Raw genomic sequence first — 288358 nt, 5'->3', positions numbered from 1 at the left:
ATGACAGGGTTGGTTAGCCTATTTGGTAGCCTGTTAGGTGTTAAGAGGAGGGGGTTGTGGCAGTCTATAAATAGTCATGGAGACATTCAAGTAGTTTGGTTTGGTCTGGTTTCCTTTTTTCTTTTAATTGGAATATAATTTTTTTGTGATCCTTCCTTCCAGCAGGTGAGGTGCAGCTTGGCAGAAGCTGTGCTCCTCAATGGCCTCTTGTAGTGACACAGTGGTTGAGTGGCATTCCTCATTTAAGAATGGCTGGTTTGTATCTACCGCAGAGGGGACATGGTCTTTATCTCAGGGAGGGGCCAGTGATCTGCCAATTAAGAGAAAGTGGTACCACTAAATCCTGTTTATGCTGGGGTGGGTTCCACACCAATTATTTAAGCATCTTTATATGGCTGTTGCAGAGGCTTGCATTGTTTTTCTTGCCAGTCTTCATAACTACATTTCTAATTGTATAATGAATTTGACTGTGACCTCTTTAATCAGCAATAGATTTATATGTGTGTTTATTTCTAGTTAATAAGTTGTGTGGAGTGTAAAACCACTGTGTGTCTAACAGTTATATTTTATGATTATCTAGTACATTTTATAAAATGATACCAAGAATCTGATTGGTTGCTATAGGCAACACTACCACTTGTTCTCTTTAGAAACTTTTATAAATCTCCTCCTTTAACTAACAAGCATATTTTTAGGAGAATAGGGGAAAAATATTATTTTTTTGTTTTTGTTTTTAATATTCCAGTCTCTACAATTACAACTCTTTTGCTAGTTCTTCAATGATAGTAGTTTGTCCATAGAAAGCGATTTCCAAGGATCAGTCCATGTATATAGTTTTATAAAGGGCACATCAATGACTTAATGAATGATGTCTATCTGAACAATGGACTTAAATGCAATATTTAGATGCAAATAAAATAATGCAGCAAATGTGTTTGTTATTTGCAAAGTACACTCTCTTTTTAGTGGAATAATAGCAAGGTGCTTTGCCACTAGGAAACTGCAGAAATACTACTTTGATCTCTAATAAATAGATCCATGAATCTTAACATAATAAACCCCCCATAAATTTCTTTAAAAAGACTTTTGTGCAAAGTGTAGGCATTCACATATTCTGATGAATCCTACAAATCCTCAATAAAGTGGACCTTTAATACCAACATAAAATGTCACTTGAGTTTTTTAAACTTGAAATAAACAACGCTTTAGCATAAAGCTTTCACTGAAATTTCATTCTTTATAGCAGCGCTGAACCCTTTATTGGAAAGCCTTCTAAAGTGGCCTATTTGTTCCTCCTAGCTGAATGAATACCACTGTCATTAGGTAGTAAATACCAGACTGAAGGGGAAAGAGGTGTGAAAAAGCAGAAAGTGTTACTTCATGGTTGCATTTTACTGGTTATGAATAACTTACTGTATAAACTAAATGGATACTGGTGTGTATGCGACACATATTGTTACAGTAACCACATGCCATGGGAGTGAAAGTACTAGGTCTATACACATGCTGATTATTTCTCTTATGTGTAGAAGTTATTAATCAGTGCGTGGGCAGTAGAACCCTATGAAGGGCCTAAGACAGCCAATACCATTTCTAGCCTAAGAGTAGGAATTGTGCCATTCCCAATCCACTGCCCCCACCCGTGTGTGCATCTGCCCTTACCTGTAGGTGCCTCTGCTCTTACCCGTATGCCTCGGCCCCTACCCATTTGTGCGCCTCTATCCTTACCTGTGGGTGCCTCTGCTGCTACCCATGTGTGCCTCTGCCCCTACCCATGGGTGCCTCTGCCCCTACCCGTGTGTGCCTCTATCCTTACCTGTGGGTGCCTCTGCCCCTACCCATGTGTTCCTCTGCCCCTACCCGTGGGTGCCCCTGCTCCTACCCGCGTGTGCCCCTATCCTTACCAGTGGTTGCCTATGCCCCTACCCAGTGGGTGCCTCTGCCCTTACACATGCGTGCCTCTGCCCCTACCCATGGGAGCCTCTGCTCCTACCCATGGGTGCCTCTGCCCTTACACGTGGGTGCCTATGCCGGGTGTAGTATGGTATGCCGGCGGCCGGGCTCCCGGTGACCAGCATACTGGTGCCGGGAGCCCGACCACCGGCATACCGACAGTGTGGCGAGCACAAAGGAGCCCCTTGCGGGGACGGTGGCGCGCTAAGCATGCCACGCTATTTATTCTCCCTCCATGGGGGTCGTGGACCCCCACGAGGGAGAATAGCTGTCGGTATGCTGGGTGTCGGGATCCCGGCGCCGGTATACTGTGCGCCGGGATCCCGACATTCGGCATACTGAAGACCACCCGCCTATGTCTATACTCATGTGTGCCTCTGTGTAAATTGCTCTAGGCATTCCAGAGTTATGCCAAAAATTATGAATTTTTACATGTCAACCCCTTCCCACCCTCACCCCTAGGGGTGCTAGGGGTGTCTTACCCCCACAGTATTTTTTCCCAGATTGTAAGTCATATGTGTACCAATTTTGGTGTAAATTACCCCAGGCACTCCAGAGTTATGCTGGAATATACACACATACAACCATTTTTATATACAGTAAAGAGAGAGAGAGAGAGAGAGAGAGAGAGAGAGAGAGAGAGAGAGAGAGAGAGGGAGAGAGATTATGGGTCTATTTACTAAGCCTTGGATGGAGATAAAGTGGACGGAGATAAAGTACCAGCCAATCGGCTCCTAACTGTCATTTTTCAAACCCAGCCTGTGATATGGTAGTTAGGAGCTGATTGGCTGGTACTTTATCTCCATCCACTTTATCTCCATCCAAGGCTTAGTAAATACACCCCTTAGTCCCAATCAGTTTTGGAAACTCCCTATTCAGAAATCCTGTGTTTGCCCCTGAAATAGGGCCCTGCTGTACTTATCAAAACAGATTTGCAGGATATAACTGCCCAAAACACCAGTTTTTAGAGGGCACCTACAAATATTAAGGATCTCCTGGATATATCTATGGGAGACCACAGCAGAGCAGACATCAGCTATATATGCTTTAATCCTTCATTTTTTGATTGCAAAAGCAGCCACCATAGGCCTCATATTCCAGATCCCCTATCCCTGCTTGTGTATTTTCAATAGAGATGAGCGGCTTTGGTTCCCTGAGAACCGAACACTACTGGACTTTACTACCAGAGCCGAGATCCGATCCCGGCTCGGGTTTTCCCACCTGACTCGGAAACCAGAATGAGGCAAAACGTCATCATCCCGCTGTCGGATTCTCGCAGGGTTTGGATTACATATAAGGAGCCGCGTGTCGCTGCCATTTTCACTCTGACATTGGAGAGTATAGCGAGAGGACGTGTCTCTGTCCTCAGTGTCCTGCATCAGTACAGTGGTAGTGTCTTGTGCTGCATCAGTCCAGTCACAGTGGTGGTGTCCTCTGCTGCCATATGTCCAGTGCTGCTGTAAAAGTCCAGTCCAGTGGTGCTGTGTTGTGCTGCATCAGTCCAGTGGTGGTGTCTTGTGCTTCATCAGTCCAGTCACAGTGATGGTGTCCTCTGCTGCCATATGTCCAGTGCTGCTGTATAAGTCCAGTCCAGTGGTGCTGTGTTGTGCTGCATCAGTTCAGTGGTGGTGTATTGTGCTGCATCTGTCCAGTCTCAGTGGTGGTGTCCTCTGCTGCCATATGTCCAGTGCTGCTTTAAAAGTCCAGTCCATTGCAGTGGTGCTGTGTTGTGCTGCATCAGTCCAGTAGTGATGTCCCTGTGCTGCTGTATATGTCCAGTGGTACTGCCGCATATGTCCAGTGATACTGCCGTATATGGCAAATGATAGTACAGTATATGTCCAGCGGTACTGCTGTATAAATCCAGTGATACTGCCATATATGTCCAGCGGTACTACCGTATAAGTCAAGTTATACTGCCGTATATTTCCAGTGATACTGCCATATAATTCCAGTGATACTGCCGTATATGTCCAGGGGTACTGCAATATAAATCCAGTGGTACTGGCGTATAAATCCAGTCCAGTGATTTTGCCGTATATGTCCAGTAGTACTGCCATATAATTCCAAAGATACTGCCATATATGTCCCGTGGTACTGCCATATAAATCCAGTGGTACTGGCGTATAAATCCAGTCCAGTGATACTGCCGTATATGTCCAGTGGTTCTGCCGTATAAATCCAGCGGTAATGGCGTATAAATCCAGTCCAGTGATACTGCCGCATATGTCCAGTGATACTGCCATATAATTCCAGTGATACTGCCGTATATGTCCAGTGGTACTGCCATATAAATCCAGTGGTACTGCCGTATAAATCCAGTCCAGTGATACTGCTGTATATGTCCAGTGATACTGCCGTAAAAATCCAGTGATACTGCCTTATAGGTCCAGTGGTACTGCCATAGAAATCCAGTGGTACTGGTGTATAAATCCAGTCCAGCGATACTGCCGTATATGTCCAGTGGTACTGTCATATAATTCCAAGGGATACTGCCGTATAATTACAGTTGTGCTGGCATATAAATCCAGTGATACTGCCATATAATTCTAGTGATACTGCCATATAATTCCAGTGATACTGCCGTATAATTCCAGTGGTACTGGCATGTAAGTCCAGTGGTACTGGTGTATAGGTCCAGTGGTACTGGCATATAAATCCAGTGGTACATCCGTATAATTCCAGTGATACTGCCGTATAATTCCAGTGGTACTGGCGTATAAGCCCACTGATACTTCTGTATAAATCCAGTCCAGTGGTACTGCCATATAAGTCCAGTGGTACTTCCATATAAATCCAGTGGTACTGCCGTATAATTCCAGTGATACTGCCGTATATGTCCAGTGGTACTGCCATATAATTCCAGTTATATTGCTGTATATGTCCAGTGGTACTGCCGTATAAATCCAGTGATTCTGCCGTATATGTCCAGTGGTACTGCCATATAATTCCAGTGATACTGCCGTATATGTCCAGTGGTACTGCCATATAATTCCAGTGATACTGCCGTATATATATATACCCTGTTGCAAAGCGGATTACTGAGGCCATAACAACTAAGCTGGTGTTAGACGTGCATCCGGTATCCACCATTAGTGTAGTGGGACTGCAGTGCCACTCCTAGATGGGCCAGGTGTTTCAGCCGCACACTTGTGTCGCTTAGCTTAGTCATACAGCTACCTCACTGCATCTCTTTTACTTCTTTGAATGATGTGCTGTTTGGGGACTATTTTTTTTAATTACCATCCTGTCTGCCACTGCAGTGCCACTCCTAGATGGGCCAGTTGTTTGTGCCGCCTACTTGTGTCGCTTAGCTTAGTCATCCAGCTACTTCATTGCACCTCTTTTTCTTGTTTGCATCATGTGCTGTTTGGGGCCTATGTTTTAAATCTGCCATCCTGTCTGCCACTACAGTGCCACTCCTAGATGGGCCAGGTGATTGTGCCACACACTTGTGTCGCTTAGCTTAGTCATCCAGCTACCTCATTGCACCTCTTTTTCTTGTTTGCATCATGTGCTGTTTGGGGCCTATGTTTTAAATCGGCCATCCTGTCTGCCACTACAGTGCCACTCCTAGATGGGCCAGGTGTTTGTACGGCCCACTTGTATCGCTTAGCTTAGTCATACAGCCTTCTTGGTGCAACCTTTTGGCCTAAAAACAATATTGTGAGGTGTGAGGAATAGACTGGAAATGAGTGAAAAAGAATGTTTTTGAGGTTAATTATACCATAGGATCAGAATTACCCCCAAATTCTGTGATTTTAGCTGTTTTTATGTTTTTTCAAAAGTCATCCAGATCCAAAAACCAAAACACGAAAGAGTGGTTTTGGCAAGACCAATCCAGATCCAAAACACGAGCATGGAACCAGAACCAAAACCAAAACACAAAACACAAAAAGTGCTGGCCGCACATTTCTAATTTTCATGTATCCGGATAGTATATTATTAATAGATACCGTCATAAGCTGCAGTAAGAAATTATAATTATTGTGTCCAAAACCCAATTGCATGGGAAGTTGCTTAATAAGTCACAGTGCTGGGAAGGGAACTTTGGGGGTCATTCCGAATTGATCGCTCGCTGCCGATTTTCGCAGTGCAGCGATCAGGTGAAGTATCGTCATTTCTGCGCATGCATATGGGCCACAATGCGCACGCGCGTTGTACTGGTACAAAGCCCGTTGTGGTTGTGCACAGGTTGTAGCGAAGTTTTCAGTCGCACTGACGCCCGCAAGAAGATTGACAGGAAGGGGGCGTTTCTGGGTGTCAACTGACCGTTTTCAGGGAGTGTTTGCAAAAACGCAGGCGTGGCTGGGCGTTCGCTGGGCGGGTGTATGACGTCAAATCCGGACATGAATAGGCTTAAGAGATCGCAAGCGCAGAGTAGGTTCAGAGCTACTCTGAAACTGCACAAACTGTTTTTGTAGAGCTCGGCTGCACATGCATTCGCACTTCTGCTAAGCTAAAATACACTCCCCAGTGGGCGGCGGCATAGCGTTTGCACGGCTGCTAAAACTAGCTATCAACTCGGAATGACCCCCTTTGTTCCTCTCCCAGCACAATTGGCTGTGCTGCAGCAGGGGTGGACTGATGACACACACTTTGCTGTGCCTTGCATGTTTGAAATGAGTGGCGTATAAGCACATAGGGGGGTGGGGGCCTAATCCCCAGGGGGGAGACTTTAACAAGTTGGCGTGGGGTGGAAGATAAAGGTAAATATTTCAATGATACTTAAGGGGAGGGTGGGTATAATAATAATAATAAAATATCTTGGTCACAGTATATTGGGGGGGGGGGCTGCAAAAAAGGGTCTTCTTATAGGGGTGGTGGTTTCTTTATTTATTTATGCTAAGTGGGTGTGTAGAGTACTATTATTAGGATTTACATAAACTAGGCGGTCTATTGCCAGTGGGGGGTGGGAGATTTTTTTATAATGGTGGTCTATGGACAAGTGGAGAAAGATGGTTGCAAAAAAAAACCCTAGATATATATATATATATATTTTTTAATATTTTATTAAAAATACCTTTTAAACTTTATTAATAATAAGCCTGACAAAGTGGTTTTGTGGGGAAAAAATTGTCAGTTAAGTCATTAAAGAGTTAACCATGCTGTAAAATGAGACCACGAAAAAAACGATAGATAGATAAACATTATTTTATTATTGCATTTTTATTAAGACGTATTGGATACCACTGCAATTATTGGCACAGAAATAACTAGATTTAGCTATTCGAAATTAGTAACATACGCTGCGTTCCAACATTTGCAAATAAAATAAATAAATAAATGTACATATTTGTATTTTTGGCAACTGATTCTGGTATTAAAAATTTTTTCTGTTACTGTGGTGGTGCAATTGCCAATAGTCATATTTTATCACGCCAAGACTAAACATAAAAGGAATGTGCCTAAAAGCACTGGGGTTATCCCCAGTCATGGCCCAATGTGTGTGGAATTTATATGTCTCTTATGCTTGTTTGAGTTTGCCCTGAGTGTTAGTTTCCTCTCAAACTCCAAAACCATACTGTAAGTTAACTGACATCTAACTAAAATGCACCTTATACCCCTTTGACAGTATTTTACATCCATGAGTGTGCACTTAAACTGAGTGTATTTCTGTAAAAGTAGTTCTGTGATGTCATAAAACTGCATTTGCAGTGTGCTTTTGTAGGTATGTAGGCTTTCCTTTTTCTGGCAGGCTAGCATCTGTACCTTATAACAACCCAAGCAAGTTTAATACTGTATGTTCTGTGAGATTCGGGGCCCCTGTCAGATATCTTTTCTAAGGAGGTCATTCCGAGTGGATCGCTAGCTGCATTCGGTCGCTGTGCAGCGCTGAGGCAAAAAAACAGCACTTCTGCACATGCATATGCGGCGCAATGCGCACGCGTGTCGTACTTTTACAATGGCCGATGTAGTTTCACACAGGGTCTAGCGAAGTTTTTCAGTCGCACTGCTGACCGCAGAGTGATTGACATGAAGTGGGCGTTTCTGGGTGTCAACTGACCGTTTTCAGGGAGTGATCGAAAAAACGCAAGCATGCCAGGAAAAATGCAGGCGTGGCTGGGTGAACGCAGGGCGTGTTCGTGACATCAAAACAGGAACTGAATAGTCTGAAGTGATCGCAAGTGATGAGTAGGTATTGAGCTACTCTAAAACTGCACAAAAAAACTTTGCCGCCGCTCTGCGATCCTTTCGTTCGCACTTCTGCTAAGCTAAAATACACTCCCAGAGGAAGGCGGCATAGCGTTTGCATGGCTGCTAAAAACAGCTAGCTAGCGAGCGAACAACTCGGAATGACCACCTAAATCCAAAAGTGAAAATTCGACCTGTGCAAGTGTATGACTGCATGTGTACTCTGTTCCAAAAATCCCCTCAGTCAGCGGACCATTCGCATCACGCACACCATCTAATGTTTTTCCCATTCTGTGCAGTTTGTGCAGTCTGTGCGTAGCTCAATACTTACTCCTACAGTGCAAATAAATCAGGCTGATCGGGGCCGGAGCGGACATCACACACCCTACCTGAAAACGCTTGTGAAAACCTGCGTTTTTAGACACTCCCAGAAAACGTCCTCTTCCTGTCAATCACCCTGCAAATAGCCATGCAATCGAAATTTTCGCACCATCCTGTCACTGTTTGGCGATGCGCATTGCGGTGCATATGCAATGCACAGCTCCGACCAGGTCTGATTCGGGCCCTAGGTACTTGTTTTTTTAGTTTATTAAACTAAGTCTCAGTTTATGGGATGTTCAAATTTATATGTGTCATCTCACTGGGAGAATTTAAAGTCCAGTTTGAATATTTCAGTAGAGCTACTGTATTGTGCCAGGCATTGGCAGGCATTTTTCCCCTATGTCTTCCTCTGTCTAATTCTTTCCCTCCCATCTTTTTCTCTCTCTTCCCTCCATTATCCAATCTCTCTCTCCTCCTGCCCCTCGTCCACTTTCTGCCCCATCTCTGTCTCCCTCTTCCCCTTCTAGGCCCATCTCTCTTTCCACCCTCTTCACCCCTCTGCCCTTCTCCTTGCTTCTCGACCTCTCTCTCCCATATCGCTTTACTCCTTCTTTTGGCTGTTTCTTTCTCTTAACGCAACTAGCTGTGCCTCACTTTTTACTCCCCCTCTCTTTTTATCTCTCCTCTTTTATCTTATCTCTCTTCCTCCTTCTTTCTCTCTGTCAGCTTGTTTTTTCTCTCTCCCATAGTGAAAATTATTAAACCCAGCATATTTTTCGTGTTACCCCTCTACATGTATTTAATCACAACTACATATAACTTAACAACTAAAATAAAGACACAGACAACAGTGCTGGCGTTTAAAATCTTTGTCAAATTTATTATTGACAGGTACTATTTTTAATTTTCTACTTTAAATGGTGGCGGCACTAAAGAACGGACAGGGAAAACAAACACACACACAAAACCAAGCGTTGGTGTTCAACTCTCCACTCCACAACCCACCCGTTCAGGTGATGTAACCATTTCCCGTCCAGGACAATTGGTTTACACTATACCCCACTGCAAGTAGAGCGTACCCACTAAAGCCTAAAAACTTAACAACCAACCGTTCTTTACCGCCAAAGCCAGACCTACACCGCAGCACCACCACCAATAAAATCTCTCTAAAGAAAATCTCTTAACCAGCAGAACAAATCCTCCACGAAAATGGCCATACCTTCAGCGCTACATCCAACCATACCCCAGACCTAGCATTTCGCCATACACGCCTAGGGACCAAAGAAGACCAAACAAGTTTACACTCAGGCAAAGACTCAGCGATCAAATGCAAGTCCCTAATGATAACCAAACGCAACTCCAGAGCTGTCAGCTGAGCAATATCATTGCCCCCTAAATGCAACATCAAAACCTTTGGCAATCCTAAACACCGTACAGCCTCCACAAGGCGAGTCCGGAGCGAGCCCCATCGCATCCCTCGAAAACCTAACCACCGAATCAGTGAAGCATGTTGAAAATAATCAGCATCCACAGCCGATGGGCACTGAGCCGCCCAAAATACACAAGAATGCCCTAGCACCCACACCGGCTTGCAATCAGGTCCACCTGAAACATGTTAAAATTCAGTAAGCACATAGAGGACAGATATACGAGAAAAAAACAAATACAAACATCCAACCCAGATAACAAAACACAGCAACAAACGAGGGAGGGGAGGGGAAGACAAAGGTAGCCCACCGGACCTTGAGGCGAAAATACTCAACCCCCAGAGTAGCTAACACTACTAATGCCATATAATCATAATGGGAGAGCCAACTGGACGCCCGGGGGAAGTGAAATTCCTCAAAAACTCCAGCAGTATGTCGGCGAGTGGTTAATCCTCCAGTCAGCTATGTTTGTTGACAAAAACAGATAAACTAGGATGTATATATGACTGAAAAGCGTTAGAGTGCCACTGACCTAGAGACTGAATCTCAGCATCGGAATGGTCTGCGACAGCTGCAGATGTTGCTGCCCCGATACGAAATGAATGAGTCCCGAACTCTTCTGAGGATAGGCCCAACGTAGCCAGACAACGCTTCAAGACATGACAAAACTGTGATTTTGTAACCAGGATCCCATCTGCATGCATCAACCATGCCCTAGACAGGTCTGGCCGCACCTGGAGGAAGGCCTGAGCCAGCATCACAGGACACACCCTATTGTCTAAGCATGGCTGAAGCGAAAGCCAACGCCCTCTACCAGCCTGGTCAGTCTTGGAACGCTGCAGGTGACACAAAAGAACCTCAGGTTGAACTATTACATCCTCACAAGACAGGGCAGATTCAACCCGTTTGGAAGGAGCAACAAGCTCACAAACTCAGAATGCCCACGGAATGCCATGGAAAAACTTAAACAGATCAATAAACTTTCATATGAGGAATAACATATCTCCGAAACCGAATCCAAAAGACGGGGCAATAGAAAATTGTCAATCGGTCGTCTGCAATCAACCAACAGGGAAATTGACCGGTACCAACCCCTCAATGCCCTTGACACCAGAAAGGACCTTGAGGGATCAGGCCTATCGTAAAGTGATGAAAAATAAGAAACGCCTGCCAGAATATGCCTCACTACCGTAACCGAATGCCCTTAAGTGTAAAGGCTGCATACGAAAGCCAGCATAGTCTTACGTAAGCCCTTACCAGCCTTAGCCACAGATTTACGGAAAAGCTCCCATTCAAGCCAACCCGCCCGATAGCAGCGCAATGTTCTCGGTGCATTCACACGCGTTGCTAATTCCTCCATGCCGGCCTAATCATCTGTCAAATATAAAGAGGACATGGGTAAACCACTAACTTTGCCTGAGGAGCTAATACCCGAAACCTAGGCCAATCAAATCTAGAAAGCGCATCTGCGATTACATTTTGAACCCCAGGCACATGTTTTGCCACAAACTGAATGTTAAGGATAAGGCAGCGAAGGACAAGCCTGGATAGCAAACGAACAATCGGCATTGAAGAGCAACTCTGATGATTGATCACCTGCACTACCCCAAGGTTGTCACACCAAAAAACAATCCTAGAGTTGCTCAAACGGTCCCCCCACAACTCCAATGCCACCACTATGGGAAACAGTTCGTGCAACAGCATATCTTTTGTCAACCCCTCTCAGATCCAATCCGCCAGCCAAGGTGCGGCACACCAAGAACCGTTGAGAAAAGCCCCAAAGCCGGACGCCCCTGCAGCACCAGTAAAGATCTGAAGTTGTGAGTTGCTGCAGGCGGGAGCTGGCCAAATCAGTACGCCATTGAACTGAGAAAGAAGATATCCCAAATCCTCAAATCTCATTTTACCTCAGCTGACAACCTTACAAAATGGTGTGGAAGCGCAATGTCAGATGTGGAGCGCTCCAGTTTTCTGCAAAACAACCTACGCATGGGCACCACCCAGCAAGCGAAGTGAAGTAGGCCTAGCATGGACTGTATCTGACACAGCTTGAGCTTACCAACTGACATCGCAACTGTGATAGCCTCACGCAACTTATCTACCCTAAAATGGACAGCCTTGTCACAGACCCTTCAGTCTTATCGCGCGCCACGGGTACCCCATAAAATGCAAAGAGAGCCTGTACCGAAAACAGGAGCTCACCGCAATCTGGCGAATCTGCCGGACCAATGCACAGGAAATAATCGAGGTAGTGAGCCACCCCGCGTTCCCCGGTGCCAGCCATCACGCACCAGTGTAGGAAAGTGCTAAAACGTTTGAAAAAAGCGCACAAAATAGAACAGCTCATGGGCAAGCACTTGTCAATGTATAAACCAAGTGAAAGCCCATAAACCGGAATGACGCAAGATGTAGCAGCAGCAGGAAAAAGGCAGATTCCACATCAATATTAGCCAACAGGGATCCCATACCAGAAGCTCTAACCAGATCCAATGCCTGATCAAACGACTGGTATCGCACTCAACACAGTTCCGCAGGAATGGCATCATTTACCGAGGATCCACACGGGTAAGACAAATGCTGTATCAGCCTATATTTACCTGGTTCCTTCTTGGGGACTACACCCACTGGAGACAGAACCAGGTCCGCCAAAGGGGGTGATGGAAAGGGTCCAGACATTCGGCCCAACGTGACCTCCTTTCGAACCTTCTCCAATACCACCTGCGGCAATTCCCTTGCAGATTTCACATTTTTTGGTAACCCCACCAGGACCGCCCCAAAAATTGGCAACCGAAAACCGTCTAGAAAACCTGAATACAAAAACATAGCCTTCAGCCCTATTGAGATACATCCTCAACCAACGCGCCATCCGGCTGAGTCGGATTGGAGATGCGGCCTTACTTAGACACGCCCCCTGTGGACGGCCGGGCGGTGGCAGGCCCCACTTTTGCGCACAGGCAGTCCATAGCGGGGTGCAATACTCCGCAGCGGAGACAAGCATGCCTAAATGTACAACGGGTTCCTGCTGTACAGCTGGATTTGTTGAAGGCATAACACCTAGCTGGATTTGGTGACAGAGGAGCCCCTCAAAAGGGAGGTAGTGGACGCCGCGGCACGGGGACTACCTGGGTAGAAGTTGACCGTGGGAGCTCCAGCCACACTTCAACATCTTTACACCCAAAGTCAATAACAGAGGTACCCGACTGCTTACGCTGGAATTCCTCATCATGGATCCGCCAAGTATTATCACTATCGGAGCGGAACATGGAATGTATCAGGAGTCTCCAGATAACATGCAGCGAACATGAAAAAACTGGACTGCCATCTGTTATATGAACAATAAGTTTCTTCCCCCACGCCACCACGCTGCTTCGCTGCCCTAAGTGCTTTCTTATTTTTAGCCGTCAGCGCAAACAAGTTAACGTACTTCCCCTTTTAAATCTTATCGTGAATACTATGATGCAAACCCCGAAGCACCGCTGTGTTATCACAATGGACTACCTACCCTCACGGGAACACCGGTGACCCAGAACTGCTTTCACTGGAGAAGGAGGACCTCCTAGCCCGACGTCTAGAATGGCATCGGCTGCGCCTTGACCGTTTTGCGCCCTTCCCTTCTGAGCTATCCGTACTGGTACTAGAGGAAAGAGACGACGATACTGCCCACTTGCTGGATTGCTTGACATGCGCAGAAGACCCACCTGAAGGACCTGCAACCGCATCATCTTTTGCCGCACGACCTGAAGCGGCTTGCGCCTCCACCACGACATCCGGGGTAGCACCTGTGGAGACATCCAGAACAGGAGCGGGCATCGAAACAGACAGTGGGAGCTGAGGAATTGGTACCAGTCTGGGTGGAAGAAAGGGGTGTCTGAACCCCCATTGCAGCAAGCACCTGACCAGCAAGAGTACCTAGCTGTTCCTTTCCATGCGCCATCTGCAGAGATGTAGTATCCGGATGTGATTGCACAGCTGACGCACCAGTTGTTTGCGAAGGTAACCCAGCCAACAATGGGGCCAAAACTTTTGCCAGCGACACCAGATTTTGGACCGCCTCCAACGCTTCAGAATGGTCGAGGGTAGCATTAGCCGACACGGTAGCAATGGTGACAGGGAGCGCAGGCATGAATGTGGGGGTGGAGCACCACTGAGGAATTAAAAGGGAGTGCTGTAGCTATGCACGCTTAGCCCTGCACAATGGAGACAGCACCTGAGGCAGAGCTAAAGAAGGTGCTGTGACTACACTGCCCTGCCGGACCCCATAATTGGGGTTGCGGTGACTGCACGACCCTAGCCACCGGGACTGATGTCCCCGGGAGCCTAGGTGCCAGTCCTAGAATGGCAGCATGGGGAAGCGCTATTGAAGGCACCACATCTGTGGTCCCAACTGATGCTCCACCCTGTGGACACCCCCCATTAGTCACCACCTCACTATACAGTGGGAAGCTAGCGGCAGCCCCATCTACCATCCTGGACCCTTCAGCCACTTGATCCAGGCTGTGGCCACCTGCTGCTCCATGAGTGTCCCCCTGCATAGGATGCTCATCATAATTAGCCCTAACGCCTCTCTCCTGCATGCCCCACCTATGTTGGGGCACCACAGGAGAGGGAGAAGCCTACCTTGCCTGTTCCCTGCGATGGCAACCAGCCACAGCATCTCCCTTCTGCATGCCAGCGCACCTGCGGGCCGGAGCTAAGCCCCACCCCTCTCTGTCCCGGATCGCGGGAGCGTAGTCGCCCGCGTCCTGATCCCCCAGCAGCGGCCACCACCGGGGAGATCCTAGATAGCCTACGCTGCTGCCTGGACCCGGCAGCCGCGGTGCTCGGCCTTGCGGGAGCAGCACTGGAGTCAGTTGCAGGGGCAGCCCGGCGAGCGCAGGAGCGTGAACGCCCGCATCCACACCCGCCAGCAACACCCCCATCATCAGCTGCTTCCGGGGAGATGCACTGCTGCAGGGACCCGGCGGGTGCAGCGCTAGGCTCAGACCGACGAGCGTGGTGGGCAAAGCTCTGAAGCCGGCAGCCGTAACTGGGAGAACCACCCAGTGAAGGCTGCTCGCTTCACAGGAACTGATGGCAGGAGCATTGGGCAGACGCGGCCGCATGGGCTCAGACACCAGAGCCGCCCGGCAACCGCTGCGGGCAACAGCATGGGAGCCAGCAGCTGCCTTGCTCCCAATAACATAGCCATCCATAAAGCGGGCGGGGGGGGGGGAAGAGAGGCGCTGGGGGCGAGACATGATGAGAGGGAGAAGTACAGGGAAATAATTAGTGATGAGATATATAGTGAAGGATAGAGAATAAAACAGAAGGTAGTACAGAAAGCTAAAAGAAAAACTAAAGATTAGGAAAACAGCACAATTAATCAGTGATTAGAAGAGCCCAAAATGGAGTACTTCTCTGTCCAGAAAAACAGGAACCAAGAGGCAGATAACCTGTCTCAGCCTAGTTTCAAACAAAAACTCTCCTCCCCACTAGAGATGAGCGGGTTCGGTTTCTCTGAAACCGAACCCACACGAACTTCATGTTTTTTTCACGGGTCCGAGCAGACTCGGATCCTCCCGCCTTGCTCGGTTAACCCGAGCGCGCCCGAACGTCATCATGACGCTGTCGGATTCTCGCGAGACTCGGATTCTATATAAGGAGCCGCGCGTCGCCGCCATTTTCACACGTGCATTGAGATTGATAGGGAGAGGACGTGGCTGGCGTCCTCTCCATTAGAAATTAGATTAGAAGAGAGAGAGAGATTGTGCAGAGTCAGACAGAGTTTACCACAGTGACCAGTGCAGTTGTTGTTAGTTAACTTTTATTTATTTTAATATATATCCGTTCTCTGCTATATCCGTTCTCTGCCTGAAAAAAAACGATACACAGCAGCAGCCAGTCACACAGTGTGACTCAGTCTGTGTGCACTCAGCTCAGCCCAGTGTGCTGCACATCAATGTATAAAAGGCAAAGCTTATAATAATTGTGGGGGAGACTGGGGAGCACTGCAGGTTGTTATAGCAGGAGCCCCCAGGAGTACATAATATTATATTAATTTAAAATTAAACAGTGCACACTTTTGCTGCAGGAGTGCCACTGCCAGTGTGACTAGTGGTGACCAGTGCCTGACCACCAGTATAGTAGTATATTGTTGTATGTATTGTATACTATCTCTTTATCAACCAGTCTATATTAGCAGCAGACACAGTACAGTGCGGTAGTTCACGGCTGTGGCTACCTCTGTGTCGGCAGTCGGAACTCGGCAGGCAGTCCGTCCATCCATAATTGTATTACAATATATACCACCTAACCGTGGTATTTTTTTTTCTTTCTTTATACCGTCATAGTGTCATACTAGTTGTTACGAGTATACTACTATCTCTTTATCAACCAGTGTACAGTGCGGTAGTTCACGGCTGTGGCTACCTCTGTGTCGGCAGTCGGCAGGCAGTCCGTCCATCCATAATTGTATTATTATTATAATATATACCACCTAACCGTGGTTTTTTTTCCATTCTTTATACCGTCGTCATAGTGTCATACTAGTTGTTACGAGTATACTACTATCTCTTTATCAACCAGTGTACAGTGCGGTAGTTCACGGCTGTGGCTACCTCTGTGTCGGCAGTCGGCAGGCAGTCCGTCCATCCATAATTGTATTATTATTATAATATATACCACCTAACCGTGGTTTTTTTTTCATTCTTTATACCGTCATAGTGTCATACTAGTTGTTACGAGTATACTACTATCTCTTTATCAACCAGTGTACAGTGCGGTAGTTCACGGCTGTGGCTACCTCTGTGTCGGCAGTCGGCAGGCAGTCCGTCCATCCATAATTGTATTATTATTATAATATATACCACCTAACCGTGGTTTTTTTTTCATTCTTTATACCGTCGTCATAGTGTCATACTAGTTGTTACGAGTATACTACTATCTCTTTATCAACCAGTGTACAGTGCGGTAGTTCACGGCTGTGGCTACCTCTGTGTCGGCAGTCGGCAGGCAGTCCGTCCATCCATAATTGTATTATTATTATAATATATACCACCTAACCGTGGTTTTTTTATACCACCTAACCGTGGCAGTCCGTCCATAATTGTATACTAGTAAACTATCCAATCCATCCATCTCCATTGTTTACCTGAGGTGCCTTTTAGTTCTGCCTATAAAATATGGAGAACAAAAAAGTTGAGGTTCCAAAATTAGGGAAAGATCAAGATCCACTTCCACCTCGTGCTGAAGCTGCTGCCACTAGTCATGGCCGAGACGATGAAATGCCAGCAACGTCGTCTGCCAAGGCCGATGCCCAATGTCATAGTACAGAGCATGTCAAATCCAAAACACCAAATATCAGAAAAAAAAGGACTCCAAAACCTAAAATAAAATTGTCGGAGGAGAAGCGTAAACTTGCCAATATGCCATTTACCACACGGAGTGGCAAGGAACGGCTGAGGCCCTGGCCTATGTTCATGGCTAGTGGTTCAGCTTCACATGAGGATGGAAGCACTCAGCCTCTCGCTAGAAAACTGAAAAGACTCAAGCTGGCAAAAGCACCGCAAAGAACTGTGCGTTCTTTGAAATCCCAAATCCACAAGGAGAGTCCAATTGTGTCGTTTGCGATGCCTGACCTTCCCAACACTGGACGTGACGAGCATGCGCCTTCCACTATTTGCATGCCCCCTGCAAGTGCTGGAAGGAGCACCCGCAGTCCAGTTCCTGATAGTCAGATTGAAGATGTCAGTGTTGAAGTACACCAGGATGAGGAGGATATGGGTGTTGCTGGCGCTGGGGAGGAAATTGACCAGGAGGATTCTGATGGTGAGGTGGTTTGTTTAAGTCAGGCACCCGGGGAGACACCTGTTGTCCGTGGGAGGAATATGGCCGTTGACATGCCAGGTGAAAATACCAAAAAAATCAGCTCTTCGGTGTGGAGGTATTTCACCAGAAATGCGGACAACAGGTGTCAAGCCGTGTGTTCCCTTTGTCAAGCTGTAATAAGTAGGGGTAAGGACGTTAACCACCTCGGAACATCCTCCCTTATACGTCACCTGCAGCGCATTCATAATAAGTCAGTGACAAGTTCAAAAACTTTGGGTGACAGCGGAAGCAGTCCACTGACCAGTAAATCCCTTCCTCTTGTAACCAAGCTCACGCAAACCACCCCACCAACTCCCTCAGTGTCAATGTCCTCCTTCCCCAGGAATGCCAATAGTCCTGCAGGCCATGTCACTGGCAAGTCTGACGAGTCCTTTCCTGCCTGGGATTCCTCCGATGCATCCTTGCGTGTAACGCCTACTGCTGCTGGCGCTGCTGTTGTTGCCGCTGGGAGTCGATGGTCATCCCAGAGGGGAAGTCGTAAGCCCACTTGTACTACTTCCAGTAAGCAATTGACTGTTCAACAGTCCTTTGCGAGGAAGATGAAATATCACAGCAGTCATCCTACTGCAAAGCGGATAACTGAGTCCTTGACAACTATGTTGGTGTTAGACGTGCGTCCGGTATCCGCCGTTAGTTCACAGGGAACTAGACAATTTATTGAGGCAGTGTGCCCCCGTTACCAAATACCATCTAGGTTCCACTTCTCTAGGCAGGCGATACCGAGAATGTACACGGACGTCAGAAAAAGACTCACCAGTGTCCTAAAAAATGCAGTTGTACCCAATGTCCACTTAACCACGGACATGTGGACAAGTGGAGCAGGGCAGGGTCAGGACTATATGACTGTGACAGCCCACTGGGTAGATGTATGGACTCCCGCCGCAAGAACAGCAGCGGCGGCACCAGTAGCAGCATCTCGCAAACGCCAACTCTTTCCTAGGCAGGCTACGCTTTGTATCACCGCTTTCCAGAATACGCACACAGCTGAAAACCTCTTACGGCAACTGAGGAAGATCATCGCGGAATGGCTTACCCCAATTGGACTCTCCTGTGGATTTGTGGCATCGGACAACGCCAGCAATATTGTGTGTGCATTAAATATGGGCAAATTCCAGCACGTCCCATGTTTTGCACATACCTTGAATTTGGTGGTGCAGAATTTTTTAAAAAACGACAGGGGCGTGCAAGAGATGCTGTCGGTGGCCAGAAAAATTGCGGGACACTTTCGGCGTACAGGCACCACGTACAGAAGACTGGAGCACCACCAAAAACTACTGAACCTGCCCTGCCATCATCTGAAGCAAGAAGTGGTAACGAGGTGGAATTCAACCCTCTATATGCTTCAGAGGTTGGAGGAGCAGCAAAAGGCCATTCAAGCCTATACAATTGAGCACGATATAGGAGATGGAATGCACCTGTCTCAAGTGCAGTGGAGAATGATTTCAACGTTGTGCAAGGTTCTGATGCCCTTTGAACTTGCCACACGTGAAGTCAGTTCAGACACTGCCAGCCTGAGTCAGGTCATTCCCCTCATCAGGCTTTTGCAGAAGAAGCTGGAGGCATTGAAGAAGGAGCTAACACGGAGCGATTCCGCTAGGCATGTGGGACTTGTGGATGCAGCCCTTAATTCGCTTAACAAGGATTCACGGGTGGTCAATCTGTTGAAATCAGAGCACTACATTTTGGCCACCGTGCTCGATCCTAGATTTAAAGCCTACCTTGGATCTCTCTTTCCGGCAGACACAGGTCTGCTGGGGTTGAAAGACCTGCTGGTGACAAAATTGTCAAGTCAAGCGGAACGCGACCTGTCAACATCTCCTCCTTCACATTCTCCCGCAACTGGGGGTGCGAGGAAAAGGCTCAGAATTCCGAGCCCACCCGCTGGCGGTGATGCAGGGCAGTCTGGAGCGACTGCTGATGCTGACATCTGGTCCGGACTGAAGGACCTGACAACGATTACGGACATGTCGTCTACTGTCACTGCATATGATTCTCTCAACATTGATAGAATGGTGGAGGATTATATGAGTGACCGCATCCAAGTAGGCACGTCACACAGTCCGTACTTATACTGGCAGGAAAAAGAGGCAATTTGGAGGCCCTTGCACAAACTGGCTTTATTCTACCTAAGTTGCCCTCCCACAAGTGTGTACTCCGAAAGAGTGTTTAGTGCCGCCGCTCACCTTGTCAGCAATCGGCGTACGAGGTTACATCCAGAAAATGTGGAGAAGATGATGTTCATTAAAATGAATTATAATCAATTCCTCCGCGGAGACATTGACCAGCAGCAATTGCCTCCACAAAGTACACAGGGAGCTGAGATGGTGGATTCCAGTGGGGACGAATTGATAATCTGTGAGGAGGGGGATGTACACGGTGATATATCGGAGGGTGAAGATGAGGTGGACATCTTGCCTCTGTAGAGCCAGTTTGTGCAAGGAGAGATTAATTGCTTCTTTTTTGGGGGGGGTCCAAACCAACCCGTCATATCAGTCACAGTCGTGTGGCAGACCCTGTCACTGAAATGATGGGTTGGTTAAAGTGTGCATGTCCTGTTTTGTTTATACAACATAAGGGTGGGTGGGAGGGCCCAAGGATAATTCCATCTTGCACCTCTTTTTTCTTTTCTTTTTCTTTGCATCATGTGCTGATTGGGGAGGGTTTTTTGGAAGGGACATCCTGCGTGACACTGCAGTGCCACTCCTAGATGGGCCCGGTGTTTGTGTCGGCCACTAGGGTCGCTAATCTTACTCACACAGCTACCTCATTGCGCCTCTTTTTTTCTTTGCGTCATGTGCTGTTTGGGGAGGGTTTTTTGGAAGGGACATCCTGCGTGACACTGCAGTGCCACTCCTAGATGTGCCCGGTGTTTGTGTCGGCCACTAGGGTCGCTAATCTTACTCACACAGTCAGCTACCTCATTGCGCCTCTTTTTTTCTTTGCGTCATGTGCTGTTTGGGGAGGGTTTTTTGGAAGGGCCATCCTGCGTGACACTGCAGTGCCACTCCTAGATGGGCCCGGTGTTTGTGTCGGCCACTAGGGTCGCTAATCTTACTCACACAGCTACCTCATTGCGCCTCTTTTTTTCTTTGCGTCATGTGCTGTTTGGGGAGGGTTTTTTGGAAGGGACATCCTGCGTGACACTGCAGTGCCACTCCTAGATGGGCCCGGTGTTTGTGTCGGCCACTAGGGTCGCTTATCTTTCTCACACAGCTACCTCATTGCGCCTCTTTTTTTCTTTGCGTCATGTGCTGTTTGGGGAGGGTTTTTTGGAAGGGACATCCTGCGTGACACTGCAGTGCCACTCCTAGATGGGCCCGGTGTTTGTGTCGGCCACTAGGGTCGCTTATCTTTCTCACACAGTCAGCTACCTCATTGCGCCTCTTTTTTTCTTTGCGTCATGTGCTGTTTGGGGAGGGTTTTTTGGAAGGGACATCCTGCGTGACACTGCAGTGCCACTCCTAGATGGGCCCGGTGTTTGTGTCGGCCACTAGGGTCACTTATCTTACTCACACAGCGACCTCGGTGCAAATTTTAGGACTAAAAATAATATTGTGAGGTGTGATGTGTTCAGAATAGGCTGAAAATGAGTGTAAATTATGTTTTTTGAGGTTAATAATACTTTGGGATCAAAATTACCCCCAAATTCTATGATTTAAGCTGTTTTTTAGGGTTTTTTGAAAAAAACACCCGAATCCAAAACACCCGAATCCGACAAAAATAATTCGGTGAGGTTTTGCCAAAACGCGTTCGAACCCAAAACACGGCCGCGGAACCGAACCCAAAACCAAAACACAAAACCCGAAAAATTTCAGGCGCTCATCTCTACTCCCCACTTGACAACTATTGGCTGCCACCTAACATGCCATTTAAAAAAAATTAATCATAACACATACTTAAAGTGGCAACACTCAAAACCCCTTGTGGTTTAATACGACCTTAGTGCTTATATATATTCAGCCTTCGTCGGACAGAAATGCACATTGCACTTCAGTACAGATGTAAAGGTGTATGCTTCACCTACCGCAGTGAAGTATTTAGGTAATAGGTTGTGAGTAAATATTTTGGTACGTTAAGGAGCCCATACATCAGCAATCAATTGGGACAAACTGATGTTTTGCAGATGATTGTGACAATAAATTTGCAATGTACGGGGTTCACAGATTGCTGATTTTGCACACAAATTGATTAGGATTGTTAAATCAGGTTTTTCAACTTGTTTAATTTCACAGATAAATTGGGTCTGTAGATTGCTAGTGTACGGGGAGCAATCATGGGCAATATGGCTAAGTGGGCTGTTGAGGTTAGTGGTGGCAGCGGCATTTTATTAATCATTGGTTGCAGTAGGAGCTTTGAGTGCACCACCACCCAGCTCTCATGGTACATGTCAGAGACAATCTTTTAGTACAAATATATAGTATCTGTGAGACCTACAGTACTTAAAGGGCAACATAACTTCTTCTTAAAGTCAATGGCATTTACTGTATGTTATCAACGAAGAAAATCCGGATCACCAAAAGGTTACAACTACCGCTAAAGCAGAAAAGGGATTAGTTGGGTACAGTAAGATGGTGTAATGGTTAGTTGGGCAGCACAAACTGTGTAATAGTTAGCATTACTTCCTTACAGCACTGAGCTCATGGGTTTAATTCCCAGCATGGCCCTAACTGTGGAGTTTGTATATTCCTCCTGTGCTTGCGTGGATTTCCTCCGGGGTCTCCGGTTTCCACTCACAATCCAAAAATATATGTGTAGGTTAACTGGCTTTCAAAAAAATGTACCCTAGTATGAATGTGTGTATACATGTGGTAGGGAACATAGATTGTAAGCTCCACTGGGGCAGGGACTGATGTGAATGGCCAAACTATTCTCTGTGAAGTGCTGTGGAATATGTATGAGCTATATAAATAATTGGAACTAATAAATAATAAGAGCATGCCCCTGTAGACGTGACACACTAAGACTGTGTAAATACAATTCTTAGTAGGTCTATATTTGGTGGTCTTGTGCAATTATATGTGGTGAAGATTATGATACAAACTGCCATATATACTGTAGCTGCTTCTTATTGGCTGTTTGCATGTGGACCTTTCAAATAGGAAGTACCGTATATACTCGAGTATAAGTCGACCCGAATATAAGCCGAGGCACCTAATTCTACCACAAAAACCTGGGAAAACTTATTGACTCGAGTATAAGCCTAGGGTGGGAAATGCAGCTCTAGCCGTACACAGCCCTCAGTGCCAGATATGCCCTCATAGTGCCAGATATGCCCCCACAGTGCTGCCAGATATGCCCCCACAGTGCTGCCAGATATGCCCCCACAGTGCTGCCAGTTATGCCCCCACAGTGCTGCCAGATATGCCCCCACAGTGCTGCCAGATATGCCCCCACAGTGCTGCCAGATATGCCCCCACAGTGCTGCCAGATATGCCCCCACAGTGCTGCCAGATATGCCCCCACAGTGCTGCCAGATATGCCCCCACAGTGCTGCCAGATATGCCCCCACAGTGCTGCCAGTTATGCCCCCACAGTGCTGCCAGATATGCCCCCACAGTGCTGCCAGATATGCCCCCACAGTGCTGCCAGTTATGCACCCACAGTGCTGCCAGTTATGCCCCCACAGTGCTGCCAGATATGCCCCCACAGTGCTGCCAGATATGCCCCCACAGTGCTGCCAGATACGTTCCCTCCCCAAGTGCCAGGTATGCCCCACAGTGCTGTTACTTACCCCTCCGTCGATCCCGCGCTGTCTTCTGGAGGGACACGAAGCACACAGCGTGCGCGGCTCTCCTGTGTCCCTCCTGCATCTTCGGCGGCCGCGGCGGGTCTATTATAGGAAGTGCCGGTTCGTGATCAGAGGTCACGAACGGGTATTTCCTGTAATAGAACCGCCGCTGCTGCCGCCGGAGATGCAGGAGGGACACAGGAGCGCCGCGCGCTGTGCGCTCCATGTCCCTCCTTCACACTGCTCTGCCTCTGCCTGCACTGACTCGAGTATAAGCCGAGGTGGCTTTTTCAGCACAAAAAAAAGTGCTGAAAAAGTCGGCTTATACTCGAGTATATACGGTACTTCTTTCTCTAGCATTGCATCTATATTATACTAAGTTGTGGTTGACCATTAACATTTTTGCCCCATTCATATTTTCAATTGATGTGGTCAAGCCATTATCTTAGTTGTAAGTACAGTATGGGTTAGGTATATTAGTTAGACATTCAAAATATGGAAACTACAATTGACATGGACAATATATCAACAATCAATATGTAGACAGTCAAATGTTGACAGAGACATGGGGGTATATTTACTAAAGGCAGATTTTAATATACTTGAAATAGATTTGAAATAGATCTAACTGGATGTTGTGTTGCAGAGGCTAACTCGCACATCTACTAACATTTAAAAATTAATATTACAAAATATCTGTTAGTAAAGGTACATTTTGGCCTGTGAAACTTATTGATTTAAAAAATTACCTTTAGTAAAATAACGTTAACATGGACATAATGTAGATAAGTAATATATAGATAGGTTGAAATATCAACAGATTAAAAATGTTGTCAGTATCTCGATAGCCATAATAAACTAACACAGAGGCTGCTAAACGCTGACATCAACTTAGACACATATGAGAGCTGCCAGGCTAGGAGCAGAAAAATACTGTAGTTACATTTTTTTACAAAAATGAATAACCCCTTTGCTCCAAAATCCATAACCAGCCCTGGAACACTCAACCTGGGTTTTTACTGGAAAATCAGGGGAAAACACATAATGGAGTTCTCCCTATTTTCTAAAAACCAGCACCAGGAAAAACCAGCTGGGTACAACAGAGAGACATTCAGAGTAGGATACCCAGGGCCATCTTTTCGTATGGGCTCAATGGGCATTTGCTGAAGGGACCCAGGAGTATAAGGGCCCTGAGCTTATAGCTGAGGGTCCACTTTTTCAGAGGTACCAGATTTTTTTAAACTGACCATGGGGAACCGGAGATATCTGACTTCAAAGCAGTGGTCCCTATCTGAGCCTGTTAATTGCTCTTTCCAGCCAGATATCTCGGGTTCTGTCTGACTTAGAGTTTTTCTGTGGGTATATTCCAAAAGCTGGGACTCTACACTTTCGGTGGGCACTGGCAGCTTGTCTATACCCAGAACCAGGGATATCAGCCTTCCAGCAGCTGGTCCCTGCTCCAGCTCTACACGCCTGGCATGCAGTTTTATATTTTCACCAGTGAATTGCTTTTCCTCCTGAACTCTGACCCTCAAGTCCCCAGTAGCTCCTGAAAGGTGGGACTCTCCAGATATTTTATCCAATTGAAAGCCAAGAAACCTATTTGCAGGGAATAGAGATATCTGCAGTCAAGCAAGCTTCCCTCCCTCTGGAAAATGATGAATATTAAGCCCACTCCACTATCCGTCCCTCCCCTTCCTACTAAACACCCCCTACCACCCTCAAAGTCATAGTGCCATTCATTCAGCCTAATGCCCCCTTCTACAGTTTACTGTTCTCTCTCCCGCCCCATCTCCTACCATCTGTGCAATAAAGGAGTAATTATTAGAGATGAGCGGGTTCGGTTCCTCGGAAACCGAACCCCCCCGAACTTCACCCATTTTACACGGGTCCGAGGCATACTCGGATTCTCCCGTATGGCTCGGTTAACCTGAGCGCGCCCGAACGTCATCATCCCGCTGTCGGATTCTCGCGAGATTCGGATTCTATATAAGGAGCCGCACGTCGCCGCCATTTTTCACTCGTGCATTGGAAATGATAGTGAGAGGACGTGGCTGGCGTCCTCTCACTTTGTTTCAGGGGGCTGCATATCTTTATTCTGGGGACCAGCAGTATTATAGGAGGAGTACAGTGCAGAGTTTTGCTGACCAGTGACCACCAGTATTATACGTTGTCTGCCTGAAAAACGCTCCATATCTGTGCTCAGTGTGCTGCATATATCTGTGCTCACACTGCTTTATTGTGGGGACTGGGGACCAGCAGTATTATATAGGAGGAGTACAGTGCAGAGTTTTGCTGACCAGTGACCACCAGTATACGTTGTCTGCCTGAAAAATGCTCCATATCTGTGCTCAGTGTGCTGCATATATCTGTGCTCACACTGCTTTATTGTGGGTACTGGGGACCACCAGTATATTATATAGGAGGAGTACAGTGCAGAGTTTTGCTGACCAGTAACCACCAGTATTATACGTTGTCTGCCTGAAAAACGCTCCATATCTGTGCTCAGTGTGCTGCATATATCTGTGCTCACACTGCTTTATTGTGGGTACTGGGGACCACCAGTATATTATATAGGAGGAGTACAGTGCAGAGTTTTGCTGACCAGTGACCACCAGTATTATACGTTGTCTGCCTGAAAAACGCTCCATATCTGTGCTCAGTGTGCTGCATATATCTGTGCTCACACTGCTTTTTTGTGGGTACTGGGGACCACCAGTATATTATATAGGAGGAGTACAGTGCAGAGTTTTGCTGACCAGTGACCACCAGTATTATACATTGTCTGCCTGAAAAACGCTCCATATCTGTGCTCAGTGTGCTGCATATATCTGTGCTCACACTGCTTTATTGTGGAGACTGGGGACCAGCAGTATTATATAGGAGGAGTACAGTGCAGAGTTTTGCTGACCAGTGACCACCAGTATACGTTGTCTGCCTAAAAAACGCTCCATATCTGTGCTCAGTGTGCTGCATATATCTGTGCTCACACTGCTTTATTGTGGGTACTGGGGACCACCAGTATATTATATAGGAGGAGTACAGTGCAGAGTTTAGCTGACCAGTGACCACCAGTATTATACGTTGTCTGCCTGAAAAACGCTCCATATCTGTGCTCAGTGTGCTGCATACATCTGTGCTCACACTGCTTTATTGTGGGGACTGGGGACCAGCAGTATTATATAGGAGGAGTACAGTGCAGAGTTTTGCTGACCAGTGACCACCAGTATACGTTGTCTGCCTGAAAAACGCACCATATCTGTGCTCAGTGTGCTGCATATATCTGTGCTCACACTGCTTTATTGTGGGTACTGGGGACCACCAGTATATTATATAGGAGGAGTACAGTGCAGAGTTTTGCTGACCAGTGACCATCAGTATACGTTGTCTGCCTGAAAAACGCTCCATATCTGTGCTCAGTGTGCTGCATATATCTGTGCTCACACTGCTTTATTGTGGGTACTGGGGACCACCAGTATATTATGTAGGAGGAGTACAGTGCAGAGTTTTGCTGACCAGTGACCACCAGTATTATACGTTGTCTGCCTGAAAAACGCTCCATATCTGTGCTCAGTGTGCTGCATATATCTGTGCTCACACTGCTTTATTGTGGGGACTGGGGACCACCAGTATATTATATAGGAGGAGTACAGTGCAGAGTTTTGCTGACCAGTGACCACCAGTATTATACGTTGTCTGCCTGAAAAACGCTCCATATCTGTGCTCAGTGTGCTGCATATATCTGTGCTCACACTGCTTTATTGTGGGTACTGGGGACCACCAGTATATTATATAGGAGGAGTACAGTGCAGACTTTTGCTGACCAGTGACCACCAGTATTATACGTTCTCTGCCTGAAAAACGCTCCATATCTGTGCTGCATTGTAGTATATAGTAGGAGTACAGTGCATAATTTTGCTGACCACCAGTATATAATATATAGGAGTACGGTACAGAAGGACACTGCTCTACCTACCTCTGTGTCGTCAAGTATACTATCCATCCATACCTGTGGTGCATTTCAGTTTTGCACAGTTTGCTGACCACCAGTATATAATATATAGCAGTATGGTACAGTAGGCCACTGCTCTACCTACCTCTGTGTCGTCAAGTATACTATCCATCCATACCTGTTATGCATTTAAGTTTTGCACAGTTTGCTGACCACCAGTATATAATATATAGCAGTACGGTACAGTAGGCCACTGCTCTACATACCTCTGTGTCATCAAGTATACTATCCATCCATTCCTGTGGTGCATTTAAGTTTTGCACAGTTTGCTGACCACCAGTATATAATATATAGCATTACGGTACAGTAGGCCACTGCTCTACCTACCTCTGTGTCGTCAAGTATACTATCCATCCATTCCTGTGGTGCATTTAAGTTTTGCACAGTTTGCTGACCACCAGTATATAATATATAGCATTACGGTACAGTAGGCCACTGCTCTACCTACCTCTGTGTCGTCAAGTATACTATCCATCCATACCTGTGGTGCATTTCAGTTGTGCGCAGTATATATAGTAGTAGGCCATTGCTATTGATACTGGCAAATAATTCCACACATTAAAAAATGGAGAACAAAAATGTGGAGGGTAAAATAGGGAAAGATCAAGATCCACTTCCACCTCGTGCTGAAGCTGCTGCCACTAGTCATGGCCGAGACGATGAAATGCCATCAACGTCTTCTGCCAAGGCCGATGCCCAATGTCATAGTACAGAGCATGTAAAATCCAAAACACAAAAGTTCAGTAAAATGACCCAAAAATCAAAATTAAAAGCGTCTGAGGAGAAGCGTAAACTTGCCAATATGCTATTTCGACACGGAGTGGCAAGGAACGGCTGAGGCCCTGGCCTATGTTCATGGCTAGTGGTTCAGCTTCACATGAGGATGGAAGCACTCATCCTCTCGCTAGAAAACTGCAGTGCCACTCCTAGATGGGCCAGATGTTTGTGTCGGCCACTTGGGTCGCTTAGCTTAGTCACACAGCTACCTCATTGCGCCTCTTTTTTTCTTTGCATCATGTGCTGTTTGGGGACTATTTTTTTGACGTGCCATCCTGTCTGACACTGCAGTGCCACTCCTAGATAGGCCAGGTGTTTGTGTCGGCCACTTGGGTCGCTTAGCTTTGTCACACAGCTACCTCATTGCGCCTCTTTTTTTATTTGCATCATGTGCTGTTTGGGGACTAGATTTTGCCAAAACGCGTCCGAATCCAAAACACGGCCGCGGAACCGAATCCAAAACCAAAACACAAAACCCGAGAAATTTCCAGTGCACATCACTAGTAATTATCAGAAATTACTGCTCCAGGTTTTACATGCTGAGCGGAAGATAGAACATCCCCTACCGCTCACAGGACATCAAAGCTGCCTCTGACAACGCCCCATCCCTAACACTGGAGGATGGGTAGGGGCCACACTGCATTGCTTTGCCTAGGGGCCTACACTGCTGTTTACATGGCCCTGAGAATACCCTGCCATAACATTAACCTATCTCAAATTGACAAATTGGTCAACCCAGGGTTGGGATTCCTCATAAGGTCGGGGACCCCAGGAATACAAAATTGTTCCCCTCCTGAGGAACAACCAGCTCCAGTCTGAAATAAAAACAAGACATGGACACCCGCTGTTGTATACCTTTATTGAAAAAGCACCCCCCCACAGAGCCATTGTCACTACTTTAATACTCTCAAAATCCTTGGATTATGTCATCTTCATTCCGTATAGGCATCTGGGTATCTTGGAAAAAATAACAAACTATATACTTGCCATGTGAAGGGTGCTGCAGCATTGTGACAAGATCATTTGAGGACACACCATAGAAAAGAAAGGGAAATCGCTGATTGGTTGTGTGCCAAATACAAATGCTTAGCCAATCAAAACTTACCCATTAATTTCTATGGAGTGGGCAAGTTGGGGTCAGTTTGCTATTTTTCCAAGATGCCGTGGTACCTACATGTAACGAAGAAGACCTACTTTCTGGGTATTAAATCAGTGAATGAGGACTGTGTGGGGGAGTGTTTTTTCTCTAAAGCACGTGTGTGTGTGTGTGTGTGTGTGTGTGTGTGTGTGTGTGTGTGTGTGTGTTGTCTTTTTTTCTATATTCTATAAAAGGCATACTACAGTGCCAGTGAGCCCTTAATGTCTGGTCTGATCCATAAGTGCCATCATGAAAGGCAGAGTTTCTGGAACTTGTAGGCTGCCTGTATAGAAGCCACTGCTCAGGGGTGTTGGAAAAAGTGACTTTCCAAAGGATTCCCTCCCTATGCTGACCAGTTTGGGGCTGATTAACGTTATATCAGGGGTACCCCACGCTGTGTGTCTCCCTGCTTTAGCATTGCACCACCAGCTGATTCAGCCCAGTTCTAGTTATTGGATGATATGAGGAACCCATACAATTTGTTTCCCAAATTTTCCAATACCAACCCAGGCTTTTTTCAAAGTTAATTATTTAGCTGATCTTAGCAGCATCTGAGCTACTGGCCAGCTTAGCAGCTGTTGGCTTTCACCAGCTGGTGGGTTTTTTTCTGTCACCGCTGTTGACATTTTGACTCTGTTGACATTTTGTTTGTCAACCTTATGACCGTCGATATTTTAACTGTGCTGTGTAAGCAAAATTGTTTCCACCTGGTAAGCACAAGATACTTAATATTTCTATTTTCTTTATACCACATATCTACATATTGTTATGTGATATTTATGCCACACTATATTGTGCATTGTAAAATGTTTTATTTATGCTGGCAAACTGTGGTGGTCTGGATGGAGATTTTTTCCTATTATTATGTGATTTGGGTGCAAGTAAGGAGAATTGATATCTACATCATTATTGGAAATATTTGTGTGCACGTAAGATCTGTGATATTTTACTGGCTGCATCCTACAACCAGGCACTAGAGATAGAGGCCTATTAAGTTATTTGTATTATTGCTATCCACCTGCTGTTGTTGGGTGTGGATTATTAGATCTACACTAAAAATATCTACAGTCAATAGGTCTACCACTAATGGTAGACATGCATAAGGTAGACAGTAGGTATGGTCAACAGGGTCAAAAGGTCGACAGGGTCAAAAGGTCGACATGTAAATGGTTGACTCAAAAAGAGTAGACACCACTTTTTTTGTTTTTTTTTTGTGTTCTGTCACTTTTCTGCCAAAAACAAGCCCCATTAGTGTACCACTTCCCATGGGGCTTTGCTTGCCATTTTTGGGCAAGGTTACTCTTCCCAATCGTAGTCCATGGGGATAGTAAAGTATGAAAATTTTGAAAAAAAATGTAAAAACAAGAGTGCACCATAATACAAGAGTTTTTCTCCGCTGTACCAATATCGAATCCCCATTGACATTTTAACTGTAGCTATATTTTGAATGTCTACATTTTGACCTTGTCGACAGTATGACTGTTAACATTTTCACTGTCAACATTTATTCATTGTCACCATCTTGACTGTGTCTACATTTTAAATATCGACCATATGATCCTGTCAACCTTATGTCTATATGGGGAAGGGGTGTGCTTCTTGGACTGCCCACCCTAATTCTAAACATTACAAGAGGTGCTACATTTCTAAGACTTGTAATTCCACACAGGAAAAAGAGAAAATGCAGGTGCACACTCTGAATACTAAATACTGCTACTCAAAATAAGTATAATAAGCTCTTCACTATAACGCAGAGTCAATTTGAGGTGCTTAACATAATGTTGGCTAAAAATATAGGCCCACCAAGTGCAACCAGATGATCTCACCTGGTGAGCCCCTAACAGTAAGGTTCAAGTCCAGGGCACAGGACTCCACAGGCCAGTACAAGCCAACAGTCCCAAGTCATCACACTAGGGAGAGGTTTAAGTGTTAAAAGGTGTTACATTTTTAAAAAACAGCAGCTATGTGTAGAGAGTGTTACATAGCTGAGAGGTAAATATTAAAGTGTTAAAAGTGTTACATTGGTAATAAACAACTGAGCTGCTAAAAATGCAAGTGCTAGATTAAGTGTTACAATATGATGCCCCAAAGCACCCAGGCTACACCAACCCAGGGAGACCCATGCCTCAAACTCATCCCTAAAACTGGCAAATTGTCTAAATTTATTCAGGACTTACCATTCACAGTGTCTTTTCCAATATGCAGTCTGCCAGTGTCAGAGATCCAAGTTAATTAAAAACACCCTTGGGAAGGTGGGAATGGTGATAATCCAAGCTACACATGTACAGAATAAAGAGTAAAAGGGGGTGGAGGGGTTGGGGTGGGCTTGGATTACACACCCTAATTCTAAACATAATAAGAGGTGCTATCATGCTGTGACTTATAGTTCCAAACAGAAAAAAAGAGAAAATGCAGGTGCACACTCTAAATACTAAACACTGCTAACCAGAATAATTATAATAAACTTTGCAGTATAATAGAGAGTACATTTGAAGTGCTTAGCATAATTTTGCCCAATAATATGGGCCCAACAACTGCAACCAGATGGTGGGTCCCTAACACCAAGATTCAAGTCCAGGGCATGAGACCTCCCAGGTCAGCACACTAGTGAGAGGTTTAAGTGTCAAAAGTGTTACATTAGTAAGAAACAGCAGCTATATGTTAAGAGTGTTACATAAGTGAGAGATACAAATGAGAGTGTTAAAAAGTGTTATATTGGTAGAAAATAATTTAGGTGCTTAAAGAGTGCTAGATTAAGTGTTATAATATGATGCCCAAAAGCAACCAGGCCACACCAACCTTATGTCTATGTCGACCTTTAGATTATCAACATTTTGACCACATCAAAATTTTCTCAGTAAACTTTTTGGTGTTGACATTTTGATTGGGGTGCAGATGTGTCATTCTCTAAATAAGAACCATTTTGTGAACATGTCTTAAAATAGTAATTGTGTATTATACCTTTTGGAGTTAAATAACCAGAAATATAAAAAAGACAAAATAGAGACAAGCATACTAAATGTATGTAAATGGAAATGATTATTGTTATAGCTTTTGTATCAATTTTGATGCAAGATATTATTTAAGCATGGCCACAAATACAATAAATTAATTTGCACAATGTACAGCACTGAACACTGGGCCAAATTCAGACCTGATCGCTCAGTAGCTATTTTTGCAGCGCTGCGAACAGATAGTCGCCGCCTATAGAGTGTATGTTTGCTTTGCAAGTGTGCGACCGCATGTGCAGCCGAGCACTACAAAAAAGTTTTGTGCAGTTTCTGAGTTGCCCAGAACTTACTCAGCCGCTGCGATCACTTCAGCCTGTCCGGGGCCGTAATTGACGTCAGACACCCGCCCTGCAAATGCTTGGACACGCCTGCGTTTTTCCAAACACTCCCAGAAAACGGTCAGTTGACACCCACAAATGCCTTCTTCCTGTCAATTTCCATGCGATCGGCTGTGCGAATGGATTCTTCGTTAAATCCATCACACAGCAACGATCCGCTTTGCACTCGTACGATGCGCCTGCGCATTGCGGTGCATACGCAGCAGTGACCTGATCGCAGTACAGCGAAAATATCTAGCGTGTGATCAGGTCTGAATGACCCCCACTATCCAGTATTCAGCCTAATAGATAAGATACAAATATGTTGTATTCCACGATTGTAAAATTCTGATGTCTCAGTACACTACAGAATACAGAAAATATGTTGTTTCTAAAGTTTAAGTTCCACATATTACTTTTATAGACAGACACAACCTGAAAGGTTCAGTAGTCCCATAAAGAAAATTATGTTCTCAATTGTGTAACGACAGAACCTCCCGCTGCGGCATGCACAGCTCATTCCCAGCATAAGTAACTTAGTGTAATGCTCATGAGATAGAACTAAAAGCCTCAAAAAGCAAATTTGCAGGAAACATCTGTAACTAAACTTCACAACAATTTTACTTTGCATGAACAAAACATATTTAATGAAACACTTCTGAATATTATCAGTGGCACAGAGTATACAATTAATTTACTGCTTGCTATATTTTTTTGAAAATGTTACATTTAAATACATCGTAATATACTGTACAGCATGCTTATTTTACTAAGCTGAAATGTTCACATGTTGAATCAGTTATTCTTTTATTTATTGGCTGTAAGTCCCTCTACAACAAAAAATAAAAACTGTAAATTTATGCTGTGCATCAACATTCATTATTCTCTCTTTCTCAGAATGTCAGACGAAATAACCATTTTCCATTAAAATTAATTTTCCATCGACAATGAAAGAACTTACAAATTACAAATTTACAAATTTACAAAAGCATACCGAGCATACGAAACTAGTACTTAATGCGTAACCAAAAAAATGTGCGAGCCAGGATGGGTTGATAAAATTACAAGATGTGGGGCCGGATGTAATGCCGCCCGAATTTGGCAGCCGTACGGGATGCTGGCCAAACTGACTTTTTTTTAAAGGGGCAATCACTTACAAGGCATGGTTTTGCTTTGTAAGTGATTGCCCCTTTAAAAAACCATCTGAGTTCAGCCGGGATCCTGCACGGTCGCTGAACTCATGTAGCATTGCATCCGGCCCCAGATATGGCAGTTCTTCCTGTGTAGCATGTAGACTTACCCAGTGCCAAGACACATGAGTGGTATACTGATGCACCTGTTTTATAAATCATACAACATATATAAAACAGTCTTCATGTATCAGGAAAGTGTAATAAATAAAGACTACAGTCACATTTAAAACATAACTGTATACAGAATTGCGATCACACCGCAATTAGTGTGTGGTCGCAGAAACTAGGGAAGCCTCCTGCCGCTGCTGCCATTTTTTCGATTGGAGCGGCTGAGTTTGATGGCATGTAGCCACCCTGAAAATGCCACCGACATGCTCCCATTTCCCCTGTGCCACCCACGCAATGGTCAATGAACATCCCCCACCTGCCCTGCAAATGCCTCTGCCAGTCAATCAGGTACAGGCGCTCACAGGTAATGTGACCCAATCCAATTAACTGCACGCGTATGCGCAGGACAGGACCTGCACATGCACGCTGCATGCCACTCTCAGAAATTGCAACCACATCGCATTTGCGATGTGACCTGAATAAGGCCCATGGTGTGTGGAACATTATTTCTGAAGCTGTGGCACAGAACAGAATGGTGGGCTTTCCCTGGCACCCGTAACAACTGGGTTCTAGGACAATTGCCAGAGTCCTGCACTACCAAACAAAACTTTCCTGTCCTGGGTGGAAATGTTCCGTCAAACAGAGACCATGGCTAATCATAATAAAGGAAGTTCCGGCAGACCCTGCAGGACCACGAGCAATGTATGAGGACGAAAAAAGTTCCAGTTACCTTTTTTTTTAAACACCCTGTACAACTATGTTCATTTTCCTCATAGATTGCATTTGCACCAATATGCCCATTTTGTACTTTGGCCATGCCTTCACGTTCTCTTTCCCCTTATCCACTTCCTCACTAGTATGGAACAGTGAGCAATTGGAAGCCTATACACACAGTATGGCCACAATTATAAGTATTGCTTTGTGCATATGCTCATAAGTAAAATGCATGTTTTACACAGCAAATCTCAGTTTGTATCACAGTCAACAGGTTGCACATAACAGATGTAATGTCTTCTAGGGAATTAATCTGTTTCCCAGGTTATTTGTGTCTTATAAGATTGGCTGGGAGATATTGAGGACTAATTATTTAATGGTGGGGCCTATTTATTTAAGATTAAGTTATGTGATTATAGGTTTAATGCTGGGTCATGCTGAGAATCATTAACTGAATGTGGAGCTATTAACTGATTGTGGGGCTGATTTTGAGAGGAAGGGGAGCATATCTGATAACTGTCCTGATTCTAGTGGGGTAATCCCAATTTTAGGTGACTGTCCCACTCATTCAGGACTGTGTTCTGACTGCAGGAACTGATGGCACATATTGTATGCCAGGCTTTATCTTGATCTGTCCATGAATGGAGAGCCGTGTTTACTAATAAAGTGGATGGAAAAATGTTGGAAAGCAGGCTACCTAAAATAAACCATACCCTTGTATGCTGGTCATACCCACTCTGCAAGCATAGCCTGGGAACCCGCCTCTTGAAATGTAATCCTTGATTAAATTCAACTTACACATACCGTATGTTAAGCTAAGTAATTTACAGATGATGTCATGTCAGACTTTTGCACCTGACAAGTCTTTCCCTTAAAACTTATGTTATTAGAGACTCTGTACCTGAAGCAGACTGAGTACTGCTCCAGTATGGGTCCAGTGTAAATCGCTTGATCTTGGTTTGCTCATACTTTCAGAGATTGCATGCATGTGCGCAACTGCAGGCCTGTGCACCTCTGACACAACTACTTATGACTGGAGACATAGAACTAGTGAGGGAATGGGTGGTGTGATGTAGGCCAAGTGCAGTAAAGGCGTGTTCACACAAAATGATGCTCAAGCACACTTCAGTTTTTTGGAGTCGTAACTGTTTCTCCTGTGCCTGAGCAGGTGTAAATCCATGATGATAATGATAATGATGATGACAATGAGTAAAACAAACATTAACAGTACTTAACCCTTTCTGGTTGGATGGTTACAGAATCACCTCTTCTTCTGACACTATAGGAATCATCAATGAAGGCTACAGATGGAGCCACGATCATCTTGGCTTCTCTGCTGCGCCTAGGCACACCATGGTTTATTAGCATAAGCCTTTCATCTATTGTACTCAGCTGCAATACAATACAGAGAGAACAATACATCAGGGGATTAACTCATTACAGCAGGGGATTAAGTCCGACTGCCCTGGCTCAGTTAATCGTATTAAAGGCCAAGATAAATATGGCTCTATATGTATATTACATGACTGAATGGTCAATAGTTTTTGCCAGTTTATGAAGTCACACGGCACCTCTGTAGAAGTATGTAAGTATAATTTATGGGATGGCTATGGGAGGATGACACTCACTATGTGTACAGTGAATATGTCAACCTCATAATGCTGGCATCAGCTTGTTCACAGAAAGTCTGACTAATGTTTTCAAGGGACAATCATATAAAAGGCAAAACCAACCTAGTAATGTGCACAGCATCCTATCACCACTGCAGTGCTAAGCAGAGAGGTGAGAGTGAGTGCCTTGCCAACCTTTCCCCAAGTCGGACACTGTGGCCTATGGATGGGACAGCAAGACAGTCCCACCAATATCAGGATGGTTGGGAGATACTGTACGTACAGTATTTGCAGATGAAGTGATTATTACTGTAGGTCAAGTTATTGCAAATGACAAGGTACTCAACCAATAGACAGCTCAGTGTGTTGTTAGTAGCTAATCACATGTGAAGTGGTTGTGTAGTACATAATATAGCAGTAATCTAGTACACCATAAACACACACTCTTCATGCAATAATGCACAATTTTGCTTAGGTTTTTCTCTTTTATAGTGTAAAATACGCACATTTTCTGGGCAATCTGGCATTAGGTTCTGTAAGTGATAGACTGCACACACTCACTTTGTTGCCCATCTATCCCTTTACTTAACTGTAAAACAACTGCCATGGTAATTAACCTTGCGCACATACAGTATGCAGGTGCATAAATGTGTTAAGTGTGCCTTGCTTGATGGATAAAGACGTAAATAGCAGACATGGGAAGGAAGCATATCATCACTGTTCACAGAATGTGCAGATCCACTTCAACACAAATCTGAATATCTCCAGTGATCCACATGCATCATTATCTTGAAAGGATCTCTGTTGCCCAGTTACTGTGCTTCAGCTACATCAAATACATTTGTAAAGCCAAGTACTGAGTCATTTTGAAGATGAGGTTTATTGGAGTTAATTAATGTTACATCGCCTCGAATTGCAGATGAGGAACAAGTAAAATGGATTGCATGGTGCCAACTGACTTGGAAAGTGTAAAAAAGGGTTCTATAAGCACAGGTCAGATGGATATTTGTGATTTGCATATAGCAGTGATCCAAGTAAAATAGATTTCCATTTAATTCACATTGTTTCTTAAGACCACTTGAGTATTAATGCTGTGTCAGTCTTGTTTTGAATATGGCACCAGCACATCAATACATAATGAGCCAGGGAGTGCATTATTTCAATTAAGCAATGTAGATAAATGAGTTAGTAAATAAAAAAAAATTCAAGCAAACAATTAAATGTTTTTGGGTATATAAATCATATGCAAATAAATTCCTTGTGATTAAATTGATCCATTTTAGTTTTTGATCAGTTACAGTAGATAAAAACTCCTGGTGCTAACATGATAATGAAATTGCTCAGCAAAATCCTTCTTACAGGCCTAACACCAATTGTAGTTTTACCCATTTTATAATATATTGGTAGTACAAAGGGCCTAATTTATGTTTGTACTCAATGGCTGTTGTTCATGCAATGGAGTGATTATTGGCAGACTGCGCATGTTCTACAATCGCAATGTGCGAGGGTGCCGCTGAAATTCCGTTGCACTGAGAAGTTTGACGCAGAGTGATTGGCATACAGTGGCTGTTTGGAGGTATTAATGGGGAGTTTATGGTGAGTGGTTAGGAAAAAGCCGGCATGTCATGGCCATTTTTGGGGCATGTATCTTCTGATTGTTGCTTGATCGTATATGCAAATACATGGTACCTGACTTGCTACTGCTTTGGCCAGCCTGCGTAGCCAAAGACCAACCCTTTGCACTGTATTTACGTATACTTTGTTAATGTGTACGCAGTTGTGATTGAGATTGCAATGAGTCCAGTGGGTGGCTATTTTCATTCCTGGGCAGCAGCTTCAATTTCTAACATTAGCAGCTCCGTAGCCTAGAGAATTGCAGTTGCATACCACCATAAATTAGGCTCATTGTCCCGTTTACTGGCAATACACCTTGAGAAATAACTTGCCATTAGAGAGACAGATCAACCAATTATCTGTCATTACCATACACTGCCAGATAATATGTCTAGCTGTCCGATGATGAGTATAGGCCTGATTCAGGGCTGAAAAAAAAATGCTTCCGCAGCTATGATTTTGTACACAGTGGTTATGTGAAAATATGCAAACATGGCAGCCATCGGAAGTTGCACTGACACAATCTCTGAATCGCCTCCCGTGCACAAAGACACAACTATTGGATGCACATCGGTCAAATCTTGGCCTCTTCTGAGTTACCCTGTGGTCGCCCAGCATGGCCGCTGGCAGTAAGACGTTGAAGCCGTTGTAACTGCGAGCGGTACCACAGTTGCAAGCTGTGACATACTCCAGAATTGACTGCAACATTCCTGTGACTCCTGTTTCAGATGTATTAAATGAAGACACACACTGCATGCTAGTTCCAAGTAGCCATGTTGTACAAGCACAGTTGAACACAGGAAACCACACCCCCAATCACAAGCAGTTACATCTAGAAAACTCACATGGCACCAAATTCATAAGATCAACATTACACAAACATCTCCCTTTTTTATTTTATGCTGCAGGTATAACATAACTAACAATGCTAACGGCGTCCTCCATTACTTTTTGTTTATTTTTAAACTATAAATCAAGCATGTCAGGTGGCCGTGATTGATGTCCACTACAAGTATAGACAGGACTTAGTTGAGACGGAGTTAAATTACTCTGGGCAGGAGTCTGCATAAGTCTAGTGCAGGCATGTCCAAACTGCGGCCCTCCAGCTGTTGTGAAACTACATATCCCAGCATGCCCTGACACAGTTTTGCTGTCAGAGAATGCTAAAGCTGTGTCAGGGCATGCTGGGATGTGTAGTTTCTCAACAGCTGGAGGGCCGCAGTTTGGACATGCCTGGTCTAGCAGGTGACAATGATGGACTGCCATCCGGAATGCTTGCATGTTCCATGTTCTATGTATCTCTATATTCAGTAGAGATGAGCGCCGGAAATTTTTCGGGTTTTGTGTTTTGGTTTTGGGTTCGGTTCCGCGGCCGTGTTTTGGGTTCGACCGCGTTTTGGCAAAACCTCACCGAATTTTTTTTGTCGGATTCGGGTGTGTTTTGGATTCGGGTGTTTTTTTAAAAAAACCCTAAAAAACAGCTTAAATCATAGAATTTGGGGGTAATTTTGATCCCAAAGTATTATTAACCTCAAAAAACATAATTTACACTCATTTTCAGCCTATTCTGAACACATCACACCTCACAATATTATTTTTAGTCCTAAAATTTGCACCGAGGTCGCTGTGTGAGTAAGATAAGCGACCCTAGTGGCCGACACAAACACCGGGCCCATCTAGGAGTGGCACTGCAGTGTCACGCAGGATGGCCCTTCCAAAAAACCCTCCCCAAACAGCACATGACGCAAAGAAAAAAAGAGGCGCAATGAGGTAGCTGACTGTGTGAGTAAGATTAGCGACCCTAGTGGGCGACACAAACACCGGGCACATCTAGGAGTGGCACTGCAGTGTCACGCAGGATGTCCCTTCCAAAAAACCCTCCCCAAACAGCACATGACGCAAAGAAAAAAAGAGGCGCAATGAGGTAGCTGTGTGAGTAAGATTAGCGACCCTAGTGGCCGACACAAACACCGGGCCCATCTAGGAGTGGCACTGCAGTGTCACGCAGGATGTCCCTTCCAAAAAACCCTCCCCAATCAGCACATGATGCAAAGAAAAAGAAAAGAAAAAAGAGGTGCAAGATGGAATTATCCTTGGGCCCTCCCACCCACCCTTATGTTGTATAAACAAAACAGGACATGCACACTTTAACCAACCCATCATTTCAGTGACAGGGTCTGCCACACGACTGTGACTGATATGACGGGTTGGTTTGGACCCCCCCCAAAAAAGAAGCAATTAATCTCTCCTTGCACAAACTGGCTCTACAGAGGCAAGATGTCCACCTCATCTTCACCCTCCGATATATCACCGTGTACATCCCCCTCCTCACAGATTATCAATTCGTCCCCACTGGAATCCACCATCTCAGCTCCCTGTGTACTTTGTGGAGGCAATTGCTGCTGGTCAATGTCTCCGCGGAGGAATTGATTATAATTCATTTTAATGAACATCATCTTCTCCACATTTTCTGGATGTAACCTCGTACGCCGATTGCTGACAAGGTGAGCGGCGGCACTAAACACTCTTTCGGAGTACACACTTGTGGGAGGGCAACTTAGGTAGAATAAAGCCAGTTTGTGCAAGGGCCTCCAAATTGCCTCTTTTTCCTGCCAGTATAAGTACGGACTGTGTGACGTGCCTACTTGGATGCGGTCACTCATATAATCCTCCACCATTCTATCAATGTTGAGAGAATCATATGCAGTGACAGTAGACGACATGTCCGTAATCGTTGTCAGGTCCTTCAGTCCGGACCAGATGTCAGCATCAGCAGTCGCTCCAGACTGCCCTGCATCACCGCCAGCGGGTGGGCTCGGAATTCTGAGCCTTTTCCTCGCACCCCCAGTTGCGGGAGAATGTGAAGGAGGAGATGTTGACAGGTCGCGTTCCGCTTGACTTGACAATTTTGTCACCAGCAGGTCTTTCAACCCCAGCAGACCTGTGTCTGCCGGAAAGAGAGATCCAAGGTAGGCTTTAAATCTAGGATCGAGCACGGTGGCCAAAATGTAGTGCTCTGATTTCAACAGATTGACCACCCGTGAATCCTTGTTAAGCGAATTAAGGGCTGCATCCACAAGTCCCACATGCCTAGCGGAATCGCTCCGTGTTAGCTCCTCCTTCAATGCCTCCAGCTTCTTCTGCAAAAGCCTGATGAGGGGAATGACCTGACTCAGGCTGGCAGTGTCTGAACTGACTTCACGTGTGGCAAGTTCAAAGGGCATCAGAACCTTGCACAACGTTGAAATCATTCTCCACTGCACTTGAGACAGGTGCATTCCACCTACTATATCGTGCTCAATTGTATAGGCTTGAATGGCCTTTTGCTGCTCCTCCAACCTCTGAAGCATATAGAGGGTTGAATTCCACCTCGTTACCACTTCTTGCTTCAGATGATGGCAGGGCAGGTTCAGTAGTTTTTGGTGGTGCTCCAGTTTTCTGTACGTGGTGCCTGTACGCCGAAAGTGTCCCGCAATTCTTCTGGCCACCGACAGCATCTCTTGCACGCCCCTGTCGTTTTTTAAAAAATTCTGCACCACCAAATTCAAGGTATGTGCAAAACATGGGACGTGCTGGAATTGGCCCAGATTTAATGCACACACAATATTGCTGGCGTTGTCCGATGCCACAAATCCACAGGAGAGTCCAATTGGGGTAAGCCATTCCGCGATGATCTTCCTCAGTTGCCGTAAGAGGTTTTCAGCTGTGTGCGTATTCTGGAAAGCGGTGATACAAAGCGTAGCCTGCCTAGGAAAGAGTTGGCGTTTGCGAGATGCTGCTACTGGTGCCGCCGCTGCTGTTCTTGCGGCGGGAGTCCATACATCTACCCAGTGGGCTGTCACAGTCATATAGTCCTGACCCTGCCCTGCTCCACTTGTCCACATGTCCGTGGTTAAGTGGACATTGGGTACAGCTGCATTTTTTAGGACACTGGTGACTCTTTTTCTGAGGTCTGTGTACATTTTCGGTATCGCCTGCCTAGAGAAATGGAACCTAGATGGTATTTGGTACCGGGGACACAGTACCTCCAACAAGTCTCTAGTTGGCTCTGCAGTAATGATGGATACCGGAACCACGTTTCTCACCACCCAGGATGCCAAGGCCTCAGTTATCCGCTTTGCAGTAGGATGACTGCTGTGATATTTCATCTTCCTCGCAAAGGACTGTTGAACAGTCAATTGCTTACTGGAAGTAGTACAAGTGGGCTTACGACTTCCCCTCTGGGATGACCATCGACTCCCAGCGGCAACAACAGCAGCGCCAGCAGCAGTAGGCGTTACACGCAAGGATGCATCGGAGGAATCCCAGGCAGGAGAGGACTCGTCAGACTTGCCAGTGACATGGCCTGCAGGACTATTGGCATTCCTGGGGAAGGAGGAAATTGACACTGAGGGAGTTGGTGGGGTGGTTTGCGTGAGCTTGGTTACAAGAGGAAGGGATTTACTGGTCAGTGGACTGCTTCCGCTGTCACCCAAAGTTTTTGAACTTGTCACTGACTTATTATGAATGCGCTGCAGGTGACGTATAAGGGAGGATGTTCCGAGGTGGTTAACGTCCTTACCCCTACTTATTACAGCTTGACAAAGGGAACACACGGCTTGACACCTGTTGTCCGCATTTCTGGTGAAATACCTCCACACCGAAGAGCTGATTTTTTTGGTATTTTCACCTGGCATGTCAACGGCCATATTCCTCCCACGGACAACAGGTGTCTCCCCGGGTGCCTGACTTAAACAAACCACCTCACCATCAGAATCCTCCTGGTCAATTTCCTCCCCAGCGCCAGCAACACCCATATCCTCCTCATCCTGGTGTACTTCAACACTGACATCTTCAATCTGACTATCAGGAACTGGACTGCGGGTGCTCCTTCCAGCACTTGCAGGGGGCATGCAAATAGTGGAAGGCGCATGCTCTTCACGTCCAGTGTTGGGAAGGTCAGGCATCGCAAACGACACAATTGGACTCTCCTTGTGGATTTGGGATTTCAAAGAACGCACAGTTCTTTGCGGTGCTTTTGCCAGCTTGAGTCTTTTCAGTTTTCTAGCGAGAGGCTGAGTGCTTCCATCCTCATGTGAAGCTGAACCACTAGCCATGAACATAGGCCAGGGCCTCAGCCGTTCCTTGCCACTCCGTGTCGTAAATGGCATATTGGCAAGTTTACGCTTCTCCTCCGACAATTTTATTTTAGGTTTTGGAGTCCTTTTTTTTCTGATATTTGGTGTTTTGGATTTGACATGCTCTGTACTATGACATTGGGCATCGGCCTTGGCAGACGACGTTGCTGGCATTTCATCGTCTCGGCCATGACTAGTGGCAGCAGCTTCAGCACGAGGTGGAAGTGGATCTTGATCTTTCCCTAATTTTGGAACCTCAACTTTTTTGTTCTCCATATTTTATAGGCAGAACTAAAAGGCACCTCAGGTAAACAATGGAGATGGATGGATTGGATACTAGTATACAATTATGGACGGACTGCCACGGTTAGGTGGTATAAAAAAACCACGGTTAGGTGGTATATATATAATAATAATAATACAATTATGGATGGACGGACTGCCTGCCGACTGCCGACACAGAGGTAGCCACAGCCGTGAACTACCGCACTGTACACTGGTTGATAAAGAGATAGTAGTATACTCGTAACAACTAGTATGACACTATGACGACGGTATAAAGAATGAAAAAAAAACCACGGTTAGGTGGTATATATTATAATAATAATACAATTATGGATGGACGGACTGCCTGCCGACTGCCGACACAGAGGTAGCCACAGCCGTGAACTACCGCACCGTACACTGGTTGATAAAGAGATAGTAGTATACTCGTAACAACTAGTATGACACTATGACGACGGTATAAAGAATGAAAAAAAAACCACGGTTAGGTGGTATATATTATAATAATAATACAATTATGGATGGACGGACTGCCTGCCGACTGCCGACACAGAGGTAGCCACAGCCGTGAACTACCGCACTGTACACTGGTTGATAAAGAGATAGTAGTATACTCGTAACAACTAGTATGACACTATGACGACGGTATAAAGAATGAAAAAAAAACCACGGTTAGGTGGTATATATTATAATAATAATACAATTATGGATGGACGGACTGCCTGCCGACTGCCGACACAGAGGTAGCCACAGCCATGAACTACCGCACTGTACACTGGTTGATAAAGAGATAGTAGTATACTCGTAACAACTAGTATGACACTATGACGACGGTATAAAGAATGAAAAAAAAACCACGGTTAGGTGGTATATATTATAATAATAATACAATTATGGATGGACGGACTGCCTGCCGACTGCCGACACAGAGGTAGCCACAGCCGTGAACTACCGCACTGTACACTGGTTGATAAAGAGATAGTAGTATACTCGTAACAACTAGTATGACACTATGACGACGGTATAAAGAATGAAAAAAAAACCACGGTTAGGTGGTATATATTATAATAATAATACAATTATGGATGGACGGACTGCCTGCCGACTGCCGACACAGAGGTAGCCACAGCCGTGAACTACCGCACTGTACACTGGTTGATAAAGAGATAGTAGTATACTCGTAACAACTAGTATGACACTATGACGGTATAAAGAATGAAAAAAAAACCACGGTTAGGTGGTATATATTATAATAATAATACAATTATGGATGGACGGACGGCCTGCCGACTGCCGACACAGAGGTAGCCACAGCCGTGAACTACCGCACTGTACACTGGTTGATAAAGAGATAGTAGTATACTCGTAACAATTAGGATGACACTATGACGGTATAAAGAATGAAAAAAAAACCACGGTTCGGTGGTAGGTATATAATAATAAATAATACAATTCTGGTCGGACGGACTGCCTGCCGTGTGCCGACACAGAGGTAGCCACAGCCGTGAACTACCGCACTGTACACTGGTTGATAAAGAGATAGTAGTATACTCGTAACAATTAGGATGACACTATGACGGTATAAAGAATGAAAAAAAAACCACGGTTAGGTGGTAGGTATATAATAATAAATAATACAATTCTGGTCGGACGGACTGCCTGCCGTGTGCCGACACAGAGGTAGCCACAGCCGTGAACTACCGCACTGTACACTGGTTGATAAAGAGATAGTAGTATACTCGTAACAATTAGGATGACACTATGACGGTATAAAGAATGAAAAAAAAACCACGGTTAGGTGGTAGGTATATAATAATAAATAATACAATTCTGGTCGGACGGACTGCCTGCCGTGTGCCGACACAGAGGTAGCCACAGCCGTGAACTACCGCACTGTACACTGGTTGATAAAGAGATAGTAGTATACTCGTAACAATTAGGATGACACTATGACGGTATAAAGAATGAAAAAAAAACCACGGTTAGGTGGTAGGTATATAATAATAAATAATACAATTCTGGTCGGACGGACTGCCTGCCGTGTGCCGACACAGAGGTAGCCACAGCCGTGAACTACCGCACTGTACACTGGTTGATAAAGAGATAGTAGTATACTCGTAACAATTAGGATGACACTATGACGGTATAAAGAATGAAAAAAAAACTACGGTTAGGTGGTAGGTATATAATAATAAATAATACAATTCTGGTCGGACGGACTGCCTGCCGTGTGCCGACACAGAGGTAGCCACAGCCGTGAACTACCGCACTGTACACTGGTTGATAAAGAGATAGTAGTATACTCGTAACAATTAGGATGACACTATGACGGTATAAAGAATGAAAAAAAAACCACGGTTAGGTGGTAGGTATATAATAATAAATAATACAATTCTGGTCGGACGGACTGCCTGCCGTGTGCCGACACAGAGGTAGCCACAGCCGTGAACTACCGCACTGTACTGTGTCTGCTGCTAATATAGACTGGTTGATATTTAAAGAGATATTAGTAGTATACAACAATACTATACTGGTGGTCAGGCACTGGTCACCACTCCTGCAGCAAAAGTGTGCACTGTTAATTAATATAATTGTACTCCTGGCTCCTGCTAACAACCTGCAGTGCTCCCCAGTCTCCCCCACAATTAATTATAAGCTTTTAATTTATACATTGATGACTGTGCAGCACACTGGGCTGAGCTGAGTGCACACAGACTGAGTCACACTGTGTGACTGACTGTGCTGTGTATCGTTTTTTTTTTCAGGCAGAGAACGGATATAGCAGAGAGAAGTGAACGGATATATTATATTAAATAAAAGTTAACTAGCAACTGCACTGGTCACTGACTGTGGTAAACTAACTCTGTCTGCGACTCTGCACAATCTCTCTCTATCTAATCTATCTATCTCTATTCTAATGGAGAGGACGCCAGACACGTCCTCTCCCTATCAATCTCAATGCACGAGTGAAAATGGCGGCGACGCGCGGCTCCTTATATAGAATCCGAGTCTCGCGATAGAATCCGAGCCTCGCGAGAATCCGACAGCGTCATGATGACGTTCGGGCGCGCTCGGGTTAACCGAGCAAGGCGGGAAGATCCGAGTCGCTCGGACCCGTGGAAAAAAAAGTGAAGTTCGTGCGGGTTCGGATTCAAAGAAACCGAACCCGCTCATCTCTAATATTCAGATATAAAAATCTGTGGCCTTTCAAATTCCGGATTCGCCATTCATGCAGCCGGTTCCATTATCAGGCCAGGAACAGAATGACCAACATTCTCACGTAGATTTGGCCATTCAGCTACTCGCAAATCCACACGATTGCATCTATACAAATTACCTTTCACATCCACAAGATATGAGCGTGGTGCAACCTTGCGCAAACAGGTACCAAGTCTCCAATGGCCTGTGTAATCTCCAGAAAGGTGCTTCATGCAAACTGGCTCACTAATAGCAAGATTTATCATACCCCAACTTAGAAATCCTTCCTCTGCTGTAGCATTTCTGGTACACCTTGGACTACACTCGGATTAAGTCCTGGCTACTGGCAAAGATGATTTAAGTCTTCATGATATCAGACGCTGTGCAGGACTAGTCCCCATGCCCTCGGTTGGTGTATTTCTCCAATGTAATATGGCCTTTCATTGGTCTGTATTATCACTGCTAGCTTTTTTGCACAAATTCTTCACTATTTTAACTGCTAACTCAGCTTTGCCATTCAATTTTGGATAATGTGGGGATTAAGTAACATGCTTAAACTCACATTCAGAGGCAAATCATCTAAATTGGTCACATGCAAACTGCAGACCATTGTCCTAGATCACTCTTTCAGGCTGGCCATAACGTGCAAATTGTGCCTTGCAGCGCTTTATTGAAGTCTCAGCTTATAAATCTGGGAGAAGCTCAATTTCCCAAAAATCAGCCATGGACGCACTGGTATCTCATGTGACATCATAGCTTATTTTTGTTGTGCATGAGTGTATTCATTGCATGCCGAGCAGTTACCAACATAGTTCTTAATCTCACTTTGCATGATAGGCCAGTACAATGTATATCTTGCTTGTCTGTAGCATGTATCACCTCCAAGATGGCTGGAATGTTTGCATGCCAGCATCTTGGATCTCAAAGATTTTGGTATGATGACTCTTGGTCCCTTGTACAAAATGCCATTCTGTACACTGATCTCATCTCTAAATGACCAATAGTCCCTCACAATGATTGGTGTCTCTTCTTTCGAATCTTGCCATCCAGTCAGTACAATAGACTTCAAAATCTGCAGGCTCTCATCAGTCATGGTGTGCTGCTGAACCTGCTGCACTCGCTCATCAGTTACATTCAGATAATCTACCTGGTTAATCTGAGCAAAATCAGTCATTACCTGATGCATGGTGCACATTGAGGGTCATTCCGAGTTGATTGTACGTAGCAACTTTTTGCTGCCCGTGCGATCAACTAGACGCCGCCTATGGGGGGAGGGTTTTTTTGCATAGCAAGGCTGCGAACACTTATGCAGCCATGCTATGCAAAAACATTTTGTGCAGTTTCTGAGTAGCTTTCAACTTACTCACCCGCTGTGATGTCTTCAGCCTGTCCGGTCCCGGAATTGACGTCAGACACCCACCCTGCAAACGCCTGGACATGCCTGCGTTGGACCCTCCACTCCCAGAAAGCGGTAAATTGACGCCCCAGAACACCTTCCACCTGTCAATCTTTTTACAATCGCGGCAGAGATCACTTTCTTCGTTCTTCTTGTCGTTGCCCAGCGACGGCCGTTGGTGGGCAATGACGCACCTAAGCATTGCGGCCGCCGCGCATGCGCAGGACTGACCGGTTTGCACCGCTCTGAAAAACAGCAGTGTGCGAACGGGTCGGAATGACCCCCATTGTGTGATAACTCAGCTGCTCCAGAACCCCCATCCATAGCTATTGCTTTACTAAGAGTGTAACTGATACACATCTCAGGTCCTGGTTTGTAAGTGATACAGAGATTATAATGCTGTAATGTTAACATCATACTCTGAAGTCTTTTAGGTGAACAAAGAAGAGGCTTTTTAAAGATGGCAATTAGCGGCTTATGATCAGTCTCCACTGTTATCACGTCTCTGCCGTATAAAAAAAATGAAACCGGGAACAAGCACAGGCAATGCTTAATCACTCTTTTTCAATTTGTGCATAACTCTGCTCAGTTGGAGTCAATGCTCTTGAAGCAAATGCAACTGGTTGTCCTTCTTGCATCAGACAACATCCGAGTCCAGTTTTACTTGAATGACTCTGTACAGGGACTGGCTTGGTAACATCATAATACTTCAGCACAGGTGTAACCATGAGCAAATGCTTTATTTCCTCCACAGCCTTATCATGCTTTGGAAGCCAGTGAAATATTGAATCTCTGTCCAGAAGTCTGCGCAGGGGTTCACATACCCCTGAGAGGCGAGGCATAAATTTGGCCAAATATGTCACAAGCCCAATAAACGTTGCACGGACTTTACATCAGCGGGCTTTGGCATTTCCAAGACATCTCTAACTTTTTCAGGGTCAACTTTCAAACCTTTAGAGGACAGGATATGACCATGAAAATGAAACTCTTTCAACTTAAATTGCAGTTTCTTCACATTAAGGGGTCTATTTACTAAGCCTTGGATGGAGATAAAGTTGCTGGAGATAAAGTACCAGCCAATCGGCTCCTAACTGTCATTTTTCAAGCCCAGCCTTTGACATGGCAGTTAGGAGCCGATTGGCTGGTACTTTATCTCCAGTGACTTTATCTCCATCCAAGGTTTAGTAAATAGACCCCTAAGTCTTAATTTCACTTGTCTGCAATGATCCAACAGTGCTAGCAACTTGCGGTCATGATCAGCCTCTACGTCTTTTCTGTCTCGTCACAGCCAACCACAAGAATATCATCTGCTATTGGCTCATGCCGCTAAGTCCAATGAGCAATTCATATTGTTTTCGCTGGTAAACTTCAGGTGCTACGGAAACTCCAAAAGGAAGTTTAAGCCATCTTTTCCTACCACAGGGTGTCCAAAAGGTTGTCATATGGCTGTTTTTTTCATCCAGCTTACATTGCAGAAATGCATCACGTGCATCAACCAGTATAAAGACTTTAGCTTTGGGCAGCTTATATAAAACATCCTTCAATGTTGGCATAATATAATGAGATCTTCGCAGTGCTTGATTTAAAAATGTATGATCAATACAGATTATAAACTTGTCAGGCTTTGCCAAAATTACCATATTGCTTATCCAGGCAGTTGGTTCAGTCACAGGTGTAATATGCCCATCTGCTTCATACTGATCAAGCAAAGCTTTCACTCTCGGCTTGAGGGCTATAGGCACATTACGTGGCGCACACTGGAAAGGTGGAACACTTGAATCAAGATCAAAATCTACTTCCCCTGGAACAGACTTCATTGGCCCCTTGAACACATCGTCATAGGCATCTATTATTTGCTCTTTCCTCAATGGTCCAGACAAATCATGTTCCATCTTATGTAGCACAGAAGGAATAGTAAATTGCATCAACCCCAAATGCTCACATGTGGAACCTGACAATAATGGTTTCTTTTAGGCCTCTACAATTTCAAAGTAAGCATGTGGGTATGTCCACTAACAACGCATTCTGTTCTGATCCGTCCCAGTGAAATCAGCAGCTCTCCAGAATACAGCTTCAGTTTAGTGTCACTTGGCAGTAATGGAATTCTAGGAGCCAATTTCATCTTATCTTTTCAGACTCATGACATCACATGTTGCCCCTGAGTCTAATTGGCATGGTTGCCTCTTATTATTCAAAGTCAGATGTGCAAACCACTTTTGGCCTTCTGATTTTATAATCCCAATACATGCTGTTGAATAAATCACCTCAGCACTATGGTATCAGCTCCAGGTGTTTCATCTAATATGTGTACTTTCCCTGCTTTATTCCAGCTCTTGCTCTATAAGCACACTTTAGCAAAGTGATTGGCAATACCACATCTACAGGTTTTCCCAAATGCTGGGCACTGCTCTTTCTCTTGCCTGTGCCTATTGCCATAGTATTTACAGGCTGTATTTTTGGCTGCTGGTGAGTTCTGCTGCCGAATTGCACACTTTGGGCTATCCAGCAAATCGCCCCTGCTGTGCTGTAGTCTGTCTGTAACATTGACATTATTAATCTGTCTAATGCTCTGATTCTCTGGTCAGTGAGCTCTGCTGTGCGACACATTTCAATAGCTGCAGATCTAAATTCCTCTCCTTTAAGAGACGGCGATGTGTGTTTTCACAAGTTATGCCCAATACTAATTTATATTGTATGAGTTCATCTTTTAATGTGCCAAACTCACAGGTTGCTACCTTTTCTCTCAGCCGGGTAACAAAGTTATCAATGGATTCACCTACCTTGTGTTTACTGCAGCCAAAAATATTCCTTTCATAAATCACATTTTTTGCAGGCTTAAAGTATGCCTCCAATGTATCCAGGATTGCTTCTACATCTGTTTTTTGCTGCGCAGAAAGACTTAGGTTGTGCATATATACATGACGACATTCACTGCCCATCACTCTCCTCAGTGTGGCTGCTTGCACCTCAGGTGATTTGTCATTAAGGCCTGTGGCTAAAGAAAAATCTTCAAACTCAGTTCTAAAGTTCTCCCAGTTGATGCACAGATTGACACTCATCTGTATCCCATCAGGTAGAGGAATATTGTTATTAGTTGCCATGTTGGTGTACTCCCACTCTAGAAAAGGCAGACAAGTTTAACACAATGGTAATTCAATCCACTTAATACAGTATCTATGCAATCCTTATCCCTTTCTTGTCACCGCATGTCTTCTCATAAGTTTGAGCTGCTGCTCTGCTAATAATCAGCATCATTTGTGAGCTCAGGAACTTCTGACACCATGTTTCAGATGTATTAAATGAAGATACACACTGCATGCTAGTTCCAAGTAGCCATGTTGTACAAGAACAGTTGAACACAGGAAACTACGCCCCCATCACAAGCAGCTACATCTTGAAAACTCACATGGCACCACAAGGTGGGGCCAAATGCATACGATTAACATTACACAAACAACTCCCCCACCACATCCCACAAATGGTCCCAGACTGTCAATCACTTTGTGAATAAATCTACACCGCGACCAGTGTAGATGGCTGATCTTATATTATGCCATATAAGTTTTGTGTGACATCCAATTTATCAGATTTAGATCTGGCAAAAAGTTGTAGGTTGCCTGAAGTCAGAAGTTACAAAATATGCCAGATATTGTAACAATTAGATGGTGCATTCTCCCAAAGCAATACTATTGTAAGACAGCGCTGCAAAACTGCAATATTGTAAGATCGAATGCCAATTAGTCACACAATGGTTTTATTACTCAGCTATAAACCTTAACTTAAGCTAGTAATAAAGACATGGAAACATATTTGGAGAATGAGGTCACAGCCTAATTTACTGATTTCTAATTGGTTATTATTATGTGTGGTTGCAGGTAAAAAGCAATACCTTGGTCACAGCCCAAGAAAATGTAAATAAATAGAGTAGGATTACAACCCAGCACAAACAGCATTGGGCAGTACCAACCCTCCCTTAATTGGCTTGGCACTCATCCCTTCCTGAAATGGATACCAGGTTCTCCTATGACATAGTGACAAACTTGTTGCTCTCACAAAGAAAATTCCATCCAATCACTATTACACCACAGTAGAGTGATGGACTGTATAAGCAGTGCTGTCACCAAGCGTGCAGTGCTCTTTGGGCGGCACCATTGATTTCCCCATGGACCTTGCATCTAGCTAGCAAGGTGTCTGGAGTAGCCCCTTGAGGGCAGTAGTGCTGCTTTAGTATTGCCTGGAGTATCAAAAGGGTGCTCAGGGCATGCACCATGCAGTGTGTAGAGCCATTTAGGCAGCTCTACACTATCTTCTGCTGTGGGCCTCTATTGTGATGTCATGGGTTTCAGTGCAGGGCTGGCATAGGGTGGTAGGGAGTCCTGCTCCACTGCTGCCAAGGAGCAATGCTTTCTGACAAGTTGTGCCATCCCTGTTGGAAAAAACTACACAAAATGAAATTACAATTAAATTAAAAGTGGGTGGGATGGGATCATAAACAGGAAAGAGGAAATGGATCCTCTTCCTGTCTATTTATATGAAATGCCTAACCCCACCCCTGGAAAACCTGATATGCTAACTAAGAAGAATGACACCTAACTGGTGATCTAACATCTGATAATAACCCTAACTCACCCTAAGCCAAATGACTAAATATAAAAGCCGGGTGATTACATATACACACACTGACACACTTTATAGAAACGGGAATCTCACTCAAAAGTGATTGCTGCCCCATAGTTAGTGAGCACTTTTATGCAAATTCGGCTGTCCTGGTGATGGGTGTGAATTGTGGTGCCATTGCTGGTGTTGAAATGCAGCAGCAATAGCTGGTTTGCCTCCTCTGCATCTAATTGAATTCCCCCTTTAGTAAGAAGAGTTAGGGTGAATTACATGTACAGTAACTGGCTAGAGACAATTTACAATTTCTAAAGAATTTTAGATGTGACATATTGCTTCCAGTTTGGAGGACTGTATTGGGGTGCAAATAGTGTGTAGGGAAGTGTAAAGATATCTGTTCTGCAAGTATCGAATTTTACTGCACTATTTGGGAAGTGGATACTGCACCTAGACCTCAGCAAATCTGGGGAAAAGTATAAGGGGGCTTAGACAATGAAATCTAAATATTGTATTAGGTTCAATATGGGAATGCTTTTAAGTACTGTATGCAATATTGAGTTTTTTTCCATCGGGAGGACATGTCCTTGATTACATGTAAAGAACTTAAACCTAAAAACATAGTAACTGAAACATTAATATTCAAATGGGCACCATATAAGCATAAAATGGTCTTATTACAGTTTAATGTATGCATTTTGCCTTTAAACGTTTGTGTTTAATGTTGTAGAAACTCAGATGTCCTTGATATATAATTAAATGGCCTTAGTAACTGTCATTCAAATTATCTAAAGAGTTGCCTGGAGGAGCAACAAGTGGAGAAGTTTCCTTTGCCAGTGACTGACCTAGATGAACGTGTGACTAGGACCTTACTGGGATTTCCTGAATGCCCAGGTGATGTCATTCTAAAAATGGTGATATCCATGGACCAGAGCCACAGAAACCACCAGGAAGGACAACAGGGCTGCTGTGACTGATAGGCGTCTATGAGGTAAGTTGTCTTACTGGGATTAGCTGGATGCCCAGGTGATGTAAATCCAAGATGGTGGTGCCCATCGACTGGTTCCGTAGGAATCTCCAGGGAGGACGCTATGCTTGCTGTGGCTGATGGACGTCCAACAGGTAAGTTGAACAGGGACTTTCATGGCAGTAGTTTGTACTGCTGGACCAGGTAACAGAGCCCTTGGGATCCAATGTCTGACTTAGTAGTCCTCTTCAAAAAATGTGATACATCTCACTTTGTTTTACTGGAATCCATATGTGATGTTGAAGTAAGCAGGATGGAGGTAAGAGCTGCTTTGTGGAATATACAGTAGATCAAAATGCAATGGTTAGTAAGTGGTTAAATCCATTTACTGCTGGTACAATTATCAACATTGATTAATATGTTTCTGGGCAGATACACTCAATAGCAATTGAAAAAATTATGACTCTCCAAGTAAGATGAAGATAACTAACTTAGTATTTCATAATTTAAGTTTTACTTCACATCAAAAATAAAAGTTTAGTTTCCATATATGACTTTTACTTAACATTAAAATGAAATCATAACTCTTCTTAAAATCTTCTACAAACAGATGGATTGGCTCCAACGTAACACACTAAATTTTAGATGTAAAAAAAAGAAGTTTCACTAAGCTAACGTAGATGTTCTTTTACTTAGCATTAGTCTTGAAGTTGAATTGGAAATCAATTTGTGTTTTAAAAAATACATTATAACATAGTGTATTTGTGTCAAGACTAAAGGCAATACATTTATAATTATATGCAAAGTGATAAACTGAAAGAGATGTGAGTGGGTGAAATGTAGTTATGAGAATTAAATGACAGTTGGAAAAAAATGATGTTATTAAAGAATACTTTGTTCAATAAAAGTTTATATTGTTATGCAGTAAACATTAAACTATATGTTTTTGGGCTCACATTTAATACGATTACTTCTACAGATAAACTGCAAATGTAAATGCTAGGTTCTGCTTGGAGAAATAATGAAATTATTGAAATGATTAGTACCAACCATCTCCGCAAAAATGAAATATTGAAAAAAAATGCAGGTAAATGATGAATAGATAGTTAATTCTGGCACCCATATTTAACAAAAAGAAAAATCAAATATTAAAAAATATATTTTAAACTTTTCTTTTTAAAACGCCGGTAAAAATCTGAATAACAAAGTTGCAAATTTAACAAAGGAGATTAATAGGCATTAAACAATTGCATAAAGTAGATACTGTATGTTGGTAGGTAATACTAAAATGAAACTACTGTATGGCACAATGGGTCTGATTCAGAGATGTATGTTAATCTGATGCTCCATGATTGACTGGCTGCCGACTTTTGGAGCGGTGCGGCATTCCCAAAAATGGTGCCACCGCCCAAAGATGCAGTGGATGCACAAACTTAGTCCATCTCTTAATCAGACCCAAAGTTAATAAACAATCCTAATGTATCTTTGTGTGTTGGTGGAAAATTGAGTCAGAGGCTTGTATGCATCATCCTATAGTCATAACATCCATTGTTCCAAAATTTTCAGGAAAGCTTTGGAGATTCTATTTCAGATGCCAGCAGTTGGAACACCAATGAAATGCAATCACCAAGTGATTGTAGCTGTGCATCAAAGTAATTGTTGGTACTGTATAAAGACCTTCAGGGCCTGAATCTAAGTTGGACAGAGTCAAGGTCATCCTTGCTTCTTCTGCCTTGATCGCATCTGTGACTTTTATGCTAATGCTGCTACAAAGCCCTTCCCTGGTGTACATCCATACGTCTGCATGTGCTAGGACAGAGACACATAATAGCAGCATCTATAGATGCTGATTTACTATCTAGTGCATCTTTAGACATACCATCAAAACTTGCACCAGTCCTTTGGCAGGTGCAGTTTCTCTGTCTCAGTGTGGCCTCCTATGTGAAGGGCTGTGTGTTTCAGTGTCACGTTATTGGAAACATGCCCACAACACTCCCATAAGATGAAACATTTTCTTCTATGTGTTTTTAGTAGAGCTGTACACAGACCCCATGTATTGGTTTTGGTTCTAAATTATTGTGTTTTGGTTTTGCAAAACCATCTTCAAGTATTTTGGGTTCTATTCTGGAACTGGGTTTCAATAAAAATGGTAAGTATATCTAAAATCATGTAAATTGGATCTAGCTTTTGGGAAATGGCACCTAAAATCACAAGGGAGGTATTTACGTGCAATCCAAACCCCAAGATTCAGTTTTTAAATCCAAGTTCCAAACTCGAGGGACTCTGGACACTCGGATCCCCAAAATTTATGCAAGGGGTCTCAGTTGTATTTTATCCCCAAAGTTTGGGTGTGTTCAGATTTCAACAAAACTGGATTGCACAGCTTAGTTTTTAGCCACCCACCTGTTACCTCCCAGTCAGCGTCCAGGACCGCCCCTAACTTTTCTTCTACTGTGCATCTGCATTTGTTGTGCGACTCTGTACATACAAAATTGGGATACATGTATGGTTCACAGATGAAAAAACATCAAAGATTTTGCAGCAGAATAGGTATAGGATTGCTGCAAACACAACTAATAGTGATGACAGTTATTTAACAATTACAGTATATAAGGAATTCTGTTATGAAAAAGTTATTTGCAAATATTTTGTATATTAGCCCAAAGGTGAGGGGCAGAGGTCTGGAATTTAGGTTTTTTTTTTCCTTAGGTAATTACAACATTGCATCCATCAAATGCTGCTAACTATTGATAGTAAAAAGCACTGCATTGAGAAATATTTTTTAGGTAGATGGACAATAATTGTTAAAATTTGAAGTAAAACAGGAAACTATTGTAAATCAGTGTTTTAGTGGAGTCATACAGGAGGAAAACAGAAGGACACCAGACATCTCTGCTTCTCAATGGCTACTTTTATCAAACTAATGGTACTGTAGGTGACTCTCCTCTTCAAACATCTGCTGTCTACATATCTACATGGACAGTCCTTACTGAACTACCTGCTTGGACACTGCAAGAAGTTACCACTTTACTTACTGCTTTTAGTGATTTATTTTTGATGTCATCTCATCACCTCATACTCAACATTTCCAAAACATAATTAATTATATTCCTGCCAGCCAGTAGTTACCAACCTGACATATCCATGACTGTTGATAACTTGACAATCCACCGTACCCCACAAGCATGTTGTCTAGGTGTCATCATTGACTCTGAACTGTCATTTGTGCCACACATTCAATCTGTCTCTAAATCATGTTACATGCATCTAAAAACATATCCAAAATATGACTGTATCTTACACAAGACACTGCAAAAACTCTAATCCATGCACTCATTATCTCCCGCATTGGTAATTGCAATAGTCTCCTTACTGGTCTTCCCATGAAAAGTCTCTCACCACGACAATCCATTTTGAAAGCAGCTGCAAAGCGAATCTTCCTAGCAAGATGTTCATCATCTGCAGATCCACTCTGGTTATCAATATTCTACTGTATTCAATTTAAAATACTTCTACTCACATATAAAGCTATTAACCAAACCTCAACAACATATAAATATCTCTTTGTTTATCTATAAATATCTCCCAACTTGACCTTTCTACTCGATACAATAGCTGCATCTATCATCTGCGTGGATCACTCACTCCCATGCACAATTGCAGGACTATCTTTGGGCAGCACCCACCCTATGGAATGCCCTCCCATGCACGATAAGACTCTCCTCTAGCCTCAAAACTTTTAAGCTTTACCTGAAACCTCACCTATTCAGGCAAGACTATAAAATTTCTAAACCACCCACATGACCTTCAGAAGCATTTATATCTAATTAAATCCCATCGGGACTGTCTTTGCAATCTGGTAGGACCGCTATGCTATACTGTAGATCAGGGGTGGGGAACCTTTTTTCTACCAAGGGCCATTTGGATATTTATAAAATCCTTCGGGGGCCATACAAAAATTATCAACTTAAAAATTAGCCTGCCCCCAGTCAGTAGCTATGCCCCCAGTCACTTGTTATGCCCGATTAGATTTGCCTCCAGTCAGTTGTTATGCCCCATTAGATATGCCCACTGTCAGTTGTTTTGGCCCATTAGATATGGCCTGTCAGTTGTTATGCCCCATTAAATATGCCCCCTGTAGTTATGCCCCATTAGATATGCCCCCTGTAGTTATGCCCCATTAAATATGCCCCCTAGTAGTGCCGCTTGCACACACACATTAAAAGAAAGAAAAAACCCAAAATGCTCACCAGCCCTGCTCCTACTTCCGGACCGCTGCCCTCCCTCTCCTCGAAACTATGGGAGATGTCATGACGTCTCTCCCATAGCGCTGCACAGCCACACATGTACACTGCCTGAGCCAGAAGCTGGAGCTCAGGAGTGAGCTCCTGCCTCCGGCTGCTGCTGAGGAGACGGGCGCCCGCTGGTGGTAAAATCTCAGCGGGCGCTCGGCATCTCCTCTCGTTTAGGTGAGCCTGGACAGGCCGGATCAAGTGGCTTTGAGGGCCTTATACGGCCCTCGGGCCTGAAGTTCCCCACCCCTGCTGTAGATAGTGCCTATCTTTGTGTATCCTTCCTAATTCTCTATAGATTGTAAGATTGCGAGCAGGGCCTTCCTACCTCTATGTCTGTCTGATATTACCCAGTTTGTCTTATCACTGTTGTTTCCAATTGTAAATCGCAATAGAAACTATAAATAAGTAAATAAATAAATAATATTTATAAACATCTCTGACTACATAACTGCCAACTAGTCTGTCCTGTACATTGTAACTTACATTCACTATATGGGAAATTGCATTCCCTTCAAATATAGTACATTTCTGCACAGTACATAATTCACAAAGGCTCGCACAATTACAACTCTAACCAAGCTCAGATTTGTAGTTACCCCAGCAAACTAGATACATGCCTAGAGTAGCACAGACCCCATGACAGTTCATATGGGAGGCAATCACGAGACCGCCTGTCGGGATACCAGCGGTTACAATTAGAGATGTGCGGCGGGCACTTTCCGTATTTTGTGTTTTAGTTTTGGTTCTGGTTCCATGCTCGTGTTTTGGAACTGGATTGGTTTTGCCAAAACTAACCTTTTGTGTTTTGGGTTTGGTTTTGGATCTGGATGATTTTTGAAAATAACATAAAAACAGCTGAAATCACAGAAATTGGGAGTAATTTTGATCCTATGGTATTATTAACCTCAATAACATTAATTTCCACTCATTTCCAGTCTATTCTGAACACCTCACACCTCACCATATTGTTTTTAGGCCAAAAGGTTGCACCGATGTGGCTGGATGACTAAGCTAAGAGACACAAGTGTGTGGCACAAACACCTGGCCCATTTAGGAGTTGCATTGCAGTTGCAGACAGGATGGTACTTTAAAAAAACTAGGACCAAAACAGCACATCATGCAAATAAGTAAAAGAGGTGCAATGAGGTAGCTTTATGACTAAGCTAAGTGACACAAATGTGCAGCACAAACACCTGGCCCATCTAGGAGTGGCACTGCAGTTGCAGACAGGATGGCACTTAAAAAATTAGGCCGCAAACAGCACATTATGCAAAGAAGAAAAAGAGGTGCAATGATGTAGCTGTATGAATAAGCTAAGCGACACAAGTGTGCGGCACAAACAACATGGGATGTGCTGGAATTTGCCCAGATGTAATACACGCACAATATTGGTGGCACAGGACAGCATACCCCTAAACAACACACACACACACACACACACACACACACACACACACACACACACACACACACACAGCAAAGCCTGTAAAATTAATTTGGATAATAATAACCCTTTTATTTGGAGCTATTATAATAATATGCAGTACAGGCGAGCGTACCCCTACACCATACAGGGCAAACCCTGTAAAAATTATTTGAATAATAATATAAGTAATGTATATAACCTTTTCATTTGGAGTAAATAATATACAGCACAGGACACCACAACTGGACTTATGCAGAACAAGACACCACCACTGGACTGATGCAGCACAAGACAGCACCACTGGACTGGACTTATACGGCAGTACCCCTGGACTTATATGGCAGTACCCCTGGAGTTGTATGGCAGTGTCAGACAGGATGGCACTTTAAAAAACTAATCCCCAAAAAGCACATGATGCAAAGAAGAAAAAAAAGAGCAAGATGGAATTGTCCTTGGGCCCTCCCACCCCTCTCCCACCCACCCTTATGTTGTATAAACAGGACATGCACACTTTAACAAACCAATCATTCTACAGGGTCTGCCACACGACTGTGGCTGAAATGACTGGTTTGTTTGGGTCCCCATCAAAAAAGAAGCAATCAATCTCTCCTTGCAGAAACTGGATCTACAGAGGCAAGATGTCGACCTCATCCTCATCCTTTGATTCCTCACCCCTTTCAGTGTGTACATCCTCCTCCTCACAGAGTATTAATTTGTCCCCACTGGAATCCACCATCACAGGTCCCTGTGTACTTCTGTACGCAATTGCTTGTAAAGGGCTTCCCGGAGGAATTTATAATTCATTTTGGTGAACATCATCTTCTCCATATTTTGTGGAAGTATCCTCATACGCCGATCACTGACAAGGTTACCGGCTGCAGTAAACACTCTTTCGGAGTACACACTGGAGGGGGGGCAACTTAGGTAAAATAAAGCCAGTGTGTGCAAGGGCATCCAAATTACCTCTTTTTCCTGCCAGTATACATATGGACTGTCTGACATGCCTGCCTACTTGGATGCTGTCACTCATATAATCCTCCACCATTCTTTCAATGGTGACAGAATCATATGCAGTGACAGTAGACATGCCGGTAATCGTTGGCAGGTCCTTCAGTCTGGACCAGATGTCAGCTTTTGCTCCTGACTGCCCTGCATCACTGCCAGCGGGTGGGCTAGGAAATCTTATCCTTTTCCTCGCAGCCCCAGTTGTGGGAGAAAGTGAAGGAGGAGCTGTTGACGGGTCACATTCCACTTGAGATGACAATTTTCTCACCAGCAGGTTTTTGAACCTCTGCAGACTTGTGTCTGCCAGAAATAGAGATAAAATGTAGGCTTTAAAAGTGGAATCGAGCATGTTGGCCAAAATGTAGTGTTCTGATTTCAACAGATTGACCACCCTTGAATCCTAGCAAAGCGAATGAAGGGCTCCATCCACAAGTCCCACATACTTTGCAGAATCGCTCCATCTTAGCTCCCCCTTCAATTTCTCCAGCTGCTTCTGCAAAAGCCTGATGAGTGGAATGACCTGACTCAAGCCGGCAGTTTCTGAACTGACTTCACGTGTGGCAAGTTCAAAGGGTTGGAGAACCTTGCACAATATGGAAATCAATCTCCACTGCGCTTGAGTCAGGTGCATTCCCCCTCCTTTGCCTATATCATAGGTGGATGTATAGGCATGAATGGCCTTTTGCTGCTCCTCCATCCTCTGAAGCATATAGAGGGTTAAATTCCACCTTGTTACCACCTCTTGCTTTAGGTGATGGCAGGGCAGGTTAAGAAGTGTTTGCTGGCGCTCCAGTCTTTGGCACGCAGTGGCTGAATGTTGAAAGTGGCCCCTGTCATTTTTCAAAAAAATTCTCCACCACCAACTTAATTATATGTACAAAACATGGGACGTGCTGGAATTTGCCCAGATGTAATGCGCGCACAATATTGGTGGATTGTCCGATATCACAAATCCCCAGAATAGTCTAATTAAGGTAAGCCATTGTGCGATGATGTCCTTCAGTTTCCGTAAGAGGTTGTCAGCTGTGTGCCTCTTACGGAAAGAGGTGATAGCCTGCCTAAGAACGAGTTAGAGTTTGTGAGATGCTGCTACTGGTGCCACTGCTGTTGTTGTTGCTGCAGGAGGCAATACATCTACCCAGTGGGCAGTTATAGTCATATAGTCCTTAGTCTGCCCTGTTCCACTTGTCCACATGTCCGTGGTTAAGTGGACAGTGTGTACAACTGCATTTTGTAGGACACTGAGGACACTTTTCTGACGTCTCTGTACATTCTCGGTATCGCCTGCCCAGTGAAGTGGAACCTAGATGCCTCAAACAATTCTCTAAGTCCCACTGAACTAATTGTGGATACCGGAGGCACATCTAACACCAACATAGCTGTCAAGGCCTCAGTTATCCGCTTTGCAACAGGATGACTGCTGTAATATTTCATCTTCCTCAAAAAGGACTGTTGGAAGTCAATTGCTTAGTAGTACAAGTGGCCTTCCGACTTCTTTTCTGGGATGACGATCGACTCCCAGCAGCAACAACAGCAGCGGCAGCAACAGTAGCAGTAGGCGTACCACTCAAGGATCCTTCCGAGGAATACTGATTAAAAGAGGACTCCTCCGTCTTGCCAGTGACATGGCCTGTAGGACTACTGACATTCCTGACTGAGGAGGAAGTTGATGTTGAGGGAGTTGGTGGTGTGGCTTGCAGGAGCTTGGGTACAAGAGGAAGAAGGGATTTAGGTGTCAGTGGACTGCTTACGCTCTTACCCAAAGTTTCACAACTTGACTCTGAATTCTGATGAATGAGCAGCAGGTGACGAATAAGGGAGGATGTTCCTAGATGATTAACGTCCTTACCCCTACTTATTACAGATTGACAGAGGCCACACATGGCTTGACACCTGTTGTCCAGATTTGTGGAGAAATAATTCCACACCGAAGAGGTGGCTTTTTTGGTAATTTGCCCAGGCATCACAATGGGCTTATTCATCCCACGGACAACAGGTGTCTCCCCCAGTGCCTGATTTAAACAAACCACATCACCATCAGAATCCTCATCGTCAACTTCCTTGTCAGCGCCAGCAACACCCATATCCTCATCCTGGTGTACTTCAACAGTGACATTTTAAATTTGAATATCAGAAACTGGACTGTGGGTACTCTTTAAAGCACTTGCAAAAGGCATGCAAATGGTGGAAGGAGCCACCTCTTCCCATCCAGTGTTGGGAAGGTCAGGCATCGCAACCGTAGACACACTTGGACTCTCCTTGGGGATTTGTGATATCATCTTAGAACGTACAGTTCTTTACTGTGCTTTTTCCAGCTTAACTCTTATCACTTTTCTAGCAGGAGGATGAGGGCTTCCATCGTCATGTGAAGCTGAACGACTAGTCATGAACATAGACCAGGGCCTTAGACATTCCTTGCCACTTCATGCTGTAAATGGCATATTGGCAAGTTTACGTTTCTCCTCAGACCATTTTAATATATTTTTTTTGAGTCTTTTTACTGAACTTTGGCTTTTTGGATTTTACATGCCCTCTACTATCACATTGGGCATCGGTCTTGGCAGACGATGTTGATGGCATTTCATCATTTATGTCATGACTAGTGGCAGCAGCTTCAGCACAAAGAGGAAGTGGTTTTTGATTATTCCTTATTTTATCCTCCAAATTTTTGTTCTCCATTATTTTTCTGGAGTTATATAACAATATGTGGTACACCTCTACACCACACAGGGCAAACCCTGTGAAAAGTATTTTGATTAAATATTAATAACCCCTTTATTAGGAGAAAATAATATACAGCACAGGACAGCACCACTGCATTTATATGGCATCACCACTGGACTGGACTTATACGGCAGTATCCCTGGTCTTATACGGCAGTACCACTGGAAATTTATGGCAGGATAACTAGAATTATATGGCAGTATCACTGGAATTATATGGCAGTACCACTGGACTTATACGGCAGTACCACTGAACTTATACGGCAGTACCACTAGACTTGAAGGATCATTGGACTTGATTTATATGGCAGTGCCACTGGACTTATACGGCGGTACCACTGGACTTATATGGCAGCATCACTGGACTTATATGGTAATACCACTGGCCTGGATTTATACGGCAGTATCACTGGACTTATACGCCAGTACCACTGGAATTATACGGCAGTATCACTGGAATTATACGCCAGTACCACTGGATTTTTACAGCAGTATCACTGGAATTATAAGGCAGTACCACTGTTATTATACGGCAGTTCTACTGGACATATACGGCAGTATCACAGGACTGGACTTTTACGCCAGTACCACTGGAATTATATGCCAGTACCACTGGAATTATATGACATTATCACTGGATTTATACGGCAGTACCGCTGGACATATACAGCAGTATCACTGGACATATACAGCAGTATCACTGGACTGGATTTATATTCCAGTACCGCTGGAATTATACGCCAGTATTACTGGAATTATACGGCAGTATCACTGGATTTATATGTCAGTACCGCTAGACATATACGACAGTATCACTGGACATATACAGGAGTACCACTGGACATATACAGCAGCACAAGACACTACCACTGTACTGATGCAGGACTACAAAGCATCACTGCAATGGACTGGACTTATACAGCAGCACTGGACATATGGCAGCAGAGGACACCACCACTGTGACTGGACTGATGTAGCACAAGACACTACTACTGAATTGTAGAGATGAGCGGGTTCGGTTCCTCGGAAACCGAACCCGCCCGAACTTCATGTTTTTTTACACGGGTCCGAGCGACTCGGATCTTCCCGCCTTGCTCGGTTAACCCGAGCGCGCCCGAACGTCATCATCCCGCTGTCGGATTCTCGCTAGGCTCGGATTCTATCGCGAGACTCGGATTCTATATAAGGAGCCACGCGTCGCCGCCATTTTCACACGTGCATTGAGATTCATAGGGAGAGGACATGGCTGGCGTCCTCTCCATTTATAGAGAAGAGAAGAAGAGAGTGAGACTAGAGTAGAGAGAGACACAGTAGTAATTTTGGGGAGCATTAGGAGGAGTACTACTACTTGCTGAAGTGATAGTTAGATAGATAGTGTGACTGTATAATGTATATCTGACTTGTGGGGGAGACACTGACAGTGGGGAGCAGTTAGAGTCTGAGAGCAGGACTCAGGAGTACTACATATAACGTACAGTGCACACTTTTGCTGCCAGAGTGCCACACTGCCATTGTGACCACACTGACCACCAGTATAATATATATTGTGATTGTCTGCTTAGGAGTACTACTTGCAAGTTGCTGATAGTGTGACCAGTGACCTGACCACCAGTTTAATAATCACCACCAGTTTAATATATATATATATATATATATAATTGTATATAATATATATATAATATTGTATACCACCTACCCGTGTTTTTTTTTATTTTTCTTTCTTCTTCTTTATACATACTACTATAGTAGCTTACTGTAGCAGTCTGCGGTGCTGCTGAGCTGACAGTGTCCAGCAGGTCCGTCATCAGTCATTACATAATAAATATATATACCTGTCCGGCTGCAGTACTAGTGATATTATATATATATATATATATATTAATTTCATCTCATTATCATCCAGTCTATATTAGCAGCAGACACAGTACGGTAGTCCACGGCTGTAGCTACCTCTGTGTCGGCAGTCGCTGGTCCATCCATAATTGTATACCATCTACCCGTGTTTTTTTTTTCCTTTCTTTCTTCTTCTTTATACATACTACTATAGTAGCTTACTGTAGCAGTCTGCGGTGCTGCTGAGCTGACAGTGTCCAGCAGGTCCGTCATCAGTCATTACATAATAAATATATATACCTGTCCGGCTGCAGTACTAGTGATATTATATATATATATATATATTAATTTCATCTCATTATCATCCAGTCTATATTAGCAGCAGACACAGTACGGTAGTCCACGGCTGTAGCTACCTCTGTGTCGGCAGTCGCTCGTCCATCCATAATTGTATACTAGTATCCATCCATCTCCATTGTTTACCTGAGGTGCCTTTTAGTTGTGCCTATTAAAATATGGAGAACAAAAATGTTGAGGTTCCAAAATTAGGGAAAGATCAAGATCCACTTCCACCTCGTGCTGAAGCTGCTGCCACTAGTCATGGCCGAGACGATGAAATGCCAGCAACGTCGTCTGCCAAGGCCGATGCCCAATGGCATAGTACAGAGCATGTAAAATCCAAAACACCAAATATCAGTAAAAAAAGGACTCCAAAATCTAAAATAAAATTGTCGGAGGAGAAGCGTAAACTTGCCAATATGCCATTTACCACACGGAGTGGCAAGGAACGGCTGAGGCCCTGGCCTATGTTCATGGCTAGTGGTTCAGCTTCACATGAGGATGGAAGCACTCAGCCTCTCGCTAGAAAACTGAAAAGACTCAAGCTGGCAAAAGCACCGCAAAGAACTGTGCGTTCTTCGAAATCCCAAATCCACAAGGAGAGTCCAATTGTGTCGGTTGCGATGCCTGACCTTCCCAACACTGGACGTGAAGAGCATGCGCCTTCCACCATTTGCACGCCCCCTGCAAGTGCTGGAAGGAGCACCCGCAGTCCAGTTCCTGATAGTCAGATTGAAGATGTCAGTGTTGAAGTACACCAGGATGAGGAGGATATGGGTGTTGCTGGCGCTGGGGAGGAAATTGACCAGGAGGATTCTGATGGTGAGGTGGATTGTTTAAGTCAGGCACCCGGGGAGACACCTGTTGTCCGTGGGAGGAATAGGGCCATTGACATGCCTGGTCAAAATACAAAAAAAATCAGCTCTTCGGTGTGGAAGTATTTCACCAGAAATGCGGACAACATTTGTCAAGCCATGTGTTGCCTTTGTCAAGCTGTAATAAGTAGGGGTAAGGACGTTAACCACCTCGGAACATCCTCCCTTATACGTCACCTGCAGCGCATTCATCATAAGTCAGTGACAAGTTCAAAAACTTTGGGCGACAGCAGAAGCAGTCCACTGACCAGTAAATCCCTTCCTCTTGTAACCAAGCTCACGCAAACCACCCCACCAACTCCCTCAGTGTCAATTTCCTCCTTCCCCAGGAATGCCAATAGTCCTGCAGGCCATGTCACTGGTAATTCTGACGAGTCCTCTCCTGCCTGGGATTCCTCCGATGCATCCTTGCGTGTAACGCCTACTGCTGCTGGCGCTGCTGTTGTTGCTGCTGGGAGTCGATGGTCATCCCAGAGGGGAAGTCGTAAGCCCACTTTTACTACTTCCACCAAGCAATTGACTGTCCAACAGTCCTTTGCGAGGAAGATGAAATATCACAGCAGTCATCCTGTTGCAAAGCGGATAACTGAGGCCTTGACAACTATGTTGGTGTTAGACGTGCGTCCGGTATCCGCCGTTAGTTCACAGGGAACTAGACAATTTCTTGAGGTAGTGTGCCCCCGTTACCAAATACCATCTAGGTTCCACTTCTCTAGGCAGGCGATACCGAGAATGTACACGGACGTCAGAAAAAGACTCACCAGTGTCCTAAAAAATGCAGTTGTACCCAATGTCCACTTAACCACGGACATGTGGACAAGTGGAGCAGGGCAGGGTCAGGACTATATGACTGTGACAGCCCACTGGGTAGATGTATGGACGCCCGCCGCAAGAACAGCAGCGGCGGCACCAGTAGCAGCATCTCGCAAACGCCAACTCTTTCCTAGGCAGGCTACGCTTTGTATCACCGGTTTCCAGAATACGCACACAGCTGAAAACCTCTTACGGCAACTGAGGAAGATCATCGCGGAATGGCTTACCCCAATTGGACTCTCCTGTGGATTTGTGGCATCGGACAACGCCAGCAATATTGTGTGTGCATTAAATATGGGCAAATTCCAGCACGTCCCATGTTTTGCACATACCTTGAATTTGGTGGTGCAGAATTTTTTAAAAAATGACAGGGGCGTGCAAGAGATGCTGTTGGTGGCCAGAAGAATTGCGGAACACTTTCGGAGGACAGGCACCACGTACAGAAGACTGGAGCACCACCAAAAACGCCTGAACCTGCCCTGCCATCATCTGAAGCAAGAAGTGGTAACGAGGTGGAATTCAACCCTAAATATGCTTCAGAGGTTGGAGGAGCAGCAAAAGGCCATTCAAGCCTATACAATTGAGCACGATATAGGAGGTGGAATGTACCTGTCTCAAGCGCAGTGGAGAATGATTTCTACGTTGTGCAAGGTTCTGCAACCTTTTGAACTTGCCACACGTGAAGTCAGTTCAGACACTGCCAGCCTGAGTCAGGTCATTCCCCTCATCAGGCTTTTGCAGAAGAAGCTGGAGGCATTGAAGGAGGTGCTAAAAGGGAGCGATTCCGCTAGGCATGTGGGACTTGTGGATGGAGCCCTTAATTCGCTTAACAAGGATTCACGGGTGGTCAATCTGTTGAAATCAGAGCACTACATTTTGGCCACCGTGCTCGATCCTAGATTTAAAACCTACCTTGGATCTCTCTTTCCGGCAGACACAAGTCTGCTGGGGTTCAAAGACCTGCTGGTGACAAAATTGTCAAGTCAAGCAGAACGCGACCTGTCAACATCTCCTCCTTCACATTCTCCCGCAACTGGGGGTGCGAGGAAAAGGCTCAGAATTCCGAGCCCACCCGCTGGCGGTGATGCAGGGCAGTCTGGAGCGACTGCTGATGCTGACATCTGGTCCGGACTGAAGGACCTGACAACGATTACGGACATGTCATCTACTGTCACTGCATATGATTCTCTCCCCATTGAAAGAATGGTGGAGGATTATATGAGTGACCGCATCCAAGTAGGCACGTCAGACAGTCCGTACTTATACTGGCAGGAAAAAGAGGCAATTTGGAGGCCCTTGCACAAACTGGCTTTATTCTACCTAAGTTGCCCTCCCACAAGTGTGTACTCCGAAAGAGTGTTTAGTGCCGCCGCTCACCTTGTCAGCAATCGGCGTACGAGGTTACTTCCAGAAAATGTGGAGAAGATGATGTTCATTAAAATGAATTATAATCAATTCCTCCGTGGAGACATTGACCAGCAGCAATTGCCTCCACAAAGTTGTACACAGGGAGCTGAGATGGTGGATTCCAGTGGGGATGAATTGATAATCTGTGAGGAGCGGGATGTACACGGTGATATATCGGAGGATGATGATGAGGTGGACATCTTGCCTCTGTAGAGCCAGTTTGTGCAAGGAGATAAATTGCTTCTTTTTCGGTGGGGGTCCAAACCAACCCGTCATTTCAGTCACAGTCGTGTGGCAGACCCTGTCACTGAAATGATGGGTTGGTTAAAGTGTGCATGTCCTGTTTATACAACATAAGGGTGGGTGGGAGGGCCCAAGGACAATTCCATCTTGCACCTCTTTTTTCTTTCATTTTTCTTTGCGTCATGTGCTGTTTGGGGAATGTTTTTTGGAAGGGCCATCCTGCGTGCCACTGCAGTGCCACTCCTAGATGGGCCAGGTGTTTGTGTCGGCCACTAGGGTCGCTTATCTTACTCACACAGCTACAGTACCTCATTGCGCCTCTTTTTTTCTTCTTTTCGTCATGTGCTGTTTGGGGAGTGTTTTTTGGAAGGGCCATCCTGCGTGACACTGCAGTGCCACTCCTAGATGGGCCAGGTGTTTGTGTCGGCCACTAGGGTCGCTTATCTTACTCACACAGCTACCTCATTGCGCCTCTTTTTTTCTTCTTTGCATCATGTGCTGTTTGGGGAGTGTTTTTTGGAAGGGCCATCCTGCGTGACACTGCAGTGCCACTCCTAGATGGGCCAGGTGTTTGTGTCGGCCACTAGGGTCGCTTATCTTATTCACACAGCTACCTCATTGCGCCTCTTTTTTTCTTCTTTGCATCATGTGCTGTTTGGGGAGTTTTTTTTGGAAGGGCCATCCTGCCTGACACTGCAGTGCCACTCCTAGATGGGCCAGGTGTTTGTGTCGGCCACTTGGGTCGCTGAGCTTAGTCACACAGCTACCTCATTGCAACACTTTTTTTCTTTGCGTCATGTGCTGTTTGGGGAGTGTTTTTTGGAAGGGCCATCCTGCGTGACACTGCAGTGCCATTCCTAGATGGGCCAGGTGTTTGTGTCGGCCACTAGGGTCGCTTATCTTACTCACACAGCTACCTCATTGCGCCTCTTTTTTTCTTCTTTGCGTCATGTGCTGTTTGGGGAGTGTTTTTTGGAAGGGCCATCCTGCGTGACACTGCAGTGCCACTCCTAGATGGGCCAGGTGTTTGTGTCGGCCACTAGGGTCGCTTATCTTACTCACACAGCTACCTCATTGCGCCTCTTTTTTTCTTCTTTGCGTCATGTGCTGTTTGGGGAGTGTTTTTTGGAAGGGCCATCCTGCGTGACACTGCAGTTCCACTCCTAGATGGGCCAGGTGTTTGTGTCGGCCACTAGGGTCGCTTAGCTTAGTCATCCAGCGACCTCGGTGCAAATTTTAGGACTAAAAATAATATTGTGAGGTGTGAGGTGTTCAGAATAGACTGAAAATGAGTGGAAATTTTGGTTTTTGAGGTTAGTAATACTTTGGGATCAAAATGACCCCCAAATTCTATGATTTAAGCTGTCTTTTAGTGTTTTTTGAAAAAAACACCCGAATCCAAAACACACCCGAATCCGACAAAAAAAAATTCGGTGAGGTTTTGCCAAAACGCGGTCGAACCCAAAACACGGCCGCGGAACCGAACCCAAAACCAAAACACAAAACCCGAAAAATTTCAAGTGCACATCTCTACTGAATTGATGCAGTACACTGAGGATGGAGACACGTCTCTCTACACTCTTCAATGCCGGAGTGAAAATGGGGGCGATGCACATCTCCATATATGGAATCCAAACCCCGCGAGAATCCAACAGCGGAATAATGATATTTTGCCTCGTTCTGGTTTCCGAGTCAGGTGGGAAAATCCGAGCCTGACTTGGATCCGGGCTCGGGTAGTGAAGTTCGAGGGGGTTCGGTTCTCAGGGAACCGAACCCGCTCATCTCTAGTTACAATGCCGATGCAGGAATCCCATCATGTGGTGAAATGCCGCCGTCAGAATACCGGCGCCACAGGTTTTTCTCCCTGACACGGTACCTATAGAGAGAGAGAGAGAATATAACTTTCTACCGTTCGCCCAGCTGCCGGCATACTGGTGGCCGGGATCCTGCTGTCGGGGTCATGACAGCCAGGATCCCGGCCACGTGTAAAATGTATGTATTCCGTTCATACATATAATACAATTGACTGCTGACAACAATGATGTCCTCACATTGGCATGTAATAACAGTTGGTATGACCTCTGATCCCTCTATCCTGTGTCAGTGATGATACATTACTTCTGGCATAACACCTATAGTGTCTACAGTACAGACTCCAAACACACTTCTGTTATTATTTCCCATGCTTACTTACAGTATCACTTGCCACATTCTGAAAACAAAGCCACAGCTGAAAATCAAACTAACTTCATCTCAGAATTATCCACAACCAAATATTCTTAACAGTATAGAAGAAAGGAAAAAGAACTCAGGGATGCACTGGCTGCATACAGAAATATATACACAAAAAAAGAGAGGTTATCCCATAAAGTCAATAGTATAAGTGATACGCAAAAGATCATGCTATGGATAATGGGTGGTCATTCCGAGTTGATCGCTCGCTAGCAGTATTTAGCAGCTGTGCAAACGCATTGTCGCCGCCCACTGGGGAGTGTATTTTCGCTTTGCAGAAGTGCGAACGCCTGTGCAGCAGAGCGCCTGCAAAATCTTTTTGTGCAAAACAAGAGTAGCCCTGTAGTTATTCTTCGTGTGTGTTGATTCTAACGATGGAGCGACGGCTTTTGACGTTTTTCTAAGCACTCCCTGAAAACGGTCAGTTGAGACCCAGAAACGCCCACTTTTTGTCAATCACCTTGCGGCCGTCTGTGCAATTGGAACCAGTGCAAAACCACAATGGACTTTGTACCTGTACGACGCGCGTGCGCATTACGGAGCATACGCATGCGCAGATTAGCCATTTTTCTCACTGATCGCTATGCAGTGAACAACGGCAGCTAGCGATCAACTCGGAATGACCCCCAATATACTGTATGCAATAGAATGAAGAGCTCATAGAAATTATTTCTGCTGCGGGGTACACTGGGCTCCACAAGGATTGGACAATGGGGTGTAGAGTAGGAACTTGATCCGAGGCACCAACAGGCTCAAAGCTTTGACTGTTCCCAGAATGCACAGCGCCGCCTCCTCTATAACCCCACCTCCCTGCACAGGAGCTCAGTTTTGTAAGTTGGTGCTGCAGTAAGCAGGCACTGAACAGAGGGGCTGCTCCAGGCAGCCCTAAGAAAAGCTTTTTATGAGGTAAAAAGTGAAGACTTCAAGGGCAGCAGCGGTGGTAAATGTCTTGTGACATTCACTGATGCAGCTCCAGCTCTCCCCAGCGGCGCTGTACACTCCTGATCCCTTGTTGCCGGGTACCTACAGCGGAGGCTCCGGTTTTCTTCACGTTAGACACACACGGCTGGGGCTCTCCAGGATCGCGTGGCCGTGCTTCGGGAGGTGGTAAGTGGGTCCCGCTTGCGGGACCCGGTCTTTATCACGATCCGGCGCGGTCAGTGTGAGGCGGGCCGCGCGTGCTGGCGGTGGACACTGTGGATACAGGCGATCCCACTAGATCACCAGGGCATGGGCACAGGTCAAGTTTTCTCTCTAAACAAATTCTTATATCGCCCACAGTACCCGGTGGTTTTGCCAGCAGAGGGGATAAGGCTTAGACCTGAAGCCCCAGCCCACGGCGCCATTTCTAGCAAGTGTTTCCGCCCTGGAGCTGCATATCTGTCTTTTCCTCACTCCCTGTCAGTGTCTGCGGCGCCATTATCCCTCAGCTCACTGTTCCTGGGACTGCTTGGGCAAATCCTCCTATGTAAAGCCGCCTGGTTGTCAGTGCTGTGACTTTACATGACACTTAAGTATTCTACCTGCCTTTTTTAGTCAGTGTTAGTAAGAAATAGTACATTTAGTCAGGGTTTTCTAGTACAATTACCCTGTGATATACATCCAGTTCTTATTGTGTACTGTTATATCATTTGTTATATAGCTGTGTAAGCTAGTCCAGTGCAGTATTATTGTCAGTAATAACTTCTGCATTGTACAAACTGTGACTATCTGTGTGTGCATTTGATAGCTGAATGGTGTTCATTTCGTGTCTTTCACTCAACCTGCTATCCCTGTATTCTATAACCTGAGGGGTCTTGGTGCGTCAGGTTTTATCTAATATAGGATTTTCACAAAGATATACTGTATTACGTATTTTTCTCTGTGATTTAGTCACCATATCTCTCCTTTATCTCTGCTGGTGCTGACTACACTGCTCAGGGGTTTGGGTTAGAGATAAGCGGGTTCGGTTCCTCGGAATCCGAACCCCCCCGAACTTCACGCTTTTTACACGGGTCCGAGGCAGACTCGGATCTTCCCGCCTTGCTCGGCTAACCCGAGCGCGCCCGAACGTCATCATCCCGCTGTCGGATTCTCGCGAGGCTCGTATTCTATCGCAAGACTCGGATTCTATATAAGGAGCCGCGCGTCGTCGCCATTTTCACACGTGCATTGAGATTGATAGGGAGAGGACGTGGCTGGCGTCCTCTCCGTTTAGATAGAGAGTGAGACACTTGATTTACTGGAGCATTAGGAGTACTCAGAGAGTGCAGAGTTTTGCTGATAGTTATACTAGTGGTGACCACCAGTTTTATTTATTATTTAATATAATCCGTTCTCTGCCTGAAAAAAAACGATACACAGTCACATACCATATCTGTTCTCAGCCTCAGTGTGCTGCATGATAATATCATCTATGTATATCTGACTGTGCTGAGTAGTGCTCACTGCTCACACAGCTTAATTGTGGGGGAGACTGGGGAGCAGTTATAGCAGGAGTACATATTTAACAGTGCACACTTTTGCTGCCAGAGTGCCAGTGTGACTGACCAGCAGTGACCACCAGTATATTGTCTGCCTGAAAAAGTTAAACACTCGTGTGATGTTTTTTTTTTTATTCTATAAACGCATTCTGCTGACAGTGTCCAGCAGGTCCGTCATTCATTATATTTCTATCTTCTTCATACTAGTAGTTTAGGAGTCTGCAGTGCTGACAGTGTCCAGCAGGTCCGTCATTATACAATATATACCTGTCCTGCAGTAGTGATATATATATATATTTTTATATCATTATCATCCAGTCTATACTAGCAGACGCAGTACGGTAGTCCACGGCTGTAGCTACCTCTGTGTCGGCAGTCGCTCGTCCATAATTGTATACCTACCTGTGGTGGTTTTTTTTTTCTATCTTCTTCATACTAGTAGTTTAGGAGTCTGTAGTGCTGACAGTGTCCAGCAGGTCCGTCATTATACAATATATACCTGTCCTGCAGTAGTGATATATATATATATTTTTTATATCATCATCATCATCATCCAGTCTATACTAGCAGACGCAGTACGGTAGTCCATGGCTGTAGCTACCTCTGTGTCGGCAGTCGCTCGTCCATAATTGTATACCTACCTGTGGTGGTTTTTTTTTTTCTATCTTCTTCATACTAGTAGTTTAGGAGTCTGCAGTGCTGACAGTGTCCAGCAGGTCCGTCATTATACAATATATACCTGTCCTGCAGTAGTGATATATATATATTTTTTATATCATTATCATCCAGTCTATACTAGCAGACGCAGTACGGTAGTCCACGGCTGTAGCTACCTCTGTGTCGGCAGTCGCTCGTCCATAATTGTATACCTACCTGTGGTGGGTTTTTTTTTTCTATCTTCTTCATACTAGTAGTTTAGGAGTCTGCAGTGCTGACAGTGTCCAGCAGGTCCGTCATTATACAATATATACCTGTCCTGCAGTAGTGATATATATATATATTTTTTATATCATTATCATCCAGTCTATACTAGCAGACGCAGTACGGTAGTCCATGGCTGTAGCTACCTCTGTGTTGGCAGTCGCTCGTCCATAATTGTATACCTACCTGTGGTGGGTTTTTTTTTATATCTTCTTCATACTAGTAGTTTAGGAGTCTGCAGTGCTGACAGTGTCCAGCAGGTCCGTCATTATACAATATATACCTGTCCTGCAGTAGTGATATATATATATTTTTTATATCATTATCATCCAGTCTATACTAGCAGACGCAGTACGGTAGTCCACGGCTGTAGCTACCTCTGTGTCGGCAGTCGCTCGTCATCCATAAGTATACTAGTATCCATCCATCTCCATTGTTTACCTGAGGTGCCTTTTAGTTGTGCCTATTAAAATATGGAGAACAAAAATGTTGAGGTTCCAAAAATAGGGAAAGATCAAGATCCACTTCCACCTCGTGCTGAAGCTGCTGCCACTGGTCATGGCCGAGACGATGAAATGCCATCAACGTCGTCTGCCAAGGCCGATGCCCAATGTCATAGTACAGAGCATGTAAAATCCAAAACACCAAATATCAGTAAAAAAAGGACTCAAAAATCTAAAATAAAATCGTCGGAGGAGAAGCGTAAACTTGCCAATATGCCATTTACCACACGGAGTGGCAAGGAACGGCTGAGGCCCTGGCCTATGTTCATGGCTAGTGGTTCAGCTTCACATGAGGATGGAAGCACTCAGCCTCTCGCTAGAAAAATGAAAAGACTTAAGCTGGCAAAAGCACAGCAAAGAACTGTGCGTTCTTCGAAATCACAAATCCACAAGGAGAGTCCAATTGTGTCGGTTGCGATGCCTGACCTTCCCAACACTGGACGTGAAGAGCATGCGCCTTCCACCATTTGCACGCCCCCTGCAAGTGCTGGAAGGAGCACCCGCAGTCCAGTTCCTGATAGTCAGATTGAAGATGTCAGTGTTGAAGTACACCAGGATGAGGAGGATATGGGTGTTGCTGGCGCTGGGGAGGAAATTGACCAGGAGGATTCTGATGGTGAGGTGGTTTGTTTAAGTCAGGCACCCGGGGAGACACCTGTTGTCCGTGGGAGGAATATGGCCATTGACATGCCTGGTGAAAATACAAAAAAAATCAGCTCTTCAGTGTGGAAGTATTTCAACAGAAATGCGGACAACATTTGTCAAGCCGTGTGTTGCCTTTGTCAAGCTGTAATAAGTAGGGGTAAGGACGTTAACCACCTCGGAACATCCTCCCTTATACGTCACCTGCAGCGCATTCATCATAAGTCAGTGACAAGTTCAAAAACTTTGGGCGACAGCGGAAGCAGTCCACTGACCAGTAAATCCCTTCCTCTTGTAACCAAGCTCACGCAAACCACCCCACCAACTCCCTCAGTGTCAATTTCCTCCTTCCCCAGGAATGCCAATAGTCCTGCAGGCCATGTCACTGGCAATTCTGACGAGTCCTCTCCTGCCTGGGATTCCTCCGATGCATCCTTGCGTGTAACGCCTACTGCTGCTGGTGCTGAAGTTGTTGCTGCTGGGAGTCGATGGTCATCCCAGAGGGGAAGTCGTAAGACCACTTTTACTACTTCCACCAAGCAATTGACTGTCCAACAGTCCTTTGCGAGGAAGATGAAATATCACAGCAGTCATCCTGCTGCAAAGCGGATAACTGAGGCCTTGGCATCCTGGGCGGTGAGAAACGTGGTTCCGGTATCCATCATTACTGCAGAGCCAACTAGAGACTTGTTGGAGGTACTGTGTCCCCGGTACCAAATACCATCTAGGTTCCATTTCTCTAGGCAGGCGATACCGAAAATGTACACAGACCTCAGAAAAAGACTCACCAGTGTCCTAAAAAATGCAGTTGTACCCAATGTCCACTTAACCACGGACATGTGGACAAGTGGAGCAGGGCAGACTCAGGACTATATGACTGTGACAGCCCACTGGGTAGATGTATGGACTCCCACCGCAAGAACAGCAGCGGCGGCACCAGTAGCAGCATCTCGCAAATGCCAACTCTTTCCTAGGCAGGCTACGCTTTGTATCACCGCTTTCCAGAATACGCACACAGCTAAAAACCTCTTACGGCAACTGAGGAAGATCATCGCAGAATGGCTTACCCCAATTGGACTCTCCTGTGGATTTGTGGCATCGGACAACGCCAGCAATATTGTGTGTGCATTAAATATGGGCAAATTCCATCACGTCCCATGTTTTGCACATACCTTGAATTTGGTGGTGCAGAATTATTTAAAAAACGAGAGGGGCGTGCAAGAGATGCTGTCGGTGGCCAGAAGAATTGCGGGACACTTTCGGCGTACAGGCACCACGTACAGAAGACTGGAGCAACACCAAAAACGCCTGAACCTGCCCTGCCATCATCTGAAGCAAGAAGTGGTAACGAGGTGGAATTCAACCCTCTATATCAGGCTTTTTCAACCAGTGTGCCATGGCACACTAGTGTGCCGCGACCGGTTGCAAGGTGTGCCGCGGAGCCAGAGCAGCTTCCTGCACCTTCAGAGTGAACTGTTGGCCCAGGCTCTTCTTAGAGGATCAGTCGTGCTCCGGCCATGACCTATGCCTTGAAAACGATGTGATATCATAGGTCATGGCTGCCGCATCTCACCACCCAGCCAGCCCCCCTCCCCCACCTGCATACACATCTTCCAGTTCCCGCCTGCATACACAGCTTTCCTTGCCCACGCACATCCACACCTGCCCGACCGCCCGCAGCTCAGTATTCACAGAACTCCACTATGAACAACCCCCGCCACTGAGGGACAGGGAGGAGGACAGCTGATAATAATATTTGTTACTTTATTTCTCCTGTGTGGAACAATAGGATTTCAATAGGATTTATGTGGGGAGAATAAGAATTTATGGATTTAAGGGGGGAACAATGTGAATAATTCATGTGTGGAGCAATAGGATTTATGTGGGGAGCAATGTGATTGTTTTTTTCTGTGTAAGCCAATGTATGTGTGGATTTTTTTTTTTTTTTTTTTTTACTGTGAGGGCCAATGTGTGTGTTTTGCTTTTTTCTGTGGGGAACTGATGGTGTGCCTTGGCATTTTTAAAATATTGTTCGGTGTGCCGCGAGTGAAAAAAGGTTGAAAATCACTGCTCTATATGCTTCAGAGGTTGGAGGAGCAGCAAAAGGCCATTCAAGCCTATACAACTGAGCACGATATAGGAGGTGGAATGCACCTGTCTCAAGCGCAGTGGAAAATGATTTCAACGTTGTGCAAGGTTCTGCAACCTTTTGAACTTGCCACACGTGAAGTCAGTTCAGACACTGCCAGCCTGAGTCAGGTCATTCCCCTCATCAGGCTTTTGCAGAAGAAGCTGGAGACATTGAAGGAGGAGCTAACACAGAGCGATTCCGCTAGGCATGTGGGACTTGTGGATGGAGCCCTTAATTCGCTTAACAAGGATTCACGGGTGGTCAATCTGTTGAAATCAGAGCACTACATTTTGGCCACCGTGCTCGATCCTAGATTTAAAACCTACGTTGTATCTCTCTTTCCGGCAGACACAAGTCTGCAGGGGTTCAAAGAACTACTGGTGAGAAAATTGTCAAGTCAAGCGGAACGCGACCTGTCAACATCTCCTCCTTCACATTCTCCCGCAACTGGGGGTGCGAGGAAAAGGCTCAGAATTCCGAGCCCACCCGCTGGCGGTGATGCAGGGCAGTCTGGAGCGACTGCTGATGCTGACATCTGGTCCGGACTGAAGGACCTGCCAACGATTACAGACATGTCGTCTACTGTCACTGCATATGATTCTCTCCCCATTGAAAGAATGGTGGAGGATTATATGAGTGACCGCATCCAAGTAGGCACGTCAGACAGTCCGTACGTATACTGGCAGGAAAAAGAGGCAATTTGGAGGCCCTTGCACAAACTGGCTTTATTCTACCTAAGTTGCCCTCCCACAAGTGTGTACTCCGAAAGAGTGTTTAGTGCCGCCGCTCACCTTGTCAGCAATCGGCGTACGAGGTTACTTCCAGAAAATGTGGAGAAGATGATGTTCATTAAAATGAATTATAATCAATTCCTCCATGGAGACATTCACCAGCAGCAATTGCCTCCACAAAGTACACAGGGAGCTGTGATGGTGGATTCCAGTGGGGACGAATTGATAATCTGTGAGGAGGGGGATGTACATGGTGATGAATCGGAGGATGATGATGAGGTGGACATCTTGCCTCTGTAGAGCCAGTTTGTGCAAGGAGAGATTAATTGCTTCTTTTTTGGTGGGGGTCCAAACCAACCCGTCATTTCAGTCACAGTCGTGTGGCAGACCCTGTCACTGAAATGATGGGTTGGTTAAAGTGTGCATGTCCTGTTTATACAACATAAGGGTGGCTGGGAGGGCCCAAGGACAATTCCATCTTGCACCTCTTTTTTCTTTCATTTTTCTTTGCGTCATGTGCTGTTTGGGGAGTGTTTTTTGGAAGGGCCAGCCTGCCTGACACTGCAGTGCCACTCCTAGATGGGCCAGGTGTTTGTGTCGGCCACTAGGGTCGCTGAGCTTAGTCACACAGCTACCTCATTGCGCCTCTTTTTTTCTTTGCGTCATGTGCTGTTTGGGGAGTGTTTTTTGGAAGGGCCATCCTGCGTGACATTGCAGTGCCACTCCTAGATGGGCCAGGTGTTTGTGTCGGCCACTTGGGTCGCTTAGCTTACTCACACAGCTACCTCATTGCGCCTCTTTTTTTCTTTGCGTCATGTGCTGTTTGGGGAGTATTTTTTGGAAGGGCCATCCTGCCTGACACTGCAGTGCCACTCCTAGATGGGCCAGGTGTTTGTGTCGGCCACTAGGGTCGCTGAGCTTACTCACACAGCTACCTCATTACGCCTCTTTTTTTCTTTGCGTCATGTGCTGTTTGGGGAGTGTTTTTTGGAAGGGCCATCCTGCGTGGCACTGCAGTGCCACTCCTAGATGGGCCAGGTGTTTGTGTCGGCCACTTGGGTCGCTTAGCTTACTCACACAGCTACCTCATTGCGCCTCTTTTTTTCTTTGCGTCATGTGCTGTTTGGGGAGTATTTTTTGGAAGGGCCATCCTGCCTGACACTGCAGTGCCACTCCTAGATGGGCCAGGTGTTTGTGTCGGCCACTATGGTCGCTGAGCTTACTCACACAGCTACCTCATTGCGCCTCTTTTTTTCTTTGCGTCATGTGCTGTTTGGGGAGTGTTTCTTGAAAGGGCCATCCTGCGTGGCACTGCAGTGCCACTCCTAGATAGGCCAGGTGTTTGTGTCGGCCACTAGGGTCGCTTAGCTTACTCACACAGCTACCTCATTGCGCCTCTTTTTTTTCTTCTTTGCGTCATGTGCTGTTTGGGGAGTATTTTTTGGAAGGGCCATCCTGCCTGACACTGCAGTGCCACTCCTAGATGGGCCAGGTGTTTGTGTCGGCCACTTGGGTCGCTGAGCTTAGTCACACAGCTACCTCATTGCGACACTTTTTTTCTTTGCGTCATGTGCTGTTTGGGGAGTGTTTTTTGGAAGGGCCATCCTGCGTGACACTGCAGTGCCACTCCTAGATGGGCCAGGTGTTTGTGTCGGCCACTTGGGTCGCTGAGCTTAGTCATCCAGCGACCTCGGTGCAAATTTTAGGACTAAAAATAATATTGTGAGGTGTGAGGTGTTCAGAATAGACTGAAAATGAGTGGAAATTATGGTTATTGAGGTTAATAATACTTTGGGATCAAAATGACCCCCAAATTCCATGATTTAAGCTGTTTTTTAGGGTTTTTTGAGAAAAAAACACCCGAATCCAAAACACACCCGAATCCGACAAAAAAAATTCGGTGAGGTTTTGCCAAAACGCGTTCGAACCCAAAACACGGCCGCGGAACCGAACCCAAAACCAAAACACAAAACCCGAAAAATTTCCGGTGCACATCTCTAGTTTGGGTTTAGAGATATAGTGCTGCTGATAATTGTACTGTGTTACCTCATACTGCAAGTTATATCATGTCTGCTTCTGAGGGTAACTGTTCTGGGGCTGAACACACTGCCGGTGTTGCTGAAGCCACAGACCCATATGAGGAGAATATAGCAGCTGTGGGCTCTGGTTCTGTGGGCTCCTTGCCCCACAGTGGGACTGTGGCAGCGGAGGCACACCGTGGGCTGCTTTTTCCACGCTTCTGCATACGCTAGTTCATACACTAACACCCCCTATGGGACCCCCAATGCCGGTACAACCGTATGTGGTCCCTGCAGCTAACCCGCTGTGGGCGGATGATTTATCTGCTCAGTTAAAGAAGTTGAACCAGTCCCTGACTACTAAAAAGTCTGACCATCGCTCGCCTAAGTCCAATGGGTCCTCTAAGCGAGCGCTTGTCTCCTCACAATCTACTGCTGTCACTGACACCTCGTCTAATGAAGACGGCACGTATACTGACCCCACAGGTTCTGACTCAGATACGACTGATGGGGAGGGTAGTTCACAGGTGGATGTTCCTGATCTTTTGGAGGCTATTAAGTTAATTCTACAGATTACGGATGATCCCGTCCCTCCTAAGAAACCAGATAGGTTCAAGCGTCAGACGATGGTTAAACAAGTTTTACCTCACTTTGACCACCTAGTGGATATACGTCAGGAACCCTGGAAAATCCCAGGTACGAAGTTTGTGCCTCACAAGAAGATGCTGGCTCACTATCCCCTCGTGCCAGAGCTGTCTAAGAATTGGGAAACGCCTCCTCCAGTGGACTCACATGTGGCCAGGTGGTTTCCTCAGCTCTACCTGTCACTACCGTCACATCTCTAAAAGAGCCTACGGATAAGCGTGTGGAGGGTTGTCTGAGAGCGATTTACACTCTCACAGGTGCTGCGCAAAGGCCCACTATTGCAGCTACATGGGCTGCCGAGGCTATTGAAGCATGGGCCTTGGAGTTAGATACTGAAATCTCCTCTGACCATGCTAGACAATGCTTGTCATATATTGTCACAGCTTCTCGCTATATTTAAAAGGCGGCTTCGGATTAGTGATGAGCACCGGAAATTTTTCGGGTTTTGTGTTTTGGTTTTGGGTTCGGTTCCGCGGCCGTGTTTTGGGTTCGAACGCGTTTTGGCAAAACCTCACCGAATTTTTTTTGTCGGATTCGGGTGTGTTTTGGATTCGGGTGCTTTTTTCAAAAAACCCTAAAAAACAGCTTAAATCATAGAATTTGGGGGTCATTTTGATCCCAAAGTATTATTAACCTCAATAACCATAATTTCCACTCATTTTCAGTCTATTCTGAACACCTCACACCTCACAATATTATTTTTAGTCCTAAAATTTGCACGGAGGTCGCTGGATGACTAAGCTCAGCGACCCAAGTGGCCGACACAAACACCTGGCCCATCTAGGAGTGGCACTGCAGTGTCACGCAGGATGGCCCTTCCAAAAAACACCCCCCAAACAGCACATGACGCAAAGAAAAAAAGAGGCGCAATGAGGTAGCTGTGTGACTAAGATAAGCGACCCAAGTGGCCGACACAAACACCTGGCCCATCTAGGAGTGGCACTGCAGTGTCACGCAGGATGGCCCTTCCAAAAACTACTCCCCAAACAGCACATGACGCAAAGAAAAATGAAAGAAAAAAGAGGTGCAAGATGGAATTGTCCTTGGGCCCTCCCACCCACCCTTATGTTGTATAAACAGGACATGCACACTTTAACCAACCCATCATTTCAGTGACAGGGTCTGCCACACGACTGTGACTGAAATGACGGGTTGGTTTGGACCCCCACCAAAAAAGAAGCAATTAATCTCTCCTTGCACAAACTGGCTCTACAGAGGCAAGATGTCCACCTCATCATCATCCTCCGATATATCACCGTGTACATCCCCCTCCTCACAGATTATCAATTCGTCCCCACTGGAATCCACCATCTCAGCTCCCTGTGTACTTTGTGGAGGCAATTGCTGCTGGTCAATGTCTCCGCGGAGGAATTGATTATAATTCATTTTAATGAACATCATCTTCTCCACATTTTCTGGATGTAACCTCGTACGCCGATTGCTGACAAGGTGAGCGGCGGCACTAAACACTCTTTCGGAGTACACACTTGTGGGAGGGCAACTTAGGTAGAATAAAGCCAGTTTGTGCAAGGGCCTCCAAATTGCCTCTTTTTCCTGCCAGTATAAGTACGGACTGTCTGACGTGCCTACTTGGATGCGGTCACTCATATAATCCTCCACCATTCTTTCAATGGGGAGAGAATCATATGCAGTGACAGTAGACGACATGTCCGTAATCGTTGTCAGGTCCTTCAGTCCGGACCAGATGTCAGCATCAGCAGTCGCTCCAGACTGCCCTGCATCACCGCCAGCGGGTGGGCTCGGAATTCTGAGCCTTTTCCTCGCACCCCCAGTTGCGGGAGAATGTGAAGGAGGAGATGTTGACAGGTCGCGTTCCGCTTGACTTGACAATTTTCTCACCAGCAGTTCTTTGAACCCCAGCAGACTTGTGTCTGCCGGAAAGAGAGATCCAAGGTAGGTTTTAAATCTAGGATCGAGCACGGTGGCCAAAATGTAGTGCTCTGATTTCAACAGATTGACCACCCGTGAATCCTTGTTAAGCGAATTAAGGGCTCCATCCACAAGTCCCACATGCCTAGCGGAATCGCTCTGTGTTAGCTCCTCCTTCAATGTCTCCAGCTTCTTCTGCAAAAGCCTGATGAGGGGAATGACCTGACTCAGGCTGGCAGTGTCTGAACTGACTTCACGTGTGGCAAGTTCAAAAGGTTGCAGAACCTTGCACAACGTTGAAATCATTCTCCACTGCGCTTGAGACAGGTGCATTCCACCTCCTATATCGTGCTCAGTTGTATAGGCTTGAATGGCCTTTTGCTGCTCCTCCAACCTCTGAAGCATATAGAGGGTTGAATTCCACCTCGTTACCACTTCTTGCTTCAGATGATGGCAGGGCAGGTTCAGGCGTTTTTGGTGGTGCTCCAGTCTTCTGTACGTGGTGCCTGTACGCCGAAAGTGTGCCGCAATTCTTCTGGCCACCGACAGCATCTCTTGCACGCCCCTCTCATTTTTTAAATAATTCTGCACCACCAAATTCAAGGTATGTTCAAAACATGGGACGTGCTGGAATTTGCCCAGATTTAATGCACACACAATATTGCTGGCGTTGTCCGATGCCACAAATCCACAGGAGAGTCCAATTGGGGTAAGCCATTCTGCGATGATCTTCCTCAGTTGCCGTAAGAGGTTTTCAGCTGTGTGCGTATTCTGGAAAGCGGTGATACAAAGCGTAGCCTGCCTAGGAAAGAGTTGGCGTTTGCGAGATGCTGCTACTGGTGCCGCCGCTGCTGTTCTTGCGGCGGGAGTCAATACATCTACCCAGTGGGCTGTCACGGTCATATAGTCCTGAGTCTGCCCTGCTCCACTTGTCCACATGTCCGTGGTTAAGTGGACATTGGGTACAACTGCATTTTTTAGGACACTGGTGAGTCTTTTTCTGAGGTCTGTGTACATTTTCGGTATCGCCTGCCTAGAGAAATGGAACCTAGATGGTATTTGGTACCGGGGACACAGTACCTCCAACAAGTCTCTAGTTGGCTCTGCAGTAATGATGGATACCGGAACCACGTTTCTCACCGCCCAGGATGCCAAGGCCTCAGTTATCCGCTTTGCAGCAGGATGACTGCTGTGATATTTCATCTTCCTCGCAAAGGACTGTTGGACAGTCAATTGCTTGGTGGAAGTAGTAAAAGTGGTCTTACGACTTCCCCTCTGGGATGACCATCGACTCCCAGCAGCAACAACAGCAGCGCCAGCAGCAGTAGGCGTTACACGCAAGGATGCATCGGAGGAATCCCAGGCAGGAGAGGACTCGTCAGAATTGCCAGTGACATGGCCTGCAGGACTATTGGCATTCCTGGGGAAGGAGGAAATTGACACTGAGGGAGTTGGTGGGGTGGTTTGCGTGAGCTTGGTTACAAGAGGAAGGGATTTACTGGTCAGTGGACTGCTTCCGCTGTCGCCCAAAGTTTTTGAACTTGTCACTGACTTATGATGAATGCGCTGCAGGTGACGTATAAGGGAGGATGTTCCGAGGTGGTTAACGTCCTTACCCCTACTTATTACAGCTTGACAAAGGCAACACACGGCTTGACAAATGTTGTCCGCATTTCTGTTGAAATACTTCCACACTGAAGAGCTGATTTTTTTTGGTATTTTCACCAGGCATGTCAATGGCCATATTCCTCCCACGGACAACAGGTGTCTCCCCGGGTGCCTGACTTAAACAAACCACCTCACCATCAGAATCCTCCGTGTCAATTTCCTCCCTAGCGCCAGCAACACCCATATCCTCCTCATCCTGGTGTACTTCAACACTGACATCTTCAATCTGACTATCAGGAACTAGACTGCGGGTGCTCCTTCCAGCACTTGCAGGGGGCGTACAAATGGTGGAAGGCGCATGCTCTTCACGTCCAGTGTTGGGAAGGTCAGGCATCGCAACCGACACAATTGGACTCTCCTTGTGGATTTGTGATTTCGAAGAACGCACAGTTCTTTGCTGTGCTTTTTCCAGCTTAAGTCTTTTTATTTTTCTAGCGAGAGGCTGAGTGCTTCCATCCTCATGTGAAGCTGAACCACTAGCCATGAACATAGGCCAGGGCCTCAGCCGTTCCTTGCCACTCCGTGTGGTAAATGGCATATTGGCAAGTTTACGCTTCTCCTCCGACGATTTTATTTTAGATTTTTGAGTCCTTTTTTTACTGATATTTGGTATTTTGGATTTTACATGCTCTGTACTATGACATTGGGCATCGGCCTTGGCAGACGACGTTGATGGCATTTCATCGTCTCGGCCATGACTAATGGCAGCAGCTTCAGCACGAGGTGGAAGTGGATCTTGATCTTTCCCTATTTTTGGAACCTCAACATTTTTGTTCTCCATATTTTAATAGGCACAACTAAAAGGCACCTCAGGTAAACAATGGAGATGGATGGATACTAGTATACTTATGGATGACGAGCGGCTGCCGACACAGAGGTAGCTACAGCCGTGGACTACCGTACTGCATCTGCTAGTATAGACTGGATGATAATGATATAAAAAATATATATATATATCACTACTGCAGGACAGGTATATATTATATAATGACGGACCTGCTGGACACTGTCAGCACTGCAGACTCCTAAACTACTAGTATGAAGAAGATAGAAATATAATGAATGATGGACCTGCTGGACACTGTCAGCAGAATGCGTTTATAGAATAAATAAAAAAAACACCACACGAGTGTTTAACTTTTTCAGGCAGACAATATACTGGTGGTCACTGCTGGTCAGTCACACTGGCACTCTGGCAGCAAAAGTGTGCACTGTTAAATATGTACTCCTGCTATAACTGCTCCCCAGTCTCCCCCACAATTAAGCTGTGTGAGCAGTGAGCACTACTCAGCACAGTCAGATATACATAGATGATATTATCATGCAGCACACTGAGGCTGAGCACAGATATGGTATGTGACTGTGTATCGTTTTTTTTCAGGCAGAGAACGGATTATATTAAATAATAAATAAAACTGGTGGTCACTAGTATAACTATCAGCAAAACTCTGCACTCTCTGAGTACTCCTAATGCTCCAGTAAATCAAGTGTCTCACTCTCTATCTAAACGGAAAGGACGCCAGCCACGTCCTCTCCCTATCAATCTCAATGCACGTGTGAAAATGGCGGCGACGCGCGGCTCCTTATATAGAATCCGAGTCTCGCGATAGAATACGAGCCTCGCGAGAATCCGACAGCGGGATGATGACGTTCGGGCGCGCTCGGGTTAGCCGAGCAAGGCGGGAAGATCCGAGTCTGCCTCGGACCCGTGTAAAAAGCGTGAAGTTCGGGGGGGTTCGGTTTCCGAGAAACCGAACCAGCTCATCACTACTTCGGATGCCGGTATCCTAGCAGCCAAGGCCTCTACTATGTCAGTCCTGGCTCGCCGGATAATGTGGCTGAGATCCTGGTCTCTGGATCTGGACTCTAGAAAAACCCTGGAGGTACTCCCTTTCAAGAGAGATATTCTGTTTGGGGAGAACTTAAATAAGATAGTGGCTGACTTAGCTACTGCCAAAACTGCTATGTCAATGATATAAAAAATATATATATATATCACTACTGCAGGACAGGTATATATTGCATAATGACGGACCTGCTGGACACTGTCAGCACTGCAGACTCCTAAACTACTAGTATAAAGAAGATAGAAAAAAAAAAACACCACAGGTAGGTATACAATTATGGACGAGCGACTGCCGACACAGAGGTAGCTACAGCCGTGGACTACCGTACTGCGTCTGCTAGTATAGACTGGATGATAATGATATAAAAAATATATATATATCACTACTGCAGGACAGGTATATATTATATAATGACGGACCTGCTGGACACTGTCAGCACTGCAGACTCCTAAACTACTAGTATGAAGAAGATAGAAAAAAAAAACCCACCACAGGTAGGTATACAATTATGGACGAGCGACTGCCAGTGCCGACACAGAGGTAGCTACAGCCGTGGACTACCGTACTGCGTCTGCTAGTATAGACTGGATGATAATGATATAAAAAATATATATATATCACTACTGCAGGACAGGTATATATTGTATAATGACGGACCTGCTGGACACTGTCAGCACTGCAGACTCCTAAACTACTAGTATGAAGAAGATAGAAAAAAAAAAAAAACACCACAGGTAGGTATACAATTATGGACGAGCGACTGCCAGTGCCGACACAGAGGTAGCTACAGCCGTGGACTACCGTACTGCGTCTGCTAGTATAGACTGGATGATAATGATATAAAAAATATATATATATATCACTACTGCAGGACAGGTATATATTGTATAATGACGGACCTGCTGGACACTGTCAGCACTGCAGACTCCTAAACTACTAGTATGAAGAAGATAGAAAAAAAAAAAACCTTCACAGGTAGGTATACAATTATGGACGAGCGACTGCCGACACAGAGGTAGCTACAGCCGTGGACTACCGTACTGCATCTGCTAGTATAGACTGGATGATAATGATATAAAAAATATATATATATCACTACTGCAGGACAGGTATATATTGTATAATGACGGACCTGCTGGACACTGTCAGCACTGCAGACTCCTAAACTACTAGTATGAAGAAGATAGAAAAAAAAAACCCACCACAGGTAGGTATACAATTATGGACGAGCGACTGCCAGTGCCGACACAGAGGTAGCTACAGCCGTGGACTACCGTACTGCGTCTGCTAGTATAGACTGGATGATAATGATATAAAAAATATATATATATCACTACTGCAGGACAGGTATATATTGTATAATGACGGACCTGCTGGACACTGTCAGCACTGCAGACTCCTAAACTACTAGTGTGAAGAAGATAGAAAAAAAAAACCACCACAGGTAGGTATACAATTATGGACGAGCGACTGCCGACACAGAGGTAGCTACAGCCGTGGACTACCGTACTGCGTCTGCTAGTATAGACTGGATGATAATGATATAAAAAATATATATATATCACTACTGCAGGACAGGTATATATTGTATAATGACGGACCTGCTGGACACTGTCAGCACTGCAGACTCCTAAACTACTAGTATGAAGAAGATAGAAAAAAAAACCCACCACAGGTAGGTATACAATTATGGACGAGCGACTGCCGACACAGAGGTAGCTACAGCCGTGGACTACCGTACTGAGTCTGCTAGTATAGACTGGATGATAATGATATAAAAAATATATATATATATCACTACTGCAGGACAGGTATATATTATATAATGACGGACCTGCTGGACACTGTCAGCACTGCAGACTCCTAAACTACTAGTATGAAGAAGATAGAAATATAATGAATGATGGACCTGCTGGACACTGTCAGCAGAATGCGTTTATAGAATAAATAAAAAAAACACCACACGAGTGTTTAACTTTTTCAGGCAGACAATATACTGGTGGTCACTGCTGGTCAGTCACACTGGCACTCTGGCAGCAAAAGTGTGCACTGTTAAATATGTACTCCTGCTATAACTGCTCCCCAGTCTCCCCCACAATTAAGCTGTGTGAGCAGTGAGCACTACTCAGCACAGTCAGATATACATAGATGATATTATCATGCAGCACACTGAGGCTGAGCACAGATATGGTATGTGACTGTGTATCGTTTTTTTTCAGGCAGAGAACGGATTATATTAAATAATAAATAAAACTGGTGGTCACTAGTATAACTATCAGCAAAACTCTGCACTCTCTGAGTACTCCTAATGCTCCAGTAAATCAAGTGTCTCACTCTCTATCTAAACGGAGAGGACGCCAGCCACGTCCTCTCCCTATCAATCTCAATGCACGTGTGAAAATGGCGGCGACGCGCGGCTCCTTATATAGAATCCGAGTCTCGCGATAGAATACGAGCCTCGCGAGAATCCGACAGCGGGATGATGACGTTCGGGCGCGCTCGGGTTAGCCGAGCAAGGCGGGAAGATCCGAGTCTGCCTCGGACCCGTGTAAAAAGCGTGAAGTTCGGGGGGGTTCGGTTTCCGAGAAACCGAACCCGCTCATCACTACTTCGGATGCCGGTATCCTAGCAGCCAAGGCCTCTACTATGTCAGTCCTGGCTTGCCGGATAATGTGGCTGAGATCCTGGTCTCTGGATCTGGACTCTAGAAAAACCCTGGAGGTACTCCCTTTCAAGAGAGATATTCTGTTTGGGGAGAACTTAAATAAGATAGTGGCTGACTTAGCTACTGCCAAAACTGCCTGTCTACCAAATACCGCTCCTTCTGTGTCGAAGGCTAAAGGTACGTCCTTTCTCCCCTTTCACCCTTCAGGTAAAGCAAAAGGTCAGGCGTACCACAAGCAGGCCCGCACTTCCAAACCTGGTAAGCCGAAGCCCAAAGAGCCTGGGCTGCCCGTCAGCCAGCTTCCAAGACCGATAAGCCTGCCGCATGACGGGATGGGCCTCCCCCTGGGGGATCCCCGGGTGGGGGGGCCGGCTTCTAGGGTATACCCAGGAATGGTTGAAGACCACTTCAGATGCCTGGGTACGGGAAGTCTTCACTCGAGGTTACGCCATAGCCTTCAAAAACTGACCCTCTCATTGATTTTGCCAGACAGACGTCCCGTCGGACCAGACAAAGGCAAACACTCTGCATTCGGTGGTACAGACCCTCCTGGATACAGGAGTTGTAGTAAAGGTGCCACTTGCTCAGAGGGCCCGGGGGTACTATTCTCTGCTGTTTCTAGTCCCGAAACCGAATGGGTCCTCCCGGTCCACTCTCAACCTCAAGGCATTGAACAAGTTTGTGAAGGTTTCCAAGTTCCGTATGGAAACCCTTCGCTCTATAGTTCTGGCCTTGGAACCTGGGGACTACATGGTCTCCCTGGATATACAGGATGCTTACCTGCATATTCCTATAGCAGCGTCACATCAGCAATACCTGAGGTTCGCTATTGGCAACCTTCATTACCAGTTTCGGGCGTTACCTTTTGGATTAACAATGGCTCTGCGAGTTTTCACCAAAGTAATGGTATTGATGACGGTGGTACTCCGCCGTCAAGGGGTCATGATACTGCCGTACCTGGACGACTTGTTAATCCTGGCAAATTCCCCAGAACTTCTCCTGTGTCATCTGGATATGACGGTCCGGTTTCTACAAGCCCACGGGTGGCTCATCAACTGGAAGAAATCTTCCCTGGTCCCTGCTCAGAGCATGGTGCACCTGGGAGCGCAATTGGACACTCACAACCAGCGGTTGTTCCTGTCTCTGAAGAAAGTCCTGAAGCTTCAGGATAGGATTCGTTGCTTCATTTCTCGTCCACAAGTGTCGATACGTTCGGTGATGCAGGTGCTGGGCCTCATGGTCTCAGCATTCGACATGGTGGAGTATGCTCAATTCCATTCTCGCCCCCTCCAGAGGCTGATTCTAGCCAAGTGGGACGGCCTGCCTCACCGGATCAGGTCTCACATTATCTCATTGACTCCGGAGGTCCGTCTGCGCTACTTTGGTGGCTCCGGGACCAACTGTTGTGCAGGGGCCATCTCTTCTGGATATCCAACTGGGTCCTGTTGACAACAGATGCCAGTCTAAGAGGTTGGGGCGCGGTGCTGGAGCAACACTTCCTTCAGGGTCGGTGGACCAAGGAGGAATCTCTCCTCTCGATCAACATTCTGGTATTGCGGGCGGTCTTCAATGCGTTGAACCTGGCCCAGAATTTAATTCTGAACCGTCCTGTTCAAATACAGTCGGACAACGCCACCACAGTGGCTTATATAAATCATCAAGGCTGCACTCAAAGCCGTTTGGCAATAAAGGAAGTCTCACGGATTCTACGTTGGGCAGAACGCCATCTACCGGCCATATCGGCAATATTCATTCCAGGAGTCCTGAATTGGGAAGCGGACTTTCTCAGTCATCAGGACGTGCATGCCGGCGAGTGGAGCCTCCATCCAGAAGTGTTTCAACACCTAGTGGAAAAGTGGGGTCTTCCAGATGTAGATCTGATGGCGTCTTGACACAATCACAAGGTTCTGGTCTACGGAGCAAGGACAAGGGATCCTCAAGCAGCATTCGTGGATGTGCTGGCGGTGCCGTGGAGGTTTCGGCTGCCGTACGTGTTCCCTCCGGATGTCACTCCTGCCCAGGGTAATTCGGAAGTTCAAGCAAGAAAAAGGAAATCTGCTTCTCCTAGCTCCGGCGTGGCCCAGACGGCCCTGGTTCTCAGACCTGCAAGGCCTATCGTCAGAGCGTCCACTTCTGCTTCCACAATGCCCAGACCTCCTCGTTCAGGGCCCCTGTGTCTACCAGGACCTAGCCCGGCTGTCTTTGACGGCGTGGCTCTAGAAGCTTCCGTCTTAAGGGCTAAAGGTTTTTCTGAAGAGGTCATTAAAACTATGTTGCAGCCCCGGAAACAGGCTTCTGCTCGGATTTACTATAGGGTTTGTCATTCCTACTTTGTTTGGTGCGCATCTAATAATTATGACGCTTCCAAGTTTAGTACAGCCAAACTTTTGGCTTTTCTGCAGCAGGGCCTAGATTTAGGCCTTCATCTGACCTCCCTCAAGGTTCATATTTCGGCCTTGTCGGTGTGGTTTCAGAGAAAAATTGTGACTTTACCTGATGTTCATACTTTTACTCAGGGTGTGTTGCGTATCCAACCTCCCTATGTCCCGCCTGTGGCTCCTTGGGACTTGTCGGTGGTTTTGGAGGCGTTGCAGGAGCCTCTGTTTGAACCCCAGGGTTCAGCTGACCTTAAGTGGCTTTCCCTTAAGGTGGTGTTCTTGCTGGCTATTGCCTCTGCTAGAAGAGTGTCGGATCTGGGTGCCTTGTCTTGTAGTTCCCCATATCTGATTTTTCACCGTGACCGGGCGGTTCTTAGGACTCGTCCCGGATATTTACCTAAGGTGGTTTCTTCGTTCCACCTTAATCAGGAGATTGTGGTTCCGGCCTTTGTCTCTCCTGATTTGTCTCCCAAAGAGCGGTCTTTGGATGTGGTACGGGCTCTCCGTATCTACGTGAGAGAACTGCTTCTATTCGAAAATCTGATTCTCTCTTTGTTTTGTTTGGATTTCACAAACGTGGCTGGCCTGCTCACAAGCAGACCCTGGCCAGATGGATTAGAATGGTGATTGCACATTACGGCCCATTCTACTCGGTCTGTTGGACCTTCTTGAGCGGCCCAACGTGGTGAGACCCTTGAACAATTGTGCAAGGCGGCTACGTGGTCCTCCGGGAACACGTTCATAAGGTTCTATGCCTTCGTTACTGCCGCTTCCCAGGATGCTTCCTTTGGACGCCGGGTTCTTGTGCCCGCTACAGTGCGTCCCCTCCCATAAGGAACTGCTTTATGACATCCCCATTGTCCAATCCTTGTGGAGCCCAGTGTACCCCGCAGCAGAAAATGAGATTTATGGTAAGAACTTACCTTTGTAAAATCTCTTTCTGCGAGGTACACTGGGCTCCACAAGGCGCCCACCCTGACGCACTTAGCTTCTTTGGGTTGGTATGGCATTAGCCGCTGACACTTCTCTTGTCATGAGAGTGTGGTGTATGTGGCTACTAACCGTTGTCGTCTCTTTTCCTGCTACTGCATTGGGCTGGTTAACTAAAAACTGAGCTCCTGTGCAGGGAGGCGGGGTTATAGAGGAGGCGGCGCTGTGCATTCTGGGAACAGTCAAAGCTTTGAGCCTGTTGGTGCCTCGGATCAAGATCCTACTCTACACCCCATTGTCCAATCCTTGTGGAGCCCAGTGTACCTCGCATAAAGAGATTTAACAAAGGTAAGTTCTTACCATAAATCTCGTTGTCTTCATGTTAGTGCATGCTTGTGCATCAGACCTATGGGGGTCATTCCGACCCGATCGCTCACTGCAGTTTGTCGCAGCGCAGCAATCGGGTTGGAACTGCGCATGCGCCGGTGCCGCAGTGCGCCAACGCATGGCAGCCGTCGTTACCTAGCGATCACCTCTGAGACAGAGGTGGTCGCTAGGCAGGAGGGGGCTGAACGGCGGCATTAAGCTGCCGTTTAGGGGGAGCGGTCCGGCCAATGCAGGCATGGCTGGACCTTTCGGGGGGCGGCCCGCGGCAGCTGTGTGATGTGTCATGCAGCCGCTGCGGCTAGCGAGAGCGATGAGTAACTCCCGACCAGCCGCAGGAGCTGCGTTGGCCGGAAGTTACTCCTAAAATACAAAGGCATCGCATGTGCGATGCTTTTGTATTTGTGTGGGGGGGCCGGCACTGACATGCGGGGCAGACTAGCCCTGTGCTGGGCATCCCCCGCATGTCTGAGTTTACGATCGTAGCTGTGCTAAATTTAGCACAGCTGCGATCAACTCGGAATGACCCCCTATGTGTCTAATAAATACAAAATAATTACACTAGTGTAACTCCCTGGTCCGAATGTGTGTTGAGTGCTCCAACTGCAGCTGACAATGTGGGTCATTCTGACCCGTTCGCTCGCTGCTTTTTGTCGCAGCCGAGCGAATGGGTCCCTACCGCGCATGCGCCAGCACCATAGTGCGCCGGCGCATGCCAGATGGCCGAAGGCATTAGCAGGGATGCGATCGCTTCTGCCTGATTGACAGGATGAGGCGGTCGCTGGGCGGGAGGGGACGAAATGGCGGCATTTGGCCGCCGTTTCGTGGGAGCAGTCTGGCCAACGCAAGCGTGTCCAGACCGAACGGGGGGTGGGCCACAGCGGCTGCGTGACGTCACACGCAGCCGCTGCGGGCCGGGGAGCGATGAGTAGCTCCAGGCCAGCACGATAAAGCTGCGCTGATCGGGAGCTACTCTTGAAGTGCAAAGGCATCGCTGCTGTGTGATGCCTTTGCACTTCTGCGAGGGGAGGGGCGGCACTGACATGCGGGGCGGGATAGCCCTTTGCTGGGCGTCCCCCTGCATGTCAGTGTGAATGATCGTAGATGTGCTAAATTTAGGACAGCTGCTATCAACTCAGAATGACCCCCAATCTTCAGAAATCTTGTCGTTATCAGCATACCGTGACAGAGAGGCAAGCGTAAACTCCCCTTTCTTGAGCAGACACAGAAAGACCAGCAACAGATACAACACAATTTTATTGTAACACACTATAAGCAATTACAATAATAAAGGTGACATTGACTGAATATGTAAAATTATGTAAGAACTCTTTGTTTACAAACACGTTGAAGAATAACCCACCTTTGTAATAGTAATAAGCATATAGGTATAATAGCTTTAACAGGCACTGCAGGGCGGAGCTTACATAACACAGTCAATAATAACCCGCCTTTATAGTAATGAGCACACAGGTATAATAGCTTTAACCGACACTGCTGGGCGGCGCTTGTATAACAGTCAATAATAAGCCCGCCTTTGAAGTATTAAAGCACACAGGTATAATAGCTTTAACCGCACTGCTGGGCAGAGCTTGCATAACACAGTCAATGATAACCCGCCTTTGTAATAGTAATAAGCACATAGGTATAATAGCTTTAACTGGCACTGCTGGGCGGAGCTTGGATAACACAGTCAATAATAACCCGCCTTTGTAGTAATGAGCACACAGGTATAATAGTTTTAACTGGCACTGCTGGGCGGCGCTTGCATAACACAGTCAATAATAAGCCAACAGTAATATAATAGTGGGTACCAGACATGTTAATAGGAACAGTTTACTACTGACAATCACTTCGATTATCCATTAGCAAAATCAGCTGACACTAAATATCTCTAAGTAACTATTAGCATAAAACAGCTCACACTATAAGCCCAATATCAACATCACAATACTGCAACAATAATCATTAAGGGGAATATGCGCCCCTACCCTTTTTTGGACAATGGGGCACCAATAATTGAGGGTAGACTGCCCCCTAATTTAACTAATACAGGGCACAAATACCCAAGTGGAGCACATCCCCTAATAACAAATATATATTCCCTAATTGCAGAGTACAGCAGCGGAAGGGTTAATTACAGAGAGGCATAGACATTGGGGAGCCTACACCTATTTTACTTAACAAGAGCTGGGTGCCGCTAAAAAGGGGAGCCTACCCCCTTGTAACAAATAGAATGCGGGGCACTGGGTAATTAAGGGAAGCCCACCCCTTTACTGTTACTTATAAGCAGGGTTGTTGCAGTGGAAGGGTTGCAGGGGCATAGTGTGGCAGCGGAAGGGTTACAGATTGCTCACATCCATTGCAGCGCTTCTGCCACCTCTGATCCTCAACATCTTCAGCACTACCCAGGATGCTGAGCACCGCACGGGGCTGCATTCTTTGTCTTGGCGGCTGAGCTCCGGGGGTCTTCTCCCTTGCTGCAGGATCCGGTCCGTGCCATCCTCCCATCGCTGGTCTGCGCTGTCTTCTTGCTAGCTGTCCGGGTTCGTCTCTGTGAAATCCTCTGGATTCCAGGATCATCCTCAGTGGTGCCTGCATGCTCTCCTCCGGTCTCCTCCTGCTTCACTGGGTGTCATCTGGGTAGGTTTGTCCATGTCTCCCCTGGTCTCCGGCCACATCACCTTTCTCTGTGTCGATTCCCCACTGCTCCGCTCAGCTGTTCTTGAATGAGTGGAAGCCGCAGGCACTGTCGCGGGCAGCTCCTTGTCCCAGGGGTCCTGGATGCTGGTAAAGGAGGCTTCTCTCTCTGTGATCCTCTCCAGGCAGCTCTGGATGCACTGCACTCCCTTGTTCCTCTATGAGTGGGCAGCTTCTCCTATCTTGCGGCTCCACCACTCTCCGAGGCCGGACAGCACAGCTTCCTGAGATCCACAGACACTCTGCTCTCCCTTCTGGTAAGCCGACTTCTTTCCTTCCAGTCTCTCTCCAGGGCAGCAGCTCCTCTCACTCTCTGGACTTCCCACAAGTCAGCATACTGAACCCATTTTCCGCACTGGGTATCCACTTATATGGGTCTCTATCACTTTGGATCTCCCCTGCTCTGGGTCCTAACTGGTTCCCTAGACCCAGCAACAGTCTGCCCCAGGTGCCTTCTGCCATACAACCTGGGAGGCCCAATCACCAGGGGACAATATTCCCTGGCTAGGCAGTTGCTGGGCGGGGGGGGGGCTGGGGGCGGAACATCTCTACTTTAGTGGTGCCAATTCTCCCTGTCCAGGGCTGACAGAGTCATCTAGAGTGCAGCCTATATTGTGCTATGGGCTCTAATGATTTTTTTCCCATATGTAAGGGAACAATTAAACCCAAGGGGACCGCTGTATGTTTAAATAAAAAAAATGCACTGACATATGTGGGGGTATTACATTCCATCCCCCAAAAATTATACGTGTCCTCACGTATAGGCGACTACGCCACTAGCTATACACAGCATACTGACTACGGATGCACAGATTCAAACATTTGAACACAGAGTTTACAGTTTTCTTATGTACAAGACTGTTCGTTATAGTTCTGGGATTGGGGGATTGGTCTGCCTTAGTCTCTATACCGCTGAGGGAGGATTCCTCTGGTACTTCTAATGGGACGACTGACTTCTTCGTACTCTGCCATGGGTTCAGGGGTCATCTCTATAGTATCTGGATCAACGGACCCAATCCCTGACATGGGATACCCAGTGAACTTAACCTCTCTTTGACGGGAGCTACACAGTCCATATTTCTCTCTGGAGAGGATGTACAAAGCCACAGGCGATTCCGGTGCACGATCTTTCAATGATCCCCAACTGCAATCTCGTATGTCGGTTGATCTGGATGTGGTCTGCCTACCACCATATAAGGAACAGTTTCCCACTGTGGAGCAAATTTACTAAGATGGGAGCTCTATTTAAGATGGGATGTTGCCCATAGCAACCAACCAGATTCTACTCCTCATTTATCTAGCACCTTCTAGAAGATAATACCTGGAATCTGATTGGTTGCTATGGGCAACATCCCATCTTAAATAGAACTCCCATCTTAGTAAATTTACACCCATGAGTCTAATTTACTGTGACAGGCATTCTTCCAAAACCAAACATTGTCACCAATGTGTAAGGCTTCTGCCTCTGCTGTCACATTGTAGTGATCTTACTGTCTGCGGTGTACATTGCTCATGCGCTGTTCCCCGATATCTTTAGCTTCCTTAATATGGGCTTGGTGTTCCTTCACCCAATTGCCTTGGGGCGAAAACATGTCTTCACTTGCTGTAGGTTCTTCCATTTGTAGGTCTACAGGCAGTTTTCCTTGCTGACCAAACATTAGGTAATATGGAGTATAGCCAGTAGAACAGTATTTGGTATTGTTGTACATAAATGTAAGTTTGGATAGCAAACTTGGCCAATCTAATCTTCTAGGTAATGGGATGGCTCGAAGCATATTAGCAATTGATTTATCTTCTCACACAGTCCGTTACATTGTGGGTGGTAGGCCATAGTTCTCATATTCTTGCATGGTAAAACCCGCACAATTCAGCCAATAGTTGGGATTCGAAGGCGGGGCCCTGATCCATCAAGTTTTGCTCTGGTTATCCATAGGGTTGTATGAAATTTTTCCAAAACATAACAGCAGTAATCTTTGCAGAAAGGTCTTTTACTGGAACCGCCACAACGAACTTCGTATAATGGTCGATGATGGTTAAGGCATATTGATAGCCACTGCAACTTGCTTCCAACTTTACATGATCCAAAGCCACTATTTCCAGCAGGTGGCTACTAGTGATCGGGTGAAGAGAAGCTCTTTGGGGGTAATTCCAAGTTGATTGCAGCAGGATTTTTGATAGCAATTGGGCAAAACCATGTGCACTGCAGGGGAGGCAGATATAACATGTGCAGAGAGAGTTAGATTTAAGTTGATTGCAGCAGGATTTTTGATAGCAATTGGGCAAAACCATGTGCACTGCAGGGGAGGCAGATATAACATGTGCAGAGAGAGTTAGATTTGGGTGGGGTGTGTTCAATCTGCAATCTAATTTGCAGTGTAAAAAAAAAGCAGCCAGTATTTACCCTGCACAGAAATAAAATAACCCACCCAAATCTAACTATTTCTGCACATGTTATATCTGCCTCCCCTGCAGTGCACATGGTTTTGCACAATTGCTATTAAAAATCCTGCTGCGATCAACTTGGAATTACCCCCTTTGTTTTTGACCAGGGCTTATTTTGAGGCTACAATGGTGAAAGGAATTGCACCATTTTTTCACATCCTCCCGTATCCCAATCTAACAGGACCGCCTTCAGATTGTATTCTGTTTTCTGATGTCCAAAGTGTCCTGATTCGATATGATATTTTTCTAAAATGAGAGTCGCATATGCCTGTGGAATTACTATTTGTAATGTTAAGTGATGAGATTTAGGGTCAATCGATTCACGAAGTAGCAGACCCCTTTGCACAAGTAGTTTCTCCATTTGCCTCCAGAGTTTGACCAGTTCGGGATCCGGAGCTAATCTTTGAGCCCTAGGAAGGCTTTCTTCCGAATTTAGAAGGCATTTTATCTCCTGAGTTATTGGATCTTCCTCCTGAACCTTCTTCCAGTGACTGTCTCTTAGGCTCTGCTTCCGTTGGTGATTAAGCAAGGGGTCCTTGGCTTCGGGTGAGGTTACAATTAATTTCTACTTGCTATTTCCAGTGGTAAACTGTGGAAGTTCTGCCAGCTCCCAGAGGTCCTCCTCTTTGCTTTTGACGGGTCTGTGAAGTCTAGAGAGGGCATCAGCACTGTTATTCTGCCTTCTTTTCTGATATTTGATATTGAACTTGAAGTTTGCAAGTCTTGAACACCAGCGCTGTTCTAAGGTGCCCAGGCACGCTATTTGCAAATGGGCCAAGGGATTATTGTCCATAATGACTGTAAATGATGAAGCGGCTAAATAGTACTTGAATTTGACAGTGATGGCCCAAACCACAGCCCGTAGCTTCAATTTAAATGCTCTATCATTTTCATCATTCAGCTCAGTTTTGGTTACTCTCTCTTTATACTCTTGGACTTGTGCTAGGACCGCCCACAGTCCCTGATAACTGGCGTCAGTATAGAGGCGGAATGGATGATCATAGTCCAGGTAAGCTAGGAGTGGAGTGCTAGTCAGAGCTATTTTTAAAGCCTTGAAGGACTGTTGCTGTGCTTCCGTCCACCGAATGGGTCCCTTTGGGGCTGGCAGCAATTTAGAAACTCCTCTGAGTAGAGTGAAGAGGGGTGCACCAATCTTGGAGAAATTCTGGATGAAGCATCTGTAATATCCTGCGAACCCCAGAAATGCTCGGACATCCTTAAGTGTTTTAGGGGTCGTCCATTCTTGAATTGCCCGTATCTTTTCTGGATAAGGTGAAATTCAGTTTGCGCTCACAATGTGTCCCAAGTATTGTACTGAAGTCTTCAAAAGGTGACATTTCAACAGTTTTACCTTCAAACCATATTCAGCCAGTTGCTGGAAAACGTCACTTAAATGTTAACGATGCTCCTCATAAGTCCTGGAGAATATAATGATGTCATCAAGGTACCATAGAACCATATTATAGTTCTGATGCCCCAAGCAATGCTCCATAACTCTTTGGAACATTCTGGAGGCATTGCATAGCCCAAAGGGTATTCGTTCAAACTCATACTCCACTTCTCTTTGCAGAGCAATCACCAGTTAATTTGGACAGTTCTGCAGGATGTTAATCCCCAGTATTACTGCAGGTACCCCTGTCTCACTTGCATCCATTATAACGCACCCTTGTTGCCGAAGAAAAGTTTCTCCAATTTGAATATCACATTCCCAATATCCTCTACAAGGAATTGGTTGTCCATCACTGGCCAGGATATTCAACCAATTTGGGGGGGGGGAAGATGAGTTCCACATTGTGCCAATGTTCCCGAAATTAGTTCCACTGGATTGTAGTGACTTGGGAACTGGTATCCAACAGAGCCGAAATTTCCACTCCATCAATACTAATTTTTAATTCTGGACACCGGGCCATGTACTTTGAGCGACACATTACTCTGTCTGGACCTAGTTGGGGGAAGTCTCCTGAGGGTCGGTCCATTGCCGCGGGACTTCTGAGTGTAAATCCTCTGATTGGCACTGTCATTCCACATGGCTGCTTTGCTGTCATCTGCGACATATCGGATGCGCCTGTTGGTCAAATTTATCTGTAGGGCACTGCCTGGGCCTTGTTGGAGCTCTCCAGTTATCCCAAAATGACTTGCTGTCCTCCAATTCTCTTGGCATTCTAATCTCCAGCTGCCTTGAGGTTCCTGTTGTCTCTCTTTCTTGGACTTAACTTCTTGCATTCATTTCACCACTTGTTTTCTAAGTGCCTCCACAGGGTCTCCCGCCATGTGTTGCACATGTTAAACTGGAAGAGTTGAGTTTGCATGCATTGGCTGTTCAACTTTTTCATGGCTGGGTCCCAGGATTTTGATAGCATTCTCCTTGAAATCCAAGAATGTTTCCTCAGGAGCTTGTCTTATTAACAGCTTCAGGTGGGACTTGGCTGCTTCCCCGCTTACTCCTTCAATAAACTGATTGATTAGGGTTTTATCCACTTCCCAAATTTCTTCGGTGTCTGCGTGTTGGATGGCTTTTAGTGCCTCTTGCAGACTGAGAGCGAAGTCTCTTAAAGATTCCCTGTGTTGTTCAGTTCTTGCATAAAACCGGGTTTTTAGTTCAGAGATTGTCTTGATCTCAAATATTTTGGTTAACCTTTCAAATATTTGTTCTACATTTTTCTTTTCATGATCAGGCCATGAATTAACTTCTCTCAAGGCAGTCACCTTCAATTGTCCTTTTAAGACTTCTACCTTTTGGATCTCTGTAAGGGAGTATAACGTAAACATAGATTTCATCTTTGCTTTAAACTCCTTCAAATTCTTAGTCTCCTTGTTCGCCGCCTCCCCTGAATAACATGGTAACCAGGGTGCTCCAAAGTAATATGGCATAGTGATTGGAGTCAGAATTTTAGCTCCCTCCTGGGTACTGCTGCTGCTCGGGGTCTGTGGTGCTTTGTCTTTATCCATGGTTGGTGGGGATTGACTTGCCTGTAATCTCTGATCCTGTTCGTAGATGCCAAAAAGATATGTAACAGCCCGGTCCATAGGTGTGTTGAGTGCTCCAACTGCAGCTGGCGATCTTCAGAAATTTCATCGTTATTAGCACACCATGACAGAGAGGCAAGTGTAAACTCCCCTTTCTTGAGCAGACACAGAAAGACCTGCAACAGATACAACACAATTTTATTGTAACAGACTATAAGCAATTACAATAATAAAGGTGACATTGACAGAATATGTAAAATTATGTTAAGAACTCTTTGTTTACAAACACGACCGAAGAACTTGGGTATAAGCTGGCATTGTCTTTAAATAGCACAGTCTCGTCTAACCAGCAATAACAACTAGGCAGGTAAGTTGCAGCAATAGGTAAGTAAGCTGGCATTGTGCACTAATAACTAGGCAGGTGAGTTGCGGGATCAGGTAAGCAAGCTGGTGTTGTCCGTAAATAGCACAGTCTCGTATAACCAGCAGTAATGACTAGGCAGGTGAGTTGCTGGAACAGGTAAGCAAGCTGGCGTTGTCTTTAAATAGCAAAGTCTCGTTTAACCAGCAACAACAACCAGGCAGGTGAGTTGCGGGAACAGATAAGCAAGCTGGCATTGTCCTTAAATAGCTTTAACAGACACTGTTTGGCGGAGCTTGCATAACACAGTCAATAATAACTCACCTTTGTAGTAATGAGCACACAGGTATAATAGCTTTAACCGACACTGCTGGGCGAAGCTTGCATAACACAGTCAATAATAAGCCCGCCTATGAAGTAATAAAGCAAACAGATATAATAGCTTTAACAGATACTGCTGGGTGGAGCTTGCATAACACAGTCAATAATAACCCGCCTTTGTAGTAATGAGCACACAGGTACAATAGCTTTAACCGACACTGCTGGGTGGAGCTTGCATAACAGAGTCAATAATGAGCCAACAGTAATAAAATAGTGGGTACCAGATACGTTAATAGGAACAGTTTACTACTGACAATAACTTCGATTAACCATTAGCAAAATCAACTGACACTGAATATCTCTCATAGTATCAAGAACTAGCCATAATTTAAAACTTATTCATATAAAGACACAAAAATGAGTGAGCATATTCATAGGACCATAGTTATATTCCACATGATTATGGTTTTTATAATTTTTATATATACCAATATCCCCATATTTCATATAATTCATATGCTGTTTGTCTTAGATTTTTAGTTCATAATAAAGGATATACACACAGTGAACAACTAAATAATATAATGCATAAAACAGCATAATGCATAAAACAGCTCACACTATAACAGTTATACGAAGAGCCGCGCTTGAGAACCATTAATACTAGCTATAAAAGCCAGTGGTTTAAAATAAACAAGTCATTTATAACTTTCTACAATAATACATTTTAGTATTAACCCTTTCTTTACTGGATGGTGTTTCATGATTTCTTATTTTGGAGAAGACATAGGCTATTAACCATTTTGTTTTAGTAATATCTCAATAGTATCAAGAACTAGCCATAATTTAAAACTTATTCATATAAAGACACAAACATGAGTGAGCATATTCATAGGACCATAGTTATATTCCACATGATTATGGTTTTTATAATTTTTATATATACCAATATCCCCATATTTCATATAATTCATATGCTGTTTGTCTTAGATTTTTAGTTCATAATAAAGGATATACACACAGTGAACAACTAAATAATATAATGCATAATATAATGCATAATTCATATAATTCATATAATTCATATGCTGTTTGTCTTAGATTTTTAGTTCATAATAAAGGATATACACACAGTGAACAACTAAATAATATAATGCATAAAACAGCATAATGCATAAAACAGCTCACACTATAACAGTTATACGAAGAGCCGCGCTTGAGAACCATTAATACTAGATATAAAAGCCAGTGGTTTAAAATTAACAAGTCATTTATTGTGCATAAATACACACAAAAAAATCAAATTAAAAACTAAACAGTATAATGGACAAATAGCATCATAGAGATACACTTGTAACTAGTATTCAAGTTCTGTGTTGACAGATGTTATATTGTAATAAGTGCACGTATCTGATTGTCCTCAGTTTAAAATGTTATTGCAGGGGCGTGGCCTGGCGGCTGAGAGAGTAGGCAGCAGTTCACATAAGCTCTCAGGGATCTGGGAGCTATCCATATAAAAATAACCTTCTCACACTCCAGTTTCGGCCCTGTGTCCTCCAGTTGCGGTGCTGGATCACTGAGATAGCGGGGAAGTGGTGCTGCGGAGTCGGGGAGCCGGTTTTCTGGCTCCCGCGGATTGCGGCCTACTCCTCGCTCCGAAGCCGGGACCTCAATTTTCAAGATATACCCGTCGGCCGGGCGGCTACCATCCTGGGACGTCTGGGAGACCCGCTTGGCCCCTGCTCCTGCTGAGGTTCCCCTACAAACTGCCCAGTGCCCCTCGCTGGGAGACGGGGGTGATCCAGGCCCAGATTGGGCCCACGTAACGCGCTCCGTTACACGAGCGGCGGCCATCTTGGGTGCCGGGCGCAGGAAAGAAGCACAGCTGCAGCGAGGAGGAGACGTCCGACGGCCCCCCGCGTGAGTGAGACTTACGGACCCGGCTCGGACGAGCTGACGGTACGCCTCTCCTCCCTCCCCGTAGACTCTTGCCGGACACCAGTCTAGTGCGGCTACGGCCTGACCTCACCCCCTCCGACCTTGGCCTGTCTGGAGCCCAGCTCAGCGGCGCTCACTGCGGGTGCCCCCACCCCCGCGCGAATCTAAGACCTGCTAGCGACACCTTCCCATACCCTGGAGAAAAGAGCTGCCCCCTGTAGGTGGCGAAGACCTCTCCCCCCTGCTGGTTTCCCTTTAAACGATTGGGGGTTCTGTGGCGCCCCTGCCTTCCTGAGTGGCCTCCCACGGCTGTGGGTGGCTGGCCGGGCGGGCCTGGGGATCGACTTGGCCTCCTGCGGCCTTCAGTTATTGAATGTTGAATACGGGGCGGAAGGTGGAAACCCAACATACCACAACCGGGGGGGGGGGGCGAACAAGAAGTAAGCGACCCCCAGCCCTACCGTTTCATCCCTACTCTGGCTGGAATTCTACCTGGTGAGGGAGATACGCCCCTGACCCTGCACCTGGGACTGCCAGGACTTCATCGTCCAAGAGAGGATGGCTAGTCTAATGGCCCTGTCTACCCTGCTCATGCCAATGTAAACCAAGACATTTCTCCTACCCCTGCCATTATCCAAGTGATGTCTTGTTAGTTTCTGAGAGAGTGGAGCCTTCCGATTTTTCCATCGTCCGTGTTTGGATACATTAAGTTATCTTCGTCTGGGCCTTATCATGCCTACTAGGCGCAGCAAACCGTCAAAGCCTGCACAGCAGATCTCATTTTTCAAATCATCCCCGAAAATGTCTGGCCCTAAAGTCGCCGGGCCCTCTATAGCAGGAGCAGTTCCCCAGACCCCTCCCTCACTGGAGGTACATCCGTCTGCTACGACCCTGGATAAGGTTGGAGATGGGGAGGCCCTCACGGTGGGCACTATGAAGTTACTTTTGTCCTGCTTTAAGGAGGAGGTAGCAGCTGAGTTCCGTACCACGTTAACGGCATGCCAACAATCTATAGATGATCTGGGTGGCCGCACGGACCACTTGGAAACTAAAATGGAAGAAGTCGTGGGATCTCATAACGGCCTGCTGGACTCTCATGATGCATTAGAAGCAGAGGTGAAGCTTTTACGGGACAAGGTCACGGATCTGGAGGACAGATCGCGTCGTAGCAATCTTAAATTACGCGGAGTCCCCGAGTCGGTGTCGCACAGCAGTTTGCACGATTACGCGGTGGCCCTCTTTAAGGCTTTATTGCCTCGGTCTGCATCTGCAGACTTCATTATTGATCGAATACACCGGTTACCGAAGGCCAGAGAGGCCCCAGGCGATGCACCTAGAGACGTCCTAATGAAGATGCACTACTTTCATGTTAAAGAGGCCTTACTGAAAGCATCTAGACCGACGTCTGATACATCTGCAGCCCTTAAAGGACTTCAACTCTTTGGGGACCTGCCTGCAGCCACTCTCTACAAACGGCGATCATTTCATCAGATCACTGCGGCCCTCAGAAAGGCTGATATCCCATACCGATGGGGTTTCCCCACCAAGCTGCTGATTCATCGGGATGGCTCTACTGTCTCTATCTCTACTGCAGATGAAGGAGAAAAGTTGCTTAAATCATGGAATATTACAGATCCTACAGCGGGCTCCTCCCCCCGTCGACTTCAGCAGGATTGGTCGTCGGTGAAGTGAGGATGCCTGCTTTGAGTCGGATACCTTACGTAGCTGTTATGTTCCTGATGTTACGACCCCAGTGACTCTCCAGATAAAGGTTTTACCCCCGGCATAAGGGGCCGTGGTGTGTCGAGGGGGGGGGGGGGCGCTGAGTATAGCGAGAGAAATGTCTATGTTTTAGAAGTATTTCATCGATTTCCCGTTATGCTTAATTAGTTGCCCTCTCTTTGGGGTGCTGTGCCTGGCACCCCCCCAGACATGACTGTTTACATTAATGTCGGCCTGTTGGGATAGTTTTAGAGTTTGATAAGCTATATGAGTCGCTGGACTAGTTCTAATGTTTGAAGTTAAAGTCCTGTTCTCATGTTGGAGCGCCTTTGCTCCGCCTTATTTGTTCTTAAGGTTCCGTATGCACATATGTGCATTCATCTGCTCTTATGTTATCAAGACGTTCTTATATTCTTTGGTTTATAGTAAAAATGTATGGCAGTGGGTGGGAGTTATGCCGCTAACCTCTCCCTTAGCCTACACAGTCGCCATAATATGGCGACTGGATGTGATCTCATGAGAGATCAATTTAGTTTGGTTTTGTCTTTTACTTTTTGTATGTTTCCCCTCATGTATTCTTATATGTTCCCCCCCCCTATCAGGTATATCGGTCTCAGCACAGATATTGGTCATCGGAGGTATCAGTTCCTTCTGTAATTGAATATGGTGAAGATAGTCTCCATTAATGCCAAAGGGCTTAACTCTCCCCAAAAACGTAGAGTAGCCTTGAACTATTTTTATAAGCTTAGGGCACAAGTGGTGGCGGTACAGGAAACCCATTTTCAGAATCAAAATCCCCCCCTCTTCACTAATTCACGTTACCCCCTTTGCTATACTGCAAATGGACCCACCAAGAAAGCTGGCGTGGCTCTTCTTATAGCACAACACTGCCCGTTTGTTCTGTCCTCTAAATATGAAGATCCTGACGGGAGATATTTAATTTTAGTAGGTCGGCTAGATAATGTGGAGACCACTCTGGTTTCTTGCTACGCCCCCAATACCAAACAAATAGCATTCTTTAGAACCTTTTGTAAAATTCTCCAAGAGCATACGAGAGGAGCCCTGTTGATGCTTGGAGATTTCAACATGGTGCTGGACCCTAATATGGATCGCTCTCGTCCAACCCGAACTCTTCGTAGCAGTCCGACCCAGGATCCCTCAGGCAAATTCGGTCAATTGTTAGCTGAGTATGCGCTGTATGATGTATGGAGAGCCAAACACCCAGCAGAACAAGATTACAGTTTCTTTTCCCACGTACATAGCTCGTACTCTAGAATAGACTTGGCATTAGTTGATAAGTGGACATTAGCAGCCATCAGTAAGGTGGACATATTACCTATGTCTTGGTCAGATCACTCGCCACTTGTTGTAATCTGGGAAGCCGATAAGAGGGTGGTCCCCCATGGCCCCTGGAGACTAGGCCCGTACCTTTTAGCCCGCACTGAGGCTCGCCAGGCCATCCAGCAATCTTTAGACTTATATCTAGCTACTAACTATCCCGAGGATACAAATGTTTTCACCCATTGGTGTTCTCTGAAAGCCGTGGTTAGAGGCTCTGCAATCCAAATAGCGGCTAGACTCAAACGTGAGTATAAAAGTAGACAGGCCTCGGCAGAAAGGGAGGCTGCCCGACTAGAAACTTCACATAAAAGTAACCCTGATAATAAAGCCCTCTTTAAGCAACTCCTTGCTGCCCGAGACAAGGTGAATGTATTTGCCCTATCGGAAGTTCATCGTAACCTGCAGCGACTCAATCAACAATATTATAGACTTGGTAACAGAGCGGGACATTTGCTGGCGCGTAAACTAAGGGGACGTAGAGCTAAAGAACGCATACATGCTATCCATACATCTTCGGGAGTTAAAGTAACCGATCCGGTAGAGATAGCTAATGCGTTTGCTGAATATTACTCGCAGTTGTACAACCTTAGGGATGATCCCGATACCCCTCAGCCTTCTTTGGTAGATATTTCTGGGTTTTTGGAGGGGCTGTCCCTCCCCACTATTGATCCTCAGACCCGTGAATCCCTTAGTTCGCCCTGGGTGCCCGAGGAAGTCGAAGAAGCCATCGATTCCTGCCCAGTAAATAAGGCCCCGGGCCCAGATGGGTACCCCGCTAACTTCTATAAAACCTTTAAATCTACTCTTGCCCCACTTTTAGTGTCAGTTTTCAATGAAACCTCGGACTCCACAAGTTTCCCGAAAGAGATGTTGGAGGCCCGTATAGTTACCATTCCTAAGCCGGGTAAATCGCCTGCCGTGGTCCAGAACTATCGCCCAATAGCATTGCTAAACACTGACCTTAAGTTGTTCGCTAAGATGGTTGCAAATAGGATATCCCCACTCTTGTCCAGTTTGATTAACCCTGACCAGGTGGGTTTTGTTTTAGGACGGCAAGCGTCAGATAACACACGGAGGGTTATCAATTTGATTGAACGTTGCCAGGCCCGAGACGAACCTCTCTTGCTTCTTTCTCTAGATGCAGAGAAGGTATTTGATAGGCTCCATTGGTACTATTTGCGGGCTACCCTGGGCTGCTTTGGATTTGCGGGTAGGATACTCGACTCCATTTTGGCTCTGTATTCCTTGCCATCGGCTTCGGTGTTCACCAATGGTTGCAATTCATCTACATTCAATATCAAGACACGAATGGGACTCGTCAGGGTTGCCCCCTTTCACCCCTCATTTTTGTGCTGGCTATTGAGCCCCTGGCGGAGCGGATTAGGACGCTAAACTCCATTGTTGGTCCAGTGGTGGGAGGGATGCACCATAAAATATGTCTTTTTGCTGACGATATCTTAGTATGCCTTAGTGAGCCTGAATCGTCTTTACCACATTTACACTCTCTCTTGGACTCCTATGCAGCGGTCTCCTACTATAAGCTGAATACTACTAAGACCGAGGCCCTCCCTTTGAATGTTTCGGATGACGCTCTTAGACGTCTAAAGAAAGCTTACAAATACGCATGGCAACTCAGGTCGCTTAAATATTTGGGTGTGCAAATATCCAGAGGGCGAGATTTAATGGGATGTAATTACGACCCCCTCTTTCGAACATTTGAGCTGTTTATTAAAGATTGGATGATGCAGGAGGTTTCCTGGGTTGGCCGAGTGGCAGCTGCGAAGATGGTTCTCTTACCTAAACTGATGTACCTTTTCCGTACTATCCCTAGGACCTTCCCTAAAGATATCTGTAATAGATTTAACCGATTGCTATCAAACTTGTGTGGGGGGGCTCAAAACCGAGAATAGCGAAATCCACCTTAGCTGCTCGGAAGTGTGATGGGGGAGTGGCTTACCCGGATTTAGAGAGATATCACAATGCTTGTTTACTCGCCCAGGCCAGAGACTGGTTCACCCAAGACACCCCTAAACCATGGGTATCCTTGGAACGGAGTGCTGTCTCCCCCTTCATGCTATCAGACTTGTTCTGGTTGCCTACCATTTCTATTCCTCCTGGAGTGGCGGAATGTTCAGCGGTTCAAGCAACGTTGTTAGCATGGAGAACCGTACTTAAATCCCTCCCTGCCGGGGCTCTGCCCTCCCCCCAATTGTCTCTCCACGCCATAGCCACATTGATCCCAGACCTACACTTACATCATTGGCGGGACAAGGGCCTCTCCACCTTGAAGGATGTCCTTCGAGACGGTGTTTTAGTTCCCTTTTCCCTACTTCAGGAACAATTTCAGGTACCTAAACAAGATTTTTATAAATATCTGCAAATGAGGCATTGGCTTCAAATTTGTTCTCCCAACCGAGTCCCCCATATTGGCCTCCCTAAATTACTGATGTCCCTTCTGCTGCCTAGCAGTAATAGAGGAGGCATCTCCAGATGGTACCAATATCTCGTGACTGAGTCCCGGCATGGGGTATTCCCCTCACAGACTAAATGGGAAAAAGACCTCCCTGCGGTCTTCACCGAGGATATTTGGAAAACAGTCTTTCAATCAAGCTTTAAAATTTCTAAATGTATTAATCACTGTGAAATGTATTACAAATTGGTCCATAGGGTATATTTTACACCGGAACGCTTGCACAAGATTTGGCCCGATGTCTCCGCTAGTTGCTGGAGGAACTGTGGGATGGTGGGAGATATCCTTCACATTTTTTGGTTATGCCCAGCAATTCGGTCACTTTGGAGGGATGTGTTTCTTTTCATTTCACACGTCCTGGGAGTAGCCCTCACACCTGACCCCCTATTGGCACTATTTCACTACTACCGTGGTGAGATGTCCAATTGTGACAGATACCTTTTAGGCCACATTCTCATAGCTTCTAAGGCCGCCATTGCCTCCAAATGGAAGTCGGCGGTCGTCCCCACTTTATCGATGATAGAACAAAAAGTTCATCAACATTATGTGTTTGAAACTGCAGAGGGTGGATATCCCTCCGGGGCACCCAATATGAGTAGGAAATGGGATAAGTGGTTCCTATATAGAGAGAAATTGGGCCTAATGGGTCTGTCCGGCACCACGACTGTCCTACCTGACCTTTCTATGCTTAGCTCCCCGATCCAAGATGGCCCCTAACTTGATACGGGTTTCAGATATCTTCCCCTTCATCATATTCTGATTTTATTGTTGTAAAAAGATGTCCCTGATATCTAACCTTCCTTTCCCCTGTCTTTATTAGTTCTGTTATGTACTTGTCTTCTCCCCCTATTTCTGTTTTATTTCTCATTTACCAATTTAAATGTAATTATAATTTGTACGAAAATTTAATAAAAATCTAATATTAAAAAAAAAAAAATGTTATTGCAAAATGTTCAATCCCAAAAGAAACTATTGGTCCAAATGGAAAAAGAGCTCTGGTCCCATATATTACTAATTTATCGTATGTAGCAATGAATCCAACTGGATTCTTTTTGCGGTGCTTGCTGGTGATTCCGTATATACCACATATATGTTATGTAAGAATGGCCATTTAGATTGGCTGCTACTCACTCTGTCCCGTTTGCTGATATTTGCAGGTATGAGGAGAAAGCCGAGCAGCTAGTTAGCGGCGGTTGGTGTCCTAAGGCGGGAGCGGCTTAATATCGGCAGCGTCGGATGCAGCTGGCAACCGCCGTCTCTGGAATCAGCGAATGAGGCAATAAACAGACCAGTAGATGGGGGTCGGTTTACCCAATGCTCAGCAATGTTTAGTAAGGAGTCCTAGACGTGTTTCGTCACTTCCTGTGACTTTTCCCTAAGGTGATACTCCTTCTGCTCAAAGAGGACATTTTTATATGATGAATTCCACACACCTGTCTTAATTCCAGTGAGGTGCTGTTAATTAAATGATGTTTTCACCACACAATAAAGGATCTAAAAATCGAACAACTGGCTAAATATATGAAATAGAGGTTTACTATGTTATAGCACAACCAACAATCTATTAAACTAGAATTTAATATAATAGCAAGATATAAATTCATGAAATAAAAGATAAATAAATAAAAATTAAAATATTCATGAAAAGAACCCCAGTGTGAAAATAGCTCATATTAATACTCTTAAAATTGTAGCGTTCTACAATAATACATTTTTGGATTAACCCTTTCTTTACTGGATGGTGTTTCATGATTTCTTATTTTGGAGAAGACATAGGATATTAACCATTTTGTTTTAGTATCAAGAACTAGCCATAATTTAAAACTTATTCATATAAAGACACAAAAATGAGTGAGCATATTCATAGGACCATATTTATATTCCACATGATTATGGTTTTTATAATTTTTATATATACCAATATCCCCATATTTCATATAATTCATATGCTGTTTGTCTTAGATTTTTAGTTCATAATAAAGGATATACACACAGTGAACAACTAAATAATATAATGTTACTAAATGCTTCCAAAAGGATAAAAATATCATGGAAATAGGGATAACGGATGTTAGTGGGTCTGCATAGCTTATCGCTAGTTGACCCATAGTAAATGTTTTATATATATATATATATATATATATATATATATGTATGTATTTATTAATTAATAATAGATAATTATATTAGGACCAGGTTTTGGACACAGCAGTAGCACAGGGGCTCTTGGACAGTAAGACTAGAGATGCTCTGAGACAGGACTGGCCTAAGATACCGGTCTTTTACCTGATTCCTAAATTGCATAAAGATCCACAAAAACCGCCAGGTAGGCCGATAATTGCGGCCAGAGACTCTTTGCTATATGCTGTGTCACAATTCCTGGATTATTTCCTTCAGCCAGTTGTACAAGCTGAAAAAAGTTTCCTCAAAGATATCACTGCCTTTATCTTGAAATTACAGGGCTTGAGTCCAGTGACAGAAACCACGATCATGTGTACTATTGACGTGGTCAGTTTGTACACCAGTATTCCTCATCAACGCGGTCTTTCAGCGCTTAGGGCCCATTTAACCAACAATATTCACTATAAAGGTCCCGATCTGGATCTTTTTCTTACTTTGGTGGAGTTGACTCTTAAAAGGAACTATTTCCTTTTTGACGGCTCATTGTACATCCAGCTACTCGGGTGTGCAATGGGTCTTGCGTGGCACCGAGCTTCGCAAACATTTTTATGTTTTCAGTGGAAAATGAGTTGTTTTTTGCTGATGCACATGCCAACCAATTTATCACGTTCTATTGTCGCTACATAGATGACGTGTGCATGTTCTGGAATGGTCCAGAACCGGATCTCAGACAATTCCTTACGTCTTTGAATACTAAAGACGAGGATATCAAATTTACTTACGAATACAGCACACGGAATATTCACTATCTTGATGTCTCAGTTTCACTGGTCGACCTCCAAATAGTGACTAACGTGTATCACAAGGCGGTAGATAGAAACACATATCTACATGCGGATAGCCAGCACCCGACATCCATTAAACGAGGACTGCCTTTTTCACAGTTCTTGCGCATCATCCGCATCTGCTCTAAACATGAAGATGCGGTGACACAAATTAATTTGATGTTGAATAAGTTCCTCTTGAGAGGATACTCCCCAAAGATGCTTAGGGAAGCCAGGGACAAAGCATTGTCATACCCCAGAGAACAGGCATTGAGGTACAAAAAGGAAACCACCACTCAAAATAAAATGATATGGCCACAACAATATACATCCAATTCAGAATCATTCGTGAAAGCAGCCAGAAGATACTGGCCCATCGTTAATAGTGACACCACTCTACCGGGTTTACTTAACAAATCCTTGATGCCAGGTTTTCGCAGAGGCCGTAACATTAAAGACGCCGTGGTACATAATGATATCACGGGCTTTGTAGGTAATCAACAAACTAATTTTCTGTCTAGAAAACCGGGGAATTTCAAATGCATTAATTGCACTACCTGCCAATATCTAGAAACAGGGGCCGTTTTTTCTCATCCACGATCAGGCAGGAAATTTAGGATCAATTACCCCTTAACATGCTCAAGTACCCACGTAGTATACTACATTAAATGCCCATGTGGCTTACTATATGTCGGCAAGACAATCCGTAGTTTCAAAGAAAGAATGGCAGCGCACAGATCCAGTATAAGAAAAGCGATAGAATCTGCTGAGGCAAGCACGAGCACCAGAGCCAAAATGAATGATCAACCGGTAGCCAGACATTTTCGTGATTTCCATCATGGCTTAGCCACATTGAGGTATAAAATGATAGACTGGGTCCCCCCCTGCACTAGAGGAGGGAATAGGGGTAATTTATTACTACGCCTTGAATCAAAGTGGATTTATAAGCTGCAAACTTTGCAGCCTTTTGGCCTTAATGAGCAGCTTTCGTACAGTTGCTTTTTAGGCTCCTAGTTCCAGCTATTGGGTTTTGCTTCAATCCACTATAGTCAGTTTTCTTGTAGGTGCTACGGTGTGTATAATCATATCACTTTGTTAGGTTCCTATAGTGACCTAGCTCTCTTGCCGATATATATACATTTGTTTTGTAGTATCATTTAGTATGCCTAAACTGCTCCTATAACTGTGATTTTATTCCTTTCTGTTTTTCGTCCTGTGCAGTGTTGTCATGGTGACGGGATACACATTGTATTTGCATGGCCCCGGCCCCTCCTCCCGGTTCGGTCAGCTGGTGACGCGGGTGTGAAGTCACTTCCGGTGACGTCAGCGGGACAGCGACGGGATGCGGCCATGGGCGTTTTGAACACCTGGGTGAGGTATTTAAGGTATGTGTTGTAAGTTATTGTATTTTATGTCCTGACGACGGAGATTAAAGGTCTCCGAAACGTAGACCACATTCAAACGATTTGTGAGTTCCTGAGTGCCGTTTATTCTACTTTGCCTATTACATTATCACTATTCGGGCACCGGGACAAACTGCTTCAGTGTGGGAGTGCCGGACATCGCTGTGGACTATATATATATATATATATATATATATATGTATGTATTTATTAATTAATAATAGATAATTATATTAGGACCAAATGATAACTAATAGAAAAGGCTAGAGGAACATTTGCAAGATTATGGAGGATTAGGGATCTAACTCAATATATTCATTAAGTCCCTCGGGAATGAGGGTCCTTAATGTATGGATCCTAAATTTTCACGTATTCATAATTTTCTGTACCTATCCCCCCATCTTGCAGTGGATTTAACCCATTCAATCCCCGTAAAAATGTAAGACTCTTGGGATTGCCAGCATGATATTACACAAAGTGTTTTGAGATTCCGTTCACACAAGAATTCTTCAAAATATTTCTCCTGTGCTCAAAGAATCAGGTTTTTAAATTTCTTGTAGTTCTACCAACGTAAACAAGATCTACATTGCAAGATATAGATCACAAAAAGAGGTTTTACAATTGATGCATGTGTTAATCTCGAATTGTTCCTCAATATTGGAGGAACTAAAATATTGAGTCTTGTTGCTAATATGTGAACACGTAATACATGATCTAGAACCACATTTGAAGCAACCCTTTATTCTGGACGGTAACCAATTTGTGGGGGACTCAACTGAAGAGAATGCTTTTGTAGAACTATTACTTAATCTTTTATCTGAAAAAAGCTGGGTGCAAGCCAATATCTAAGATTTTCAGATTTTTTTAAAAACACCTTTGGATTGGTAGGGATACATGCATTTAAAAGAGGATCTGTCTGCAGGATTGAATAGTTTATCTTAATTATATTTTTAATCTGCTTTGATGAGCTATTGAATTTAGAAACAAAAGGAAGTATATCTGTATTATTATTAGACTTTTTATCCTTATATTTAAGAAGGTTCTCTCTTTCTAAATTCCTTATTTCCATAAGAGCTGTATCAAGTATGTCATTCGGATAACCTTTATTCTTAAATGCTACAAGCATCTCTTCTGCCTGTTTCTCAAAAGCATCAAGGTGGGTACAATTTCTCCGTAAACATCTAAATTGTCCTCTGGGGATATTTTGAACCCAGGGTCTATGATGGGAACTATTAAAATGTAGAAAATTAAAGTTATCTACTTCTTTCCTAAATGTTTGTGTGATAATCCTATTATCCTCCACTAGGAGGGATATATCCAGAAAGGAAACGGCTTTGTTCTCCATATTGCATGTAAAACACAAGTTAAATTCCTTATTATTCATTTGTGTGGTGAAATGAGAAAAGAAAGAGATATCACCATCACCATTGAAAATAAAAAACGAATCGTCCATGTAATGGCCATAGAAGATGAGATCCGTGCCCAAGTCCTGCCCCCATATGTGCGCGTCCTCAAATGTGCCCATATAAATTTTGGGGCGAAACTGGGCGTGAACCTCTTCCCCATGGCTGTCCCAAGTGTCTGTAAATAATAAACGTGATCAAACAAAAATTAATTGTGTGATAAAATAAAAGTGATAGAATCAATGACAAACCTACGCAGCTTTATAAGCATACTATCTGAAATGTTCAGGCTCCTCTCCACTGCCTGAACACCCTTGTCATGGGGAATATTGGAGTAGAGCACCAGAACATCACAAGTGACAAAATAATATTATTCCTTCCATTTTATCTTGGATATTTCACTTAGGAAGGTGGTAGTATCCTTAATACGGGAGCGCTGAGAAGCTGCGTAGGGTTGTAAATGAAAATCCACAAAATGTGAGAGGTTAGCAGTGAGGGAACCAAAACCAGAAATGATTGGTTTCCCTGGAGGTGAAGTGAGTGATTTATGGATTTTTGGGAGGTGATAATAGGTAGGTATGATGGGATGTGCAGGTAAAAGATAACCATGTTCCTCTCTGGAAACAATTCCTTAATTGAGAGCTTCGTCCACAAGAGCCTTTAGTTGTTGTGTGTATTTCTTGGTAGGATTGAAATCTAATTTAGAATATACTGTTTCATCTTTTAGCTGATGATAAGCTTCTTTCAAGTAATCGTCAGTATTCGGCAAGACGATCCCCCCTCTTTATCAGCTGGCTTAATGACCACCATTGGATCATTAGCCAAATCTTTCAAAGCTTTTCTCTCCTGTGCAGATAAATTATACCTATACTGCGCTCACTTTTTTCTTTAACACACACTGATCTAAATTGTTTGTGATCTTTTATAAAAGATATCTATAGGTGCACTCCTGTGTTGAGTCAGGAAAAATTGGACTTATTCTTTAAAAGGCGTCTGGTCTCATCAGATCTTTCAGTATTGTACAATTGAACAGATCCCTGTGTCAGTGCACTTTCTTTGGAGAGATTCCAGCATTTCTACTCCTTGTCTATCAAATTCATCAGGTACAATAACTTATCCTTCCTCATTCTTCTTCTTAATGGATTTAGAAGCAAAATAACATTTCCTGACTAGACCTCTAGTAAATCTGTTCAATTCCACACAAAAAATAGAAAAAATCTAGAGGTTGTGAAGGGGAGAATGTTAATCCTTTATCTAATAAATTAATTTCACTTTGACTCAGATTTCTAGAGGATAAACTATGTATGTGTCGTCCTTTTCATTTTTTTACTAATGATCTTTTTCTGCATCCTATGTCCTCTTTTGCAGCCTCTATGCTTTGTTCTCATCTTCTTTTGGGGATTTGAATTCGAATGGTCTCATATCTGTTTCTCTGATTCTGATTAGGGTGTGTCTGTTGATGTGGATCCTCCTCTAAAAAAGGGGATCATCCTCTAGGTCTAACCGAATATGGCTATTGTGACTATGTTTTGGGTCTGACATCTTTCTGTTCTAGATGGCATACTTCTTTTGTTACTTCTTTTCTCACTCCTTCATACCTCACTTCTTCCCTTCTATTGGGTCTTCCATTTCCCACATGTGTGTCTGTATTTCTGGTGGGTGTTTTGATAGCCTTAGCTTGTGTGGGATCTCTATTGCTGGTATATCTGACTGTCTGATTCCTAGAAGTATATTGTCTATTATTAATTAATATGTATATATATATATATATATATATATATAACATTCACTGTGGGTCATCTAGTGATAAGCTATGCTGACCCACTATCATCACGTTATCCCTATTTCCATCATATTTTTATCCTTTTGGAATCATTTAGTAACATTCTATTATTTAGTTGTTCACCTGGTGTACATCCTTATAGGATCAGAATATTATGAACGGGGTGGATTGGGATGGAAAACCAGCCTTGCAAATTTATGAAAGTAGCCCTAATAGAGGTGTGGTCTGATGAGGGGGTGGGGTTTGTTGAGGGGGCGGGATCCCTCCTTATAGGGCCTGATTGTATGCAAATGCGTCTTTTCTTGCGTCTTTGCTGTCGCTATTTCTGAGAACAAGGGCGGATTGGGAACTAAAAGTGGCCCTGTACTATTGTGTAAAAGTGGCCCAACATGGGCAGCACAAGAGGTACAGTATAACATATTGTACCATGTAGCCATGGCAGCATAACTGGATGGCAGAGTTGCTGTACTGCAGATATGGAATAACAGAATGAATGGGGACAATGCTGTGTACTAAGTGCAGTGGGCCGTCTTTCATGTGGGGGGTGGGGCCACATGACAAAACAGGCCCCTTAGGCACATCGGCCTACCAGGATTCTTCCTGGTGAGCCCCATGGCCAATCCGCCCCTGATTATGAACTAAAAATCTAAGACAATCAGCATATGAATTATATGAAATATGGGGATATTGGTATATATAAAAATTATAAAAACCATAATCATGTGGAATATGACCATGGTCCTATGAATATGCTCATTCGTTTTTTGTCTTTATATGAATAAGTTTTAGATTATGGCTAGTTCTTGATACTATTGAGATATTACTAAAACAAAATGGTTAATATCCTATGTCTTCTCCTATTTAAGAAATCATGAAACACCATCCAGTAAAGAAAGAGTTAATCCTAAAACGTATTATTGTAGAACATAATAATTTTAAGAGTATTCATATCAGCTATTTTCACACTGGGGTTCTTTTCATGTATTTTTAAATTTTTGTTTATTTATCTTTTATTTCATGAATTTATATTTTGCTATTATATTAAATTCTAATTTAATAGATTGTTGGTTGTGCTATAACATAGTAAACCTCTATTTCATGTATTTAGCCAGTGTATCGATTTTTAAATCCTTTATTGTGTGGTGAAAACATCACCTCCCTGGAATTAAGACAGGTGTGTGGAATTCATCATATTAAAAATGTCCTCTTTGAGCAGAAGGAGTATCACCTATGGAAAAAGTCACAGGAAGTGCCGAAATGCATCTAGGACTCCTAACTAAATTTTGCTGAGCATTGTGTAACCCGACTCCCATCTACTGGTCTGTTTATTGCCTCAGTCGCTGATTCCAGAGACGGCGGTTGCCAGCTGCATCCGATGCCGCTGATATTAAGCCGCTCCCGCCTGAGGACACCAGCCGTCACCGCTAACTAGCTGCTCTGACCACAGACGCTCTGACTCGGCTTTCTCCTCATACCTGCAAATATCAGCAAACGGGACAGAGTGAGTAACAGCCAATCTAAATGGCCATTCTTACATAACATGCGGCATATATGGAATCACGAGGTAGCACTGCAATAAGAATCCAGTTAGATTCATTGCTCCACACGATACATTAGTAATATACGGGACCCGAGCTATTTTTCCATTTGATTCAATAGTTTCTTTTGAGATTGAACATTTTACAATAATATTTTAAACTGAGGACAATCAGATACGTGCACTTATTACAATATAACATCTGTCAACACAGATGTTAACACAGAACTTGAATACTAATTACAAGTGTATCTCTATGGTGCTATTTGTCCATTGTACTGTTTAGTTTTGAATTTTATTGTTATGTGTGTATTTATGCGCAATAAATGACTGTTGATTTCTGTATAATTACAATTATAATATATCGGGCATCCGGAGATTGTGTGTGAAGCGCATATGAACGGTGTGCTCCACACGCCGGAAGTCCCGCATCACTAAAAGATCCCCGCGATATGTAGCTGGAGATCAGACCATGAGCTTCCGCTTTTGGTGAGAGACAGTGGAGCGCAAACGAGTCTAGCGCTCCACACGCCGGAAGTCCGATGTCACTAGAAGATCCCCGTGACACTGGGCCGGAGATCAGACCACGAGCTCCCGCTTCCGGTGAAGGCGGGGGAGCGCAAACGAGTCCTGCGCTCCACACGCCAGAAAGATGCCTGTAGTACCTGATAAATTGGCCATAGACATCCGGACACGTGACAGGAAACCGGAAGTGCGGTGCTTTCCACCATTCGTGGAACGCACTCGATCTTATATTGTAATCTATTGTTTAAAGCATTTTAAACTAGTCGCAGACCATCTAGAATGATTATAGGTTGTATATGGCATAAGATAGAAGCAGTTAAAAGAGAGAATAATGCATTATTGAATGGTTTTATGTTAAGTGGAATTCCGTCCAATCAAAGCACATTTAAGGGTATAAATAGAAAGTACACCTAAGATACACCACACACCTTGAGGAAGGCTCATACATAGGGGGAGATGTACTAAGCCTGAAAAGTGATAAATATCACTGTGATAAAGCACCAGCCAATCGGCTGCTAACTGCCATATTACAGGCTGTGTTTGAAAAATGACAGTTAGGAGCCGATTGGCTGGTACTTTATCACTGTGATATTTATCACTTTTCAGGCTTAGTACATCTGGCCCATAGAGCTGAAACGCGTTGGTGATTGATTGGAGGGACCTTCCATGACCAGAAGGGAATAAGAATAAGCCGAGAATCCCCATTGGTTGTTTTGTTGCTGCAAATCCCGGGGAGTAACCTTCCATTCGCTTTTGGGTGGGCTATCTGACACCCCACAAAATCTGGTACACAGGTCCGATTTATCTGTGGTGGATTATTTATTATATTTTATTCATATGCTGCTAATTGTATGAATTGTGTTTATGCCATTTGCACCTTGGGCAGCCATACCCTCTGAACCATACCTGCACTAAAAAGTTTTATGCATATTTGCACATTTTTCAGAATAAAAATTGTACTTCACCATATGCGAACCTTCTCTTTATAATTTTTGGGATTCCTATATTGGTGAATTGGTGGAGTGTTTTGTGGAGAGAAGATACTGGGACCTTGCCGGTGGTCTATTACAAAGTGCTGATGAACACATATCATCTAACATCGGACTGAGAAACAGGACTGTCAATAACTAACCCAGGGAGCGCACCACAGCAAAAACTAGAACATTTTAAACCACTCGCTTTTATATCTGGTATTAATGTTTCTCTAGTGCGGCTCTTCGTATATCTATTCTATTGCTATTTGAACTGAAACTTGGGGAGACAAGTTTCTAGGGTCTGACGCAACTGAACCAATATACTGTTTCTATATAAATGTTTGTCTTATTTATTAATGTACATAACCATTCGTGCAGTCAGGTTTACTATTGTTTTGTTTTAGCTCACACTATAAGCCCAATATCAATATCACAATACTGCAGCAATAATCATTAAGGGGAATATGCACCCTTACCCTTTAGGACAATGGGGCACCAATATCTGAGGGTAGCCTGCCCCCTAATTTAACTAATACAGTGCACAAATACCCAAGGGAAGCCCACCCCCTTGTAACAAATATATATTCCCAATTGCAGAGTACTGTAGCGGAAGGGTTAATTACAGAGAGGCACACACATTGGGGAGCCTACCCCTATTTTACTTCACAAGAACGAGGTGACACTAAAAAGGGGAGCCTACCATCTTGTAACAAATCGTATGTGGGGCACTGGGTAATTAAGGGGAGCCCACCACTTTACTGTTACTTATAAGCAGAGTTGTTGCAGCGGAAGGGTTGCTGGGGCAGAGTGTGGCAGCGGAAGGGTTACAGATTGCTCACCACCATTGTGGTGCTTCTGCCACCTCTGTTCTTGAGCGTCTTCAGCGCTGCCCGGGATGCTGAGCACCGCACGGTGCTGCGCTCTTTGTCCTGGTGGCTGAGCTCCGGGGGTCTTCTCCCTTGCTGCAGGATCCGGTCCATGCCGTCCTCCTTTACTGATCCACACTGTCTTCTCGCTAGCTGTCCGCGGTCCTCTCTGCGAAGTCCTCTGGATGCCGGGATCGTCCTCAGCGGTGCCTGCGCGCTCTCATCCGGTCTCCTCTTTCTTTACTGGGTGTCATCTGGGTAGACTATTCCATGTCTTCCCTGGTCTCCGGCAACGTCACCTTCCTCTGCATCGATTCCCCGCTGCTCCGCTCAGCTGTTCTTCAATGAGTGGAAGCCGCAGGCACTGTCGTGTGCAGCTCCTTGTCCCAGTGGTCCTGAACGCTGGTAAAGGAGGCTTCTCTCGCTCTGTTATCCTCTCCAGGCAGTTCTTGTTCCTCTACGGGTGGGCGGCTGCTCCGATCTTGCGGGCTCCACCTCTCTTCGAGGCCGGACAGCACAGCTTCCTGAGATCCACGAACACTCTGCTCTCCCTTCTGGTAAGCCAACTTCTTTCCTTCCAGTCTCTCTCCATGGCAGCAACTCCTCTCACTCTCCAGACTTCCCACAAGTCAGCAATCCAGTCACCCGAAACCTTTTCCCGTGCTGGGGAACCACATATATAGGTCTCTATCACTTTGGACCTCCCCTGCTCTGGGTTCTAACTAGTTCCCTAGCCCCAGCAACAGACCTCCCTAGGTGCCTTCTGCCCTACAACCTGGGTGGCCCAATCACCAGGGGACAATCTTCTCGAGCTTGGCTGGTGCTGGCCGGGGGGGGGGGGAACATCTCTACTTTAGTGGTGACAATTCTCCCTGTCCAGGGCTGACAGGGTCACCTAGAGTGCAGCCTTTATTGTGCTATGGGCTCTATTGATTTTTTTCCCATATGTGAGGGGACAAACCTAGGGGTACCCCTGTATCTTTAAATAAAACAAAAATGCACTGACATACTGTATGTGGGGGTATTACGCTAGCCCACTGTAAAGTTTAAAAACACATTCATGCACAAGTGCATACATGATGGGAAAGAGAATAAGAGAGAGAGAGAGAGAAATGAGACAAGAGATAAACAAAGTAGCTTGGGAGAATGACAAAGAGGGAAGAACAAGTGTGAATGGTGTCAAAAGGAGAAAGACAAATAGATGAGCGTGAAGACATAGATAGAATAAGAGGGGGAGACATGGAAGGAGTAATAGAAAAGAGCACTGAAGAGAAGATGGAAGAAAGAGAGAGAAAGAACCTCAGGCAGTGCCAGGGACAATAAGTAGTAGTTTCATGTTTTTGCTACATTTTTCTTTTCTTTTTGTTGCTTGACCTTTATCAGACAAAATATTTTTTTACTATGGGCTCTATTGATTTTTTTCCCATATGTGAGGGGACAAACCTAGGGGTACCCCTGTATCTTTAAATAAAACAAAAATGCACTGACATACTGTATGTGGGGGTATTACGCTAGCCCACTGTAAAGTTTAAAAAAACATTCATGCACAAGTGCATACATGATGGGAAAGAGAATAAGAGAGAGAGAGAGAGAAATGAGACAAGAGATAAACAAAGTAGCTTGGGAGAATGACAAAGAGGGAAGAACAAGTGTGAATGGTGTCAAAAGGAGAAAGACAAATAGATGAGCGTGAAGACATAGATAGAATAAGAGGGGGAGACATGGAAGGAGTAATAGAAAAGAGCACTGAAGAGAAGATGGAAGAAAGAGAGAGAAAGAACCTCAGGCAGTGCCAGGGACAAGGGCCCTCATTCCGAGTTGATCGGTCGCAAGGCGAATTTAGCAGAGTTACACACGCTAAGCCGCCGCCTACTGGGAGTGAATCTTAGCTTCTTAAAATTGCGACCGATGTATTCGCAATATTGCGATTACTAACTACTTAGCAGTTTCAGAGTAGCTCCAGACTTACTCTGCCTGTGCGATCATTTCAGTGCTTGTCGTTCCTGGTTGACCTCACAAACACACCCAGCGTTCGCCCAGGCACTCCCACCGTTTCCCCGGCCACTCCTGCGTTTTTTCCGGAAACGGTAGCGTTTTCAGCCACACGCCCCTGAAACGCCGTGTTTCCGCCCAGTAACACCCATTTCCTGTCAATCACATTACGATCGCCGGAGCGAAGAAAAAGCCGTGAGTAAAATTACTTTCATCATAGTAAAGTTACTTGGCGCAGTCGCAGTGCGAACATTGCGCATGCGTACTAAGCGGATTTTCACTGCGATGCGATGAAAAATACCGAGCGAACAACTCGGAATGAGGGCCAATAAGTAGTAGTTTCATGTTTTTGCTACATTTTTCTTTTCTTTTTGTTGCTTGACCTTTATCAGACAAAATATTTTTTTAGCAAATATATTGTAGGAATTAGTGTTGGCTTGATGTTCGGGGAAGTCACAATCGTTGCTATTGTTCCTTCTTGAAGGGATGTGCTAACTGTGGTCGCAGGCTATATAGAACGGTCTTGAAGCCAAGAAGTAGACAGAGGATTTGGGTCTTTTAAATGTAAATGTATTTTTATGATACAGTAAGTGGTGGCAGTAGCTCACTGATTGGTAGAAGTTACTAGATATCCAACAATCAGACAACTGGAGGATTGGGGCAATGCATAATTGCCCCCTAATGACCCCTTTTGATCAGCCAGCAGCTGAGTATGTTCATTACAAAGAGCTATTTAACAAGTAGTTCTTAAAGCATTATTTACTTTTCTTAGTTGTGTTTTATGTTTTTTTTTGTACAAAAGTACTCAGACCATCTTGACACCGCATAGTAATGATGGCAATCTTTTATGCCACTGAAAGTGTAAAATACAATACAGCATAATGTATGCCTAGAAAAAATGATTTAGCCAAAGTAATAACTTTGAACATGGGGCACATCCAGAAAATAAAGCTTGCAAAGTAATGAGTTTAGCATCTTGATACAATAAGACACATGCTTATCCCTTGATTGATATCACCCAGTTTGCTGCAAATTATTACTTTTTTCTTTTGAGCTCCAACTGCACTGCCTTGCCAGAAGATTTGCATTACTTTATTACATACTGATGAAACAAATCATCTTGCTGTAGAATCAATTCTTGTTTGTATAAAGACAAATTGTTGTGTAATATTCGCCAGTCCTATAGTGAGCACAATCAGTGATTGCAATGCATTTAAATTGTAGATGCGCTACATTCTTTTTAAAAATTGTTGTTTATGAAGATTTTTCGATACCCTCTGTAAAATTATTTCAATTTCCTAATGTATGCCCAAGTGAATCATTTGATAGATGTAACTTGCAATACACAAGGGAGATGAAATGTACATGCTGAATTTTGTTTGTATTTTATGACTAACAGTAGATGGAAATAATCGCTGTGAGCAAGAAAAATTCTACAGTAAAAATAGTTTATTTTCAGAATGCCAAGATTATATTATTTGGTGTGTTTAGTATACAGTAAGTCAAGAAAATTAAGACTGCTTCACTGGAGAATTATTACAGGTCAGTAATCAGGTTCTTACATGCCAGCCATGTCAGAACAATAATAGAAATTCTGTGTTCCAGTTGTAGGAATGAATCAGACCATGGTCTAGTGACAATCAATGCATTGCACAGCATAACCTAAGAGATAACACACTGCACACAAACTGTCCTTACCTACATTTCTTTTATCAATGCTGCCACAATTTTCTTTCTTTCTTTCTTTCTTTCTTTCTTTCTTTCTTTCTTTCTTTCTTTCTTTCTTTCTTTCTTTCTTTCTTTCTTTCTTTCTTTCTTTCTTTTTTGCAATAGGCTGCTGTTTGTTGTAAGAAAGACCTGAGAAATGTTCAGCCCTTAAGAAACATTTCTGCCATAGGAAAGTAGCAGTCTAGTGATATCAATGTAATTGAAATAAGCTAATCAATAGCATGCACGTTCTCTTGCCATTAAATAGGTACAATATCATTATTACCAATATATTTACGTAATCAATATTTTGTGTAGTGTACGTCTGCTGCCTTGAAGCTTGATAGCTAAACTTAGACTTATGGGTTTATTTGTCATTCCCACTCTATACTTGGCGGCAACGTACTGCGATAAACAATGTTATTTTGCTGTGATTAAGCATTACATTTTCTTCGGGACATGTACACAATGGCAATGCAGACTTTAGTAGCATAACACTATTGGTATTCAGTAACTTGTATCCTTTAATGCACACAAAATGTGCAGACTCACACAGCCCATGCCCCGCAAAGAGAGCAGGCACGTGTGCTCTAATACAGAACTGTGCCCTGCTCCCTTCGGGTGGTATTCAGTATGCCGGCTGTTAGGATCCCGGCGCTCAGTATACCGTCGCCAAAATCCCGACACCCTGCATACCGACAACTATTCTCTCTCCTGGGGGTCCACGACCCCCCCTAGGGGAAGAATAAATAGCGTGGTGTGCGTAGCGCGCCACTGTGCCTGCAGCGTGGTGAGCGCATCGAGGCCGCAAGGGGCTCATTTGCGCTCGACCAGCTGCCGGTATGCCGGTGGTCGGCATCCCGGTGCCTGTATGCTGGGCGCTGGGATCCCGACCGCTGGAATAACATACTACACCCCTCCCTTCTCATCTGTCACTTCTTACTGTATGTCCTCTCTTCTTCCCCCCTCAGCAACCCCTTCGTGCCCCACCCCTCTCAGCACCCTCCCTCACACCAGATTGATAGATAGAATGATATATCTACATAAATGTAAGGTTACTGCCACTGTCCATTGGTTTAATATTTGGAACAATAAATTTGCTTAAACGTGAGTGCTGTTTTTTTTTAACATAAGTGCCTATATTTATGGTGTTTTGGAACCATGCACAACTGATGACTAAATGAGTGCTGTCTAGATATGACTTATATATATATATATATATATATATATATATATATATGTATATATATATATATATATATATATATAAATATATATAAAGTACTGTGTGCTCGGCACTCACTCTTAACGATTATAGATGCTGCGGTGCCCTCCTGGAGGCAAATACCTCTAGATACAGAGGAGGAAAAGAGGCGGCACTCAAACAGACGTCTTAAGCAGGTAACAACGTGGTCAGTTTAATCTGACATGTTTCGGGGTAATCACCCCGTCCTCAGGGTCATCATAGCCCAAACTGAACCAATGAACATACATATATACAAGCACAAACTAACAATCAAGACTAAAATGTTACTCACCTGCTCCACGGCGCCATTCTGATCGGCCGGACGCCCAGCAGCGCTTCCGCGTCGCCCTCCGGTGACGTCATTAAGCTGTGCCAGGACCCGGCTCCCATGGAAACCGCCGGACACGCTCTCTGCTCACTCAAGGTGCAGCTGCGGGCATCGCGCTACCGGCCCGTGACGTCATATGGCTGCCCAGAGCAGGATGGTGTCTAAGCAACCAAAAATAACATAATCAAAAAAAGAAACATACAAATACAGTGCAACATATTACCAATATAACAACTTGTTCTGACCCACACTAGCCATAACTTATACAGCAATCAAAGTCAATATTCAATAAATGAGCTAATGGGAAAAGCCCGCAGTTAGATATAGCATTATAACAATATAACGATAGTGGTCTCATTCATAATGATGTTATTCACATAAAACACTGTAGGCCCAGGTTTTCGTTGAGCCCCGGTGGCGATAAGGTGCCCAATTTAAAAATCCACCTGGATTCTCGCTGTAAAAGAGCTCTATCCCTGTCACCCCCTCTCAAGGTTCTGGGAACATGATCAATTAATATGGCCCTGATGCTAGCCACCCCATGTTTAAACGCCAGACAATAGCGTGCAAAAGGTTGGTCACTGCTGCCTTTTTCAAACGCTTTTTTTATAGCGCTTCTATGCAGGGCCATGCGTTCCCGAAACTGACGGACTGTTTTGCCCACGTAGGCAAGGCCACATGGGTAGGTTAATAGGTACACAACATGGGTAGATGTACATGTTAAGCGGTGACGAATAGATAACTTCTTACCAGTGAGGGGATGATTAAACGTGTTACCAGTCATTAATGTATTGCAGGTAGCACACCCCAGACACCTAAAGCACCCCAATTTAGTTCTAAGAAAATGAGTTTCCTGTGTGCCTGTCATGCTTGAAACATCTAATTTGACTAAATGCTCTCCTATGTTCCTTCCCCTAGTATGACTGGGTAAAAGTGAGGTATTGGCTAGTGATGACAAGGCCCCCTCCGTTTGAATGATGGGCCATAGGGCTTTAGCCCGACGTACCCTCATGGTGCTAGCTACATTATATCTATTCACCCAGGGGAGTTTAGGGCTAACGTTCTTATGAAGTCGATTGGATGGATTAAGGGCCTGTGCTCGTGTAATGCTAAGGGCTCTGGCCCTAGCCTGGTGTAATGCACCTAAGGGATAACCCCGTGCTGCAAACTTGGCTTTCATGACATCCAATGCTGCCTCAGTCTCCTTTGGATCTGACGTAATGTGTCATACGCGCATGAACTGCGAAAAAGGTAGACCCCTTCGCAATGGAGCCGGGTGGAAACTACAATGGTCAAGTAACATATTCCTATCGGTCTTCTTGATATACAAGGAGGTAGACAACTGACCATCCTTGACTGTAATCGTGACATCCAAATAATTGATGCTATGACTATCCCTATGGCCCATCATTCAAACGGAGGGGGCCTTGTCATCACTAGCCAATATCTCACTTTTACCCAGTCATACTAGGGGAAGGAACATAGGAGAGCATATAGTCAAATTAGATGTTTCAAGCATGACAGGCACACAGGAAACTCATTTTCTTAGAACTAAATTGGGGTGCTTTAGGTGTGTGGGGTGTGCTACCTGCAATACATTAATGACTGGTAACACGTTTAATCATCCCCTCACTGGTAAGAAGTTATCTATTCGTCACCGCTTAACATGTACATCTACCGATGTTGTGTACCTATTAACCTGCCCATGTGGCCTTGCCTACGTGGGCAAAACAGTCCTTCAGTTTCGGGAACGCATGGCCCTGCATAGAAGCGCTATAAAAAAAGCGTTTGAAAAAGGCAGCAGTGACCAACCTTTTGCACGCCATTGTCTGGCGTTTAAACATGGGGTGGCTAGCATCAGGGCCATATTAATTGATCATGTTCCCAGAACCTTGAGAGGGGGTGACAGGGATAGAGCTCTTTTACAGCGAGAATCCAGGTGGATTTTTAAATTGGGCACCTTATCGCCACGGGGGCTCAACGAAAACCAGGGCCTACAGTGTTTTATGTGAATAACATCATTATGAATGAGACCATTATCGTTATATTGTTATAATGCTATATCTAACTGCGGGCTTTTCCCATTAGCTCATTTATTGAATATTGACTTTGATTGCTGTATAAGTTATGGCTAGTGTGGGTCAGAACAAGTTGTTATATTGGTAATATGTTGCACTGTATTTGTATGTTTCTTTTTTTGATTATGTTATTTTTGGTTGCTTAGACACCATCCTGCTCTGGGCAGCCATATGACGTCACGGGCCAGTAGCGCGATGCCCGCAGCTGCAACTTGAGTGAGCAGAGAGCGTGTCCGGCGGTTTCCATGGGAGCCGGGTCCTGGCACAGCTTAATGACGTCACCGGAGGGCGACGCGGAAGCGCTGCTGGGCATCCGGCCGATCAGAATGGCGTTGTGGAGCAGGTGAGTAACATTTTAGTCTTGATTGTTAGTTTGTGCTTGTATTTATGTATGTTCATTGGTTCAGTTTGGGCTATGATGACCCTGAGGATGGGGTGATTACCCCGAAACATGTCGGATTAAACTGACCATGTTGTTACCTGCTTAAGACGTCTGTTTGAGTGCCGCCTCTTTTCCTCATCTATATATATATATATATATATATATAATTTTTTTCTATCTTTGTCAGGTAGATGGTATGGTTGATAAGCCAAGGTGCAACAGGGGCGACATTTGGCAACTAAAGGGTGCAAAAATGACATTATGTCTTGGCCCCCTACCTAAAAAAGCTGTGCTTTCCCTGCATGCTGTCAATACTAAGGGGGTCATTCCGAGTTGATCGCTAGATAAAAATGTTCGCAGCGCAGCGATTAAGTGAAAAAGCGGCACTTCTGTGCATGCGTATGCGGCACAATGCGCACACGCGATGTACTTTCACAACAGCCGATGTAGTTTTACACACGATCTAGCAAGGCTTTTAATTCGCAATATCCGCCGCAGAGTGATTGACATGAAGTGGGCGTTTCTGGGTGTCAACTGACTGTTTTAAGGGAGTATTCGGAAAAACGCAGACGTGCCAGGAAAAATGCAGGCGTGGCTGGGAGAATGCAGGGCGTGTTTGTGACGTCAAATCCGGAACTAAACAGTCTGAAGTGATCGCAAGCGCTGAGTAGGTCTGGAGCTACTCTGAAACTGCACAATTTTTTTAGTAGCCGCTCTGCAAGCCTTTTGTTTGCATTTCTGCTAAGCTAAGATACACTCCCAGTGGGAGGCGGCATAGCGTTTGCACGGCTGCTAAAAACTGCTAGCGAGCAATCAACTCGGAATGACCCCCTAAATCAAATCTTGTAGGTGGATTTACTCCTAAATTTCAGTGTGGACCTAAGACTCATTTCTGGAAGTGCAAAAGCAGATCTACAAGTGCATAAATGTACCTGTTGTTATAGCTAAGCAGATGGCAGCTTTTATGGATCTACAAACGCTTGCTCAGTCTGATGGGAGTTTGGCGCATACATTCCTCTTTAAGTGGATATTAGGCTCATTAATGTGTCTGCTTTTACTCATAAACACAACAACAAGATTTGGGGAAAAGAATATTTAAATCAAATCAATGCAGAATGAAACTCACATTAAAGGGGAGTTCCTGCTTTTCAGGACGGTGTACAGCTTTTAAACACATTAACGTTTGAGGACTCCTGCTGCTTCCTTTATACCAACTTTACAAACTTTACTTTATTAACCTTGACTATGCTTATAATGATATACAATAGTGTTGGAATTGAAAAAGATCACATTGTTATACAACTATCTTTCCAACTGTATACAGGAGACACACCCGTCTAGATGATGTATTCAGTCCCCACTGAGAAAACTAGTGATGTGCACCGGAAATTTTTTAGGTTTTGTGTTTTGATTTTGGATTCGGTTCCACGGCCGTGTTCTGGATTCGGACGCGTTTTGGCAAAACCTCCCTGAAAATTTTTTGTCGGATTCGGGTGAGTTTTGGATTCGGGTGTTTTTTTACAAAAACCCCTCAAAAACAGCTTAAATCATAGAATTTGGGAGTCATTTTGATTCCATAGTATTATTAACCTCAATAACCATAATTTCCACTCATTTCCAGTCTACAGTATTCCTAACACCTCACACCTCACAATATTATTTTTAGTCCTAAAATTTGCACCGAAGTCGCTGGATCTCTAAGCTAAGTGACCCAAGTGGCCGACACAAACACCTGGCCCATCTATGAGTGGCACTGCAGTTTTCTAGCGAGAGGATGAGTGCTTCCATCCTCATGTGAATCTGAACCACTAGCCATGCCGTTCCTTGCCACTCCGTGTCGTAAATGGCATATTGGCAAGTTTACGCTTCTCATCAGACGCTTTTAATTTTGATTTTTGGGTCATTTTACTGAACTTTTGTAGTATACTTGACGACACAGAGGTAGAGCAATGGACTACTGTACCGTACTGCTATATATATACTGGTGGTCACAGCAACATTCTGCACTGTCCCCTCCTACTATATACTGCGCACAACTAAAATGCAGCACAGGTATGGATGCATAGTATACTTGACAACACAGAGGTAGAGCAGTGGAATACTTTTCCCGTACTGCTATATATATATACTGGTGGTCAGCAAAATTCTGCACTGTCCATCTACTATATGCTGCGCACAACTAAAATGCAGCACAGGTATGGATGCATAGTATACTTGACAACACAAAGGTAGAGCAGTGGACTACTGTACCGTACTGCTATATATATATACTGGTGGTCACAGCAACATTCTGCACTGTCCCCTCCTACTATATACTGCGCACAACTAAAATGCAGCATAGGTATGGATGCATAGTATACTTGACAACACAGAGGTAGAGCAGTGGACTACTGTACCGTACCGCTATATATATACTGGTGGTCACAGCAACATTCTGCACTGTCCTCCTACTATATACTACAATGCAGCACATATATGGAGCGTTTTTCAGTCAGAGAACGTAGATATTTTCAGCACACTGAGCACAGATATTTGCAGCACACTGAGTACAGATATTTGCAGCACACTGAGCAGATATTTGCAGCACACTGAACACAGAAACTGAGAGAACGCAGCAACGTCCTCTCGCTATCATCTCCAAAGCACGAGTGAAAATGCCGGCGATGCGCGGCTCCTTATATAGAATACGTATCTCGAGGGAATCCGACAGCGGGATGATGACGTTCGGGCGCGCTCGGGTTAACCGAGCAAGGCGGGAAGATCCGAGGCTGCCTCGGACCCTGTAAAATGGGTGAAGTTCGGGGGGGTTCGGTTCCCGAGGAACCGAACCCGCTCATCACTAGAGAAAACGCTTTATAAAGAGAGTGCAAGCTAAATCATACGCAACTTTTTAGCTTATATAAACAACTAATTCCCACCTCTTTAGTGCCAACTTTTAATAAACTCCTGTCAGTCAACAACTTTCAATAAGACCTAAACAACATCTCTCAGCCATTGCTCACATGCATAGAGGGTTTAAGTCAGGGCATCTGAAACAAAAAAACAAAAAAATCAACATTGGTAAAGAAAAAAACACCTTTAATAAATGGAAAGTTTTGTGTAAAAAAAACAAAAATTGCAAATATGCCGTTTACCACACGTAGTGGCAAGTAAAGGCTCAGACTTATTTAGATGAGGTGTCAAAAAAATTAAAACTTGAAAATCAGTGCTGAAAAACAGTGAAACCACTAAGGCAAACTGTGAGTTCAGATACAGAAATGTCACAAATCACTAGAGGAAAGTCTAAATGTGTCCATGAGTGCTATGTGTGAGCACGACCTTTCTTATACTGTACTCCTAGAAAAGCCTCCATTCACCATTTCTGCTTCCCCTCCAAATGTGGAGTTGAGCAGCAGAAGTACTGTATAGCTGTTGACATAGAAATTGAGGATTCCACTGTGGAAGTGCAAGAGGATGAGGGGGATATTTGTGTAGCTGACACCAATGCTAATGAGGATGTTGACAATGAGGATGTGGATGATGTTTGTGTAAGTCAGGCACCAGATGAAGCAGTTCTTGCCCACAGTCCATCAACAGCTAGCTTCCTTTTCTCAGCTAGATTCCAGCATCTGCAATCTCCACCACCAACAACTTCATCAACAATATACTCACTAATGATTGGAAGTAGTCCTGTATCCAATTTGATAAAGACTAGGTGAATCCTCCCCTATCCATGATTTGTCAGAAGAATCCTTGAGCACTAGGCCTTCTGCTGCTGGGGATGGATCTTCATCCAAGAAGGGGAAGTAGACTACTAGTAGTTTCAAATGACAATTGACTGTTAAACAATCCATTGTGAGAGGAAGCAAGTATGACAACTGTCACCCAATCATTTAATGGATTACTGATGCTACAACAGCTATGCTAGTATTATATCTGAGGCTAACATCCGCCATTAATGCAGTGGGTTTTAGACAGTTAACTGAGGTCCTGTGTCCCTGGTACCAAAATCCATCTCTATTTTACTAGACAAGAAATTCCTCAACTGTACCAAGACATTAAAGAAAAAATAATTGGCCTACAAAATGCCATTGTACCCACTGTCCCCTCAACCTCAGATATGTGAACCAGTGAAACTGGGCAAACTAAAGATTACATAACTGTGACAGCCCACTGGCTGGGTGAATTGCCTTTAGTGGCAGGAACAGCAGCATCTAACAAACAATTCCAGCTCATTCAGAGGCAGGTTAGTCTGTGTATCACCAGCTTCACTAAAAGGCATACCACTGACAGCCTCTTAGAAAAACTAAGGGATATCATAGCAAAATGGCTTACCTTGCTTGGACTCTCCTCAGAATTAGTAATTTCTGATAATGTCACAAATACTGTGAAAGCATTACAGCTGGATGAACTTCAACATGTCCCATGTTTTGCTCACACAATCAACTTAGTGGTACCAAGTTTGTTTATTTTTTAAATGACTGGGGCGTGCAGAATATGTTGTCTGTGGCCCGAAAAAATTTGGGACAATTTCAGCATTCACCATCTACATTCAGAATACTGCAGTTCCAGCAAAAATTGTTTATTCTGCCCAGGGCTGGCTCCAGGCCTACTAGCACCCTGAGCAAAAACATTTTGAAGCGCCCCCCATGCTCCTGGAAAAGTGGGCATGGCATTGCAACTTCATATTATCAGACTATAAATACATATATTTTCACATACCCTCTACAGACACACAATTAGCAGCCTTATACATAACAGCCACAGTAGTATTCCTTACACAGAATGTCTCCAGTATAGTGTCAGGTACACATAATGACCCCAGTAGTGCAGTGCCAGATACACATATGCCCCCAGTATTGCACAATACACATGATATGCCCCACAGTAGTGCCAAATACATGATATGCCCCCCCAGCAGTGCCAGATACACATGATGTGCCCCCCAGTAGTGCCAGATACACATGATGTGCCCCAAGCAGTGCCAGATACACATGATATGCCCCCCCAGCAGTGCCAGATACACGTGATATGCCCCCCAGCAGTGCCAGATACACATAATATGCCCCCCAGCAGTGCCAGATACACATGATATGCCCCACAGCAGTGCCAGATACATATGATATGCCCTGCAGAAGTGCCAGATACACATGACCTACCCCGCATCAGTGCCAGATACACATAATATGCCCTGCAGAAGTGCCAGATATACATGATATGCCCCCCAGCAGGGCCAGATACACATGATATGGCCCCCAGCACTGCCAGATACACATGATATGCCCCCCAACAGTGCCAGATACACATGATATGCCCCCCAGCAGTGCAGATACACATGTCCCCACAGTACCAGATACATATATGCTCCATTGCCAGATATATATATATATATGCCCCCAGTGCCAGATACACATGTCCCCACAGTGCCAGATATGCCCCCAATGCCAGATACACATGTGCCAACAGAGCCAGATATGCCCCCAGTGTCAGATACACATGTCCCCACAGTGCCAGATAGTCCCCCAGTGCCAGATACACTTGTCCCCATAGTGCCAGATATACCCCCAATGCCAGATACACATGTCCCAACAGTTCCAGATATGCCCCCAGTGCCAGATACACATGTCCCCACAGTGCCAGATATGCCCCCAGTACCAGATACACATGTCCCCACAGTGCCAGATATGCCCCCAATGCCAGATACACATGTCCCCACAGTACCAGATACCTGTATGCCCCACAATACCAGATATGCCCTCAATGCCAGGTACACATGACCGCACAATGCCAGATATGCTCCCAATGCCAGATACACATGTCCCCACAGTGCCCCCCCCCCCCCCCCCAAGTGCTGCTCACCGCGCTGCTGCTACTCAAGACCGGGAATGCGGCTGCTGTTTTTGAGGGCAGGCAGGAGAGCACAGCGTGTGCCTCTCCTGCCCCTCAGTTGGCAGCATCTAGCTCTAATCAGGCACCGGTCCACGAGCCAATCAAAGCTCGTGGTCCAGCAGCCAATCTGGAGCTTTAGCTGCTGGTCTGTGTGTTCTGATTGGCTCACTGGCCGGCGTGCTGGGAGGGGGTGTACTTGTCCTATTCTGAGCAGTGTGCACATGTCTCTGTAGGCAGGCAGCGGGACGAACCTGGCTCCAGGCTCCAATATGGTTTACTTTCCATCTTGTGCAAGGTGCTGAAACCATTCAAATTAGTCAACTGTGAAGTGAGTTCAGACACTGGGAGTAATTCAGAGTTGATCACAGCAACAAATTTGTTAGCATTTGGGCAAAACCATGTGCACTGCAGGGGGGCAGATGTAACATGTGCAGAGAGAGTTAGATTTGGGTGGAGTGTGTTTAATCTGAAATCTAAATTGCAATGTAAAAGTAAAGCAGCCAGTATTTACCCTGCACAGAAGCAATATAACCCAACCAAATCTAACTCTCTCTGCAAATGTTATATCTGCCACACCTGCAGTGCATATGGTTTTGCCCAACTGCTAACAGAGTTGCTGCTATGATCAGGTCTGAATTAGGCCCTCTGTCAGCTTGAGTCAGGTGATTCACCTAATAAGACTTTTGGAAAAGCAGCTCCAGAAATTGAAGAAGATGAAATGAAGCTAAGTACAGATGGAGCCGTGCTCATCTGAGGCGGTTCCGTCGCATAGCAGTGTTCCCGGCATGACTAGGCAATCCATCCGCCTAGTCACGCCGGGAGTGCACAGAGATGCTCCCATTCAAGTGAATGGGGCACGCGCATGTCCGGCACAGATGGAGCCATGATTAGCGTGGCTCCATCTGTTTCAGCACTACTTTTATTTTTATTATGGACTGCATTTTTGGGGGGCATTGGTAACAGTCTAAATCCGACACACTAGACAATTTTATGCATGATTTGCACAATTTTGATGCATCAGAACGATAAATCATTCAAAATCATGCAGTGTCCAGGAGTAATAATCTGATGAACGGTCCCTCGGGTTGTTTGTCATATCTTCAGATCTTTCCTACTGCAGGGAAGATTTTGCAATCTCATTAGTAATTTGGTGCAGATCATTTGTTAGGTTATTTGTCAAAAATGAACAGTCTGCACAATATAGTTTGTCCAGTACTGCCGGGGAACTGCCGGAGAGTTCAAGGGAAATCGGTAACAACATTGCATCATTTCTGAGTCATTTAGTGTGTGGGGACCTTTATTCTTTTATTTTCTTTATGTTGCTAGGCCTCATCTCAGAGAGAATATGGACCATACAGTTGTCAATGCCTACCACAATCAATCAATCAATCAATCAATCAATCAATCAGTTTTTTATTATTTTATTGACTTTTTGCAGGTAGGCCTCACAGAGAATATTTGTTCATTCACATCGGTTTCTGTCCTAGTGGACCATAAGTTGTCTACCACAATCAATATTATTTTTATTCTTCTTATATTGGGGGTCATTCCGAGTTGATTGCATGTAGAAACTTTTTGCTACTCGTGCGATCAACTAGACGCCACCTGTGGGGGAGTATACTTTAGCATAGCAGGGCTGCGATTGCTTGTGCAGCCCTGCTATGCTAAAAAAGTTTCATGCAAAATAAGAGTAGCCCTGTACCTACTTACCCTATGCGACGGATCCAGCGATGAAGGTCCCGGATTTGACGTCAGACATCCGCCCTCAAAATGCCTGGACATGCCTGCGTTTGCTGGACCAATCCCGGAAAACGGTGAGTTGACTCCCCGACACGCCTTCCTCCTGTCAATCTTCTTGCAGTCGCCGCTGCGACCGCTTTCCTTGTTCCCGGAATTGTTGCCCGTCACAGGGCAGCGATGCGCGTGCGAATTGCACACGCTGCGCATGCGCAGTCCTGACCTGTTCGCACCGCAGCGAAGAACCGCTGCGTGTGAATGGGTCGGAATGACCCCCATTGTCTTTTCAATGGCAGGCCTCACAGAGAATATTTAGTCATTCACATCAGTTTCTGCCCTAGTGGACCATACAGTTGCCTACCACAATCAATAAATCATTTTTTTATTCTTTTTTTATTACCTCCATTTCCCTATACCTCCCTCGGGCCTCTGAGCTAGGTCTTGATTAATGAAACATTCTTGGTTACTTTCTATGGGGTCATATAGTTTAATAAACTGCCATTCTGTCTGCCACAGTACTACTACTCAGTTTCCCAGATGTGCTATATTTGAAGTTGAACAGCCACGTGTGTGTGTCACCCACTGCTGCTGCTTAGCTTACTCAGCCAGCTAGCTCAATGCAAACTTTTGGCCTGAACAGGATGAAAACAATATTGTGAGTTTTGAAGTGGTGAAAAGTGTCTGAAATGACTGGAAATGAATTTTTATTGAGGTTAATAATACTGTAGGAATAAAAAAGGGCCAAATGATGTGATTTTAGCTGTTTTTATACATTTATTAGAAGAAAAAAAAATACAGTGCCAAAACACGTGAGGGTGGTTTTGGCAAAACCAAAAGATGAAGATAATACAGATCTAAAACCAAAACACGGGGGTCGGCGCACATCCCTAGTTATTATTAAAGGTGTTATACACCCAAAGACTTTTCTGCCATGATAAAGGAGTGTACCATAGAGTACCATACACCAGGTGGCAGCTTTATGTATACTGGTAGAGAAAGTAAATCTTGTTGTTTAAAGAGCACTTTGTTGCCTGTAAATGTAGAATGTGTTTCTTAGTGCAAGAAAGCTGACTGTAACAAACTGATAGTCTGCTCACTTCAAGAAAGCCTGCCTCAAGCATTTAATTCAGACATGAGAGCATACTGACACTGAGGCTATGTAGTGTGGGCTGACATTGTTCACTGAACAGCCCAAGTACTGTAACACAGATTTTACTGTTAGATAATGCTTATACTGTAGGCAGACTGAGAGTGCTTGGATTATCAACTCTCACTTTTGTGACCATAGACAGCCAAAGTGGTATTACAGAGAAAGATTGAGGGGTCAGGGCGCCCCTAGGCACAACAGTAATGGCCGGTCCCCACTGCCTAATTTTATTATTTTCATTGTTTGGTTACATAATCTAATTTAATGATTGGTAGTTAAAATCAAATAATACTCAAACAAGCCATGAGCTATAGCATTTAGGTTATGGGAACAGAGTCTATACTATGAGAGACAGAATACATAGTTGAATATTTGTTCTGATTATGAGGGTATACAAATTGTGCATATTTGTTAAAAACCCTGTGACCCCAGTGTGTGTGTGACCAACAGTGTGTATGTGACCCACAGCCCCAACTGTGTGTGTCTGGAGGAAGTATCAGGGAGAACTACATCTCCCAGCAGCCACCTACCCTCACAGCAGGTACCTCTTCTCCCAGAAGCCACCTTTCCTCCCATAATTCTCCTCTGCAGTGTAAAGTTGGAGGGGAAATGACTGGGAGCCGTGGAGACCGGCCGGAAACACAGTTAAGTGTCATTTTTTTCTTGCCCCACAGGGATTCTAATTGCAAAAAAACTGCAACCAATTTTTTAAAATTGGATACTGTGGGTTTTGGGAGTTTGCATTCCCATGGTAATGTAAAATTGGCTTTACAAGGTTTATTTTGCGGTCAAAACCATGCACCTAAGTGGATACCCCCTGTATGTTTAGATGTTCTACAAGCCCTAGTTAGTTTGCAGAATAAATCTCTTAATTGAAAAATAAGCTAGCCATATGCTGACAGGGAAAATAATTATTACATAAAGAGGTGATAAAATCTAGTAATCATTAGAGATGAGCGGGTTCGGTTTCTCTGAATCAAAACCCGACCGAACTTCATGTTTTTTTACACGGGTCCGAGCGACTCGGATCTTCCCGCCTTGCTCGGTTAACCCGAGCGCGCCCGAACGTCATCATCACGCTGTCGGATTCTCGCGAGGCTCGGATTCTATCGCGAGACTCGGATTCTATATAAGGAGCCGCGCGTCGCGGCCATTTTCACACGTGCATTGAGATTGATAGGGAGAGGACGTGGCTGGCGTCCTCTCCGTTTAGAAATTAAAATAGATAGGAGAGTGAGAGTGAGACACTTCATTTACTTACTGGAGCTTAGGAGGAGTTATACTAGTGACTGATGACCAGTGACCTGACCACCAGTGCAGTTTTATAATTTATTATTATTTAATAATCCGTTCTGTTCTTGTTCTCTGCCTGAAAAAAACGATACACAGTGACTCAGTCACACTCACATACCATATCTGTGCTCAGCCCAGTGTGCTGCATCATCTATGTATAATATCTGACTGTGCTCACACAGCTTAATTGTGGGGGAGACTGGGGAGCAGTTATAGGTTATAGCAGGAGCCAGGAGTACATATTAAACAGTGCACACTTTTGCTGCCAGAGTGCCACTGCCAGTGTGACTGACCACTGACCACTGTGACCAGTGACCTGACCACACTGACCACCAGTATAGTATATTGTGATTGAATGTCTGCCTGAAAAAGTACACTCGTCGTGTGACTTGTGTGGTGTTTTTTTATTCTATAAAAATTAAAAAACTCATTCTGCTGACAGACAGTGTCCAGCAGGTCCGTCATTATATAATATATACCTGTCCGGCTGCAGTAGTGATATATATATATTTTTTATATCATTATTTATCATCCAGTCTATACTAGCAGCAGACACAGTACGGTAGTTCACGGCTGTAGCTACCTCTGTGTCGGCACTCGGCAGTCCATCCATAATTGTATACCACCTACCCGTGGGTTTTTTTTTCTTTCTTCTTTATACATACTACATCTCATTATCATCCAGTCTATATTAGCAGCAGACACAGTACAGTACGGTAGTCCACGGCTGTAGCTACCTCTGTGTCGGCACTCGGCAGTCCATCCATAATTGTATACCACCTACCCGTGTTTTTTTTTTTCTTTCTTCTTTATACATACTACATCTCATTATCATCCAGTCTATATTAGCAGCAGACACAGTACAGTACGGTAGTCCACGGCTGTAGCTACCTCCGTGTCGGCACTCGGCAGTCCATCCATAATTGTAAACCACCTACCCGTGGTTTTTTTTTTCTTTCTTCTTTATACATACTACATCTCATTATCATCCAGTCTATATTAGCAGCAGACACAGTACAGTACGGTAGTCCATGGCTGTAGCTATCTCTGTGTCGGCACTCGGCAGTCCATCCATAATTGTATACCACCTACCCGTGGTTTTTTTTTTTCTTTCTTCTTTATACATACTACATCTCATTATCAACCAGTCTATATTAGCAGCAGACACAGTACAGTACGGTAGTCCACGGCTGTAGCTACCTCTGTGTCGGCACTCGGCAGTCCATCCATAATTGTATACCACCTACCCGTGGTTTTTTTTTCTTTCTTCTTTATACATACTACATCTCATTATCAACCAGTCTATATTAGCAGCAGACACAGTACGGTAGTTCACGGCTGTAGCTACCTCTGTGTCGGCACTCGGCAGTCCATCCATAATTGTATACCACCTACCCGTGGTTTTTTTTTCTTTCTTCTTTATACATACTACATCTCATTATCATCCAGTCTATATTAGCAGCAGACACAGTACAGTACGGTAGTCCACGGCTGTAGCTACCTCTGTGTCGGCACTCGGCAGTCCATCCATAATTGTATACCACCTACCCGTGGTTTTTTTTTCCTTTCTTCTTTATACATACTACATCTCATTATCATCCAGTCTATATTAGCAGCAGACACAGTACAGTACGGTAGTCCACGGCTGTAGCTACCTCTGTGTCGGCACTCGGCAGTCCATCCATAATTGTATACCACCTACCCGTGGTTTTTTTTTTCTTTCTTCTTTATACATACTACATCTCATTATCAACCAGTCTATATTAGCAGCAGACACAGTACAGTACGGTAGTCCACGGCTGTAGCTACCTCTGTGTCGGCACTCGGCAGTCCATCCATAATTGTATACCACCTACCCGTGTTTTTTTTTCTTTCTTCTTTATACATACTACATCTCATTATCATCCAGTCTATATTAGCAGCAGACACAGTACAGTACGGTAGTCCACGGCTGTAGCTACCTCTGTGTCGGCACTCGGCAGTCCATCCATAATTGTATACCACCTACCCGTGTTTTTTTTTTCTTTCTTCTTTATACATACTACATCTCATTATCATCCAGTCTATATTAGCAGCAGACACAGTACAGTACGGTAGTCCACGGCTGTAGCTACCTCTGTGTCGGCACTCGGCAGTCCATCCATAATTGTATACCACCTACCCATGTTTTTTTTTTCTTTCTTCTTTATACATACTACATCTCATTATCAACCAGTCTATATTAGCAGCAGACACAGTACAGTACGGTAGTCCACGGCTGTAGCTACCTCTGTGTCGGCACTCGGCAGTCCATCCATAATTGTATACCACCTAGTCCTACCCGTGGTTTTTTTGTCTTTCTTCTTTATACATACTACATCTCATTATCATCCAGTCTATATTAGCAGCAGACACAGTACAGTACGGTAGTCCACGGCTGTAGCTACCTCTGTGTCGGCACTCGGCAGTCCATCCATAATTGTATACCACCTACCCGTGGTTTTTTTTTTCTTTCTTCTTTATACATACTACATCTCATTATCAACCAGTCTATATTAGCAGCAGACACAGTACAGTACGGTAGTCCACGGCTGTAGCTACCTCTGTGTCGGCACTCGGCAGTCCATCCATAATTGTATACTAGTATCCATCCATCTCCATTGTTTACCTGAGGTGCCTTTTAGTTGTGCCTATTAAAATATGGAGAACAAAAATGTTGAGGTTCCAAAATTAGGGAAAGATCAAGATCCACTTCCACCTCGTGCTGAAGCTGCTGCCACTAGTCATGGCCGAGACGATGAAATGCCAGCAACGTCGTCTGCCAAGTCCGATGCCCAATGTCATAGTACAGAGCATGTCAAATCCAAAACACCAAATATCAGTAAAAAAAGGACTCCAAAACCTAAAATAAAATTGTCGGAGGAGAAGCGTAAACTTGCCAATATGCCATTTACCACACGGAGTGGCAAGGAACGGCTGAGGCCCTGGCCTATGTTCATGGCTAGTGGTTCAGCTTCACATGAGGATGGAAGCACTCAGCCTCTCGCTAGAAAACTGAAAAGACTCAAGCTAGCAAAAGCACCGCAAAGAACTGTGCGTTCTTCGAAATCCCAAATCCACAAGGAGAGTCCAATTGTGTCGGTTGCGATGCCTGACCTTCCCAACACTGGACGTGAAGAGCATGCGCCTTCCACCATTTGCACGCCCCCTGCAAGTGCTGGAAGGAGCACCCGCAGTCCAGTTCCTGATAGTCAGATTGAAGATGTCAGTGTTGAAGTACACCAGGATGAGGAGGATATGGGTGTTGCTGGCGCTGGGGAGGAAATTGACCAGGAGGATTCTGATGGTGAGGTGGTTTGTTTAAGTCAGGCACCCGGGGAGACACCTGTTGTCCGTGGGAGGAATATGGCCACTGACATGCCTGGTGAAAATACCAAAAAAATCAGCTCTTCGGTGTGGAAGTATTTCAACAGAAATGCGGACAACAGGTGTCAAGCCGTGTGTTGCCTTTGTCAAGCTGTAATAAGTAGGGGTAAGGACGTTAACCACCTCGGAACATCCTCCCTTATACGTCACCTGCAGCGCATTCATAATAAGTCAGTGACAAGTTCAAAAACTTTGGGCGACAGCGGAAGCAGTCCACTGACCAGTAAATCCCTTCCTCTTGTAACCAAGCTCACGCAAACCACCCCACCAACTCCCTCAGTGTCAATTTCCTCCTTCCCCAGGAATGCCAATAGTCCTGCAGGCCATGTCACTGGCAATTCTGACGAGTCCTCTCCTGCCTGGGATTCCTCCGATGCATCCTTGCGTGTAACGCCTACTGCTGCTGGCGCTGCTGTTGTTGCTGCTGGGAGTCGATGGTCATCCCAGAGGGGAAGTCGTAAGCCCACTTGTACTACTTCCAGTAAGCAATTGACTGTTCAACAGTCCTTTGCGAGGAAGATGAAATATCACAGCAGTCATCCTGCTGCAAAGCGGATAACTGAGGCCTTGACAACTATGTTGGTGTTAGACGTGCGTCCGGTATCCGCCGTTAGTTCACAGGGAACTAGACAATTTATTGAGGCAGTGTGCCCCCGTTACCAAATACCATCTAGGTTCCACTTCTCTAGGCAGGCGATACCGAGAATGTACACGGACGTCAGAAAAAGACTCACCAGTGTCCTAAAAAATGCAGTTGTACCCAATGTCCACTTAACCACGGACATGTGGACAAGTGGAGCAGGGCAGGGTCAGGACTATATGACTGTGACAGCCCACTGGGTAGATGTATGGACTCCCGCCGCAAGAACAGCAGCGGCGGCACCAGTAGCAGCATCTCGCAAACGCCAACTCTTTCCTAGGCAGGCTACGCTTTGTATCACCGGTTTCCAGAATACGCACACAGCTGAAAACCTCTTACGGCAACTGAGGAAGATCATCGCGGAATGGCTTACCCCAATTGGACTCTCCTGTGGATTTGTGGCATCGGACAACGCCAGCAATATTGTGTGTGCATTAAATATGGGCAAATTCCAGCACGTCCCATGTTTTGCACATACCTTGAATTTGGTGGTGCAGAATTTTTTAAAAAACGACAGGGGCGTGCAAGAGATGCTGTCGGTGGCCAGAAGAATTGCGGGACACTTTCGGCGTACAGGCACCACGTACAGAAGACTGGAGCACCACCAAAAACTACTGAACCTGCCCTGCCATCATCTGAAGCAAGAAGTGGTAACGAGGTGGAATTCAACCCTCTATATGCTTCAGAGGTTGGAGGAGCAGCAAAAGGCCATTCAAGCCTATACAATTGAGCACGATATAGGAGGTGGAATGCACCTGTCTCAAGCGCAGTGGAGAATGATTTCAACGTTGTGCAAGGTTCTGATGCCCTTTGAACTTGCCACACGTGAAGTCAGTTCAGACACTGCCAGCCTGAGTCAGGTCATTCCCCTCATCAGGCTTTTGCAGAAGAAGCTGGAGACATTGAAGGAGGAGCTAACACGGAGCGATTCCGCTAGGCATGTGGGACTTGTGGATGGAGCCCTTAATTCGCTTAACAAGGATTCACGGGTGGTCAATCTGTTGAAATCAGAGCACTACATTTTGGCCACCGTGCTCGATCCTAGATTTAAAGCCTACCTTGGATCTCTCTTTCCGGCAGACACAAGTCTGCTGGGGTTGAAAGACCTGCTGGTGAGAAAATTGTCAAGTCAAGCGGAGCGCGACCTGTCAACATCTCCTCCTTCACATTCTCCCGCAACTGGGGGTGCGAGGAAAAGGCTCAGAATTCCGAGCCCACCCGCTGGCGGTGATGCAGGGCAGTCTGGAGCGACTGCTGATGCTGACATCTGGTCCGGACTGAAGGACCTGACAACGATTACGGACATGTCGTCTACTGTCACTGCATATGATTCTCTCAACATTGAAAGAATGGTGGAGGATTATATGAGTGACCGCATCCAAGTAGGCACGTCACACAGTCCGTACTTATACTGGCAGGAAAAAGAGGCAATTTGGAGGCCCTTGCACAAACTGGCTTTATTCTACCTAAGTTGCCCTCCCACAAGTGTGTACTCCGAAAGAGTGTTTAGTGCCGCCGCTCACCTTGCCAGCAATCGGCGTACGAGGTTACATCCAGAAAATGTGGAGAAGATGATGTTCATTAAAATGAATTATAATCAATTCCTCCGCGGAGACATTGACCAGCAGCAATTGCCTCCACAAAGTACACAGGGAGCTGAGATGGTGGATTCCAGTGGGGACGAATTGATAATCTGTGAGGAGGGGGATGTACACGGTGATATATCGGAGGATGATGATGAGGTGGACATCTTGCCTCTGTAGAGCCAGTTTGTGCAAGGAGAGATTAATTGCTTCTTTTTTGGTGGGGGTCCAAACCAACCCGTCATATCAGTCACAGTCGTGTGGCAGACCCTGTCACTGAAATGATGGGTTGGTTAAAGTGTGCATGTCCTGTTTATACAACATAAGGGTGGGTGGGAGGGCCCAAGGACAATTCCATCTTGCACCTCTTTTTTCTTTAATTTTTCTTTGCGTCATGTGCTGTTTGGGGAGGGTTTTTTGGAAGGGACATCCTGCGTGACACTGCAGTGCCACTCCTAGATGGGCCCGGTGTTTGTGTCAGCCACTAGGGTCGCTTATCTTACTCACACAGCTACCTCATTGCGCCTCTTTTTTTCTTTGCGTCATGTGCTGTTTGGGGAGGGTTTTTTGGAAGGGACATCCTGCGTGACACTGCAGTGCCACTCCTAGATGGGCCCGGTGTTTGTGTCGGCCACTAGGGTCGCTTATCTTACTCACACAGCTACCTCATTGCACCTCTTATTTTCTTTGCGTCATGTGCTGTTTGGGGAGGGTTTTTTGGAAGGGACATCCTGCGTGACACTGCAGTGCCAATCCTAGATGGGCCCGGTGTTTGTGTCGGCCACTAGGGTCGCTTATCTTACTCACACAGCTACCTCATTGCGCCTCTTTTTTTCTTTGCGTCATGTGCTGTTTGGGGAGGGTTTTTTGGAAGGGACATCCTGCGTGACACTGCAGTGCCACTCCTAGATGGGCCCGGTGTTTGTGTCGGTCACTAGGGTCGCTTATCTTACTCACACAGCTACCTCATTGCGCCTCTTTTTTTCTTTGCGTCATGTGCTGTTTGGGGAGGGTTTTTTGGAAGGGACATCCTGCGTGACACTGCAGTGACACTCCTAGATGGGCCCGGTGTTTGTGTCGGCCACTAGGGTCGCTTATCTTACTCACACAGCTACCTCATTGCGCCTCTTTTTTTCTTTGCGTCATGTGCTGTTTGGGGAGGGTTTTTTGGAAGGGACATCCTGCGTGACACTGCAGTGCCACTCCTAGATGGGCCAGGTGTTTGTGTCGGCCACTAGGGTCGCTTAGCTTAGTCATCCAGCGACCTCGGTGCAAATTTTAGGACTAAAAATAATATTGTGAGGTGTGAGGTATTCAGAATAGACTGAAAATGAGTGGAAATGATGGTTTTTGAGGTTAATAATACTTTGGGATCAAAATGACCCCCAAATTCTATGATTTAAGCTGTTTTTTAGGTTTTTTGGAAAAAAACACCCGAATCCAAAACACACCCGAATCCGACAAAAAAAATTCGGTTAGGTTTTGCCAAAACGCGGTCGAACCCAAAACACGGCCGCGGAACCGAACCCAAAACCAAAACACAAAACCCGAAAAATTTCCGGCGCTCATCTCTAGTAATCATATGCATGACTGAAAAGAGCTAAATATCTGTGCAACAAATTTGTGAATTATGATATTTGGTCCCTGTGACATAATAATATATTCTACTTCTGAAAACTGAATATCATATTGTCACAGAGATTTGTCAGATGTGTAACTTGATAATTATCCTTTATTAACTCTTGATTAAGTTTTTTTTTATATATTTACATATATGTAATTTTTACTAATTTATTTAACTAATCAATAAAAAAATGAAATTATAAAAATAAAATAAATGTGCAGCAATACAGAATAGTTATAGACAGTACATATAGTTTCTGGCATTGGCAAAGTGCCCTTATAAACAGCAGGTGCCATGTCATTTTCACCAAATATCAGACATTTCATATACTGTATTTGGTGCTTGGAAATTCTACTTTCAAAACATAACAATCCAAAATGTAAAATATTATTTGCCAGTATTTATTATGAATAGAATGGGCATTTGTCATTCCTGCACTATATCAGTGAGTGCGTAATGTGCCCTTTGTTGCTCTTGCATCTAAAATGTTCTTTTAGAAATGTTATTTCCATCTAATCCATTTCAATTCACTTATGCTGTTCTAGTAAAATAGCAAATTATTTTGGTTTCATGCTTATTTCATGAGATGTGAAACAAACTGTACAGATGATAAAAACTGGCACTACTGATAGATGTCTTGCTGCATATACTTAACTTCTGGCCTCCTGCACAGTTAACAAAGCAAATATATATTGGATATTTAATGTTCTTATTTAAGAACTACAATGTGCTCTATTCCTTTGTTATACATGCCAAGCACACTACATCAAGTGAACGGGAAGAGTGTTACAACTGAAATGATGAGGTAACTAGTTATGTTCTGGGAAAATTAAGACTATTGGAGTTACTTACAAATCTCAGTTACTGGAAATTCTCCTTTGAACTGCACTTTATAAAATAGTTTTTTATGTTAAAAATATAAATACGAGTATCACATGCAAAGTGTAATATAAATAACAATAAAACAAAAACAATAAGATTAGCATTAATATCATGAGTAATAAAAGTTTTGTATAATTAAATATTGATGTCGTCACTTGGCCGTAGTAGGAGGTGCTATATTTTTGGGCCAAAAATTATGCTAAGAACCTCAGTTTTACTCCATGTTTAATTGCAGAGTTTATTATACTTGTTCTGTTTGCCAGGGGTCAATTTTGATAGATTTAAAAATCGATGAAAGTCGATCAGAAGCAATGATGTACACCCAGAGTCAAAACACACATTAATATTTAGAAATGAATATAAAAACAAATCACCTGTTAACAAATGTGTGTTTCAGCCCATGAAACCCAACATTTATATAAAGAAATGTACTTCTGTTAGATAAATTACTTTTTTTAAATGTATCTCATCAAAATTGGCCAATGCTTTTTTAAAATCATTGGAGATTTTAATTACCAGGACATAAATTGGAGCATTGAATCTTCTGTTAAAGCTAGGGGAAACAGGTTCTGAAATACGCTAAAGGATCATTACTTGTCTCAAGTAATCAAGGAGCCAACTAAAGGAAAAAAACTATACTGGATCTAGTTATACCCAACAATGTGGCTATTATATCAAATACAAAAGTAGGGGGGACCTTGGGAAACAGCGATAATTACATTGGGCACATTCGATATTAGTTTCCAGAAACATCGCTATAAGGGTTCAACTAAAGCATTTAACTTTAGAAAAGCTAATTTCAATATGCTGAAACACACACTAAGGGACTTTGATTGAGAAGTTTTGTTTCATGGTAAGAACACTGCTGAAATGTGGGATGCTTTTAAAAGGTTGCACGATAACTACAGATGGAGCCATGCTAATTATGGCTCCGTCTGTGCCGCACAGCCTATCACTGGGGGTGGGGTATGCAGATGTCCATGACGCACACACACCCCATCCACTAGAATGGGAGCTTCTCTTTGCGCTCCCAGCGTGACTAGGCAGACAGGGAGTACTCGTATGCGATGGAAGTGCGGCTCCATCTGTATGTTCATAAGTTCATTCCCATGGGCAGTAAACACAGGAGTACTAAATTCAAACCAATGTGGCTTAATAAGAAGGTTAAGGAAGTAATGGATAAAAAGAGGCATACTTTCAAAGCTTAAATCCGATGGAAAGGCGGGGTCATTCCAGTACTACAAGGAATGTAACAAACAATGCAAAAAAGTAATCAGAGCAGCTAAAATTGAATACAAAAAGCAAATGCTAAGGAGAGCAAAACTAATCATAAAAAGTTTTTTAAGTACTGTATATAAACAGTACCTGCTTGCAAACTCCCAATGTTATTAATAGGAACCAGCATGGGTTTGTGATCAATAGGTCATGTCAAACTAACTTAATTAGCTTCTATAAGGAAGTGATCGACAATCTTGACCAGGGTAATGCAGTGGATGTGGTCTATTTAGAATTTGCAAAAGCCTTCAATACAGTTCCTCAGAGGAGGCCGATTATCAAATTAAAGGAACTTGGCCTAGGAAAAACTATTTGTACTTGGGTAAGTAATTGGCTGGATAATAGGGACCAGCGAATAGTAGTTAATGGGATGTTCTCCAACTGGGCAGCAGTATTCAGTGGAATAACGCAAGGGTCCGTACTCGGGCCACTATGGTTCAACATATTTATTAATGACCTAGGAATAGGTCTGGAAAGTACAGTGTAAACTTTTGCTGATGATACTAAACTGTGTAGGGTAATTAATTCGGAAATAGATATTGAGTCTCTACAGAATGACTTATTTAAACTGGAAATTTGGACATCTAAATGGAGAATGAGGTTTAGTATAGAAAAATGTAAGTTATGCACTTTGGGACAAAAAATAAACATGCAACCTATAAATTAAATGGGGAAAATCTAGGGGAAACGGTAGTTGAAAAAGATTTCGGGGTGCTCATTGATATTAGGCTGAGTTGCAGCACCCAATGTAAAAGTTCTGCAAAGAAGGCAAATAAGGTGTTAGCGTGCATAAAATGTGGAACTGAGACAAAGGATTACAGTGGGATCCTGCTACTGTACAATTCATTGGTACGGCCACACATGGAATATTGTGTACAGTCCTGGGCACCGCATTTAAAAAAAGATATCTTAGAACTCGAAAGAGTTCAGAGGCAAGCTACAAAATTGGTTAAGGGTTTAGAGGCACTGGATTATGAGGAAAGGCTTACTAGGTTGAATATGTATACACTAGGAAAGAGGAGTCTAAGAGGTGACATTATTAATATCTTCAGATATATAAAGAGACAGTACAAGGAGCTATCAAGCGATTTATTTATTGAGAGAGCTCTGCACAGGACACGCAGTCACCCCCTGAGGCTAGAGGAGAGAAAATGTTATACCCAACATAGGAAAGGGTTCTTCACAGTAAGCGCAGTAAGGATTTGGAACACTCTGCCAGAGAAGGAAATAATGGTGGACTCAGTATATATATTTAAAAATGTTTTAGATAAATGTCTAACTGAAATAGATATCCAAGGATATAGCATTTAAAATAATTAGATTTTAGGAAGAGCATACATTATAGTTGTTAATTAGTCTTAAAACATTTCTTCAGCAGGGACATTATAGTAAACTTTAGCTAAATACAGAATAGGGTAAAAATTATAATACAGGTTGAACTCAATGGGCAATTTGTCTTTTTTCAACCTCATTAACTATGTTTTTTTTTTTTTTAAAAGGTAAGAAGTTCTCTTACCTCTACACTGTGCCGAACAGTTGTGGTGGATCACAGCTTACAGTAGTTAGGGAGAAATTGACCAAAGTGTGCAGAGAGATTAAGTGGTGAGAGATAAGGTTCCCATCCAATCAGCTCTTAACTGTCATTTTATTTAAACACAACGTCAGCAAGCTAATTGGTTTACTTATTCTTTCTCCACTTTCCCTCTCTCCAAGTATTTATAAATACAGTACTGCTTAGATAGCTTTCTTAATTGTTTCAAGGAGCATGCATGAAGAAAGACCCATGACATAAAGCAACTGCTCTGCAGTGCCATATTAGCAATGAACTGTGGCCCTCATTCCGAGTTGATTGCTCGCTAGCTATTTTTTGCAGAGCAGCGATCAGATAGTCGCCGCCTATAGGGGAGTGTATTTTTGCTTTGCAAGTGTGCGAATGCCTGTGCAGCCGAGCGGGACAAAAAAGGTTTTTGCTGTTTCTGAGTAGCTCTGGACTTACTCAGCCCTTGTGATCACTTCAGTCTTTTTGGACCCAGAATTGACGTCAGATACCCGCCCTGCAAACGCTTGGACACACCTGCATTTTTCCAAACACTCTCAGAAAACGGTCAGTTGACACCCATAAACGCCCTCTTCCTGTCAATCTCCATGCGATCGGTTGTGCGAATAGATTCTTCATTGAATCCATCGCCCAGCACGATCCGCTTTGTACCCATACAACGCGCCTGCGCATTGCAGTGCATACGCATGCACAGTTTTGCCAAGTTTTGACCTGAACGCAGCGCTGCAAAAAATAGCTAACGTGCGATCAACTCAGAATGACCCCCTGTACCTGTTGTGCACCTTGATTGCAGACTCTTGGCGCTCGCCTCACTGCCGACATACACATAGCGCAAATTACTATTTTATGTTTAGTATACTGACGGATGGCATCCTGGCCATCTGTAAATCATACCGAACCCACTTACAGTTCCTCTATTTGTACAGGACAAGGGGAAAAGTTGACAGAGTGAGAGCGTTGCTTGGAATGTATGGAACTGATCCTAGCTTTTTGAAGCAGTAATGAAATAAGATTTGGCCAGAGATAGTGAAATACTGCAAAGGTAAAGGTTAACAAGGGTACATTTCTAATTACACTCCATACTGTGCTGGGGCACAAAAATAATTTGATAGTCTTTGGGTCTTATATTGGGACTAGTTTTGCACAAATTTGGCAGATAAGTGTATTTTCATAAAAGATGGACACACAAAACTGGTGCATATAATAAATCGAGTCAACATAATCCCTCACTTTTATGATTCATTTAAGTCATACATTAAACTAATCCAAACAGTACTTTAAGAGGAAAAATGAATAAATGCAATTTAATGAAAGAGTTGCTATTGAAGTGGTACAGTAGCTGGCCAATGGGGTGAGAGTTTTGCACAATGTACAGTACCTCTACAGGTTTTTCTACCTCTCCGCTGATGTGAGGGCTGTTCTAGTTGGTGGTGGTGTATTCTTTGAGAGGATGATACGCTGGTACCTTGATGTGCACTGGACCAACCACCCAGGCACCACAGAGCAGTACTACGAAACCAGGGTATTTGTGGTGCACATACAGTGTGGTTCATAAATGACTCTTTATGCAGGTCTCTTTTCTTCTGTTCTGACAAACCAAAATGTACTGCAATAATTTGAGTTACAAAGAACTGAGGATGTTTTGCTGTGTATGTTTATTGATATCACACAGTACATGCTATAACAACAGTGGTAATAAGAAAATGCCCTGTTGCTTTTAAATTGAATTTCTCTCATGATAAATTTGGTTATGATTTTTTTTGCTGCTTGATATAATCTCATAGGGTGCACTTTGTAAACAACCTCCAGCAACAAGAAAAAAAATTGTATTGTTGATCATGCTTGGCCTCTAAAGCAGTAATTCATTTCTGAATGGCCAAAACTACTGACAAATATTACTTTTCCACTTGTGATTCAGCTCCTACATGTCCACTAAGCAGATTTTAAGATCTGCCTCTACCGCTGTATGATTCACACCCTTCATGAATTTCAACTTTAAAGCAATCATGTGAATGAGGTAACATCAGTACTATATTTTACATTTAAATTACACCAAGAAATTTATTTTTAAACAAGATGTGCAAAATGCATCCAATTGAAAGTCCTTTGCAAAAAGTTTAGTAACATAAGGCTATATTTAAGCCTAATAGATGTCACATGCTGGACTGATAAAGCTGTTTCTGCACCAGGTGCTGTCACTTCATGGCAGTGCATTACTCACCTAAAGTGTCAGGACATGTTCCAAGCCATAGTAATAAGTTAGACTTTTTGTTTTTTTCATATGGATCAGGCACCGCTTGGACACAGGAACCACCATCTTACCTGAGATCAGCTGACCACTGCTCAACCAATTCCAGTCCAGATGTCCTGCACATGGCTCCAAGGTATTATCAGCAGCCAGGACAAATTATATAAGTCTCTCCCAAGCCATACATATTGCCAATACAACTTCTATTGTATACTGCATTCTAGTTCCAGTCTGCTGTATCCAGAGTTTGGATCCATAATTCAGTGTGTTCCATTAGCTGCTGCGTATTTCTCCAGTGCAAGCCAGTTCTGCTTTGTGCTATCCATAGTCTCCTGAAAATTGTTAAATGTTTCAAGTTCCATCATTCCTGATGACTACTATTTTGGACTCTTGTGTATGCTGTGTATTTCTCCAGTGCTAATCAGTACTAACCACAGCCTCCTGTGCATTGTTGTATGCTTCAAGTTCTAGTCAGTTCTGCTAAGCATCATTCACAGACTCCTGTGTAAGCAGTGCTCTCAAGTACTAATTAGTTCAGCTGATGACAACTCACAGACTCCTAAAGGCCCGTACACACTGGCCGATATATCACGGGACCGTCGGCCAGTGTGTACGGCCGATACGTCTGTGAACTCTGTCGTTCACAGACGTATCGCGTCAGCCCCGCAGCACAGCCGACGGCCAATATATCTACCGATATATTGGCGCATCGCTGTGTGTGTACGGGGTGGTCGGTCGACCGCCCGTACACATGCTGCGGCGGCCGGCGGTGATTGACAGCTGAACTGGGCGTGCATGTGTACACGCCCGCCCAGTTCATGACGTCAGTCCCCGACGGATCGGGCAGTGTGTATGCTCAACACACTGCCCAATCCATCCATAGATATATCTGCAGACCAATTGATCTGCAGATATATCTTTCCAGTGTGTACCTACCTTTAGTGTCAAGCAATCCTGCTAATACCATTCTGTCTAATGTGTAAACCTGTGCATCATCAAACTCCAGTCAGCCCAGCCAGAGCTATTCACATTTTTCTGCCTGATTGCACCAACACCTGACCTATCCTGGTGGGCTTATTACAGACTTCAGTTATACCAGAGATATTCTCAGTGCTAGCCTGTCTTCCTTAGCACTCCTTCAATTCTCCAATGTGTCCCTGTGGTACCTTGACATCTGTTAATCATCAGGTTTCTTCAGTTTGCAGGTGGGGGCTTCAAGTGCTCTCTACTGATGACCACTGTTCAGAGACTGTTGTCTTTAACTTGCTCCTCCCAGCATTTTTTTCCATCCTCCCGACTACACTACCTGCGGCTAGAGCAGCATTGTGTTCTTCTATCCATTGGCTTCTGCTTATCAAAAGACTGCAGTTACCACAGATTATTTTAATAAGTTCTGCAGGACACTCTCCAAAGTAATCTGTTGATCATATTCGCCAGTTCCACAGGTAATCAGAGACTGTAGAATGCACCCTATCCGTTGTGTTCAATAAACAAGTTCCATTTGCTATCTATGTGGATAGGCCTCCACATAGAAGTTAAAGTTTCCATCACACAGCATCCATTCATATATCAACCTCCAGTTTTGGTTCGAATCCAGATACTGATAATGGTTAAACCTCAAGGCTTGTGACTTAGTATGCCCTATTCATGGTTACAGTGTACTGGGGTGCAGTGCACAGAAATGTACAAACAAATTATACAACAATATAATGGTAATCCGAACCGCTCATCTCTAGTGCTGGACTTTGGAGACTGATAAAGTGGAGAGAGATAAAGTACCAGCCAATCAGCTCCTAACTGCCATGTTAACAAAATTTGTTTTAAAAATGATAGTTAGGAGCTGATTTTTGTTAGTTTATCTCTTTCCACATTATTGCTCTCTAAGGCTTAGTCCATCTACCTCTGTATGTTTAAACCTGTTGTTCCCTCCTCAGAATGGTACTGTACATATATTATTGTTAGGATCAGTGAGAACAAATAACATACTGTACATGTGGACAACCTCTAGAGCAGTGGTCCCCAAACTCAGTCCCTCAACAGTTCCTGTTTTCCAGGTCATCTGATAGGTCCGCTGGTGTACTCACTGACACATTTTAAAATATTCAAAGGTGGAGCTAATTATTTCCCTTGTGATTCTGTGAGGATACCTGGAAAAACATACTCTGTTGAGGATCCTCAAGGACTAAGTTTGGGAACTACTGCCCTAGCGGGTGTGTGTTTACGTAAACATATCCAAAGCAACATTACTGTATGGCATCATTTTTTATTTTATTTTTGCTCTTACAGGGTACTGAAGGTTTTATTTATTTATTTATTTATTTATTAACAGTTTCTTATATAGTGCAGCAAATTCCATTGTGCTTTACAACTAGAAAGTTTTATCATTAGTAAGCTTACAGAAAATCTGAGGTATGCATATAGTGTACATGGGTAAATCTCAGCTGTGCGTACATACAGGGGCCCACATATCTTTATCATTGGACAGTGAAAAATGCTCACCAGTAGTTCACTGTCATCACTTTCCCAAGAAAAGTCTGCACCTATACTCATGGACTGCTGTTAGGTGACAAGCCTAACAGTATAAGTTTGCAAACTATGCCACACTTTAAAAATTCATTTAAACAAATCTAGTTCATCATTAGCTAGCAACAGGCAAACCTGTATGTATGGGTTCACTACGGCTGGCCGGCGGTCGGGCTCCCGGCGCCCAGCATACCGGCACCGGGAGCCCGACCGCCGGCTGACCGACAGTGTGGCGAGCGCAAATGAGCCCCTTGCGGGCTCGCTGCGCTCGCCACGCTACGGGCACGGTGGCGCGCTACGCGCGCCACACTATTTTATTCTCCCTCTATGGGGGTCGTGGACCCCCACGAGGGAAAATAAGTGTCGGTATGCCGGCGGTCGGGCTCCCGGCGCCGGTATACTGAGCGCCGGGAGCCCGACCGCCGGCATACAGAAGACCACCCGTATGTATTGCTGCTGATCCAGGTCAGTGATAGGCTGGAGATATTGTATCATAACAGGGCAAATTTAGGGGTGAGGCCACTTCCAGGCACATTATCGGCCACTGCCTATCCCTCCTCACCTCACTGCCCCCTCCATTTCCATTTCCATTTCAAGGCCAATCCAGATGACTCAAAACCACAAAAGCAGCCCCAACCTCCCCCACTACCATTTCCTGACCACAATTTGCTACCATTGTGATATTCTGGTTAGCTGCAAAATAAAATATAAAAAAAATAAGTTGAAATGACAAAAAAAAAACACCTCCTGGCCTCATTAGCCTAATGTGCTGCCCCCGAGAAAATGCTACCCCTAGGCATGTGCCTCACATGCCCAGTGGGAAATCCACCAGTGATCATAGCCTAGTTCCACACCTCCAGACTGATGCAAAGAAACAGCAGCACTAATAGCCGTCCACTCATTACCTCACCCTCCTTGCTCTTTTGCTTGCCATATCCCTATTTACTCCACAAAGACAAGAAGTAGTGATGGTGGAGCTAAGGTGTGATGGATACTTAGCAGCCTTTTTCTGACCTTGGGTACAATGGACCATAATTGAAATAGATGGAAACATATACAGGCACACATTCCACAAATGAACTTGTGGAAGTTTCATGCTATCTGCCTCTGTATTATAAATTACGTTTCATATCTGTAATTTCCTAATTGTTACAGAGCTAATGAATATGCCTGTTATTTTATAAATAGATGAATATAAGTTAAATAAATAATAATACAAAAATGAAGGAATCTCACCATTCTGCAGCAAATACAGTTTCAGTTGACTTATTGAGTTAATAAAATAACTTATTCAACAAGCAAATGTGGTTTGTACCATATAACTGTGTGAATTATGCAATATCTGGCCGCACAGGAGATGCAAAAAATATAGTACAAAATCCTATTTAGAGAGCGTGTAATGGTATCATGCTTTTACAGAAGACTTATGAACGCTACAAGGCTGCAGATGTTGTCCTGGAAGACTGTGTGTGTGCCTGGCCCAGAATTTTTAAAAAAATGTGAATATATATAATTTATATGTAAGGGGCCTGGTCATATCAATTTTCAGAGTAACTCTAGATCAGTGGTTCTCAAACTGTGTGCCACTAGTCTAGGGGTGCATCGGAACACTTGCAGGGGTGCCTCAGGTTGGTGATCGAGGACCAATTTAAATTATTTCTGATAATGAGAGTGTTAAAAAGTGCAAGAAATATATTGGCAGATTCCAATCATCCAAATTACTCAGTTTTTGAGAGATTACCATCAGAAAAATGTTTTATAAGTGTACGTACGCATACAAAATGTATGCTTAATAGTTTTTTTCCAACAGCTATACGTGCACTAAACGGTCTAAATGTAATGAGATAATGTATAAGTGAGACTTGTTTTATTGTTTGTTTTACTGTGCAGGATGTTTATTGAAAAATTCATTGACATCTCATTGTTGTCTTGTTAATGGCAAAAAAGTATTATTGTATATTGTATCAATGTACTGTAATAGGCAAAACCAGTGCTGGTTCCTGCCAATCATAAGCTATGTGGACAAACAGAAGCACATCCTGTCCCTCACCACATAATAAAACTTATGTATGACATAAAACCACAATTTACTTAATTTTAAGAAACTTTAGCCTAGGGGTGCCATGAAAAAAAGTACATGCTTTGAAGGTCACGTACTAACTATAAGACTTACTGAAGAACAATGGGGAGCTTTATCAAATATTGGAGAGAGATAAAGTACCAACCAGCCAGCTCTTAATTGGCATTTTACATTTTGTCTTTGAAAAATGACAGTTAAGGGTGGTACTCACGGAGAGATCCATGCTTAAAATCTAAGCAATCTGACTAGATTGCTTAGATTTTAAGCACAGATCACTCGTGTGTAGCCGCCTCAGCAATAGCGATGCGCGGCCCCGCACATCGCTATCGCCGCTGCTAGATTGAGCCTGCATGCAGGCCAATCTAGCAGGTCGTTCATTTCACCCACTGGGTGAAATGAGTGGACCCCGTCCTCCCCCCGCATCGCTCAGCACACATCGCGCTGTGCTGAGCAGCTGAAGAGATGTGTGCTGAGCGTTTCGCTCAGCACAAATCTCTCCCGTGCATACCCCCCTTTAAGCCCCTGTCTATGTTTAAAATTAATAACCTGGTGGACTTGGTATTGGGAATTTCAATGGATATTATATGGCTGTACATATGCTCAGTACATATTACTGGGCAACCCTGTAGCGCACATAGTTTGGTCAGAAATCGAGGCAAATGGATTGGGGTTATCCACTGTCTCATCTCTCCTTTAACTCCCCAGGCCACAATGCCCTAGACCAGTGGTTCTCAAACTGTGTGCATAGGAACCCTGGGGTGCCTCGGGACACTTGCAGGGATGCTTGAGTTGGTGGTTCAGGACCAATTCAAATTATTTATGGTCAAAGTAATAGGCAAAACCAGTGCTAGTGGGTGCCAATCATAAAATACTGTATGTGGCAAACATAAGCAAATCTTGTCCCTCACCACACAATTGAACCTAAGGATGACATATAAACAGGGCCAGACTAAGGGAGGGGTGACAGGGGGCAGTCATCCCAGGGCCCCACACATTAGGGGCCCCCATACACATCAGTTTTTAACTGTAGATTTACTCCTCCAGTGGCTGAGTTGTGCCGCTGCCAAGGAGGTTGTCAGAGTTCAGCGAGTCTTGCATGTTGGTGAGAGGAAATTCCGCAAGACAATGGTCAGAATGTGAATGCACGTGGTGCTCCAGCTCTGGTTCTACCTTGGCTGGTTCTCTGTGGACGGTCTGTGTGCGGTTGCTGCTCTGTGAACAATTTGTTTGCAGCTCCTGCTTCAGCAGGGGAATTCTGTGTGTGCGGCTGCTACTCTGAGTGGGGGTTCTGTGTGTGGCTGCTGCTCCAGGGGGTGTGGGGGTCTGTGTGCGACTCCTACTCTGGGCGGGGGTGTCTGTGTGAGGCTACTAATCAAGTGGGGGTGTTATGGGGGGGTTGAGTGTTTATATGCAACTTTACTGGGGGGCCCCACAACTTCAATGCCCCTGGGCCCCCATCAGCCTTAATCTGGCCATGTATATAATCATAATTTACTTAATTTAATTATTATTTCTAAATCTCTCAATAAGAATCTATTGGCCTAGGGGTGCCATGAAAAAAATTCTGATACTCTAGGGTGCCGTGATTCAAAAAAGTTTAGGAACCACTGCTCTAGACAAATTGGCTTTCTATGACTTCAGATACATAAAAGCACAACTGAAATAATTGCAATTTGGAAATTAATCATGCAACTACAGTAAATAATATTTAATTTGTAAAGTTGATTCAATGAGACTCAAATGTCCATTGCTCAGACTTGCCATGTTCCCACACCCAGTCATATCTAGTCATGTTGGTCCTCATTTACAAGACTCACTGGGTGCATACCAAAATGCTGTAGTTTTTGCACTGGTGCACGCAGATGCCTATTTATGGCATACATCTAGTCTTTGGAGACACTTATACAAGCTAGAAGGTTTTATATCTTAGCGGGAAACAAACAAATATGAAGAGATGTACTCTGCAATGAGCATAAATGTCCCATAAATGTTCATTCTGTTACTACTATAGTTCAATTCAATTAAACTTTCTTCTTAAAATACTGCTTGGCTAAACCTAATCCATGGGTTAGGATGTAGTCAAAAGGTTGACAATAACAATATCGACATTCATAATGTTGACACCACAATGTTAGGTTAGTCTGCAGAGGGAGAGTTAGGGTTAGTGGTTAGGGTTAGTCTATGGGGGAGTGGTTATGGGTAGGTACTAGAAAGAGGGTTAGGCTTAGGGATTAGGGTTAAGAACAGTGATAAAATACTTACGAGAATGCCAGAGGATCAGAGCTCTGACCAAGAAGTGACTTTCAGGACCCAGAAGATGATGCTGCAGCCATTGCAGCCATCACGAGAAGGTAAATCATCACTGGGCTACCAGGTTGATAATTATCTGTATGATAATTTTGACATGGTCAACATATTGTACTCAACCCCATGGATTAAATTAATCATGACAATGAGTGGACATCAGGACAGTCTTTGCTACATCTGTAGTAATTAGGTCAACATTAACAATGTAGACATTCACCATGTCAACACCACAATGTTGACAGTTATGATGTCAACATTGTTAAAATGTTGACAGAAAACATGTTGACATTCTCAGAATGTAGACATGTGAAATGCCTATATTTTCAGAATATCAACATTTGGGTTAGGCTGCAGGTGGGAGGGTTAGGGTTAGTAGGTGGAGGTGGGAGGGTTAGGGTTAGTAGGTGGAGGTTAGGGTAGGCTATGGGAGGGGAGGGTTAGGCATTATGCAGAGGTTAGGGTGGGCTACAGGAGGGAAGGGAAAGGCATTAGGTGGAGGTTAGGGTAGACTACTGGAGAGGCATTTTAGGGTTAGGCATTAGGCAGAAGTTAGGGTAGGCTACGGGAGGGGAAAGTTAGGGGTAGGCACTAGGTTTAGGTTAGGGTAGGCTATGGGAGGCAAGGGTTAGATTTAGGCACTAGGTGGAGGTTAGGATAGGTTACAGGAGGGGAGTGTTAAGGTAAGGAACTAGGTTGAGGTTAGGGTAGGCTATGTGTGGGGAGGGTTAGGGTTAGGCAATTAATGGCGGTTAGGGTAGGATACTGTAGGGGAGGTTAGGCATTATGCGGAGGCTAGGGTTAACCACTAGGTGGAAGTTAGGTTTAAGTTACAGGGAGGTTAGGCTTAGGCACTAGTTGGAAGGTCAGGATAAAGAGGTTAAGGATAGGGCAGGTTAAGTCATGTATTGTCACTCCATCAGTTGACTCCATCACCAGAGATTATATTTTGACATTCTGGCATGTTAACATTTCATCACTCTCTCATGTCAACATTATGAATACGGACACTATGACTTTTGACATATCATACCACACCTCTCTGGTGCACTTACCATGTACAGGACTAGACACATCCTTTGTTCCCAACTTCTCTCTTTGGCCATTAAAGCAGCAAATGTGTGCTTTTGTGCAAATACAGTACCGCTTAGGAGCTTTTGTGTAAATTTAAATGTACATTGAAGCCAAAGCAGCTTCTGCCCTGTTTCTCTGTGTAAAAGGCCTCTGTAATCTCTACTCCAGAATTTTGGCTTAAGGTCAATAGTGTATGTACAGTTTACTGATAACGTAGAATATTTTTAATCAGAATTTAGAGAATTTTGTCTTGATAGAACTGGGCAAAAAGTCATTAATTTGGCTGTAAGTATTTTTATCTTCATAGGGGATATTCAATTACAGTCGGATCCTCTCTGATGGAAAGGATCCGACACTTCAGTAATCAATAGTGGACCATTTCCACCTGTTTCCCCTCCCATTCCGACCATTCATTTCTGCCCTCTCTTATGGGCGAAAATGAATGATCAAAAATTGATCATTTTCGACCAAGGCAGGGTCGAAAACACATGCATGAGCAGAGATTCCGCTCATCCATGTGTTTTTTGACTTATTGGAATTTCCGACAGGGCGGAAAAATGGCACTTCAATTGAATATTGAAGTGTCGGAAAGTTCCGATTATCAGTGAAAAAGTGCTGTCTTTCCACCCTGTCGGAACTTCCGTACAGTACTTGAAATGGCCATTTTTGCGCAACCCAGTTGGCTTATAATTAGTAGTTGAAGTCTTGCACCCAGGGATTTGCATGGCAATAGTAATACTTTATAAAGTTATAATGAAGGGAAAACCATGTTTTATTTCTTTTCAGGTCAGTCTGGGTTATAAAATGTTTGCTTTCCAGGAATAATAATGCCGTCCTGCCACAAATTTGTGTGGTTTAATGTCTAACAAAAATGCTCATCACAGTCAAGGGGACTATGCTAATAAAATGCTTTGAAAGTACTTCTGAGTGGCAGTGAAAGAAATGATCAGTGCCAGTTGCTGCCCGTGGGCTGCTGTGCCGACGAAACACTGCATGGGGTGGGGTTGGGGGGGGGGGGTGTTTAACATTTATAAACAATCATATGTGTAGTGTTGTATGCGATATATGTGCTGGCTGCCTTACCCCCTGGGGATCAGCAGCGCCAATGTGTTTCACTGAGCCACTGAACCCGGCACTCAGCATTTGGCTTCACTTCTCCTTCCTCCATAAGCCCTCCCCCAGACTTCCATTGGCTACTTTCACAGGAGTCTGAGAGTGGGCTTATAGAGAAAGCATAAGTGAATCGGAGTCCTGGGTGCAGTGGCTCAGTGATCAACCAGGGTAAGGCAGTAAGCTCATATATTACATACATTGTGTTAACATTTTATATGTTAACTGGAACCCCCATCCCCGTGCAATGTTTGGTCAATGATGCAGCCCATTTGCAGCAGCCACCACTGGTAATGATTCATACTTTATAAAAACGTTTATGCCCTACAGAAATGTTTATGATCTATGCCCAAATCCATACCACTTGCCCCCCATGCCAGAAATCTCTGTCCATCCTTTGAGGATGGTAAGTTGCTTTTAGTAATAATGAGTTGCAATGTCCCAGTGATAGATGTGTATGTGCTTTATGTTACAAAATGGAACACATTTTTAGAGAATATGGGGGGTCATTCCGAGTTGTTCGCTCGTTATTTTTTTTTCCGCAACGGAGCGATTAGTCGCGAATGCGCATGCGCAATGTCCGCAGTGCGACTGCGCCAAGTAAATTTGCTATGCAGTTAGGAATTTTACTCACGGTTTTTTCTTCGTTCTGGTGATCGTAATGCGATTGACAGGAAATGGGTGTTTCTGGGCGCAAACTGGCCGTTTTATGGGTGTGTGCGAAAAAACGCTACCGTTTCTGGGAAAAACGCGGGAGTGGCTGGAGAAACGGAGGAGTGTCTGGCCGAACGCTGGGTGTGTTTGTGACGTCAAACCAGGAACGACAAGCACTGAACTGATCGCAGATGCCGAGTAAGTTTGAAGCTACTCAGAAACTGCTAAGAGGTGTGTAATCGCAATTTTGAGAATCTTTCGTTCGCAATTTTAAGAAGCTAAGATTCACTCCCAGTAGGCGGCGGCTTAGCGTGTGTAAAGCTGCTAAAAGCAGCTTGCGAGCGAACAACTCGGAATGAGGGCCATGGTTAAAAGTTTTATAATAAAAAAAATACATAATAAAATTAAAAACTGCTCTGATGTGTCTTTACTCATGATTAATTTAAGCCATAAAAGAGGCTAAACAGAGCAAATACATTTCCAAAACAAGTTTAATGGAAGTAATTTGTATTTTGGAAAACATATGACAAAGTTAGATATTAACCTCCCTGTACCTGAAACCGTTTTCTATAGGTTGTTTGTCAATGTCCACCAGAACACACTATAAAAACAAGGATTATGAGAAAAAATCCTGTTGCTTTTAAATTGAATTTCTCCCATGATAAATTTGATGATGATTTTTTTGAAGCTTGATATATAGCCTCACTGCGAAGTTTGCACATTTGGTGAGATTGGAGTCCTGCTACATTCACTTTTGACATATTGTTTGTATTTACAGATAGCAAACAGTATTTGTAAACGGCGTCCACAATGGAAGACCAGCTGAGCATAGATTGCGCAAGGAAAGTAGCAATGTAAGTACGCTATGCTTACTATTAGAAAGAATTTCATCCATAACATTTTCATTACTGTAGCTGACCTTTAAAAGCTAAGTTTAGATTTTTTTGCCACACTTGTGGTTGTAAGCATCATAAGAAAAATCCACATGTATTCAACTTGACTCTTGTAGCTCACCCAAAATTGTGAAAAAGTAGTATATCTCAACAACATATATATGTCCATATTGTTTAACATTGTTCTTAAAACATGTGTTACAGATTGTGTAAACACTGGAGGTGCAAGAATCTAAAAACAAAGAAATGTAGTTGGCAATTCTTCTGTTAAATTTTGACAGACTTCCAGCTTGTTTGTCATGTCACCTGAAGCTTCTAGCATAACATCAACCAGAAGACCAGGGCTTCTCTTCAAAGGAAAAGAAGTATTAGAACTCGAGGACATACACTGAGACTGGAGGGGGGGGGGGGGGAGGTTCAGGGGAAATTTAAGGAAAAATTACTTCACAGAAAGGGTAGTGGATAAGTGGAATAGCCTCCCATCAGAGGTGGTAGAGGCTAAGACTGTAGAGCAATTTAAACATGCTTGGGATAGGCATATGAATATCCTTATAAAGAATTAAGGTTCAAAAAGGGTTGAGATTGCCTAAAGGATAAAAAAAGGGCAGACTAGATGGGCCAAGTGGTTCTTATCTGCCGTCAAATTCTATGTTTCTATGTTTCTATGTAAGACACCACAGGAAGAAAATAAGCAGCGCAAAAATGAAATCTCAAGAGTACTTCACAAAATACCAAAGTAAAATTAATTAAAAAAACAAAAAAGTAATCACAACATTTACACATAAAGTAGGAACCTTTGTATTTGTAATAATCATAATGAAATAGACCAGGGGAACACAAAGTGATTTGGCATGGCAAGATGTGTTGCAAGTTGTTTCTTTGGTTTAAAAAATAAAAATAAAGAATCACTGATCAATCATGTTTAAACTAGTGAGGGAATACATGTACGGTACCTGTTTAGGTATTCATACCTATGTACAGCAACAAAAGTTCTGTTATTACTAGAGATGTGTGCCGGACCAAATCTCAGGTTTTGGGTACTTTTTTTTTATCTGTATCTCCTTCATGTTTTGGATCTGTATTTGTTTTGCCTCTAACTCCCTTGCGAGTTTTGTATCTGTATTTGTTTTGGATCTGTATTTTTTGGAAAAAAACATAAAAACAGCTAAAATCACAGAATTTGGGCCTGTTTTTTTAACTCCTACAGTATTATTAACCTCAATAACATTAATTTCCACTCATTTCCAGTCAATTTTGACCACCTCACAGCTCACAATATTGTTTGGAACCAGTTTAGGCCAAAAGGTTGCGCTGCGGTAGCTGGATGATTAAGCTAAGCAACACCAGTGGGTGGCACAAACATGTGGCACTTAAACTTCCAACATGGCACATCTAGTAAACAGAGCGGCACTGCAGTGGCAAACAGGGTGGCAGTTTCATAAACTGTACAAATGTTTGTTGTCTACACAAGAAGATGGTCAGCAATGCTTAAACAGCACATAATGCAAAGATAAGAGGTGCAAGATGGAATTGCCCCCCCCTTCCCTTATGTTGTATATTAAACAGGACATGTACAGTTTAACAAACTAATCATTTCAGCAACAGAGACTGTCACTTAAGTTGTGGCTGAAATGATTGGTTTGTTTGGGACCCCACAAAACAAGCTGGCAATGGGGAGTGAACATTGCTGGCAGTGATCATGTTCAAACTGGCTCTACATAGGCGAGATGATGTCATCATCTTCCTCAACCTCATGCCCATCAGTATGTATATCCTCTTTTTCACACAGTATTAATTTATTCCAGAAGGAATACGCTATAATAGGTGCCTCTTTATTATGTGGACATAATTGTCGGTAAACGTCTTCCCTGTGGAATTAGTAATTCACTTTAATGAGCATCATCTTTTCCAAATTTCTGGGGAGTAACCAGCTCTGCCAATGGCTGACAAGGTTCCTGGCTGCGCTGAAGACTCTTTCTGAGTACACACTGGAGGGGGGCAGTAAAGGGCCTCCAAATTGCCTTTTTTTCCTGCCAGTATTGAAACATACTGTCTGAGATGTCTAGTAATCAAACACTGCGGTTACATTTCACCAACAGTGTGGCACAATACGTGTATGAGTACGAAATAATAATATCCTGTGGTCTGACTGGCAGTGTCACAGTACTTATAAAAATAAAATAAAAATTGTACAGAACACTTGGGTATAGCACAAACTAAAAAAAATGTTTTTGTATAATTATATTTTAGGCTTTTTAGCTTTTATTATTTTCATTTTACACTGGGGCGAGGCCCCTGGATGGATGGACATATCACCCCTAGATGGACAGAGCACCCCTTGTTAGATACACAACTAGACAACAGACAGAGCACCCCTGGACTGATACTGATATATACAACACACCAGCCCCTGGATGTACACACATAGTATACTGGGTTTTTTTTTAACACTGGGGCAGAGCCCCTGGATGTATATAGACAGATGAGATCAACCCTTGTTGTCAGATACACCAGATGGCAGCACCCCTGGAGACACCCCAGCCCCTGGATGTACACACACAGTATACTGTTTTTTTTAAACACTGGGGCAGATTTACTTGGATGTATATGGACAGATCTCCCCTTGTTGTCAGATACACCAGAAGACAGCACCCTTAGAGACACACCAGCCCCTGGATATACACACAGTAGACTGGGCTTTTTTAACACTAGGGCAGGCATAGCCCCTGGATGTATGAACAGATGAGATCACCCCTTGTCAGCTACACCAGCACTCCTGTACTGATCATGATTAAAGATCACTGGTTGTTGTCACTGGATGCAGCCAGCAGCCCCACACCCCAGCACTGAGAAGGACACATACGTTCAGTGCCCTCTCCACAGCTGTAGTGAAAATGGCGCCGATCACCGGGACTTATATAGAATCTAAAACCCAGATAGAATCCGACTGCGGGATGATGGCATTTTGCTTAGTTTTGGGACCTAATATGGCGTAAAAGCCTGAGCCAGACTCGGATCCGGTCTCGTATACCAAAGTTCAGGTGGGTCCGGTTTTCTGAGAACCGGACCCTCTCATCTCTAGTTATTACACACTGGTAGTCCTCATTGTGTATCAGGTAATGGTTGTCTCTCCCGTCACTACTGGCTCTCCCTACTCTATTGATATCTATCTCTTACTTAATTTACTTTTTTCTATTGTACTGTTTGCTATGTTTTACAAAGTTTCTTGTAAAATAAACTTAATTCTAAATTGTACCGAAGGCACTGTCTCTTCCTCTAATGGGATGTAGTTGACATGCCGATGCTCTAGATGCTGTCGATCAGAAGACTGGTGCTGGAATCCCAAAACCACTAAGAATACTGATGCCAGAATCTCAGCAGTCAGCATCCTGATGTAAGTATGCTGGGGAGGGTTAGGGTTAGGCTGTGGGTGGAAGGGGGGAGGGAGGTGTTAAGGTTAGGCACTAGGGGGAGGGTTAAGATGCAGGATGGGAGGGTTAGGCTGCAGAAAAGGGGATCTAACTCTCTCTGCACATGATACATCTGCCCCCCTCTGCAGTGCACATGGTTTTGCCCATTAGTTAACAACTTTTCTGCTGCAATCAGATCTGAATTAGGCTCTCAGTACCTACGGCAAAAGTACTTACGTGTTGTTCTTCGCTCTCCTGGAAAATTACTTTTAGCCATAATGAAAGATGAGAGGCTTGAAGTTCATTTAGAAGCAAGTCAAATTTTGGAAGCCCAAGGGACAGCCGCTGGGAAAAATGTACCAAGCCATGTTCTGCCAAAAATCTATTTCTGTGCTGATGACTAGAATGATCGAGTAATCCTCCATTCAATGTACTGAACCAGGAGCTGAAAGAAAAGTTGTCGTGGAACCATGAGTAGGGAAACTGGGAATTATATTCCTATCCCTGTCACAATGTTGCAGTGGAATGCTAAGTCATGCTTGTTACAGAAGTATCTGCTCAAGCCTGTGGTAATGATGCAAGGGATGTCTTCATTTGTTGCTCATTGTCAGGGCTGCCATCAAGGGGGTGCCCTGTGTACAGTTGTCCCGGGCCCGGCCACTCTGACAGAGTGGAGGGCCCAGGCTACACAAACAGCCAGCCGTGGCTATTCCCGGTGGCCACTGCCACCGGTGAGACTTACCGCGGCTGCCCCTTCATAGCCCGCCGCCGATCACAGCAAGCAGCAGCTTGCGGTTTAATAAAGTTTTTTTTATGTGGATGTGACGCAGCAAGACGTCATTATGTCACTCCGTGTCAGGTGAAGAGGAGCAGTGGTGCTGAAGAGCTAGGAACAGGAGGAGGCCAGCAGCAGACAGTGTGGGAGAGAGAGAGAAAGCAGAGAGGACGGATTTGGAAAGGTAAGAATGTCTGTGATTGTGTGTTTGTGAGAAGGGGGCCCGGGGCTGGCAATATAATATAAAATGTAAGGGATTGTGAGGACATGTGTACCTGGCACTGGGGGCATATCTGGCACTGGGGGCATATCTGGCAGGCACTGTGGGGGCATTTCTTTATCTGGCACTGGGGGCATATCTGGCAGGCACTGTGGGGGCATTTCTTTATCTGGGACTGGGTTCTGGGGGAATATCTGGCACTGTGGGGCATATATGTATCTGGCACTGGGGCATATCTGGCACTGGGGGCATATCTGGCAGGCACTGTGGGGGCATTTCTGTATCTGGCACTGGGGGCATATCTGGCACTGGGGGCATATATGTATCTGGCACTGGGGCATATCTGGCACTGGGGCATATCTGGCAGGCACTGTGGGGCATTTATTTATCTGGCACTGGGGGCATATCTGTCAGGCACTGTGGTGGCATTTCTGTATCTGGCACTGGGGGCATATCTGGCAGGCACTGTGGGGGCATTTCTGTACCTGGCACTGGATGGGGGGGCTGCCTATTTTGTCAGTCCCGGGCCCCACAATTTCTTGTGGCAGCCCTGCTCATTGTTATCCCAACTACTGGTCACAAAGATTGAGACAAGAGCCAGTATCTTCTCTAAGAGTGGTCATTAGCGCTAGATGGTATGGTGATAAGTAGAGCTATGGTTAATTTTTTTTATAATATTAACTGTATAAAAATAAATATAAATAAATGTAAAAAAATAATAAAAAAAAGAAACAAATGGAACTCAACATGAAGCCACCTCCATGTGGTGGGTTCTGGGCCACTTTGTTACATCAAAAAGTGGGGAAAAAAGCTGCACACATGGCAGTCTTATCTCTAAATCAAACTGTTCTAGCACCAGAAAATCAGCTGACAGTGGAATCGCCTTTCATTTAGACCACAAATAACCCTACTGCAGAAACGGCGAAAACAAGCACCTCAGAAAACATTGCAATTTTGTGTTTTTTTACGAAAATTTCCAAAATTCAGGCCTCTGCTTCCAATAGAAGATATTAACTGATTGAGCTGAAATTAATTACACATTATATTGCCCAAAGAGGCAACTTTTTCCGTGCTATTATAATTCGATCCTTGAAAAAAAAGTTTTTTTTCAACCCACCATAATGTGTGTGCAGGATGTGCTATCGATGGAGGGAAGGTCGGATTACCCCAAAGAGGAATATAGGGGAGGAGTGAGCAGGGCTGGCTCTAAGATTAGGCACCTTTAGGGTGCTGCCTAGAGTCACCGGCCTTGGAGGCCACCACTGAATTCATCTAGCAAAACACTGAAGGATGTCTCTATATGCAACCTCATCCTTTACACTGCGTTGGCTGCTGCTGTGAGTCTAATCAGGTGCAGCTGATGCTATCAGGCTGTACCAGATAGTGTCTCAGCGCTTCCTCCGTTCTGACACGTGTAACATCAAGTCATGTGAAGGCAAATAGGAGGCGGATGTAACTATGGCTCCCGGGGAGTGCCCCCACGGCTGCACCTCATAGCACCTGATGCACCTCCTCCAGGCCCCTAGATCCTGGCTCTTCAGCAGCAAGCAACACCTGGCTAAATGTCTGCACCCAGCAGCATTGCTAGAATGCTACTGCCGCCTGTAAGAGGAACCATGCCAACAAGAAAACATCTTTTAGGTAAGTAACCTATGGGGGGTTTTGATGGACCACAGACAGTACAGATTTTACAGCCCAATTGATGGATTGCACATGTAAATAGCATAGTAGGGAAAACACAGGCACTGGGGCACAACATAGTACATATGGAGGAGGAGTGTTAGTAATGAGGTTAGGGGGCACTAGGCTGAAGCTAGTGCAGAGAGACCCTGGGAGTGAGGGTTACCACGTAATTGGATGTTGATAGTAAGCCAGGCTCTATATGTGTTCCAGAAGAGGATGTCACTTCGACATGAAATGGGGAGTTGGTGATTTGGAATATGAAGTAGAGCTGTAGGGGCATATGGGTAGAATAGGGCTTCCTTAAGAACTGGGATGGTAAAATGGGCAGAATGCAAAAGCCAATCGGAGACATATCTGAAAAGAGCAGATCTAGCAAAAGACATAACATCAGGAATGCTCAGAACCCCTTGCGTTTTTTGGGAGAAAGGTACGACTACGTTTCAGTCGTGGCTTATGGTAGTGCCAGATGAATTTTGGATACATTCAGGTGCAACAGAGTGCTTCCGATTTTATAATTGTGAGGGGGACGTCTGTAAAAGATATGGAAGTTTTGGAAAAATTACACTCTTAATAACCGTAAGTCTACCCAAGAGGGTCTTTCCAGTTTTCCAATTGAGATTCCATTTGACCTAGCACTGGAGAGAAGTTGTACACATAAAGGTGGGAGAGGTGGGAAAGGTGGGAGAGGTGGGAGGGATCCCTAGATATTTACTGTACAGTAAGTTTGAGTGGTGCAAAAGTGAACAGGGATGTCAATGAGGAGAAATGGAAGTATAAGCCAAAAGTGGGAGAAGTTCATTTTTACTTATATTTACCTGGTAACAAGCAAATGTACTTAACATGCAAATATTGCTAAAAATGGCAGGAATAGGTAGAAGGGATCAAAATGAACAGCAATATGTCATCGGAAATAATGCAAATTTGCATTCCTGATCTTTAACCCTAACCACAGTAAAGGTAGTGCCTTGGCATAGAGCAATGGCCAGAGGATAGAAGGCAGGGTCCCATGGATGGGGAGGTATGAACTTTGAAGAGACTGCAGTACATCTAAGACTTTCCTAACATTGGTGAGCGAAGTACGACCCCATATAAATCCAGCTTGATTAAAGTGAATAATAGATGGAAGGATTGTAAATAGCTCATAGTATACATTAAGAACAGAGATAGGCCTATAGAAGGAATGAAGGAGCAGTTCCCTACTGGGCTTTGGTAGGGCTTTAACTACTCTATAGCCAAACTGAAATTAAGTGGGATGGATCTGGATTCAGTAATAGAATTAAAAAAGTGAGTAAGAGTGTCAACAATTGCGTCAAAATTGCCACTGAAACCATCGGGGGCCTGGGGTTTTAATGAGCTTGAGATTTTTTTTATAGCTGTTGTAACCTCTTCAGTTGTGAATGGGGTCATAAGGTGATCTGCGTGGGCAGGAGAAATGCGTGGAAGGTAGACATGATTCCTCATGTTTCTGTTGCCCATCAGCAGGGTGTTGCGAATAACGTGTTTGGTAATACCTGTAAAGTATATCAGCGACATATTAATTTTCATCTTTGAGTGCTGCAATGTTCGAGCTGCCTCTTTCACCTCTGAAGAGATTTGATAAAAGTTGGCTGGGTTTATTACCATATCTAAAGAAGTTATGTTTACCCGAAAGGAGAAACCTTTTATCCATCTGAGTAAGTACAGTACTTGGTCAAAATGCAGTTTAGCCTCGTGATAAACAGCTTTAGTGGAAGGTGAGGGGGAGGCTTTAAAATCTGGAAAGCGTAAGTCAGAGAAGAATGAGCCACCCTACAGGGGGCGCCCTGATACCGCCGATGTTTCATCATAAAGAAATAATATCTCTTCTCAGGACCACTTGCCTATATTTGCTATCTAACATTTTATAACTTGGTCCTTCTGGAAAGTGGGTATTGTGGCCTCTAATTCTGCCAAGGCTGGAGTAGACAGTTTGCCTTGTAGAGTTTTCTGACAAATGTTGCTAGTATGCTGACAGTACTATTCCCACTTGATGGCATTACAACAATAAAGAGTGACAGTCAGTGGAAAGTACCATGAAAGGTAACAGTTAATGGGTAAGTATTTAAAAGGTCTATCGGATTTGGGTAAGTATTCTATGTCTGAGTTTCCCTGGTAAGTATTAAGGGTTCTAGATGGGTGTGTGACTTTATTCCGTTTCATATTCTTTACGAGAACTTGTTGGCTGCAGGATCTAGTGGAGGTCCACATGTGTCCAGGCTCATCTTGTAGCCTATTCACGGCAAATGTGACTCATTTCCCACAAAAAGTGTGCCCAAGACTATTCCATAGAAACAAATGTTGCGGCTAGTCACAGTCGGTATGCAAACTGCCAATTCACAGAATACTCAAAGGTATGCTCCACACAGAAATTAATTACACAGTTTCTCTTTAGTATTCTTATTAAACTGGAACACGTCTGTGATGGCTCTCTCCTCTGTAGAAGCATAGAGGGGTATATTCAATTGAAGTCGAAAACTGCCGTCTGTCGAAAAGACGGCAGTTTTCGACTTTTTAAGGTCGAATCCTAATTCAACCTATTCAATATTTTGCTAAATTTTTCGACAAGTCGATTAATTCGACTTGTCGAAAAGCACGTGGATCGGCGGAATAGCTGCCGATCCATGTGTTGATGTCGAAAACTGGGCCAAATCCAATAGGTTTTGGCCCCCTTTTCGACCACCTCAGTCCGACATCAAAATGACTGAGATGCGGATCCAGAGGAGGCGATGGGGGTGGGGGTGGGGGGGAGCCGCAGGGAGATGGGCGGACAGCCGGCGGGCATACAGGGAGATCAGCGCTACAGTAGCGCTGCAGTTAGATGTCACTCACCTGCCCGACTTCACGGCAGGATTCGACCTTAAAAAGTAAAAAACTGCCATCTTTTCGACAGACGGCAGTTTTCGACTTCAATTAATTATATACCCCATAATATACTCAATGTACGTTTTACACTTTTCAAATACAAATTACAGTAAATATGATAAGCAATTAACAATCTTAGCAATCTAATATACAAAGTAAAAAAAAAACAGTCACATATAAATTACCCTACAATTGAATTAATATTTCCTTCTAGCATGTTAATGCAAACTACTGTACAATAAGTTCAGTAAATTATTTACAGGTGGTGCACGTAGGTAATTACTTTGTAACTGTGTAGAGAAAGTTTATTCACCCCTTAAGATATTGGTTCCTTCCTTTCTCTCACTCTTCCACTACTCACTCTATAGGGTATATTCAATAAGTGTCGGATCCATTCCGACATGCATTTGTCGGAATGGATCCGACAAGGGCTATTCAATGAAAGGCCAAATCCGACTGTCAGATTTGAGCCAAATCCGACTGTCGGATTTGGCCGTTCCCGGTGTCCTGTCCTGCTGCTGCTGTCAGCGACTGCCGGGTGCGCTGTCAGCGGTGGCGGAGGGGTGATGTCTGCAGCAGCGGGTTGTAATGTCTGCGGCGGTGGGGGGTGATGTCTGTGGCGGGGGTGCACTGTCAGTGGCAGCGGGGGGTGATTGCTGCGGCGGGGGGGTGCGCTATCAGCAGCGGCAAGGGGAGATTTCTGCGGCGGGGCGGGGGCACTGCCGGTAGTGAAGAGTTTGGCCAGGGGAACGCCCTGTTCAATCCTATGGATTTAACCCCGTTTCCGACAGAAGCACTTGGATCGGCGGCTATTCCACGTGTTTTCCGACAAGTTGGAGAAAAACTGCCCATATTGAATAGGTCAGAACTAGAGATGTGCACCGGAAATTTTTCGGGTTTTGTGTTTTGGTTTTGGGTTCGGTTCCGCGGCCGTGTTTTGGGTTCGACCGCGTTTTGGCAAAACCTCACCAAATTTTTTTTGTCGGATTCGGGTGTGTTTTGGATTCGGGTGTTTTTTTCAAAAAACCCTAAAAAACAGCTTAAATCATAGAATTTGGGGGTCATTTTGATCCCAAAGTATTATTAACCTCAATAACCATAATTTCCACTCATTTTCAGTCTATTCTGAACACCTCACACCTCACAATATTATTTTTAGTCCTAAAATTTGCACCGAGGTCGCTGGATGACTAAGCTCAGCGACCCAAGTGGCCGACACAAACACCTGGCCCATCTAGGAGTGGCACTGCAGTGTCACGCAGGATGGCCCTTCCAAAAAAACACTCCCCAAACAGCACATGACGCAAAGAAAAAAAGAGGCGCAATGAGGTAGCTGTGTGAGTAAGCTAAGCGACCCTAGTGGCCGACACAAACACCTGGCCCATCTAGGAGTGGCACTGCAGTGTCACGCAGGCTGGCCCTTCCAAAAAACACTCCCCAAACAGCACATGACGCAAAGAAAAATGAAAGAAAAAAGAGGTGCAAGATGGAATTGTCCTTGGGCCCTCCCACCCACCCTTATGTTGTATAAACAGGACATGCACACTTTAACCAACCCATCATTTCAGTGACAGGGTCTGCCACACGACTGTGACTGAAATGACGGGTTGGTTTGGACCCCCACCAAAAAAGAAGCAATTAATCTCTCCTTGCACAAACTGGCTCTACAGAGGCAAGATGTCCACCTCATCAGCATCCTCCGATTCATCACCGTGTACATCCCCCTCCTCACAGGTTATCAATTCGTCCCCACTGGAATCCACCATCACAGCTCCCTGTGTACTTTGTGGAGGCAATTGCTGCTGGTGAATGTCTCCATGGAGGAATTGATTATAATTCATTTTAATGAACATCATCTTCTCCACATTTTCTGGAAGTAACCTCGTACGCCGATTGCTGACAAGGTGAGCGGTGGCACTAAACACTCTTTCGGAGTACACACTTGTGGGAGGGCAACTTAGGTAGAATAAAGCCAGTTTGTGCAAGGGCCTCCAAATTGCCTCTTTTTCCTGCCAGTATACGTACGGACTGTCTGACGTGCCTACTTGGATGCGGTCACTCATATAATCCTCCACCATTCTTTCAATGGGGAGAGAATCATATGCAGTGACAGTAGACGACATGTCCGTAATCGTTGGCAGGTCCTTCAGTCCGGACCAGATGTCAGCATCAGCAGTCGCTCCAGACTGCCCTGCATCACCGCCAGCGGGTGGGCTCGGAATTCTGAGCCTTTTCCTCGCACCCCCAGTTGCGGGAGAATGTGAAGGAGGAGATGTTGACAGGTCGCGTTCCGCTTGACTTGACAATTTTCTCACCAGCAGTTCTTTGAACCCCTGCAGACTTGTGTCTGCCGGAAAGAGAGATCCAAGGTAGGTTTTAAATCTAGGATCGAGCACGGTGGCCAAAATGTAGTGCTCTGATTTCAACAGATTGACCACCCGTGAATCCTTGTTAAGCGAATTAAGGGCTCCATCCACAAGTCCCACATGCCTAGCGGAATCGCTCTGTGTGCTCCTCCTTCAATATCTCCAGCTTCTTCTGCAAAAGCCTGATGAGGGGAATGACCTGACTCAGGCTGGCAGTGTCTGAACTGACTTCACGTGTGGCAAGTTCAAAAGGTTGCAGAACCTTGTACAACGTTGAAATCATTCTCCACTGCGCTTGAGACAGGTGCATTCCACCTCCTATATCGTGCTCAGTTGTATAGGCTTGAATGACCTTTTGCTGCTCCTCCAACCTCTGAAGCATATAGAGGGTTGAATTCCACCTCGTTACCACTTCTTGCTTCAGATGATGGCAGGGCAGGTTCAGGCGTTTTTGGTGGTGCTCCAGTCTTCTGTACGTGGTGCCTGTACGCCGAAAGTGTCCCGCAATTCTTCTGGCCACCGACAGCATCTCTTGCACGCCCCTCTCGTTTTTTAAATAATTCTGCACCACCAAATTCAAGGTATGTGCAAAACATGGGACGTGCTGGAATTTGCCCATATTTAATGCACACACAATATTGCTGGCGTTGTCCGATGCCACAAATCCACAGGAGAGTCCAATTGGGGTAAGCCATTCTGCGATGATCTTCCTCAGTTGCCGTAAGAGGTTTTTAGCTGTGTGCATATTCTGGAAAGTGGTGATACAAAGCGTAGCCTGCCTAGGAAAGAGTTGGCGTTTGCGAGATGCTGCTACTGGTGCCGCCGCTGCTGTTCTTGCGGCGGGAGTCCATACATCTACCCAGTGGGCTGTCACAGTCATATAGTCCTGAGTCTGCCCTGCTCCACTTGTCCACATGTCCGTGGTTAAGTGGACATTGGGTACAACTGCATTTTGTAGGACACTGGTGAGTCTTTTTCTGAGGTCTGTGTACATTTTCGGTATCGCCTGCCTAGAGAAATGGAACCTAGATGGTATTTGGTACCGGGGACACGGTACCTCAAACAAGTCTATAGTTGGATCTGCAGTAATGATGGATACCGGAACCACGGTTCTCACCGCCCAGGATGCCAAGGCCTCAGTTATCCGCTTTGCAGCAGGATGACTGCTGTGATATTTCATCTTCCTCGCAAAGGACTGTTGGACAGTCAATTGCTTGGTGGAAGTAGTAAAAGTGGTCTTACGACTTCCCCTCTGGGATGACCATCGACTCCCAGCAGCAACAACAGCAGCGCCAGCAGCAGTAGGCGTTACACGCAAGGATGCATCGGAGGAATCCCAGGCAGGAGAGGACTCGTCAGAATTGCCAGTGACATGGCCTGCAGGACTATTGGCATTCCTGGGGAAGGAGGAAATTGACACTGAGGGAGTTAGTGGGGTGGTTTGCATGAGCTTGGTTACAAGAGGAAGGGATTTACTGGTCAGTGGACTGCTTCCGCTGTCGCCCAAAGTTTTTGAACTTGTCACTGACTTATGATGAATGCGCTGCAGGTGACGTATAAGGGAGGATGTTCCGAGGTGGTTAACGTACTTACCTCTACTTATTACAGCTTGACAAAGGCAACACACGGCTTGACAAATGTTGTCCGCATTTCTGTTGAAATACTTCCACACCGAAGAGCTGATTTTTTTCGTATTTTCACCAGGCATGTCAATGGCCATATTCCTCCCACGGACAACAGGTGTCTCCCCGGGTGCCTGACTTAAACAAACCACCTCACCATCAGAATGCTCCTGGTCAATTTCCTCCCCAGCGCCAGCAACACCCATATCCTCCTCATCCTGGTGTACTTCAACACTGACATCTTCAATCTGACTATCAGGAACTGGACTGCGGGTGCTCCTTCCAGCACTTGCAGGGGGCGTGCAAATGGTGGAAGGCGCATGCTCTTCACGTCCAGTGTTGGGAAGGTCAGGCATCGCAACCGACACAATTGGACTCTCCTTGTGGATTTGTGATTTCGAAGAACGCACAGTTCTTTGCTGTGCTTTTGCCAGCTTAAGTCTTTTCATTTTTCTAGTGAGAGGCTGAGTGCTTCCATCCTCATGTGAAGCTGAACCACTAGCCATGAACATAGGCCAGGGCCTCAGCCGTTCCTTGCCACTCCGTGTGGTAAATGGCATATTGGCAAGTTTACGCTTCTCCTCCGACGATTTTATTTTAGATTTTTGAGTCCTTTTTTTACTGATATTTGGTGTTTTGGATTTTACATGCTCTGTACTATGACATTGGGCATCGGCCTTGGCAGACGACGTTGATGGCATTTCATCGTCTCGGCCATGACTAGTGGCAGCAGCTTCAGCACGAGGTGGAAGTCGATCTTTCCCTATTTTTGGAACCTCAACATTTTTGTTCTCCATATTTTAATAGGCACAACTAAAAGGCACCTCAGGTAAACAATGGAGATGGATGGATACTAGTATACTTATGGATGACGAGTGACTGCCGACACAGAGGTAGCTACAGCCGTGGACTACCGTACTGCGTCTGCTAGTATAGACTGGATGATAATGATATAAAAAATATATATATATCACTACTGCAGGACAGGTATATATTATATAATGACGGACCTGCTGGACACTGTCAGCAGCAGACTCCTAAACTACTAGTATGAAGAAGATAGAAAAAAAAACCCACCACAGGTAGGTATACAATTATGGACGAGCACTGCCGACACAGAGGTAGCTACAGCCGTGGACTACCGTACTGCGTCTGCTAGTATAGACTGGATGATAATGATATAAAAAATATATATATATCACTACTGCAGGACAGGTATATATTATATAATGACGGACCTGCTGGACACTGTCAGCAGCAGACTCCTAAACTACTAGTATGAAGAAGATAGAAAAAAAAAAAACTACCACAGGTAGGTATACAATTATGGACGAGCACTGCCGACACAGAGGTAGCTACAGCCGTGGACTACCGTACTGCGTCTGCTAGTATAGACTGGATGATAATGATATAAAAAATATATATATATCACTACTGCAGGACAGGTATATATTATATAATGACGGACCTGCTGGACACTGTCAGCAGCAGACTCCTAAACTACTAGTATGAAGAAGATAGAAAAAAAAAACCCACCACAGGTAGGTATACAATTATGGATGAGCACTGCCGACACAGAGGTAGCTACAGCCGTGGACTACCGTACTGCGTCTGCTAGTATAGACTGGATGATAATGATATAAAAAATATATATATATCACTACTGCAGGACAGGTATATATTATATAATGACGGACCTGCTGGACACTGTCAGCAGCAGACTCCTAAACTACTAGTATGAAGAAGATAGAAAAAAAAACCCACCACAGGTAGGTATACAATTATGGACGAGCACTGCCGACACAGAGGTAGCTACAGCCATGGACTACCGTACTGCGTCTGCTAGTATAGACTGGATGATAATGATATAAAAAATATATATATATCACTACTGCAGGACAGGTATATATTATATAATGACGGACCTTCTGGACACTGTCAGCAGCAGACTCCTAAACTACTAGTATGAAGAAGATAGAAAAAAAAAACCCACCACAGGTAGGTATACAATTATGAACGAGCACTGCCGACACAGAGGTAGCTACAGCCGTGGACTACCGTACTGTGTCTGCTAGTATAAACTGGATGATAATGATATAAAAAATATATATATATATCACTACTGCAGGTATATATTATAATATAATGAATGACGGACCTGCTGGACACTGTCTGTCAGCAGAATGCGTTTATAGAATTAAAAAAAAAAACACCACAGGAGTGTTTAACTTTTTCAGGCAGACAATATACTGGTGGTCACTGGTCAGTCACACTGGCAGCAAAAGTGTGCACTGTTATGTACTCCTGCTATAACTGCTCCCCAGTCTCCCCCACAATTAAGCTGTGTGAGCAGTGAGCACTCAGCACAGTCAGATATACATAGATGATATTATCATGCAGCACACTGAGGCTGAGCACAGATATGGTATGTGACTGTGTATCGTTTTTTTTCAGGCAGAGAACGGATTTTAAATAATAAATAAAACTGGTGGTCACTAGTATAACTATCAGCAAAACTCTGCACTCTCTGAGTACTCCTAATGCTCCCCAAAATTACTAAAATTAAATTACTAGTAAATCAAGTGTCTCACTCTCTATCTAAATGGAGGGGACGCCAGCCACGTCCTCTCCCTATCAATCTCAATGCACGTGTGAAAATGGCGGCGACGCGCGGCTCCTTATATAGAATCCGAGTCTCGCGATAGAATACGAGCCTCGCGAGAATCCGACAGCGGGATGATGACGTTCGGGCGCGCTCGGGTTAGCCGAGCAAGGCGGGAAGATCCGAGTCTGCCTCGGACCCGTGTAAAAAGGCTGAAGTTCGGGGGGGTTCAGATTCCGAGGAACCGAACCCGCTCATCTCTAGTCAGAACCCCTTCCTACGGAAATCTGTCGGAAGCTGCAGTCTTTCCGACAAGACGGCAGCTTCCAACAGCTATTGAATACAGCCCTATGTCTGGGAACTTGCTTAAATTAGCTTATATAGCAAGCTGTTCTTAGCTACGGTGAAATGCTGCCGTGCCACCAATATGCAAGCTGGCCACTACACTCTCAATTCCGGTGCACAGACACAGGCTTATGTCTTGGACAGCCTTTCCGTCAAGTTGTGCAGCCTCATCTTTACCTGCGCAGCGCCATCCCACTCCTTAAGCTGAGTACACACTGGATCCATGTGTTCCCAGCCGATAAGTTGGTGTAACAGGACTGACATATTGGAACTTGGATACACATTAAGCAATGTTCATGATGGATAGAACAATCACTGTTACGTCCTTCATTGGCATAAATGTTGTTGTTAGCGATAGCATCAGTTTTGATTATTATTATTTTTATGACAAGTTATTTATATAGCACACATATTCTGCAGCGCTTTGCAGAGAATATTTGGCCGTTCACATTAATCCCTGTCCCAGTGGAGCTTGCAATCTATATTCCCTACCACATGTACACAAACACACATTCACGCTAGGGTTAATTTTGTTTGCAGCCAATTAACAAACTAATATATTTTTGGAGTGTGGGAGGAAACCGGAGTACCTGGAGGAAACCCACGCAAGCACGTAGAGAATATACAAACTCCACACAGTTCTGGCCATAGTGGACGCTGAACCTATGATCTCAGTGCTGTGAGGCAGTAATGCTACCCATTACACTGTCCGTGCAGCACATCAACCTGACTACATCGCTGTCGACCACAGACACCCATATATTGGGCATACACACTGCCCGACATGCGGCGATGTAGCGATATGTCGGTTCAATCCACAGGATCGAACAACATATTGGTCAGTGTGTACCCAGCTTTACTGTCAGCCATTAACCTAAGATGGCTGCCTCAGAACACCAACTGTCCCAGCGTATGCCAGCCACAGCACTCAGGGTGCAGTTAACCCTTTACCTGCTGAAAGTTACAGAGCATCTGCTCAGAGCTGTATTTTGGGTACTGTATATGTCTCTTTTGCTGCTAGTTTTGTCATTTGAGATGTTTCTCCCACATCATAGAATTTGATACTCTAATGTGATAGAAATAGATGATTAGAAAAGTGTTTTTTGGGATTAAAATTAGCAATATAAATGTCGGAATGATTATGCAAATTCCTATGAATATTTCTCTTGTGAAGCAGAGACTGAGTAGGATGATAGTGAGCAATTAGCTCAAGAAGTCTCTCTCCCTTCATTAATTAGTAGGTTGATGATTTACTAATCCCAATGAGCAATCAACTTTAGGGGGGAATGTGTAAAGATTGATTAAGACATGAAAATGGTCATCAGGAACATAGAAAAGTGCACTGGTTAGCAATGTGTAACTCTTTGTTTATACAAGGATATGGTTATAAATCATTACATTCTTGGGATCATTAGGATGCTGTGCTGTGTATGCTAATTGTTTGCATGGTTTATATGCCCTCATTCTGAGTTGATCACACCAAGCAACTTTTTGCTGCTGGTGCGATCAACTAATCTCCACCTATGGGGGGAGTGTATTTTAGTATAGCGGGGCTGCGAACGCTTGTGCAGCCCTGCTATGCTAAAAAAGTTTCACACAAAACAAGACCAGGGTCAGACCTACTTACCCTGTGCGACGGATCCAGTAATGATGGTCACGGCTTTGACGTCAGACATCCACCTTCCGTTCGCCTGGACACGCCTGCGTTTTTCTTACCACTCCCTGAGCACGGCTTCGAACGGTCAGTTTGACGCCCAGAACGCCTTCCTGCTGTCAATCTTCTTGCGGTCGCCGCTGCAACCGCTCTCTTCGCTGTTAGCGTCGTTGCCCGGCGACGGATGTCGCTGGGCAATGACGCACGTGCGCTATGCGCACGCCAAGCATGCGCATTCCAGACCCAATCGCACCGCTGCTTAGAAGTGCAGCATGCGATTGGGTCAGAATGAGGGCCATTATCCCCAATGGATTAGGTAAAATTGTCAATCAGTAGAAATTCTGCTAATGTTAATTTAAATGTATGGTTGTAAATAAATGTATTGTTGCTTATAGATTGTATTGATTACAGGCTATTCCAAACACCTTGGATAACTAACCATAGATCTTCTGTGGTTGTAGTCTTGCTCAAATCCTTCTGTCTCTTTATGTAATCCCAGACAGACTTGATGATGTTGAGATCAGGGCTTTGTGAGGGCCATATCATCACTTTCAGGACTCCAGAAGATCTGTGGTTAGTTCTCCAAGATGTTTGGAACAATCTTCCTGCCGAGTTCCTTCAAAAACTGTGTGCAAGTGTACCTATTATTACTATTATGATTATCCTTTATTTATATGGCACCACAAGGGAATGCATAAACGAATAATCAAAACCGTAAAACAGTGACTTACAGTTGAGGGCAATATAGGACAAGTACAGGATAAATAAACATACTGTAGCTACATCAGCTGACAACACAAAGATGTAACAGAGCACATCTGTATGTACAACTATATGTCAGTCGGCAGGTTTACTGTGGCATGATCTGAAAAATGTACTTTAATTAGACAATAAATGTATCATGTTGCTTTCCTGGAAGAGTGCCGCTTCGCCTGTGTTTGCTCCTAAACTGAAAATATGTATAAAGTCATAGGAAGTAGGTTCACTTTCTGGCACATATGACAATCCCTGGGCTGCCCAGTATGAACCAGATCACATCATTTGTAGGGATGAGCGGATTCGAGGAACCAACCCCCCCACTACCCCCCCTTACCCCCCAAAAAAACAACAACTTTGCAATCCGAGCTGGGATCCAGGTCCGGGTCTGGACTTCCCGTATTACTTGGATCCCAAAATGAGGCCGAATGTCATCTTCCCGCTGTTGGATTCTCACGGGTTTTGAATTCTATATACAGTAAGTCCCGTGCATCAGCGACATCTTCACTCCGGTTGTGGAGAGTGTACTAAATAGACGTGTCCGTCTCCAGTACTGTGTCTTGTGTGGCATTGGACTGGTGCTCTGTCTGCTGTATCTGAAAGGGGTGCAGTAGTGGATCTTGCTATGGGCACGCAGGATTTTTGCCCGGGGCGCTGCCTTCCGTAGGGCGCCGCCGCTGTAACAAGATCTGCTACTGGTGCCCCCCGGTCCTCGGTAGATGCGGTGCAGTGCAGTGTGTGATGAAGTAATCACGCACCGCACGGCATTGTGGAAGCGGCACATAGACACTAGGGGTCATGATTGAGCTCTAGCATCTATGCGGTGCTATGGGAGAGACGTCATGATGCCTTTCCCATAGATCAGAGGAGCGGCGCCGGTGGCCGGAGATGGAAGGCAGCAGCGGTCGGGAATCAGGAGCGGGGATGGTGAGTATTAATTAATTATTTAATTTATTTATTTTTGTAAGTGGCACAACTCTACTGGGGGCACAAACGGGGGCACAACTCTACTGTGGGCACAAACGGGGGGCACAACTCTACAGGGGCATAACTGACCATGCCTCTTTATGAGGCCATGCCCCTATTTTTGCCCGGGGTGACACAATGGCTAGAACCGGCCCTGAAGGGGTTCTTCTATATCTGAAAGGGGTGCTCTGTCTGCTGTAAATGAAAGGGTGCTTCTCTGTCTGCTGTATCTGAACACGTGCCCTGTCTGCTGTATCTGAAAGGGGTGCTCTCTCTGTTTGCTGTATCTGAAAAAGGGGTGCTCTCTCTGTCTGCTGTATCTGAAAAAAGGGGTGCTCTCTCTGTCTGCTGTATCTGAAAAAGGGGTGCTCTCTCTGTCTGCTGTATCTGAGTGGGGTGATCTGTCCGTCCATCCATCCATCCAGGGGCTCTGCCCCAGTGTAAAATTAAAATAATAAAAGCTATAAACAAAAAGCCTAAAATTATAATTATAAAAAAAAATTGTGCTGTACCTCCAGTGTACTATACAAATTTTATTTTATTTTTATAAGTACTGTGAAACTTCTGGTCAGACCGCAGTATATTATTTCCTACGCGTATTGTGCAACTCTGTTGGTGCAGTCAACCACAGTGTGTAATTATTATATATATTTCGGACTCATTTGTGAGACACTGAAACCGCTGGTGTGTTCTAAAAAAATTACTTTTACATATTTTTGACTCATTTGTGTGACACTGTAACCGCTGGTGTGTGAAAAAAAAATACTTCTATGTATTTCTGACTCATTTGTGCAATGCTGTCAGTTCAGTCAACTGCAGTGTGTAATTATTATATATATTTCTGACTCATTCGTGCGACACTGTAACCGCTGGTGTGTGATATAAAAAATACTTCTACATATTTTTTACTTATTTATGCAACACTGTAACCGCCGGTATGTGATCTAAAATATACTTCTATATATTTCTGACTCATTTGTGCGACACTGTCGGTGAAGTCATCCACAATGTGTAATTATTATATATATTTCTAACTCATTTGTGCAACACTATAACCGCCGGTGTGTGATATAAAAAATACTTCTACATAGTGCTGGGGTTAAGGGTAGGCTGCTTGAGGAGGTTCGGAGCAGGAGAGGACAGAAGCTTCTTCTCCTCCTCCACTCTGAGTGCTCTCAGCTGCTGCTGCCGCCGATGTACCGTCCCTCCACCTCCAGTAATCCCTGCCCACTGTCCCACAGCCTCCGCTCTGCAGTTGTCAGTCCTGGGCAGGGGAGATGACTACAGCGCCAGCCTGGAGGCGGAACCTCAGATGCCACTGCTGCTGAAGGATGGTGGTGACCCCCAGCTGCTGCTCTGGAGAAGAAGAATGCCCAGGAAGTTCCTGTATGACCCGCAGGTGTGCCGGTGAAGAGGAGCATGCTGAAAGGTGACTCTCTCTCTCCCCCCTCACCCCCCCTTTCTCTCCCCCTCCCCTGTCCTAATGTGTAAAAATGGGACTCTGCCTGCCGTAATGTATAAAAATTGGACTCTGCTGCCTAATGTGTAAAAAGTGGACTGTGCCTGCCATAATGTGTAAAAAGGGGGACTCTGCTGCAGTAATGTGTAAAAAGTGGACTCTGCCTGCCATAATGTGTAAAAAGTGGACTCTGGCTGTTGTAATGGTCGTAATGTGTAAAAAAGGGGGACTCTGCTGCTGTAATGTGTAAAAAGGGGACTCTGGCTGCCATAATAATAATAATAATAATAATAATTTTATTTATATAGCGCTCTTTCTCCAAACAGGACTCAAGGCGCTTTACATCAAAACAAGCATAATACAGAAGATTAATACAGCAATACACAGGCATAAAAATTAAAATCTAAAATGCATAGAATAATCATAATGCAGGGTTGGTGTAGGCATTTAGGGTAATAACTTCCATGGGCTGTGTATTCCACCCTCACAGGGTACCAGGTGCGGCAGCCATCTTTGGCGCACAGCGTAGGATTACCCTGGGTGGAATAGTCCATCCCTAGAAGAGGTGACACAAAATGGGGGTGATTGCAGCATCCTAACATTCAGAGTAGGGTACACACAAAACTATCAGGTCCATGTATTTCCATCCCATCCACAAGCGTACCAGATTGGGTGCGCTAGAGAGGTTACACTGGGAGGTAAGCCATACATGGGCCCAATGCATACATGGGAGAACAGGCACTTGTGTAGTCGTATGATATAACCTGTATGAGCAATCCACGTGAGGCACATCCTGCCCGTAGAGGAACCACCAGACGCCCCCATTTGGGGTGCACTGTGTTAGATGCTGCAGGCAGGGTGTGCAATCAGTGGAAGCACACCTCACAGGAATACCACATGGTAGGGTGGAAGTGTGCAGTAAAAGTGTTTTGTTTTGTTTTTTAAGTAGAAGAAAGCACATGATGAGATCACCTTTGCAGGTAAACAATGAAAGAAGGGAAATTATCCTGGTCTAATTGTAGCAGTACGGGGGGGGGGGTATAAGAATGTGGGGAGCATACTCAAATCTGAGGAAAATAATCATGCTGAGCCTGGCTTTGGTGCTCTCCCCACCAGTGCTCCCTGCTCACCTTGAGGGGTAAGCCTGTAAGGCACTGCTAATGTTCTCTACCAGAGGGTTAGTGGGCGTAGTCCTGGTGATTTCATAGCAGAGGTTTGGTGAGTCCACATAATGTTCTGGATTTCTTTCTTGATGTTGTTATTAGAGATGAGCGCCTGAAATTTTTCGGGTTTTGTGTTTTGGTTTTGGGTTCGGTTCCGCGGCCGTGTTTTGGGTTCGACCGCGTTTTGGCAAAACCTCACCGAATTTTTTTTGTCGGATTCGGGTGTGTTTTGGATTCGGGTGTTTTTTTCAAAAAACCCTAAAAAACAGCTTAAATCATAGAATTTGGGGGTCATTTTGATCCCATATTATTATTAACCTCAAAAACCATAATTTCCACTCATTTTCAGTCTATTCTGAATACCTCACACCTCACAATATTATTTTTAGTCCTAAAATTTGCACCGAGGTCGCCGGATGACTAAGCTAAGCGACCCTAGTGGCCGACACAAACACCTGGCCCATCTAGGAGTGGCACTGCAGTGTCACGCAGGATGGCCCTTCCAAAAAACACTCCCCAAACAGCACATGACGCAAAGAAAAAAAGAGGTGCAATGAGGTAGCTGTGTGACTAAGCTCAGCGACCCAAGTGCCCGACACAAACACCTGGCCCATCTAGGAGTGGCACTGCAGTGTCACGCAGGATGTCCCTTCCAAAAAACCCTCCCCAAACAGCACATGACGCAAAGAAAAAAAGAGGCGCAATGAGGTAGCTGTGTGAGTAAGATTAGCGACCCTAGTGGCCGACACAAACACCGGGCCCATCTAGGAGTGGCACTGCAGTGTCACGCAGGATGTCCCTTCCAAAAAACCCTCCCCAAACAGCACATGACGCAAAGAAAAATAAAAGAAAAAAGAGGTGCAAGATGGAATTGTCCTTGGGCCCTCCCACCCACCCTTATGTTGTATAAACAGGACATGCACACTTTAACCAACCCATCATTTCAGTGACAGGGTCTGCCACACGACTGTGACTGATATGACGGGTTGGTTTGGACCCCCACCAAAAAAGAAGCAATTAATCTCTCCTTGCACAAACTGGCTCTACAGAGGCAAGATGTCCACCTCATCATCATCCTCCGATATATCACCGTGTACATCCCCCTCCTCACAGATTATCAATTCGTCCCCACTGGAATCCACCATCTCAGCTCCCTGTGTACTTTGTGGAGGCAATTGCTGCTGGTCAATGTCTCCGCGGAGGAATTGATTATAATTCATTTTAATGAACATCATCTTCTCCACATTTTCTGGATGTAACCTCGTACGCCGATTGCTGACAAGGTGAGCGGCGGCACTAAACACTCTTTCGGAGTACACACTTGTGGGAGGGCAACTTAGGTAGAATAAAGCCAGTTTGTGCAAGGGCCTCCAAATTGCCTCTTTTTCCTGCCAGTATAAGTACGGACTGTCTGACGTGCCTACTTGGATGCGGTCACTCATATAATCCTCCACCATTCTTTCAATGTTGAGAGAATCATATGCAGTGACAGTAGACGACATGTCCGTAATCGTTGTCAGGTCCTTCAGTCCGGACCAGATGTCAGCATCAGCAGTCGCTCCAGACTGCCCTGCATCACCGCCAGCGGGTGGGCTCGGAATTCTGAGCCTTTTCCTCGCACCCCCAGTTGCGGGAGAATGTGAAGGAGGAGATGTTGACAGGTCGCGTTCCGCTTGACTTGACAATTTTGTCACCAGCAGGTCTTTGCACCCCAGCAGACTTGTGTCTGCCGGAAAGAGAGATCCAAGGTAGGTTTTAAATCTAGGATCGAGCACGGTGGCCAAAATGTAGTGCTCTGATTTCAACAGATTGACCACCCGTGAATCCTTGTTAAGCGAATTAAGGGCTGCATCCACAAGTCCCACATGCCTAGCGATATCGCTCCCTTTTAGCTCCTTCTTCAATGCCTCCAGCTTCTTCTGCAAAAGCCTGATGAGGGGAATGACCTGACTCAGGCTGGCAGTGTCTGAACTGACTTCACGTGTGGCAAGTTCAAAGGGCATCAGAACCTTGCACAACGTTGAAATCATTCTCCACTGCACTTGAGACAGGTGCATTCCACCTCCTATATCGTGCTCAATTGTATAGGCTTGAATGGCCTTTTGCTGCTCCTCCAACCTCTGAAGCATATAGAGGGTTGAATTCCACCTCGTTACCACTTCTTGCTTCAGATGATGGCAGGGCAGGTTCAGTAGTTTTTGGTGGTGCTCCAGTCTTCTGTACGTGGTGCCTGTACGCCGAAAGTGTCCCGCAATTCGTCTGGCCACCGACAGCATCTCTTGCACGCCCCTCTCGTTTTTTAAATAATTCTGCACCACCAAATTCAAGGTATGTGCAAAACATGGGACGTGCTGGAATTTGCCCATATTTAATGCACACACAATATTGCTGGCGTTGTCCGATGCCACAAATCCACAGGAGAGTCCAATTGGGGTAAGCCATTCTGCGATGATCTTCCTCAGTTGCCGTAAGAGGTTTTTAGCTGTGTGCGTATTCTGGAAAGCGGTGATACAAAGCGTAGCCTGCCTAGGAAAGAGTTGGCGTTTGCGAGATGCTGCTACTGGTGCCGCCGCTGCTGTTCTTGCGGCGGGAGTCCATACATCTACCCAGTGGGCTGTCACAGTCATATAGTCCTGACCCTGCCCTGCTCCACTTGTCCACATGTCCGTGGTTAAGTGGACATTGGGTACAACTGCATTTTTTAGGACACTGGTGAGTCTTTTTCTGACGTTCGTGTACATTCTCGGTATCGCCTGCCTACAGAAGTGGAACCTAGATGGTATTTGGTAACGGGGGCACACTGCCTCAATAAATTGTCTAGTTCCCTGTGAACTAACGGCGGATACCGGACGCACGTCTAACACCAACATAGTTGTCAAGGACTCAGTTATCCGCTTTGCAACAGGATGACTGCTGTGATATTTCATCTTACTCGCAAAGGACTGTTGGACAGTCAATTGCTTACTGGAAGTAGTACAAGTGGGCTTACGACTTCCCCTCTGGGATGACCATCGACTCCCAGCAGCAACAACAGCAGCGCCAGCAGCAGTAGGCGTTACACGCAAGGATGCATCGGAGGAATCCCAGGCAGGAGAGGACTCGTCAGAATTGCCAGTGACATGGCCTGCAGGACTATTGGCATTCCTGGGGAAGGAGGAAATTGACACTGAGGGAGTTGGTGGGGTGGTTTGCGTGAGCTTGGTTACAAGAGGAAGGGATTTACTGGTCAGTGGACTGCTTCCGCTGTCGGCCCAAGTTTTTGAACTTGTCACTGACTTATTATGAATGCGCTGCAGGTGACGTATAAGGGAGGATGTTCCGAGGTGGTTAACGTCCTTACCCCTACTTATTACAGCTTGACAAAGGGAACACACGGCTTGACACCTGTTGTCCGCATTTCTGGTGAAATACTTCCACACCGAAGAGCTGATTTTTTTGGTATTTTCACCAGGCATGTCAACGGCCCTATTCCTCCCACGGACAACAGGTGTCTCCCCGGGTGCCTGACTTAAACAAACCACCTCACCATCAGAATCCTCCTGGTCAATTTCCTCCCCAGCGCCAGCAACACCCATATCCTCCTCATCCTGGTGTACTTCAACACTGACATCTTCAATCTGACTATCAGGAACTGGACTGCGGGTGCTCCTTCCAGCACTTGCAGGGGGCGTGCAAATGGTGGAAGGCGCATGCTCTTCACGTCCAGTGTTGGGAAGGTCAGGCATCGCAACCGACACAATTGGACTCTCCTTGTGGATTTGGGATTTCGAAGAACGCACAGTTCTTTGCGGTGCTACTGCTTTTGCCAGCTTGAGTCTTTTCATTTTTCTAGCGAGAGGCTGAGTGCCTCCATCCTCATGTGAAGCTGAACCACTAGCCATGAACATAGGCCAGGGCCTCAGCCGTTCCTTGCCACTCCGTGTGGTAAATGGCATATTGGCAAGTTTACGCTTCTCCTCCGACAATTTTATTTTAGGTTTTGGAGTCCTTTTTTTACTGATATTTGGTGTTTTGGATTTGACATGCTCTTTACTATGACATTGGGCATCGGCCTTGGCAGACGACGTTGCTGGCATTTCATCGTCTCGGCCATGACTAGTGGCAGCAGCTTCAGCACGAGGTGGAAGTGGATCTTGATCTTTCCCTAATTTTGGAACCTCAACATTTTTGTTCTCCATATTTTAATAGGCACAACTAAAAGGCACCTCAGGTAAACAATGGAGATGGATGGATACTAGTATACAATTATGGATGGACTGCCGAGTGCCGACACAGAGGTAGCTACAGCCGTGGACTACCGTACTGTACTGTGTCTGCTGCTAATATAGACTGGTTGATAAAGAGATGTAGTAGTAGTATGTATGTATAAAGAAGAAAGAAAAAAAAAACACGGGTAGGTGGTATACAATTATGGACGGACTGCCGAGTGCCGACACAGAGGTAGCTACAGCCGTGGACTACCGTACTGTACTGTGTCTGCTGCTAATATAGACTGGTTGATAAAGAGATGTAGTAGTAGTATGTATGTATAAAGAAGAAAGAAAAAAAAACCACGGGTAGGTGGTATACAATTATGGACGGACTGCCCAGTGCCGACACAGAGGTAGCTACAGCCGTGGACTACCGTACTGTACTGTGTCTGCTGCTAATATAGACTGGTTGATAAAGAGATGTAGTAGTAGTATGTATGTATAAAGAAGAAAGAAAAAAAAACCACGGGTAGGTGGTATACAATTATGGACGGACTGCCGAGTGCCGACACAGAGGTAGCTACAGCCGTGGACTACCGTACTGTACTGTGTCTGCTGCTAATATAGACTGGTTGATAAAGAGATGTAGTAGTAGTATGTATGTATAAAGAAGAAAGAAAAAAAAACCACGGGTAGGTGGTATACAATTATGGACGGACTGCCCAGTGCCGACACAGAGGTAGCTACAGCCGTGGACTACCGTACTGTACTGTGTCTGCTGCTAATATAGACTGGTTGATAAAGAGATGTAGTAGTAGTATGTATGTATAAAGAAGAAAGAAAAAAAAACCACGGGTAGGTGGTATACAATTATGGACGGACTGCCCAGTGCCGACACATAGGTAGCTACAGCCGTGGACTACCGTACTGTACTGTGTCTGCTGCTAATATAGACTGGTTGATAAAGAGATGTAGTAGTAGTAGTATGTATTTATAAAGAAGAAAGAAAAAAAAAACACGGGTAGGTGGTATACAATTATGGACGGACTGCCCAGTGCCAACACAGAGGTAGCTACAGCCGTGGACTACCGTACTGTACTGTGTCTGCTGCTAATATAGACTGGTTGATAAAGAGATGTAGTAGTAGTATGTATGTATAAAGAAGAAAGAAAAAAAAAACACGGGTAGGTGGTATACAATTATGGACGGACTGCCCAGTGCTGACACAGAGGTAGCTACAGCCGTGGACTATCGTACTGTACTGTGTCTGCTGCTAATATAGACTGGTTGATAAAGAGATGTAGTAGTAGTAGTATGTATGTATAAAGAAGAAAGAAAAAAAAACCACGGGTAGGTGGTATACAATTATGGACAGACTGCCGAGTGCCGACACAGAGGTAGCTACAGCCGTGGACTACCGTACTGTACTGTGTCTGCTGCTAATATAGACTGGTTGATAAAGAGATGTAGTAGTAGTATGTATGTATAAAGAAGAAAGAAAAAAAAACCACGGGTAGGTGGTATACAATTATGGACGGACTGCCGAGTGCCGACACAGAGGTAGCTACAGCCGTGAACTACCGTACTGTGTCTGCTGCGACTGGATGATAAATAATGATATAAAAAATATATATATATCACTACTGCAGCCGGACAGGTATATATTATATAATGACGGACCTGCTGGACACTGTCTGTCAGCAGAATGAGTTTTTTATAGAATAAAAAAAAAAACACCACACAAGTGAAGTCACACGACGAGTGTTTAACTTTTTCAGGCAATCACAATATAGTATACTATACTACTAACTATACTGGTGGTCAGTGTGGTCAGGTCACTGGTCAGTCACACTGGCAGTGGCACTCCTGCAGCAAAAGTGTGCACTGTTTAATTTTAATAATAATATGTACTCCTGGCTCCTGCTATAACCTATAACTGGCACTGCAGTGCTCCCCAGTCTCCCCCACAATTATAAGATGTGTGAGCTGAGCACAGTCAGATACGAGTGTTTAACTTTTTCAGGCAATCACAATATAGTATACTATACTACTAACTATACTGGTGGTCAGTGTGGTCAGGTCACTGGTCAGTCACACTGGCAGTGGCACTCCTGCAGCAAAAGTGTGCACTGTTTAATTTTAATAATAATATGTACTCCTGGCTCCTGCTATAACCTATAACTGGCACTGCAGTGCTCCCCAGTCTCCCCCACAATTATAAGATGTGTGAGCTGAGCACAGTCAGATATATACATAGATGATGCAGCACACTGGGCTGAGCAGTGCACACAGATATGGTATGTGACTGAGTCACTGTGTATCGTTTTTTTCAGGCAGAGAACGGATATATTAAATAAAACTGCACTGTCTGGTGGTCACTGTGGTCAGTCACTAGTAAACTCTGCACTCTCTACAGTTCTACAGTACTCCTAAGCTCCAGTAAATCAGGTCAATCTCTCTCTCTCTCTTCTAATCTAAATGGAGAGGACGCCAGCCACGTCCTCTCCCTATCAATCTCAATGCACGTGTGAAAATGGCGGCGACGCGCGGCTCCTTATATAGAATCCGAGTCTCGCGAGAATCCGACAGCGTCATGATGACGTTCGGGCGCGCTCGGGTTAACCGAGCAAGGCGGGAAGATCCGAGTCGCTCGGACCCGTGAAAAAAAACATGAAGTTCGTGCGGGTTCGGATTCAGAGAAACCGAACCCGCTCATCTCTAGTTGTTATATGTTTATTCAACTGTTTTTTTTTAACTGTTACTTTTCAAAACGCTTAGAGATAGGAAAGCTTTGAGTACTGGAACGCACAGCTGTGCATGGCTGAAGCTACAGATATACTATGGTAAATTGACACAACTACCGCTGAGACAAATGTCCCACTAATCAAAGAAAACACCATCCCAGTCTGCCTTCATTAAATATGCAGCACTAACCAAAATTTGAAACACAGGTAATTTAAATTACAAACAAAACCAGAAATCACATAACTATCTTACAAATGATTTGAACATACATTGAGTACAGAGATGTTTTGTAGAGGTTCAGATTGCTATAGGCAGATTACAGAGTGAGATTTGAACATACATTGAGTACAGAGATGTTTTGTAGAGGTTCAGATTGCTATAGGCAGATTACAGAGTGAGATTTGAACATACATTGAGTACAGAGATGTTTTGTAGAGGTTCAGATTGCTATAGGCAGATTACAGAGTGAGATTTGAACATACATTGAGTACAGAGATGTTTTGTAGTGGTTCAGATTGCTATAGGCAGATTACAGAGTGAGATTTGAACATACATTGAGTACAGAGATGTTTTGTAGAGGTTCAAATTGCTATAGGCAGATTACAGAGTGAGATTTGAACATACATTGAGTACATAGATGTTTTGTAGAGGTTCAGATTGCTATAGGCAGATTACAGAATGAGATTTGAACATTTGAGTATGAGAAGAAAAGGAAGACGGTAAGTCCAGACCAATGCTAAAGATAACTGTTTTTTTAACTGTTACTTTTCAAAACGCTTAGAGATAGGAATGCTTTGAGTACTGGAACGCACAGCTGACACACACAGCTGTGCATGGCTGAAGCTACAGATATACTATAATGTGTAAAAAGGTGGAGTCTGCTGCCAATGTATAAAAAGGTGGAGTCTGCTGCCAATGTATAAAAAGGTGGAGTCTGCTGCCTAATGTGTAAAAAGGGGACTCTGCTGCCTAATGTGTAAAAACAGGGACTTTTCCTGTCTAATGTGTACAAAAGTGGACTCTCCTGCTGTAATGTGTTAAAAAGAAGGGACTCTCCTGGTGTAATGTGTAGAAAGGGGACTCTGCCTGCCGTAATGTGTAAAAAAAGGACTCTGCCTTCCGTATTGTGTAAAAGGGGGACTCTACCTGCCGTAATGTGTAAAAGAGGAAACTAGCTGGCATAATGGGGGTCATTCCGAGTTGATTGCTGCTAGCTAGTTTTAGCAGCCGTGCAAACGCTATGCCGCCACCCACTGGGGAGTGTATTTTAGCTTAGCAGAAATGCGAATGCATGTGCAGCCGAGCTCTGCAAAGACAGTTTGTGCAGTTTCTGAGTAGCTCTGAACCTACTCAGCGCTTGCGATCACTTCAGCCTATTCGTGTCCGGATTTGACGTCATACACCTGCCCAGCGAACGCCTAGCCACGCCTGCGTTTTTCAGACACGCCTGCATTTTTGCAAACACTCCCTGAAAACGGTCAGTTGACATCCAGTAACGCCCCCTTCCTGTCAATCTTTTAGTGGCCACCAGTGCGAAGAAAAACTTCACTAGAACCTGAGCACAACCACAAAGGCCTTTGTACCCGTATGTCATGCGTGTGCATTGCGGGGCATACGCATGCACAGAAATGCAATTTTTTCACCTGATTGCTGCGCTGCAAAAATCGTCAGTGAGTGATCAACTCGGAATGACTCCCAATGTGTGATAGGGCTCTATCTGGAGTAATTTGTAAAATGGGACTCTCTACCTGGCGTAATGTGTAAAAGGGGCTCTACCTGGCGTAATGTGTGTAAGTGGCACTACTGTGCAGTGTAATTTGAATAATGGAGACTTCTGTGCAGTGTAATAATATGAATTGGTATTATTTTGTTAAAAGTTTTTGCTGAGAGATCTCCATCACTGCCACTGGGTCTCTTAGAAAAATTTGCAGAAAGGCAAAAATGTCCAGAAATATACCAGGCTCGCCACAAAAAAAGGTTTGTAATTTGTTTTTTTGTGATTAGATGGGTCAAGTAGTTCTTAACGCCTGTCAAATTCTTCCTAAACTAATCCTTTACTTATTTATTTTACAGGAATTACAGAAATTTGGAAATGAAGAATGTTTGTTATTTAAGTGTGTAGGGTTTAGTTGCCTCAGCCAGCTTTACGCACAGTATGTACCACATATGTATGTGTTTGACCAATATACACAACTATTTTTGTATTAAATATTTTTCATTTCCACTCTATTGCAGACATTCTAGACAAAGGAGAAGACCTGAAAGATCCGACGCGTGGATGATGACGTTTTGGTTTTTATTTGGAATCAGAGTCTGATGGGAAAACCCAAGCCGTCACATACTTCTCTAGACCCTCCTCCCTCATAAATTTGCTATGGAATAAAACTAATATTACATTTACTATAATCAATCCTCCTATCTTTACCTGCCTTCCACTACATACATAATTCAACTCCTATTGGCCTCTAATCTAGTTATAATTTATTGATTAATGAAAGCTTTCTTGGTTACTTGGTTCTTGGTTACTTTGTATGGGGTTGTACATTTTATTAAACTGCTGCCCTGTCTGCCACTGCAGTGCCACTCTGTTCCCTAGATGACCACTGTTGGAATTTTAAGTGCCACATGTTTGGGCCACCCACCGCTGTCGCATAACTTAGTCATCCAGCGACCTTGGAGCAACCTTTTGTCCTAAACTGGATAAAAACAATATTGTGAGTTTTTAGGTGTTCAGAATAGACTGGAAACAAGTAGAAATGAATGTTATCGAGGTTAATAATACTGTAGGAACAAAAACACCCCCAAATTCTGTGATTTTAGCTGTTTTTATATTTTTTTCAAAACCAAAACCCACAAGGGCGGTTTTGGCAAAACCAATACAGATCCAAAACACGAAGGAGATACAGATCAAAAACCAAAACACAAAACCCGAAAAATGGCCCGGTGCACACCCCTAACATTAGCCACTCACCACTACTGTTTACCATGATAAACATTCTAACATCTGAAGTGTGTCTTGCATGTGAGTCACATAAACTTAAACTAACATTAAATAAAATCAAGACACATAGACAGAAAAGTGCATCAAAAAAGGTTATGTATTTAAGATCAACATGTTAAACACTGTATGGTGGCAAGAAAAGACAGAGAAAAATCAGCCCCAAAATGCACCAACACAAACACACAACATGGATTCTGGGCAGAATTTATCCTGTGGGTGCTTACAACTCAAAACTATGGCCCAGATTTATCAAGCTTTGGAGAGTGATAAATTGCACAGTGATAAATTACCAACCAACCACTTTCTAACTGCCATGTTACAGACTTTGTTTAAAAAATGACAGTTAGGCGTTGATTGGCTGGTACTTTATCACGGTGCAATTTATCACTCTCCAAGGTTTGATAAATCTTGGCCAAAATAATTTAAAAGTTTTATAATTGGATTTTGTTGGCTTGCGGATCTCAGATTAATTAGCAAAATGAAATATGAATATTCACTCACAATTAATATGTAACAACTATTCTGAAACTTTTTGAAATCTGAATATCTCTGTACCTGCTGCTGCTTGTCTGTAGTACATGGAAGATCGAACCTGTAAGAAGAAAAACACAGCTACTAATTGGGCTCAGACTCATCTAATTACTTAAATAAACCACAAAACAAAAGAAGTAATAAATATAATCTGTTAAAAGTCAGACTGACTCATTATTAGTAATCCGGGGGCAGTCCCACTCCCAGCAGCAACGAGGAGGAAGGATGTAAGTGGTTCACTGTATCGGAGGAAAGGAGAAGGCCTTTCCCCACCACACCCAGCCTCTCGCTCTCTCCACACCTGACCTCTCATTTTCGGCCGCTCCTCCTCATTGCTGTTGAGACCAGGGACCATCTCACAATGTCAGATAATCCCATCACGGGAAGCTGCAGCCGCCTAGTGCCCTGCAGTGTGAGATCCCAATGGGAGGGAGCCGCAGCCACCCAGCACCCTGCTCATGCCAGTGCTGAGCCTGCCCGGCTACCCAGGAAGGCACCACACTCTCCAGCCACACACTGGCGCTGGGGAGGGGTTTGGGTACTCCTTTCCCCCTCCAGACAGCAGGGAGAGAGAGGACTGTGTTAGGTAGAGAAGGAGCTGCAGAAACAGTCCTCCCTCTCCCTGCGCATGGAGGAACTGCACATATATATATTGATTATAGTATTTGAAATGGAACACCACAAGATTGTTGCCTAGTGGTGCCCACAGACCTTAATCTGGCCCTGCTCCCTCCTGTACCTTGTTAAAACCATTAGTACAGTATATTTGAAGGTATCTGTCATTTCCCCCCTTTTCCTTCTGCTACAAACTATACATTTTAAGCTCATTTAGTCTTTCTGGGTAAATTTTGGGAGGTAGACCATGCATCATTTTACATGCACCATTTTAGTTGCCCTTCTTTGTACACTCTCCAATGTATTTATATCCTTCTTGAGATACAGTCTCCAGAACTGGACACAGCATTCCAGATGAGGCCTTCTGGAGATACAGTCTCCAGAACTGGATGCAGTATTCCAGATGAGGCCATACCAGTGACCTATACAGTGGCATTATTACTTTTTTCCTGTTACTGATTCCTCTCCCTATGCAACCATTTGACTAGCCTTCCTCATTGCTTTGATGAATTGCTTCCCTGCCTTTATGTCACTTGAAATAGTGACTCCTAATTTCCTTTCCTCCTCAGTAGCTTCCATTATAGTACACTTGATGCTGTATTTAGCCTTTAGGTTTTTGAGACCCAAGTGCATGATTTTATATTTAAATGTGTTAAACTGAAGTTGCCAAGTTCTTGACCATTCCTCTAGTCTACCAAGATCATCAATCATTTGTTTTACCCCTCCCGGTGTATCAACCCTGCTGCACTTCTTTGTTTCATCTGCAAAAAGATACTTTCCCTTCAATAACATTTGCAATGTCACCATCAAAGATATTAAAGATCACTGGTCCAACTCCAGATCCCTGGGGACTCCACTAGGAACTTTTTCCCTCCATAGACAACTGTCTGTTTCCTATCCTGCAACCAGGTTCTTATCCATTTAACTGTTCTGTAATCCAGTCACATACTTTCAATTTTATTTAGCAGTCTGTGATGTGAGACTATCAAATTCCTTATTAATGTGTAGATATGCAACATCTATGGCCCCACCTTGATCTATTATTTTAGTCACACAGTCAAAAAGTCAATAAGATTTGTTTGGTGTAGTGGCACTACTGTGCGGCGTAATTTGAATAATGGAGACTACTGTGCACCGTAGTATGAATTGGTATTATTTTGTGGCCACACCCCTTCCCCATGGAGCTTTCCGCTACATTTTTTGTGCGCGCCTACGGCACGCACTGCCTGTACTTTACAGAAGGGGGGGGCGCACCAATGCTGTTTCTTGCACACAGCGTTAAAATGCCTAGTTACGGCACTGGTTCTGTTAGTACCTTCTCCTCTGTAAATTAACTTGTATCTACTTTATTTTTATGAATATCCTTGCAACTTAACAGTGGCCCTCTCCCCTCTCCTTCATTAGTGAATACTGAGCAACAATATTTTTTTTAGATGATCTGCTATTGCTTTGGCTCAACCAACCAAACTCTCACTCTCTGTCTTAAATCTTATTATTCCTCTATTTGATTTTCTCCTTGCACTTATATACTTAAGTAAAGATTTGCCCATTTAGCTACTGACTGAGCCATTTTCTCCTGAGCTTCTGTCTTTGCACCCCTGATCAACTTCTTAGCGTTCCTCAGTCTGCCAAGATAAACCTCTTTGTTATTATTTTAATTCTGCTTATATTTCCTAAAGGCCATCTTTCTTGCTTTCACTCTAGTTGCTACCTTTTTTGTAAACCACACTGGCTTTCTTTTATTTGTGCTTTTCCTAACCCTTTTGATACAAAGGTCTGTTGCTTTTAGTGTTGCACTTTTTAGTTTTTCCCACCTCTCCTGTCCTCTTTTCAAAGTTCCTTCAATCCACCAATGAATCGCTTAAACATCTCCCCAGTGTTGCAAAGTCAGCCTTCTCAAAATCCAACATCTTTGCTTTTGTGTGGCATAAGTTGGACCCTGTCTTTATACTAAACCATACTGCTTGATGGTCGCTGGATCCTAGGTTCTCACCCACATACTGTATATATATATATATATATATATATATATATATATATATATATGATATCTTGTCAGCATTTGTGAGAATTAAATCTAATATTGCATCTCAGTGAGTGGACTCCCTCACCAATTGCTTGATGTACAGAGAACATTTATCATTCATATCAGTTCCTTCCCGATTGTAGCTTACAGTCTATACAATATATATACAAAATGGAACATTCGCATTTATGTTATGGACAAAATTCAATTAACCTACTGAACTACTATGTTTTAGAGAATTTTATAGATGATTTTTAGAATGCGAAACATTATCTTTTTTAAACCTAATAAGGATATTAATTATAGGTTTAGCTTTTATATTGATTTATAGAATGACATAGTACTTTGCAGCGCCAAACAGTGGTAAAAGGATTACCTACTTAACACAAGGACATACAAGGTAGCCCTAGCAAAAGAAGACATGAAGAGCAATTGTAGTATGGGTCTGCTTATAAGAGATCCTACAAGAGTACAGCTAAGACAAGAGGAACTGGCTCCATGTAGATACAGTATTGGGTCAGTTGTGACAGTGTGGCAATGTGATAAGCTGGAGTAGGGGAAACATAGAATTTTAGAGAGAAAGACTGAGACAATTGGAACTGACATGGCAGAGAATTCCATTAATGTTTTATGGAAGAGAAGAAGTCCTGAGGGTCTGGGGTATAAATTAACAAGGCAGAGGGTTTTATATTATTTGTAACCCACTAAAAACCACTCTTAATTGATGGCAGTTTTTATGTTAAATTGATAGTATTTATTATTCGACATGGACAGAAGGTCGAGGTGTGAAAGGTCTACACTGGAAAGGTCAACAGGTACAAAATGTCAACATGGAAATGGTTGCCACCTTTTTTTTGCATTTTTGGGGTTAGTGTGTTGATAGTTGTTTCATCTGGGACCACCATTTGTATAAATGTGTCCCCTTGCAGGCTCGCTTTGCCTGCCATGCTTCGTGTGTGGTGTTTTACTCCCCAAGGTTACTAACGATTATGATTTATGACATGGATAATGAAGGATAGAAAAAGTAAAAAAATGTTTTGACCAGATGTGTGTTGACCATTTGAACCCATCGACCTTGTGTACCTGTCGACCTGTTGCCCAAGTCCACATTTTGTCAATATCGACATAATGTATGTTGACCACATGGTGTTGACATGCTGACTGTTGATCTAGACATTGTAGATCTATAGTCCAGATCCCTGAATTCATATGCCTGCTGTTTCAGCATTAACACCTGTCTGAGCCTAGTAATTTATCTGGGTGGGTTTGCTGATGGCTTTTACAGCAGTTTTCAAAAATAAATCTATGGTTTATTTTCTATTCTATTCAATGCAAGTCTTTCCATGCTCTAAAATATTTGTGGTGCTTTGATATTCTATTCTATTCTAAAATGTGCTTTCCCAATGGGTTTAAGGTGGTTTTGACTTAGTAAACTAGCAGATTGCAAAACCTCCATTAAACTCTATTAGGTATGATTGAGAGGCGCTTACCAGAGAGTAAGTGATTCACAGTTGGGGGGTAGATCTAGCAGTGAGTGAGAGCAGGGCTGCCATCAGAAATTGTGGGGTCGGTACTGACAAAATGGGCAGGGCCCCCATGGGAGGAAAGGTGGGATGCAGATGTGGGCAGAGCTGAGGATGTGGGTGGAGCTACAGCGGGAGTGGGACATCAAAATATATAATATATATATATATGTATGTATGTAACAATACCCTTCCCCTGCATTAAGTGAATTTATTTAGTATACAATAGAACATAGGCTGCTATTCTCACTAAGTTCCCCGTTAGCCGATACCATAAATTAATTACACACAACAATAGTGAGAGAGTGCCACCATATTACGGGTATAACCTGATTAAAACTGTAATTATATATTTCAAGTTCAATGTAACTCCTTTATATCTATTCAGACAGATACCTGTTCCAATTTCATACATTTATAAAAAGTAAATTTTGTATAAAATCATACACATAAGAAATGTGGTATCACAGTGTTCGTTATTTGACAGAAAATTCCTTCTCACGACTTCTTGCTAGGAAGATCAGGAATCACAAATATAATAAAAACCCCATGCATTTTGTCTCTTGGTGAGACTTCATCAGGGGTATATCTACAAATGCAGAACACCTAACTTAGACTTTTTTCTCAATATGTTAATATAATTTCTAAAAAAAAACACTTTTCTTTAAAAACCGTACATTATGTTACAAAGAAACTGGAACAATGACAATGGATATATCTCAGAAAATATCCAATATATTAATGGAAGTGTAGAAAGGAAGAACAAAGAACAACCAGAGAGGAAGAAATTAAAAAAATATACAGTAATTGTAAATAAGAGTGATCTCATTTATTTCATAGGGTCACATTCCTTCAATTGCGAAGGAACTGAACATCAACTATGAGTGCACTATAAACACTTTGGGCTGGTCTGTTAAACATGGGATTCTTTATCCATATTTGTAAATCTTACTGAATAAACATTGATATTATAAATGACAATTGATGGACCCTGCTGTTTATAGTGTGTGTACAGTTAATCCAATGTATCTGACTAAGACTAAGGTTGATTTGTGCATTAAAAGAGCTGTAGAGAGTGGTTGGATTGATACACAAGTGGCACATTTTTTGGTGGTAGAGCATCCCAAATGTCCGTACATGTACACTATACCTATGGTCCATAAAACATTGGATAATCCACCTGGGCATCCTATAATCTCTGCCCAAGAGTCTCTACTACAGCCTATAGCACAATTTATTGATAGCCTCCTATAACCTATTGTGTGTAAGATACCCAGTTACATAAAGGATACTGGAGATTTCCTAACCAAAATGAAGAAAAATTACCAAATGGATATGAATAGAAAATGATTGGCATGATTCATGTTAATTCATTATATACTGTTATTCCACAAAATGAGGGAATGCAGGCAGTCGGACATACATTGGTAAAGTTTGGACACTCTGGTCCACCGGTGGAATTTATTGTAGCATTGATTGGCTTAGTGCTTAAGGAGAATCATTTTGTATATGCCAATAAATTCTACAAACAGCTATCTAGGACCACTATGGGGTCCAATTTGGCACAGGGATATGCAAATATATATATGCATGAATATGAGTCAACTAACATCATACCCGAATTTGGTTCCAGTATTATACAATACTATAGATTTATAGATGATATTTTTATCTTGTGATGTAACAACAGGGGAGTATAAAAGACCAAACAGAGGTTTCAGGGTTCATTCAGAGTGAGGCCAGCATATGAGGACACCAGCTCAAGTTTGCAGCTACTAGTAAGTAGTCATATATGCACTTTTAAACTACTATTTTTCACAATACCATTTATGATGGTTATTAATATTAAGATAAGTTATAATTATATAGAATAGTTCACTAATTATTACATAACATTATTGGTTTAGCAAAACAAATGTTGTTTACAAGGACTTATGAAAATTCTGGCTTATGCTGGCTTATGCTGGCTATAAGGACTTTGGGAGTTTCTTGTTACCGTTCTTTAGCACTTTATCAAGTTTAGGATAAGCACTTTTAGATTATTGTAAGTATCAATCTGGGATAATATTTGAGTAAATAGGATTCACTAAATTTGGACTAATTAATGATCCTGTGTCCACAAAGTTGTGTCCTTATGGGATTCTCCCCATTTTTTACAAATCTACAGCTAGGACACCGCTCTTACATGTAGAAAGTAAGTTCTCAACTGATATAGATGGTATAATTGACCAATGTTAGAAGTGGAATCTGTAACCTCATACATTACAATTGAATAATTTGTTTATTACTCATACTCTTTTTCATATATTTATATGGAGTTATTGATATTAGTAAGTTCTCAACTGATATAGATGGTATAATTGACCAATGTTAGAAGTGGAATCTGTAACCTCATACTTTACAATTGAATAATTTGTTTATTACTTATACTCTTTTTCATATATTCATATGGAGTTACTGATATTGGGGAGACCAATGCTAAGGGCATCACTAAGGATGACTAAATATGTATCAAATATATTAGATAAATTATTTGTCAGTCATTCATTGTTCCATCATAACCTATACTAGATCATAGTATTGATTGTATAGAATGTTTAATTAATTATGTCTGTAATTGTCCACACCCTATAGAGATTAATAGGCTTTTTATTATATATTCACCAGCACCCCCGACCATGTCACTCTAAAAATCTATTTACATATTCATATGTTTATATGAGAATCAGTTAGTTTTATATGAAATTAGTTTGTCATTGTTTTTTTTATTTTTGTTAAAGACACCCCTGAGGAAGTCTGTTTAGATGAAATGCGTTGGATGATTGTTCTTAGATATAGTGGCTGGACAGGCTGTCTTAGGGGCTCCTCCCCGGCTGGGGTAGATAGCAAGTCCAAATAAGATCTTATATCCCATGAATGTGAAGACAAATGTAAGAGTCATACAATACATTTAAAAAAAAAAAAGATTGACGAGTGATTTTGCTGTCTGGGTGATTCTGGTGAGAGGGTTTTTTCCAGAAACTTCCACCTTTCTGTGGCTACATCCAATTCGAAAGAATTATTCTAGGAAAAAATTTTAAGAAACATTAACCTGTATTTGAGCGCTCCCCATACAACCATCTACATCGATAAACTACTGGTTCGCAACTGGCAAGAGTACCTGTTCTGGGGATTAGCTGCCAATTCCCCCAAGGACTATTGTGCCTAAGGTGGTCTATTCTTAGTGCAATTTGGCTATTTTGTTTTTTTTATATATATATATATATATATATATATATTAGTATCGATAAAAAGCTGCACATTCAAGCCCACTTCACTTTCATATGTTAGTCCATTAGTAATAGTCTGTGTACCGTTTCTTGATGTATGCTGACGCCTCCTCCGTTATAGGACTAGAACCACTGGTTCCAATGTACATGTATTTTTAATTAGTATTGTTATTTAGCTATTGAATATGGGATGTAGAATTTGTAACAGATTTAAAATTGTCCTGTTTCTATGTTTTTTATGTATATATAAAATTTGAGAGACCACTTTGTATATGGATCTCTTGTAGTAATTACTAGTATATTAATGGATGAAATATATATATTTTTATATTTAATCATAGTATATGTTATAAGTTTTGATTTTTAATTAATTCATGTGAACCACAGTATAACAATTAGAGTTTGAAATAGAGCACGGGTGTGTGGAGAGGTATAAATTGATGGTGAGACGGACCAAAGCCACACCCCCTGATGAAGTCCATCGACGAAATGCGTTGGCCGTGGCCTGTGGAGCAAGAGACTTACTGACTTTACTGTGTCTGGTCCCAGTGAAACAACAGGCGGTACCTGCGGCTTTTGTGGTCAGCTGTGCGAGCCAGTGCGGGAGGGAGCTTTCCGGAGGCTCGGCTGCCTCACGGAGAACTGAGTTTACCTACTAAAGCTGAGATATATGTGAGCATGTTTTTATAATAAATGGAAATTTAATCTTTTATTCATATCTGCGCCCTCCATCTTTCTTCTAATATATATATATATATATATATATATATATATATATGTAATTTGTTTATGCAAATATATTTTTATATAAAAGTTAAAAAGCTAACAGCGCTATGCTTACAGCTTCATGCGCTGTGATTGAAGGACAGCTCCAGCCATCCACCAATCAGTGTGTGGAAGCATCCCACCACTGTAATTTGTTGATAGACAGACCCATTCACTAACCAGCATCAAGGCTCTGCAGTCTAACACAGAGGGGACGACGCTGCAGTGCCTGTGACAGCTGCCGACAGCTTGGAGACAGGAGTGATCAGAAAATCCTCTGAGTGTGCCCCTGATCATCTTCATCCACAGTTTTGGGGCCCAGATGGCAGCAGTGTAGAAAGTGTCGGGCCGCCAGTGTTGCACTAGCGCATCAGCAAGCGCTAGGTTAAATCTCCATCCTTCCTAACCCTACTTATCCGCAGCCTGAATCTAACCCCTCCCTCCCTAACCCTTATCAGCTCCGGTGGTGCCTAACCCTAACCCTGCCTCCCCGCAGCCTAGCCCAACCCCCCCCACAACCTAACCCTTTACCCTCCACCTGCAGCCTAAACCTAACTCCACCTGCATGGCTTACCTCTTCGTAGTCCTGGCATGCTTAGGTTCAGGATCCCATTGTCTATATTCCAAGCAGTGTCAGGATTCTGGTGTCACTATTCTGACTGCAGAGATCCCGAAAGCCGGGATCCTGACTGGATCCCATGATGGCAGTTGCATTGTATTGTTGACTATGGCAGCCCAGTTACATTGAGTCAAGGAGGGAGTGTTTCATTAAAAATAGTGAGATATGCAGTTGTATACAAGTTGTTCATATAACTTGGAGACAAAGGGTAGCAGAGAAATAAGGTGGTAGCTGGAGAGGGGCTGGATCTAGAGATTACTTATTTATTATTCGTGAGATGAGAGCACACGTTTAATGGGGGGAGGTTGCAGACTGAGATGATGAAATTAGTGCATTGGATATCAAAGACTGTGAGCACGAAAAGGGGGTGCTGGTGAAGATTGGCAGGAAAGCGTTAAGAAGAAGCAGCCATATCAGGACAGAGAACACTTGGTTTAGAGAAGATTGAGAAATAGAATATACTTTTTACATATGTCTAAATTCTGCATATTTGCTTAAATATACAGAAAGTCTGTTCAAAAATTAAACTGCTATAATATGAATGTTTTAATTAACAATAATATTGTACTTGGCTATCTTAGTAATACTATTCAGTAGAATTTGAGTCCAGTAATAAGGATGTTATTGCAAGTTGAATAATTCATACAGCATAGATTTTATTCTGGAGCTCCTATGAAACTTTGCATGGAACTATTTGCCTTTTAGCCAATACTCTTTTGTTATATTGTTCCAACATTTTCAATTCTTTCTTTCTTAAATATTTCTTCAAGTCCCACCATATTAATGCTATGCCTGTTAGGATTCTGTAATAGTTCTTTCTATCTAGTCACTGCTGACTGCCTTCAATATTCCCTCAGTTGCGGCTTTGAACTCCTTTAAAGTAAAATGAACAATTCAATTTCATATTTGGGTTTAGCAGAACAGTTATCCAATTTTTCATTTTTGACATGAGTAGTAAAATTCAATATATGCTATAGTACACCGTCTGTCTTTTCAAACTGACAATGTCACCGAGTACAACTTTATGCTAGTGGAGGGATAGATATTTATCAAAGTTTTCACAATTTCAGAAAAGTTACTTTATATCTTTACGTATATCAAAAGCGCTTGCCAATTTTACATTTGAACTAACCAAAATTGTTTTGTTTCTTCCTCATATATTTCATTTTAGTAGATCTGCAGGTCTATAAAGAACGCACTTCAAGTTCCCATTCGAGAATACTGTAGATAGTCAAAAAACAATGCAATCTCCTGATTTTCTCACTTTTACTTTTGAAAAGAAAGCTGAATCTTGCTGATAGTAGTCTCCTAATAGTATAATTCTGTAGTTGTGTGTTTAGACTGCCAAGTGAGGCTATGTACAGTACATGCACCCTACCACTCTCAGGTTTTTTTTACCTTTTGGGACACATCTACTCTTGACTGTTTTTTTTAAGTGCAATGTGAAATATTTTTTTTATTTATTTTTTAATATAAATGGCATGTGGCTGCCATGTTTATGAAATCCCCTCTTCTCTCTTGTTTTCCAGTCTATGGCTGGTTGACATTTTGGCAGGGGGAACTCACTTTCCGTGTTACCGTGCTATACAGGTCTATGCCAGTCGGACCCTCTCTCTATTTGTAGTCAATGAAAATTATATAATTTTATATACATTCCAATTCAAACTGTACAACGCAATGCTCCTTGCAGCTTAATAAATTGACAAAGTACTCTGGGGGGTATTCAAACCTGATCGGTCTTTTGAGAAAAAAGCAAATGGTTGATTTTCGTCCATCTGTGCATCTGTGCTCACGCAGCGCATCACTGAAGGATGCAATTGCATTGTGACTGACAGGAGGTGGGTGTTCATTCAGGGGTGGCAACGTGGGGATGGGGTGATTGGAGCTGGAAAAGCAGGCGCGTTATGCCTGCGTTTCCTGCAACAGGAAACATGGCCACAGTGCTTGCCGCTTTATACAATGCTGGGTGGCGCTAAACATGATGAGCGACTTTGCCCTGTGCTGGGCAGTCCCCAGCATGCATTTTTATCCGTAGCAGTTTTTACTATTTTACTCTTAATAACCCCCTCTGTGCACAATTCATGACTGTAGCATTTGTTCACATTTAAGACATTTTATTAAACCAGGTTTAATTGTTTTTTTAAACCCATTATTCTGTCTGCTTTCAGTTTCCTCCAGTTGTCTAATTGCTTTATTTTTTAATGTAACCAATTGTTTCTCTTTGCAGTATTTTCTACTTGTCTCCCACATCTTTTCCTACATTTTGCTCATCTATCTGTCGTTTTGTACTTTGTGCCTTACTACTACTTTACTTACTGCATCATACTTCCATTTTGTTTTCTTTCAGAACAACTTTTCTTTATTTTTTTTAATACTGTAATAATAATAACAACAACAATAATAGTAATAATGATAATAATAATAATAATAATAATAATAATAATAATTTAACGTATATAGGGCTCTTTCTCCAACATGATTCAAGGTGCTTTACAGACATCAAAAGAAATGCATATAATACAGAATATTTAAGTAATACAGTAATAGACAAGCCCACATAAACATAAAAAAGAAAACCTAGAGCATGCAGTAAGCATAATGCAGGATTGGTATAGGCATTTTGGGTAATAACTTAACGGGTTGTGTATTCCACCATCACAAGGTACCATGTGAGGCAGCCGTCTTGGGTACACTGCATAGGATTACCCTGGGTGGAATAGTCTACCCAGGGCCGGTGCAAGGTTTCTCGACATCCTAGGCAAAAGTTCAGCATACTGCCTGCCTGACTACCCCCCCCCCCCCCCCCCCGCTTTTACTAACATTAGTGAAAATAAATTCTAATAAAGACACAGGGCTAGTTGCAATGATGCTCAGATGGTTTTCTAACCGGGTAATCACTTGCAAGGCAAAACTATGCCATGTAAGTGGCTGCCCCTTTTAAGAAAAAGTCAGAGATCGGCCGGCAATCTGCACCTCCAGTGATCTTGGGCGTCATTACATCCGTCCCATGAAGTGTGAGGTGTGATCATGTTCTAGAAGCTGTGTATACAGTCTGATTTTGATCTTCCTGAAGCAGCAAATAGCAGAAAAGTTAGGTTTAGGCAGCTGAGATGTAGGGGGTTAGGTTTATGCACCTCCGGGGGGTGGTTAGGGTTAGGCACAAAGGGGGGAGGTTAGGGTTAGGCTGCGGGTAGGGAGGGTTAGCGTTAGGGGGTGGGGAGAGGGTAGAACACCTCTCACTCACCCCGTTGGTATTTTTTACTCCAGGATGCCGGCGTCTGTATTTCGAATGCTGGGATACCATACGCCAGGATCTCAAACTGATCCCTACTGTACAAGACTCTGTTGTTTTATATTATAGATAGGCACTATATCTAATTATTAATAATACTAGGTTCTGCAAAGCCTACAATTGTTAATAGGGCTTTAGAAACCAAGAGCAATGTTTCCACATATGCACACATACAACATGCATGTACATATACACACACATACTGTGCAGCATACACATACAGTATACAGACTACTGCGCTCCTGTCTGCACTCTGACCACTTGTTGCTCTGCTCTTACCAGCTGTAAACATGGCAGAGGCCAGCATGGTGCCAGTGACTTGATCTCCGGGATTCGGTGTGTTGATTCACCACAAAGTCAAGTTACCTCTGCTCTATAGCGTCTCTGTCAAGTGAAGCTGCGCCCCGGCATCCCCCGATCCCGTCACTTCAACACACTGCAGCAGGATGCTCAGTTCTGCTTAGTGATGGGTAGTTCATGAATGATTAGATCAAAATGAACTAATCTACAAGGTGAACTAGTTCGTTCAGTTCACAGCTCTGGCAAAGATTAGTTCATCAGGAAGGAGGAGTCAGACACAGACACAGACAGAATAGAGCCAGCAGCTGCATTAGGCTACTCACTGTCTCATTCACTTCACTGGATTTTCACTTCCTGAATCTGATGCTGTAAAATGAAAGTTAAAAGTACAACACAGCCCAGCAATACAGATCTAATTAAAAAAAATAGCATCTGCACTGCCTAGCCAAAGTCTATGTGTGTCTATGAGTGAGCATGTGTGGTCATGCTGCTCACCTTTCTGTTATACAATCACTGTCCTATTAGTCCAGATGTCTAAACACTTGCTGCTGCTTCTGGTACTACTGGCTCCTGAGCATACTGCTGTGCTAAATCTTCTGCTGGGTGTTGTGTAGGTGCTGCAGCAGCACTGTTGTTATTCAGCTCTCACTCAGCAATACTCATGAGTCAGTACATCTATGCTGCCACAGGGGTCACTGCTGTGCTCAGACATGGAGTGGAGTTACTCTGTGGAGCTCATTGAGCTACATTGTCCTGACGACTCATGAGTCACTCTCCTTGCAAGTAGTTCAGCAGTTCAGTGATTCATTACAGATCACTGATCAGCTCACTGACTCAATGACTCATACAGCCATATGAGTCAGTACAGTACCTATAAGCTACCATGTGTGGCACTGCTGTGCTCAGGCATATGCATTGATTGTAGGGAGCTGATTGAGTTACATTGTCCTGACGACTCATGAGTCACTCTCCTTGCAAGTAGTTCAGCAGTTCAGTGATTCATTACAGATCACTGATCAGCTCACTGATTCAATGACTCATACAGCCATAACAAGTCAATATAGGGCCTCTAAGCTACCATGTGTGGCACTGCAGTGCTCAGCAAATGCATTGTATGGAGCTGATACTGAACTGCATATAGCCATGATTCATTCCCCCAGCATATTAGGTGACAAGCTACACTCCCAATCAGCTAAAGACACAGTGCTGAGTGCTGCATGCTATTCTGTAGGGTCTGATTACTCCACACAAGACATAGATGGATATGTACTATGAAACTTCAAGTGACATAAAGTAGAGCAGTTGCCCCTAGCAACCAATCATCTTCTGTCACTTTATTGACTGTTGAAGGTAAATGACAGAAGCTGATTGGTTACTTTGCAACATCTCCACTTTATCTCTCTCTATGGTCTGTTTCATTGGGGCAAAGGGACATTTTTTTCTTTTAATTACTGTATTTTAAAAGCAGAAAAAAAGTGACTTATTACATCACTCAGAATTTGGGTCTTTCACTTGCATATTATGAAGTAAAAATGAGTACCAACAACGGGATTAATATTGCAGAGATAAATATGTCATTATAAGGTTGCTATATAAGTTATTGCTTTTCTTAAATATAAAAAAAATCTGACATATTAAATATAGCTGATCATTTGAACAAGATTATAACTCCTACAATGAGCTAGTATTAGAAATACCTACTCTATGTGTAATAGTCTAGACTTGTTCCAAACCTAATCACTCCTTTCAGTCTCAGAGTCAGTGAGTGAAATGATGAACTTAATGAACTACATGAACTAATCTTCTGAACTTATGTTTTAAGTGAACTAGATCAGAATGAACTAATCACCCAAGTGAACTAGATTTCCCATCACTAGTTCTGCTGCCACCACCTCCTCCGTTCCTCCGCTCCACAGCATCTCCGTCCAGAGAAGCTGCGCCCCGGCATCCCCAATCCTTTGACTTCTGCACAAAGCAGCAACACACTCAGCTCTGCAGCCACCACCGATGCCACCTCCTCAGGAGCAGCGGAACAGCAGCGCAGCTTGGGACACATCAACTGTGGCAGATGCAGTTATTTTCCAAAAATTTAATTTTAGCGGGACTCGGAAGCGTGCTGCCCTCCAGTGGCAGGCACCCTTAGGCAGCTGCCTAAAGCTGCCTAATGGTGGTGCCGGCCCTGAGTCTACCCCTAGAAGAGATGATACAGATTTTATCTCTCCATTAACATTTTGTCTCTTCGCCTCTAACTATTGTCTTGCTTTCTTGTATCCAATAAATTACCATTTTGTCACCACAATTTATTGCCCTTATTGTTTTTACCGTACAGCATTTTTAATGTTGTATTCCTCTGTGCTGTGCTGTGTTTATTGTATTTCCATTTTTGTTCTCCTACCTTCTGCTATGCCCCCCTACTCCCCCCAACACTTCATGTACAATCAGCTGCCATGTTATTCTTAAATCTCCCCCAAATTCACTTTCAGCCCCTACTCTTTTTGGTCTCATCTCTGCTTGCGGTTCTTCAACCTCACTACACTTGTCCCGTCATCTCTCATACCCTGCTCTGTTCCCTATTTTCCATTTTCTAAACTCTTTTACTACCTCCAAAAATATATTTGCACAGCTGAATGATGCTAGAGGAACACACTAACACTTACTACTAGAGATGAGCGGGTTCGGTTTCTCTGAATCCGAACCCGCACGAACTTCATGTTTTTTTCACGGGTCCGAGCAGACTCGGATCCTCCCGCCTTGCTCGGTTAACCCGAGCGCGCCCGAACGTCATCATGACGCTGTCGGATTCTCGCGAGACTCGGATTCTATATAAGGAGCCGCGCGTCGCCGCCATTTTCACACGTGCATTGAGATTGATAGGGAGAGGACGTGGCTGGCGTCCTCTCCATTTAGATTAGGGTTGAGAGAGAGAGAGAGAGAGAGATTGACCTGAGGCTGTGATACTGTAGAAGAGAGTGCAGAGTTTAGTGACTGACGACCACAGTGACCACCAGACAGTGCAGTTGTTTGTTTTATTTAATATATCCGTTCTCTGCCTGAAAAAAACGATACACACAGTGACTCAGTCACATACCATATCTGTGTGCACTGCTCAGCCCACTGTGCTGCATCAATGTATATATATATCTGACTGTGCTCAGCTCACACAGCTTATAATTGTGGGGGAGACTGGGGAGCACTGCAGTGCCAGTTATAGGTTATAGCAGGAGCCAGGAGTACATAATATTATATTAAAATTAAACAGTGCACACTTTTGCTGCAGGAGTGCCACTGCCAGTGTGACTAGTGACCAGTGACCTGACCACCAGTATATATAATATTAGTAGTATACTATCTCTTTATCAACCAGTCTATATTAGCAGCAGACACAGTACAGTGCGGTAGTTCACGGCTGTGGCTACCTCTGTGTCGGCACTCGGCAGCCCGTCCATAATTGTATATACCACCTAACCGTGGTTTTTTTTTCTTTCTTTATAGTCATACTAGTTACGAGTATACTATCTCTTTATCAACCAGTCTATATTAGCAGCAGACACAGTACAGTGCGGTAGTTCACGGCTGTGGCTACCTCTGTGTCGGCACTCGGCAGCCCGTCCATAATTGTATATACCACCTAACCGTGGTTTTTTTTTCTTTCTTTATACATACATACTAGTTACGAGTATACTATCTCTTTATCAACCAGTCTATATTAGCAGCAGACACAGTACAGTGCGGTAGTTCACGGCTGTGGCTACCTCTGTGTCGGCACTCGGCAGCCCGTCCATAATTGTATATACCACCTAACCGTGGTTTTTTTTTCTTTCTTTATACATACATATTAGTTACGAGTATACTATCTCTTTATCAACCAGTCTATATATTAGCAGCAGACACAGTACAGTGCGGTAGTTCACGGCTGTGGCTACCTCTGTGTCGGCACTCGGCAGCCCGTCCATAATTGTATATACCACCTAACCGTGGTTTTTTTTTCTTTCTTTATACATACATACTAGTTACGAGTATACTATCTCTTTATCAACCAGTCTATATATTAGCAGCAGACACAGTACAGTGCGGTAGTTCACGGCTGTGGCTACCTCTGTGTCGGCACTCGGCAGCCCGTCCATAATTGTATATACCACCTAACCGTGGTTTTTTTTTCTTTCTTTATACATACATACTAGTTACGAGTATACTATCTCTTTATCAACCAGTCTATATTAGCAGCAGACACAGTACAGTGCGGTAGTTCACGGCTGTGGCTACCTCTGTGTCGGCACTCGGCAGCCCGTCCATAATTGTATATACCACCTAACCGTGGTTTTTTTTTCTTTCTTTATACATACATACTAGTTACGAGTATACTATCTCTTTATCAACCAGTCTATATATTAGCAGCAGACACAGTACAGTGCGGTAGTTCACGGCTGTGGCTACCTCTGTGTCGGCACTCGGCAGCCCGTCCATAATTGTATATACCACCTAACCGTGGTTTTTTTTTCTTTCTTTATACATACATACTAGTTACGAGTATACTATCTCTTTATCAACCAGTCTATATATTAGCAGCAGACACAGTACAGTGCGGTAGTTCACGGCTGTGGCTACCTCTGTGTCGGCACTCGGCAGCCCGTCCATAATTGTATATACCACCTAACCGTGTTTTTTTTTTCTTTCTTTATACATACATACTAGTTACGAGTATACTATCTCTTTATCAACCAGTCTATATTAGCAGCAGACACAGTACAGTGCGGTAGTTCACGGCTGTGGCTACCTCTGTGTCGGCACTCGGCAGCCCGTCCATAATTGTATATACCACCTAACCGTGGTTTTTTTTTCTTTCTTTATACATACATACTAGTTACGAGTATACTATCTCTTTATCAACCAGTCTATATATTAGCAGCAGACACAGTACAGTGCGGTAGTTCACGGCTGTGGCTACCTCTGTGTCGGCACTCGGCAGCCCGTCCATAATTGTATATACCACCTAACCGTGGTTTTTTTTTCTTTCTTTATACATACATACTAGTTACGAGTATACTATCTCTTTATCAACCAGTCTATATTAGCAGCAGACACAGTACAGTGCGGTAGTTCACGGCTGTGGCTACCTCTGTGTCGGCACTCGGCAGCCCGTCCATAATTGTATATACCACCTAACCGTGGTTTTTTTTTCTTTCTTTATACATACATACTAGTTACGAGTATACTATCTCTTTATCAACCAGTCTATATATTAGCAGCAGACACAGTACAGTGCGGTAGTTCACGGCTGTGGCTACCTCTGTGTCGGCACTCGGCAGCCCGTCCATAATTGTATATACCACCTAACCGTGGTTTTTTTTTCTTCTTTATACATACAAACTACTACGACATCTCTTTATCAACCAGTCTATATTAGCAGCAGACACAGTACAGTACGGTAGTTCACGGCTGTGGCTACCTCTGTGTCTGCACTCGGCAGGCAGTCCGTCCATAATTGTATACCACCTAACCGTGGTTTTTTTTTCTTTCTTCTTTATACATACATAGTTACATAGACATCTCTTTATCAACCAGTCTATATTAGCAGCAGACACAGTACAGTACGGTAGTTCACGGCTGTGGCTACCTCTGTGTCTGCACTCGGCAGGCAGTCCGTCCATAATTGTATACCACCTAACCGTGGTTTTTTTTTCTTTCTTCTTTATACATACATAGTTACATAGACATCTCTTTATCAACCAGTCTATATTAGCAGCAGACACAGTACAGTACGGTAGTTCACGGCTGTGGCTACCTCTGTGTCTGCACTCGGCAGGCAGTCCGTCCATAATTGTATACCACCTAACCGTGGTTTTTTTTTCTTTCTTCTTTATACATACATAGTTACATAGACATCTCTTTATCAACCAGTCTATATTAGCAGCAGACACAGTACAGTACGGTAGTTCACGGCTGTGGCTACCTCTGTGTCTGCACTCGGCATGCAGTCCATAATTGTATACTAGTATCCATCTCCATTGTTTACCTGAGGTGCCTTTTAGTTGTGCCTATTAAAATATGGAGAACAAAAATGTTGAGGTTCCAAAATTAGGGAAAGATCAAGATCCACTTCCACCTCGTGCTGAAGCTGCTGCCACTAGTCATGGCCGAGACGATGAAATGCCAGCAACGTCGTCTGCCAAGGCCGATGCCCAATGTCATAGTACAGAGCATGTCAAATCCAAAACACCAAATATCAGAAAAAAAAGGACTCCAAAACCTAAAATAAAATTGTCGGAGGAGAAGCGTAAACTTGCCAATATGCCATTTACGACACGGAGTGGCAAGGAACGGCTGAGGCCCTGGCCTATGTTCATGGCTAGTGGTTCAGCTTCACGTGAGGATGGAAGCACTCAGCCTCTCGCTAGAAAAATGAAAAGACTCAAGCTGGCAAAAGCAGCACAGCAAAGAACTGTGCATTCTTCGAAATCCCAAATCCACAAGGAGAGTCCAATTGTGTCGGTTGCGATGCCTGACCTTCCCAACACTGGACGTGAAGAGCATGCGCCTTCCACCATTTGCACGCCCCCTGCAAGTGCTGGAAGGAGCACCCGCAGTCCAGTTCCTGATAGTCAGATTGAAGATGTCAGTGTTGAAGTACACCAGGATGAGGAGGATATGGGTGTTGCTGGCGCTGGGGAGGAAATTGACCAGGAGGATTCTGATGGTGAGGTGGTTTGTTTAAGTCAGGCACCCGGGGAGACACCTGTTGTCCGTGGGAGGAATATGGCCGTTGACATGCCAGGTGAAAATACCCAAAAAATCAGCTCTTCGGTGTGGAGGTATTTCACCAGAAATGCGGACAACAGGTGTCAAGCCGTGTGTTCCCTTTGTCAAGCTGTAATAAGTAGGGGTAAGGACGTTAACCACCTCGGAACATCCTCCCTTATACGTCACCTGCAGCGCATTCATAATAAGTCAGTGACAAGTTCAAAAACTTTGGGTGACAGCGGAAGCAGTCCACTGACCAGTAAATCCCTTCCTCTTGTAACCAGGCTCACGCAAACCACCCCACCAACTCCCTCGGTGTCAATTTCCTCCTTCCCCAGGAATGCCAATAGTCCTGCAGGCCATGTCACTGGCAATTCTGACGAGTCCTCTCCTGCCTGGGATTCCTCCGATGCATCCTTGCGTGTAACGCCTACTGCTGCTGGCGCTGCTGTTGTTGCTGCTGGGAGTCGATGGTCATCCCAGAGGGGAAGTCGTAAGCCCACTTGTACTACTTCCAGTAAGCAATTGACTGTTCAACAGTCCTTTGCGAGGAAAATGAAATATCACAGCAGTCATCCTGCTGCAAAGCGGATAACTGAGGCCTTGACAACTATGTTGGTGTTAGACGTGCGTCCGGTATCCGCCGTTAGTTCACAGGGAACTAGACAATTTATTGAGGCAGTGTGCCCCCGTTACCAAATACCATCTAGGTTCCACTTCTCTAGGCAGGCGATACCGAGAATGTACACGGACGTCAGAAAAAGACTCACCAGTGTCCTAAAAAATGCAGTTGTACCCAATGTCCACTTAACCACGGACATGTGGACAAGTGGAGCAGGGCAGGGTCAGGACTATATGACTGTGACAGCCCACTGGGTAGATGTATGGACTCCCGCCGCAAGAACAGCAGCGGCGGCACCAGTAGCAGCATCTCGCAAACGCCAACTCTTTCCTAGGCAGGCTACGCTTTGTATCACCGCTTTCCAGAATACGCACACAGCAGAAAACCTCTTACGGCAACTGAGGAAGATCATCGCGGAATGGCTTACCCCAGTTGGACTCTCCTGTGGATTTGTGGCATCGGACAACGCCAGCAATATTGTGTGTGCATTAAATATGGGCAAATTCCAGCACGTCCCATGTTTTGCACATACCTTGAATTTGGTGGTGCAGAATTTTTTAAAAAACGACAGGGGCGTGCAAGAGATGCTGTCGGTGGCCAGAAGAATTGCGGGACACTTTCGGCGTACAGGCACCACGTACAGAAGACTGGAGCACCACCAAAAACTACTGAACCTGCCCTGCCATCATCTGAAGCAAGAAGTGGTAACGAGGTGGAATTCAACCCTCTATATGCTTCAGAGGTTGGAGGAGCAGCAAAAGGCCATTCAAGCCTATACAATTGAGCACGATATAGTAGGTGGAATGCACCTGTCTCAGGCGCAGTGGAGAATGATTTCAACGTTGTGCAAGGTTCTGATGCCCTTTGAACTTGCCACACGTGAAGTGAGTTCAGACACTGCCAGCCTGAGTCAGGTCATTCCCCTCATCAGGCTTTTGCAGAAGAAGCTGGAGACATTGAAGGAGGAGCTAACACGGAGCGATTCCGCTAGGCATGTGGGACTTGTGGATGGAGCCCTTAATTCGCTTAACAAGGATTCACGGGTGGTCAATCTGTTGAAATCAGAGCACTACATTTTGGCCACGTGCTCGATCCTAGATTTAAAGCCTACCTTGGATCTCTCTTTCCGGCAGACACAAGTCTGCTGGGGTTGAAAGACCTGCTGGTGACAAAATTGTCAAGTCAAGCGGAACGCGACCTGTCAACATCTCCTCCTTCACATTCTCCCGCAACTGGGGGTGCGAGGAAAAGGCTCAGAATTCCGAGCCCACCCGCTGGCGGTGATGCAGGGCAGTCTGGAGCGACTGCTGATGCTGACATCTGGTCCGGACTGAAGGACCTGACAACGATTACGGACATGTCGTCTACTGTCACTGCATATGATTCTCTCAACATTGATAGAATGGTGGAGGATTATATGAGTGACCGCATCCAAGTAGGCACGTCACACAGTCCGTACTTATACTGGCAGGAAAAAGAGGCAATTTGGAGGCCCTTGCACAAACTGGCTTTATTCTACCTAAGTTGCCCTCCCACAAGTGTGTACTCCGAAAGAGTGTTTAGTGCCGCCGCTCACCTTGTCAGCAATCGGCGTACGAGGTTACATCCAGAAAATGTGGAGAAGATGATGTTCATTAAAATGAATTATAATCAATTCCTCCGCGGAGACATTGACCAGCAGCAATTGCCTCCACAAAGTACACAGGGAGCTGAGATGGTGGATTCCAGTGGGGACGAATTGATAATCTGTGAGGAGGGGGATGTACACGGTGATATATCGGAGGGTGATGATGAGGTGGACATCTTGCCTCTGTAGAGCCAGTTTGTGCAAGGAGAGATTAATTGCTTCTTTTTTGGGGGGGGTCCAAACCAACCCGTCATATCAGTCACAGTCGTGTGGCAGACCCTGTCACTGAAATGATGGGTTGGTTAAAGTGTGCATGTCCTGTTTTGTTTATACAACATAAGGGTGGGTGGGAGGGCCCAAGGACAATTCCATCTTGCACCTCTTTTTTCTTTTCTTTTTCTTTGCATCATGTGCTGATTGGGGAGGGTTTTTTGGAAGGGACATCCTGCGTGACACTGCAGTGCCACTCCTAAATGGGCCCGGTGTTTGTGTCGGCCACTAGGGTCGCTAATCTTACTCACACAGTCAGCTACCTCATTGCGCCTCTTTTTTTCTTTGCGTCATGTGCTGTTTGGGGAGGGTTTTTTGGAAGGGACATCCTGCGTGACACTGCAGTGCCACTCCTAGATGGGCCCGGTGTTTGTGTCGGCCACTAGGGTCGCTAATCTTACTCACACAGCTACCTCATTGCGCCTCTTTTTTTCTTTGCGTCATGTGCTGTTTGGGGAGGGTTTTTTGGAAGGGACATCCTGCGTGACACTGCAGTGCCACTCCTAGATGGGCCCGGTGTTTGTGTCGGCCACTAGGGTCGCTAATCTTACTCACACAGCTACCTCATTGCGCCTCTTTTTTTCTTTGCGTCATGTGCTGTTTGGGGAGGGTTTTTTGGAAGGGCCATCCTGCGTGACACTGCAGTGACACTCCTAGATGGGCCCGGTGTTTGTGTCGGCCACTAGGGTCGCTAATCTTACTCACACAGCTACCTCATTGCACCTCTTTTTTTCTTTGCGTCATGTGCTGTTTGGGGAGGGTTTTTTGGAAGGGACATCCTGCGTGACACTGCAGTGCCACTCCTAGATGGGCCCGGTGTTTGTGTCGGCCACTAGGGTCGCTTATCTTACTCACACAGCGACCTCGGTGCAAATTTTAGGACTAAAAATAATATTGTGAGGTGTGAGGTATTCAGAATAGACTGAAAATGAGTGTAAATTATGGTTTTTGAGGTTAATAATACTTTGGGATCAAAATGACCCCCAAATTCTATGATTTAAGCTGTTTTTTAGTGTTTTTTGAAAAAAACACCCGAATCCAAAACACACCCGAATCCGACAAAAAAAATTCGGTGAGGTTTTGCCAAAACGCGTTCGAACCCAAAACACGGCCGCGGAACCGAACCCAAAACCAAAACACAAAACCCGAAAAATTTCAGGCGCTCATCTCTACTTACTACCTTCACTTCCAATTGATGCTATATTCATCCTACAGCGCCATCCTATACCATGCTAAACAGTTGTATTTCCTATCACTTATCTCCCCTAAATCTACTAGCCCATACCACCTCTTTGACACTTTCAACTCCCTCATCTCTCATAAGACTCCTCCCCTTCCTTCCCTCTCTGCTCTTAATTTTGTTACCTATTTCACTATCAAAACAAAGCCATTTGTAGCACCATACCCTCTGATCAGGCTACTCCTTTTACAAACCATTTTGTCTCACCATAACCAGCTTACCTATCTCCCAATTTTCTCCTCCCATTTGCATCCAAACTCCTAGAGATGATTATCTACTGTACATCCATATCCTATTGACCCTGTTCAATCTTGTTTATGCAACATCATCTTCACTGAAATGGCCCTCACCTTGGTCAGAAGTCATCAGCAGTAACTTTTTTATTCTCATCCTTCTTGATCACTAAATGCCTGGATGTCCAAACAGTTCCTGAAACCTAACATGTCTAATACTGAATTAATTGATTTACCCCTCTAAGTTACCGCCGCCTCTCACTCTTTCTTTTTCCATTGACAACCAGTGGCATAGCCAGCTTTTACACGAGGGGAACAAACATGTAAAAAATGGACTCCCCAGTCCCCTGTTTTTGCACATGCTGCCTTATAAGGACCATCAAATCCTCCACATTGCCCCACATCTGTATGTCCTGTTGTATTACTCTGTCATCTATACTGTTTGTCATCTGTATTGTGCTCCCTGCCATCTCTATATCCTATATAGTGCTTTCCCCTCACATGCTTTATTTGTATTATGTTCTGCTGTATATCTCCCCTAAAAACCTGTATGTCCTATATTGTACACTTTTTCTTCCTCTCATCTATAATTTCTGTAGTGTACATACACATACAGTATTAACTTATTGCATACACTCTCTGATAAATGTCTTAAAAAGCAAATGTATTTAGTTTAATTAGAAACAAATTAAACAAAAAATGCTAATAAAAGTAGAAAAAAAGAAAATATTTGCTGTAGTTTAAGAATTCTTAAAATCTTTAAAAAAAATAAAAAGCAATTATGTTTAGTTGAAATACAGCAAACACTCTCATTAAATTCAGGGTGCATAGAAAATGAAAAAGTTGATTTTGGGGTAATTTGAGGACTTTTTTTTAACCCCAATAATGACTTGTAATTTTTGGCCCAATTAACCGAATTGAAAATGTCCAAATGCCTAATTGGTCATTAGGGGAGATGTTCAAGGGGTTCTGAAGCAAGTTCTGACATTTTAACCTTACATTAAAGATTTTCCCTCACACCCTCATGGGGATGGATTGAAATTTAATTTGCAGTACATATTTGCAGTGAAAACAGCTTGCACAAGCCAACGTGCACCTAATTGGATTGATCCATTACTGTATATCTTTTTATTTTTAATTAGAATTTTATTAATTTTCAGTGTAAAACAGCAATTTACATTACATTTTTCTAATTACCAAAGACATACAGATACTGTATGTAAACCTTAATTCTATAATGTCTTTAGTTTATCACCAATACTAAAAATAAGGGGCTAATTCAGTCCTGATCGCTGCTGTGCGTTTTCGCACATCGGGAGATCAGGTCTGGACTGCGCATGCATATGCACCGCAATGCGCAGGCGCGATGTTCCACAGCGACAGGGGGGTGACGGGCAGCGACGGGGAGCGACGGGCAGCAATGGGAGGTGCAAAAAATCCCATCGCACCGGCAAACGCAAGGAGATTGACAGGAAGAGGGCTTTTGTGGGTGGCAACTGACTGTTTTTGAGGAGTATCTGGAAAAATGCAGGAGGGACCAGGCGTTTGGAGGGAGGATTCCTGATGTCAGCTCCGGCCCCGATCATCGCAGCGGCTGAGTAAGTCCTGGGCTATGCAGAAACTGCACAAACTTCTGTTTGTGCAGCTCTCCTACACATGCGATCGCACCCCTGCACAGCGATTTCCCCTTCCCTCTGTAGGCGGCGACTACCTGATCGCAGGGATGCAAAAAATGCACCCTAGTGATCAGGTCTGAATTAGCCCCTAAGTACAGTAATAGAATAAAAATGACAGAAAGAATAAAACAAAATGTAGACAAGTTTAAATTAGGTAGCAACTAGCAGAAAGGTGCATACTGTGTTTTTAGTCAGAGAAATTTATATATTACATATTTGAAATATTTTTTACTCAGACTCATCCCCCTTATTGTGATTTTCTCCATGTTCCTTAGAAACTAGATCTTTTCTTTACTATATGAATTTGGAGGTGGTGTTGATTGCAATGGAACATCTGATTGCCTAAAGGTCATGTACTGTAATGTTAAGCTAGAAAATTGTGAGTTTGATAATCCCTAAAAGGGTTGAGTTCAAAATGCAGGCGGTCAGGATGCCCACAGTCAGAATACCGACCGTCAGGGCCGGCTCCAGACCTACAAAAATGTAAAAAGCGCCCCCTGCCCCTCTAATGCGCGCGCTCCTGGGAAAGTGGGTGTGGCTTCGCAACTTTATATTATCAAACTCTATATATGTATTTTCACACACCCCTCTACACACACTCAATTAGCAGCCTTACACATATTGCCCACAGTAGTGTTCCTTACATATAATGTCCCAGTATAGTGTCAGATGCACAAAACGTTCCAGTAACATGCTACACTTACGCCCCCAACAGTGCAGTGCCAGATGCACATATGACCCCCGCAGTGCAATGCCAGATACACATTATATGCCCCCAGCAGTGCCATACCAGATACACAAATGCCCCCAGCAGTGCCATACCAGATACACAAATGCCCCCAGAGTGGTGCCAGATACACAAATGCCCCCAGAGTGGTGCCAGATACACTAATGCCCCCACAGTGCTGCCAGATACACTAATGCCTCCACAGTGCTGCCAGATACACAAATGCCCACAGTGCTGCCAGATACACTAATACCCCCACAGTGCTGTCAGATACACTAATACCCCCACAGTGCTGTCAGATACACTAATACCCCCACAGTGCTGCCAGATACACCATTGCCACCACAGTGCTGCAAGATACACAAATGCCCCCACAGTGCTGCACTGCCAGATACACATTAAATGCCCCCACAGTGCTGTGCTGCCAGAGACACAAATGCCGCCACAGTGCTGTGCTGCCACTGATACACAAATGCCCCCCCACAGTGCTGCGCTGCCACTGATACACAAATGCCCCCAGAGTGCTGCACTGCCAGATACACAAATGCCCCCACAGTGCTGCGCTGCCACTGATACACAAAGTCCCCCACAGTGCTGCGCTACCAGATACACAAATGCCCCCACAGTGCTGCACTGCCAGATACACAAATGCCCCCACAGTGCTGCGCTGCCAGATACACAAATGCCCCCACAGTGCTGCGCTGCCAGATACACAAATGCCCCCACAGTGCTGCGCTGCCAGATACACAAATGCCCCCACAGTGCTGCGCTGCCAGATACACAAATGCTCCCACAGTGCTGCGCTGCCAGAGACACAAATGCCCCCACAGTGCTGCACTGCCAGAGACACAAATGCCCCCACAGTGCTGCGCTGCCAGAGACACAAATGCCCCCAGTGCCAGATAACCAGATCCCAGTGCAGCGGGGATGGGCAGTGCGCAGTGTGCCGAGGTCTGGGAGCTTAGCTCCCGCACCTCAGCTACATGCAGGCAGAGAGCTACGGCAGCAGGGACAAGCGTCCCGAGCTGCCGTACACCCATCCCACCCTCAACACCAGGCTCACTCACCGCGATTTTGATGTTTGGTCCGCGGTGCGGCTCTCCCCTCCATTTCCAGCTGCCAGTCATCTCAAATATGGCGCTGGTCCGTGAGCCAATCAAAGCTTGCAGCCGGCAGCCAATCAGGGGCCGCCGCTGCAAGTCCACGAGCTGTGATTGGCTGACGGCCGGCACCATATTAGAAATGGGCAGCCGCCCTTAAATAGCCGGCGCCCTGTTCGGCCGCTCCAGACGAACGGTGCTGGAGCCGGCCCTGCCGACCGTGGCATCCCAACAGTGAGAATCCCGACAAAAGGAAAGTAAGTATACTTATTTTCCCCCATTGGACCCCTAACTCTAACTCTACCTCCCTGCAGGCTAAACCTAACCCTACCGCAGCCTAACCCTAACCATTCCCAGTGGTGCCTAAACCTAACCCCCCTGCCCGCAGCCTAAACCTAACCCTCCACCCCCCGCAGCCTAACCCTAACCTTCCCAAGGGATGCCTAAACCTAACCCACCCTCCCTGCAGCCTAAACCTGACCCCTCTCCCCAGTCGGGATATCACCTATAAGAGAAAAATTCTGTCCTACAACAATGAAGATTTTCATAATTCCACCAAACATGAAGAAAACCACCTCTACATCTACACCCTCACCAACAATGGGTAGAGTTGAAGGAAACATTTTTTTGTAATCTCTCATCAGTGGCCTGTACTATATTGTGTAAATTTTATATGAATTCCCATTAATTGAGATAGAGAGGGATGATTTACAGTAGCTACTCCTTATCTAATGATCTGCCAAAAATATACAATTGGTGGAAGCCCCTGATCCAGTTAATATTCTAACTCATGTTTCCAAACTGGTTCTGCTGTGGAGGAACAAGGCATACCATACAGAAATGTTTTTGTGATTTTGATGTAAATATTGCTCTATTATTGTCATTATATATTTACATGTATCTCTGATGTAAATATTGCTCTATTATTGTCATTATATATTTACATTTATCTCTACAGCCTGGAAAATGTTTTTGCATTAAAAAGTAAAATATCTCTGTGCCTCACTTTATATTTTTTTTATTTTCTTACTTATTCAGTATTTTAGACATTCTCTAAATAATTGTGCTCTTTCTGAACGCTTAGGTTTGCATAATGGTAGTACAGACTATCTTGGTTATAAATTGTTTTTCTTATGTATGGTTAGTAAAAATTAATGGACAAAAGTTATCTTGCATAAAGAAGCCTATCTATCAACATTTATGAAGGAATATGTTTCTGCTTTACTTGCTCTCCATAAACAGTAATAGTGTAGGTCAGGGCCGAATAGTAATGATTAAATGATGGTGTAATGCAAAATGCTAAGAGCTTAAGCCATTTACTGTAACTCCAGTTTCTTCAGCCTTTCACACATACTGTAATTAGAATATTGCACCACTGATTGCCCACTATTCAGCAATGTTAAGCATTTCTTGTAATGTAGTTCAAACTAAATATACATAGAAATGATAGTACTGACATGCAGAACGAGATAAATATTGTGGCATGTACAAATTTTATATTTTCTAAAACTTAGTCACAACAATGGCATCAAATTAATAACTTGTTTAACAAAAGGATTATAAGACTGTCAAAAGTTATAATTATACATATTTTTGCTGATTGAAGTACTTGGTAATCTGTTTTATAAAATACATCTGCTCGAAAGGTTAAGTGGTTTCAGAATGTAAAACTAAGAGGCTTGTTAAGAATAGAATCAAATTAAAAAATATGCACAATTTATAAATGCTGAATGGAATTGGAATGAAAATATTGCAAATCAAGCAATATGTGGCAAGTGTTTAATATGTTTCTCTCACAATGTATGTCATTATTTTGAACAAGACTGGAATTACTGCGCATGCATCCTTCCCACTGAGAACACAGTACTGCATGTGCATCAGTCACACTGAGCCCACTGTACTGCACGTGCATCATTCCCACTGAGGACACTGTACTGCACGTGCATCATTCCCACTGAGAACACAGTACTGCATGTGCATCAGTCACACTGAGCCCACTGTACTGCATGTGCATCATTCCCACTGAGGACACTGTACTGCACGTGCATCAGTCACACTGAGCCTACTGTACTGCATGTGCATCAGTCACACTGAGCCCGCTATACTGCAAGTGCATCAGTCGCACTGAGCACACTGTACTGCGTGTGCATCAGTCATACTGAGCACACTGTACTGCACGTGCATCATTCCCACTGAGGACACTGTACTGCACGTGCATCATTCCCACTGAGGACACTGTACTGCACGTGCATCATTCCCACTGAGGACACTGTACTGCACGTGCATCAGTCACACTAATCCCACTGTACTGCATGTGCATCAGTCACACTGAGCCCGCTATACTGCACGTGCATCAGTCGCACTGAGCACACTGCACTGCGTGTGCATCAGTCATACTGAGCACACTGTACTGCACGTGCATCAGTCACACAGAGCCCACTGTACTGCACGTGCATCAATCGCACTGAGCTCACTGCACTGCATGTACATGATACATCAGTCACACTGAGCCCACTGTACTGTATGTGCATCGGTCACACTGAGGACACTGTACTGCACGTGCATCATTCCCACTGAGGACACTGTACTGTGCATGCATCAGTCACACTGAGCCCACTGTACTGCATGTGCATTAGTCACACTGAGCCCGCTATACTGCAAATGCATCAGTCGCACTGAGCACACTGTACTGCGTGTGCATCAGTCATACTGAGCACACTGTACTGCACGTGCATCATTCCCACTGAGGACACTGTACTGCACGTGCATCATTCCCACTGAGGACACTGTACTGCACGTGCATCAGTCACACTGATCCCACTGTACTGCATGTGCATCAGTCACACTGAGCCCGCTATACTGCACGTGCATCAGTCGCACTGAGCACACTGTACTGCGTGTGCATCAGTCATACTGAGCACACTGTACTGCACGTGCATCAGTCACACAGAGCCCACTGTACTGCACGTGCATCAATCGCACTGAGCTCACTGCACTGCGTGTACATGATACATCAGTCACACTGAGCCCACTGTACTGTATGTGCATCGGTCACACTGAGGACACTGTACTGCACGTGCATCAGTCCCACTGAGGACACTGTACTGTGCATGCATCAGTCGTACTGAGCACACAGTACTGCACGTGCACCCGTCGCACTGAGCACACTGTACTGCACGTGCATCAGGCATACTGAGCACACTGTACTGTGCATGTATCAGTCATGAGCATGAATCAGTCGCACTGAGCACACGTCTATTGATTAGTGATGGTGGATGCAGTGAAGATTTATTTGCAAACTGAGTGACTGGTAGTGACTATTTGTGGACGGTCACTGGGGGTAGCTACATAAACACAGTCGTGTTGCGACCATTTCGGCGGTGTATCTGAGCCTGCCACTGTACACTTGTATGCAGTTGTAAAGGCTCTGGTTGCTTGTAATGGGACATTCTGAGCAACCATAGGGTTGTTCAGAAGTCCAATGGTATGACCATTGGGCAACTGATGGTGCATCTTTGTACCCAAGTGGCAGATCAGCATCAGTGGCCGTCTCTGTGCAAATCCCCATGGCAGCATTATTAGCATATTTTCAAAGATATGCTGCATGCAAAAACACATCCACCTCTGAATCAGACCCTTAGCCTTGCAACGCCTGATACAGAGTTGGACAGAAAACATACACATACAGTACTTGTACAGAAAAATGTGTGTACTCCTCAGTATGCAGCATTGTACCCATATTGCTGTGTGCCCTCCTCCTATGCTTAGTTTCCTAATCATCATTATCATCCATGTGCACTTGCACCTGGCCTACACTAGGTGCATGGTGTACCAAACTCCAAAATGCGGTCAAGTCTCTGAAAATAGCAGGTTTGCCACAATCCCCATATGCATTAAAGTGGTCAACAGCAGATATCGAAGATATCCAATGCAGACTATGGGGCTGAGATGTGCCAATATGCATCAAGTTCTGGAGCTTGTGCCCCATAAGCAATGCCATTTATAGATGGCATTGTCTATGGAAGCCTATGTCCTTCTTTCTGCATTATCCGTCTGAGAAGGATCCAAAGGTTCCTTCTCTGCCTACACCCTATCGCCCTGGCGGCCACGGATGTGCATTAGAACTCCTGGGTCATAAACACAAAAGTCCTCTGTTCGCAAGACACAGTTCTTAGAGCTGTCCCTTATATAATTAATCATGCACACAGAGTTAATAAACTCTGGTATGCATTTGGGAAGGGATGTATTCCTGCCCAAGTTGAGAAACATATAGAAACATGTATATTTGCTAACATCCAACTCTGTCTCGCCCACAATTACTCTACCTGTGCTGCCTGAGCTTGCCTGTGTGAGAATACTACTGCCTACTTACTGTACATCTAGTAGATGCAGATGCACTTGAATGTGTATGCCGCTACATCACCTTAACTTGGATTCACTTACTTTGCTGCATGAGCAGTGTGAATATATGAAATATACTCTCCTACAACATGCATACTGTATGTTCAACTGTGCATCATTCCAATAGTGGTTCAACTGTGCATCATTCCAATAGTGTTTAAAACTTTACATTTTATGCTGGTTTGTAGGAACCAAAAATAAATAATTGTGGTAATGCGATGAAACAAGGAATGGCATGCCCACATTGCTATTTTGCCATCATAAGCCAGAGACTAAAAGTGCATTTTTTAGTACTGCGCATGCCTGGCAAAATGAACATATTTCAGTCTATATGCAAATTGAGATGCATGTTTCCATTGCACTTCTCTGCACTTAGAGAGAAGGATCTGGGGACACAAAGGGCAGGCTGGCAAAGCCAGAGTTATGGGGCCCACACACGGTGCTACAGTATTTGTGCTAGATGCGATTTAAGCCTATACAATGTGTGCTATGCGATTTGGAGTGTACACATGGTGCTATTTGAACTGCATGCTATTTGAACTACATCCGATTTTGAATACACTGTGGCTGGAGGCCCTGGTGGCCACATGGTTAATGGCGGCCGCGGCAATGAAGGGGTTAACCATTAAGTACCTGGCGCCATTTTGAGAAACAATAGGCGCTAGGCGCCATCTTTGAAATATGTTGTGGGCACTAGGTGCCGGGTATTTAAATGTTTAAAATGTATTTGAAATGTGTGCTGCGGTCCCGAACCTCTCCGACGACCGCGACAGTGAGAGTAGCCCCCCGACACACTAAGCTGTGTGTGCAGCGGGGGAGAAGGAGGAGCCGCTGCAGCCGGGGGATCAGCTCCTACTGCAGCGCTCTGTGTGATGCTGCCGCTGGGGGTCGGGAGCTCAGCTCCTGGTGCCTCAGCACGCTGGAGGTGGCCAGCCATGGCAGCTAGGTGTCCCTGGCTGTTGGGCTGCAGAGGGGTGCGTCGCTCACACGGGGGACCGGGCTAGCCTGCTCCCTAGTGGCAGAGGCATGTGTAGGGCACTGATAGCTACCGGCACCTCAGCGCTCCAGAAAGACAGAGCCGTCGCGGCCGAGAGGAGTGTCCCGAGCCACCGGGTTTCAGAAGGGGTGTGTGCCGCAGCCTCTGATCAGGGGTCTGTGGCAAGGCAGCAATTTCAGCCACATTGGGTGGCGGGCAGCAGCGGGGCGGATAACAGTTAGCCCCTGCTGCAGCCAGCTCCCCCCTAGTGCGCTCTGCTGACCCTGGGGAGAGCCCAGCAGTCCTCCAGGCTGCAGGGCTCAGGGAGCCCAGCGCTAAAAGCACAGCAATGTTTTTAAATGAAATAATATTAAAATATATCCCTTGGCATCATTTACCCTTCCGTTTAATGCACTACCTTCGATCCATCCAATATCTGCACACAGTTGGCTCTACCTTAATTCTATTTCTTTTCTTTCATTTTATATTTCACTTAGGTGCTCTATCCACAGGGATGCTGATAGCGTCCTGCCACATCTTTGCCCCTATGGGATTTTCCTTCATTTTCCTGTTCTTCTGCCGCTGTTTAGTTTTTGCTCTGCTGGGCACCTGAATATTGTCCAGTGACACTTTCCAATGTCATCCACCACCATTTGTGCCATTAACTGCCGCTGTCATTTCTGATATATGATTGAGTTAGACCTATTGGTCCATTTAATGCCTACAGTGCCTTAATGATCGTTATCGCTTCAGGGATCTGTCCATATGGGACAGTTTACGGCTATTGTTTGACACCTTTTTATCAGCGACACCCAGCGGAGCGCATTCTCTTATTTGCATCTTGCATTTTGCATTGGTTATTCTTTTTGTTTATGCATTGTGCATTGTGTGATTATGTAGTACATGTTTTTTTTTCTCTTTCAGCGCTATATTTTACACTTTTTTATGTCATGCCACGTTCCATGTCTTGTTATATACCGTGTGCAGCCTACACTGTCCCCGTCCCCTGTGCGGGCTCAGTGTTGTCTGTGCTGGTGTCCCCCTCCTCGCACACAGCGCACCAGAGCCGTTGCCAGGGACGGCGCCGGCTTTGTTTACATTAGCGATGACACAACGGAGCTGGAGAGCCGGGGGAGCCGCGGGCTGTGCCTGTATGTACACTTGTCGCCTTGACATGGAATAAATCTTCAAAAAAAATAAATACAGGGCTTGTCCCGCCTCCCTCTCCTCCCATTGGATGCTGGTTTTTTGCTGTTTTGGCGCCAATTTATGTTTATATCCCTGTGCTAGACACTGCTCAGATAGCCCCTGAGGAAGACCTGTATCGGTTGAAAAAGCTGTTGGGCTGTGACTGTATGTACACTTGTCGCCTTGATATGGAATAAATCTTCTTAGTTTTCTCATCTAAACCGTGAGTGCTGGCTTGTTTTGCTTTTTCCAATGAGCTGGAAAAGCAAGTGCCTTTATGTTATTTTACTGCCTTGCACCATCTATTCATTCTGTATTATGGTTTTGAGTGCTGTCATTTTTGCTCTTTTGCAATTAACCATTACCAGACCTGCACTTGCCCTGTAGAGTTTATATGTACTCTCTTTTTTTCAAATTTGTTTCCTATCCATTTTTTTTGGTTATTCTGATTACTATGTACGTTACAGTTGCCTAGGGGGGTCTCTCAGTCCAGCACCACTGGCCCTTGCACAGTACTATTGGTGATTCAAATGTCTACAAACAAGGAACTTACGTCCATATTACAATTTGACACTGCGGATGCAGAAAGGATTTTATTTGATGACACTGAATCTCTGGCGTTCCATCAGGACAGCCCAGAGGAATTCACGAGCGATCTGCTTAATTTGAAAAAGAGGGAGATTGAATTACATCTCCATGGTCTCACCCTCTCACAATACTATAAGGAACAATTCATTCCGAGAGGATTCAGACTACATAACCAGCCTACGCTTGGTAGACACAATAATGACTTCTGCACTAAATGGTGCAACATACTCAACAAATGTTCTTTTGATTTAATGCTCTTAGTGATAGAACAAGCGGGTACGGATTTAGAAAACATTAAGAAAGACATTTTGGAACTTGAGACCTCTGATCTCTATAGAGCCATCCAAACTCCTGAATGTGATCTTCTATCCAATCTGAATAATGATATTGAGAAATTTAAGGGAGATCTGCTCAAGTTTAAGAAAAACAAATACAAGCAGGTCAAATTAGATTACAAAGAAAACAGGGTTTATCCCTGGTACTCTCGCAGTGAGTCGAGGAGGTTTAAACCATCGTATCAACGTGGCAGAAGACCTCAACAACTTTTCACTGACATTGATAGTCAGTCACATACTTCAGCTAGTGACTCTGATGCTCCTTCTACATCTGGCCAAACCACCTATCTCTCAAGGTCGGCAAGAAACAGACGACCTCCAAAAAAAACCTTATACCCACCCGTCGAGGTGGGAGAAAAAGAAAGAAGACGGCAACAAAAATTCAACTAGAAACAGTGGTGTTCAATCTCTCCAAGCATCCCCTCACACCTGATGAATTATTCATTCTTAATAAAGGCCTCTCATTCATCCCGACATTGACTCATGACAAATTTAAGTCGAAAGTGGATCTGTACAAACTGGGCAGGCAGTTGCGACTCAGGGACTTTTTCTCGAGCAACAACACCAACTCTGAACCTATACCGACATCAGTAGAGTCGTGCCCTCTGAAGAAGCCTAGTACCTTCGATCCCCCATCTGTCAATCTCAGGAGAGATACTGTACCCTTTGTTTCCAAACAAAAGTTATCTCATCACAACATCACGATGGGTGAAAGAAAGGCCATTGAGTCCCTACGCAATGACACTCAACTGGTTATCAGAGCTGCGGACAAGGGGGGAGGCATTGTGTTGTTGGACTATGACTACTATACCATGGAAGCCAATAACCAATTGGCTGACACCACTTGTTATCATAAACTTGGCCATGACCCTACAGGAAGCTACAAAGTTGAGATAGATTCCATCATTGAGGTGGGACTCAATAATGGATATATCAACAAGAGCACAGCAGAATTCATGACCACTGCACACCCCAGGATACCCTTTTTGTACACACTCCCAAAAATTCATAAATCTCTCTCCCAGCCTCCAGGATGACCCATTATATCAGCAAGGGGTCCCTCTGTCAACCTCTATCTCAAGTAGTTGATTTTTACCTACAGCCATTGGTAAAGCAAACAGCCAGCTTCATTGAAGACACCTCCGATTTCTTGCGGAAACTTGAAACAGTACGTAATATTACCGATGACACCCTGTTGGTGACTCTCGATGTCTCGAGTCTTTACACAAACATTCTGCACTCACAAGGAATGGGAGCATGCAGAGAACTGCTTACGGACAATGATGCCTATTTCGGCCCACCGGTGTCTTTTTTGTTGTTGCTCATTGATGTTATTCTCAATAAGAATTATTTCCTCTTCGAAAATTGCTTTTATTTACAGAAACAGGGGACCGCTATGGGTTCGAATATGGCGCCATCTTACGCCAATATATTCATGGCGGCCTATGAACAGGTGCATATCTCTGGTAATCCTCGTTTTGGTCAATTTTTGTCATTTTATGTTCGCTACATTGATGACTTATTTTTCATTTGGCAAGGCAGCGAAGAGAAACTTTTGGCATTCATCAATGAACTTAATTCAATTCCAGGAACAATTAGATTTAGTCTGACTTTCAGCAGAACACACATCAACTTCTTGGATGTTTCCATCAAAAAGGAGAACAACAAACTTTTGATGTACATTTACAGCAAGGAATCAGATAGAAATACTTTGCTGTTACATTCAAGCTTCCATCCGGCTCCCCTTAAAAGAGGGCTACCCTTTTCACAACTACTGCGGGTGATTTGCATTACCTCGGATCCCACGGCCATCCCGGCTGCATTGGAGTCCATGTGTCAACGATTTCTTGACAGAGGCTATCCCAGGAAGGAGATAGATGACGCTCTATCTAGGATTGGACAGATTAAGAGAGAAGATGCTTTACATAAAAAAAGTTTGTCCTGCTGATATGGAGCAAGACAGGTTAAATTTCAGCGGTATGTTCACCACAGCCTCTGGCTTTATCCGCAACAAAATTCGGGAACACTGGCACTTGATTGCGCGTGATCCTTTGCTTGTTTCCCAGATTTGCCTACAGACGGAGTCCTTTTTTGAAGGACCTTCTAGTCAAGACTGATTTTTCTCAAAGAAAGACTAATAGAATGTCTAATTGGCTTACGAAAAAAACCTGGGGTTTATAGATGCACGGGATGCTCCAACTCTTCATTCCTGTTATTGGGCAACCGCTTCATCAATCCATCTGACAATAAGGAGTATTCAATTAAACAGAGTTTGGATTGCAACAGCCGCTTTGTTGTCTATGATCTCAAATGTCCATGCAATCGACTGTATGTTGGCAAGACCAGCAGAATGTTTAAAGAACGACTCAGCCAACATCGCTCCTCTGTTAAGAAATGTCTTGCATCCACAGATTCCACGAGAGACTTCACGAACTTAACAGTTGCAAGACACTTCAAAGAGGCACAGCATATGGTCAATCAACTTAAATGTTGCATTATAGACCAGATACCACCACTCCAGCGGGGAGGTGACCGAGACAGGCTGTTACTGCAAAGAGAACTCCAGTGGATTCACAGACTACACACTTTAACTCCCAATGGTCTTAATGAAGACTTTAGGTTGGGTTGTTTCTTGTGAAGCGATCCAGCCCTTGCTTTTGTTGGTTTCATTTCTTTAGACACCGCCTTGTATCCAGTATTATGCGTTTTCACCTACTAATTTTTTTGCTTGAGCCCCTTGACACCGTCATGTGTCAGTGATTGTGCATGATGTATTGATGCGATTACTTATCTTGCATTCCTCATGGGTTGCGGGAGTGACTTTGCTGCTATGGCACCTTTCTGCCATCACCACCAGCATTGCCCTGTTACGGATAGGCATTTGCCGGTTCTTGATGTGAAATTCTAGTGTTTTCTACAGCCATACCACACTGGACGACGTCCAATTCCGTCCGATCTTGGAAACTAAGCAGTGTTGGGCCCAGTCAGTACCAGTTCTGGAGACGGTTTGGGAATACTGGGTGCTGTACTTTTATCACTTGACCACTCATGGTCTCGGACTATAGCATGGGCATCCTTTAGTTATCTCTGTTTATTCTGCGTTCCTGTGCTCCAACCCCCTATGTAGAAAAGTGTTAGGTGTGGAACCGCACTAGTTGAACAATATTACAAAAGTACAAAATGATTGTAAAAGATGAAATACCAATATACATACAGTTATCAAGTAAATCTTAAACTGCTAATGATTGGCGGTGCTCCCAGGAATTTTGTAGGTTACACTACAATTGGAAAAGGCAAGAGAAAAAGACAAAAAACCCTAGTTTGGGAGCACTCATTTGTAATGATATGAATAGTATATATGATGAAAAATATTAAGACATAACCTTTATTTAATCCTTGGATAAAAAGAACTTTTGGACAAAAAATTGGGACTCGTGTATGGTATTAGCTATTTATAAAAATCTTGTTTAACCTCCTTAGCAAATGAGGTACAAGATAATTGAAATGGTGAAAATATCAATTGGGTGGTGGGGGATACCAAATGGTCTCTTAGAATACAGGGTATCCAGAAGATCACTGTGCTTGCCTGAATTTGGGATATCAATGATGGGACAATATAGACAAATCTGAGTTTGGTCAAGGTAGATCTCAAGAGGAATGTGAAAAGGATGGAGCAAGGAATGTGATGGGGCTTCCCTTATTGGAAGAGAAGGGGGGGGGGCTTGGGGCCTGGGGGGTGCAGGGGCCCATTGCACCTGGTATTCTCAGGAGGTTTCCCGTCCTAGTACTGGCCAGGCCATGCCTGCTTAGCTTCCGAGATCAAAGAAGATCGGGCGTATTCAGGGTAGTATGGCAGTGGGCCGTTATTGGAAGCAAGGAGAGAAAAAGATACCTCTATTTTCTGTACTTTAGTAAATCAATACCATGATGGTCTGAGATGGTTTTTCCAGGTGAGAGAGTGTGTATGGGGGTTTATGGGATAAGGGCAGGTTTATCCTTTAAAAATGGCCCACTGCACCTGGTATTCTCAGGAGGTTCCCCTTCCTAATACTGACCAGGCCATACCTGCTTAGCTTCCGAGATCTGACAAGATCGGGCGTATTCAGGGTAGTATGGCCGTGGGCCGTTAATAAAGGGGAAGGGAAGGTACCACTCTCCTTACTGTACTTCACATAAATCAGGACCAAAAAATGGTATGAAATGGTTAGTCCAGAAAAGAGTGTTTGACAGGAAGATATATGTTTTAGAAATAGTAAATTAAGTTCTGCAAGTGCAGGGTTGTTTGCTAAATGGGAGAAAAACCCACAAGATAAATTAAGAGCTCACGGCTGGCTCACAAAAAAATATTTTGAACACAAAATGTACAATATTGCTTGGTTCAGAGAAACAGAAAGCACAAAATGTGCAATATTGCTTGCTCCATAGAAACAGAAACCGTATGATAATTGAAAAGATGCAGGTTTTTAGAGCTCAGGGCTGGCTCACAATAAATACATTAAACCTTATTACATCCTCTTGAGGACTGACATAACATTAGAGAATAATAGAAAATATTTTATAACTACTATTAATACTTTGCAATCAATTGCTACTATTAGTTAAGACCATAAGAATAGAAACATACATTAATGTAAGGAGTAAGTAACATGTCTATGAATGATTAATCCAGAAAAAGTTTGCAGGAAAATTCTAAGTGCGCACTAATTAAGCAGCTGGACACACCCCCTTCAAAAGAAGGTTTACAATCCCTTCACCCAAAGGTGTACATGCAAAAAACAATAGAAGGGGACTTATCCTGCACTCCTCAGTAAGGTCACCGTCACAATGGACTTCCAGAGTTGTTGGTGAACTCGTATGGGTACCATATAAAAGAAATGTGAATATAGTGACGTACGGTTTTAATCAACCATCAAACATAGTACAATACAATAACAATGGTTAAAAACATTCAATTTTTAAATGAAAAGCAGCATAGGTAATAGCTTGCGGGTTTCAATAAAACAGGGGAACCCGGAAATCCCCTATACCTCGCTGCACTGCACTGGTTAATCCTCCGGCACTCCTCAGCTCATAGTCCTGTATCCACCAACGCGTTTCAAGCTGTTTTGAACTGCATTTGTAGTTCTATACATCTGGTAATTTTCCATTGCTTCTCACTGTTCAGTCCATGCCATTGAGCTACTTAAACAATCACTGCTATTACCTATGCTGCTTTTCATTTAAAAATGGAATGTTTTTAACCATTGTTATTGTATTGTACTATGTTTGTTGGTTGATTAAAACTGTACGTCACTATATTCACATTTCTTTTATATGGTACCCATACGAGTTCACCAACAACTCTGGAAGTCCATTGTGACTGTGACCTTACTGAGAAGCGCAGGATAAGTCCCCTTCTATTTTTTTTGCATGTCTATGAATGATATCCATAAGGGCATTAGCGGGGAAGTAGTAAAATGTGAATTATAAACAATCTTATAAATACTACATTTGGTGCTCCTGTTGCTATACAATACTGCTGCAAGAGCAAGTTGTTTAGAGGGGGAGAGAATAATAATCAAGTCCTGATGGTCTGTAGTAAATTACCGCAGCTGCAATGTGTGCGGCCAGTGTTAACCAGGAATCCCCCGGCGTTCACCCGCTGGCAGTGATGGATGCGGCCGCCCGCTTCCGGACTGGGCGTTGCCGCAATGACGTCAACGAAGGACGTCTCTCGACGTACGTTTCACCTGGGTGGGCTTGGTCACGAGAGCCTCCCACCCCCTATCCCTTGGCATCATTTACCCTTCCATTTAATGCACTACCTTCGATCCATCCAATATCTGCACACAGTGGGCTCTACCTTAATTCTATTTCTTTTCTTTCATTTTATATTTCACTTAGGTGCTCTATCCACAGGGATGCTGATAGCGTCCTGCCACATCTTTGCCCCTATGGGATTTTCCTTAATTTTCCTGTTCTGCCGCTGTTTAGTTTTTGCTCTGCTGGGCACCTGAATATTGTCTATTGACACTTTCCAATGTCATCCACCACCATTTGTGCCATTAACTGCCGCTGTCATTTCTGATATATGATTGAGTTAGACCTATTGGTCCATTTAATGCCTACTGTGCCTTAATGATTGTTATTGCTTCAGGGATCTGTCCATACGGGACAGTTTACGGCTATTGTTTGACACCTTTTTATCAGCGACACCCAGCGGAGCGCATTCTTTTATTTGCATCTTGCATTTTGCATTGGTTATTCTTTTTGTTTATGCATTGTGCATTGTGTGATTATGTAGTACATATTTTTTTTTCTCTTTCAGCGCTATATTTTACACTTTTTTATGTCATGCCACGTTCCATGTCTTGTTATATACCGTGTGCAGCCTACACTGTCCCCGTCCCCTGTGCGGGCTCAGTGTTGTCTGTGCTGGTGTCCCCCTCCTCGCACACAGCGCACCAGAGCCGTTTCCAGGGACGGCGCCGGCTTTGTTTACATTAGCGATGACACGACGGAGCTGGAGAGCCGGGGGAGCCGTGGGCTGTGCCTGTATGTACACTTGTCGCCTTGATATGGAATAAATCTTCAAAAAAAATACAAGGCTTGTCCCGCCTCCCTCTCCTCCCATTGGATGCTGTTTTTTTGCTGTTTTGGCGCCAATTTATGTTTATATTCCTGTGCTAGACACTGCTCAGATAGCCCCTGAGGAAGACCTGTATCGGTTGAAACAGCTGTTGGGCTGTGCCTGTATGTACGCTTGTCGCCTTGATATGGAATAAATCTTCTTCGTTTTCTCATCTAAACCGTGAGTGCTGGCTTGTTTTGCTTTTTCCAATGAGCTGGAAAAGCGAGTGCCTTTATATATATATATATATATATATATATATATATATATATATATATATATTGTATGATGAGGCAACGCAGTGCCTGGGTATGTGGAGCCAGTATATGTACAGAAATGTACAGAAATGTGAAGTGTATTTAAATTTATTTTTAAGGTGAAATGCACTAACTTGGTTGTGTGTCCCAGGAGGGGGGAATACATGGCTGTGCAGGCTGTTGGATTCCCCCAGACCTTTTCCCCAAAAATGGATTGCCTTTTCTGGAAGTATCATGGGGAGAAAGAGGAAAAGCTCAGCTTCCCAACAAGCTGAGTGGTTTTCTAGAGCTCCATACCCTGACTGGGGATCTAGGCTGCCCAGCTCTGGAGTCCGAATTCAGGCTGCAGATAGTGGGCCAGGTCCCAGGCAGATTCCCGGAAGTAAGTTTAACTTCCCCCAGCCTAGACTGAACGTCACCGGGGTGGATCCAGATCCTCCAGGATGGGACGGTCAAAGGAGAGTGACCACTCCCCACTGTCCATAGAGGACAATGGTAGCTGTGCATGTGACCAAGTCATGCACAGTACATGGGTAAACAGTGATTGGTTGTAAACCACAGGGCAGACTTACTCCCTGTGGTATTGTGTATTGGAGTATGATAAAAGGAGGGCAGCTGCCCCATGAAAGGTGTATTATACCATTTTCATTCTGCTGTAACATCTTGCTGTATTGCTGAGTCTTTTTGAAGACTGCATTTGGCAAATAAACATCATCTGCCTCAAGACGACCGCTTCATCTTGTGACCTGCAGGGCTAGGTGAAACCTAGCTTTTTTTCCAGCTGTCCATGGTACACCCAGCATCTCCAAGCTCCGCCATCCGTCTGCTACCGTGCTGTGCTTAGGCAAGCAACGTTTGGGGATTCATCAACACCACACTCGGGTGGTGAGACAGTGTGTCAACACATACAGAGCAGAACCGTGGTTCCAGATGCCACGGCTATGAGGAGTCTTGTGGTGGCAGCATAGTACCACCCACTGCGCAGTCGGTGGAGTCAGTAACAGGCGGTTACTGATGGTAAGCAGGAATCCCCTATGTGGCCAGGTCCAGTGTGACCTAAAACTCCAATCTGTGACTGGGGGCGGGACGTGAAGCGGTGAGGGCTCTCAGACGGTACCGTCGGGTCACACATTACAATGTACTATATGCAATGTAGTACAAAAATACCTGCCTGCACATACTACTTTGCCTTGAGATATGGACTAGACGGGAGCGCGCATCGCATCACAAGGGACAATACACATGGTGCGATTTGAACTAGACGCAATGCTATTTGAAATAAAAATATCAGATATCATGCAACAAGTGTGGGCACCATATCTCTCCTTCCATTGTATTTAGAGGGAAAGCAGCTGCACATAGTCCTCCTGGGTGCAAGACCTGTCCATCTGTGATCATCATCATCATCATCAATGACCTTGCACCAGGAGGGAAGCAGCAACACTAAATATGCATGCAACCGTGCTTAATATAAAAATAAATACTATTAATGTAAAGAAGAGCACCAAAATCTGAAGACAACCCCATATCAAAAAAACAAAATCAATCTCCTTTAGTACTCACGCAGATTAGGCTCGTAGTGTCCCCCCCGAAATTGCCCCTGCTAGTACTGCCATAGTGCCAACCAGTCCCAGGCTGGTTGGCATTCGCTGTATTCTATAGGGGATTGGGCTAGCTAAAAAAAAAAGTGGCCCCCATACCAAGGATACTAACCCCATGCTAACAGCAGTAGGACTCTTCCCATACTTCTGGGCTGAGTTCTGGTTTCTTTGCTCTTTATGGATCCCCTGTCACTGACCTAGGTTGGGGGTATTGTGAACTCGGGGGTTCTCCCGATGGTCGGAACAGGGATGGCTTAATATAGGTTTTCCTCATACAGGACTCTGACAGTAAAGCTTGGTGAAAATATTAAAGAATTTTATTGCAGGAAGAGAGCAACACAATGTCACGTAGCAGAGAAGGAACGTATGGGGAAATGTCCAGGCCTATAGGAGAACTTGAAAGCAATGCTAAGGATTCCAGGAAAATAAGTCCTTGTGAGTGTTGATACAAGATAATAATGACTGAAGAACTTGTAAGTGATGTTTTTAAAGATACTGGTGATTTGAAGAACTGGTGAACGGTGGTTATAGACTCTGACGATTTGAAACACTTGTGAGCGGTGGTTAAAGACACAGATGATTTGTATGACTTGTGAGCGGTGACTAAAGATACTGATGATTTATAAAACTTGAGAGCGGTGGTTAAAGACACTGATGATTTGTAGAACTTGAGAGCGATGATTAAAGACTGATGATTTGTAGAACTTGAGAGCGGTGATTAAAGACGCTGATGATTTGCAGAACTTGAGAGCGGTGATTAAAGACACTGATGATTTGTAGAACTTGAGAGCGGTGATTAAAGACACTGATGATTTGCAGAACTTGAGAGCGGCGTTTAAAGACGCTGATGATTTTGTAGAACTTGAGAGCGGCGTTTAGCCCGCAGCACACGCTGAGTCCAAGAAGCACTGGTGACTGGATTGCAGAGAAACACACCAGCCGCAGTTTACGCTGAACTGTGCAGCAACTGGCACCTGGAAGTGCCGGAGACACTGGGGTACGACTGCAGAGAGATACGTCAGGAACAAGAGCACTGGCATCCACGTCAGGGGAAAAGACGATACTCAGGCGCCGAGGCTCTGCCCGGCGTCTGACTTTGAATCTCGCGCCTCCGCTGGATTGGCGGAACAGTCTGATGACGTAACCTGCTCCCCGCCCACGTGATGCCGGGTGTCATGGCGGCACCCCTGCCCCGGGAAACCGCCGGGAGCCGCGCCGGCCAGACGCCGCAGCCCGTGGACCACCGAAGGCAGAGGCCGCAACACAGACCAGCAGGCACACAGGGGTAAGCGCGGTGAACGCCGCCTATGGTGTCTGACATCCCCAAAGTGATTGACTTAGAAGTGCAAAAGCATTTTATTTATACAATTGTTGAGGATCTTTAAGAAATACACAATAATTAGTGTATTTTATGTAAGTTATACAATTTCTGTAAGTTACAAAAAAGTATGTATTTTATGTAATATGCACAATTGCAGGCATTTTAGATACCTGTTGCTCTACATATTAAACAAATAAAAAAATAAAAAATTCTGGATACAATTTGCATCCAAATCCTATTGAGCCCCTGAATCTCAGGAGAAGGAATTAAGATAGACCAGCTTTAGTATCCCATTATTGTAGTTTAATGTTCAGTGTGCATTTGGCAATAGTATTATCCACTGGAAGAGTAAATCTTAAGGATTTACTAGCAGTTTTATACAATGGGACACGATTCTGAATGACAATATTGTCCTGTCCAGCTGGACCTACTGTACATTCAGTACAAATTTAGATAGTTTTTGCAGCTTTAGTACATATAAAAGAAGATGCTTTAAATGCTCTAGAATGAGGCAGATGCCTCAGACAGTGGAATTAGGAATGACCCAAACTTGGTAAGTATTTAATAATGTATATTTTCATGTCATAGTCAAAATCTGTAAATAATGTTACTTGTTGCCAAAGTTAGATTTTGTTGTTTCCCTATTGGCAGTAGACCAAATAATGTGAAAATTTCAAATGTTTTATTTTGTTTTTGTCACAGTAATACAAATGCATCAGAATAATTAGCATTACACTTATCTATTCTATCACATTAAGCTACTGTATTTCACAATGCAACACATACATTGGCCAGGATGTAATGAAGTCCGTGTTTGGCGGCCATGCTGGATGCTAGCCGAACTCTGATGTTTTTTAAAGGGTTAATCATGTACAAGTCATGGGTTAGCCTTTTACACGATTACCCCTTTTAAAAAAAGTTTGAGTTCAGCTGACATCCCGCACGGCCGCCGAACTCGGACTTCATTACATCCTGGCCAGTACCTGCAAAATAGCAGATTACTTCTATATGTTTACTGAGATCCAAACACTAGATGTTCTAGAGTAGGTAGTCCATGTTGTTGCAGAGTTCGGTGCTTGACATTGCTCAAGACAATCAGCTAATTCAGCTATAGAAACTGTGTCATTGTGTACATACAGTACAGTACAGTTGTTGCAGCAAGTGCTTTCTCCTGATGGTACTCAATGGAAAGCAACACTCACACCTTTTTTGTTATATTTTTTAAATTCATAAAACATGCAAATAGGAATATAAATGTATGTTTGAGAAAGGAAAAGCAATGATAGCTGCATTGGGTACTGTATGCAAATACTGGTAAATGTCTGGCAGAGGATACAGTATGTACTATAGTACTGTAAGTGAATAGACAAGTAGACAGGTGGTCAAAAGGAAAGGATAGGTGTAAACGGAAATAATGTTTCTACATGTGTTTTAGAGTTGTGTACTGTATGTGCAGGCAGGGTTTGCATGAAAGAATAAGTGGTGGGTGGTAGTACATAGAGGGGGGTTAACATGTTGGTGGATAATTTTATGATCTTGCAGTTTGTAGATAAAGGTAGTCCTGGAGAAAATATGAAGGAATGAGAGCAGCAATATGCTGTATGTAACAGTGATAGATCAATAGTAAAACAGGATTTTGATACCTACCGGTAAATCCTTTTCTCCTAGTCCGTAGAGGATGCTGGGGTCCACTTCATGACCATGGGGTATAGACGGTTCCGCAGGAGCCATGGGCACTCTTAAGACTTTTCATTGGGTGTGAACTGGCTCCTCCCTCTATGCCCCTCCTCCAGACTTCAGTTATAGGAACTGTGCCCAGGGAGACAGACATTTCGAGGAAAGGATTTACTTTAAACTAGTGGTGAGATACATACCAGCTCACACCTCAACCATGCCGCACAACATGGCATTCAACAGAACACACGCCAACAGGCATGAACCAATTACAGCAACATGCTGAAACTAATATAACACAACTTGTGTAACTCTAATAACAAAACTGCAGGTAAAGTACGCACTGGGACGGGCGCCCAGCATCCTCTACGGACTAGGAGAAAAGGATTTACAGGTAGGTATCAAAATCCTGTTTTCTCATACGTCCTAGAGGATGCTAGGGTCCACTTCATGACCATGCGGTTTATACCAAAGCTCCAGTACGGGTGGGAGAGTGCGGATCACCCTGCAGCACCGATTGACCAAACTTGAGGTCTTCATCGGCCAAGGTGTCAAACATGTAGAATTTAGCAAATGTGTTTGACCCCAATCAAGTAGCTGCTCGGCAAAGTTGCAATGCCGAGAGCCCCCGGGCAGCCGCCCAGGATGAGCCCACCTTCCTAGTGGAATGGGCCTTCACCAACGTCGGTAACAGCAATCCAGCCATAGTATGAGCGTGCTGAATCGTACTTCTGATCCAACGCGCAATAGTCTGCTTGGAAGCAGGACTCCCAATCTTGTTGGGAGCATACAGGACAAACAAAGACTCTGTTTTCCATATTCGAGCTGTTCTAGCGATATAAATCTTCAAAGCCCTAACCACATCTAGAGACTTTGACTAAGTAAATGTTTCTGTAACTACTGGCACCACAATAGGTTGGTTTATGTGGAAAGATGAAACAACCTACGGAAGAAAATGTTGACGAGTCCTCAACTCTGCAATATCTTCATGGAAGATCAGGTTAGGGCTCTTGTGAGACAAGGCCCCCAATTCAGACACCCGCCTTGCGGATGCCAATTCCAAAAGCATCACCACTTTTCAAGTGAGAAACTTCAACTCTATCTCTTGTAGAGGCTCAAACCAATCTGATTGAAGGAACGTTAAGGTCCCATGGTGCCACTGGAGGCACAAATGGAGGCTGGATGTGCAGAATCCCTTTCACGAAGGTCTGAACCTCTGGAAGAGAGGCCAATTGTTTTTGGAAGAACACTGATAAGGCCGAAATATGGGCCTTGATTGATCCCAATCGTACGCCCGCCACCACACCAGCCTGCAGAAAATGGAGAAAACGTCCCAACTCAAAATCTTCCGTAGGAGCCTTCTTGGATTCACACCAAGACACATATTTTCTCCAAATACGGTGGTAATGTTTCGACGTTACTCCTTTCCTGGCCTGAATAAGGGTGGGGATGACTTCCTTGGGAACACCCTTTCGGGCTAGGATCCGGCACTCAACAGCCATGCCATCAAACGTAGCAGCGGTAAGTCTTGATACACGCATGGCCCCTGCTGCAGCAGGTCCTCGCGAAGAGGCCGAGGATCTTCTATGAGCAACTCCTGAAGATCTGGGTACCAAGCCATCCTTGGCCAGTCTGGGGCAATGAAGATTGCTCAAACTCTTGTTCTTCTTATGATCCTGAGTACTTTTGGGATCAGTGAAGTGGAGGGAAGACATACACCGACTGGAACACCCACTGGGCCACCAGCGCATCCACTGCTATTGCTTGAGGATCTCTCGACCTGGAACAATATTTCTGAAGCTTCTTGTTGAGACGAGATGCCATCATGTCTACTTGAGGAACTCCCCAGAGACTTGTCACCTCTGTGAAGACTTCTTGGTGTAGGCCCCACTCTCATGGATGGAGATCGTGTCTGCTGAGGAAGTCTGCTTCCCAGTTGTCTACTCCCGGAATGAAAATTGCCGACGGAGCCTTTACATGTCTTTCTGCCCAGAGGAGGATCTTCGTCACCTCTGCCATTGCTGCTCTGCTTTTTGTTCCACCCTGCCTGTTTATGTACGCGACTGCTGTTACATTGTCCGACTGGATCTGCATGAGATGATCTTGAAGAAGATGTACCACTTGTTGAAGGTTGTTGTAAATGGCTCTAAATTCCAGCATGTTTATGTGAAGGCAGGCTTTCTGACTTGACCATTTTCCCTGGAAGGATTCTCCCTGTGTGACAGCTCCCCAGCCTCGGAGACTTGCATCCGTGGTTATCCTGATTCCCGAACCTGCGTCCCTCTAATAGGTGAGAATTATGTAGCCACCACAGGAGCAAAATCCTGGCTTTTGACGACAGGATTATCTTCCAGTGCATGTGTAGGTGAGATCCCGACCCCTTGTCCAACAGGTCCCACTGGAATACCCTGGCATGAAACCTGCCAAACTGTATGGCCTCGTAGGCCTCCACCATCTTCCCCAACAACTGAATGCACTGCTGGATCAACACACTCGATGATTTCAATATCTGTTTTACCATTTTCTGGATTTCATGAGCCTTTTCCACCAGAAGAAATACTCTCTGAACTTCTGTGTCCAGAATCATCCCGAGAAAAGACAATCTTGTCGTCGGTTCCAACTGTAACTTTGGATAATTTATGATCCAACCGTGTTGTTGAAGTATTGACAGGGAGAGTGTGATGTTTTGTAACAACTGCTCCCTGGATCTCACCTTTATCAGGAGATCGTCTCAATAAGGAATTATATTGACTCCTTTTTGATGCAGGAGAACCATCATTTCCGCCATCACCTTGGTGAATACCCTCGGCGCTGTGGAGATACCGAAAGGTAATGTCTGGAATTGGTAATGGCAATCCTGAACCGCGAATCTCAGATAAGCCTGGTGAGGAGGATAAATGGGAAGATGCAGGTAAGCATCTTTTATGTCTACAGACACCATGTAGTTCCCCTCCTCCAGACTGGAAATCACTGCCCTCAGTGAATCCATTTTGAACTTGAATCGTTTCAAGTAGAGATTCAGATTTTTCAGGTTTAGGATCAGTCTGACCGAGCCGTCCGGCTTCGGAGCTACAAAAAGGCTTGAAGAAAACCCCTCCCCATGTTGAGACAAAGGTACCAGGACTATGACCTGATCCTGACATAATTTTTGGATTGCCGCTGTTACTGCTTCCCTTTCTGGAGGAGAATCTGGCAAGGTCGATTTGAAAAATCGGCATGGGGGAATGTCTTGAAACTCCAGCTTGTATCCCTGGGACACTATATGCAACACCCAGGGATCCAGGCCAGACAGAATCCAACCTTGGCTGAACAGTTTGAGACGTGCCCCCACCCGAGCGGCCTCCCGCAAAGGAGCCCAAGCATCACGCTGAAGATTTGGCAGAAATAGGGGTAGACTTCTGCTCCTGGGAACCTGAAGCTGCTGTGGACTTCTCTCCCTTTCCCCTACCCGCAAAGAAGGGGGAACCTCTCGCTTTTTTGTATTTATTGGGCCAAAAGGACTGCATGTGCGGGTGATATGTCTTTTTGCCGGTGCAGGCGCAGAGGGCAAAAATGTTGACTTACCTGCGGTAGCTGCCGAGACTAACGCATCCAGCCCATTGAAAAATAAGGCCTCACGTTTATATGGGAGAGCCTCCATGTTTCTTTTGGAATCTGTATCCGCGTTCCACTGGCGAGTCCACAACGCCCGCCAAGCCGATACTGCCATGGTAGCGGCTTGTGAACTCAAGAGTCCAATATCTTTCATCGCTTCTAGCATGTATGCGGCAGCGTCTTTGATATTCCCTAACTTAAGGAGTATCTCATCTTTATCAATCGTGTCAATTTCTGATGACACGCTGTCTGACCATTTTTCAATAGCGCGACTCACCCATGCGCAAGCAATTGTGGGCCTGAGCAGCATACCATTGGCAACATAAATGGATTTCAATGTAGTTTCCATCTTTCGGTCTGCCGGCTCTTTTAGTGAAGCCGTGCCAGGTGCAGGGAGAATTACCTTCTTTGTCAACCTGGACAGTGCACTGTCTAACACAGGGGGTGACTCCCATTTTTTCCTGTCCTCCACCGGGAAAGGATAAGCTATCTGAATTCTCTTGGGAATACGAAATTTCATTTCAGGATTCACCCACATCCCTTCAAAAAGTATATTAAGCTTGTGGGAAGGAGGGAAAGTGACCTTAGATTTCTTTTCTTTATAGAAATAAGCCTTCTTCTGAGGTACAGGAGTGGCTTCCGTGACTTCCAGAACTTCCCTTATAGCCACAATCATATATTGTATATTTTTTGACAATTTATGATCTATTTCTCTGGAGTCACTATCGTCGACACAAGAGTCAGTGTCCGTGTCAGTATCAGTATTCACAAAATTCGCAAATGGTCTCTTATGTGACTCAGAGGGGTCGCCTGGAAGAACAGAGCCCTGAAAAATCACATTCTCCACAGATTTTCTCCAGCACTCAGCATGAGATTCAGACTTATCTAATCTCCTATTGATATGATGCATACTATCACGTATTTCTTTCACCCATGCAGGCTTTTGGTGTGCCGGCAGCGCCACCACATTACACTTCTGTGTCCCTAAAATGATTTCCTCTGGGGAGGAACTCCCTGCCTCTAACATGTCTTACACACGTGTACAACACACACACAGACACACTGGGACTTATAGGGGACAGACCCACAGTAAAATCTGTCAGAGGGACACAGTTTAGGAGCAGAGATAGAAACCCTCCACATAGAATGGCGCACACATAAAATACTTATTAGTTTGATGAGTCTTTCAAGGGTCTTGTGTAACCTCAAAAAAACAACAAAAAATGCATATAGTGTTATATCTTTATAGCATTTCTAATAGGTCTTTATGAGGAAACTCGTACCCTTAAATTTGCCTATCAGATTAATGATAGACAAAAAAGCGTCTGAAACTCCAACTGATCACACGGGGTTCCTCCTCTTAATGGATCCTCCTTCTAAGCCTTCCAACAGTGACTCCTCAGGATATCACATGTGAAAACAGAAATTAACCACCATAGTGTAAAACCATAGATTTATTTTCACAAACAGCAATAATTAAAATTAGCCTCCCACCCTTATAGGTGGTCTACTAATCGACAAGTAGACAAAACAATTTAAAAGTGGCTAAGTTGTAAAATCTGCAAATATTGGACTCCTACCAGATGGAATGGTCTATTCTGAAAAATAGACTTTTTCGCAGGATTAATGAAGAAACCTCAGGCGTCCCTGGAAACAGTCCTTCGTCCTGGGTAGTGGTCCTCCGTTTGCAGAGCCCCTCCTCACCAACGCGTTTCAATACACAAGGGTATCTTTATCAACCTTGTTTCCAGGGACGCCTGAGGTGATTTTGCTGCCCAGGGCGCCCCCCCCCACGCCCTGCACCCTGCAGTGCCTGTGTGTGTGGGCAGCAATGGCATGCTGCGCTCCCGCCAGCTGCGCTGTACCTCAGCCATCATTTTTCTTGATAGAAGATCTTCTGACTTCTGGCTCTGTGAGGAGGGGGGGGGGGGCGTGCTGTGGGAGAGAGCATCTAGGCACGGCTAGCATTCAGTTCCCTTCAGGAGCTAATGGTGTACTGTCAGCCAGAAGCAGAGCAATGAAACTCTTCAGGAAGTTGGTTCCTACTTCTGCCCCCTCAGTCCCACGAAGCAGGAAGTCTGTTGCCAGCAGTTCTCCCTGAAAATAAAAAACCTAACATAAGTCTTTTCAGAGAAACTCAGTAGAGCTCCTCAGAGTGCATCCAGTCTGCCTGGGCACAGTTCTAAAACTGTGGTCTGGAGGAGGGGCATAGAGGGAGGAGCCAGTTCACACACAATGAAAAGTCTTAAGAGTACCCATGGCTCCTGCGGAACTGTCTATACCCCATGGTCATGAAGTGGACCCCAGCATCCTCTAGGACGTATGAGAAATATTAATAAACTATACTCAGTTGCATATATTTATACTATATGTATAAGAGGAGTCACAGCGAACTTGGGGGCTAAAGGAGATGGTAGTGCTGTCAATAGATGATGAAATTGTGGGAGTTGAGGTTGGGAAGATGATCAGATTAGTCTTAGACATATTAAATTTAAGAAAACGCAGGGACATACAGGAAGAGGTAGCAGAGAGACAGTTGGAGATATAAGTGAGGAGGGTTGGGGGGGTAGATCTGATTATCATCAGCACAGAAATAATACTGAAGGTCAAAAGAGCTTATGAGCTCACATAAAGAGGACATGAAGAGGGAGATCAGGAAGTGCAAAAAAGAACAGACCATTGGGGGACAACTCCTGTTTCTGGAAGTGGATGGGTGGGGAGTGGCGTCATGAGAGGAGACAGAGAAGGAACAGTAATAACCCGATGGCCTCCAGCTCAATCCCTATATCACCACTAAGCCATACACATCAACATACCACACATAATGTTCCATGCCAATGAACAGGTACTGTAAGCAGGGCCGGCGACAGGGGCGGGGGGTCAAAGGGGACACCTGTACCGGGCCTCAAGGAACATAGGGGCCCCAAGAATATGCCACTTAGTGCTTAGCAGGGATGTGAGTCATCTTGTCCAAAAAGGCATTGAGCTGTAGGCGGTGTGTGGGCACAGCCTCAGAGTGAAAGGAACCTCTCTCACACACAGTGACTGTGCGGCACAGTGTGCACCCGCTCTTCCAGGTCCAGCTCTGTTGCAGGCAGTTATGGGACATGGCAGCAGCTCCGCTGGCCAGGATTCCCGTGCCCTGCGCCAGCCTCTTCTGGTGGGGTCTGCTGTGCAATGTTTGGGTCTGGGTACTGGGGAGTGCAGCGCAGGTGAGTCTCTCCCTGGGGTAAGAGAGGATTGGTGAGGGGATACAGGGCTTTAGGATGGGGTGGGGAAGCTGGGAATGCAGCATGGAGTCATTGGGTATAGACAGACTGTAGGGTGTGTGGGAGAAGGGACAGATCAAGACACAGACTTTGGTGTGTGCAGGGGAGGATATATATATATATATATATATATATATTTGTTTATTAACAATTTCTTATATAGCGCAGAAAATAAATTGTGCTCCAAAATATATATAAATAATCTGAGGGGGCCCCAGAAATATCACTGTACCGTGCACCAAGATTTCTGTTACCGGACCTGACTGTAAGCATTAACTTTTCATTTCTGGACAGACTACTGTAGTGGAGGATATACGTGTTACTGTAACTAAGCACATTAGTACAATCTATTACTCCTATGTATAAAAGTGCTAGCTCCTGATGAGAAAAACAGTCATTCCTCACAGTGGGGATATGAGGACTAACATGGGTTTAGTGGGGTCATTGAATATTTGTCACAATGATTATATATAGTGTCTTCCTATGGAATACATATGGGAGACCGGCAGATGGGATGCCGGCTATCACTATCCCATCAGCCCAGTGACGTGCTGTGGGGTGAGGCAGGTGAGGCAGAACCTTTCCTGTCATACTTACTTACATACTTACTTATAGAGTTTTGACTGAATAAAATATATGAAAAATACTGATAATTTGTTTGAAATATCTTCTTTGCATTATTCTAATCATTTTATAGGCAAATCTATGGAGTAAAAAGTATATGGCAGGTGAGGCAGTGCCTCATCTGTGTATCCTCTCCACACATCTCTAATCAAAACTCACCAGATTTCTAGGAGTTTATAAAGCTGCACCTGTGTATAATGCCCAGATGTACCCTTTGGCTCATATATTGCATGTAAATCTGGCTCTGGGGTTAGCCAGTGCCTCCTGAGCCATTTAGCTCACCGCACGTCCCTGCATCAGCCGGAATCTCGCTGTGCTCGCCACACTTCGGGCTGAGCTTCACTCAGCACAGGTTATATTCCCACTTGGTTGTCGGGATTCTGGAGTCGGTATCATGGACACCAGGATCCCGACAGCCGGAATATTAACTGCATCCCCTTCCTACCTATGATCCAACTACCTATGAGTTGTGCTGAATATTGTGACCTATTCCAATCTTCTGACATAGGGGTGTGCAAAATCATGCCAAAGTGTTGTGAAGTGAGTTTTGCAGTGGAATAATCTATTACAAAGAGGTGTTTTGGTGATACAATATATAAGCACTGCTTTTGCTTTCAGTATTTGTGAATTCTCACTTAGAGTTATTTATAGTCTATGAATAGAGCTAGGACACAAATACTTCTATTTTTCTGTTACTAAGGTTAACAATAGAACCTGCAACACAACGGGACATGGATCTTTAAATTAAAAGTAACTTTAAAAGAACCGGGTGGTGAAAAACAATGCAGGGCCATTACGTTTCCATCTTTTAAGGGACAAACTACCTTTCTCATTTAAATTATGAATTAATCCTACTGAATTAGGTAGAAGCATTCTTTGATGGAATTACTTTTCTTCCAACTGAATTAAAAAGTCTACAGCTGAAATAACTTCCATTCTTGTTAATTGTGCTGTTTGTTGCAGTAGAACTGATGGATTCTTGTTAATTTGCGCACTTCATCATTCTTGTTCAGCTTTGCTTTGTTTGGCGTATTGGACCAGCATTCTTATTCAAAGAGAAAGGCATCTTAATAGGTTTTTCGTCATAAAGAATTACCATGGTGACGGATAGATATTGTTGCACATAATAGACTTGTGAACACTTTGATTACATTTTTTGTTTCGGTAGGATTATGTAAGTTTGTCTTACAAGAAGCTATTTCTGCACCTGCAACCTGCCAGTATAGATTTGATGTCACATTAGTAGTTTATTTATGTCTATCAGGAGTAGACATGAAAACAATGTTTGAAACTGTAGTACAGAAGATCTTCCTAATTCCATGCTTGTCCGCAAAATGTACCATGTTTCGCTGAGTGGAATTTGGATGTGGTATCCTAGTCCTCTCCAACCCCAAATTACTCCATGAAATACAAACTTACTAATAAAGAGGCTTATTCCTCAGAATTACACACAAGTCAGTAATAATCACCAGAACAGTTACTAGGGGTGTGCCAGCGGTGCCGTCTCATGGGGGCGGCACCGTCCCTGCCCCTCAGCTTCTGCATCTAGCTGATAGGTCCCTGGAATAGCTGGTCAAAGCATCCTCAGTACGGGTTCACTACGATCTGCCGGCGGCCGGCCTCCCGGCGACCAGCATACCGGCGCCGGGAGGCCGGCCGCCGGCTTACCGACAGTGTGGCGAGCGCAAATGAGCCCCTTGCGGGCTCGCTGCGCTCGCCACGCTACGCGCGCCACACTATTAAATTCTCCCTCCAGGGGGGTCGTAGACCCCCACGAGGGAGAATAAGTGTCGGTATGCCGGCTGTCGGGCTCCCGGCGCCGGTATGCTGGTCGCCGGGAGCCCGACCGCCGGCATACTGAAGACCACCCTTCAGGGGTTCACTACGATCTGCCGGCGGCCGGCCTCCCGGCGACCAGCATACCGGCGCCGGGAGGCCAGCCGCCGGCTTACCGACAGTGTGGCGAGCGCAAATGAGCCCCTTGCGGGCTCGCTGCGCTCGCCGCGCTACGCGCGCCACACTATTTTATTCTCCCTCCAGGGGGGTCGTGGACCCCCACGAGGGAGAATAAGTGTCGGTATGCTGGCTGTCGGGCTCCCGCCGGCATACTGAAGACCACCCCTCAGTACACTCCAAGCAGTGCCTTACTGACCCGGTGATGGCGCCCCCGGTCTTCCTTCCATTTGACGCACCTTTATGATGGCATGTGCTAAGTACGGGCACACTGCTGCTCTGTTACACTGCTGATAATCACACATGCTTTGTATACTCAGAGAAAAGTGCAGATATCCACCTGTATGCCGAGCACTATACATTTATACAACACACTGCCAACTTGCTGCATGGTTTCTTATCTGTCATTGTTATTCACATTTACTAGCTCCAATCTGTTACAGTTGTTTCTGCTGTATTAGACATTTATTGATGCCTAGCAGCAAATGTGTATAATGCAAATTTAAAAAATATAGATAAAACATGGGTGTACAATAAGTATATATTCCAACAATTGTGGCTTTTTAGTTAACACAATTTGTGTTTGCCACTTGCTCCACAATTGCAACCATCTATGCATCAGCCTTATACTCTGTAACATGGTGTCCCAGTGGTATTAAATATCATGCTCTTGAACATCCCACTTGGTTTTCCATTACCACAACATTGGCTAAATTTACTTAACTTATGTTTAAGAAACATCCTTTGTATCAATTAATCAGAATTGGGAATAGCGACTCTTGCTCATAGCAGAAAATCAGTGGTGTCACTAAGGAGGTGCAGGGTGACACCAAAATGCCATATCCTCCATAGTAATAGGAAGCCAAGTGCTGCAGTGTGACATTATCATGCAGCATTTATCTCCTGTCACTGAGGTTGAGCCAGCAGTGCAGTCAGATGAGTTTCCCAGCATCTCCAGGAATGCTAGGCACACCCCCAGAGAGATGAAAACAGGGTTGGACTGTGAGGCCACGCCCCCTTCCCTTGAGACCATGTCTCTCTTCAGTCGCACGTGGCTTCAGGGAGTGCACAGGGGGGGAAGCTTGTCAGTGCAGCGGGTGTCCGCAGTGACGCTCCTGAAATAATATATACAGTATATACTTTATATAGCAATCCATAAGGCGGCATTCGGATAAATATAACAGCTTAGTGCAGGAATAGCATTTGGCACTGTAATCCTCTTTGGGACATGTCTTTGTCCACCATTGAAGAAACAGAGGCAGCACTTTATGGACTTAAGTATAAAGCATGTATTTAGAAATTACATGGTGATATACACAGTGCTATTTTTCTAGGAAAATAGGTGCAGGAACTGTGGGTGGGGCAGAGGTGAGCGGAGTTATGGGTGGAGCTACCAAAGGGGTGTGACATCAATTCGTGCGTAAACTTTTTTTTTTTAACACAGTTTAGGCTATGTGGGTGGCGCCCCTTGCTATGATAAAAGTCATAAAGTGACAATGGGGGTGATTCTGAGTTGATCGCACGCTGCCGATATTTGCTGCGCTGCGATCAGGTCTCTACTGCGCATGCATATGCTCCACAATGTGCACGTGCGTCGTACGGGTACAATGCGGATCGTTGCAGAGCTATGGATTTAACAAAGAATCAATACGCACAGCCGATCGCAAGAAGATTGACAGAAAGAGGGCATTTATGGGTGGCAACTGACCGTCTTCTGGGAGTGGTAGGGGAAACAAAGGCATGTCCGGGCGTTTGGAGGGCGGGTGTGTGACGTCAATTCTGGCACCAAAAAGACTGAAGTGATCGCAAGGGCTGAGTAAGTTCAGACCTACTCTGAAACTGCACAAAATGTTTTTGCAGAGCTCGGCTGAACAGGCGTTCGCACACTTGCAAAGCGAAAAACCACTCCCCCGTGGGCGGCAACTATGCGTTTGCACGGCTGCTAAAAACAGCTAGCGTGCGATCAACTCAGAATGACTCCCAATGCGCACATAACACACGCACTGCAAAAAAGGGTGTGGCCTCAAAAGGAAGGGGCATATTATGCCCCAGACAGTAATGCCCCTGACACCATTTTAAGCCCCAGACAGTAATGCCAAACACCATAAACCCAATACAGTAATGCCTGACACGATATTAACCCCACACAGTAATGCTCAACACCATATTATGCTCCACACTGTAATGCCCAACACCATATTAGCCCCACACTGCAATGCCCGACACCATATTAACCCCACACAGTAATGCCTGACACCATATTAACTCCACACAGTAATGCCCAACATCATATTAGCCCCACATTGTAATGTCCAACAGCATATTAACCCCACACAGTAATTCCTGACACCATATTATGCCCCATGGAAATAGAGGCCAGTATCTCATCCCCATGCTGCGGTGCTTCTGCCACCTACGACCGGCTCCTCAGGTCTTCTGCACTGCCTGGGATGAGAGCACTGCACCAGGCTGCACTCTTGGTCAACGGGCTGGCTGTCCGGGGTTTCCACTGGTCCCAGCCGGAGTCTTCACTGCCTCTTTCTGGCCCCGCTGTTCCCTATTCTCTCCCAGGGATCTCCTAGGGTCTTTGAGCCAGGTAGTTAGGGGCGATCTCCACAGTGCCTGCAGCTTTGGGTCCTTCCTGTTGGATCCTGAGAGGGCTTGTGGCGGCTGTCAGGGGACTCCTCCTTCTTCTCCGCTGCATTTTCACTGTTCTGCCTCCCCAAAGTCATCTGTCCTCCTCCTCTGCGATTTCTGTCCCAACAGGCAATATCGTGGGCAGCTTCTTAAACCGGGGTCCTCTACTTTGTCTGGAGTCTTTTATGGAGATTTTCACTCCCGGCAGCAGGGTGCCTTCCACGGTGCCTGTAGGTACATTGGCCCTGGCCAGCGCTTCTCCACTGCTCCTGCACATCCCTTCTTTGAAGTCCTGGTCCTCGGACTGCTCTTCCGGTGCCAGCGCTGCTGCCCCACTTCTCCACCAGGTTCCTTCAGGGGCTCTGGGTGGTCAGGCAGCACTCTGGACAACTCCTCTCTGTGCAGGGGACCTCTACACTGTGGTGCCAGCCCCGACTCCCAATCTCTCCGGCAAGGCTCTCCATCTCTCCATGGGGTACGGAGGTGAGCTGCGTGGGAGAAGCTGTGGGGATGGGGTAGGCAGTTTCAAAGTGCCGACGGCCCCGCTGACAGAAGGGTCCGGAAGGCGGTTCCTGATTATGTAATTTTTCCCAGGACCTTCAGGAACTGTGTTATGTACCGTTCTGGCTGAAAAATAGCCCTGGATATACTTAGCACTTGCAATAATGTTTCAAGGCCCTAAGGTAGAGGTTCTCAAATGCAGTCCTCAGGTCACCCCAACGGTCCAGGTTTTAGGTATATCCATGACTCAGCACAGACGGTTAAATCAAATTGGTTTCATAGGAAAGGGAAGAATTGGACTTTGGGTGGTGCACTCAAAACAAAATGTGTTTAGTAAGCCGGGGGTCGCGTAGCTAGTTAGCATGCGGGAGTCTTGTTCGTTATCGGAATTAACCAGACAAATCGCTCCACCAACTAAGAACGGCCATGCACCCCCACCCACAGAATCGAGAAAGAGCTATCGATCTGTCAATCCTTTCCGTGTCCGGGCCGGACACGGAAAGGATTGACAGATCGATAGCTCTTTCTCGATTCTGTGGGTGGTGGTGCATGGCCGTTCTTAGTTGGTGGAGCGATTTGTCTGGTTAATTCCGATAACGAACGAGACTCCCGCATGCTAACTAGCTAGGCGACCCCCGGCTTACTAAACACATTTTGTTTTGAGTGCGCCACCCAAAGTCCAATTCTTCCCTTTCCTATGAAACCAGTTTCTTATATTGGCAACAATATAACCAGTGGCAGCACCCCCCTTGATTGACCATTTATTAGGCAATACATCATATGATGGGGTATTCTATAATAAAATCAAATTAATTTCTATACTAGTGCAGTAGTTCTCCCACTTCCTTTTCCCCCAAAATTACAATAGGTTAAATCAAATTGACTGAGGTGCTTATTAAGTCACCTGTGGTCAAGTATGGATAAACTTTAAACTTTAAACTTAAAACCTGGACTGTAGGGGTGCCTTCAGGACTGTGTTTGAGAAGCTAAGACCTTTTTTTCAGGTTGTGCAGGTGAAAATGCAAAAACAGAACAGAAAGAAGCTGTGAGCCGTTCCTTACCTTAATAAATAAGTGAGTGTGGACTGTGTATGGCGTTCAGTGTCCCTCCGGCGTGTTGAGCAGCGACTTCTGGGTGCATCAGCAGTTCCAGTCCCACATGACTCTCTGGTTGCTGAGCTCTGTGACACCGGGGGAGCCGCTGTGTGAATACATACTGTAAATAAGTTTATGATCAAACACACATCTACTAATATGTTTGTATGTTGTAATTAAGCATTAGTGAATACTAAAAAAAGATAAGATGTTTCGGACTATGGCCCTCATTCCGAGTTGTTCACTCGCTAGCTGCTTTTAGCAGCATTGCACACGCTAGGCCGCCGCCCTCTGGGAGTGTATCTTAGCATAGCAGAATAGCAAACGAAAGGGTAGCAGAATTGTGAATAAATAATTCTTAGCAGTTTCTGAGTAGCTCGAGACTTACTCCTACACTGCGATCAGCTCAGGCCGTTTCATTCCTGGTTTGACGTCACAAACACGCCCTGCGTTCGCCCAGTCACTCCCCCATTTCTACAGACACTCCCACTTTTTATCCTGGCACGCCTGCGTTTTTCCGCACACTCCCAGAAAATGGTCAGTTTCCGCCCAGAAACACCCACTTCCTGTCAATCACACTCCGATCACTTCAACGATGAAAATTCTTAGTTCGGACGTGAATAAATCTACTAAGTCTTGTGCTAAAATACTTAGTGCATGCGCGCTGCGTACCATGCACATGCGCATTTTTGCCTTAATCGCTCCGTTGCGAAAATCGGCAATGAGCTAACAACTCGGAATGACCCCCTATATTTTGTGTGGGAGTGCTGATATGTGTATATATAAAAATGTGCATAATGTATTGTGTTGTATATTGATAATGATTATAATATATTCTAAACTAAGTTCTAATACACAGCGCTTCCTAAAACATACGTATTCCAAATGACTACTTGTACAGTATGTTATTGTTTACTGTGATGTTTACTCAGGTCTGGTTAACTAATATATATTAGGGTAATATGGCCTTAGATAAATGAAGGAACTTATTTTCCTTCATTTGGCCCCATCCTTTGTTAAAGTTTTTATGTTTGAACAGGAAGAACATCTCTTCTTTTCTTCCCTTGAGGTTACACAACATATACTACTATACAAGATACTGTACGTAGATGACCTCCTTATCTTCTGGACAGGTGCTGAGTCACAATAAATTTCTTTAATTTCTGACATCAGTAACAGAGATAACCCAATTAAATTTACATATCAACTGAGTACAACAAATATAAATTAATTGGATGTTACCAATGAAATGACTGATAGCAGGACACTTCTCCATTATAGTAGTTGCCGTCCACCCTCCCTGAAAAGAGGACTACCCAGGTCACAGATGATTAGGACTGCACGAATCTCAAGTGATGTGAATTAGAAACTGCACAATCTGCTATGGTAAAAAAAATTGCCGCAAGTGGCTATAAATATGGTTAACTCATGATTACAAAATGGGAAGTATTGTCCTTCTCAAGAAACAAACTATTAGAGACAACATTAAGGAAGAAATGAGAATCCAGGATACCCTTTGTCACCAAATTCACCACAGCTAGTGCAGTAATAGCCTGGGCCACTAAGGGCTTGTGGCCCATCGTCATAGGCGACAAGGATTTACCATGTTTCAGTAAAACTACACTCATGCCGAGTTACGAACATGGCCAGAGTATCAAGGACATCCTGGTGAAAACCAATATAATTCTCAAATGAGACCAATTTATTCATTTCTCAGACCTAAGAAACCTTGGATGCTATAGGTGCGCATCTTGTACAATATACAATTATGGGCCAAATTCAGGATTGATCGCAAAAGCAAAATCTTTCTCTAATGGGCCGAACCATGTGCACTGCAGGTGGGACAGATATAACATGTGCAGAGAGTTAGATTTTGGTGGTTTATATTGTTTCTGTGCAGGGTACAATACTGGCTGCTTTATTTTTACACTGCAATTTAGATTTCAGTTTGAACACACCCCACCCAAATCTAACTCTCTCTGCACATGTTACATCTGCCCCACCTGCAGTGCACATGGCTTTGCCCATTAGAGAAACATTTTGCTTTTGCGATCATCCCTGAATTAGGCCCTGTATGGAACCGGGACATCAGTTTAAAACTATTATCAAAAGTTTTTCTTTAAAAAGAAGTGTACAGTCAATGGAATCAAAACAACTGACTTTATATGTAGGGAACAAAACAAACACAATGCCCAGTACTGTATGTGTAGCCAATCTGTTAGATTAGTGATGTTCCAATTTACCAGTGACTTTATGCGCTTATAAAAATTCAGGTGTATAAATGACTGAACACACACTGCTTCAATAGGTTACTATAACTTTATATCATATAAAAATGTATTTCATACATACAAAGACAATTCATTACATTTAATGTTAATTAATGAACGGCATCCAATGCTATACATAAAAATTGTTGGTCACGTGACTGTTATTTTGTCTACTATAGACACCATAAAAAATATATAAACTATCCTCATTTATATTATCCCAACAAGAGGATTAAAACTTTGTAACAGCAGAATTTGACTCCCGTTATTAGCCATTTACAAGTCCATTCCTCTGCTGGAAGGTGTTTCATCACCAATCGCTCCACAGCATACCTGCAGCTTCTGGAAAGGAGCACTTAGGAGTGGACATTCAGTGTGGCAGAGAGTGGAGGCAGGTGAGCCCACGACAAGTGGAGACTTTTGCTAATTCTGATACTACAAACTACATTGTAGCACTTTGGAGTCCACGTATGTTACAAAGTTTTAATCCTCTTGTTGGGACAATATAAATAAGGATAGTTTATATATTTTTTATGGTGTCTATAGTAGACACAATAACAGTCACGTGACCAACAATTTTTATGTATAGCATTGGATGCCGTTCATTAATTAACATTAAATGTAATGAATTGTCTTTGTATGTATGAAATACATTTTTATATGATATAAAGTTATCGTAACCTATTGAACAGTGGCGGAACTGTGGGAGGCAGTGGGGTCGGCTGCCGCCGGGCTCCTGACCGCAAGGGGGCACATCTCCTCCACTGTCTCCCGCTGCCCGAGGACCGCGCTGCTATTGCAGACGGAGGAGCTGTGTCAGTGACACGGAAGCTGCCTCCTGTATTTACAGAGAGATGGCACTGGCTGCAGCTAGGGGGAGCTCCAAAGCACAGCTCCTCCCGAGCCCTTCTAGTTAAGTAAGCCAGCCGAGGGAAGCTCTCTGCTCCTCCGTGCTCCGTGAGCCTGATGATAGACAAAGGTAGGCACTGTGTGGGGGGTGGGGGAGAGGTGGATTTGGGGGGAAGCACTGTGTTTTGTGTGTGCTTGTTTTTAAGTGAGGTGTGTGTGTGTTTTTAAGGAAAGTTGTGCATTCAAGTAAAAAAGGCATGTGTGTGTGTGTGAGTGAGTGAGTGAGTGATGTGAGTGGCATGTGTGTGAGAGGCATGTATGTTTGTGTGTGTGTAAGTGAGAGGCATGTGTGTGTGTGTAAGTGAGAGGCATGTATGTGTGTGTAAGTGGGAGGCATGTGTGTGTAAGTGAGAGGCGTGTGTGTGTGTGTGTGTGTGTGTGCGTGTGTGTGTAAGTGAGAGGCATGTATGCTTGTGTAAGTGAGAGGCATGTGTGTGTGTAAGTGAGAGGCATGTGTATATGTAAGTGAGAGACATGTGTAAGTGAGAGGCATGTGTGTGTGAAAGGCATGTGTATGTAAGTGAGAGGCACGTGTGTGAGAGGTGTGTGTGTGTGTGTGTGTGTGTAAGTGAAAGGCATGTGTGGGTGTTTAAGTGAAAGTGACGTGTGTGTTTTTAAGTAAAGGAGGTGTGTGTGTGAAAGCGGCGTGTGTGTTTAAGTGAATGAGGCGTTTGTGTTTTTTTTTATATATATATCTAGTGTTCACGCTAGGTGTCTTTTACAGGGCACTGCGCCCTGCCCCTTAGACAGCTGAATCCCGCCCTGCCCGTTTTTGTGCGCCCTGCCGTTTGCTGCCTGCCGGACCCCGCCACGCCGCTGGACCCAGCCGTGCGCCGCCGGACCCGGTAAGCACATGAGAGTCCCCCTGGGCTAAATTAACCTTGTAAGTATTTTGCAGCTGTAAACTTCAATCTCAGTGCTTTCTACCTAGTGCAGTGTGCCTCAGTGCTCTCTACCTGGTGCAGTGTGCCTCAGTGCTCTCTACCTGGTACAGTGTGCCTCAGTGCTCTCTAACTGGTGTAGTGTGCCTCAGTGCTCTCTACCTGGTGCAGTGTGCCTCAGTGCTCTCTACCTGGTGCAGTGTGCCTCAGTGCTCTCTACCTGGTGCAGTGTGCCTCAGTGCTCTCTACCTGGTGCAGTGTGTATAATGTGCTCTATCTGGCGCAATATGTATAACGTGCTCTACCTGGTGCAGTGTGTATAGGAGGTTCTACCTGGTGCAATGTGTATTAGGTGCACTACCGTGTGGTGTAATGTGAATAGCCACTATTATGTGGCCACGCCCCTTCCCCACAAAACAACTCCCCTAGATTTTTGCTGCGCACCTTCAGCGCGCACTGTCCATGTTTTGGCCTATAGGAATGGGAGCACCAAGCATTATAGTATGTACCTAAGTTTGCCCATCTAACTTAAAAATGTGCCCTCCCAAATGGAAAAATGTGCCCTCCCCGTGATCAGCACCCTGCCCTAAAAAAATCCTAGAGTGAACACTAGTCATATCGGCACACCGCTGCGCCAAAGCATCTCCATCGAGACCCGCTGGCGGGTGAGGGAGCACTGTAGGTGTACTATAAAGGTATGCTGGTGTCTGTTTTATTGTAATGACTGACTTGGTGTGCGTCCACTTTCTATGTGTATCTATATTACTATTGGGAAAGGTACCTGAGCACGCTGCTACTGTTCACCCTTAGTGCCGGATAGCTACATATGGTATGTGTGTGTATATGTAGAGGGGCACCAACATTTATCATGCCTCCGGGCGACTGGGACGAACTTACGCCACTGCTATTGAAGCAGTGTATTCAGTCATTTATACACCTGAATTTTTATAGGCGCATAAAGGCCTTCATTCCGAGTTGTTCGCTCGCTAGCTGCTTTTAGCAGCATTGCACACGCTAAGCCGCCGCCTACTGGGAGTGTATCTTAGCATAGCAGAATTGCGAACGAAAGATTAGCAGAATTGCGAATAGAAATTTCTTAGCAGTTTCTGAGTAGCTCGAGACTTACTCCTACACTGCGATCAGTTCAGCCCGTTTCGTTCCTGGTTTGACGTCACAAACACGCCCTGCGTTCACCCAGACACTCCCCTGTTTCTTCAGACACTCCCGCGTTTTTCCCAGAAACGCAAGCGTTTTTTCGCACACACCCATAAAACGGCCAGTTTCCACCCAGAAACACCCACTTCCTGTCAATCACACTCCGATCACCAGAACGATGAAATTTCTTTGTTAGGCCGTGAGTAAAATACCAAACTTTTTAGCAAATTTACTTTCCGCAGGCGCACTGCGAACATTGCGCATGCGCAGTTTGCGACTAATCGCTCCGTTGCGAAAAAAACTAACGAGCGAACAACTCGGAATGAGGGCCAAAGTCACTGGTAAATTGGATTGTTTTTAGTATAGGCATTAAGAGCCTTACTTATTATAGCTGTGTGCACACAGACACTGCTGGACTTAATTGCTACTCATCGTTATTGCAGGATAAGAATATTAAACATAAACTTTCTATTCATAATAAAGAGTGTTTCCATATATTAGCGCCTGAAAAAAGAGTTTTGTGAGCTTAGTGATGTTGGAAAGTGTGTCACTGATTACAGTATGTTTCCGGCCGGAAGGATCAAACACTTCACTATCAAAGTGTTGGCTTTGTATAGTATAAAGGGAGAGTGTCGCAACAGCCTGTAAAACAAACAGGTGATTTAAAGAAATAATCATAGAAGGCAAACTAAAAAGTTGTTTCCATATGGCAACAAAGCAAAGTATATAACTTATTGCATTATACTTTTAAAACTTTTACATTTGATGGTGTTTTCCTTATATAAGTAAAGTTTATATTGTTAACCCATGATTTCCTTTTTAGGAATGGGAAGGTCATGGCCTGATGAATTTTTAAAATCTCCAATGGCGGCCCAGATATAGAAGCTAAATGAAGTATTAAACCTGAAATCTGAGTGGAGTATAAATAAAATATAGCCCGACACTACACAAGGATGCCAACCAATGACCCATAGATGCGTATTGATCTGCCAATGAAGTGTCAGAAACTCTACTTTGATCTATATATTCTTCCGCTGTTTATGTTTGATTCTGACAGCTCTACACTTGGATTTGTGCTTCTGTTTCTCCTTACAGTATGCATACATTTAGTTATATGCCTTAATGCATGTACATACATATTTGAGATTACAGATACTGTTAAAGCAAGTTCAGACATTGTTATACAAAAGGACAGCAGCACAGAGCTTAAACTACAGTACATAAGACACAGGAAATATTCATAGAAAAATATGCTCTGGAAGTAAATATACCAAACTTGTACAAGTATTGAGCACAGATGAAATTGTAACTGCAGCATTTTTCCTACAGTGTTTAGTAATCTAGGAGGCAGCTAATATTAGGAGAGAGATGCTGGCAGAGTGTGACACATTATTCCGGGTACACACCAGAATGACATCCTGTTGGCACATTTAACAGGGTAAATTCCCTTTGTCCCTAACCAAGCGAGGCTGACCATACACACTGTGCAGTTCTATGAATGATGGAGCCAAAGGTGTAGCTACCATAGGTGCAGCTGCTATGGTGCAAAGAGCTAAGAAGGGCCCACCTACCCTGTCAAAGTTACATGTGTTATATATATTTTCCGCCATTGGGTGGTACGTAGGGGTCCTTTCAAACTTTTTCCTTGAGGCTTGCAATATATCTGAATATGCACCTAGACCTGCTCATTCTAGTGTGGTATAAAATGAACCGGAGGGTATTTTAATGTTGTATAATATGAACCGGGGCACTGTAATGAAGCACAATATGAATGGGGAGCACTATATATCATAATGTGACTTGGGTGTACTGTGCGGCATGATGTGTACAGGCAGCTCTGAAATGTGACATATGGTGAACTTAAACAATACTGCAATTCATAAAAGAAACTAGGGCACTACTACTACTAGGGCATAACATTAAATAAGGGTCTACTATGGTTCAGAAAATGAACTAGGGCACTATTATAGGGAATAAAATTAACAACTGCTGCAGAGAAGTGTCTCTCTAGAAGCATTGGGATGGGGACCCCTTCAAAATGTTGCTATGGGGCCCACAAAGTTCTGGCTATGCTGCTGGATGGAGCGATACTGCAATTGGCCATACACACATTCCGATATTGTGCAAGTGTGTACCCAGCCTTAGTAATACCCTGTTGGCAAGGATACAGATCGGGTGGTTAATAACACCCCATATATATCAGACCAGCTCTGTGCGTCAACATAGTCACCTCCCAGTCACTGCCCAGGACCACCCAATACATATTCAAAACAATTCGGAGACAAAATATCTCAATCGCAACTGCTACTCTGGACAGATGTGCAGTGAGACATATGCCGGGTACACATTACAACGACCGGAAATTTTGTTGATGGCAAGAATGCTGGCCATTCCAATATGGCAAATCTTCCCAAAATTGTGGTAATCATTCAGTCACCATATTTATAGCCTCTTGTGGCAATTTTTTTCACCATAGTAGAGTGTGCAGTTTCTAATTCCGTCACATCACTTGAGAATCGTGCAGCCATCTCTGTGACCTGGGTAGTTCTCATTTCAGGGAGGATGGATGGCAACTACTATAATGGAGTAGTGTACTGCGATCAGTTATTTTGGTATAAAGTTTTGTTTTGATCACCCCTTGTGCAACTTCAGTGGTAACGTACAGATAATTTATATTTGCTGTACTCAGTTGGTATGTGAATTTAATTGGGTTATCTTTGTCATTGATATCAGAAATTAAAGAAATTAATTGTGACTCAGTACTTGTCCAGAAGATAAGAAGGTCGTCTATGTATCTTGTATATAGTGCTATATGTTGTGTAACCTCAAGGGAATAGGATACCCTGCTAATAGGATACCCCCCTCAATGTCAATATTGTTCACAGACAGTTAAGCAATATTTTTCTGAATAATCATTTGTCTTAGGCTGAGTACACACTAGGATGAACAGCAATAAGGTCAATGGTTTCTCCTTAGTTAGACATCCTTAGTTTCACCAAGGGCTATCTAATTAGCGCTGAATCTGCACATCCCCCCCCCATGTTGTCAGTTATTAGGGATTATGCTTTGAGTGCCTGAGGCACACATAGCAAAATACACAAAAAAACATCCCTCCGAGCCATGATAACCTATGATTTTGGGAGTTTATCCTGGATCCTGTGTGTTTTTGCGTAATCACAGGTCTTTTTGTAGCCAATAAAAATGACCTCTAATTGAATACCACAGTAATGACCATTGGTCATAAATTACGATATTAGGCCATTTTTATCGGCCAAAAATGGATTGCATGTAATTGAACATCCCCCTGAGTAAGATTTAGATTCAATCCCATGGTCAAACCTAGGCACTAATATGCAGAATACATGGTAGAAGTATATACATTTACTGCTGAATTAAAGTTTTCTCAAAGTTGTTCATAATGAACTTTTCTAACAGCACATTAGCAAGAAGACATCTGTTAGACTTTATTATCTTTCCTAGTTCCGGTGTCATTTTTACATCTGAGAAACTATGGTAATATATTTTACAGAGAATTCAATATAAAGTTATACAATGAAAGCTGCTTCTAAACGGCTCATTTCCATCTGATTTGTGATAGGTTTAATGATCTGCACCACACATAGCATGAGAACTGCAATTATACTCACTCTACTAGTAATTTTAAAGTTGTTTCTAAACAAATCCCAGGGCACTATTTGTTATTCAACTTAAAATGGTGTTTGTATTCTTTGGAGCAGTGCAGCTCAAATGAAAACTAATTTAATTGCACTCTGCATTGATGAAGAAAGTGGTTAGTTCTGTGTACGGAATGTAACTATATTCCTAAGTGAATTTAGTTTTTCAAAATCAACATAAGAAAAACTATACCAACCTTTACATTTTTTGCACTGCCAACAGTACAATACCAGCATGGGTATTTTTTTGCAGTTATTTTTTTTTGTATGTTCAAGCATTACAATAAAACACATATAAGGATGAGAAAATAAGTGTCTTCCCGTGAGATGTTGAATTGGTTGATAAATTAGTTGAGTAAATACAGTATACTGGCCAGTGTGTGTTTATGTTTATGGGTATGCTTTATATGGAGTGTACTGCATATCTGTCTCATTTTGCATCAATACGCAATCGAAGGACATTCATACCGACCAAACAGCATTTGGTAATGTGCTGCCAGCAATGATGGATGAATAATAGCAGAGTTCCATCAGAATTATCAGCCACTGGCGTGATTGCCCTCCCAATAATAATGATGCTGATTTTTGCTTTAAGCTACTATAATCAGAGCTCCAATCTTTAGTGCATTGCCCACGGAAAGCCAGTGTTCATTTTGGCAAGTATTTTCAGTTTAGTTTTAGACTTAGTCACTTTCTTAAAATTGGACTAAATTGAAAGTCACATATTAGTCTTTTTGTTTTTCTTTGTTTTAGTCAAGATTTAGTCAGTGGATGTCAGTTAGCATTTTTGTCTAATTTTAGTCAATGTTTTAGTCATAACTTTTGCAGTTTAATGATGGATTAACATTTTTCTATAATTCCCTTGAGAAGTTTGTATAACTTTAACTATGTGTGTAGTCATCTAGGCTCAGTAGGCTGTACCGTAGTGCTCCCATATATCATATAAAATGAATGCCTTAAGTTTGTTAGAACAAACAAGTGCAATACACAATATTTCCTTCACAGCAGGTCGCCTTATTTTCTGCAAATATCAAGAACACAATTATTCTTTAAAATGTCAAAACCTTACCATACTGTACTTAAGTAAGTAGTTGAAGTTCACTTCACAAAAATGAAAAAGTAGTGTACACATTATTACATACTAGTACATACATACTGTATATGGGTATGGGACTCAGGGTCGACAGTGTCTAGATCGACACCCATTAGGTTGACACCTATTGGTTGACAGTGGCTAGGTTGACACTAGAAATAGGTTGACACGTCCATAAGGTCAACATGAACAAGGTCGACGTGTAAAAAGGTCAACATGAGTTTTTCATATTTTTTGATGTTGTTTTCTTCATAAAGTTACCGGGAACCCCAATTAGTGCACCGTGTCCCCTAACATGGCTCGCTTCGCTCACCATGCTTCAGACATGTTACCATTCCCAATCGTAGTCCACGTGGATCGTAAAGTATGAAAAAGTTAAAAAAAAAAAGAAAATGTGAAAAACTCTTGTTGACCTTTTTGCTTGTTAAACTTGTTCATTTCGACCTAATGGTCATGTCGATCTATTTCTAGTGTCGACCTAGTCACTGTTGACCAATGGGCGTCGACCTAATTGGTATCGACCTAAGTGGTGTCGACCCAGAGTCCGGATACCACATATATAATGATAAAACTGTATTATTCTCTCTGATGACCCCCTGTTGTGACGGGCCCTTGTCACTCAAGTCCCTACCCTGTAACATGACAAAAAAACCTGCATGGCAAAAAGCCTGTTATGCAGGCATTGCAACTTGCAACATTGCAAATCTAGGGCCAGAGAGACTTGCTAAAACTATATAGAAATACAGTATTAAAAAATACAATAGATTACTAAAATACAAACTACAAACAATTAAGCCTTAAGGGGCATAATATATAGCTATTTCACTATACTGTGTGATTTTCATGACTTACAGTTCATGTTACATATCTCTGTTTAATTTCAGAAAGGCATATCTCTCCAAGATCACCCTTGCCTTGCTGCGATGGTCCCTGATGGGTCCCCTGTTGCACTAAGCACCTGCTTGGAAAAAGTCTGTGATGCAGGCATTGCAAGTAAATCTAAGGTCAGAGGCTTCAAATTCACATATGTCACAGAGTTCTGTGCCAACTAAAAGTCCATCCCATATTCAAAATCTGAGATCTCCTGAGATGAAAGTTCATGTTTGTATTTCCTTATTTCCTGTTGAGCACTGTCCTTGGGTGGTTTTGACAGTGAAGATACTGGCTTGGTGGACAAAAACCTAAATTGTGGTAACTTTATTCTTGAGGGCACCTCTTCAACATCATCCTTTATTGATGCATCCCCATCATCTTTCTTCAACTCATCCTCCCCTTGTGTTGTGGATGTGGAGGACAAATTTTTCTGCATATTCCAAAATTCCATCTTGTCACACAACCTTTTATTAGAGTAAGTCCACAGAACTGGCAACGTTTCTTTATTGCAACTAAAGACCTGCAAAACTGTTTGACAACTGCTTTCACCTTTTTCAAGAAAAGTGCAACATAGACTTCTCTGTGGACCATGTTGATGACCAACTGAAATGTGTGAACACAACAGGGTGTCCGTTCCATAATGCCTCCATACCTGAGAAACAGACTGAGGTCAAACAAAGGACTTTATTATTATTTTAAGGAAAATATTTTTTAATTAAATGTATTTTTATTTGAAATGTAGTAACTTTAACAATATTACCTTGCCTGCTCACTTTCATGTTCTCCCTCACTCTCCTCATCCTCCTCTGAATCTGCAGAGCTTATTTCCTCTTCTTACAGTCTGAATGCAGCAACCATGTTGCTCCCATTACCTGTTATGACTGTAAGAATCTTGTTTTCTGGTATTTCCCACATTTTCAGAGCAGTATTTGGATGGGAGATCTCATTTAGACTGAGCAATATGTGTTCCGGTTGGTTCTGCACAGTGCAAAAGTAACATGCACTTTTAGCAAGGTAGGAAGCAGTAAGTCCCTTGGTTGTCCAAATTTCTAGACCAATAGTTATTTACCGTGCATTGGCTACTCTATCTTTACATTTATTTCTTTCATCCATATAAATGCTGTCAACGAGAGTGTTCACTGCACACAGTCATGCCTGCAAGTGATCGGAATCTCAGCGGTCAAAATCCCGATGTCAGAATCCCAACCACCTCAAAACCGGGATTTTGACTGCCGGGATTTTGGCCACTGGGATCCCGTACCCAACATGGGGACAAATATATATATACATCCAGTAAATAGGAGCACTCACCAGTCTTCATAATGTTTCTTATCTTTATTAGCAGCAAGACATCAATCAAGGGGTGTAATCGACGTTTCGGTTCCAAATGGAACCTTTGTCAAGATCATAAAGCACAGTAAATGGTCCCCTTATAAACCCTAAAGTGACCCTCCCCCTAATTATCTGGAGATAATATGACGTAAGACTATGCTACAATTCACATGCTGTTGATTCATTGTGATCCTTCCGATTGGATATATGAGTCCACTGTTTTTTATTAATAATTTTAAGATCTGATTACACTGTACCAGTAAATAACTTTAGGATGCTGTTTCAGCTATATGTATTCCCGATATGATACTTGTCTCCATGGAGACCGGACTATTGAGGGCTGGGAACTGATGTAAGATTCGAGTGACGAGGCTGTGCACTTCCGGTCATGGGTCCGGAACTTGCGTTCCAGATACCGGAAGTAAGGCGCGCAGTGGAACGCACGCCGCTCGTGTATCGCTGAGAGCCGCGGTTTACAGATGACTCATGTGTCTAATCGGTATATATGGATTTCAAGCTTTTACTTGTATGTTGTATTTGTCCATGTATTGTCTTTATATGTGTTGTATATTTGTGTGTTGTTGTTATGAGTACTTGACAGATTGTAATTGATTAATTAGGGGGAGGGTCACTTTAGGGTTTATAAGGGGACCATTTACTGTGCTTTATGATCTTGACAAAGGTTCCATTTGGAACCGAAATGTCGATTACACCCCTTGATTGATGTCTTGCTGCTATTAAAGATAAGAAACATTATGAAGACTGGTGAGTGCTCCTATTTACTGGATGTATACTGGCACTGATGGATCTTGATGATTCATCATTTTCTGGAAGCCACCCAAGCATATGTGGATAAGGCCAGAGTGTGGACTGTTCTGGGAATATATATATATATATATATATGTGTGTGTGTGTGTGTGTGTAAAAAATAGAAGTAATCAGTGCCTAATAATGCCCAGAAAATGACGGTGGGGACATAGAATGACATTTAGTGAAAAAAATGGGACAAGCACTTATCTCAGATAGGAATCTTCGGTCCTCAGACCAATATCATCACAGTGATATGCAAAAGAGAAAAAGAAACAACCAATAGTGTGTACCGTTTAAACCTATATGTACTTATAGCATTTTTCTACTTAGTGAGTGTTAATTGGAAATGCTCCCAGAATATCACAATCCACAATAGCGTAGTAGAAAGATAATTTTTCACATTTAATTAAGTACATAAAATATATCCACGGTTTAAAACGAGCAGGTATCGCACGTGCAAGAAACAAATGATATAGGAGCTTATCTGTCCATAAAAATAGGGTCCAGGATATCTCCCTTCACATTTACTTTAGTACATAAATTAAACCACGGTTTAAAACGAGCAGGTATCACACGTACAAGAAACAATTGATATAAAAGCTTATCTGTTCATCAAAAGAGGGTCAGACTCCAGGGTAACTCCCGACGTGTTTCGTCCCAATGCAAAGGACCTTGATGAAGTCCTTTGCATTGGGACGAAATATTCTATGGTCTATGTGTCTGTACATACTTTATGCAGTGTTGTGGTGTGTCTTGACATTATTATACGGAAACATCAGCTTATTATCATCCTACAGCAATGTATTAATACTTTCTGCTGCTGTTTAACTCTGATATAATGTACCTCTATACAGTGGTGCAAGTAGAAATATTTTCTTAGTGGTACTGAGTGTGCTGCAAAATGGACGTGGTCACGTGTCATGAGGGGGCATGACCACATGACACTAGGGGGAGTGGCTACATTACACTAGGGGTGTGGCCACACAGCACAGTCCCTTTTCTTTGTACTCTGGAGGCCACTGTGCTCATTGGGACCTTCAGCAGCAGATTTTTTCTGTACCCTTCCCCAGATTTGTGCCTTGAGACAATCCTGTCTCGGAGGTCTACAGACAATTCCTTTGATTTCATGCTTGGTTTGTGCTCAGACATGCACTGTCAAGTGTGGGACCTTATATAGACAGGTGTGTGTCATTCCAAATCATGTTCAATCCACTGAATTTACCACAGGTGGACTCCAATTAAGCTGTAGGAACATCTCAAGTATAATCAGTGGAAACAGGATGCACCTGAGCTCAATTTTTAGCTTAATGGCAAAAGCTGTGAATACTTATGTACATTTGATTTCTTGGTTTTTTATTTTTAATAATTTTGCAAAAATATTAAAAACTTTTTTCACGTTGTCATTATGGGGTATTGTGTGTAGAATTTTGAGGGAAAAATAAATTTATTCCAGTTTGGAATACGGCTGTAACATAACAAAATGTGGAAAAAGTGAAGCGCTGTGAATACTTTCTGGATGCACGGTATAGTATTGTCCACATTACAATATAAATGAATTATAATGCCCCTGGTATAATATAAACATATAGTAGTGTCCCACATTACAATAGAAATATATAGTAATGTCTCATAATAATAGAAATATATAGTAGTGACCACATTACAATAGAAATATAAAGTAATGCCCCATAATAATAGAAATATATAGTAGCGACCACATTACAATACAAATACATAGTAATGAGCCCATAATAATAAAAAATATATACAGGTTGAGTCTCCCTTATCCAAAATGCTCGGGACCAGGGGTATTTTGGATATGGGATTTTTCCGTATTTTGGAATAATTGCATACCATAATGAGATATCATGGTGATGGGGCCTAAATCTAAGCACAGAATGCATTTACGTTTCATATACACCTTATACACACAGCCTGAAGGTCATTTTAGCCAATATTTTTTACAACTTTGTGCATTAAACAAAGTGTGTGTACATTCACACAATTCATTTATGTTTCATATACACCTTATACACACAGCCTGAAGGTCATTTAATACAATATTTTTAATAACTTTGTGTATTAAACAAAGTTTGTGTACATTGAGCCATCAGAAAACAAAGGTGTCACTATCTCACTCTCACTCAAAAAAGTCCGTATTTCGGAATATTCCGTATTTCGGAATATTTGGATATGGGATACTCAACCTGTAGTAGCGTCCAACATTACAATATAAATATGTAGTAATGCCCCATAATATTAAAAATATATAGTAGTGTTCCACATTATAATAGAAATATATAGTAATGCCCTCATAATAACAGAAATCTATAGTAGTGTCCACATTATTTTAGAAATGAATTACCCCGCACAGTGAAGCCAGACACATGCCGAGCAGCCCAGACTGTGAAGTGCAAAAGCCCCTCAGTGCCGATGCGTCACTCGAGCCAAATGAAGGGAAACAGCAGGCACCCAGCCCAGTCCCCAGGTTCCTCTCTTTGCGACAGCCGCGGCCATCAGGAGAGGAAGCGTGATGTGATCTCATGGCATCACCGTTGCACTCCCTATAGCCCTGACAAAGTGGGAGGTGCCGTCATGCTGCCGAACACCATGGTCTTGTTGCTCGGCAATGTATTATAATTGCGGTAATGGCAGTCATGGGTGTGAAGTGGGCGATACTGCATACCTGCTGACAAATTCTTATGGGTACTCCGTATCCAGTAGCGGATCTTGCCACGGGCAAGCAGTACTTTTGCCCGGGGCGGCGCCATCCGGAGGGCGCCGCACCATGGCAAGATCCGCCACTGTGCCCTCCGCAGTGCCCCCCGCTGTGTCCGCCGCTGGTCCCCCGCTTCGAAGGGAACCAGACGCTAAGCGTCTAGTTTCCCTTCATGGAGAGGACTGTGCTGTGCGGTGCGCGATGACATCATCGCGCATCGCACAGCATAGTGGCACAGACACTAGGGGTCATAATTGACCTCTAGTGGCTATGCTGTGCTATGGGAGAGACGTAATGACATCTCTCCCATAGATCCGAGGACAGACACAACCATCCGAGGACATGAGAAGAGTGGCGCCGGCGGAGGAGGAGGTCTGGAATCAGGAGCGGGGATTGTAAGTATACTTTTATTTTTATTTTTATTTTTTTCCAGCTGCGCTACAGGGGGCACAAATGGGGGCGTAACTGACCACGCCCCTATTTTTGCCCGGGGTGCCACAAGGGCAAGATCCGGCCCTGTCCGTATCCAAGCATATCTGCATACTTGCACCACTGCCTCTATATTATATTTTATAGATTGATGGTTACAGTGTCAGGACATTGGTTTAGTATTATATTATGGTCCCTGTTTGTCTGGGCATACACATTATTATGGTATATCCTGACACTTATACATGGGCATACTTATGCCTAGATTATTAATATTGTACTGTGTATTGCAGGCATTCCCAACCACGTTCCTCAAGGCACACCAACAGTGCAGGTTTTAGTGATATCCAGGCTGCAGCACAGATGATTAAATCAAAATAACTGAGCTACTAATTAAGTCCCCTGTGCTGAAGCCTGGATATCACTAAAACCTGCACTGTTGGTGTGCCTTGAGGACCGTTGTTGGGAATGCCTGGTGTATTGTGTTGCTCAATGTCCAAAGTCTCTTAGCCGTGTTCGTCAAGTTAGTGCTCATAGGTGAGTATTGGTTGAACCAAAGGGTTTGGTTTTTTGTTTCTCTAATCTTCCCTTTGCTTAATAATTCACTCCTCGGGATGGTCATCACTTTCATCCTGGCTTTTACGAGTTCCGCATTTGAATATCCCCATTGTAAAAATGTATCATGCATTCTACATAAGTGGTTATTCTCCTCCTCCTCAGTATTGCATATCCTCCTCACTCTGAGGAATTGGGAATACAGGAGTCCTCTTTTTAATGGATGACTACTGGATGCCTGCAGTAGGGAATTCCCATCAGTCGGCTTTGTATATAATGAGGTAAACAATTTCCCCTCCTTGCACTCAATCCTCATGTACAGAAAGTTAATCTCCACATTGCTGATATTATATGTGAATTTTACATTGGCATCCTGGGTATTAATTAAGTCCATCATAGATATGAACTTGTCCTCGGTGCCCCCCACACACAATAAACACATCATATATGTAACGTTTAAAAAACTGTATTTTAGAGGAATATCTTATATACATGAAGAACAAGTTACATTCAACGTCAAACATAAAGGTATTGGTGCACGTGGGGGCCATACACGCCCCCATCGCACACCCTTGCAGCTGCAGGTAGTAGGCACTGATGAAAATAAAGTAATTCCTAGTTAAAATGAATTCCAACAGTTCAAGAAAAAAATGAATAATCTGGACCACTGTATTCACTGTTATTTGTCAATAACCTCCTGGTAGCCTCTATACCCCTGGCATGGGGTATTTTGGTATAGAGGCTTACCATATCTACAGTACAGAGAAAACTGCTAGTAGTTAATATAGCCAATAATGTCAATTCATTAAGAAACATTGAGGTATACTGTGGATAGGTAGGTTCAGCTTGTACTGCCGGTTGTAGATAGTGGTCTAGATACCTAGACACCTCATAATAACGTGACCCTTGGGGCAGACACTATTGGTCTATCTGGTGGTTTTTTGCTGTTCTTATGCAGTTTGGGAATTAGGTAGAAGAGAGGAGTCACCGGATTTTCTTCCATCAAAGAGTTAAAGACCGCTGTTGTTATCCATTGGTTTTGTACAGCTTTCATTAGAACCTCTCTGAGTTCCGCTGAAAATAGACCTGTCGGGTCTTCCTGTAGTTTTTTATATACTGTAGGGTCACTGAGCTGTTTGTCAGCTTCTGCAATGTAGTACACAGCGTTTAATACAACTATCCCACCTCCCTTATCAGCGGGGTGGATTACTATGTCCGTGTATTTTTACAGATCGTGTAAAGCTTTTCTTTCATTACTGGATAAATTATTATGTTGTTTATGGACTTACAGTATTCTTGTATAGGTCTTCAGTTGCTCCAGTGAGAACCTTATTATAACTTTTAATGGAGTGACTGTTGGACTGAGGAGTAAAGGTGGATCTGGATCTTAGTTTGAAATCCCTCGTAGGGACATATGACACTTGTTCAGATTGCTGATTGCCAAAGTATTCCTTGAGACACAGTTGTTGACTTACTCTGCATAGATCCACTTTACATTGGAACGGATCTTATTTACTTGTAGGTACTAAACTCAATCCTTGTTTTAGAACTGTTTCTTCATCCTCCGTAAGCAATCTCTTTGAAAGGTTGTAGATTCTTTTTTGGCTTTTGAATTCTGTCCTTTTTTACCTTTCACATTGGCGGCCACATCGGGTGTGGGGTCTTTTTCGATGTCCTTTTTGCCCCTTGTCACCACCAGGTGGATGGGTCTTTGCGTTTTTTGTCCCCTCATTCCCTTTGGATGATGTGCCCTCATCCAAATCACTATTGGAGGAATGTTGATCTGCTGATGATTCCGTATCCAATGGAAATTTCCTATTTCTTGGGAATCGCTGTCATTGGAATCTCTGGCTAGGCATCTGGTTCTTTAGCCCAATGATACACCCTTTTATCGTCATAGTCCTTATTGAGTACTGTTAATTTCTTACTCTGGAACTGTATTACATCAGTCCTGTACTTATCCACCTGAATTTGTAGCTTGTAAGCCAATCATCTGATTTGTCATCTTTAAGTCCCTGTAGGTGTACAGCTTCAAATGAAGTATCTTTCTCCCTAATCCTACCCAGCTCCTTAGTAGCCTCCTCCACAACAAGGAGGATAAGGACAAATGAAGCACAGTTAAGTATCGCTGCCCATTTTCTGCAGAATTCTGCATTATTGCGGCCGATGGTCGGAGAGTTTCATATACAGAAACCTTTTCTTTTTCCTATAGTATTCCGAAAGCGTTACTCCGTGCAAGTAAAAATCAATTTCCCTTTTCTTGAGGCTTAGTAGGTTTAAATAAAGCTGTTGGATTGGTTCATAACCACATGAACTGAGGAAGTTCTCTTTATAAAGGATTTTTTCTATTACCAGATCCCAGTGGGCAGTCAATATTGTTATAGCCCAAATTCTCCTGTGGAGCTGCTCCTCCAGCTACTTCCATGGTGTTATGCTCAAAAAGTGCACTCGTGCAAAGTGCAATATAGTAAAAAGTGCTAAAGTTGAAAGTGCTCAGTGCTGGGAACTTGATGATAGAAATCACGTACAGAGGTGCCTTAGTGTGCAAAAACAAGCATATATATATAATTTTCCAGAGATCGGCACTCTCCCCTTGTGCTATGCAACTTAGCCGGGTGCCATCCTCAGCATACATATATAATACAGTTCCACATGGCGGCACTCACAGCATTTCTCAAGGAACAACAGAGACTCTTTGTTTTCTCAACGTTTCTATCTCTTTTGTGAAATTGTCGTCAGGAGTAACAAACAAGAATAAAACAATGTGTTACCTTATATCCCAAATACCCCAGTGAGAAGTACACCTCCTGACTCGTGGTCCCGGCGTTCATGCTGCACTAGGCCGCGCCCATCATGACGTCAGAATCGAGGCCGAGTCAGGTTGCTAGGAAACATGAATAAACATAACTAGCTCTTACTCAAGCAAGCATAACGCTGGAACAGATGTATCTCACAAATAAATAAACTCTAAATAGCTTAAATATAAGGCAAGGCAAGTATAACTGTACTTTATAAGAACACATTAACATTAAGTTGTTCATTTAAGTAGTTGGGGTGTACCATATTTAATCTATAGATCCAGCGTGCCTCCTTTTGCAGTAGCATTTTAGCTCTATCTCCTCCTCTCCGACACTCTGGGACTCCATCAATCATTTTGTATCGGATCGTAGACAAACCATGTTTAAAGTCCCTAAAGTGCTTAGCTACCGGCAAGTCTGTAGGTTTACCGTTAATTGCTGCTAGGATGGCACTATGATGCAGCACCATCCTTTCCTTGAACTTCCTCACAGTTTTTCCTACCTGGTCAAAGCAGATGGTGGTGTGCTTTTATCCACCGTGGCCAATTCCTCAAAATGTACTTTATCTCAGTCACTAAATATTGCATGACAGTCTCTATTCCATACAGTATAGTAAATAAGTCTGCAGTGTATACATGTGCAGTGAAGTTGTACAGTACTATACTGTACATACCTGTATGCTGCACTAGTACACATGTCACAGTTTTGTGCAACTTTACTGTTATCCAGCAATTTCAGATTGTGGTGAAATGGCTTTTTGAATTTCTACCAATGAATCAATAAGTCAAAATGAATTACAATGCCCATTTTTCATTCAAGGACTTACTGCTGCTTCACAACTGTTTGGTGTCGAAATTACAATACGATGCCCTGGATGTGATCACTGACTGTTAGCCTGCTCAACTGTACAGCTGAAGTTAAGTAAATAAACCCTTACATATTCCCACTGAGAACAACCGTACAGAGCTTTCTTTAGAGACACACTTCTCCCTCTATAAACATGTTCTCGCCATATGAAACCTATAAAAGATTTTAAACATATAACGATTTTAAACATTGTTTCTAAGTAATTTCTGTGGCAATCAAGGGTAACATTTGTAGCTCGTATAGGTTTCATACAGATGTAGCCACGCTCGTTGTTGCTCATGTGTGCACACATCGCGGCATAACGTGAACACGCTGCACTGTGACTGCCCGCAGCCGGCATTCGCTCCATAGGATTTAATGTGTGTGGACATTGTCACGTGCACTCTAGCAGCACCATCGCTGCATCGCGGGAATGGTGAGTGTGGCTGCATCTGTACATTATAGCGCTGATCTGTTTGCTTAATATATTTACTTTATAGCCTTAACTAGAATTGTTGCACATATCCTAGCACAAGCCTTCAGTTTTTTTATCCAATGTTCGCGCAGTAATGGCAAGGAGGTTCCACGTACAGTATACTATATCTCTTTTGTTAGTTCTCCATTCAAGAGAGCTGAGTTTAAGTCTAACTGGTATAGCAGCATGCTGTAGAAGACAGATATAGCCATCATCAAATGTAGTGTACTGTAGCTTGCTACAGGATAATAAGTTTCAATCTTGGCATTCACTTCATTTTTTTCTTTGATTAAATAAATGTGTCATTCTTTGACATCATCGATAAATGTTATAAATTATCTGTATCCACTTATCAATTTAGCTTCCATTGAACCACATACTGTACATCAGTGTGCACAAATAGCAGGGGTATCTCAGCCTAATTCTTCTCATCAGACCCTTATGCTCATACACTGTCTGCAGGGCTGTCCACATGTCATGGGCTGACATCTTCCCATGTATAACTGAATAAACGTGTTGTTCAACACTTAAGCCAATAGTACTCATAGCCTTATTTATATAATCAGGATTTGTATTGTCAACTGGGTTAAGAGGAACCTTACGGAGCTTCTCACGATTATGTTGCATTTCCACTACAAATTTCCATGTGGCCTTGTTCTCTGAGCCTCTAAGTTTAGAAAGCCATCATGGGTGCAACTACTTTGTACATACTTGTGCACTGGAACACTCTGCAGCTTCACAAATCATCTTTTATCATATACAGCGTTCTACAGCATCTGGTGCTGTGTGGGTGCTTGGCCCATAATATGTTGATATGTAGGTATTTTACTGTGATGTACACATTGTTATGTATAGTAGACAACAGTGGAAGAAGTATTTGGAGCACACCAGCTGGACACACGTAACCAGGAACTATGATTTATTATAGTGCACAGAATATAGTAAGTCATACTAGTGATAGTGGAGATAGAGCAGTTGAGCTAAAGAGAAATTCCCATCACCCTCATATAAGTTAGTAGGCTTTATTGACTCATAAATGACACATCCCTGAAACCTAGGTAAGGAGGGTAACCACAAAAGTACTACTTAGCAGGATAGCATGTAGCTGTAGCAGATGGCAGACTTGCGATTCACTGGACTGGGTGCTGGGAGCACAAATAATACAGACTGAAATGAAAAAAGCTGTGAATACTGGAGTAGGTTTTCTGGATAGCCCTGGAGCAGAGTGCTGTGAAGCAATGCTAAAGCAGGTTTTCTGGATAGTACTGGAACAATATGATGTGAAGCAATACTGGAGCAGATATGGAGCCAGGGTACTGAACTTCAGAAAAACCTGTTGTTCTGTCAATGAGCAGTCAGCAGTTTCTGGTTTAAATATGTGCCCTTAAAACTGATAGGATGGATGAGTCATGTGAACAAAGTTGCTGGAGGCTGGTTTGTTAGAGCAGAATATAACTGTAAAGATGGTGATGTCAGTACAGAGGCACAACAACAGGAATTGCATGTTTACAAATGAGTGACCACAAGTCTCAAGGATGCCACAGACGGCTAGCAAGGACACAGATGTCAGTAAGCTGGGCCTAGTAACGGAGACCTGCACCCTGATGTGTGACTCTATGCCATTGTATGCCTACTTAAAAAAGGTTGTTTTTATGATTTATTTTTATTTATTACAGTATTTCATTTTATTTCTCTTAAAAATCATATCACAGGCTCTTAAGTAACTGAGATGAGGTAGGCAATTATTGTGTGGTAAATAGCAAATACTGTAGAATTGAAATTAGAAAAAGACTCACTTTACAGTAAAAACATCTCAATTCTACAAAAACTTTTAAAGGTATCCTAAAAACACAGTAATACAATGAGAACATAAATATATATTAAAAAACAATCTGTCAGTCAACTAGAATCTATCAGCATACATATGAGATCAGGATACCTGTCAGATGAAAAAGCCAAATGAGGTATAAATACCTTTTACACCATTACCAAAGGACGACATTACAGTGTGCAGGTGGTCTTTTCTCCCCAACCTTCCAAGTGTGTGTCATATTAATATCTATCGATCTCACATATGAATGCAAAGTACTCATGTTTTATATCTATTAATTGTACATAAATGTAGGTAGAATGTAGCAGTAGGGCAAGGTCAATATTACTGTAATTTTCATTTGTACCAGATAGTGTTCCCATGTCTCCAGAAAATCTATTTTTCTTTGTGCTCCTCTCATTAATTGCCTTGTCATATACAGTAAGCGTAGGGCTAATTGTGTTTTGTAAATGTAAAGCTACATGAAAAGGTAATGAGTCGTGACTTCAAGTTATGGTCTAATATGCATGAACAGCATGTTCTCCAGCCCATTGTTTATACAACACACATACTGTAGTCAGATGTTTAATTGTGTACATGTTATTAAGGCATTTCTGCTAAAATACATATTTATGTTATAACTAAATGCATCCAGTTTTACTAAGAATTACCTAAAAAATTGCTATAAACTAAAGACAGCTGTATTAATTGGCATTAAAAAAACTATGTATACAAAAATGGGAACGTAATGGTAATGTCAACATTCATAATGTTGACACCACAATATCAACATTGTCAAAGTGTAATTCTAAGAAAATTAACAGGTGAAATATCAACATTATCAGAATGTTGACATTAGGGGTAGGTTGTGGGGGTAAGTTAGGGTCAGACTGTGGGGAGGGGGTTTTTGTTTTAGGTAATAGAGGGAGGGGTAGGGGTAGGGATTAGAGATAGGGATATTAAGGCAATACAGCCAATCCTCTGGCATTTGGCTCTGACCCAGCAGTGGCAGTCACATGACCGCCAGGACCCAGAAGATGTTGCTGTATCCGCTAGAAGGAGCTAAGTTACTGCTGGGTAACCAGAAATATAATGACATTCTAACATACCAACATTTTATCACTTTCTATTCTACATGATGACTGTAACATATTCAACGTCAACATTATGACTATGTGATATTCTCAGGTCAACATATCGTACCCAACCCATAAAAATGCTATAATGGATTACGAAAATGTCACCTATGATATATTTTAATATGCAATAAGTACATTGGCCCAATTGTTGTGGCTGCAACAAGTAACAATAAAATCACAATAGTTAGTTATATAGTTGTTATTTCTCTGCAAGCTGGTTCAGTCATTGCAGGATGAAGCTCAACACCATTATATCAATAACGGACTCATTTTCCATTGTGAATGGCAAACCAAAAAGGGGTTTAGGGCTAGGTCTCTGCGCTGTATAAGTATTTTTGAGCTGGCCTGGGAAGTGTGCTGAGGTTCCCGTAACGAAAAGGGTGAAGGATTTAGCGCCAAAGGAAATTGTCACTGTTTCTAATTTTCTTTTGTGATTTACTCCACTTCTGTCCAAGGGGCTCATTTATCAACGAGTGATAAAACTCATAGTAAATGATACGACACATTGTGAATGATAAATGGTGCTCTAGCCAATCAGCTACCTGTCATGTATTCAGCTCCTACTGTAGCTCTCATGTGTTTGAAAAATGACAGTTGGGAGCTGATTGGCTCATGGGGGTGATTGAGATCCCGTTGCTATGGGATGCACAAAGTACTTATTATAGGTACTTTGCATACGTGCAGGACCCTTCTGCATGTGCGCAAATGGGTCCTGTGCCATAGCAAATAACACGGCATCAGACTGTCAATCACTTCAGGGGCAGAGCGGGAACAACAACAGCCTCTGTTTGTGCAAATGGAGGTGTACTGCTGTTGTTTAGAGGGGAAGAGAGGCCTTGAACTCCATTGTTGGATGGAGATTTCCTGGCCTCTGCAATGGGTTACTTGCGTGGCATCATGGGTGTTGCTTCATAGCGGAAAACGGGCTGTAACTGGACTGGGTGTGCTGAGTCACAGAATACAACACATTTTCAGAGGAATGTCATGGACAAGTCAAAGAGTCAGCATGGGGCCGGGGGAGGGGAACCACACAAACGGTCCATACATGCCTGCGTTGTCTGTACTGTGCCCCCCAACACTGCTGCAAAAATGCTGTGTCGATACCACCGCCTGCCCTGCGAATGCCTCTGCCTGTCAAGCAGGCAGAGGCATTCACATAAGTAAGATGTCATTGCGTGCGCACACTGCACAAGGGCTTCAGCATGTGACCATATTGCAGATGTGTCTCATGCTGATTTAGACCCTTAGGCTGGGTACACACTAGAATGAAATCTTCATTATTTGTCATATTGGAACAACAAATTGTACAGATCATTCAGTTTGTATGCAGGATTGCGCACTCCAGCCGGTCGTGTACAACATCTTCTGGTTGGCCGCGCTGCATGGCTAATCAGGCGATATCGTATGCAACCCTGTGCAGTGCAATGAAGGAAAGAATGAGGTATCTTTTCATTGCTCATTATATCACACAGTGTGTATGGGTAATCTTACAGGGTCCAGGATGAAGGGAATTCATCTTTACAATCAGCAAAATTGCCCATCGCTCTAGTGTGTAACCAGCCTTAGAAACCTAATGTTTCCTAACACCTTCCCTGCTCATGGCACATGGTATTGTGAAAAAAGTAACCAAAAAGGTTGTCGAATAATGTAATTGAGCATGGAAATAAATTAACAAAAATGTATTTAATAATATTCAGTGGGGGAGCTTTATCAGCTTTACATTGTGAGTTCTCCCTTCTAATCACAAGCTAGCCATCAGGTAAAGTAAAGTAGTATGTTGGAGTGAAGATGGGGACGGGGGTAGGTTGGTTATGTGCATGTAGAAAAAAACAACAGAGGATACTATAAAGAAACAGACTCCCTCGAGTCTAAAGGTATATCATTTCCACTATATTTTTAATAAAATGTATAAATATAAAAACGTGCAATAAAATGGAAATAACTATAAAACAAAATTATAAAATCAATGAAATGGTTTAAATATTTATTTCCCTTCACTTCAAACTGTGGCTTTCTCAGACACTTTAAGGTCAATTCAATTAGACATGAAGTAATGGCATCTAGCCGTACTTACTCGCAGCTGCAAGTAATATGCGCTTAATTAAATTAACCCCTTTATATGTTTCCTCAGGCTAAGGAAGCAGACTAAGGAGGAAATTCATTAAACCTTCTAAGGGTGCAGAAGAGGACAAGTGAAGAAGTATCTTATGGCAATCTATAGTTTTTAGATAGTAAGAAACAAGTGCATTCTGTTAAATGCTAGCTAGAAGCTGATTGATAGCTATGGGCAACTTCTACACTACTCCACTTCTCCACTTTTTATAAGGTGTGAAAATCTCCCTCTGGTGAAGGTATGATTCATCATTTGTCACTCAGGGCATACTATATTGTATGTATGTTTCTCCTTTTCTAGGATCCACTCTAGAATGTATTTAGAGAATCCTGACTCCAAGAAATGATTACACTGAGGACTGCAGGTGTGCAGGGAAACCCTATTTTTACGTTGGTTTTTACAGGAGCCATGTTGATGGGCTTAATTTCCTGGCTGCGACTTGTAATCTCCTTTCTTCCGCTGGCAGAGGTCTATAGTAATCTTTCTTTGATCTTTGGATTTGCTAACTGTTCAATTTATCCAAGCCACTCATCAAGCCACACTATTTGAAACCACCAAATCTAAATAGATAATCACAATTTTTGTAATTAATGAAAATTGTGGAATGTATAAAATCAGTTTACAAAACTGTAGAACAAAAACAGTTTGACAAATGAAAAACTCAGCGCTCACTGAACATTTTATGCTTTAATTTTCTAATTAGAGATAACTAAGATTACTATAGATGCTCTAATATCTTGCATTTTACTTTTACTGTATATCATGTTAAACAAGAGATTAGAGACAGTCATTATTCCAATAAAAGCACACAGGAATAAACAGGTGTGTGCTGAATTTAAATACGGTATATTGTTAATATTATAGAGATACGGGAATAGTAGGATAAGTATCTCTAGATATGTCTCTTGAAATCATCTTAATTCTGCCCATATGAAAATATAAGGGTGGCATTCACACTCAAAGGGCCCACACTGAAAACAAGAACGTGGGGGAATCTACTGAAATATTTCCACTTAAGAAAGTAAATTGCTTAGGGAAACCTGTAGGTGTTACTAGAAACATACCACACCATTTTAACCAGGTACAGTATAATTCAGTGGTTCACAAGCTGGGTTCCTTGCACGGGTGCTATGGGTTGGTGGTCCAGGACCAAATCATATTATTTATAGTCAATTTGAGAAGCAAAACCGGAAGTGGTGGCTGGCTGACAATCATAAAATATGTGGACAAACAGTAGCCCAACCCTGTCTACCACCACATAACTGAACCTAAAGATGACATGAAAGCACAAGTTACTTAACTAAATGGTGGTCATTCCGAGTTGTTCGCTAGCATTTTTTAGCAGCCATGCAAATGCTATGCCGCCTCCCACTGGGAGTGTATGTTAGCTTAGCAGAAGTGCGAGCGAAAGAATCGCAGAGCGGCTACAAATTTATTTTGTGCAGTTTTAGAGTAGCTCCAAACCTACTCCTAGCTTGCGATCACTTCAGACTGTTCAGTTCCTGTTTTGACGTCACAAACACGCCCTGCGTTCGGCCAGCCATGCCTTCATTTTTCCTGGCACACCTGTGTTTTTTCGAACACTCCCTGAAAACGGTCAGTTGACACCCAGAACTGCCCACTTCATGTCAATCACTCTGCGGCCAGCAGTGCGACTGAGAAGCGGCGCTACACCTTATGTGAACTACATCTTTCTTTGGACTTTTATGTCGCTTGTGCGCATTGCGCTGCATACGCATGTGCAGAGGTGCCTTTTTTTGCCTCATCACTGCACAGTGAATGAATGCAGCTAGCGATCAACTCGGAATGACCACCAATAATCTTTACTGAATTTCTCAGTAAGAAACTTTTGGCCTAGGGCTGCCGTGACAAAAATTCTGATACTTTAAGTCGCCGTGATTCAAGATAGTTTGGTAAACATACCTGTAGGAATAAGGCAAGGGTAAACATCTACTTGCATCAATTTATACTAGGGGTTGCATAGAGATGACTTTGGGACATTTATGGTGCACTTGTAAATAAAGATTAAGTTAATATCTCCCTAATGAGCTGAATAAAAAAATAATAGGTCCCACTTTAAATAAATACTTATTACAATCATACAATTAGTGTAATACATTATTTGTACCGTCTAATTGGTTACCATGCAGTTTTGTTAATAAACACTGGTGATCTTTTATTTTCTTGCTCAATGTGGAAATCAAAAACCCACCAAGACCATAAGGACTGCTTGATCTCATATCATGGGTTCATCTATTTGTAGATTCAGTCTTTATAATACACAGATATACAATGTGAATTTATATGATACCTAATTACTATATTCTGTATTCCAACACTATCAAGGAGAGGCTAATTACTTTTTATACTTTTTAAAGTCTGCAAGGCAAGGGTACCCAATCGCTCATAACTCTTTGCAACTGCATTAGAAACTCTTAGAGAATTTTTGCAATCCACAAAGAGATTTTCAGGTATTTTGAATAGGAAACCTAGAATGTAGATTAACCTTATTGGCAGATGGCATGCTACTGCTCCTTTCTTAGCAACAGACCTTTATACCAATTGTTTTTATGTAATAGAAACATTTAATTTCCTTTCTACCAAATTATTAATACATTTTAATAACTTCCTTTTAATTTTGCATTTGCTTCTAAAAATCTGAAAACTTGTATTTTATTTTTCAAATTTGCTGATCTGATAAAGGATTGCCATTAGACATCTTTTAAAATTTGTGTGGAAATAAAAAATTTAGACACCCGCCAAGCCCAGGTTAATACTGGTTTCCCAATTATGGCAGAATCTTTTAACTTTGCTTTATTTCAATAAATGTAAATTGGCTAATTTCACAGGTAAAGAGAACGGAGGACATTTTATATGGCTGTAGTGACATAAAATTCTGAATAGTAGTATGAATGAAGCAGCTGGGACAGGTGGAGGTGTCCATGGTAACTGTGGGGCCTATGAGATGACTGAGGAATCTGGTGATGGGAGGGGCTTAGCCCTTATAAGGAGAGGACTGACTAGGTTTTCCCTCTTTTCCTCAGGAAAAATTGAACAGTGAAGTGCTCTGCGTTGTATTGTACTGAACTGTGTATTATTTGTGATTTTGTGGTATTTTTCTTCTCATTTCTTTTCAATCCTTACTACTCTCTAATCCTTTCACCCCCCTTTTTTCTCTGTATCTTTCTTTATCTATTTTTCTATCTTCTAACAAGCCGAGGCCTAGTCGTACAGTGGGTCCCCCAATACGTTTGATTGAAAGCGGGGAAAGGGACGCTGCTGTGTTAGTGTCAGGTAGGGGACAGCCTTTGTCAGCACAAGGAAGGCTCCAAGCCATGAGTAATGTGGGTAATTCTACCGCCAGGGGTTGGGCTCGACTGCCTGAGACGGCTTTGGCGGGCGAAGCTGCATCACGCAGAGGCCGGGTCAGCAGCTTGTCTGTGTCACGCGCTGTTGGTCTAACTCGTGCTGTGGAAATTGATTCTTCGAAGCTAATTACTGACAGTGCAATGTCTCGGAGCGTGGGTGCTATGGTGGAGTCGCGGAGCAGGGTGATGAGGAGAGCGGTAACGTCTCGGGGAGTTACCTCAGGAGTGCATGTGCCGGAGGTGCGCCGTGGTTGTCCCGTGGGCCCACGGGGGACCGTGGAAGCCAGAGGCGATCGTCGCAGCACTGTCCTTTCTAGAGGTGAGCAAAATGAAAGAGAAATAAGGGAACAATTGTTGGTGCAAGGAGCGGGAGCACCTAATAGAGGAATCAACAGGGGTACGGCCAGATCAAGGGATACCGGTGTAGACACTGACGTAGTGGGTCAGCACGAGGGTACCTCGGGCATGAGGAGTACAGGTAAAAAAGGGGTGCCTGAGGTGAATAGTAATAGGGGCACAGTTGCAGGGTGGTCATATGCTGATGCTGGTACTGGCTGGAACTCGTCTGAAGTAGCATCTATAAGCACTTCAGTGATATCAGCACTGGTCCCTGTGCTGACTGCTAATCATGCTGAAGGGAGTTTTTTGGGAGAGTAGAATTCCTCTAGTTTGCGTGGGGATAGCATAAGTGATCCAGTGGCCGCTGTTTCACAGGCCAGACCGGGCAGAAGAAGTAGGGGTAATATGAATCTTAATGAGTGTCTGGTGGATGTCTCTCCTTGCATTTCTCCAGCAGAGTCCTTGGTAGTCCCTGAATTACAGTAGGATTCTGGGGAATCGGCGGCTGTGGTTGAGTCCGCTCTGGACGAGGGAGGTCTGTATGGTGAGTCGGATGTGCACCCTATAGCGTGTCAAAAGGATGCAGTGGCCAGCTCAGGGGATATGGGCGCAGTTAAGGAAAAATTGTGCAAAAAAAAAGCTTCTCAAAAACGTAAGCATAGGCGCAGGAGTGACAGGGTTTCATCCACGTCATCCGCTGAGTCCTCATCTTCAGTTGACAGCAGCTGCAGTGGTTGTAAGAAAAGACACATAAGAAGGCGCAGACACAGCAGTTCTAGTATGTCCTTGGAGGAGGGTCCTGAGGATTCTTTGCAATGCGCTAATACTGCTGTTTTGAGAGGGGTACGGCCCAGAATTAGGGAGCGTATTCGACAGGGCAAATTTGTTAACATGTTTGTGTTAACTAGTAAAGCGAAAAGAGCATTAGCAGCTGCTAGAAAGAAATCGGGTATTGGAGAGGAGGCTTATAAGTCCTACTCTAATTGGCAAAAGGGCATGCTTATCTTTGCGGCTTGCTATTTGGAGTCTAGACCTCAAGAGCATATGATTCTAATTAAATATATGTATTTGTTACATGAATTGGCGAGATCAGGGCGTGGAACAGCCTGGAGGTCTTATGATGAGGAGTTTCACAGGAAACAGAATGGCAAAGAAATCATAGATTTTGGTAAAAAAGATGTAGAGATTTTTGTAGATGTTACTCAACCTCTGAAGAGTGGCTCAGAGGGTATGGTTGAGAAACGAGGCAGTAACGGTAATAGATGGATGGTAGGTAAGAATAGATTAGGCAGATGCTATGCCTTTATTAATAGTCAATGTACCCTAGGGTCCAGGTGTCGTTTTCGGCATGTTTGTATCCGCTGTGGGGGATCACACCCCATTAGAAACTGTCAGCAGACTTCCGGTGGTAGAAGATGTTTTCACAAGCAGCAGCAATGTGCCCCAGCAGCTGCTGATGCTCCTGTGAAATTGGACAAATTATTGTATTGGTTGGATTATTATCCAAATAGAGAGGACGCTGATTTGATAAGGTTAGGTTTTTCCAGAGGTTTTCCGTTGCCTATTAAAGGCCAGGTTAACTGTGGTTCTGTTCGTAATTTATGCTCGGCTGAGCAGTTTCCAATAATTTTAAAAGAAAAAGTTGATAAGGAGGTTGCTTTGGGAAGGATAGTAGGGCCTTTTAGTCATCCTCCGGTTTCTAATTTAATTTTGTCTCCAGCGGGAGTTGTTCCAAAAAAAACACTGGGTAAATTCAGATTAATTCAGCACTTATCCATTCCAAAAGGGACTTTAGTTAATGATGCAATTCCTGAGTCTTTGTCCATGGTAATTTATCAGTCTTTTGAGGATGCGTTAGCTAAGGTTAGCTCATTCAGTAGAGGAGCGTTGATGAGTAAAATTGATATAGAGTCGGCTTTTCGACTTTTGCCCATTGATCCGGAATTTTTTCGTTATTTAGGTTTCCACTTGAATGATGGTTTCTATGTTGATAGATGTCTCCCAATGGGTTGTCTATATCTTGTTCATATTTTGAAAAATTTAGTAACTTTTTACATTGGTGTATTTCTGAAAATTCAGGTCAGTCCGGAATTGTTCATTATTTAGATGATTTTTTTATTTATGGGTCCAGCCGGGTCTGATATGTGTGGTTATATGTTATCAAATGCCTTGTCATTGTTTAAGGAATTTGGGGTCCTAGTAGCTGAGGAAAAGACGGTGGGTCCTATATCGGTGTTGATTTTTTGGGGTATTGAAATTGATACTATTGAGGGTTGCTGCCATTTACCCATTGAGAAAATAGATAAATTAAAAGGAGAGATAATTGGCACTGGCCAATGGCAAGTTGACGTTGAAACAAGCTCAATCAATATTGGGGTCTCTCAATTTCGCTTGCCAAGTTATACCTATGGTTAAGGTCTTTAGCAGGAAGTTGGAAAGAGCAACAGCGGGTGTTAAAAGACCTAGTCATTTTATAAGATTATCCAAAGAAATTCAGAGGGATCTGCACATTTGGGATGAGTTTTTGGCTAATTTTAATGGTGTTCTCATTTGGCAGTCTATACCCAAATCCATTGTAGAGTTGCAATTATTCACGGATGCTGCAGGTTCTATGGGTTTTGGAACATACCTGGAGGGTAGATGGTGCGCTTTCCCATGGCCTAAAACATGGTTTGATGAGGGACTTACTGGTAATATGTTATTATTAAAATTGTTCCCTATCATGGTAGCACTGCAGTTATGGCATGAGGGTTTGGTCAATCTTTCAGTAGTCTTTTGTTGTGATAATTTGGGAGTGGTTCATGTGATTAATAGTCAAAAAGCTGCTGGCCTTCCCAAGCTGCAATTGTTGGGAAAGATTGTTTTGCGTTGCCTTCAATCGAATATAAATTTTTGCGCGAGGCATGTTCCAGGCATTGAAAATAGTGTGGCAGATGCACTTTTGCGTTTCGATTGGAGCAGGTTCAGTGTGCTATCTCCAGATGCGAATGTATCTGATGACCCTTGCCCGTCTTATGCCTGGCAGGTGATACGCCCGGATTGGAGGGCTTAGCTCTAAGACCCTTGGCACCTTCTACCCTTCGGGGGTAAAGAACCGCTAAGAGAGAGTGGGAGAGATATGTCCACTTACATCAGGACCAAGGTAAGAATGATTATACATTGTTATTGAACTATGTTTGGGAATGTTTTAGCGCAGGCAGGTCAAGAGGATTTGTAACACGTTTACTGTCTGCTCTATCTTATTTCTTGAGACTTGAAGGCCGGCATGATTTTACTAAATCTTTAGTTTTAGCAAGGATTCTCAAGGGGTGGGTTCGAGTGATGCCCCCTGTACAGGATGCACGAAGGTCAATGACCATTCCAATGTTGTGGCGCATGGCGGTCGTGTTGCATGAGGTCTGTGCATCTGATTATGAAGCACTTTTATTTAAATTGTGTTTCGCCATGGCCTTTTTCAGGGCCTTTAGAGTCAGTGAACTGGTGTCAGCTTTAAAAACAGCGATGACACCTTTGCTTCGTGAGCATGTGTCACTGGGAGATGGAGGCTTATGGTGAAAAGTACAACGTTCCAAAACAGACCAATTGAGTAAAGGTTGTTGGGTGGTTTTGAGATGTGTGGACGATAAGGAGATTTGTCCGGTGTCCATGGCAAAGGTTTATTTGAGAGCAAGGGCTGATGTTACAGGTCCATGGTTGCAGCATATGGATGGTAGACCGGTTACTCAATTTTTAATTTAGATGGGTGATGGAACATTGTATTTGCACAATGGGTTTGCCGGCATCAAAATACGGTACCCATTCATTTCATATAGGTGCGGCAACAACAGCAGCCACTGAAGGCTGTTCGAGCGGGCAAATTAGAGCTCTTGGGAGGTGGAAGTCTGATGTATTTCGGAAATATATCAGGTTTTGACCTGGTGGATTAAAAATCATACTTGAGGTCTCAGCCACTCGCCATATTTGGGGGTATTGAGGAATTTTTTATCCTGTCAAATGCCTTAAGCCATGGGGTTCACACCCGCTTGGCAGGTGTGTTTGTCGCCTCTTGTCAAGTCTGATTCCTCATACTCTTCCCCCTTTTTACCACTGCTTCAAAATTTTCACCTTAGAGGCCAAATTAAAATATTTATAAAAAAAAAAAAAACATGTTAGTAAGGTCCTAATGGGGATGTTTTTGGGTAAGGTTGTGTCAAGAATTTTGTTGTTGGGGTTTTTTTGTATTTAAGCTTCTGTGAATATGGTTTTGTATTTTCAGATTGGCGCTTGGACGAGTGTCCTATATGGATCATTGGGCACTCATATGTTTATCATGGTGAGAGGTCTGGTGTGGAGTGCCTTCAGTCCCCTGAAGCTAATCTTATCAGATGGATCGGTGTGAGGGGACTACGCTGGGAGCAAGTCATGCCCCTATTTCGGCAACAGTTGGAGAGGTCGGGATGCCCGCTGAGGGTGGTGTTCCATGTTAGTGGAAATGACTTGACCAGAAGGACAGGTCTGGATCTTCGCAAAACGATAGTTAGGGATTTAGTTAGATTGCAGAACAGGTTATCGTTTCTGAGCGTGGGATGGTCCGACATTATCCCACATTTGGTTTGGAGAGATGCGGACAGACCAGCTGCCATAGAGTTGGTCCAGCGCTGGATCAATTCTGTGGTGTGCAGGGCTGTTAGTGAAAATTGGGGGTTTGTGGTCCCGCATCCCTCAATATTGGTTTCTGCCCCTCATCTTTACATGGCCGATGGTGTCCATCTGAATTTGATGGGTATGAAAATTTTTCTGGAGGATCTGTTGTCCGCTGTGTTTAGTCAGGATTTTTTTGAATAGGTAGAAGGAGTGTAGGAGTAGTAAGAGGAGTGTTTTAAGGTTGAGGTATGGTGGCGGGGTTTCATTGAAACTGTGGCGGGTTGGGACGGCCTGACATTGTGGCTGTAGTTGAAAGAGTTTTATAGGTGCTCAGAAGATGTGAAGGTGGTGGAGTTTGATACATTACGGGGCCAGAGTACCAACGGACCAGGTGGGCTTCGGTCTCCAGTGGAGTTGGTACACACCTGAGCACCTTTTGGTGTGGAGTTGGGGAATACCTTGTGTGGAGAGTTGGCCACGGTATTCCCGGTAAAGAGCAAGTAACACAAGGGGTGGCAAATGGCCCATTATGGCCCCTTGTGATGTGAGGGGGGCTGAGATGAAATTGGGCACTTAAAGCCTCCCCTTGTGATGTAATGGGGCTGGGCTGAAATTGGGCCCTTAAAGCCCCCTTGTTATGCGATGGAGGCCGGGCTGAAGTTGGGCCCTTGCCTCCTCTTG

The 288358-nt window shown here is 44.0% G+C and overlaps 3 pseudogenes; 1 reads left to right on the top strand and 2 right to left on the bottom strand.

The window, feature by feature from the left end:
• The first annotated feature begins 231243 nt into the window (after positions 1-231243).
• Positions 231244-231363, top strand: LOC134913020 (5S ribosomal RNA; annotated as a pseudogene).
• Positions 231364-232074: 711 nt separating this feature from the next.
• LOC134911970 (5S ribosomal RNA) lies at positions 232075-232192 on the bottom strand (annotated as a pseudogene).
• Positions 232193-232337: 145 nt separating this feature from the next.
• On the bottom strand, positions 232338-232455 carry LOC134913743 (5S ribosomal RNA; annotated as a pseudogene).
• Positions 232456-288358: the final 55903 nt, after the last annotated feature.

Source organism: Pseudophryne corroboree, chromosome 4, assembly GCF_028390025.1.
Source record: "Pseudophryne corroboree isolate aPseCor3 chromosome 4, aPseCor3.hap2, whole genome shotgun sequence".
Taxonomy (NCBI): Eukaryota; Metazoa; Chordata; class Amphibia; order Anura; family Myobatrachidae; genus Pseudophryne; species Pseudophryne corroboree.
This window is presented reverse-complemented; position numbering and strand designations above follow the sequence as displayed.